Source organism: Sitophilus oryzae, unplaced genomic scaffold (assembly GCF_002938485.1).
Source record: "Sitophilus oryzae breed Bouriz unplaced genomic scaffold, Soryzae_2.0 scaffold_966_pilon_pilon, whole genome shotgun sequence".
NCBI classification, from domain to species: domain Eukaryota; kingdom Metazoa; phylum Arthropoda; class Insecta; order Coleoptera; family Curculionidae; genus Sitophilus; species Sitophilus oryzae.
Window position 1 is genome coordinate 359,540 of NW_022147601.1, and position 248,941 is coordinate 608,480.

Here is a 248,941-nt window from a genome sequence, read left to right on the forward strand (position 1 = left end):
TTTATTTTTTTATTATTTTTTTTATTTTTTTATTATTTTTATTTTATTTTTTTTATTATTATTTTTATTTTATTTATTTTTTCATTCTTTTTTTCTTTTTTTATTTTATATGTTATTGTTATTACAGAAGAACGTCATTCGCTTTTGGGCGGTTGCTATGCCAGCAACAGCGATATGTCAACGAATCTGTGCGAAATAGAAGATTCAGAGTGCGAAACGGAGCACAAACCATTGAATTATATATCGGGCAGAGTCCACCAGACGTCCGTCTGACACAACGCCATCTCGGGACCGATCTGTGGTTCCAAAAAGAAGGTTAGGTTCCTAGGATAGCACGACGTCATCATCATAGACGAAGAAGACGATAATCAGCAGCCTTAAACTCGATTTCAGAACAAAAAGAGTGTGAGTACTTGAAAGAAAAGTATATATTATTGTGTTCATAATAATTAAAAGACCTTTAATTAATTTTTAAATCAAAAGTGACTGAGAATTTAAGTAATTTTAATCTAAGAATAATTAAAAAACTATATATAAAAAATTAAATAGTGCGGACTGAAAGTTTATAATAATATGAAGAGTTTTTCAGTTTTTTTACATGTTTATATAAAGTATTTATTGTGTTGGAATTGAAAACATGGTATTTAAAAAAGATTTATATGTAAAAACAGATAAAAATTTTGAAAAAAAATTATATCACAGTGATGGCATATCACAAAAAGGAAGGGTCTGTGAATTCAAGCTCTTTCGATAGTAGAATTATATAGTGATATTTTTTCAGTTTAAGACGTTCATATTTGGCGAATATTAACTATTTCACCCTGTATACAAAAGTTGTCCGAATTATACACAGGGTGAAGAAAAGGCTCTCTTAAGATGTAGAGCCTTTTCGGAACACTAGAATCACCCTGTATATGACCCAAATAATAAATTATACGAATTTAAATAGGAATAAAAATAAAACTATGTTTATTTTACTTGTACCTATACAGGGTGGTCTGATTTGTATTCGAGAAACTTTGGCAGTATATTCTGCAGATAAAAATAGTTAAAAAAGTTTGTATAAATTTATATTTTAAAATGCTTAGTTTCGGAGATACAGGGTGTAGAAATTTCATTTTTATTTCAATTTTCTCCAAATAACTTCTGAACATGTCAATATTTGGAAAAAATCGAAATAAAATTGATACTTCTACACCCTGTATCTCTGAAACTAAGTATTTTAGGACATAAATTTATACGACCTTTTTCTCTTACTTTTATCTGCTGAATATGCTGCTAAAGTTTTCCGAATACAATTCAGACCACCCTGTATATTTAATATTTCGGACAACATACTTATAAACTAAGAAAATTTTTGCTTAGATTATAATATCATCAAATGAATATTGCATATCTTCCTCAAATAAATGCTCAAAATATCCGTGTTTAAAAAGTTTAAAAAAAAATAGATGTATGAATACAGGTTGTACCAAAAAAATATGTTGTCTTAAATGAAAGAACCAAGAGTTATTTCCTAGTTATAAATTTTATATATTATTATTATTATGTATATGACTATTGTGATAGAATTTATCTGGAAACAGTTAATTTCCACGTCCCTTCTTAGATTTAAACTTATTTTTATTGAAACTAAATCATAAATTTGTCTCTTTTTTTATTCTTAAGGTAATGGTTTTTTAAAGAGAAAAAAAAACATGAAATAACTGATAATTTATAAATTTCTTTTCTCTGTTAGTTTTAAAACTAAATTTAACCTAATTTCCCCTAAATCCTTCAACTAATATTTAAAGATATAAAATAATGAAAACGATAATGTTAAGAGTAAAAAACGTGCCTATACAAAACAAAAAAAATAAAAACAACTGGGTTGTAAATAAAGATCCAATTCAGTTGAATGATTCCTTGTAAGCGTTAAGGAGACCCTACTTAAATTAATGTAATTTAATAATTATTTTTTGTTGTCCTTGTAGTTTAGTCTGTATTTTTTACGTTCATTGTAGATTTTATGTGATCTGTGTATGTATTTATTTCACGTTCTTGTTAAATTTAGTGATTTTTAGGCAGCTTTAATTGTATAATTTTAATGTAACATTTTTTGTTTAAGCTTAGTTTAATCGACATTTTTTATCTTTTGTATTGAATTTTTTTTTTTTGTAACGTGTACATATAATACAGGTGGTTCCTTTGTTTTAAGTTCTAATACATATACAGTATGATCGAAAAAAACGGCGTCAACGATAGCTATGAAATGAAGATCACTCTCATTTTATATGTAAATTTATTTGGGAAGTGTCATCGATCGTTATTTCCAAGCCAACTGACGCCGTTTTTTTTTCGATCATACGGTACTCTACTAATAAAATTTATACTGTATGATCGAAAAAAAACGGCGTCCAGTATGCCTTTGAAATAACGATCGATGACATTTCCCATATAAAAAATGACAGCGATTTTTATTTCATAGCCATCGCTGACGCCGTTTTTTTCGATCATACGGTATAAAAAACAACAAAAAATCATCTACATAACTATTTTATTTTTTTTATACAAAATAGTACATTACATACATTTTTTTAATAAATATTAAAACTTCAACTAAAGGAATCACTTGTAAAAATAACATTCTGTTCTAATATCTAGTATCAATTAAAAAATAAGAGAGAATTAGATGTAATTTTTTAAAAATAAACAAGATTAAAAATTAAACGTTTTTTATTTTAAACAATTAGAATTTAGTCTACTAGCTCTAGTAGATTCCCCTAGAGAGAACATCGTAGAAAACTCACCCTGTATATACCCAATGTACTTATACTTATCGTCATGAATAAAGAAATTTATTATATGTACAAATGTATTTTATTTTCCACCCTATATCCAAAAATATTAAGCCTAAATAATTAATAGAATTTTTAAAGCCAGAAATACCTAAACAATATAGTCTCGATAATCAAAGTGAATTCAGACAAGCATGAAAAGGCTCAGTAAAAATATTTTTGATCTTCTTGACAAAATGGTGAAGGAATTTTATTAAAATGTATTTTTCTAAAATATTTTTTAATTAATTTAAAATATACCGTCACACAGTCAAAAAATATTTTTGATCTTCTTGACAAAATGGTGAAGGAATTTTATTAAAAATGTATTTTTCTAAAATATTTTTAATTAATTTAAAATATACCGTCATAGAGTCAAAAATATATTTTGATCTTCTTGACAAAATGGTGAAGGATTTTTATTAAAAATGTATTTTCTAAAATACTTTTTAATTAATTTAAAATATACCGTCATACAGTCAAAAATATTTTTGATCTTCTTGACAAAATGGTGAAGGAATTTTATTAAAAATTAATTTTTCTAAAATAATAATTAATTTAAAATATATGACCAACGAGCTCGAAGAGTTAGATTTTTTAGAAAAACGTAATTATCTCGAAAACTAAGAAAAAAATACCTACATTTTTTTTCATTCGATAGATTAATTAAAGCTCTATCTCTATGCAGAATTCAGCTCAATCGGAGATACTTTAATTTTTAGGTCAAAATTTAGCAAAGGGGTTAGCCTTAGCTCATTTCGAGCCGAACAATTAAAGTATCTCCGATTGGGCTGAGATTCTGTATAGAGATAGAGCTTTTAATTCTCTATCGAATGACGTAAGAAAAAGTAGGTATTTTTTTCCTAGAAAAAAAGTTATTAAGGGTTGAAGTTTGCCAACGAGGTCGAATCGTTAGAGATAGCACATTTTGGGGGAACAAAATTCGCAGCGTCAATTCGCTCAGTTTCTGCCACCATTTATCATTTCGGGCATCAATTTAGACCGTTTTAAAATAAATTTAGTTTACCGTATGTACTTTTTTACTATATAGAGTAATATTGAAATATTAAAATTCCAAAAATCTGTTACCATAAAAAGACAAAAAATTATTCTTCACAAACATGGTATGGTTTTATATATAGATTATTCAATTTGGAATTGAAATATTAATATTAAGGGAGGGTAATCTTGGGTAATGTAACAAAATCTACTAACGTATGATAGAAAAAAAAACGGCGTCAGCGATGGCTATGAAATGAACATCGCTGTCATTTTATATGGGAAATGTCGCCGTCTGGACGCCGTTTTTTTTTTCGACCATACACCGTATCTATGGAATGAAACAATAAATAATTGAAACGTAAATTTATTTAAATTGAATGATACAGATGCATATACAGGATGTAATAGAACATAGGTACCTAATAATATAATGGATTGTATGAAATACATAACTAAAACGGCTTTAAATCTCTACTAGCGAATGTATAATTGATTAAAGATACCGTATAATCGAAAAAAAAAACGGCGTCGGAGAAGGCTATGAAATGAAGATAGCCGTCATTTTATATGTAAAATTATATGGGGAATGTCATCGATCATTTCCCAGCCAACTGGACGCCGTTTTTTTTCTCGATCATACGGTAGATTCGTGTATTACTGGTTGCATGTCAAATGCTCTATTTAAAGCTTTTAATTCAAGGTCTCTACACTCTAATCTTTTTGATAAAATATCCAGACTATGGTAAAAAAATACTTTAAAAATATTTCTGTCAATATACAGGGTGATTCAAACATAGTCTCAAACTTTCTTTCTACTTAAAGGTTTTTTTGCTTAATGCTGTTCCAAAAAGCGGTCTTGAATTCCCCAAAGTCCTTCCTATCTGTCTTCATTCCACTTTCAATGTTTTGCCACTGTTTGTACCAACTCTACAAGAAAACTATCATCAACAAAGCTTTTTGTTACGCCGTCTATTAAATAAAATAGTTTAGTTTCTACCAAAGATCTTAAAAAAATATATTTACCCTCTTTCCTTGTCCAGTAATCGTAAATATATTCAGATAATTTTGCCTGCATACGTCCCTCCTTAAATGTCTCTGTCTTCCCTAAATCTCTGGATTTTGATAGCACCAGATATTCTCTTCAATTATATTCTTCTAGCATGTGTCGCACATGCATTTGCTACGTACAGTTTTTCTAGAATAAACGAAGCCACCAGTGTAGTACACAACATCCTCTGGCATTTATTCCTATCTTCAGCTGATCCTGATAATAAAAATGAATGAGATACTATATATTTGAAAAATTAGTTAATCTAACGTACCATTTCTCTAAAAGCTGAATACCCATTTATTTACCATAAAAGCTGAATACATTATTTATTACCCATAAAATGTCTTGTGCGTCATCTAATTTTTCCTAGAACAGCATTTGTAGACGCCACTACTGGAATAATATTTTTTTATCACACCCTGTACTAATCTAAACGTAACACTGTGTATATTGAACTGACTGACTCTTTTTAATGCTTCTTCATAGATCCAAGTGCATCATCGCCATCAAGAGCAACACGGAAAGAGTTTTCTCTAAAATAATTAAGATAATTATTTTATTTTTTTTAAATATTTTTTTACCTTTTGGCCACTGTACAACTTTATATTTGCAATGTGACTGGGAGGATACAAATCAAGAGTACTTCCAACACAGGCTGTCATATCTGCTAGAATCACAGAGAATCCACACAATTCGTTTAAATCTTCCATCGGATAACGAGGTCATGTTTCTTGGTATCCCGCTATCCTGGCATTGATATAGTTTGCTGCTATCTAATTAAAAATAGCATTTACTTGTAATTAAAGTCATAGTTATGAATAAACTACCTGTGCTTTAAACACACCGATATCTTTGTGCCTGAACTGAAATTGTCGATTTAAATGCGACAAATCGATGATATCCATATCGATCAGCTTGAAACACATCATTGCCAGGTATTTGAACAGCTGGCAAACGCACGGGTCCCTGTAAATGCGCTGTAAATGGACAGGATGAAGTAGAGAAAATCCGGAGATGGTTCGAATTCGAGAGGGTCCCGGACGTTCCAAAACCTCTTCCAAGTGCTGATCAATCGTTTCTGATGAGATTCCTTCGCTTTTTCCGGAGTATTTCTGACAAAACTCTTTCGGTTTTTCCATGGAAACTTTGAATTTTTCCGGGGTATTTCTGACTTTTTTTCTGAAAAAAACAGCACCAAATCTAACCACTTTTATTTTTGAAAATAAATGGCTGAGGAACGCGGTTCGGATCCCGCGTAAACGCTCGGCCGGATAATCCCTAGCAGCGGAAGCCGGATCGCTCTCGTAGCTTTTATTTAGACACCCTTAAATTACGAGGGCTATCCGGCTTACGCTGCTAGGGATCATCCGACCGAGTGTTTACGCGGGATCTAAACCGCAGTCCTCAGCCTTTTGTTTTCTAAGATAGAAAAAAATGTAATTAAGTATAAAAACAAAGATATAAATATAAATTATTACTCATTAGATGAAGAACAAAGTGCTGAGATTATCAGAATCCAACTAAATTCTCTTTATTCAAAGATCTGGCGAAAATATCTGGGAAGATAGAACAGAAAAAGGATTTTACTTGTTACTTGGGCATTTTCTATGCAGTTTTCCTAGAATAAACAAAGCCACGAGTGCAGTACACAACATCCTCTGGCATTTATTCATATCTTCGACTGATCCTGATGTGTGCCTGAATGAAAGATATTCTATATTTGAAAAATTAGTTAATCTAACTTACCATTTCTCTAAAAGCTGACTCTAAAATACCAATATTTGGGACAGTTTCCCAATTTATTCCATTAAAATCTACCCATAAAAAATCAAGAGTATATCCAACACAGTCTCAAACTTTTTTCTACTTAAAGGTTTTTTTTCTACTTAATGCTGCTCTAAAAAGTTGTCTTGAATTCCCCTATCTGTCTTCATTCTACTTCGAGGTTTTGCCAGTGTTTGTACCAACTCAACAAGTAAACTATCATCACCAAATCTTCTTGTTACACCATCTATTAAATAAAATAGACTAATTTCTACCAAAGATCTTAAAAAAATATATTTACCTTCTTTCCTTGCCCAGTAATCGCAGATATATTCAGATAATCTTACTGCATACGCCTCATCCGTAAACATCTCAGTCTTTCCTAAATCTCCAGATTCCGGTAGCGCCAGATATTCTCTTCAAATATATTCTTTTCACACGTATCGCACATGCATTTGCTACATACAATTTTCCTAGAATAAACAAAGCCACGAGGGCAGTACACAACATCCTCTGGCATTTATTCCTATCTTCAGCTGATCCTGATAATAAAAATGAAGGAGATACTATATATTTGAAAAATTAGTTAATCTAACATACCATTTCTCTAAAAGCCGATTCTGAAGTGCCAATAATTGTCACATTACCCATAAAACGTCTTGTGCATCAACTAATTTTTCATAGAATAGCATTTGTAGACGCCACTACTGGAATAATATTTTTTTATCACACCCTGGACTATCACATGACATCTAAACTTAACACCGTGTATATTGAACTGATTGGCTTTTTCTAATGCTTCTTCAAAGAATCCAAGTGCATCATTGCCATCAAGAGCAACACGGAAAGGGTTTTCTAAAATAATTAAGATATTTTAAATATTTTTTTTTTTTTTGGGCAACTGTACTTTGGGAGAATAACAAGCAAGAGTAAATTCAACACAGCCTGTCATACCTGCTAGAATTACAGAAATCACACAATTCATTAACATCTTCTATCGGACAACAGCGAGGTCGTGTTTCTTGGCATTCCGCTATCCTGACATGGATATAGGTTGCCGCTACCTAATTTAAAACAGCATTTACTTGTAATTAAAGTCATAGTTTATGAATAAAATACCTGTACTTTAGACACACGGATATCTGTGTGCCTGAACTGAAATTGATTTAAATGGGATAAATCGATGATATCCATGTCGATCAGCTTGAAACACATCATTGCCAGGTATTTGAGCAGCTCGCAAACGCAAGGACCCCTGTAAATGCTCTGTAAATGGACAGGATGAAGTAGAGAAAATCCGGAGATGGTTCGCATTCTAGAGGGTCCCAGACGTTCTAAAACCTTTCCAAGTGCTGATCAATCGTTTCTGATAAAATTCCTTCGGCTTTTTCACAAAATCTTTGAATTTTTTCTGGATATTCCTGACTTTTTCCTGAAAAAAAAAGCGCCAAATCTAATTAATCACAATCACCATTTTTTATTTTTGAAAATAAATGGCTGAGGAACGAGGTTTAGATTCCGGCGTAAATGACAGACCGGATAATCCTCGTAGTTTTCGTATTTAGATGGCCTTTAGATTACGAGGGCTATCCGGCTTACGCTGCTAGGGGATCATCCGACTGAGTGTTTACACGGGATCCAAACCGCGGTCCTCAGCCTTTTGTTTTCTAAAATAAAAAATGTAATTAAGTATAAAAACAAAGGTATAAATATAAATAAATTATTACTCATTAAGTGAAGAACAAAGTGCTGAGATTGTCAGAATCCATCTAAATTCTCTTTATTCAAAGATCTGGCGAAAATATCTGGGAAGATAGAACGGAAAAAAGGATTTAACTTGTTACTTGGGCATTTTCTATGTAGTTTTCCTAGAATAAACAAAGCCACGAGTGCAGTACACATCCTCTGGCATTTATTCCTATCTTCGACTGATCCTGATGTGTGCCTGAATGAAAGATATTCTATATTTGAAAAATTAGTTAATCTAACTTACCATTTCTCTAAAAGCTGATTCTAAAATGCCAATATATGGGACAGGTTCCCAATTTATTCCATTAAAATTTACCCATAAAAAATCAAGAGTACATCCAACACAGTCTCAAACTTTTTCTACTTAAAGGTTTTTATTTCTAATTAATGCTGCTCTAAAAAGTTGTCTTGAATTCCCCTATCTGTCTTCATTCCACTTCGAGGTTTTGCCAGTGTTTGTACCAACTCAACAAGTAAACTATCATCACCAAATCTTCTTGTTACACCATCTATTAAATAAAATAGACTAATTTCTACCAAAGATCTTAAAAAAATATATTTACCTTCTTTCCTTGCCCAGTAATCGCAGATATATTCAGATAATCTTACTGCATACGCTCATCCGTAAACATCTGTCTTTCCTAAATCTCCAGATTTCGGTAGCGCCAGATATTCTCTTCAAATATATTCTTTTCACACGTATCGCACATGCATTGGCTACATACAATTTTCCTAGAATAAACAAAGCCACGAGGGCAGTACACAACATCCTCTGGCATTTATTCCTATCTTCAGCTGATCCTGATAATAAAAATGAAGGAGATACTATATATTTGAAAAATTAGTTAATCTAACATACCATTTCTCTAAAAGCTGATTCTGAAGTGCCAATAATTGTCACATTACCCATAAACGCCTTGTGCATCAACTAATTTTTCATAGAATAGCATTTGTAGACGCCACTACTGGAATAATATTTTTTATCACACCCTGGACTATCACATGACATCTAAATTTAACTGTATATTCAACTGATTGGCTTTTTCTAATGCTTCTTCAAAGAATCCAAGTGCATCATTGCCATCAAGAGCAACACGGAAAGGGTTTTCTCTAAAATAATTAAGATATTTTTAAATATTTTTTTTTTTGGCCACTGTACTTTGGGAGAATAACAAGCAAGAGTAAATTCAACACAGCCTGTCATACCTGCTAGAATTACACGAAATCACACAATTCGTTAACATCTTCTATCGGACAACAGCGAGGTCATGTTTCTTGGCATTCCGCTATCCTGACATGGATATATTGTGTGCCGCTACCTAATTTAAAACAGCATTTACTTGTAATTAAAGTCATAGTTTATGAATAAAATACCTGTACTTTAGACACACGGATATCTGTGTGCCTGAACTGAAATTGATTTAAATGGGATAAATCAATGATATCCATGTCGATCAGCTTGAAACACATCATTGCCAGGTATTTGAGCAGCTCGCAAACGCAAGGACCCCTGTAAATGCTCTGAAAATGAACAGGATGAAGTAGAGAAAATCCGGAGATGGTTCGCATTCTAGAGGGTCCCTGACGTTCTAAAACCTTTTCCAAGTGCTGATCAATCGTTTCTGATAAAATTCCTTCGGTTTTTTCAAAATATCTTTGAATTCTTCCGGATATTTCTGACTTTTTTCTGAAAAAAAATGCGCCAAATCTAATCACACTTTTATTTTTGAAAATAAATGGCTGAGGAACGAGGTTTGGATTCCGCGTAAATGACAGACCGGATAATCCTCGTAGTTTTCATTTAGATGGCCTTAAGTTACGAGGGCTATCCGGCTTATGCTGCTAGGGATCATCCGACCGAGTGTTTACACGGGATCCAAACCGCGGTCCTCAGCCTTTTGTTTTCTAAGATAAAAAATCATTTTTTCATTAATACGCAAAAAATGTTCTAAAAATCAAATATATATCATTTGTATATAAGAATTTTATAACATATCTAAAAATGCTTTCAATTATAATTTGTTTTTACTGGAAACTGGCTAAATGACCCACATAAGTTCAAGCCATTTAAAAATAAAGAAGAAGAAAATATATGTCAAATCTGTGGTTCCCTTTGATTAGAATCATAAATATGGAAAAGAAGAAAAACGTTACTCTTAATCTGTGGTTACAGTTCTTTTAAGACCTGAAATATGAAAGAGAAGAAGAATGCTGGTGGCGCCATTGTGAAAAAAGTGAAAAAATTTTGAACTAAACTCAGAAACACAGATTTCTGCAGTTAGATTTTTTGTTTTGATAATTTTAACCTCACAATTTTTGATTTATTTTTTTGTGGTGAAAACAAAAAGCTGCAAAAAGAAAATTGTAGTTAAAATTTCTAAAATTGAGTAGTTATGGAATTAGGGCCAGATCCCGACTTGTCTGATAGTGACGACAGTTTTTTCGATGACTATTATGTGGAGGTAAATCTAAAATCTTGCATATATTTGAATAAATAAAATTAATGGTGTTTTATCAATGTTTTCTACACCTTCTGGGGTCTTTTAGTTTATAGTAGGTGATTAAACATATATCTGAGCTATAACGCGTTAATAAATTACAGAAAAAACATAATTATACAAGCCAAAGAAATGTTTGTCCAGAATTAAGTCCAGAAGAAAAATACGCATTGGAATTAGAAGAGTTCTACAGGGTGATTTCACATGGAGACAACGAATCTTCAAAGAAATTTATACTAGAAAAAGGTTATTTATGCTGTTTTATGTAAAAAAAGTAATACGAGTAAAATATGGTTTTTATAGGCTTCGAAGTTGATACAGATCTGAAAGATGGTTGGACACCATTATTATTATCTAGCTGTTACGGTAATGTAGAACTAGTAAAATTTTTATTAGAAAATGGAGCCAATGTCAACCAACATCGAGGTAAATTATTTTGAATGATATTAGTTTTGTATTTTTATATTTAACTAAGTTATTCTCACTTAGATTTTATGACTGCAGTCATGCTAGCTTGTAGTTGTCCAAGTTACACAAGTCCTTTTGAGAAAAGTTTAGAAGTTTTAAATGTGTTGGTAGATAATGGTGCTAACGTTCGAGCTATTAATAGGAAAAGAGTTAATGCTCTTATGATAGCTGCTACTACAGGTAAATCTTTTTTTTTTTTAATTTAACTAGCTGGCCATTTAACGCAAGTGGTTATTTTTAGGCAATATTTTGGCTGTCGAATATCTACTACCATTATCAGACAGAAACTCCATTGATAATCAAGGATGGACTGTAAGAATTTATATTAAAAAATCATTAGTTTTTCTAACAAAATTACTTACGGTTCTAGGCTTTGACTTGGGCGGTTAGCAACAATCAGCCTGAAGTTGTTGAATATCTTTTAGACGAAGGTTTCGAGACAGATTTAAGGGACATTAGAGGTCACACTCCCTTAGAAATAGCTCGTGATAATGGTCTTAATGACATTATGAAACTATTCCCAAAAAAAGACTTGGATTTGGGCGAAGAATTTCTAGATTATGGCAAAGTATCGTACGAGGACCAGTTAGAAGACTTAAAAACACAAATAAGGTAAATTATTGGAGAAAAAACGTTTCTTTTTAAATCTAGGTATTTTTTTTCTTTCAGACCAAGATTTTTTAATGAAGTTTGTAAAATTATGGTCGCCAGTAATAACGAGTATCTTTTACAGTTATTTCACGATAAAAACGTTACTTTGGAACAATTTCTGGCATTTAGCGACGAAGAACTGAAAAAATTAGGCGTCGTAATGCCCTTTCAAAGATTAAAAATCATGGAGGCCTTGTACAAATTTCATAAAAGGCCTTACCATCCCAAATCAATGCACCTATGCCTGAATAATAAAAAAGTAACGTAAGTGAAATAATACAATAACCACTTTTAACTGGAACGAAAAAAAAACGGTGTCATAGTAGCCTTCTATATTTTTTTACTGATTTTTTTAGTAATCTTGATGTTGCAACTCAGCTAATATCAGCTGTTCAGCAACTGACAGCTATGGAGGGGAGTGTAAAGTTCGCGCTGAAGAATTTGGAAGGAGATTTGACAGATGAGGACAAAGAAAAAATATTAAGAAGTGTGGAAACGTTGAAAAAAACTATAGAAAAGTATAAAAAAGCAAACGAAAAATTAAGCAAAAAAATTATTGAGGTAAGTTTAGTAAAATCAGTTGATTCCTTGTTTTTTTTATAGTATATCTGTCATTTTAGTGGGATCAAATGACAGAACAGCCAGATTTTATATCAAAAAAGTTAATTAAAAGTAGGTTCCCCTGGAAGAAGCTTACGTTCTGTTTGAGTGTTTTCAGTGTATATTTGTATTTTAAATTAAAGCATTAGTGAGTCTTTTTTTTTGTTACATAAAAAACGTTAATCTTAAGGATATAAAAGAAATAAATTTTATATTTTATCGAAATGTTTTTTTGAGATGAAGAGAAAATCTGTTGATTTTATCAATTTTTTTTTATAATAAATATTATTTTTTGATGCAACATGTTGTTTTAATTGATTGAATAAAAAACCACCGTATGATTGAAAAAAAAACGGCGTCCAGGTGGCTTGGAATGACGATCGATGACATTCCCCAAATATTTTACATGTAAAATGACAGCGATTTTCATTTCATAGCCATCGCTGACGCCGTTTTTTTTTCGACCGTATGGTATAATATGATAAACAGACAAAAAAAATTTTTTGAACTATTTTGAATTGAATATTTTCTATTGATAATCTTTTTTAGTTTTTTTATTTACAACTTTTAATAATGAATTCACAGTATTTCTTTTTCATTTAGGCGTTAGTGGGACAATTGTTATTGATAGAAAAATATGTTAATAATTTTAAAATGAATACCGTATGATCGAAAAAAACGGCGTCAACGATGGCTACGAAATGAAGATCGCTATCATTTTATATGTGAACTTATATAGGAAATGTCATCCATCGTCATTTCCCAGCTAACTGGACGCCGTTTTTTTTCGATCATACGGTATAAAGCTTTTTTGACCAAAAACAAAAAATATGTTTTTTTTTCTAAAATATCTTTTAATTAATTTAATAAAAAAATAAATATTTTCGATCTTCTTGACACAATGGTGAAGGTTTTTTTTTTAAAATGTATTTTTCTAAAAAAATTTTAAATTTATTTACAATATACCGTCATGCAGTCAAAAATATTTTTGATTTTCTTGACAAAATGGCGAAGGATTTTTATTAAAAATTAATTTTTCTAAAATAATAATTAATTTAAAATATATGACCAACGAGCTCGAAGAGTTAGTTTTTTTTTAAAAACGTAAATATCTCAAAAACTAAGAAAAAAATACCTACATTTTTTTACGTCATTCGATAGAGAATTAAAAGCTCTATCTCTATGCAGAATCTCAGCTCAATCGGAGATACTTTAATTTTTAGGTCAAAATTTAGCAAAGGCCTTAGCTCATTTCGAGCCGAAAAATTAAAGTATCTCCGATTGAGCTGAGATTCTGCACAGAGATAGAGCTTTTAATTCTCTATCGAATGACGTAAAAAAAAGTAGGTATTTTTTTCCTAGAAAAAAAGTTATTAAGGGTTGAAGTTTGCCAACGAGGTCGAATCGTTAGAGATAGCATATTTTGCGGAACAAAAATTCGCAGTGTCAATTTGCTTAATTTCTACCACTATTTATCACTACGGGCATCAATTTAGACCATTCTAAAATAAATTTAGTTTACCGTATGTACATTTTTACTAAATAGAGAAATATTGAAATATTAAAATCCCAAAATGTGTTACCATAAAAAGAGAAAAAATTATTCTTCACAAACATGGTATTGTTTTATATATAGATATTCAATTTATTGATTTATATTCAATTCAAATTCAAAAAAATTTTCAAAAAAAAATTCATAATTATATTCAATATTAAGGGAGGGTAATCTGGGGTAATGTAACAATATCTACTACCGTATGATCGAAAAAAAACGGCGTCAGCGATGGCTATGAAATGAAGATCGCTGTCATTTTATATTTGTGTAAATTTATATGGGAAATGTCATCGATTGTCATTTCCCAGCCAACCGGATGCCGTTTTTTTCGTTCGTACGGTATAAGGCTTTTTTGATCAAAAACAAAAAATATGATTTTTTTCTTTTTATATTATTTTTTTTTATTTTTTAGTTGTAAAAATTTAGGAGAGGGTATAATTTTGAATAAAAAATAAACACTTTTAGGCTTATATAACACAATATATTAATTTTTTGTCAGTTTAATTGTATATAACAAAGAAAGTCATTTAAATAAAACGTACAATATTCTAAGAAACTTTTTTACGCAAAAAAAAACTGATAAATAATCGTTATGATGAACCAAAACCTAAACTATATCTTTTTCAAAAATATTAGATCTTTGTGCAACATCCGAAAAAAAATCTACATATTCAAAGAGTTTTGAATCATCAATAATCAAATACAAAAAATATATATTAATGAGTAATATCGAAAAAAATTAAGAAACTTCGTTTCTTCAGTGTTGGATGGGGATGAGTTTCTCTCCTGACGTGATAGCCGGCAACGGCGCCTCAACTGTCAAAACGCCGTCTTTGCTCAGAGAGGATTTGATCAGTTCGGGGTTGGTTCCCTTGGGCAGCAAGAATTCCCGGTTGTATTCCCTGTAGACGGATTTGGATTCTGTTTTTTCTTCATGCTTGGCATGGACCTGTAGAAAATATAAAAAAAATAGTTTAAAAAAATGTTGCACTAGGTTAAGAACTACTGCACCCCACTGTCCAATGCAGTGATCTTTGAATAAGAAGACTAAGGAAGGAGCATATCAAAAATCTTAGGTACACCGCGATGGGCCTCAAATATGGCCGACTTAAATTCCGGTTTATCAGTGTCGTTCTAATTTTATTTAAAAAATGTAAAACTATGATGTAGGGTAGACGTGGGGTAGACTCAATAATTTGTTGTTTTATTTTACGGTGTAAATAAATGTTGGTAGTTATTAAAATTGTTATAAAAATATATAATTCTAATAAAAATAGATAAGTTATAATAAGTATTTATTAACACAAACATCCGATACGCTACTGAAGCAGGTAAGTCAAATTAACGTATCTAAATTCTTTGACATCTAATAAATAGAAGCTAAAATACAAGAAAAATATATAATTTAGTTAATTTAAGTGAATTTCATAAATGCTCGGTTTACTACACGTATGTATACTATATAGTCACTTACTAGCGAAAAGTTGTTCCATTATTTCACTCAATTTTTGCCGAGATCTACCGCACGCTACACAACCAACTATATTAGAGTCTTTTTCGATAAATCGCGATAGTGTCACTGTTAATTTAAGTTCTGCCACAATTTCCATCTAAATTTACTACCTTTATACAACTATCAGTAGTAGAATAAATAATAAATAACATAAAATAAGCTCCGTAAAGACTGCCAAATCCACAAAATTTCAAATCAAATTCAAATGTGTTAAATGAATCGTCAAACAGAACTGTCAAGGATCCCCACCCTAGAGTGCTTTTTCCGCCCACAATGCATGAATACATGGATAGCATTATGCTCCTTCCTTAGTCTTCTTATTCAAAGGCAGTGACTAAAGAATATAAGGACTAATATGTCAAAACAGTGCCGTGCCGCATATTTTTCTTAACTTAGCTGCTTGAAGAGATATTTATATATTTGATAAATGTTTCGACTACGCCTATGGTGTATGCGCTGGTATCATACTAATTACTTAAAAAAAAAACGTATTAAAATGTTAACATAAGGTAGAAAACTAGTATCGACGTATAGCACATATCAAGTACGTATAATATAAGAAAAAGAATAATCAAATTCAATAAGAAAACGCTTAAAAGATTTAGTGGACTCATGTACCTATAAAACGTAATTCCTGGCTCTTTCTTATCGTTGCAGCTTTTACACTTGAAAGCTGAACAAATCACAATTGTAGTAAAGTTTATACAAAGTTTACTACACACAACAAGCTATTAAAAATCGCTAAAACTGTCGCTGAGTCTTTTACGTACTGTACTGTTCGAGCCGCTCTCAGAGACGGGTAAAGCGGGTATGTGGCCGAAGGAAATATATATTATATTTCAGAAATCTGCCTAAAGCTTAGCCCAAGGTATCAACATAAACTTATGAAAGTTATGGCGGTTCAAAAGTAACCAAGTACTTATCAAATAATTAATCAAACAATCAAAATTTTATGATTTTTAAAATGTCTTATTGCTTTAAAAAACGAAATAATCCACTAGATTTTTACTTCTGGGGCCACTTTGAAAGCTTTGGTTTACTCAGTGCCGATTAATACTGAAGAGCAACTACGGCAACGCGTTATTGACTGTTCCAATCAAATTCGGACAAACACCAAGGATATTCCACAGGGTATGCAGATCTTGGAGAAGAAGAGCAGATGTCTGCATTGAAATGAATGGTGGTCACTTTGAACATTTACTATGAATGAATAAAGGAATGCGTTACTTTAATAAGGAATTTTGGTAATTGGTTTATTTCGTTTTTAAAGCAATAAGATGTTTTAAAAATCATGAAATTTTGATTTTCCAATTAATTATTTAATAACTACTTGGTTACTTTTGAACCGCCATAACTTTCATAAGTAAAAAACTATTTTTTACACCATTTCAATGACACCCTGTATTTGTGAAACAATTATTATTGCAAATTTGATTCAATTCTACATTTTTTTATATTAACCCTCTAACACGACACTGCCTGGAGACAAATGGTAACAATTTGGTGTAAAGTGTTATTGGTCCTTGTATTCTTTAGTCATTGAATAGTACTTACCAATAATTTATTGTCGACAGTTTTGACTACAATTTCTTCTGGTGCGTACTGGCTGACATCGAATCTGAGCTTCAAGCTTTTGTCATTTCCGTCACTCTGAATCAGGGGAGAGTTCAAATCGTCGTACCAGGTACGTAATTCAGCCCCAGGAGCGCCGCCTCTGTGTGCCAAGTCGGAGCCACTGGTGTTTGAAGACTGGGTGGTGGTACTATAATAAAAAAAATTAAGAAAAAATATTAAAAATCATTTTTTCACAATGCTCGATAAGACAAAATTATACACTAATATTTTTGTGTCTTTTTTTCAAGGTTTTTATTATTACTTCTAGTTACATATTCCACAAAAATATATAGTAATACTGTAAAATATAATTCTCTGACAAATAAAATAATGTTAAATGTCTATACCGGGTGCGTCTCAAACGTGTGGCTCACCCCTATAAATTTTTTATTTTTTTAGATAAAAAATCGATATTTGATATATTAGTATATGACATAAATTCGGATTCATTGACGTATTCCATTGTTTTTGGTCACTTCCTGTTTCACCGGAAATAACTCCAACTTTTGATTTTTAAATGGCACCCTCGGTATATTTTTACTTTATGCGATAGAAAATGACACTCTGAAAAACATTAGATGATTGAATCTATTTTTCCAATGCTCCTTCATTAAAAATTAGTGTTTTTAACACAGAGCCATGGCACTCTAGATTGAAATCCAAAATACGATTTTGTTTTTAAGCTAAAATGTCAAAAATTGACATATGATATGTCATTGTATTCAGAGTGTCATTTTCTATCAAATAAAGTAAAAATATACCGATGGTGCCATTTAAAAATCAAAAGTTGTAGTCATTTCCGGTGAAAAGGGAAGTGATAAAAAACAATTGAATACGTCAATCAATCCTAATTTATGTCATATACTAACATACCAAATATCGTTTTTTTATCTGAAAAAATAAAAAAGTTATAGGGGGTGAGCCACTTTTGAGACGCACCCGGTATAGAACATAACATTTATATTTATAAAAATTACACGTATTTGTACAATCTAAATGACCTATGTCCTGCATAACGTTAAAACCTCATTTTCAACCTGATAAACTATACACGTACATCAAAATAAAACAACTATACGAGCGTATGTATATCTAAATCATTTTTTAACGATGTTAAAATCAATTTAAGAATGTATTTCACCGTGTAGAAATCTAAATTAGAGTCTAGGAATTCAATAAAAGTACATTCCTTACTGGTAGAGTACTTATTAAAAAATATTTTTTTAATGTAAATGTAGTGGGTTCAACTTAAAAAAGACAGACGATGTTTTGTATTTGTTCAAATAATTATGGTTCAGTTGAAAATACACAATTACCAAGCCTGTTTGAGTTGTTGTGAACATACATTTAATATGGTTATATGTATATGTATATTCGACAAATTGTATAAAATATTATTTTTACCCTTATTCTACGGCTATGCCTAAAGAATTTAAGGTACGAAAAATACCATCAACATTATTATTCTTCTCAGAAAGATGGGTGATGCAAATAAACAGAACCATTACCTTAAGATGAAATTTGGAAGAAATAGTCATAAATAGTTGCATCATTTTAGTTTCCTTTGTAATTCGTTTACTTTCAGACGCGATGTCTGGTTTCTATTTACTTAAGAAATGGTCATGTTTGTCCCTTTGCAAACCTACCTGAAAATATTATTAAGAAATAGTAGGTACGCCCGTGGATTTTCGGAGAGGGCATTCTCATAAAAGCACGGTCACAGAAGGGACCGAGAACATTCATAAAAATTTTTCATAGACGTAATACTGCTAAATTTATATTTTGTATTAAAAGTTTAAAAATAAAAAGTAATAACAACTTAGTAAGAATTTAATTATAAAAAAATAAAGAATAACATTCCCAACAAGTGGTGATACGAGTCAAATAGAGAACTACAACATTTGGTGGCAGCGACTACAAGATTGGTGACGACGGTGGTCCAATCCAGGATCACGACAGAGTGTGCTTTTTCTATAAACAGAATTTACGAAGGCCGAGCCTTTAATTCAATTAGATATTGGATTTAAATACAAATCCAAGCTGAAATTCAGATTTTTTTTAATGATTTTTAGGTGTGTGAATTTTTATGTAATTGTTTACCCACAATTTTACCCTCTAAAGAAATGGTCTAACCAAAAAGTATATTGTAACTCTTACCACAGATTATACAGATTATAAACTTTGTTTTTTCATTATTGTTTTTCGTGGTTCCAATTTTCGGAATCGGGCACTAGTTGGTACTAGTTTGCGCACATAGCACGCCCACTTATGGCCTCTAAAATTGTGCACAGCGCCTGACCGGCACAGTTATTAGAGAGATATCGGAAAACCGAATAGCGTCATGCAGTATTTACGCGTACCTTATCATGATTACGATATGCGCGAGTCAATTTTTAACGCAACACCCGCTAATAACGTTACCGCCTGACGTAATTTGCGGATCAATTACACCAAGCGCTATTTCTAAATAACAAAAAAAATTCAAAATTGCTTAAATGGGCATGTGCGGGTATTTGACAACCGGGGCCGGCCGGCGATATCTTTTATTTTAGGTTATGTTTGAATTATTTTGAATTATTACTTTAGTTTTATTAGGTAATTTGATATTTAAGTAGCTGGAATTAGTTTTAGTTAAATAAATATGGCCCAAAATATGGATTCCACCTCTTCCAATATTAAAAAACCTATAAAGAGGCTTAGGTTTACAGCAGATGACGACTTAGCCCTTCTAAGACAATTTGTTGCTTGTTGCCCTAAACCCACTGGCAGACGTTGAACAATAAAGCACTGGAAATAAGCACTTTAGCCCTTTAGTTTTAAAATACCTAGTAAACAAAACAATCTCAAAGTTTCAAATTCAAAGTTAGGTTAAGTTTAAATAGCGGACGCGACGCGAACAGAATTCTTTCCGATCCGATAACTATAAATGAAGAGAGTTAATACCACCTCACGTAAAGGAAATAACACCTGGCCTTATTAACGTCCATGCACGCTATTCGGTTTAGCGATATCTCTCTATTACGCTGTTTATTGTTATTTTACGCGAGTTTATTTTTGCGCACAGGAAATTTTACTCGTTTGCACATCGTCATAAAAAACAATTTTCGTACCACGAATTAGGGACAAGACTTTTATCTGTATACTTATAGGATACCTAATCTGTGCTAATATCACTCTAAGAACCCTCTAGTACAAAATTTTGATACTTCTAAACCAGATAGTAACAAATTTTCTAATTACAAAAAATACTTTTGACTTTTGACCAAGAAATTTTGAGAAGAATAACAATTGAGCCTACATAATAATGTTTAAAAGTTGATTTCTGTAATTTCTGAAAGCTTCAAATCAAAATTATATTTTACATACTTGTGTCAGATACTATATTTTTAAGGCAATTTTTCACGAATTAATGCGTTAAATATAGGAGAAAAAAATGCTTTCACAGTATAATTTCTAATTCGTTTTTGCTATTAACCCAGGCCGGACACGACGAACTAAATTTAGTTTTTGATTCGGTGCCAGAAAGCAATATTAGAATGAAATGGAACGAAGCCTGTACTGAGTTTAGCGACACAAAAATTTCCACATTTATACACACTACACTGTGCAATTATTTTCTAATACCTCTACGATGAAAATGACATTCGTTGACAGATAAATATCAGAACGTTCACATATTATACAAGTTTTATTTTCTACCTAGACTTGCTAGTGTTGTCTGACAGTTTAAAAAAATACATTTTTAAAAATATCCGAAATTTCTCAACGCGCTTTCGAAAGTTTAAAGTTAGGACGTGTTGTAATGAGACAATATGACATATCTTTTCAACACAATTGCTCTGTAGCCAATGAAAAAGTATTTTGGATATTTCTTTAAGAGCCTATTACGCTGTACTGTTCGGGTTGCTCTCAGGGGTCGGGTAAAGCGGGTGTGGCCGAAGGAAGAATCATGCCTAACCACCTAACAAATTTCAGAAATCTGCCTAACCACACCCAAAATTCCAAACACACGTGCTTTGATTAAGGCTTGATTAATGTTTGCAGAGCTTCAGCATTTGCCATAAAATAGCGAGAAATTTGTTACAAAACCATATAAATTATATATCACTATAATCACAAAACTTCAATCTATTTCCGTATTGTAACAGAATTTTAAATGATGTCTTTATTTTCGAGAAAATTTAGTCCATACATAAAGAATATTGTGTTGAAGTTTGACAATCAAAATCTTAAAAAAAAGAAGTTGTCTAAAAATGTGCTACAATACGGATATAGTATAATGCTTTATCTTTAATTTCCTTCTTCATTTGTGTAAAAATTCCTAGCCAGTTTTAGATAAAACGTTAAATGCCGAACGCTTATTTAGCTACTTTTTTGGAGTAGTGAAATGGACTTAAAAATATGCTAAAAAGAAACTTGGAACATTTTATTTAAATTTAACAAACTTTTAACTTTCGCCAACTAAGTATACTTCAAATCTTCAAACTCAACTGCATAGGTACTCGTTTTTTTTTAACTGTCAGACATATTTCCTAAAGACGCACTACAGAGGACATTTTACTGACTACTCTCTACATAAACACGTACAAAACCATCTCCAATGTACAAACCTTGAAGAGGAGGACTTGCTAGACGAATGTTTTTCGTTTTTTCCTTCCTTAACCACCTCAGACTCGTAAGACATGCAAAGAAAATATGCCTAAAGTTAGATTGGTTAGCTAAGCAGTTATTATTATTATTACAGGGTGAGTCGACGATAGAGTATAGTTCAGAAATCTATTTTGAAACCAGCGACAAAAAATAACTATTTTATTTTGTAGATTTTCTTACAAAAATTATTTTCAAGAAATAATGAACTTAAATCTATCGTTGGCTCACCCTGTAGAGCAATTTAGAAAAACCATTTATTTTAATAGCCTCTCCATTGTCTAAAATAATTATAATTAATATGTCGATAATTACCATAAGTGTGTTATTGTTTTAAACGAAATTGTTAACTAAATTCGAAATATTGGGAATAATTTCAATGCATTCAGAATACATCTATAGAATATTACTTTAAAAACATGCATATTCATAAAAAATATGCACCAATTATACCATCATAAGTGTTATAACTATAACATTCTATCATAGTATGCTTTTATTAGTACACTCTCAATTTTGTTTACTTTGATTTTAATGTCATTAACTTTATCTACTGCAAAAAGTAAATTTTTCCTTCTTTAAATATTTGAAATGTTTTTGCAATTCGTTATCTATCCAGATATGCAACATATTATAACTAGTTACAACTAAATCATGCTAAAACTTCATTTTAACCGATGGGTACTTCCAAAGAAATCTATTTTTGGGCTAGAGAATTTAAAAATACCACCATGCCATTTCCTGTCTTCTACCAGCACAAGCTGCTCTGGCTTGCTAAAATATGGCGCCAAGCCTTAACACACACGCGTTCTACTTAAAAAGAAGATGTAAGAAGACTTAATATTAGACCTAGATACAGTTATAAACGTACTTTAAGCTTTATACAGGGTTTTACATATTTTTTCAGCTGACAATTTTCTTAAAAAATACTTTTTTTTATTGAAAATGGCCATTATTTTAAAATTTGCTTTTACTGTGGGTCAAAATAAATCTAAATGTGCGTTTTCATTGAATCAGTTTGACTGATTTAGTGTTACCGAACAAATTATAAACGCGAGAACACATTTTCTATGGCTAGAACGAAGAACGAAAAATAGGTGGCATTTTTGTACAAAAGTAATTGAATTGGGTCACTCGGTATTCTAAGAATTAACGTTAGATTCTGTCGGTTATGTGAAATAAAAATGCCTGCATTTGTTGGTATTTAAAAAAAGGAAGTAGGTAGGTCTCTGTCTCTCTCATTTGAAATAACATTCATGCAAATTATACTAATTGACAACAGAGTCGTATTTAGGGATAGTGATGTATACTGTTTGATACTGTGTACTGGTACGTCTATGCATAAATATTATATCTAGGTCCGACCCTGGCTGTCTAACGGACCACGACCATTTGTCCAGTACTATTTCGAGTCTATGACATCACTCTTCACGTCGGGTAGTACCGAGTGCTCTTAAAAGGACACTTCTCAGTATTTCGTGACTTTAAACAGATGCAAATCAAATAAAATCTCACCAACAAAACAAATAACCATATAGGATTGAACAAAAATATTAGCTACGCTTAATAACGAATAAACAAATATTTTATTTTATTCAATGGATCTATTCAAGGTTCTATGTATGTTATTCTGATTTTTGTATGTTAAGGCGCGCTAAAAAAAAAGAATTACAACAATGGATCGTGTAACAACAATGGTCAATAAAATTAGCAGTGATCTATTGTGAAATTTTTAAATATATCATGATATTCATATACATTTGGAATGGTAGTGATAAAGCAAAGCAAGAATTTCCATTAACGTACAAACTGGATAAAATTTTCTCACATTTATGTCAGCATGAGAAAAAACAATATGGCGATATTATTATATAACTTGGTAATATTTGAGGGGTAGTTTCATCTAGTTAGAATTTGACTTTCGGAAAATCCGTTTGCCAAAAATAAGCTTCTTACGTCAAGCAGTTTAAGCAGAATCGTGGTTTTAATCAATTACCCAACTTTTTGGAACACCCTGTATGATTTTTTCAAAAATTTCAAAATATGTAAAAAAAAACAAAATAAATTATGCGTGTTCAGGCGTTTTCCCGAAAGACTAACCGTTTTTTAAATAACAAATATTGTAATATTTGAGGGGCGTTTTCACCCTCTTGGAATTTGAGATTCGAGAAACCCCTCCGTATCGAACCTCTACACCCCACAGTCAATCCGTTTGCCAAAAATCAGCTTTAAACGTCAAGCAGTTTAAGCAGAATCGTGATTACTCAATGGTCACATTTTATGAAACACCCTGTATAAATTTATAAAAAATCTCAAAATATGTAAAACAACAAAATAAAATATACGTGTTTAAGAGTTTTTCCGCACCTAACTTATAAAATTAAATATTAAACAGCTAATGGATAAATGCATTATTTATTCAGTATGTCAAAATATTTTTACACCTGATTGAGTCGAAATGAATTTAGAAGAATTTTATTTACAATGAATCAGAGAGCTACTTGTCCTTCACAATATGTATATGAATAACCTTAACACGTTTATTTTTAAGTTTATATATTTTATGACACATTACAGAAAAACACCCAGTAGTAAAAATATTTTTCTACCCAAAAAAATCTTAGTTTATAGTTAAATTTAAATGACACAGGAAGCTCGAAGTAGAAATAGCACGAGAGACAATATTTACCCAGCTTTCAGTTTAAAAATAGACTGGAAATTAAACAAACAAGGGTTGGGTATTGGATATAAACATACACGGTGCTTCATAAGTAAAAATAAATAAAACATTATTTATTTTTTATTTTAAACTTTGGAATATTAAAATGACAAATCATACTGAATTACTTTAGTAAAAGGCAAAGTAAAAAACCGTTCATATTATGAAGAAACACCCGGTATATTCGATCAAATTAATTTCCAAAGAAAAAAACTATCCGCATAATCACCATTTTTCCGGACACAAAAGTAACCAAGGCCAACTAGGGTACAAACATAAATGGGGAAAATCAATAATTTCCTTATATTTCACGGAAAAGAAAACGTATATAAGGGAAAACGTAAGTAAATGACAATGAACTGAAACTTAAACAAGAGTTTTATGGTTAGCAAACAGAATAGTAAAACATTTGTTTATAATTATTCAACCTTTAATAAATAAAAGTACCCTCCACGTGACCTCAAGATTATTATGAAAAAAGAGTTCGATGACATCTGAAATTTTCTTAAGTTAGTGAGATTCAAAACTTAAAAAAAATGAAATCTTACCTAATATAAATAATTTTCTTAAGTTAGTGAGATTCAAAACTTAAAAAAAATGAAAACTTACCCAATATAAATTGCTATGAGTCTAAATTCACAGAAAAATTAGGATTTCACATTGAAATCTTAAAAATTTATTTTATGTGGGTAAAATCCACATAAAAGCCTATTAGTTCCTATTTTATAAGCTTATAAGTGTTAAACAAAATCGAGAGTGTCTATAATACAAGGCGCGACATAACTAACTGGCATGATTAAATTAGTAGATTCAGTATTTTGTAGTTGAGTTTATTTTAAATAAATTAAATAAAAAAAATATCCTAAACCAACAAAAAAAAATATTCTTTGTGAGATTTTTAGTGTGTTATAAGCGCAACTTGAACTTCTTGTAAAATATATACAGGATGATCTGGAAAAGATCCATATCAGATTTTCGGGTTTAAGCTTAATATACCATTTTCATTTTTTTAAAAAAATGTGTCGTCTGAATGAACATTTTTAAATATATTTTTTTAATATACAGAGCGATTAAAACTTATGTTTATCCTCTCATAATTTAAATTAAACACACTAGTGATACAGGGCCGTTATATTTTGATAAAAATTAAATTACAACGTCTAAGTTCGACTCATCCTGTATATGTCAAACAATTTAGCGCATTTCAAAGCGAAGGATGCAATTATATAATAACTTCCAGTTAAAAACCATTAATATAATTTGGGAATTTCCCAAAAAAAATTTTTAATTTTTAGAAAGCTTTAAATGTACAATTTTTTTTACCAAAAATGGACATATGTATTTCAAAAACCCCACAAAATGATTCTGTATTTTAAAAAAATATACACTATTTGAAATTATCTCTAAATCTCGAAGGGGAAACCTGATATGAAACTTTTATGAGTTACCCTGTATAATAAAACATTTTTTTGACAAAAAATAATAATTTTTTCCTTGCAAAATACATCATAAGTGCATTATTTGAAGCTTTTTTCACTGTTACTGCGTTATTTTAGCCTAAAAACAACCAGATTTTTTTCTTAAACTCTCCCCCTACCTGGTGGTGCTCTTGAAGAAGTTGTTGCTCTCCCTGTTCATCAATTCCGACCTGAATTTGCTCATTTCTTCCTCCATTTTACGCATTTCGGCGTCAAAACGCTCACGAATACTGGAGAATTCGGTATCGATAACACTGAAATCGCCCAATTTGATTGGGATATCTCTTCGGCTCTCTGCCATGGCTCTGGATTCTTTTATTCCTGGAAATTAACGATAAATCCTCGATACGGCACTGCAACAGCACTTTTTTCTAGTCCACCGTGTATAAGATTCGTCGGCGCGCAAAATAAATGCTCGGCAGCAGAGGAATTTGCTGAAACTGAGCCTCGCCGGGTTTTTTTCAATTTTAAATAAGTCCAAGCATCGGAACGGGGAACGTACAGTCATGCGCAAGTTGCTTGAAACGTTTGCAACTTAGAGCATCAAAACTCGTACTAGACACTTGTATTTAAGGACAGAGAAAAGAAGTAAACATATAAAAGGTTTATTATATTTTATAATATTTACTAATAAAATTTTTGGGTGAACTTTTTTTTAGTCAAAAAAATTCCTGGTAATTATTGGGAAAACTGGAAATCGTCCGATTTTCACCAAAATTGGTATACACACTATTTTGAGGTCGCAGATTACGAATATGAACTTTTTTCTTGGCGGTCTCTTACCGTTTTTTCAGAAAAACGGAAAATTATTTCAACATTGAATGTTTCTTTATTTCGACCCTATAGTAATAATTTCACTATATTTTCATTATATTATTGTTTATCTAAAAGCCACACTTGATTGGGGATAGAAAAATATAGAAAATTTTACTGAAAAACACTTTTCTTAACAAAATAACAAAGAAAATTGAGACCAGATGGAAGTTTGACATTTGATATGTCCTTCTTTCTCTCTCCTATACAGGGTTGTTCACCACATACGACACGGAGTATTGTAGCTAAACGATGAGATTTTTACAAATTGTAATGTCGATGAAGGACTATTAGAGGTACAATTTAAAAATAATTTTACAAGATACAGAGTGTCCCAAATAAGTAAAAAATATCAAAGTTGTATTTTTTTAAATGGAACACCCTGTATATTATTTCATTTTTAGTTTCTGCGATTAAAATAAAGGTAAATTTGATTAAGATTTATTATACTTAAACCTTACCGTTTTTGAAATATTTTCAATTTTGTGAAATTGCAGTAAAAATTTTAAGGCTTCATTCCTCCAAGGGTACCAAAGTTTTTAATACTAAATATTTACTGAAGTTTATTTATTGATCAGTTATTGTGTTGCAATAATAAAAATAATACTACCTTATACAGAGTGTCTAAAAATTTATTTTAAATAATTATTAGCTTCAAACGGCAATAACTTGTTTAATTTAAATGGAACACCCTGTATATTTTACGAGAATCAGATGCACAATTTAATTGTCTATCAAATTATATTATACCATTTTTTACCTATCTCTTTAAGTTTCCATAGAAAATGCATTTTCTTGTAATTTAGAATTTATTTATCAATATACCCATGGAATATTGACATTTTAGATTATTTTTAAAGATGTACCAAGTTTTTAAAGAGTACAGATACTAATACTGTGGATATAATTCGTTTATTTCATTAAAAAATAAAAAAAAAAACTGTTTAAATATTTGTTAAAGAGGACCAATTAATATGATTCCAGTATTCAAACTACATTAACTAACTGCATTGATTAATAATAATTGTTCCAAATACTAAAAAACTGAATTTTGTATGGGTATTAGACAGTGTGATAAAAAGTAACATCTTAAAAATGATATTTCATTTTTTAAAAAATGCTTATTTATAACAACAGAGACTTTAATTTTGATAACTTATTATTATATTGATTTCTAACTCAAATCCACATTTATTTAGAATAATTTATTAACGAATACAATTAAGTATGTAATTAATTAGTATATGGGCGGAAATAATGGTGTTATATTTAATTAATGGTATACTCTTTTATAAAGATTTAAATAGTTTTCTTTTTGCATACAACATTATTGTTTTTAGCAAAACGATAATATTACTAGAATGTCAATATATGATGTCAATATTCCATGGGTGTCAATAATAAAATGTCAATATTCCATGGGTATATTGATGAATGAGGTCTAAATTATAAGAAAATGCATTTTCTACGAAAACTTGAAGGGATAGGTAAAAATGGTACAATACAATTTCATAGACAATTAAATTGTGCATCTGATTCTCCTAAAATATACAGGGCGTTCCATTTAAATTAAACAAGTTATTGGCGTTTAAAGTTATAAATTATTTAAAATAATTTTTTAGACACTCTGTATATATATATATATATATATATATATATATATATATATATATATATATATATATATATATATATATATATATATATATATAGTATTATTTTTATTATTGCACCACAATATCTGATCAATAAATAATCTTCAGTAAATATTTAGTATTAAAAACTTTGATACCCTTGGAGAAATGAAGCCTTAAAATTTTTACTGCAATTTCACAAAATTGAAAATATTTCAAAAACGGTAAGGTTTAAGTGTGATAAACCTTAATCAAATTTACCTTTATTTCAATCGTAGAATCTAAAAATAGAACAATATACAGGGTGTTCCATTTAAAAAAATACAACTATGATATTTTTCACTTATTTGGGACACTCTGTATCTTGTAAAAATATTTTTAAATTGTAGCTCTAATAGTCCTTCAACGAACCCAAAATTTACAATTTGTAAAAATCTAATCGTTTAGCTACAATACTCCGTGTCGTATGTGGTGAACAACCCTGTATATTCTAGACCTAATCTAGAAATTCGAAAATTTACAACGTTGCCATATCTTCTATTTTTTCGGGTGATTAGGGATTTTAAATAAATTATCTATTAACCTATTATGAGATCGAGAATAATTAAATATACCTACCTATATCCACAAAATTACGCGACAGAGTTTTGATTGCATTGGTTTCGATTTCTACGTGGAAGGGGTTAATCTTTTTTTGTTATATTATTTCCGAAAAGTAATGTACACATGGTGTGGTGTTGACAAACTTTTTTATTATAGCATGCATATTTAAATATCTTTAATTATCTCAAAAACTAAAGTTTTTAAACATATGAAACCCTTATAATAAATGCCTTATTTTATGTCCAAGAATCCAAAAATGAAATAAAACACCGGGTGTGTTCCATAAGAAAAAATATAACTTTGGTATTGATCTTAGTTCTGACACACCCTGTACATTTCAAAATAATTTTAAATTATACACATTGCCTTCCCACATATACCAATATAATAATTTGTTTTTACATCTTTCCTTGTAGGTATAATCAACCGAGGCGAATGATGTGCGCCACCCCGTAGAAGCCTCCCCAAAAAAAAACTCATAAAAAACTCCGAAAAAAACTGTGTGTAAAAAAAGAAGTGTATTTTTATGTTGGCTTCAAAACGTGAACAAAATAGAGAGCCTCTAGGTGCTGAATGGTCTAAGGTTTTCACCAGTCTCCCCTATTTATTTCGCGTTTTATTACAGTTCCACATTGAGCGCATACGCGTTGAAATGAGACACAAAACTCTTTAATGATTCACCCAAATGAGCCATTCTCCCTTTTGAAATCACTTTCTAATCATTTTTTTTAAGAGAAAAAACGAAAATTTATTAGATGCTACGCCTAAACCTGACCTGGGTAGTGTAATGTGTGGGCATGAAGAGTTCTAGATTTGTCAAGGCATCAAAAACAAATAAAAACAACGCGTTAGTGTATGCCCACGAATTTGTTCGTGGGAATGAATGAAATCTGATGATGAAGACTCTTTATTTAGATGTATGTTGTATTTTTTTCTCGGTATTTAGTAGGTTTAATAAGCGGTAGAATTTTCTTGAATGCAGCGGCGGAAAATGTCCAAATTTGGAACATTTTTACTTGTAATATTAGGTAATGTTCATTAAAAGAATGACGATATAGTAGGGATGTTCATTCAAAGAAAATGTTCGATATATTTTTTTGGATTATCGATATTTGGAGATATCTAATATTAACATTGCTTTTATAATATAATTTATAGTATTAAATCTACGAAAATTAACAACTCTTCAAACATAATCAAGATTAATAGAATTTTTACACAGTGTCCGATTTTTTTTACGTTCAAATTCCTGCCAAAAAATAATCGTTTTTTTAACTCTGGTTGTTTTGTTCTGGAATAATCAGACGATAAACATAACTGAACGTCTAGTGCCAAGGAATGTGCCAGAGATTATAAACATTAAGCTTTTAAAACGCTCCGCCTGGCCAGATCATAGAAAAAAATAGGAGAATCTAAAAGAAAAATTATCGTTTAAAGTCGATTTAGCTTTTATAGATTCTCTAGTAGGTACTTAAAATCGTAATTGGGTTTATTTTAAAGTATTTGAAGCTAATATAATAACCAACGCCCATTTTGTTTTTCTTGAAATATTTTTTTAATGTGAATCAAAAATTTTATTCTCGGTAATTATCACACAGAGCATTAAAAAGTTTGAAATACTTTAAATACAATTTTTTTTATTTTTTAATATTTTTTTTAAAAAAGGCTTAAAAATTATAATTTTTTTTTATTTATTAATATATCTTAAACTATCGAAACATATATTTAGGATTATGTAAAGCGATCTAAAAAGAAACCAAAAATGCAATAATATACAAGATGTTCCATTTAAAAAAATATAATATATATATAATATATAAAATAATATATAATATATATAAAAAAAAAAAATATATGGAGACCCTTTTCTATAGGAGATAGACAAAAACTAATATCGGTGTCTGGAGCTCAATTTTTGTCAAAAACATGATGGTGAAAACCGCATATCGATATCTGTTACCGTTTCGGAGTTACGGGGTGTTTTTCAAAAATATGCGTTTTTAACAAATCGCTTAACTTTTTCCTATGGAAAATTTTCTATTTTTATGGAAACATTTCCAAAGCACCTTTTTACTTAGAATTTAATGGTTTAAGTATACTTTTTTTAAAATTAATAATTTAAGAGTTATCAACAGAAAATTTGATTTTTTATATGGGACACCCTGTATATTTTTAATTTATTGAAAAGAATTTAAAATTACCTTTCCAAAAATATAACACACTCGATATTTTGCTCGATTCCTCTTCGAGATATAGAGTATATAAAAATTCGCCCCCTTTAAATAAGTAGGCTTTGAACGACACCTACTGTAATGCAAAAAAAAATCTAGCTGTGAGCATCAATTAAAACGAAAATAATATTTGCTATGAGAGGTGCAGAATTTTATAACAATTTAAAATATATTTAACCAACATCAACACATTTAAAATATATTTAATAACAATAAAAATAAATAGCAAACCAAGCATGAGATTTTGCTACAGGTGTTCGACATATCAACCGTCTTCTGTTATGGTCAGACGGGGCAGTTTTTGAACATTTCTCGCGGAATTTATTAACTCAGTGGGGGTGAAAGATACCCTCTCATAACTGCTAAGTATTTTTAATTCTGGTCTAGATTATACGGAAGAATAAGGAACCTTTATTCTTCCGCAAATATATCCATAGGATTGGATCCATGGGCACTAAGTCAGACGGCCTCGACGGCCAACGGCTGGGTTCTTGGTCAGCTATTCAATTATTCTTGAAATTGGCTGCAGAAATTTGCTGATAACTTCAGCGTTCAGAGGTGGTGCGTCGTCTTGCTGGAAAAATATGTTTTCGAGTTCCATTAAGGGCATATCATCAATGAGGGGTCCAAAGCCTACTAGTTAAAAGTGGCAAACTTTTAAAAAATCTGTATTTCGAAGGGGATTATAACAAAATATCAAGTGTGCTATATTTTTGGAAAGGTAATTTTAAATTCTTTTCAGCTAATTAAAAATATATAGGGTGTCCCATATAAAAAATCAAATTTTCTGTTGATAATTCTTAAATTATTAATTTTAAAAAAATTATACTTAAACCATTAAATTCTACGTAAAAAGGTGCTTTGGAAATGTTTGCATAAAAATACAACATTTTCCATAGCAAAAAAGTTACAGAGATTTGTTAAAAATGCACATTTTTGAAAAACACCCCGTAACTCCGAAACGGTAACAGATATCGATATGCGGTTTTCACCATCATGTTTTTGATAAAAATTGAGCTCCAGACACCGATATTAGTTTTCGTCTATCTCCTATAGAAAAGGGTGTTTCCCTTTAAAAGCGTCGAATTTGACCCACCCTGTACATGTAAATTTATGTAAAATAATAAATGCCGACAGACAACAAATAAATAATAAAAAGCATTCTATATTTATAGAGACGTATAATTATAGCTAATGCGACTTAACTAAAGTAACAAATCGAGTTAGCCACGCAATTTAAATGAAAAACCTTCTACCAATTAACCTGCATCAATCGAGACTTCGTTAATAACCAGGAAAATTCGAATTTTCTCGGTAATAGGCCCGTCAAAAACATATTCCGATGAAAATGTCCGTCTTCAAGTTCCACCAGCTTTGAATCGGAAGAGTTTATAATTAAACTTATAAGATTTGAAGAGAAATATACGAAATTGTATGTTGGAAGTGTAATATCCCAAATTGAGATCCTTCGGAATACTCAGTAGACATATATGTATACCGGGTGCGTCTCACAAGTGGCTCACCCCCAAAGGATAGTTCGATTCCTATCTTCCTGCACTGTCAGTTTTTTTACGTCATCTACTGACGAGTTGAAGTTGGCGCTAAAGATTTTAGACAGTGACAGTTATTTTTGCATTTGACGGACGAGCGCACAGTGCGTTGGAAGATACATTTAGCGGGACAAAAGCGTTTGGTTAGAAATAAGCCAAAAAATGTGTACTGATAAGAATAAATAGTAGACATTCCAATTGATACAAAAATGCATGAATATTCTTTGTATTTCGATACATTTTTATCAACCAAATTTGGTCGTTTTCTGCTCAGCAAGGCAGAGATCATACGAAAACAAAATATTTACAAATGCTTATACATTTTATTAGAAAGCCAAATTATGTTGAAGATTGCCAAAGGTATGTACTTTTCTACTGTATGTATATTATTTGTTAAAATCCTTCGTGCCTTTGTTCTGCAGATATCAAACTTACACTTTTTTTTCAAATATCGATATATTGAATGATGTAGATCTTTTGAGTTACCAATAGTTACCAACACAGGTAGTCGCAGTCACAGGGAGTTCAAGCTTAACAGGTGAATGCCCAAAAAGATTCATTTCAATCGGATAGTATAAAAACAAAACAACTCCATCAAAAGGCACTGAGTTTAAAAAATTGTCTTAGATACTTAATATATGAATTTACAATTACCGAGTGTTAAAATTAAAATTAAAATATCTATCTTATTTATTATTTTCAAAATAAAATATATTTTTTTAAAATAAATTATAGAGGGTGTCACAAGATTACAAATTAATTTAAAAATAACTGCTAAAGAGTTTTTTGATATCATAATTTTATGTATTTGGCAATAGTTTACAATACGGTTTTTGTGTGTCATGTACGAATAATATCATAGTTTTATTATCTTGTATTTATTTATTAATAAATTAAGTTGTTAATAAATAAATAAATTCAACCATATATTTGCTATATATTAGACCATTTGCTACGTTCTTAGATTTTAAGTCCCAAACATTGCTCTTGAGATTTTGTCCCGCTAGAATAACCATCCGCCGCACTGTGGAGCGCTGGTCAGCGCGTGACGTAGCATTCCACGGCGACTACGACAGCGGCGATTTGACGCGATCGAACAGTCCTTTAGAATATATACAGTCTTTGGCTCACCCCTATAACTTTTTTATTTAAAAAAAAGAAATTTGGTATGTGACATAAATTAGGATTAATTGATGTATTCAATTGTTTTGGGTCACTTAATTCCTGTTTCACCGGAAATGACTACAACTTTTGATTTTTAAATGGAACCCTCGGTATATTTCTACTTTATTTGATAGAAAATGACACCCTGAATAAAATGACATATCATAATGTCAACCTTTGAAATTTTCGAGTAGGGTTTATTTGAAATTGTAACATGCGGTTCATAACGACAATTTTATTTTAAATACCAAGTGTATGGTACCAAATTATTCGTAAAAACATGCTTTTTCCAAATATGCTAATGAGCCACCTTTTGTTCTAACATTAGACGATCAAATATATTTTTCCAAGGCTCCTTGATTAAACATATTTTTAACACAGCCACTCCAGATTGAAATTTAAAATACGATTTTTTTATAAGAAAAAGTTACAAAACTTGACATATGATATGTCATTCTACTCAGCGTGTCATTTTATAGCGAATAAAGTAGAAATATATCGAGGGTGCCGTTTAAAAACCAGAAGTTGTAGTCATTTCCGGTGAAACAGGAAATGACCAAAAACAATTGAATACGTCAATCAATCCTAATTTATGTCATATACTAACATACCGAATTTCGTTTTTTTAACTGAAAAAATAAAAAAGTTATAGGGGTGTTTTTTGGGCCAATACACTTGCGCTAGCGAAATAGAATTAATTGACTTAATTTATTGATATTTTATTATAATATTCCTATCAAGCAGTATAGCAATAACGACCACGTTGTATTATTACGGTGACGTAACGAGTGTGAAACCTGTAGAGAACCCACTCCTAACCAGAAAGGACAACCATGTATGGAAACAACGGAAAACCAAGCTGAACCAACGTGGGCACACATATTAATAAAATTATAGTCAAACTAATAACAAAACGTAGAACTATACGTAACGATATCATAGATGAATATTTGTTACTGGTTATACCAGAGTTTTTCATGCAACTTATTGGTCCGTTAAAAGCTTTTTTAAAAAAAAAACTTATTTTTAGCCCTATTTTTATGATTTATTTAGCGAACTGTATACAGGGTTGTTCACCACATACGACACGGAGTATTGTAGCTAAACGATGAGATTTTTACAAATTGTAAGTTTTGGGTTCGATGAAGGACTATTAGAGGTACAATTTAAAAATAATTTTACAAGATACAGAGTGTCCCAAATAAGTAAAAAATATCAAAGTTGTATTTTTTTAAATGGAACACCCTGTATATTATTACATTTTTAGTTTCTACGATTAAAATAAAGGTAAATTTGATTAAGGTTTATTATACTTAAACCTTACCGTTTTTGAAATATTTTCAATTTTTTGAAATTGCAGTAAAAATTTTAAGGCTTCATTTCTCCAAGGGTATCAAAGTTTTTAATACTAAATATTTACTGAAGTTTATTTACTGATCAGTTATTGTGTTGCAATAATAAAAATAATACTTTACGTTACGTTTAATTTAAATGGAACACCCTGTATATTTTACGAGAATCAGATGCACAATTTAATTGTCTATCAAATTATATTATACCATTTTTTACCTATCTCATTAAGTTTCAGTAGAAAATGCATTCTCTTGTAATTTAGAACTTATTTATCAATATACCCATGGACTATTGACATTTTAAATTATTTTTAAAGATGTACCAAATTTTTAAAGAGTACAGATACTAATATTGTCGATATAATTCGTTTATTTCATTAAAAAATAAAAAAAACTGTTTAAATATTTGTTAAAGAGGACCAATTAATATGATTCCAGTATTCAAACTACATTAACTGACTGTTTGCATTGATTAATAATAATTGCTCCAAATACTAAAAAACTGAATTTTGTATGGGCATTAGACAGTGTGATAAAAAGTAACACCTTAAAAATGATATTTCATTTTTTAATAAATGCTTATTTATAACAACAGAGACTTTAATTTATAACTTATTATTATATTGATTTCTGACTCAAATCCACATTTATTTATAATAATTTATTAACGAACACAATTAAGTATGTAATTAATTAGTATATGGGGCGGAAATAATGGTGTTATATTTAATTAATGGTATACTTTTATAAAGATTTAAATAGTTTTCTTTTTGCATACAAATGGGCTAGTAATATTATCGTTTTGCTAAAAACGATAATATTACTAGTCTGTACATTTTGTACATTTGTTGCTTTAAAAACAATCTAAAATGTCAATATTCCATGGATATATTGATAAATGAGGTCTAAATTATAAGAAAATGCATTTTCTACTAAAACTTGAAGGGATAGGTAAAAAATGGTATAATGCAATTTGATAGACAATTTAATTGTGCATCTGATTCTCCTAAAATATACAGGGCATTCTATTTAAATTAAAGAAGTTGTTGCCGTTTGAAGTTAATAATTATTTAAAGTAAATTTTTAGACACTCTCTATAAAGTAGTATTATTTTTATTATTGCAACACAATAACTGATCAATAAATAAACTTCATTAAATATTTAGTATTAAAAACATTGATACCCTTGGAGAAATAAAGCTTTAAAATTTTTACTGCAATTTCACAAAATTGAAAATATTTCAAAAACGTAATGTTTAAGTATAATAAACCTTAATCAAATTTACCTTTATTTTAATCGTAGAAACTAAAAATGTAATAATATACAGGCTGTTCCATTTAAAAAAATATAACTTTGATATTTTTTATTTATTTGGGACACTCTGTATCTTGTAAAAATATTTTTAAATTGTAGCTCTAATAGTCCTTCAACGAACCCCAAACTTACAATTTGTAAAAATCTCATCGTTTAGCTACAATACTCCGTGTCGTATGTGGTGAACAACCCTGTATAAAATACATATATCTATTGTAATTTATAAACTCAGTATTTTATAAACATTAGTATTTGGCTTATTACACAGGGTTAATCGAAGGGTTGTTTTTTACCTTAAATTTAAAACACCCTGTGCCATAAGTTCGTGAGTAAATTTTCCAAAAACTTTATTTTTCGATCAGAACCATATGTCTCCGGAGCATTTTGCTTTTTGGATCACGCCACTAAAAATTTGAAATTTTTTTAATTACCATTCATTTTTGATGTTATTTTTTAATATGGCGAGATGGCTATGACCAAAACCAAAAACAAAAAACACTACTGTAAATCGTTACTTATTTACTAATTCTTCGCGAACATCTCCAACGAAAAAAACGCTAGTGAGATAAATCAAAAAACAAACCATCGAGAAAGGATGCACCTTGATGGCAAAGTAGTTTTTAAATTCCTTATTGTGTTAAACTACTCTACAGGGTGTTTCAAACTTTGACAGAAAAAATATCAACATTTTATTCTCCCTCGTATAGTAGCCATCTCAAAAAATAATTCGATTTAAATATAAAAAAACTACTTTAAGAAATTAAAAAAAATGCACGAAACGCGTGAGAAAGCTACCTTAATTTGTCATTCTTTTATATGCGCATACAAATTTTTTGAAAGTTCTTAATAATCGTAGTCTCATAAATTTATTTTAAAGCTATATTTTCACGGCAATTTTATGGCGTTTTTGACATTGAAATTATGTTTGCAGTGTACCAATATACCGTGCGTTTTCTTTTCGGGCGGCATAACGAATACCAGACCAAGGTTTAGTGCCTATTTATGGCGATCTGACCCAATATCAACAGCCAGAAAAGATTTCGCCAAAAAATTATGCCTCCGCACTCAAAAAATACAACTTTCTTTTATTCTTGTTACAATCAAGTTGATTTTCAAACATTTGTAAGCTATTTTTTTATTATATGTTTTAAAAATTTAAATTAGACGTAGATAAGAATAAATCAAAGAACATTTTCAGTAGTTAAAGGGCTCCTAAATTTTAAACGGTTTCGCAGATATAAAAAAACGGCGTCAGCGATGGCTATGAATTAAAGATCGCTGTCATTTTATATGTAAAATTATATGGGAAATGTCATCGATCGTCATTTCTAAGAAAGTTCAAAGAGCTATAAATAAAATTGAACGAAAAAAAATTGTGCAATGGGGAGGGTTACCCTTTCGAACATGTAGAGCATTTATTTTGTAGAAGTTGATTTGTTTATAATAACTAAGATTAATATAGTCTATAAAATGAATAACTTTGAATTTTGACCGTTATTTCTTACCGACACGGCAAATATAAAATCCCTCTATCAAAAAAGTTACTGATATTCTTTAAATTGAGTGCCTGAACGAATCATATAGGTAACTCTTTTTACTTTCGTGAAATAGAAAAGGAAAATAATAAAACAAGTGACAGTTCTTCCTCTTCTTGCAAAAATCAACGCGAAATGTCATAATTGACAAAAGTAAAATGTCATCAGCCTTTGACATTTCTATATCAGACCAATGCCGTCTCTAATAGAACAGCCTTAGAGCGAGATTGATGATGTCACGCTAGTTAGATACCACGGATTAATAAATATGTTGTAGAATACACGGAAAACATAATTATTCCTCGTATTTTTGGTTTGTATTTTAAAAATGATATAGTTTAGATGAATTATACATAATATACAGTTAATAAATACAATATATATACCTATTTATAGTAATAAATACTTTGGCAAATAAACTATGAACCATACAAATGCATCAAATGTTTTACAATATACAAATAATGAATAGGTACATAAGATAATGGGTAAAATGTAAAATATATTTTAAATTTTGGGGTTTGAAAATCGATCTAATTTAACAAAAAACATTCAATATCTACTAATAGTGATGTATTATTAATTTGCATTCACAAAATTTATATGTATATTTTGTAAGCATCAATGTTCGAAAAATTTTATTTGCAAATAATTCAATATCATAGAAAAAAAGGCGTCAGCGATGGCTATGAAATGAAGATCGCTGTCATTTTATATTACAGTTGAGGGTTGGAACCTTTGGTGTTACACAGCAAAATAAAAACACTAAATCACCACAATACACCAAAACACTTTTACTTTTACACTGGACGCGCGTTTCGCTAATCATGTTAGCATCATCAGCAGATGATTATAAACTCAAAATAAACTCATTTTATATGTAAAATTATTCTAAATTATTTTATTTTCTTGGGATTTAGGTTCGGGAAAAACGCTGATTAAGTTTTCATTTGGTTTTTCATTATTTTTTTTTGGTTTAAAAAAAAAACGTTATAGCTAACGTTTGTAGCCTTCATCAGTGTTGTGTCATATGAAAAAAATAGTGTCGAATATAATCCCAAAAATTATATATACGAGGAATAATTGTTTTCCATGTATTCTACAACATAATTAATCCGTAGTATCTAACTAGCGTGACGTCAGAAATCTCGCTCCGAGGCTGTTCTATTAAAGACGGTATTGCAGCAGCATGGCCCGCAAGTTGCTAACCTAATAAAATTAACACTAGAAAAGCCCGCGGGAGCTGTCAAATTCAAAGTTATTCGTTTCACAGACTATATTATGCATTTCATTAGATCGCACACTGAGAATTTCAAATTCAAAATAGAAAAAGTTAAAAATAATATCTTTAAATTTCGGTGAACTGGATATTATTATTTATTTGAATCTTGCAATGGGCCCAATTTTCCTTATTCAATGTTAATTAGCGCTGATCAATATTGTTGCGATGAATTTAATCATATTAAATAATTTAAAAAACCAGAGTCGCACTTGAAATTATTTTAAATAATAATTAAATAGTTTTGTTGTTGTTAAGGTACCCACCACCTCTGTACCTCACAAATTATCGGCTAATTTTAAAATCTAAAAATACTATCAGATAGCCCTAATAAAGTGGCTATGAGCATCCCAAAGCGGTGGGGGGGGGGGGGTCAGTAATTTTATTATTTGCATTTCTTATATAATAAAATTAAAATAAACAAATAGTTTACAGGACGGATTGGAAATAAAAATGCGAAATTTACCGAATTTTTCAAATTTACCTTGATTTTTATTGAACTCAAAAATATACACACATTTTTTTTTATTCTAAACTGTGAATTAATAAAAAAGATAAAACCATTTTTACTTAATAAAGGGTATAGCCTCCTCTACTGTTCATTACAGCCCTACATCGTCTCTCCATGCTCCTGATCAGGTTGTCGATCTCTTCTTGAGGTACAGCCTGCCACGCTGCATTCACGGCCCGAAGTAGATCCCTACGAGTTTCACGAGGCATACGCATTCCCAAAATTCTTCTTTGGACCGCGTCCCATACGTGCTCGATGAGGTTGAGGTCAGGAGATTGTGCCGGCCAGGGTAAGATGTTTAATTGATGAGCATTGATAAACTCACTTACCACTCTGGCTGTATGAGGCCGTGCATTGTCATGCATGAAAATGAAGTTTCTCCCAAAATCATTAGCATAGGTCATAGGTAACAGGACAGGCTCAAGAATTAAATCACGATATGTGATTCCTGTTAGAAACCTTTCAAGAAAAACGAGATCGGTTTTTCGGCCTAACTGGACTCCTCCCAAGACCATAACTGTTCCACCTTGATAAGGGTGCACTTCCTGAACATGATCTAACCGAATAAGATTTCCCGGTTCTCTCCATACCCTAAGTCTTTTCGAATCCGGATGAATTCCAAAGCGTGACTCATCCGTGAAGAGAACATTGGCCCATTGTTCATTCGACCACTGAACATGATCTTGAGCCCACAAATATCGTACTTCTCGATTTCCTCTCGTTAAGGGTTGAGCTCTCCAGGGGCGTCTACTTCTTAAGTTGACCTCTCTTAATCTATTGTGAACAGTGTCAGGACTAACGGTTACATTATGTGTTTCCTGGAGAATTAAACTAAGCTCTGGTGCTGTAAGAGTCGGTCGGCGTCGATCATTTAATTGTAAAAAATGATCTTCCTGAGGGGTAGTAATGCGATGTCGCCCTGTGTGCCTTTCTGCAACATCACCACTTTCACGGTAGCGTGCACTTAATCGCGATATTACACCTTGCCTTGTATTTAATGCTCTAGCTACGTTGATTTGGCGCATTCCAGCTTCGAGCATACCCATGGCCCTTAGCATTTCGTCTCTGTTAAGATGTCTACGCTCCATAATGTAGTTTAATACTAAACAGAGTTATTTGAATGAATTCTGGCCAGTTATCATAAAAAACATAGCCAGTACAGGTTAAATTCGAACAATTGATGCTAGGTGCTTTTTATACATTTGACAAAAAATGCACAAACACTTCTGCAAATATCCCAAATTTAGAAATAACTAGTGTGACTACTTCGTTTCAATCGAAGTAGAAAGAATCGGCCTACAAATATGTGGTTGTTTATTCAAAACATTTATTTTTAACTTTAATAAAATGATATTCCTAGATTTTTCCGGTGTGAGTACTATAAGGGTACTATGCAATACAGAACGAGAAATGATCATTTTAATACAAATTTTGTGGCAGTGTTTATTAATTTTTAATTTATTTAGTTTATTATTGTTGTTTTATAGTATGTTTTACTACGTTATGACATAGTGCACACACAATTTTTTTTGTATCTTTGTCAATGACGGTATTATATGGCCACCCTGTATGTAAGAAAAAAGCCCAAAATAACTTCTTAAGACTGGTATATAGGTATTCTTAGATACTGTTTTATAAATAAATCCCTTTCTAAAGAGTAAGAGACCACTGCCAGTAAGAAACAGACCGTCTGGTATGCGTAGGTTCATTAAAAGACATACGGAATCGAGACAAACTTGGCCGCGCTACATATTTTACCATATCCGTTGACTCCCATTAAGGCAATTTTCAATCATAGACCCATAGATCAATCTAGAACAATGATCGACGACGAAAACATTCGCGTAGGAAGTCAGAGTATGCGTTCTAAAAATGGCCAATCGATTCAAATAGCCTTTTATATAGAGAAAATTTAATATAGTGTGACTCATTTATATTATTCGACGTTAAAAATAGGTTGGATCTCTTAAAAACCCTGTCGAATCGGCAGTGACTCATTAGAGTTTTCTAAAACAACGTGAACAATTCGATAACAAGATTGAAAACGCTTCTAAAGTTTCTCTCCTATACAGGGGGAGAGCTTTGTATATTTTGTTGGATTTCCTATAGAAATATTATCCCGTAATTTTTGAATTTTTGAAATTAAAACACTTGACTTTAGAGGAGACAATAAAGGAAGAGATATATTATCTCTCTATTATACAGGGTGGTCCAAACTGTGTTCCGGAAACAACTTCGGCAGCATATTCTGCACATAAAAATAAATAAAAAAGCTCGTATAAATGTATGTTATAAAATGCTTACTTTCGGAGGTACAGGGTGTAGAAGTTTCATTTTTATTTCGATTTTTTTCCAAATAATTTCTGAAGTAACGTCAATATTCAGATAAAAATTGGTGTGTGGGAGTTTTTTGACATGATAAATTTGATTTTGATGTCAATATGACTCCTACTTGTAGAGGGCGCCACCTGCATATTTTTTAACTGGTTTTAAGAGTAATAACTTCTCGTCGATACCTGTATTAACTCAGTGAGTAAAAAAATATACATTTACGACGTTTTTTACGTAAAAAAGGTCTCTTGGTAAAAATCGCTACGAATAATGGTTCTCGAGATATTTGGACTCGAAATTATCAATACCTGTCATCATATTGACATAAATTATTAAACATGTTGACTAAATAGTTATTACACTGAAATCGTAAATTTGAAACGTTTTTGTGCCAAAAGTTCAACAGAAACTGTTTTATCATCATTTTTTCGAAGAAAAATGTATGATTAATTTAAAAAAAAATAAAAAATCGAAATAAAAAATGAAACTTCTACACTGCAACCAAAACCCTACCCATGTATGATGAGTTACAACTCAAGAAACTTGGAAACAATTTAATAATTACAAATAGGAAATCTGATACTATGGTTTTTCAAGACCCTGAGCCACCCTGTATACAGAAGCCATAAACACAAATGTATTAAATCAAATTTTTGAGCCCTAAAAATAGACTTGGCACCAGGCGAAATATGATTAAACGCCTTAATTAATCAATATTTATTAAAATCCTATTATCTAGCAATATAACCAGACTTAAATATATTTAAAAAACAAAAATGGACTCTTTTTGACTTAAAAAATACAGTTTTCAAGAATTAATGGCATTTCTTTTAGTTTTCCAAACAAAATAAATGTGGAATTCACATCCTGGCGTCTACATTATACAGAGAAGATCTATTTATAAACTTTCATAACATCTGACTACAAAAATAACTGCATGCGCTGCTTAGTCTTGTCAGGCTTGAAAATTCTGACTATATTTTATTACATCCATGTCGAAAATCACTATAAATAATCTTTATTTTGAAAAAAAAGATTTATTACAATATACAGGGTTGTTCACCACATACGACACGGAGTATTGTAGCTAAACGATGAGATTTTTACAAATTGTAAGTTTGGGGTTCGTTGAAGGACTATTAGAGCTACAATTTAAAAATATTTTTACAAGATACAGAGTGTCCCAAATAAATAAAAAATATCAAAGTTGTATTTTTTTAAATGGAACACCCTGTGTATTATTACATTCTTAGTTTCTACGATTAAAATAAAGGTAAATTTGATTAAGGTTTATTATACTTAAACCTTACCGTTTTTGAAATATTTTCAATTTTGTGAAATTGCAGTAAAAATTTTAAAGCTTCATTTCTCCAAGGGTATCAATGTTTTTAATACTAAATATTTAATGAAGTTTATTTATTGATTAGTTATTGTGTTGGAATAATAAAAATAATACTACCTTATACAGAGTGTCTAAAAATTTATTTTAAATAATTATTAGCTTCAAACGGCAATAACTTCTTTAATTTAAATGGAATGCCTGTATATTTTAGAAGAATCAGATGCACAATTAAATTGTCTATCAAATTGTATTATACCATTTTTTACCTATCCCTTTAAGTTTTCGTAGAAAATGCATTTTCTTATAATTTAGACCTCATTTATCAATATATCCATGGAATATTGTCATTTTAGATTGTTTTTAAAGCAACAAATGTATAAAATGTACAGACTATAATATTATCGTTTTGCTAAAATTGCTAGCCCATTTGTATGCAAAAAGAAAACTATTTAAATCTTTATAAAAGAGAATACCATTAATTAAATATAACACCATTATTTCCACCCATATACTAATTAATTACATACTTAATTGTGTTCGTTAATAAATTATTATAAATAAATGTGGATTTGAGTCAGAAATCAATATAATAATAAGTTATCAAATTAAAGTCTCTGTTGTTATAAATAAGCATTTATTAAAATATGAAATATCATTTTTAAGGTGTTACTTTTTATCACACTGTCTAATACCCATACAAAATTCAGTTTTTTAGTATTTGGAGCAATTATTATTAATCAACGCAAACAGTCAGTTAATGTAGTTTGAATACTGGAATCATATTAATTGATCCTCTTTAGCAAATATTTAAACAGTTTTTTTTATTTTTTAATGAAATAAACGAATTATATCGACAATATTAGTATCTGTACTCTTTAAAAATTTGGTACATTTTTAAAAATAATCTAAAATGTCAATAGTCCATGGGTATATTGATAAATAAGTTCTAAATTACAAGAAAATGCATTTTCTACGGAAACTTAAAGAGATAGGTAAAAAATGGTATAATATTATTTGATAGACAATTAAATTGTGCATCTGATTCTCGTAAAATATACAGGGCGTTCCATTTAAATTAAACAAGTTATTGCCATTTGAAGCTAATAATTATTTAAAATAAATTTTTAGACACTCTGTATAAGGTAGTATTATTTTTATTATTGCAACACAATAACTGATCAATAAATAAACTTCAGTAATTATTTAGCATTAAAAACTTTGATACCTTTGAAGAAATGAAGCCTTAAAATTTTTACTGCAATTTCACAAAATTGAAAATATTTCAAAAACGGTAAGGTTTAAGTATCATAAACCTTAATCAAATTTACCTTTATTTTAATCGTGGAAACTAAAATGTAATAATATACAGGGTGTTCCATTTAAAAAAATACAACTTTGATATTTTTTACTTATTTGGGACACTCTGTATCTTGTAAAATTATTTTTAAATTGTACCTCTAATAGTCCTTCATCGAACCCAAAACTTACAATTTGTAAAAATCTCATCGTTTAGCTACAATACTCCGTGTCGTATGTGGTGAACAACCCTGTATACACATTATTTATAAATAAAGAAAGATTGAAGAAACCAATAAAACACTTAGCAAGATGCATTTAAGATAATGAGAACAGTATGATAAAAAAAACGGCGTCTAGTTGGCTTCGAAATGACAATCGCTGACATTCTCCTATATAATTTTACATTTAAATAACAGCAGTCTTCCATTTCCAAGCCACTTTTATAAAATAATGTTGAAATAATATTAAAAAAAAACAGAAAACTGCAACAATATATCTATTAATTTAATAAATAACAATTAATTCAGTCTATATACGAGGTACTACATAAAATAAAATACTTTTAATGTAGTTTATTCACAAATCAGGTTGTCTAATACGTGATTCCTTGTTTAAGTTCTTACAATGCAACTTCAATAATTTCATTATTTCAGTATTATACTCTTCCGGAATCTCTTTCACTTCTGAAGCCCAATAAAAAATGTCCCAGTCGTTTGAAGGTCCGTTTATAAGCCTAGAAACATTTTTTAGTAATTCAAGCATTAAAGAACTCTGAGTTATAGATTTTTACTTGTCATATAGATCGACCTGAGTGGGTGTGAATGTATGTAAATATTTTGCAACAAACGTGCTGAGTAAAAGATCATTTTCCAGCATTCCTCGTTTTCTAGATTGATATATTAGCCTAGAAAACACAAAAAGTGTGTTAAAAAGTGTATTTGAATGTTGTAAATGTGATATAAAACAAAACATTGTAAAATACTGAAGCCTTATAAAAAAAATAAAAGGATATATTCATGCCTGGCTTTTCTCTGTTCTAAATCCTCTCCTTCGCGAGATATAGGTCTAGGAATGGTAAACACAGGATCTTCAGGAGGATCTATCATATCCGAACTGCTCAATCTACTAAAACTTTGGAGTATCCCAGGTTTACTTCTGAGTTGCCTCTAAAATAGAACATCAAATAGGACTTGTAGGATACTAATTTTAATCTTGTTATTATGGAATTTTTACCGTGACATTCAGTATTTTTGAAGAAATCATTTTAATTTTGAAATGTTAAAATATTTTGACAAATATAGTGTTCTAACCTAAATAAAAAGAAATGAATGGTGCTAGTGACATCTTGCAGAAGAAACTGGAAATTTGCGAAATAAATATATTTTCCTAGCGCATTCGCCAGTTTTCTTTGAAAAACGTTACTGGCATGGCGCTATAATGTACATTTTTAAAATGTCGCGTTTTTTAATGAATAAAAATTTAATTTTATGTACATTAATTACAATTGAATAAAGCGTGATTGATTAGCAAAACGTATACAACGTCTATTATAGGATATAAATAAAGATTTCGTAACTGCCCAAAAGAAAATAATGATTAAAATAAATTTGGGTAATAACAATATCTGATACTGAAAATATAGATTACGCTAAATAAGTTCTTGGTAAATATTATAAATATTCCTCTATTGATGATGTTTTGTGGTTAAGGTTAAGAACTATTGTGGTAATTTTATTGTTATTCAGAAGAAAACCATAAATATATAGCAAGGGATAGATATATGTTGCACGGTCTATAAAAACTCTTCAGAGTATACTGGGTGGACCTGTATTCCAATTTTCTTTTTGCAATATTTGGCTGAAAGTTCTTGAGTAGTCATCAGTGATTGAAAATATACTTGAATGTTAAAATTGTAGTTTAAAAAGCTCTCTATATTTTTTCAATCAGATCATTTACCATAAAATTTGCATTGCAAAATACTCTCTTGTTATAATCTGAATTGTTTTTAAAATATGAATATTGTTATAATGGATTATCAACACTTATACAGGGTAAGTTTTGCGCTTTTTATAAACCAACAAAGATACATAGAAAATAGAATAGACTTATGTCTTGCTTGTGAGTCTTAACTAAGTGCGAATATTTTCTGGGCTGGTAGATCTCAAAAAAAGAAACATATTTTCTCTTTGCCGTTTTTCAAATAAGTCCAAAATAACCGAGTTATTTTAATTTAAAAATTAAAAAAATAAATTTTTGCTTAAATTTTGAGAAGCACTGGAACTTTTCTGGGTTTCCTTTCTTGTAAATTTAATTTACTACACTTATGTTGCCATATTACCAAGGTATATTATGGTTTTTATCTAAAAATTTAAAAAATTCCGAAAAAAAAACTCATAAACGCGTTTCTCTGGTCGAATTATACTACCCCTAAAGATATTTGCACTTATTTAAGACTCACCCTATATTATTCTTCTTTCTGTCATGCTGCTGCTAAAACAACCGAAGATACACATACAATTTTCTCAATCCTCCTGCGTCATGTTATCAATAACAACATTAATGTTGTTATTTTTGTCGCAACAACTATTAATAATACAGAAAAGCGATAAGCCGTTGGCTAGTTCTTTTTCGAAATTTGCCCATTCATATTTAACCAAGCACAGGCCAACAGCTTGTCAGTCCGAAAACAACAATTTATTGAGTCGGTAGTCTTTCTATTTGGTTTCTGTTTGTTGTTTCGCACAAAGTCGCATAATTTTCGATATTCCGGAATTTATAATCGAAATAATTGAGTAGTTTGTTCCAAAAAATTCGCGAAAAGTTTGATAGTGAAGTGTTTTTGGTTTTTTTTTAATACATTTATTACATTTGTGTCCATTTTTGTATCTGTTTGGTTTCAAAATGTTTACATCTACAAAACAGGTAAAAAATAATTAATAAAAGTATAATTATCTAGATAATAAGTATAGTAATAGTAAAGTATTATGGATATACCGTATGATCGAAAAAAAAAACGGCGTCCAGTTGGCTAGGAAATGACGATCATCGATGACATTTTCAATATAAAATGACAGCGATCTTCATTTCATAGCCATCGCTGATGCTGTTTTTTTTCCGATCATACGGTATATTACATCATCTTTAATACTGTATGATCGAAAAAAAAACGGCGTCAGCGATGGCTATGAAATGAAGATCGCTGTCATTTTATATGTAAATTTTTATGAGAAATGTCATCGATCGTCATTTCCCAGCCAACTGGACGCCGTTTTTTTGGATCATACGGTATATTACATCATCTTTAATACTATATGATCGAAAAAAAACGGCGTCAGCGATGGCTATGAAATGAAGATTGCTGTCATTTTATATGTAAATTGTTATAGGAAATGTCATCTGTCGTCATTTCCCAGCCAACTGGACGCCGTTTTTTTGGATCATACGGTATATTACATTATCTTTAATACCGTATTATCAAAAAAGAAACGGCGTCAGCGATGGCTATGAAATGAAGATCGCTGTCATTTTATATGTAAATTGTTATGGGAAATGTCATCTATCGTCATTTCCCAGCCAACTGGACGCCGTTTTTTTTTCGATCATACGGTAGAAGGTAGAATGACTAGAAGTGGAGAAGCGGAACTGCGACTTTAAAGATCTGTTGTGTCCTCCTTTCTTGAGTTATAACTCATAATACAGTCTATAACTCATCATACATGGGGATCTTCCTGTTATAGGGGGATATAGGGCTTTCCCATCCTTCTCTGACAACAACAACTGTTTCATTCTCCGAGGTGTGGACCTCTAGCTCCTACAAAAGGATATACACCAATATATTCTTTATGTATGGTATACGTCACCCGGTTTTTTACGGTTGGGGTTTCAGATATCCTTGAGGTGGAGGCTGGAGGATCTGCCTCCATTATCTCCATCTCTTTAACTTGGTACTTGGTCTCTCCTTTGACCTGATACCGGTGTTGTCCCGGTTCTATAATAGAGGATATACCTCTCTTCCTCCTTTGCCTCCTTGGATTTGTGGTCAATTCCTATTATGAGGATCGTCTTTAATAAGAGACTTATTACAAAAATGTAATAGTTTTTCACAGCTTCACAAAATTATTTAATTTTACAAAATTTTAAGAGATATTTAATGATTATTACCAACTGGACTTTCTTTAAAATAACAGTGGTCTCTAATTTTGGCTCACTCAGTTGGTATAATAATTAGTTTTCCAAAAAAACACATTTTTTTCGCTCATAAATGTTGAATTGTATCCAAAAAAAATTACAAAATTTTTTATCTAAAGTTTTTCGATTAAGAGATCAAATCTGTTGAGCAACCGTTCTAAATGTTATCAATCGTTTTTAGTGCTATTGCAAGCTGATCCTCCAATTTCAACACAAGCTGAAGCAAACATCCAAGCAGGCTTCTAGAGCGTGCTCATTGAAAGTAAAACAAATCATTAACGAACCTCTGCTCGAAGAAAGAAAGTATGATGAAACTGATGATGAGACTGACAGTGAAATAACTTTCAGGGTGAGTATTTTACAGAGTTTTACTTTGTTTTAATGAAAATGTTTTTTTTTTACTTAAAAATACCTGAAATTGACCTTTTTGAAACAAATTTTTACCAATTTAAGCTGGAAACACTGCGACCTGTGGCGTATTGTGTTGGTCTCCATTCTAAGTCTGCACCAACTGACTGTCCTACCCTTGTCCCTTGCACCAACTTGTGCAGGACCTTGATAGGATGGGAGCATAGTTCCTCCACTTTCAGCCTTGCTCTCCTAAATAAAAAATGACCCTTGCGATCCAGAGCCTCGCAGTGACCCATTATGTGCTCCGCTGTTTCAGAACCTTTTCCAAAGGGAAGGGGGTCAACTTTCGTTTAGTTCAAATCAGTTATTAGGAAAAAAAAAATTGTCTTTAAAAAGCTACTGTGAACGACAGAAAACACACATTTTCCTGCGGAACTTAGAATAACTGAAATCTGCTATAAAAAAATACATATTGCGTTTTATTTTTAAAATTTTTCTGAACATATAAACACAAAAATTTTCCTGCGGAAATAAGCTGTTTTCATTTTCTAAGGAAATTTATTAAACTTTAGAATAGCTGAAATCAGTTATATAAAAAATAAATATATTTTTGCCTTTTAGAAGCATTCACGAATTGAGGAAAATAAAAATGTTCCTGCGAAAATCAACTGTATCCATTTTCTGAGGAAACTTAATAGACTTTAGAATAGCTGAAATCAGTTTTATATAAAAATAAATATATTTTTGCCTTTTAGAAGCATTTACAAACTCAGGAAAATAAAAAAATTGCAAGCGGAAATGCTTGATTTTCATTTCCCATTTTTGTAAGCATAAATACATAAAAATTTATCTTTTTATCACTTTTGAACCAAAAAAAATCATTTAAAAGTGTCTAAAATGCTAACCAATCTAATAATATTTTTACAAAATAACAGTTAATTTTTAAAATATAAAAACCACAACTTAACACCCTCCACAAAGAAAAACTAACCAAAGCAACCCAAATCCTAACCAATCTAATAATATTTTTGCAAAATCACAGTTAATTATTAAAAGATAAAAGAAACCTGCATGATCCAATGATTTTTTGTTTTGAATCAGCCCTATTTACGTAAAGCTTTAATGAAAAACAAGAATAAGTGCTACATTCCGAGGCACTTATAATTTACAAGAACCTATATTATCTATTCTACAAGAATTGATATTCCTCCGAAAGATGTTTCACTTTTTTGTGATCCTGTAGATTACTTAAATACCTACAAATTGAAAAAACACATTTTTGAACACAACAAAATAATATCAACTAAACAAAACTAGAAACCGTCATTTTTACTGCATCACAAGCAAATAAAAATTAATACGTAGCCAAGAGTCATAATTCAGGATTTCTCTGATGGGTTAGGTTGTAAGGTTGCCCAGCAGTACCTGGGGGGGGCCGGCACCCCCGGGCACCCCTGTAGTTACGCCAATGCGCCTTGGTCTGGACCCGGCATTACGGACAAACGAAGCACTTTTGTATAGAAGTAAATTGTGTGCAGTGAACTTATTTCGATTTTAAAATACGCAGTGGTTCTATATGTCCACGGAATATTGGGTCACCCTGTATAACATGATAATGAAACAAATCTAGTTATTTCCTGTATTTTAGCAATATACCAGTTAACAAATAAGCCATAATAATGTTTTTTTAATGAAATTCTTGCAAGTGTATTAATATAGAAAAAGTTGTTCTGTTATCTTAGATAATATAGAAATTAAAAAATACCCCAAAAGCACATGTTGTTTGTTTACGTTTAATATCGTTCAAAAAACGTATATCTAGAGTTCGATTTAATCAGAAATACAGTCAAAGCTGCAATGGGTCTACTAAGAGGCTATTGTTAGCTCTGAATAGGCATAAGGTTGAAGGGATTGACAGACGAAGTCATGTGCAGATTTTGTCAATGTTAAGAAGAAACGACAGCACACATTTTATTGTGTTATCTAGTTCGTTGTACTAGACAAAGTCTTTGTACTAGCTGCTAGACTTTTTGAAAAAGATAGGGACTGGAGAAGTCAAAGTATCTACTTTTAAGTATATATTTAAAATAAACCAAAAAGAAACCCTCCGTGTTCTTTGTGGTTCATTTCACTGCTCATTCTTTGTTGTAACCTTTGAATAAGGAGACTAAGGAAGGAGCATAATGCTATCCATGTATTCATGCATGGTGGGCGGAAAAAGCACCATAAAAGCTCTCTAGGGTGGGGATCCTTGACAGTTCTGTTTGACGATTCATTTGACACATTTGAATTTGATTTAAAATTTTGTGGATTTGTCAGTCTTTACGGAGCTTATTTTATGTTATTTATTATTTATTCTACTACTGATAGTTGTATAAAGGTAGTAAATCTAGATGGAAATTGTGGCAGAACTTAAATTAACAGTGACACTATCGCGATTTATCGAAAAATACTCTAAAATAGTTGGTTGTGTAGCGTGCGGTAGATCTCGGCAAAAATCGAGTGAAATAATGGAACAACTTTTCGCTAGTATGTGACTATATAAAATACATACGTGTAGTAAACCGATCATTTATGAAATTCACTTAAATTAACTAAATTATATATTTTTCTTGCATTTTAGCTTTTAATTATTACTTGTCAAAGATTAGATGTCAAAGAATTTAGATACGTTAATTTGACTTACCTGCTTCAGTAGCGTATCGGATGTTTGTGTTAATAAATACTTATTTTAACTTATCTATTTTTATTAGAATTATATATTTTTATAACAATTTTAATAACTACCAACATTTATTCACAACGTAAAATAAAACAACAAATTATTGAGGCTACCCCACGTCTACCCTACATCATAGTTTTACATTTTTTAAATAAAATTAGAACGACACTGATAAACCGGAATTTAAGTCGGCCATATTTGAGGCCCATCGCGGTGTACCTAAGATTTTTGATATGCTTTTTCTTTAGTCTTCTTATTCAAAGGTTGTAACTAATACCTTTTTTATTTTTAGTTTAAAGATTTAACAACAACGCTGTGCAATCCGGACCAACTGAGAGCCAAACCTGACGTGGCTGACTTGAAATTCGGACATGTATTCACTGACCATATGATGAAAGTTTTCTACCACAAAAAATTAGGCGGTTGGCAAAAACCTGTGATAATCCCTTTTGAAAATATATCCCTGCACCCTGCTGCAAAAGTTCTACATTATGCTGTAGAGGTATGTAAAAAAGTACCATAAAAAATAGATTAATTCTAAAAAGGGCTAACTGTAAACCATTTTTATTAAAATATATTGCGTCTACAGTACAGTACGTCTGTCCGTTCTGTAGCTACGGGGTATCCGTGAGAGGGGAAACGATACTAGCGATGGGAACTATCGAATGAATTAGACTATCGAATGGTTAATGAATGAATGATTTCAACTATCGAATGGTTTTATTCGAATAAAATCATTCATTCATTTGTATACTAAAGCATATGTGACAACCTCGCTGTGCGACTAAATGGTTATCGTTAAGCCACGACTATCGAATGCTTTTGACAAATGAAATTTAGTATTCGTTTGATTTTCGTATGCGTCAGTGCATTATTAGTTCTTCCAAATTTTTATAACTTCGCCGTATAAATACTGTGCTATTTTTGCGTTTATTAAAATAGTAGTTATTTTTTAATTTTATTTATTGACGATTTGTGCATGTGCAGGTGGTCAAAATTTTTCCGAAAATTTGTGTGGTTTTCCGTAGTCCGATCTTTCAATTATTTAATTTTATATGGTATATGGTCTATTTTTTAATGGGAAATTTTGAGAAGTAGCAATTTTAAGAGAGATGAGATGAACTTACAATTAATTTTAAAAATACATATTTGTATTTTAGATGTTTTAATAATATGAATTAGTTGAACTTAATAATCATATTTAAGTAATGTGGTTAAGTAAATGGTTATCGAACTCAAACTATGGGGTGAGAAAATTAAAATGAAAGTTTTACACGTGCCAATTAAAAAAAAGTTAACGATGGTTTTATTTTGTTTATGCTACTTAATTCTTTTACATGTAATTTTTTGCGAAGAAATATTTCATTTATTTATTAAAGTAAATGCCAGTAAAAGTAAATATAATTTTTAAATAGTAATATAAAGCACCTAATATAAATAATTTTGATTTCTAATTTTTTATTTATATTTTTCTTCCATTACACTGCATGCTTAGAAAATTAATAAATGTTTATATTTCATGATTTTAAAATTTGTTGTTAATATAACAAATTAGTTCTGTAATTATTATTATTTAATAAACCAACGTTGCTACACACAAAAAATTTAGAGACTAAAAAAAATATTTATATTAAATGATTTTAAATTTTATTGTTAATAGTTATTATTACTGTTATTATTATTTATTAAACCAGTCTTTGCTTAAAAACATTAAAACTTATTTTCCTACATCCAAAATAACAAGTATTATTGCAGTGTAACAATAGAATATTAATAAAAAAAATGCAGAATATATAGACATACTATCCCTAGCTAACTAAAGCCAAACAATAATATTCTTTGCTAATATCAACTAATACCAAAATATGGCAACAGCGCTCTTCATAATGTATTTTTTGTGTAAATACTAGCACCTCAATAAAAAAATAATGTGTCCTTATTTATATCTGACTCCGCAAAAAATCAAAGATGCCGGCTTCTTTCATAGCATTGCCACCGACCGCTGTCGGGTTTCTCGGAAAGAAACCTACGTCGCCGGGCGACAACTAAAATTCAGTTAATATTTTATTATAATCGATCCTGACGAATAAATGAATTTCATAAATGAATGAATTTTATAAATGAATGGTTTTTGCTGCCGAATTACTAGAATACAATATTTCAAGGCAGATGACGGATCCATTCGATATTTTTTATTCGAATAGTTTTCAACGAATGTTTTCTTACTAACTATCGAATTATTCGAATGAATTGCAACTATCGAATGTTTCGATAGTATTCATTCGATAGTTCCCACTACTAAACGATACTCTCTCGATGTTTTTCGTAAAAAAATAGACGACGCGTCCCATCAATAAAAATTCGACAAATTTGCAAGTAGCCAATAAAATGAGTGGGCGGAGCGATTTGCGGTGACGTACTCGTCAGGTCGGCGTATAAAATATATTGCTGTTTATTTAAATGTTTTTTGTCCGCATTCCTTTCATAGACACAGATCCAGCAGACGAACTGTATAAACATGCTTTGACGTACAGTTGTACAAATATAGGAAGAGACTTGGGGATAGCCCCGTCTCTAGCTATACAGAGTACGTCACCGCAAATCGCTCCGCCCACTCATTTTATTGGCTACTTGCAAATTTGTCGAATTTTTATTGATGGGACGCGTCGTCTAATTTTTTACGAAAAACATCGAGAGAATATCGGTTCCCCTCTCACGGATACCCCGTAGCCACAGAACGGACAGACGTACTGTACTTGTTAAGTTGTACATATCATCGTTTAATTTGTTATTTCTTGCTTATTTTATTCTTGATTTTATGCAGAAGGTACAAATTTGGAAAGACATTGCGTCAGGACTTTTTATCAAACGTTAAAATTACAGTACAAACAATATAATAGGAAATTAAAAGAAATTAAAAGGAAAAACGTAAATATTTACATAATTCACATAGAATTTAATAATAAACATCTAAATCCAGCGGTACAACAATTATTTATATAAAAAATATGATGTAATAATCAAAATTTTCTCACTACAAAATTTATTACCTCTACCAGATAAGAGTAAAGTTCTCTCTAAGGTTATCATTACACTTATTTTTTTAAAAAAAAATCAAGATATTTGGAAATTGTTGCTAATCACTACTCTCTAATTTTTCTTAATATCTTTATTATTTCCAAGATGCAAGAAGCATAAACAACGATTTTATGTTGTTTATATTTTGATGAATTGTTTTATTTAATATTCATTGCCCCCATTTTAGGCTTTTTCATTTAAAATACACAACATAATTTCATAAAAAAAACATTTTCTGTAGATTTATTGATAATGACGTATATAACTCATAAAAAAACTAATTTGGCATTATTAGGATATTTAAAATTATTCATATTCGTGTCTATTATTTTAGTGAACTATTCATGACATACATTGCGCAAAAATCGTACAATTAGATATTATAATCACCCTTGATTGAATCACTGACTTATTTTAGATACCTTAATGGGTTTCCAGAAATATTTAGACATAAATAATCGGATAAAAATTAAATAAATTTAATTTTGCAATCACTTATGGGTGTTGAAACTCTTGGATACTGTGATAATATAAAGCAACATTTATTTTTTAATTATTAATTTTGTTAATATTTTATGTAATAATAACAATTCACTGTTTCTGATAAAGAATTATACTCCCTAGAATCCATGTTGCAATTAAAAATATACAGATTGTTTTTATATCTACTGTTTTTTAAATAAATCACTTTAATCTATACAGGGTGTCTCGTAAATAAACATTTTAAGTGGTGGTAGATCTGGACAAAAGGACAGTTAAAATACTGGCACTTGTTAAGAGTACACTATGTATAAGGGTGTCATTGAAATGGTGTAAAAAAATCAGTGGGTGATAGTACTCCTAAAAATAGTAAAATAGTAGTTTTTACACCATTTCAATGACACCCTGTATAATTCTCTTTAAATCTGCTTCATATTACCTCAAAACTCTTTAAATTAAGCTGTTGTGTCAAATTTTCATTTCTTTATTTTTGACTGTTCATTTTTGTAAATAAGTATTTCAATTCAATCTCCTATGTCTATTTTTTTAGTTATTTGAAGGAATGAAGGCTTACAGAGGTGTAGACGACAAAGTAAGGCTATTTCGTCCAGATTTGAACATGAAAAGAATGAACAGATCTGCACAGAGTTCGGGACTTCCAACGTTCCAAGAAGAAGAGATGATAGAATGCATTAAACGCTTAATACAAGTTGACGAAGAATGGGTACCTCACAGTGAGGCGAGTAGTCTGTATATCAGACCAACATTCATTGGTATAGATGTAAGTTAATTTTCTTTTGAAGTTACACATCGAAAATATAATTGAATACCTCTATTTTGACTTATGTTTCTGAAATGAAAATATTGCCATCATTAATCACTACTTTCTATAAAGCATTCAACTAGAATCTTAGATATTTCTTTGTATAACTATCACATTTAAAGAGAGATATTGTTTTTACAATGATAAATTTCATTGTAATTAACCCCATGTATTTGTACATACATTCTTCCAATGGACTAAAGCTTATTTTTGTAACCTCTAAGATATACGAGTGAAGACTTTTGCAATTTGTTTTTCCCAAACCAGATTATTCCAGTTTTGTTAAAAAGTATCCGCATTTGTTAATGTGTTGATCTAAGATATAAAAATATATATACAGGATTATTTACTAAAAGTTAAAAATGAACTATAATATACAGAGTATTTATTAAACCAAAAAAAAAGTTTATGATCCTATGTTTGCTAAAAGAATTGTAGTAAAATTAGGTTTTCAACTGAATGTTAAAGTCCTACATAATACTGGTTCGTCCTGTATATCTACGTTATCGTAGGTACATAATTTCAATTTCGAAGGCATTTAAATTATCAAATTTCTAATTCACACTGTAGAAATCGTCAGTTCTATATACCATGACAATTTGAGGAAAAAAAACTTTATCTTTATAGGTTAAACATATACATTGTTGTTATTGTCTTGCAATTGTAGATCAAGCTTTTTTCATGTATACTAAAATGAGATGTATTAACAACAATGAAAGTATCGATACTCTTTAAAAATATCGAACATCCCTACTTGTGTGTACATTTTTATTTTATTTAAGGGTACACTAGGAGTACATCAATCCGATTCTGCCTTGCTTTACACCATTTTGTGTCCTGTAGGTGGTTATTTTGAAGGAACCAAGGAATCAGTATCATTATTAGCTGATCCTTCTTATGTAAGGTAAGTCTTTTTTTTATCTAACAGACAAATAAGTCTATTATAAAATCGCTTCACCAAGAACCCCCACAAAGGCTCAGTTATTGTTAGGAAGCTCATAACAAGACAAATAAAATTTAAAAAATAGACAGGGTATTCCAGTTAAAAAACAGTTTGTATCATATTCAAGAATGGCAGCCCCCAGCGAAAAGCTAGTTACGCCACTGGTTTGTACGTAAAATACTCTACGGGACTCACGGTTTTTAGCTTTTCGATAAGTTATAAGATAATCGACACACAAAGGAGGTCAAAAAATGCAAAATTTTCAAATTCACCCTGTATATCAGGAACTAATGAGAGGGTTAGGACAAATTTGTGTGTAGCATCTTTAGATTCGTAAAAAAGTAGCTTACTGATGTGAAAGTCGCATCTTTGTATCTCTACTCATAAAAGGGAAACCCTGATAAAACACAGGAAAATAGGACACCCTGTACAAAATTCTAGATCTGCTCACTTGAAACTTTTTTTTTAATTTTTTTTACTAGGGCATGGCCCGGTGGATCAGGAGATAAAAAAGTTGGCTCAAACTATGGTCCAACAATCAGGGCTCAGAAAAAAGCTAACCAAAAAGGACTGCAACAAGTTTTGTGGCTCTACGGACCGGATCACCAGATCACAGAAGTGGGGACCATGAACATATTCCTCTTTTACAAAGATGAATTTGGAGGTAAATAAACACACGTAAAAATAACGAAAAAAAAATTATATTATTTTTTTTTAAATATTTTTTTCAGTTAAAAGACTTGCAACTCCGCCACTGACTGGGCTGATTCTACCGGGAGTGATCAGGCAGTCGATACTGCAATTGTGTGAACAGTGGGGTGAATTCGTTATAGAGCAGAGAACCATAACAATGGCCGAAGTAATAAATCTTCAGCTATCGGACAGAGTAAGCTTAATTTTTTTTAAATCATGAGTAAAATCAACCATAAAAAGCATTTGAAATCACTGAAATCTAGTACTGGTAGTTGCGAAACCCAATTACTAAAATATGTAGACCATATTTTTTTTTCTGTGAAATTCTTAGGACTTATTGTAGACAACTCGTTACAATGGGACTTGAATATTGTACCTTTATCAAAGAAACTAAGCGCTGCCTGTTTTGCGCTAAGGTTTTTCTAAGAAACTTGACTTATCAACCTCTAGAACAGCCTATCATGCCCTTTTTTAGTCGCATCTTCGTTATGCCCTTCCATTCTGGGGTCCTTGCTGCGCAACAAAATGTGATCGAATTTTCAAACTTCAACAGAGAGCAGTTCGATATTTATTGGGACTGAACAGTAGAACTCACTGCCAGATTTTCTTTAAAAATTTCAAAATACTGACTCTTCCTTCTTTATTCATTTTTGAATCCGTTTGCTTAATCCGCAAGCACAGTTCTAATATTCCCGATCGGCCATCTCACAACTATCCACTTAGAAATTTCAGAGCTAGTTAAAGGCTCAATACTGTACAGGGTGGGTCAAATTCGACGCTTTTAAATTGAAACACCCTTTTCTATAGGAGATAGACAAAAACTAATATCGGTGTCTGGAGCTCAATTTTTGTCAAAAACATGATGTTGAAAACTGCATATGCGATATCTGTTACCGTTTCGGAGTTACTGGGTGTTTTTCAAAAATATGCATTTTTAACAAATCGCTGTAACTTTTTTGCTATGGAAAATGTTGTATTTTTATGAAAACATTTCCAAACCACCTTTTTACATAGAATTTAATGGTTTAAGTATAATTTTTTTAAAATTAATAATATAAGAATTATCAACAGAAAATTTGATTTTTTATATGGGACACTCTGTATATTTTTAATTTATTGAAAATAATTTAAAACTACCTTTTCAAAAATATAACACACTTGATATTTTATTCGATTCCTCTTCGAGATATAGAATATATAAAAATTCGCCGGCTTTAAATAAGTAGGCTTTGAACGGCACCGGCTGTAATGTAAAAAAATTCTAGCTGTGAGCATCAATTAAAATAAAAATAATATTTGCTGAGAGATGCAGAGTTTTATAACAATTTAAAATATATTTAACCAACATCAACACATTTAAACTATAACTAATAACAATAAAAATAAATAGCAAACCAATACATGAGATTTTGCTACAGGTCGACATATCGACCGTCTTCTGTTATGGACAGACGGGGCAGTTTTTGAACATTTCTCGCGGAATTCATTAACTCAGTAGGGGTGAAAGATACCCTCTCATAACTGCTAAGTATTTCTAATTCTTGTCTAGATTATATGGAAGAATAAGGAACCTTTATTCTTCCTCAAATATATCCATAGTATTAGATCCATGGGCACTAAGTCAGGCGGCCTCGACGGCCAACGGCTGGGATCTTGGTTAGCTCTTCAACTATTCTTGAAATTGGCTGCAAAAATTTGTTGATAACTTCAGCGTCCAGAGGCGGCGCGTCGTCTTGCCGGAAAAATATGTTTTCGAATTCCATTAAGGGCATATCATCAATAAGGGGTCCAAAGCCTACTAGTTAAAAGTGGCGAACTTTCAAAAATTCTGTATTTCGAAGGTGAATATAACAAAATATCAAGTGTGCTATATTTTTGGAAAGGTAATTTTAAATTCTTTCGGTTAATTAAATATAGAGGGTGTCCCAAATAAAAAATCAATTTTTCTGTTTTCAAAATTATACTTAAACCATTAAATTCTACGTAAAAAGGTGCTTTGGAAATGTTTTCATAGAAATACAAAATTTTCCATAGTAAAAAAGTTACAACGATTTGTTAAAAATGCACATTTTTGAGAAACACCCCGTAACTCCGAAACGGTAACAGATATTGATGTGCGGTTTTCACCATCATGTTTTTGATGAAAATTGAGCTCCAGACACCGATATTAGTTTTCGTCTATCTCCTATAGAAAAGGGTGTTTCCATTTAAAAGCGTCGAATTTGACCCACCCTGTACAATCAATTGCCTTTGAATATCAAGTCGCTTTCATTCTTTCCCGCACTTCGCAAAGCTCTGAAATCATACTTACTGGAGAGAGCCCTATATACAGTAAACGACTTTTTTGTTGATGTTTAATCATGAACAATTTTGAATTTTAAAATTATGATCATCTCACACACTGGTTAAAAGTCTAGTATTTAATATTTTATTCAAACCAAACTCTTACAAAGCGTTATTTATTTGTTATTATTTTCAGTTACTGGAAATGTTTGGTTCAGGAACAGCAGCCATAGTCAGCCCTATAAGTTCTATAGAATATCTAGGACAAACAATACAAATACCAACCACAGAACACCAAAACCCTTTATATAGAAGAGTTAGAGAAGAACTAAAAGCAATACAATACGGACACATAGACCACCCATGGGCCCCAAAGATAGATTGATAACTATTTATTAAATACAAGTACTTCTCTCAGGGTACCTAATTGTAAATATTGATTTTTTTGGATAGTTTTACACAAACTATATTAAAATTCAACTAGAAATACCAAGAAAAGGTTGTTGAAGTTATGTTAGATATATTTATTAACAAACAAAAATAATAAAATAAGACATTTGGATACATAAAATTGCTTAAAGTGGGTCATACACGTTATAAAATATATCACGTAAAATTCAACGTATGCGGTTAGCTTTACTATATACGTATTTATTTCTTATATTACATTTGACTGTGGTTATACCATTTAGATATTGTATTTTATATTATTGTTAACTAATTTTAGGATTTTAACTATTAAAAATGACTAATAATGAATTTTGTGTGAGATTTGTGAATAATACTGTTAACTGTTTGACAGAGATATAACTTATAGTGATTTTTTATTATAATTTTAAGCCTATATGTGATGTTTTTCTTTAGAAAATCAAGGAGTATGAGACCGATGATATAGAATGTAATTTTTTATTAATGTAGTATGTAGTGAAAAAAATAAATAAATTTCATACCAAATAAATAATTGTAAATATTTTTTCAAAAATGTTTTTTATTTATACAGGGTGTCCCAGAAATGAGTGCAAGTATTTTAAGGGGTGGTAGATCTCGAGAAAAGAAACATATTTTCTCTTTATCGTTTTTCAAATAAGTCCAAAATAACGGAGTTATTTTACTTTGAAAATTTCCAAAAAAAAATGATTTTTTGCTAAAATTTTCAGAACCACTGGACCTATTCTGGATTTTGTTTCTTGTAAATTTAATCTAATACCTATGTTGCCATATTTTCAAGAAATTATGTTTTTTTTAACTTAAAACTAAAAAAAATTCCAAAAAAAAAATTCAAAAAATTGTATATTAAATACTGTATATTAAATATTTATATAACAGAGCATTTTACCTGTATATTAAAAATCGTCCTGTATATTAGAAATACAATTATGTATTAAAGAAATCTAATATTATTAATAAGTTTACTGAGATCTAGTTAAAATAACCTCTGTGACATTAGATAAAACAGAATCCTACATTATGAAAGATATAATACACTGTACACAGTGTCCCAAGCCTATTAATAAGCGGACAAAACATTAAAATCTAAAAAAAAACATTTTTTAATGTGCCAAAATAACATAAACAAAATCTCAAATAATTTACTGAATAATATAACACTTTCTTTATTTTAAAAAATATCTCCTACAAGCAAAAAAGTAATTTTCGTATTTTTTAAAACAGTACACCGCGTATTTTAGACCATTAAAAAATGTTTTATCACGAAATTATACATTATCGAGAAACAGTAAGCAGTTTATTCAATAAAAGCACGTTAAAAAATGTTTTTAGTCGCTTTAATCTGACTTATCCATGTACAAGCACCTGTTCTATAAAAGCGAATCTATTATATCTTAATAAAATGGCGGAAAAAATAGATTTAACTGCGCAAGATAACCCAAATCAAGGTGATATAAACGCAGACACCGAGGCCAGACAAGCGGAATCAGAAACAGTCGCTATTATTATGTCAGAGAAAACGGAAACCGTACCCACAGAACCGCAACTCGGTGAAAATTCAAAAGATGACAAGGGGAAACACGGAAAACACGGGAAACACCACAAGAAAAAGGACGTGGTGACGTACAAAACACACCTCACTTCCCTCGCTCACGTTAGTGTTCTAGTGTTTGTTTACGTTGTTATCAAGCTGTCGTTCAGAGAAGACTTTGTCTTGTTTAGTTGGCATCCGATTTTGATGAGCTTAGGGGTAAGATATATTTCATTTTAATGTTTTTTTGTCTTTAAATTACGAATTTTAAGTTAGGAATGATATATTCTCGTTGTTAAATGTGCAAGACTGTATATTTCGTAAGTTTTTCATTCAAGATTTGTTTTATTTACATGACACCCCATTTTGAGGGGCTTTAGGGGTAAGAAATATTTAATTTTGGTGTTCTTTTTGTCTTTAGATTACGAATTTTAAGTTAAAATTGATATATTCTCGTTATTAAATGTGCAAAACTATATATTTCGTAAGTTTTTCATTCAAGGTTTTTTTTTTGTTTACATGGCACTTCATTTCGATGATCTTAAGGATAAAGAATGCTTAATTTGAGTGTTTCCTCTTTTAAAATTAGGTTTAAATTGCTTGATTTTTCCTCCGATTTTCTATGTATCAAATAGTATCAATACTTAAGTTCAGGGTCATAAATTATTATTAAAATCCAAAAATTTTTAGATAAACTAAACAAATATAATTAAATAAAGCTCAAATTTATGAATGGAAGGTAAGCTTTAATGAATGTATTGTTTAATGTTTAATAGTACTAAAGTTGTTTAAATAATAGATAAATATGATAAAATATACGTGCAGATAGATAATGCATATATAGATAAAACATTTTTACGAAAAAATATTGCATAATGTTACTTAATGAAAGCACTTCATATATTTTGGCATGTTTACATTGATTTTAACTGAGATAAAATTGATCAAATACTTTCAAATCATTAATCTAAATAATAAAAGCTTTTCTACGTTCCTTTTATAAGCTCAGGAAGAAAACACTTTTAAATATATGTCTTTGTGTCATATAGTTTGTGTGATTTCTATGAAATAACAAATGTAAAATGTGAATTCCCATGAGGGGAATTAAAAAGAACTGATATGATTCCATAACATTTTAGAAGGAATGGGTTTTTTCAATGTATACAGCTAGAATTACATGCATATTGGTCAAAGACCTTGACATGGTAAAAGTTTATTAAGCTCTGCTAAAACTATTATAGTTATTAACAAAAGATATACTACATTATTAAATTTGTCTTGCATTGGTCAGTCTATATTTTATATGAACGAAAAAAAATGATCAAGTTTAATTCCTTTCATTTTTAAATTCGATAATTGGTAATAAGGTTTGTCGAAATATACGGGGTGACCCGCAAAAGGAGAGTTAATCTAATCTCACAGAAGTCTGCGGATTTGGTGTATTTTAAAGTTTTATACAGGGTTGTTCACCACATACGACACGGAGTATTGTAGCTAAACGATGAGATTTTTACAAATTGTAAGTTTGGGGTTCGTTGAAGGACTATTAGAACTACAATTTAAAAATATTTTTACAAGATACAGAGTGTCCCAAATAAATAAAAAATATCAAAGTTGTATTTTTTTAAATGAAACACCCCGTATATTATTACATTTTTAGTTTCTACGATTAAAATAAAGGTAAATTTGATTAAGGTTTATTATACTTAAACCTTACCTTTTTTTAAAATATTTTTAATTTTGTGAAATTGCAGTAAAATTTTTAAAGCTTCATTTCTCCAAGGGTATCAATGTTTTTAATCCTAAATATTTAATGAAGTTTATTTATTAATCAGTTATTGTGTTGCAATAATAAAAATAATACTACCTTATACAGAGTGTCTAAAAATTTTAATTATTAGCTTCAAACGGCAATAACTTCTTTAATTTAAATGGAATGCCCTGTATATTTTAGGAGAATCAGATGCACAATTAAATTGTCTATCAAATTGTATTATACCATTTTTTACCTATCCCTTCAAGTTTTCGTATAAAATGCATTTTCTTATAATTTAGACCTCATTTATCAATATATCAATGGAATATTGACATTTTAGATTGTTTTTAAAGCAACAAATGTACAAAATGTACAGACTAGTAATATTATCGTTTTTAGCAAAACGATAATATTACTAGCCCATTTGTATGCAAAAAGAAAACTATTTAAATCTTTATAAAAGAGTATACCATTAATTAAATATAACACCATTATTTGCGCCCATATACTAATTAATTACATACTTAATTGTGTTCGTTATTAAATTATTATAAATAAATGTGGATTTGAGTCAGAAATCAATATAATAATAAGTTATCAAATTAAAGTCTCTGTAGTTATAAATAAGCATTTATTAAAAAATGAAATATCATTTTTAAGGTGTTACTTTTTATCACACTGTCTAATGCCCATACAAAATTCAGTTTTTTAGTATTTGGAGCAATTATTATTAATCAAAGCAAACAGTCAGTTAATGTTGTTTGAATACTGGAATCATATTAACTGATCCTCTTTAACAAATATTTAAACAGTTTTTTTTTATTTTTTAATGAAATAACGAATTATATCGACAATATTAGTATCTGTACTCTTTAAAAATTTGGTACATCTTTAATAATAATCTAAAATGTCAATAGTCCATGGGTATATTGATAAATAAGTTCTAAATTACAAGAAAATGCATTTTCTACGGAAACTTAAAGAGATAGGTAAAAAATGGTATAATATAATTTGATAGACAATTAAATTGTGCATCTGATTCTCGTAAAATATACAGGGTGTTCCATTTAAATTAAACAAGTTATTGCCGTTTGAAGCTAATAATTATTTAAAATAAATTTTTAGACACTCTGTATAAGGTAGTATTATTTTTATTATTGCAACACAATAACTGATTAATAAATAAACTTCATTAAATATTTAGGATTAAAAACATTGATACCCTTGGAGAAATGAAGCTTTAAAAATTTTACTGCAATTTCACAAAATTAAAAATATTTTAAAAAAAGGTAAGGTTTAAGTATAATAAACCTTAATCAAATTTACCTTTATTTTAATCGTAGAAACTAAAAATGTAATAATATACGGGGTGTTTCATTTAAAAAAATACAACTTTGATATTTTTTACTTATTTGGAACACTCTGTATCTTGTAAAATTATTTTTAAATTGTACCTCTAATAGTCCTTCATCGAACCCAAAACTTACAATTTGTAAAAATCTCATCGTTTAGCTACAATACTCCGTGTCGTATGTGGTGAACAACCCTGTATATTGTGTTCTAGTAGACCGATTTTGATGATTTTTTAAGCAATTTGTAGCTAAATTATTAGACTTTTTCATGTCTTTTTCTAAATTAAAAATGAAAGTTTCTGTCAATTATACGAGGTGAAATAAAATGTTGATATCTTGGAATTTGAGGTTCGAGAAACCCCTCCTTATCGAATCTCTACTCCCCACAACCAATCCGTTTGCCAAAAATCAGCTCTAAACGTCAAGCAGTTTAAGCAGAATCGTGATTACTCAACGGTCATATTTTATGAAACCCCCTGTATAAATTTTTAAAAAATCTTAAAATATGTAAAACAACAGAATAAAATATACGTGTTTAAGAGTTTTTCCGAAAAACTCACCGGTTTTTAAATAGAAAATATTCTAATATTTGAGGGGTGGTTTCACCCCCTTAGAATTCGAGTTTCGAAAAATCCCTTCTTATCGAACCTCTACACCCTAAAGTCAATCCGTTTTCCAAAAATCAACTTTTTACGTCAAGCGCTTTAAGCAGGATCGTGATTAATCAATGACCGGATTTTTCGAAACACCCTGTATACATTTTTAAAAAATCTTAAAGTTTCTAAAAAACAAAATAAAATATACGTGTTTAAGCGTTTTTTCGGAAACTTGACCGCTTTTTAAATAAAATATATTGTAATATTTGAGGGGTGCTTTCACCCTCTTGGAACTGGAATTTCGAAAAATCCCTTCTTATCGAACCTCTACAACACCCTAGAATCAACCTGTATGCCAAAATTGAGCTTCTTACGTTGAGTGGTTTGAGCAGGATCGTGATTAATCAGTGAGTCAATCACTTAAGGATTTTATATATTAGTATAGATTAAATTTAATTATGAAAAAAGTATTTATTTTTTATTTTTTCTTACAGTGGATGCTGTTAATGACTGAGGGCCTCTTCGCCATCAACAAATACAACACGTACTGGCGTTTCAAAACTAAAGGCGGGTTCAGAGTGAAAATTCACTGGATCACAACTTCCGTAGGCTATACACTGGCCGTCATAGGTTTCATAATAGCCTACATCAACAAAAACTTAAAAAACAAAGACCACTTCGTGACGTGGCATGCGCTGTTCGGTATCATATCTCTGGCATGCACTTTACCGCCTATAATAAATGGTATAGTGCTACACTACAAAAAGGAACTGTCAGCTTACATATCCAGACCTAGGTTGCTGAAGTTTGTTCATGTGTCGTCGGGAACTCTGGCGTTCTTATTTGGCGCGTTGAGTGTAGTGCTGAGTGTTTACAGTAACTGGTACAGGAAAAAGTCTTACAGGAGTGACTATATCTTTTGGTTGGGTTTGATTAGTGCGGCGTATCCGCTGTTTTGGGCAGTGTTTGGACCCAGTGTGAAAATGTATAATGTGGTAAAAGACTACTTTAATCCTAAAGAGGACTAGGAAAGATTTATAATATACGCTTTATATTAGACTACCAAATGTAATTATTTATTTTTTAAATAAAATGATTTTAAATCAAAAAGAGTTTTTTTAAATTTAAAATAATAAGGATTGATTAATATATCTATACTTTTTATAAAGAAAAATATTTTTATAGGCATATTAAATTTAATAGACTGTATTTATATATCGAGAAACTATGGTTACGCTCGTTGAATTTGACACTTTATGTCAGTTTAATTTTCATACTTTTGTTAAGGCGTGAAAAAAAAGTGAAAAAAGTCATTTTACTTTTTTATATTGTCAATCACGTCGCAAAAATTAATACTTGTGACGTTTGAAAAAAATTAAAATTATAAAAAAACTGCAAAAAATATTACAAATAAATGGCTTTTACCATTTTAAAATAATCAAAACTCACTTACTAAATATGGCGCCTTTTTGTAAAAACAGTTGTTTTTATACAGGGTGTCCCAGAAATAAGTGCAAGTATTTTAAGGGGTGGTAGATCTCGATTAATGAAACATATTTTCTCTTTTTCGTTTTTCAAATAAGTCCAACATAACGGAATATTTTACTTTGAAAATTCCCCAAAAAAAAAGATTTTTTGCTAAAATTTTGAGAACCACTGGATCTTTTCTGGATTTTCTTTCTTGTAAATTTAATCTAATACCTATGTTGCCATATTATCAAGAAATTATGCTTTTTAACTAAAAAATAAAAAAAAAATTAAAAAAATATCGAATTTAAAAAAACATTGCGGCGCCTTCACCGCTTTGGCAAGCTCTATCACAGCTCCCTTATCAAAACAGTCGTTTTTCGTGAAGTACTCTTCACAATAACGCACGTCGTGATAGTGCGTCAGATGTTTCACTACGAAACACTCACCGCATTCCATGCATTGGTACGCTGTGGATATTGTTCTGTGGGTCTTGACATGTTCTTGGAACTTCGTTCTGTCAGTTTCTTGGTGGGAGCACGCAATGCAGGTATACGTCCCGTCAAAAATAATGGGTTCGTCAGCTGTCAGATCGTTTTCCACTTCAGGCTTTCTGGGTCTGGCCACTTTTTGACGTTTTCTAGACTTTTCATCGTCACTCGAGTCCCTTCTAGTCTTGTAGGAACCATCAGTAGACCCATCCAGATCGCTGGTACTCGAATTGAACCCGTGACTACTGTGATTCTGATTTTTCTGCAACATTTCAATGGGTAGCTGAAGTTTTGCGACCACAACTTGTGGCCTGGAATATTTGCACTCCCTCTGATGTCTGCGTCGTTCCTCCATGTTGATTTGCTTCTTGCACAGGATACAAGTGCATCTGTATTGGGGTTTCTTGTTTCTGGAAGAGCATTTGCTGCAAGTAGGTTGTTTGGATTTTGTAAAAAAACTATATGAAATTTATAAATTTGATTTTTATTGAAATAAAACCAAAAATAGTACAAAAAGTTGACTTTATTTTATAAAATTCAGAACTTGTTTAAACATAATGCAACTATTCCTAACTTATATACAATTTTTTGAGTCTATTTTAACGTGTAACCAATACTGAATAAACAACAAAAACAAATCAAACACTCTCACTCCAGGCTTTTAGTCATCAAAAACGCCATCCCATGTATCCTGAAGTGCTTGTCATGCATTTCCTTGCTCTGGAACTGTTCCAAGCACACCCTGCACTGGTTCTCCTTGACCGCGTTGGCTAAATACGGCGCTTTCACCACTTTGGCCAGCTCCATCACAGCTCCCTTGTCAAAACAGTCGTTTTTCGTGAAGTACTCGTCACAATCGCGCACGTCGTGATAGTGCGTCAAATGTTTCACCAGTGAAGGTTTCACAACGAAACATTCACCACATTCCATGCATTGGTACGCTGTGGATATTGTTCTGTGGCTCTTGACATGATCTTGGAACTTCGTTCTGTCAGTTTCTTGGTGAGCACGCAATGCAGGTATACGTCCCGTCAAAAATAATGGGTTCGTCAGCTGTCAGATCGTTTTCTACTTCAGGCTTCCTGGGTCTGGTCACTTTTTGACGTTTCCTAGACTTTCCATCGTCACTCGAGTCCCTTCTGGTCTTGTAAGAACCATCAGTAGACCCATCCAGATCGCTGGTACTGAAATTGAACCCGTGACTACTATGATTCTGATTTTTCTGCAATATTTCAACGGGTAGCTGAAGTTTTTCGACCACAACTTGCGGCCTGGCATATTTGCACTCCTTCTGATGTCTGCGTCGTTCCTCCATGTTGATTTGCTTCTTGCACAGGATGCAGGTGCATCTGTATTGGGGTTTCTTGTTTCTGGAAGAGCATTTGCTGCAAGTAGGTTGTTTGGATTTTGTAAAAAACTATATGAAATTATAAATTTGATTTTTATTGAAATAAAACCAAAAATAGTACAAAAAGTTGACTTTATTTTATAAAACTCAGAACTTGTTTAAACATAATGCAACTATTCCTAACTTATATACAATTTTTAGTCTATTTTAACGTAACCAATACTGAATAAACAACAAAAACAAATCAAACACTCTCACTCCAGGCTTTTAGTCATCAAAAACGCCATCCCATGTATCCTGAAGTGCTTGTCATGCATTTCCTTGCTCTGGAACTGTTCCAAGCACACCCTGCACTGGTTCTCCTTGACCGCGTTGGCCAAATACGGCGCCTTCACCACTTTGGCCAGCTCCATCACAGCTCCCTTGTCAAAACAGTCGTTTTTCGTGAAGTACTCGTCACAATCGCGCACGTCGTGATAGTGCGTCAAATGTTTCACCAGTGAAGGTTTCACAACGAAACATTCACCACATTCCATGCATTGGTACGCTGTGGATATTGTTCTGTGGCTCTTGACATGATCTTGGAACTTCGTTCTGTCAGTTTCTTGGTGTGAGCACGCAATGCAGGTATACGTCCCGTCAAAAATAATGGGTTCGTCAGCTGTCAGATCGTTTTCTACTTCAGGCTTCCTGGGTCTGGTCACTTTTTGACGTTTCCTAGACTTTCCATCGTCACTCGAGTCCCTTCTGGTCTTGTAAGAACCATCAGTAGACCCATCCAGATCGCTGGTACTGAATTGAACCCGTGACTACTATGATTCTGATTTTTCTGCAATATTTCAACGGGTAGCTGAAGTTTTTCGACCACAACTTGCGGCTTGGCATATTTGCACTCCTTCTGATGTCTGCGTCGTTCCTCCATGTTAATTTGCTTCTTGCACAGGATACAAGTGCATCTGTATTGGGGTTTCTTGTTTCTGGAAGAGCATTTGCTGCAAGTAGGTTGTTTGGATTTTGTAAAAACTATATGAAATTTATAAATTTGATTTTTATTGAAATAAAACCAAAATAGTACAAAAAAGTTGACTTTATTTTATAAAACTCAGAACTTGTTTAAACATAATGCAACTATTCCTAACTTATATACAATTTTTAGTCTATTTTAACGTAACCAATACTGAATAAACAACAAAACAAATCAAACACTCTCACTCCAGGCTTTTAGTCATCAAAAACGCCATCCCATGTATCCTGAAGTGCTTGTCATGCATTTCCTTGCTCTGGAACTGTTCCAAGCACACCCTGCACTGGTTCTCCTTGACCGCGTTGGCTAAATACGGCGCCTTCACCACTTTGGCCAGCTCCATCACAGCTCCCTTGTCAAAACAGTCGTTTTTCGTGAAGTACTCGTCACAGTCGCGCACGTCGTGATAGTGCGTCAAATGTTTCACCAGTGAAGGTTTCACAACGAAACATTCACCGCATTCCATGCATTGGTACGCTGTGGATATTGTTCTGTGGCTCTTGACATGATCTTGGAACTTCGTTCTGTCAGTTTCTTGGTGTGAGCACGCAATGCAGGTATACGTCCCGTCAAAAATAATGGGTTCGTCAGCTGTCAGATCGTTTTCTACTTCAGGCTTCCTGGGTCTGGTCACTTTTTGACGTTTCCTAGACTTTCCATCGTCACTCGAGTCCCTTCTGGTCTTGTAAGAACCATCAGTAGACCCATCCAGATCGCTGGTACTCGAATTGAACCCGTGACTACTATGATTCTGATTTTTCTGCAATATTTCAACGGGTAGCTGAAGTTTTTCGACCACAACTTGCGGCTTGGCATATTTGCACTCCTTCTGATGTCTGCGTCGTTCCTCCATGTTAATTTGCTTCTTGCACAGGATACAAGTGCATCTGTATTGGGGTTTCTTGTTTCTGGAAGAGCATTTGCTGCAAGTAGGTTGTTTGGATTTTGTAAAAAAACTATATGAAATTTATAAATTTGATTTTTATTGAAATAAAACCAAAAATAGTACAAAAAGTTGACTTTATTTTATAAAACTCAGAACTTGTTTAAACATAATGCAACTATTCCTAACTTATATACAATTTTTAGTCTATTTTAACGTAACCAATACTGAATAAACAACAAAAACAAATCAAACACTCTCACCCAGGCTTTTAGTCATCAAAAACGCCATCCCATGTATCCTGAAGTGCTTGTCATGCATTTCCTTGCTCTGGAACTGTTCCAAGCACACCCTGCACTGGTTCTCCTTGACCGCGTTGGCCAAATACGGCGCCTTCACCACTTTGGCCAGCTCCATCACAGCTCCCTTGTCAAAACAGTCGTTTTTTGTGAAGTACTCATCACAATCGCGCACGTCGTGATAGTGCGTCAGATGTTTCACTAGCGAAGGCTTCACTACGAAACATTCACCGCATTCCATGCATTGGTACGCTGTGGATATTGTTCTGTGGCTCTTGACATGTTCTTGGAACTTCGTTCTGTCAGTTTCTTGGTGTGAGCACGCAATGCAGGTATACGTCCCGTCAAAAATAATGGGTTCGTCAGCTGTCAGATCGTTTTCTACTTCAGGCTTCCTGGGTCTGGTCACTTTTTGACGTTTCCTAGACTTTCCATCGTCACTCGAGTCCCTTCTGGTCTTGTAAGAACCATCAGTAGACCCATCCAGATCGCTGGTACTCGAATTGAACCCGTGACTACTATGATTCTGATTTTTCTGCAATATTTCAACGGGTAGCTGAAGTTTTTCGACCACAACTTGCGGCTTGGCATATTTGCACTCCTTCTGATGTCTGCGTCGTTCCTCCATGTTAATTTGCTTCTTGCACAGGATACAAGTGCATCTGTATTGGGGTTTCTTGTTTCTGGAAGAGCATTTGCTGCAAGTAGGTTGTTTGGATTTTGTAAAAAAACTATATGAAATTTATAAATTTGATTTTTATTGAAATAAAACCAAAAATAGTACAAAAAGTTGACTTTATTTTATAAAACTCAGAACTTGTTTAAACATAATGCAACTATTCCTAACTTATATACAATTTTTAGTCTATTTTAACGTAACCAATACTGAATAAACAACAAAAACAAATCAAACACTCTCACTCCAGGCTTTTAGTCATCAAAAACGCCATCCCATGTATCCTGAAGTGCTTGTCATGCATTTCCTTGCTCTGGAACTGTTCCAAGCACACCCTGCACTGGTTCTCCTTGACCGCGTTGGCCAAATACGGCGCCTTCACCACTTTGGCCAGCTCCATCACAGCTCCCTTGTCAAAACAGTCGTTTTCGTGAAGTACTCATCACAATCGCGCACGTCGTGATAGTGCGTCAGATGTTTCACTAGTGAAGGCTTCACAACAGAAACATTCACCGCATTCCATGCATTGGTACGCTGTGGATATTGTTCTGTGGCTCTTGACATGTTCTTGGAACTTCGTTCTGTCAGTTTCTTGGTGTGAGCACGCGAAATGCAGGTATACGTCCCGTCAAAAATAATGGGTTCGTCAGCTGTCAGATCGTTTTCTACTTCAGGCTTCCTGGGTCTGGTCACTTTTTGACGTTTCCTAGACTTTCCATCGTCACTCGAGTCCCTTCTGGTCTTGTAGGAACCATCAGTAGACCCATCCAGATCGCTGGTACTCGAATTGAACCCGTGACTACTATGATTCTGATTTTTCTGCAATATTTCAACGGGTAGCTGAAGTTTTTCGACCACAACTTGCGGCTTGGCGTATTTGCACTCCTTCTGATGTCTGCGTCGTTCCTCCATGTTGATTTGCTTCTTGCACAGGATGCAGGTGCATCTGTACTCGGGTTTCTTGCTTCTGGGACAGCACTTGCCGCAAGCCGGGTTGTTTTGGCCCTTGAGGACGATCATGCGACATCTGCAGTAGGTGCATTCGCCAGAGATGTACTTGGAGGTCATGAAAGGACGGTTCGGATTGGCTGGTTCTTTGCTTTTCGAAGTGCTTTTCTTACTGCTTCCGTACTTTAAAAATTTGCAGTTTTGGATGTGGGTTGACATGGTGGCTATAGATCTGTAACAAAAAAAAAACATTACAGTGCAATGAAATCTCCCTTAAATTTTTTTTTTCAAACGTCACAAAAGTGTTAATTTTTGGGACGTGATTGACAATATAAAAACGTCATTTTAACGCCTAGGCATAAAAGTAAAGCACTTTACGCCTAAGCATAAAAGTATGAAAATATATAATTAAACTGACATAAAGTGTCAAATTCAACGAGCGTAACCATATAGTTTCTCGATATATAATTACATACAAGGTATGACTTTTAAATCTTTTTATATTATTTAGAACGTTTGAAATTGTTTAAAAAATTATTTGTGGCGTTTGAAAAAAAGGGACATGTTCTATTCGGAGTAAAAATAACTTTTTTGTGCTTCGTCACAAAAAGTGTCATTTTTACTCCTAATAAAAAAATATACTATTTTAATATAGGAGCTATAGAAGCACGAAGCACTGTTCTAGGACCCTGTATATCCGAGAGTGTGGTTTCAAGCATTTCTGCATGCACTATAGCTTTTAAAATTAATTGTTTCAGGTTGATCAATCATTGTAATGCCTGAATTTCAATCATTTGTGTATAAACTATATCAGTCTCAGAATTTTTATTTTCTGTCATTTTCTGTCAAAATCTTCCCTGGCTCACTGGACTTTTATTAATGGTCAAATTACTTTGAATAAGAAGACTAAGGAAGGAGCATATCAAAAATCTTAGGTTATACCGCGATAGGCCTCAAATATGGCCGACTTAAATTCCGGTTTATCAGTGTCGTTCTAATTTTATTTAAAAAATGTAAAACTATGATGTAGGGTAGATGTGGGGTAGACTCAATAATTTGTTGTTTTATTTTACGTTGTGAATAAATGTTGGTAGTTATTAAAATTGTTATAAAAATATATAATTCTAATAAAAATAGATAAGTTATAATAAGTATTTATTAACACAAACATCCGATACGCTACTGAAGCAGGTAAGTCAAATTAACGTATCTAAATTCTGTGACATCTAATCTTTGACAAGTAATAAATAAAAGGTAAAATGCAAGAAAAATATATAATTTAGTTAATTTAAGTGAATTTCATAAATGATCGGTTTACTACACGTATGTATATTATATAGTCACTTACTAGCGAAAAGTTGTTCCATTATTTCACTCAATTTTTGCCGAGATCTACCGCACGCTACACAACCAACTATTTTAGAGTCTTTTTCGATAAATCGCGATAGTGTCACTGTTAATTTAAGTTCTGTCACAATTTCCACCTAGATTTACTACCTTTATACAACTATCAGTAGTAGAATAAATAATAAATAACATAAAATAAGTTCCGTAAAGACTGACAAATCCACAAAATTTCAAATCAAATTCAAATGTGTCAAATGAATCGTCAAACAGAACTGTCAAGGATCCCCACCCTAGAGTGCTTTTATCCCCACCCTAGAGTGCTTTTTCCGCCCACCATGCATGAATACATGGATAGCATTATGCTCCTTCCTTAGTCTTCTTATTCAAAGGGATTGTGAAACATCAATCATTGTATTGCCTGAATTTCAATCATTTTTGTGTGTACTATATCAGTCTCAGAATTTTTATTTTCATGGTATTTTCTGTCATTTTCTGGATGTCGTCTGTCTAAATCATCCTTGACTCATTGAACTCGTATTAATGATCAAATTATGTATTTTTATACAGAGTGCACCAAAAAAGTTGACAACAAACCGTATACGGCTCTTATCGAGTTATTAAAAAAAGTTTACAGCATACCCAATAAGAAAAAAAAAACATTCTGACATCTGTCATATGTCAATTGTCATGGCAGCAAATTACACAAATCCTCTTTGAATATGAATATGCCAAAAGTGAGGTTAGGTGACAATATATCGAAAAAAGGTAAAGATATACGGGGATTTTCAAAAAATATTTTTTTATATATTTTTTTTAAATATATACAGTACGTACCTAAAGTATCCTCTGCATGCTTTGCACATGTATATATACAGACGTCTTGTGGGGTCCATTCTATGAAACTCAATGTGTTCCTCCTTCTCTGTCAACGTCATTTCGTCAGTGAGACAAGACTAGAAAGAAAGGTTTTATAAAATCTATCAGTAAAAATAAAGATATACAGGGAGTTTAAAAAAACATGTCCCTTCTCTCTTAAAAACTTTAACCCCTGTAGCTACAAAACAAAGCAAAATCGGACCTATATTAATATTAAAAATAAAAATTTATTTTTACGTGAGAGATAGCACGTGTTTTTTGAAACTCCTTGTACAGGGTGGACCATTTAAAAACTTCTATTTAATTCTTACCGGACAATTGTAATATTTGACGATCTTCGTTTTGTCCTCGTGAGTGAGACAGTGTTTTTGACAGTCGTCCACTTCGGGGAACATATCTTTACAGGTGTAACACTGGTATGAGGTTACAATGTGCGAGGCACGAAAATGAGGCTCGAACGTGTGCTCGGTGGCGAAGATTTTACCGCAACGCCTTCCAGGACACCTAAAAATAACGTATATACAAAGTGTGCCAAAAAAATCGCAAAAGAAGGGACTTTTTTTTATTGAATTATTTTTTTTTTGCTAGTACTGCGCATATATCGGGTGGGTTTCAAAAGTGGCCCTATAACTTTTTTATTTTTTCAGTTAAAAAAACGAAATTCGGTATGTTATATATGACATAAATTAGGATTGATTGACGTATTCAATTGTTTTCGGTCACTTCCTGTTTCACCGGAAATGACTACAACTTTTTATTTTTAAATGACACGCTCGGTATTTTTTTACTTTATTCGATACAAAATGACACTCTGAATAGACTGACATATCATATGTCAACTTTTGACATTTTCTCATATGGTTTATTTGAAATTGTAACGTGCGGTTCATGACGATGATTTGACTCGGAATATAGTCTATAAAATGAATAACTTTTTAATTTTGACCGTTATTTTTCACCAACATGGCAAATATAAAATCCCTCTGTCAAAAATTACTGATATTCTTTAAATTGAGTGCCTGAACGAATCAGATCGGTAAATCTTTTTACTTTCGTGAAATAGAAAAGGAAAACAATAAAACAAGTGACAGTTCTTCCTCTTCTGGCAAAAATTAACACTAAATGCCATAATTGTCAAAAGTAAAATGTCATCAGCTTTTGACATTTCTAAATATCAGACCAATGCCGTCTCTAATAGAATAGCCTCGGAGCAAGATTTATGACGTCAGGCTAGTTAGATACTATATAATGACAGCAATCTTTATTTCATAGCTATCGCTGACGCCTTTTTTTCGATGATATTGTGGTATTATTTTGCAAAATATACACATAAATTTTGTGAATGCAAATAATAATACATCACTATCAGTAGATATTGAATGTTTTTTGTTAAATTAGATCGATTAGACAAACCCCAAAATTTAAAATATATTTTACATTTAAAATTAACCCATTATCTTATGTACCTATTCATTATTTGTATATTGTAAAACATTTTCTGCATTTGTATGGTTCATAGTTGATTTGCCAAAGTATTTATTACTATAAATAGGTATATATGTATATTGTATTTATTAACTGTATATTATGAATATTTCATTTAAACTATATCATTTTTAAAATACAAACCAAAAATACGAGGAATAATTATGTTTTCCATGTATTCTACAACATATTTATTAATCCGTAGTATCTAACTAGCGTGACGTCATAAATCTCGCTCCGAGGCTGTTCTATTAGAGACGGCATTGCGTCAGCATGGCCGCAAGTTGCTAACCTAATAAAATTAACACTAGAAAAACCCGCGGGAACTGTCAAATTCAAAGTTATTCGTTTCACAGACTATACCAAGTGTGTGGTCAAGGATACTATAGAGATAAGGATAGTTCGATTCCTATCTTCCTGCACTGTCAGCTTTTTTACGTCATCTACTGACCGAATTGAAGTTGGCGCTAAAGATTTTAGACAGTGATAGTTATTTTTGCATTTGACGGACGAGCGCACAGTGCGTTGGAAGATAAATTTAGCGGGACAAAAGCGTTTGGTTAGAAATAAGCCAAAAAATGTGTACTGATAAGAATAAATAGTAGACATTCCAATTGATACAAAAATGCATGAATATTCTTTGTATTTCGATACATTTTTATCAACCAAATTTGGTCGTTTTCTGCTCAGCAAGGCAGAGATCATACGAAAACAAAATATTTACAAGTGCTTATACATTTTATTAGAAAGCCATTTTATGTTGAAGATTGCCAAAGGTATGTACTTTTCTACTGTACGTATATTATTTGTTAAAATCCTTCGTGCCTTTGTTCTGCAGGTATCAAACTTTCACTTTTTTTCAAATATCGATATATTGAATGATGTAGATCTTTTGAGTTACCAATAGTTACCAACACAGGTAGTCACAGTCACAGGGAGTTCAAGCTTAACAGGTGAATGTCCAAAAAGATTCATTTCAATCGGATAGTATAAAAACAAAACAACTCCATCAAAAGGCACTGAGTTTAAAAAATTGTTTCAGATACTTACTATATATGAATTTACAATTACCGAGTGTTTATAATATTAAAATTAAAATATCTATCTTATTTATTATTTTCAAAATAAAATATATTTTTTTAAAATAAATTATAGAGGGTGTCACAAGATTACAAATTAATTAAGAAAAAACTGCTTAAGAGTTTTTTGATATGATAATTTTATGTATTTGGCAATAGTTTACAATACGGTTTTTGTGTGTCATGTACGAATAATATCATAGTTTTATTATCTTGTATTTATTTATTAATAAATTAAGTTGTTAATAAATAAATAAATTTAACCATATAGTTGCTATATATTAGACCATTTGCTACGTTCTTAGATTTTAAGTCCCAAACATTGCTCTTGAGATTTTGTCTCGCTAGAATAACCATCCGCCGCACTGTGGAGCGCTGGTCAGCGCGTGACGGAGCATTCCACGGCGACTACGACAGCGGCGATTTGACGCGATCGAACAGTCCTTTACAATATATACAGTCCTTGATGTGTGGTATCAAATTATTCGTAAAAAAATGCTTTTTCCAAATATGCTAATGAGCCACCCTCGTTCCATTTAAAAAAATTGAGATATGATTAAAAATACGATTAGGGCATCTTTTATCTGGCCAGGACAAGACACGAAAACATTAGACGATCAAATCTATTTTTCCAAGGCTCTTTAATTAAAAATTAATGTTTTTAACAAGTCCATGGCACTCTAGATTGAAATTTAAAAAAATTATATCGAAAATGTCAAAAGTTGACATATTATGATATGACATTCTATTCAGAATGTCATTTTCTATAGAATAAAAGTTGTAGTCATTTCCGGTGAAACAGGAAGTGACCGAAAACAATTGAATACGTCAATCAATCCTAATTTATGTCATATACCTACTAACATACCAAGTCTCGATTTTTTATCTCAAAAAATAAAAAAGTTATTAGTTAGTTAGAGGCCACTTTTAAGAAACACCCGGTATAGACATAATTACTTACTTTAGTCTTACTGATTTGTACAGATGAAAACAAATTTCTTGCATATGGTCAGACAATTCCTCAAAAGTCAAAAACTCTATGCCACAATCGGGGCATACAAATGGTGGAAGTTGCTTGTGTACCCTCTTATGTGCCTTGAAAAAAAAGTAATAAAAAAAAATAAAAAATAAAAAAATAATAACTTACCTTCAGAGAGCACATTGTAGGACAAATCAGCGAGCACACATTCTTCGCGGTACTGCATTGCAAAGTGGAATCTACCGGCCTGTTATCCCCCAAAAAATGCAGTTTTATATCCCCGGATATTTCTTTCAAACACTCGGTACATTTGAATTTGGGCATCTCGGGAGGACTCTCGACCACGTAGACCTTTTCAGGGTTGACAAATTCCTCGACGGTCTCGATTTTCGTGATGATGGGCAGCGTTAAATTCTCGAAATCGTTGTTATTCTCGACTACGCCATTCAAGAGAGTGTCTGGAGAGGCTAGAGGGTCCTCGGATGTTTGTTGAGGCTCGATTGTACCATTTACAAGCTGCTGACAAAAGAACTAAATAAGTTTATTTCTTAGTTAATGAATATAAGCTTATATACAGGGTGGTCTGCAGCATATTCTGCAGATAAAAATAAGTAAAAAAGTTCGTATAAATGTATGTCCAAAATTGCTTAGTTTCGGAGATACAGGGTGTAGAAGTTTCGTTTTTATTTCGGTTTTTTCCAAATAAGTTATGAACCTTCATTATTTGGATGAAAACTGGTATCTGGGAGTTTTTTGACATGGGAAATTCGATTTTGATGTCAATATGACTCCTATTTGTAGAGGGCGCTACCTAAATATTTTTTAACTTGTTTGAAGACTAATAACTTTTCATTCGTACCTGTATAAAACTACTGAGTTAAAAAATATACATTTACGACGTAGCTATTTTTATCAAGAGACCTTTTTTACGTAAAAAACGTCGTAAATGTATTTTTTTTACTCAGTAGTTTTATACAGGTACGTACGAAAAGTTATAAGTCTTCAAACCAGTTAAAAATATGTAGGTGGCGCCCTCTACAAGTAGGAGTCATTTTCTCATGTTAAAAACCTCCCAGATACCAATTTTCATCTCAATATTGACGTTACTTCAGAAATTTTTTGAAAAAAATCGAAATAAAAATGAAACTTCTACACCCTGTATCTCCGAAACTAATCATTTTAGTACATACATTTATACGAGCTTTTTTATTTATTTTTATCTGCAGAATATGCTGCCGAAATTTCCGGAATACAGTTCGGACCACCCTGTATATCAAAATTCCCAGTAAATTTATACGAATAATTAAATTGAATTTCAATTATTTAATGTATATTCAATTTTTGTAACTTCAAAATTAAAGACTTTAATTAAAAAAAAACTCTTACACCTGTATCAATGCTTTTTTTTCGGAGACCCTGTATAAAACAAAATATTTTTAGAATATTCACCTTTACAAACCATACAAAATTTATATAAAGCTTTTTGTCATATCTTTGTCAACAACGACGATATTGGACTTCCTTGCACTAATAGACAACCCTGTATATTTTTTGTGGATTCAAATTATAAAAATATTTAAAAAAATTATTATACCTCTTCTTGTTGCTGCTCCTCATGTTCAGTCTTAACTTCTACATCGCCTACAGGCTGCTCTACAGTCTGCTCTACCACTGCACTATTATTCTCATTCGGTACTCGTAACTCCCTAAAGGCGCTCAGCGTAATAAACTCACATTTCGGAATATTTCGAGTTATCTGCTTGAGGGTAATCGGCGAATTCTGACCACCCTCCAGCCTGTTTATAACTAAATTACTCGGAATCAAAATAACAATTGCGTTTCCTTTGTCTTCAGACCTTGGACTGTAAAACTGGCAGTTCACATACGAATTATCTAAAAAAACGTTATTTAATCTTTTCTTTATTCCAAACCCTTAATTTTCACCTGTAATGTAGTCTTCTTCCACGTCAAAGAAATAGGGTATGTCAGGATGCTTGGAAAACCCTACCATTGCCATATCTAGAGACATAACCTCCAAATTGTTCAAATTTATCGCTCCCTGAGACAAACTATAGTGCCTTCGGCAGTGTAATAGGAGCGCACATCTGAAATATACGTTTTACAACCTGGTATTCTTAAAAAACCGAAAAATAATACCTATTATAAAAAGTGTGAAGGGTATTAGCACACCCTGGACATTTATATGACAATACAGTAGCCCTCCTGTTGATATGGTCCAAAAACGACTTTCTGGAGTAGAACATATGTCTGCATGAGTAACAGGGGTACACGGACAGTCCTAGGACAGGTTTGAATGCCATCCACTCCACCAAATCCGAGCCGAACAGCGTATCCCATTTTGACAGTAGATTATTTCTTAACTACATAAAACGTCACTTATTACTCTAATGTTTGATATATTAATCATTTTCTAACGTACCCTGTGTATTCCTTCAAATTGATGCCTATCCATAGCCATATTTTCACCAAGTGGGATCATTGAACTGGTTTGTTGCGTATCGACGCACTACACAAACGTGAAATGAAAGAATAGGCGGTATTCGAGTCGCATGGTGACGATCTAGTGAGAAAGGACAGATTTTAGTTGGTTACTTTTCGCGAAAAGTCACTAGACTTTTAATTTGTTGTATACAGCTTATTTATTCCATACATTTGCTAGTATATAACTAACAGAATAAATAATATTGTTCATTTAAAACTCTTATTCGGTTTCTTTCCTAAAAATATATTAAATAAGTATTTAAAATTAATGTAGAACGACTCTAAACCAGTAGGCAACCAGTAATACTTGAGTATATTAACATAACAAGTCAGCTGATGGACTGTCAGGTGACTTGAGCTTCCCAACAGTATATTTTTCAGTGTAGAACTACTCAATTTTTCTTTAAAAATACTAAAAAATGGCTTTACACAGTGCACAAAAAGGAAAACTAATCTCTGTTATCGGAGACGAGGTAAATAAAAGCATATATTTCTAGAACTTCTAACAAATACGTTTAATTTTTTGTAGGATACTTGTGTTGGATTTCTCTTGGGTGGAGTTGGAGAAATCAACAAGAACAGGCACCCCAATTTTATGGTAGTGGACAAAAGTAAGATTTTCTTTAATTCTATAAGATGTACATCTAGGTTTTACTTATTTAGATGCCTCAGTATAATAAAACAATATTTTGTATCTCTAGACACTGCTGTCAGCGAAATTGAAGAAACTTTCAAACGTTTTGTTAAACGAGATGACATAGATATTATTCTGATCAACCAGAACATTGCTGAGATTATTCGTCATGTAGTTGACAGCCACAACAGTCCCATTCCGGCTATTCTAGAGATTCCCTCAAAAGACCATCCATATGACTCTTCGAAAGACTCTATTCTGCGCAGAGCAAAGGTAATAATGCTATTTTTTATGTTTGAATTGAGGAATTTAAATTGTCTGTTTGAATTTTAGGGTATGTTCAATCCAGAAGATATTCTTTAAAAGGATTTCAGACAGACAAAATTGTCATAAGTATTATTACTGTTATTTTAGTAAAAAATCAATATATTATGTTGTATATAGCTTACATTCCCTGTTCTATCATTTTATTTCTAAATAAACTTGTGTAACAAATTCGCTAAGAATGTTTTTTTTTCATAAATCCTTTGAATAACATGAAATTTAATGTGATTTTATTATTTTAAAATTTTTAATTACTGTGTATTATGAGTTGCATAATCTTAATTGTCAAAATATTTATTATAACCTCAATTTTTTCACGTGTGTTAGCGGTGTTTATAAATTATTCTTTTATAAAAATAATGGTTTACAATCAAATTCCAAGTCTAATTAACATTACAAATTAAAATGTTTATTACTTGTTAACTTATATACAAAAATAGACGTATTTTTAAAGCTCTCTATACACCGTTGCCTTCAAAATTAAATATCGAAAAATCTATATTTGTTAGTAAAGTTTTTCAGATTATTTATAAACAATGACGGTAACATCCGACGGGGTACAGAGCCCCACTGAAAGACAACTATTATCAGCACCAGAAACCCCAGCAGTTGAACATGCTCCAGAAAAAATAAAAATGAAACGACATATGGGCCTTCTCGAAGGTATTGCAGTGATTCTAGGCATAATATTCGGATCAGGTACGTACTATTATCGTTATATTAACTAACTTATTATAATTTAAGTATTTTAAGGCATTTTTATATCACCTAAAGGTGTAATCGAACAGGTGGACTCTGTAGGCTTTACATTAGTTGTTTGGGTGCTTTGTGGCTTGTTGTCAATGATTGGGGCCTTATGTTACGCCGAGTTAGGTACCTGTATTCCTAAATCAGGAGGAGATTACGCTTATATTCATGAAGCATTCGGACCAACGCTGTCCTTTTTGTACCTGTGGGCAGCTAATATTGTTTTTGTGTAAGTACAGAGTCAAGCTTTGAGTTTTTAGGATTAAAAATAGTGTTTTTTTTTGTTATTACAGCCCTACAACTAACTCAATTATGGGTCTAACTTTTGCCAAATATGTAATTCAACCGCTATTTCCTGAATGTGATATGCCTGATCTTGGTGTAAGACTGGTTGCAGCATCTGTAATATGTAGGAAACTTTAAATTTCATTATTAACCCGAATTAAATGTAATTTTTTCAGGTTTTTTGTCATTTTTAAATTGCTATAACGTAAAAGCGACTGTGCGGTTGCAGAATGTGTTCATGTTTTGTAAATTGCTAGCTCTGGGTGTTATTGTGGCCATAGGAATAGTTTGGATGTCGCTGGGTCATGTCGAAAACTTTAATAACGCTTTTGCGCATAGTTCACACAACCCTGGAAAGATTTCCAAAGCTTTTTATAGCGGAATCTTTTCATATTCTGGATGGTAATGTAAACAATGTTATATACGTACAAAAACTTACTAGAAATATAAATTTTTAGGAGCTATTTGAATTTTATGACTGAAGAATTACAAAATCCCTTTGTGTAAGCTTCAAAAATGTCTATTATATCTAGTTATTTTTATTTTATTCTTATTTTTTAGCAATCTACCTCGGGCAATCTATATTTCACTACCTCTAGTCACTTGTATCTATGTCCTGGCAAACATGGCGTATTTTTCAGTGCTTTCACCTCAAGAAATGCTGGCTACAGATGCAATAGCTGTGGTAATTACCTTAAATTTGAATAATTACCCAAAAAATATAGTTTTTCTCGCATAACACTTCCCTATTGTACCATTTGACATTTTTTATGGCAAAACTGTGGCATAAACAAAAAATCCCTAGATCCCCAGTCTTGTTACGTCAAATTGGGAAAAATTACGCGGGAAGAACTATAGATTCACGATTTTTGTATAAAAATGCGAATTTTTAGACTTTCAGTAACTCAGTTTTGGGTAAATATAGTTGGATCTTGCCCATTATGGTGGCCATTTCAGCGTTTGGTGGACTGAGCATCCACATAATGTCTTCCTCAAGAATGTTATACGTTGGAGCTAGAAATGGCCAATTCCCTGCAATGTTGTCACATTTAAACATGAAAAAACTGACACCCATGTCAAGCATTCTTTTCCTCGTAAGGAAATACGATATTTCAGAGAAATAAGTGAACTTAGAGGGTTATTTTTTATGGTGCCTCTATATTTATTTATTTTTCTGGGACGAATAAAAAAATATATTTTTTTCTCTCTTTTAGAACGTGCTCTCTCTGATAATGCTATGCTCTAGTGATATACAACTTTTAATTCACTATTGCACGATAGTTGAGACTTTTTTTGTGACATTATCTGTATCAGGCTTATTATACTTAAGGTAGTTATTTTTTTTCGTGAAAATATTATTGAACCGTCCCCGTATTTTATACAGGGACTGCTCAAATAATTTTATATTATTTTTAGATGGAAGCAACCAAAATTGGAGCGTCCAATCAAGGTTCATGTTTCAATTCCCATAATATTTGTTCTGATATGTCTGTTTCTTTTGATCCTCCCTGTAACTGAGTCTCCTCTAATTCTGTTGGGTGGGGTTTTGATAACGTTGAGTGGAGTCCCTGTATATTATTTTGGGACGTTGCAAGATAAGCCGGAGAAATTTAAAAAAATTATGAGTAAGTTTTTTTTATATTAGATAAAAGTAGTTGTCATATTTTTTTTTCAAAATTTTTAGGAAGCCTGACAATTTTTTGTCAAAAATTATTCATAGCGGCTCATGAGGATGATTAATTCCTGTTTTTACCATCAAAAAATCTGTGTTCATTATTTGTTAGAATATTTTTAAGAAAAAAATCCTTTTTACTAACTTATTTCATGTACAAACTTCTATATCTTCTTTATAATTTTGCTCATTATTTATATTAAGTATTTATTAATATACAAAACTTTTTAATGAATCTCTTAAAAATTAATTGATATTAAACAATAAGAATTAATTTTAATTCTTTCATGTTACCAAACGAAATTATTTACTTGTGATTTATTTTTTGCTCAGTATTTTTTTAGTGTTGTACTTAATTTTACTTGAATATGTCGTCATTATTATATTGGTTTGCTGTGGATTATACAAATGAATTTAAAATTTTATGAGTTTTATTTGTTTCTGAGAGAAAAATCAAAGAAAGGAATTCAAATAATTTAAACAAAATCCATTTCCGATTGTTTTTAACATCATTCGCTTAGTCTAAGTCTCAATGCATCATAAATTATCCTTTCTAAATAAATATCTTCTTTTATCCAATATAGACTACTGATAAAATTTGAAACATGATTTGAAGGATTAATGATAACAATACAGGGACTTAAGAAAAAAAACTATATAAATTTAATGCAGGAAACAAGATTAACATAATCTGTTCAAAGTTTCTGCAGTACTATACATTATTTTACTGTTGAATGTTGGTGCATTTTGTAAAATAAGTATTGTATTATCGGTTCTTGGTTTTTGAAGCCTCTAAAAACAGGTAAAACGAGTAAAACATAATATTTTATAATTAATTGATAGTTGTAAAGTAAAATTATTAAGTATACATTAGTGGTAACAGTACAGCTTTATTTAGTATTTTATTAGCCTTTTTTATAAATTATAATATCTAAGTTTACTATAATGATTTTAACTACCGTATGATCGAAAAAAACGGCGTCAGCAATGGATATGAAATGAAGATCGCTGTCATTTTATAGGTAAATTTATATGGGAAATGTCATCGATCGTCATTTCCTAGCCAACTGGACGCCGTTTTTTTTTAAACGGTTTTATTTAGCTCGACCCGTACGGTATTTATTTATTTGTTTGTTTATTTGAGTCAAAATTAGAAATTGAAATTTAAGTACCTTCCTGTTGTCAGATTGATCTGAAATTTGGTACACACCTTTAGTTCCGATGACAATACAATATAGTAATATCGATAACATTGTAAATCTAAGATGGCCGCCGGTACAAAATGGCGGATTTCATATTTTTCCACAACCCCCCCAATATGGGTATCAAATGAAAGGGCTACACTAGTAGAATACTGTGATTATGACAAAATTTAAAATCCAAGATGGACGTCGTTACAAAATGGCGTATTAGGTGAGGGCATGAGTAGTCGTGTCCAGAACAGTTGTGTCCAAGATTGTGTGACGTTAGAAGGACAAATAAAAAAAAATAGGTGTGATTAGATGTACCTACGTAGTTAGCGGTAGCCTTACCACCAAAGTTAAGGTAGTAGGTTAAAACGTGCTGAGGACTGTATGGCATTAGGGTGGCTAAAAATGTAATGTCGCAAGCGTTTTCCCCTCAAGATTGGGCGCCTCTTATTGTATATTATAGCGTAGCCCCTCTACTGAACCTCTGGGGGGGTCGACCGTTAAAATGTCCATTACTCGTGGGAACAACATGGAAACAATAAATAAAAAAACAAACAAAAATAAAAACGAAACTGCTACACAACGGAAAAGAAGGCTCGAAAAGGCGAAAGAAAAATATAGAACGAAACGTGCGAAAGAAAGTGAAAATGAAACCTATAGTCGACTACAGAAACAAAGAGAACGGTTAGTAACAGAAACACCTGAGCAACATGATGCCAGGTTAATAGCACAACGTGAGAGACAAAGGCAGCTGGTAGAGTCAGAAACACCTGAGCGTCATGAGTCCAGGCTAGCATCACAACGTGACAGACAGAGAGAGTTGTTAGCGTCAGAAACACCTGAGCGTCATGAGTTTAGGCTGGCATCACAACGAGAGAGACAAAGAGAGTTGTTAGCGTCAGAAACACCTGAGCGTCATGAGTCTAGGCTACCATCAGAACGCGACAGACAGAGAGAGTTGTTAGCGTCAGAAACACCTGAGCGTCAGATTGTAATAAATTATCAGGTAAAAAACCATGTAATAATGATGCACTAAATGAATTAAATAGAATGAGGAATATTCGGTAGGCATTTCCGTTAAATACTAAAAACTAGAAAATAAAAAATCGGTAAAAAAACTTAACGTTAAACGGTTTTATCTTATGTGCACTGAAAACTAGAAAATAATAATAACAATTAGGTATTTTGAACTTCTAGTTCAGAAATATTTTAGTACTAGGCAGAATAGCTTTTAGGCATATTAGACTTAAATAAAAACGTGGGGACCCTCTGAAATCCTACCTATGGCAAAGCATATCTTTATACTTTGGTAGATCATGAGATCGGCGTTCGCTGGTGAAGCCGCCACGGCTGGTTATTGATTGTCAAAATCTCCAGTTCGATTATAGTAAGTCGATGCAATCCACACTTAGTATAGAAGAAAGTATTACAGCAATAGTTAATGGGCCCACGTTTTTATTTTAGTCTAATATGCCTAAAAGCTATTCTGCCTAGTACTAAAATATTTCTGAACTAGAAGTTCAAAATACCTAATTGTTATTATTATTTTCTAGTTTTCAGTGCACATAAGATAAAACCGTTTAACTTAAAAGTTTTTTTACCGATTTTTTATTTTATCATACGGTCAAATAATTATAAATTTCGGCTGTTTCAAGCAGCCAGTAAAACTTTCAACAGTTCAAATTTTTCTTTTTTCAAAATTCCTGAGTTTTTTTTGAAACTTGCTGAGTTCGGCAGGGGAACGTTTTGTAACTTTTTACAAAGAATATTATAGTTTTAATATTCTTAACTTTTTGCAATAATAAAATTACTGAAATTAAATGATGTAATGCAAGGTGAGCGCTTGGACACTTGGTACTATGCTTATTCAATCCGATATATCCAACTCAAATCATTTAATTTATAATAAATATTTTTGATAAATCCTAATAATCCACAATGCAGTTATTAATACCTACATTATTATACACTAGACAAAGTTTGAGATATCAGACATAATCAATCAAATCTAAGATTTATTATAGATCAGACATACATAAGGTAGAGCTTAAAAAAGTCTTACATTTTTTTGAATTAAACCTAAAGGTTTTATAAATAATCTGTGAATTTTAATATCAAATAAATTCAAAAAGATTCCTCACAAAAGTTATATAAATTACGTCTACTGGATCTGTGTCTATGAAAGGAATTTCATTAATGCAGAAAAAATATTGTAGTATGATCAATTTACTGCAAGACGCATTTAAAAAAACAGCAATATATTTTATAGATCGCTACCTATACAGGGTTGTTCACCACATACGACACGGAGTATTGTAGCTAAACGATTATATTTTTACAAATTTCAAGTTTTGGGTTCGATGAAGGACTATTAGAGGTACAATTTAAAAATAATTTACAAGATACAGAGTGTCCCAAATAAGTAAAAAATATCAAAGTTGTATTTTTTAAATGGAACACCCTGTATATTATTACATTTTTAGTTTCTACGATTAAAATAAAGGTAAATTTGATTAAGGTTTATTATACTTAAACTTTACCGTTTTTGAAATATTTTCAATTTTGTGAAATTGCAGTAAAAATTTTAAGGCGTCATTTCTCCAAGGGTATCAAAGTTTTTAATACTAAATATTTACTGAAGTTTATTTATTGGTACGAAACCTTTCGTGCGCGAGTCCGACTCGCACTTGTCCAATTTTTGATTTTTATAAAGATTATGTTGCATTTAAAAAATAGAGAACTGACTTGGTATTTTTGAAATTTTTGTATAAGTAAGTACCTAATGTGATTTAAAATATTTCTAGCACGCCCATGAATTGCTAGTAATATAATCCACGTATTGTATCTCTTTAATTAAGTCATTTTTTTATTATTTTCAGGAAAATATGAGATTTTATCTGATTGCCCTATTCTTTATTGGGATATTTTTCCAAACAATCTCTCCAGAAAGACTACCATCTTTAGAAATCTCCACCTATAAACTACATCTCACCCTAAATGAAAGCACATTCTACACAGAACCCTACCAATTTAAGGGTTATTTACAAACAAAACTCACTGTGAGTAGCGCGTACGGCACTGACTTGCAACTGCACGCTGATCCTGACTTTATCACCATCGAAAAAATCTTCTTGGACGACACTGAAATGACAGAGTATTTTTTCAATACATCCAGTGATGTTCTAACTATAGAGAATACCAAGAATAAAATCGGCGATATTTATGGAGTCACCCTGTATATTCATTACAGAAGCAGGTTGGTGGTTTAAAATGGGACAAAATATACCAAATTCAGTAATAAATAAAATTATATTAATAATTATAGTTAAATAGCTCGGATATTTTCAACTTATATGTTTATTTTTGTCCCCATCTAACTCATTGAAATACTTGCACTTATTAAAAAACACCCTGTATATGTGAATTTCTTTTTCTGTACAGGGTCGCTGTTATGTATGGAAACGGACGATTATTAGATAAAATATACAAGGTATTGCAAAAAGTTAAATATAAAAATTATGGGTTTCTAACTGTCTATTGGCGAGTAATAAATGTATGTATACAGGATCGATCATAAAGTCGTGGCACATCAAAGTTTCCTTTTTTTTTAATAGAATCCCCTGTATATTATTGCATATTTCAATTCTTCCTTCAATTATATAACATAGGATACAACATTTTAATGAACAGTGCTTTCCAAAAAATCAATAAAATGAAGAATATACGAAATAATATACACGTTCTGATTTCTTTCGAAAATCGACATCTGTGAAACTATGAACCCTTCCTGGTCACAAACGGTACATTGTGAGACAGGAAATTGTAGAGAGAAACAAGCCCTATAACATAGGATACAACATTTTAATGAACAGTGCTTTCAATAAAATCAATAAAATGAAGAATATACGAAATAATATACATCACTTTCATTTAATGATGCCATTCTGGCGAAACTGTGATACTATTCTAATGGGGTTTTAAATGCCTATTAGCTATGTATATTATTGCATATTTCAATTCTTCCTTCAATTTTAAGCAATAATCGTAATACACAATGTGCATAAATTGAAGAATTAAAATGTTAAACGAAAATTTTAGAATTTCCAGACTTGATATAATCTCATTTTATACATCTATAAACGCTAACTTGAGAACTAATGTCAAATATTATTAAGTATCACAGTTTCGGCAGAATGGCATCGTTAAATGAAACTGAACATATCGAAATTAATTAAAACAAATTGTTTAAGTGATATTTTCAAAAGTCAGTGACTGGGAAACGGTTAGTTTGATGCAAGGACTGTATATATTCTAAAGGACTGTTCGATCGCGTCAAATCGCCGCTGTCGTAGTCGCCGTGGAATGCTACGTCACGCGCTGACCAGCGCTCCACAGTGCGGCGGATGGTTATTCTAGCGGGACAAAATCTCAAGAGCAATGTTTGGGACTTAAAATCTAAGAACGTAGCAAATGGTCTAATATATAGCAACTATATGGTTAAATTTATTAATTAACAACTTAATTTATTAATAAATAAATACAAGATAATAAAACTATGATATTATTCGTACATGACACACAAAACCGTATTGTAAACTATTGCCAAATACATAAAATTATGATATCAAAAACTCTTTAGCAGTTTTTTTTTTTTTTTTAATTAATTTGTAATCTTGTGACACCCTCTATAATTTATTTTAAAAATATATTTTATTTTGAAAATAATAAATAAGATAGATATTTTAATTTTAATTTTAACACTCGGTAATTGTAAATTCATATATAGTAAGTATCTAAGACAATTTTTTAAACTCAGTGCCTTTTGATGGAGTTGTTTTGTTTTTATACTATCCGATTGAAATGAATCTTTTGGGCATTCACCTGTTAAGCTTGAACTCCCTGTGACTGGGATTACCTGTGTTGGTAACTATTGGTAGCTCAAAAGATCTACATCATTCAATATATAAATATTTGAAAAAAGTGAAAAGTTTGATATCTGCAGAACAACGGCACGAAGAATTTTAACAAATAAAATACGTACAGTAGAAAAGTACATACCTTTGGCAATCTTCAACATTATTTGGCTTTCTAATAAAATGTATAAACACTTGCTTTGGCACTTGTAAATATTTTGTTTTCGTATGATCTCTGCCTTGCTGAGCAGAAAACGACCAAATTTGGTTGATAAAAATGTATCGAAATACAAAGAATATTCATGCATTTTTGTATCAATTGGAATATCTACTATTTATTCTTATCAGTCCACATTTTTTTGGCTTATTTCTAACCAAACGCTTTTGTCACGCTAAATTTATCTTCCAACGCACTGTGCGCTCGTCCGTCAAATGCAAAAATAACTGTCACTGCAAAATCTTTACGGTCAGTAGATGACGTAAAAAAACTGACAGTGCAGGAAGATAGGAATCGAACTATCCTTATCTCTATATAGTATCCTTGAGTTTGATGTACATTGTGTGTATTTCGATTTTTGCTGGGAATTGAAGGAAGAATTGAAATATGCAGTAATATACAGGGGGTTCCATTTAAAAAAATGAAACTTTTTTGTGCCACGACTTTATGACCGATCCTGTATACTTAAATTTATTACTCGCTAATAGATATTGAAAAATCCTATAACTTTTGTATTTAACTTTTTGCGGTACCTCCTATATTTTACCTAATAATCGACCGTTGGTTTAGCTCCATACATAACAGCAACCCTGATAATCAAATTTTTATATTTTGATCTATAGACTGAGCACGAATGACATGTACGGACTGTACAGGACCAGTTTTGGCAGTAAAGGAGCCGAAAAATACATAGCATTATCGCAATTTTCTCCAAACTTTGCCAGAAGAGTCTTCCCCTGCTTCGACGAACCAACGTTCAAGACAAATTTCCAATTTTACGTTAGCTATACAGAGGGTATCGAAGTTTTCTCAAACACTTTGGGCAGTGTTATCGATACTACCGACGTTATCGGTGACGATCCGTGAGTAAAAACATTATACAGTGTGCCCAAAAAACATTTTTCTCATTTTTAGAACTTTAGAAACAATCGAGTTCAAAGGAACCAGAAAATTATCGTCTTACATGACCTCGCTGATTTTTATGCACAAAGACGACTTCTCTTGCAGTGTTGCAGCGGAAAATGTGTCAGAGTACGGTGGGGTATACAGGGTGTGTTCAATATCAGGTTCAGAATCGTCAAGAACTTGGGCTCTGGAGACTGGACCAACTCTCATAAGAAAACTCATCAATTTTACTAACTTCGTGTAAATATATATCAATATATTGTTGTATACAGGGTTGTTCACCACATACGACACGGAGTATTGTAGCTAAACGATTAGATTTTTACAAATTTTAAGTTTTGGGTTCGTTGAAGGACTATTAGATTCTTCATAAAATAGTATACCATTAATTAAATATACCACCATTATTTCTGCCCAAATACTAATTAATTACATACTTAATTATGTTCGTGAATAAATTATTCTAAATAAATGCGGATTTGAATCAGAAATCAATAAAATAATAAGTTATAAAAATGAATGTCTCTGTTGTTACAAATAAGCATTTGTCAAAAAATTAAATATAATTTTTAAGGTGTTACTTTTTACCACACTGTCTAATACACATAAAAAATTCAGTTTTTTAGGTTTTGGAGCAATTATTATTAATCAACACAAACAGTCAATTAATGTAGTTTGAATACTGGAATCATATTAATTGGTCCTCTTTAACAAATATTTAAACAGTTTTTGTTTTAATGAAATAATAACTATGTCGACAATATTAGTATCTGTACTCTTTAAAAATTTGGTACATCTTTAAAAATAATCTAAAATGTCAGTATTCCATGGGTATATTGATAAATGAATTTAAAATTACAAGAAAATGCATTTTCTACTGAAACTTGACGCTATAGGTAAAAAATGGTATAATACAATTTGATAGACAATTAAATTGTGCATCTGATTCTCATAAAATATACAGGGTGTTCCATTTAAATTAAACAAGTTATTGCCGTTTAAAGCTAGTAATTATTTAAAATAAAATTTTAGACACTCTGTATAAGGTAGTATAATTTTTATTATTGCAACACAATAACTGATCAATAAATAAACTTCAGTAAATATTTAGTATTAAAAACTTTGATACCCTTGGAGAAATGAAGCCTTAAAATTTTTACTGTAATTTCACAAAATTGAAAATATTTAAAAAACGGTAAGGTTTAAGTGTAATAAACCTTAATCAAATTTACCTTTATTTTAATCGTAGAAACTAAAAATGTAATAATATACAGGATGTTTCGTTTAAAAAAATACAACTTTGATATTTTTTATTTATTTGGGACACTTTGTATCTTGTAAAAATATTTTTAAATTGTAGCTCTAATAGTCCTTCAACGAACCCAAAACTAACAATTTGTAAAAGTCTAATCGTTTAGCTACAATACTCCGTGTCGTATGTGGTGAACAACCCTGTATACTTTTATATGTATATATTTTTTAATTTTTTAAAGGTATTTTGACAAAATGGACTTAATGGCAGTTCCTCATTCTGTTGTAGCAGCCGAAGAAAATTGGGGACTTATTACATTCAGGTAAATTCAATATTTAAGACAAAACCACATCAGTGTTACTTATTTCTTATGTTATAGAGAAGAAAATTTATTATTTAACACAGATGATGCCAGTATATTAGATCTGGAACGTATCACAATGCTTATGGCTTACGAATTTGCTCAAATGTGGTTTGGAAATGTTGCAACGCCGCAGTGGTGGTCGATATCTTACGTCACCAAAGGTTTAGCAACGTATTTGCAATACTTTATTACACACCAAGTAAGTCCAAATTATGCAACTAGTATTACACTTATTTCTCCCAATTTGCTCGTGTAATTTCGACCTTAAACATAACTGACCTATGGTCGAGAATAAAATAGTACCAATTTAGTTTATGCAATTTTTCAAGAGGAAAAAAACCGTTATTTTCCGTAGATATTTGAAGAATGGGAACTGGACAAGCAATTTTTGAGCAATGTCCTTCATCCGGCCTTTGAAATTGACTCTTTTATTGATTCGCCGCCTTTAAATGCAGATGCAGAAAGCAGATCAGATATTATCACTAAGTTGGATAAAATCACAAACTTAAAAGGTAAAATGACAACAAAAAATATTTAGTATGTCAAATAAATGTTGCCAAATTCTCTTATTTAATCATAGTTCTTGGATATTTTAGGAGCTTGCTTGTTCAGGATGCTAAAAGAAGTGATAGCAGGCTATGAGAAATTTAGACAGGGAATAGAATACTTTCTAACCTCATTGTAAGTCACTACATATGCAACTAACAATACACCTACTCCTAAACTATTTCTTCTTTATTTTTATGAGGTCTATATCGTTTGAAAATTTTAATATACTTTTCTGTTAATAGTTCGTATAAAAATACAGAATCTCAAGGACTATGGAACTTGATCAGTGCCCAATTGAACTTCCAAAGAGGACTATTACCTACTAATAAAGTACTAAAAGAAGTACTACTAAACTGGGAGGTGTATCCAGGTTATCCACTGTTGGAAGTAAGCAGAGATAGCTACAAAACATTTTTCATAAAACAAAAGGTACTTTAAACTATATTATATTAATATTATATTTTATAGAAAAAGAACGATTTTAGGGTAGGTTTTTATATTCTGGTTTGAACGAAACGTACCAATGGTACATACCAGTGAGTTATACCCTGTCTACGAATTTAACACAGTTTGAAAACGCAACTTTAAGCCAATGGTTGTTGCCTAACGAGACAATTGAAATATTTGTGCCTACCATTAATGAGAAATGGATTATCTTAAACACTCAAGCTGCAGGTTAGTATGCAGAGAAATTTTCTTACAATTACTCCTGCGAATTTCAGTTATTTCACACCATTATTAATTTTTTTATATGTTGACTAGCGTGTTCGAATTAATCATTTGTAATGGTGATGATAAAGCAAAGCAAAAATTTCTATTAACATACAAACTGGATAAAATTTTCTCACATTTATGTCAGCACGAGAAAAAACAATATGGCGATATTATTATATAACTTGGTAATATTTGAGGGGTAGTTTCATCTCGTTGGAATTTGACTTTCGAAAAATCCGTTTGCCAAAAATAAGCTTTTTACGTCAAGCAGTTTAAGCAGAATCGTGATTAATCAATTACCCAACTTTTTGGAACACCCTGTATGATTTTTTAAAAAATTTCAAAATATGTAAAAAAAACTAAATTATGCTTGTCCAAGCGTTTTCCCGAAAGACTAACCGTTTTTTAAATAACAAATATTGTAATATTTGAGGGGCGTTTTCACCCTCTTGGAATTTGAGATTCGAGAAACCCCTCCTTATCGAACCTCTACACCCCACAGGCCATAGGATTGCTCATCCTCATAAGACGTACGTTCGCCTCTTCCCGCACTTCAGCTGACAGTTGTGACGTCATTGTAGTCCTTGTCAAAGCCTTCGTGGCCTTGTCATGATAGTGTGTATTATTAGTTGCCTATGGTAAACTTATAAAAATAACAGCTGTGAAATTTTGAGTTAATTATTTTGTCAATTTTAAATGTGAAAAAGGTGTCTTTAAAGTTTTTAGAGCTATAGAGTGTATAAATACGTTCATTTTGTGTTGTGGATTGTGACAAAGTGCATACTAAGTGCCCGCGATTTTGTTTATTAATTATTTTAAAGTAAAATATGGAAGTACTCTAAAAAGAATGCTTGCAAAAGGGGATGCTGGGAACTGCTGCCCTTAAAAATGCAATATCCGAGTATTTAATACGATTTATACAGTTAATTTTCTAAACTGCATACATATAAGGTGTTTAAATAAATGAACTAAATAATGAACGTTTTGCATTCGGCAACCAATAATGCACGTGTGTGTATTACTGGTTGCCGGATAAGGACTAATAACTATGACAAGGATTACAATGACGTCAGAAAGCGAGTAGTTTTCGCATGCACCTGGCGGACACTTTTGGCTGAATCTTTGAATAAGAAGACTAAGGAAGGAGCATAATGCTATCCATGTATTCATGCATGGTGGGCGGAAAAGCCACCATAAAAGCTCTCTAGGGTGGGGATCCTTGACAGTTCTGTTTGACGATTCATTTGACACATTTGAATTTGATTTGAAATTTTGTGGATTTGTCAGTCTTTATGGAGCTTATTTTATGTTATTTATTATTTATTCTACTACTGATAGTTGTATAAAGGTAGTAAATCTAGATGGAAATTGTGGCAGAACTTAAATTAACAGTGACACTATCGCGATTTATCGAAAAAGACTCTAAAATAGTTGGTTGTGTAGCGTGCGGTAGATCTCGGCAAAAATTGAGTGAAATAATGGAACAACTTTTCGCTAGTAAGTGACTATATAATATACATACGTGTAGTAAACCGATCATTTACGAAATTCACTTAAATTAACTAAATTATATATTTTTCTTGCATTTTAGCTTTTATTTATTACTTGTCGAAGATTAGATCTCAAAGAATTTAGATACGTTAATTTGACTTACCTGCTTCAGTAGCGTATCGGATGTTTGTGTTAATAAATACTTATTATAACTTATCTATTTTTATTAGAATTATATATTTTTATAACAATTTTAATAACTATCAACATTTATTCACAACGTAAAATAAAACAACAAATTATTGAGTCTACCCCACGTCTACCCTACATCATAGTTTTACATTTTTTAAATAAAATTAGAACGACACTGATAAACCGGAATTTAAGTCGGCCATATTTGAGGCCCATCGCGGTGTACCTAAGATTTTTGATATGCTCCTTCCTTAGTCTTCTTATTCAAAGGGCTGAATGAGCAGTCCTAGTAAGTTAACTGTTCTTGATATTAGTATAGATTTGTCGAGAGATGGCGCGTTGAAAGTTCGAGGAATAACTTCAAATAAATTAAAAATAAAAGTTTTTTACGAGTATTAGGTTCTTTACAATTGATTGCATTCTAATTTTAGGGTACTATAGGGTTCATTATGGAGAAACATGGTCCAATATCTCTGAAGGATTGCAAGATACAAACTTTTCGGGAATCCCAGAGCTAAACAGAGCTCAGCTTTTAAACGATATGTTCTCCCTTGCTAGAGCTAACATAGTAAACTATACCACAGCTTTAAATTTCACGAAATATCTGAAAAATGAAGAAGACCACTATCCTTGGACCAGTGCTCTTGGAGGTTTCAACTATATCTTAAGAAGAATCTATAATAGATCCAAACTTAAATCAGCTCTTTTAGTAGGTTTAGCCATCTTTTTTGATTGAAAATTTATTCTTAAAATAAAATTGTATTTTGCAGGACTTTCTATCTGGTCTTATAACCAACGTCTATGGTACAGTTCCTTGGAATAAGTTGGACGATTCAAATTATTCTTACACTTTGAAACAGGTTGATATTTTGACAGGGGCATGTCATTTCGGACATGCCGAATGTGTAGAAAATGCAGTGGGGATGTTTGAGGACTTTAAAACGAATGGAAACAGGTATATACAGTGGGATATCAAAATTACCAGACTGAAATAAAAAAAAATAAACGTTTTAGACCAAACAAAAATCTTAGAGAGCTGGTATATTGTCTTGGACTCAGACACGCTAAAGACTCTAAAGAAAATTGGAACTTTTTATGGAATATCTTCGAAGCAACTACAATAGAATCAGAAAAACTGAAACTAATTAATGCTTTTGGTTGCTCAACTAATGAGGACCTACTAAAATCGTACTTTTTTCAAATCTAGATGAATTCAAAAAGGCTAAAACTTTATTTTTTCTAGGTATTTAGCTATGACCTTAGACAGTGATTCTGAAATTAAGCCTCATCAAGCTTCTACAGTTTTTGCAGCAGTATATAAAGGTAGTAACTTAGGTGCTAGGTTGGCTTTCGAATTTTTAGCAGAAAACCAAGAAGAAATTATAACAAGGTACAGATATAGTACATTTTATATCCTTAAAAATCAATTATATCAGTTTTTTATTGACTTCTATTTCATTTGAGCGATCCTAGGTAAATACAGGGTGTCATAGTTTAACTCCAGAAACACGCCTAAGAGGTTTTTTCGCGAAAAAAAAATTTGAAAATTCGGAATTTTTTGAAAAAAAATTTAGATTTTTTTTAGTTTTTAGTTAAAAAACATAATTTCTTGATAATATGGCAACAGAGGTAGTAGATTAAATTTACAAGAAAGAAAATCCAGAAAAAATACAGCGGTTCTCAAAATTTTAGCAAAAAATCATTTTTTTTAAAATAACTCCGTTATTTTGGACTTATTTGAAAAACGATAAAGGGAAAATATGTTTCTTTTATCGAGATCTACCACCTCTTAAAATACTTGCACTTATCTCTGGGACACCCTATATAATAAGCAGTATACCGGGTGTTTCTCAAAAATGACTCGCCTCTATAAAATATAATATTTTTTCTGATAAAAAACGAACTTCAATTGTTTTCGGTCACTTCCTGTTTCAACGGAAATCAATGCAACTATTATTACACAGAATCCTAATGAGTGTCATTTTTTTCCTGTTTATTTTCAACCCTAATCATGGTAGACATATAAGATCAAGAATAAAATTGTACTAAGCTAGCATTTGGTTTTTAAGCATTTATGAGAATATAAAAAATATATCTTCGGCAAGATTAGGATTCAGCGTGCTACTGGTTGCATATCGCTACTTGCTGCTAATCTATTATTTCTTATTTTTTAAAAGGTACCAAGACATGAACTGCCTGAAGTCCATAGGTCTCGACTTGGCCGAGCATTTGACATCTGTCAGCCACAAGGATAAGGTGAATATAAATTTCCTTTTCACATTATTTCGATAAAAAATACCTTTTTTGACAGATCAAGACATTCTTTTTTAACCGTACTGATGAGTTTAAACCTGTGTCTAAGCAAGTACTAGAAGTAGTGGAAAACAACGAAATATGGTTAGAAGAAAACTTACAAGAGTTGTACGACCATTTTTCTTTGGATCCCGACGATGAAATCATTATTCCCGACGAACCATCCAAAGCAGAAGCTTATAATTCTCAATTTATTTTAATTTTGTTAAGTATCATTGTTTATTATGTATAGAATTATTTTTTTAGAAAATAAAAGACACATTTTTAAAAAAAAAACACATTTATTTGGCAGAAAAACATGACTAAATGAAGTCACATCACGGTAACATATCTATGCACACTGTATAGTCTAAAAGCACATAGCGCTTTCTTAACATATGTATAACCTAACATTTTTTTATGTAAAACATCAATAGTCATTGTTCAAATATCGTTAAAAATCTCCAACAGTTTATTTTAAAATGGACAAAACAAATTTTTTTTTTGGACACCCCGTATATTCAGACTTTATCTTTAATATATATTTAACACACAACCGTATCTATAATATAATATAAAAAAAACACAGTCAATATGATATATTTCCTTACAATAAACGTATTTATATTAAAAAAAGAGAATACATATTAGTATAACATCAAACTGAACAAAAAAAATCAATAAAATATTAATTCCTTTTGAAGGAACTAGCATAGAATATATCAAAACCTAACACGCCTCGTTTTTACACACCCTGTATAAATTAGGTTACGAATATACAGCCTGTACAGTGACAAGCTGTATAACAAACTGGCCATTTTAAAATAATTTTTTTTTAATTAAATTCGTTAAAACGAACACCCTGTATATAATTGGTAACGTTAAAATTAATTGATATACAGAGTGTATTATAAATAACATGCTGCTCTCGATATCACACATAGGTAACGCAAATCCAAAGACAGTGATTCTGAAATTAAGCCTCATCAAGCTTCTACAGTTTTTGCAGCAGTATATAAAGGTAGTAACTTAGGTGCTAGGTTGGCTTTCGAATTTTTAGCAGAAAACCAAGAAGAAATTATAACAAGGTACAGATATAGTACATTTTATATCCTTAAAAATCAATTATATCAGTTTTTTATTGACTTCTATTTCATTTGAGCGATCCTAGGTAAATACAGGGTGTCATGGTTTAACTCAGAAACACGCCTAAGAAGGTTTTCACTTGAAAAAAAATTTGAAAAATTCAGATTTTTGAAAAAAATTTTTTTTTTTTTTTGTTTTAGTTAAAAAACATAATTTCTTGATAATAGCAACAAGTAGTAGATTAAATTTACAAGAAGAAATCAGAAAAAATACAACGGTTCTCAAAATTTTAGCAAAAATCATTTTTTTTTGAAAATAACTCCGTTATTTTGGACTTATTTGAAAAACTATAAAAGGAAAATATGTTTCTTTTATTGAGATCTACCACCTCTTAAAATACTTGCACTTATTTCTGGGACACCCTATATAATAAGCAGTATACCGGGTGTTTCTCAAAAGTGGCTCGCTCCTATAAAATAATATATTTTTTCCGATAAAAAACGAACTTTGGTATGTTAGTATATGACATAAATTATGATTGATTGACATATTCAATTGTTTTCGGTCACTTCCTGTTTCAACGGAAATCAATGCAACTATTATTACACAGAATCCTAATGAGTGTCATTTTTTTCCTGTCTATTTTCAACCCTAAGCATGGTAGACATATAAGGTCAAGAATAAAATTGTACTAAGCTAGCATTTGACTTTTAAGCATTTATGAGAATATAAAAACTTGCTACTGGTTGCATACCGCTTGCTTCTAATCTATTATTTCTTATTTTTTAAAAGGTACCAAGACATGAACTGCTTGAAGTCCATAGGTCTCGACTTGGCCGAGCATTTGACATCTGTCAGCCACAAGGATAAGGTGAATATAAATTTCCTTTTCATATTATTTCGATAAAAAATACCTTTTTTGACAGATCAAGACATTCTTTTTTAACCGTACTGATGAGTTCAAACCTGTGTCTAAGCAAGTACTAGAAGTAGTGGAAAACAACGAAATATGGTTAGAAGAAAACTTACAAGAGTTGTACGACCATTTTTCTTTGGATCCCGACGATGAAATCATTATTCCCGACGAACCATCCAAAGCAGAAGCTTATAATTCTCAATTTATTTTAATTTTGTTAAGTATAATTGTTTATTATGTATAGAATAATTTTTTAGAAAATAAAAGACACATTTTTTAAAAAAAAACACATTTATTTGGCAGAAAAACATGACTAAATGAAGTCACATCATGGTAACATAACTACGCACACTGTATATCGTCTAAAAGCACATAGCGCTTTCTTAACATATGTATAACCTAACATTTTTTTTATGTAAAACATCAATAGTCATTGTTCAAATATCGTTAAAAATCTCCAACAGTTTATTTTAAAATGGACAAAACAATTTTTTTTTTTGACACCCCGTATATTCAGACTTTATCTTTAATATAATTTTAACACACAACCGTATCTATAATATAATATAAAAAAAAACACAGTCAATATGATATATTTCCTTACAATAAACTTATTTATATTAAAAAAAGAGAATACATATTAGTATAACATCAAACTGAACAAAAAAAAATCAATAAAATATTAATCCCTTTTGAAGGAACTAGCATAGAATATATCAAAACCTAACACGCCTCGTTTTTACACACCCTGTATAAATTAGGTTACGAATATACAGCATGTACAGTGACAAACTGTATAACAAACTGGCCATTTTAAAATAATTTTTTTTTAATTAAATTCGTTAAAACGAACACCCTGTATATAATTGGTAACGTTAAAATTAATTGATATACAGAGTGTATTATAAATAACATGCTGCTCTCGATATCACACATAGGTAACGCAAATCCAAATAGTTCGTTTTGGACATCCTGTATAGCCCATATTTTTCTAAAACTTAGGAAAAAAATATTTATCTTTAAATAATCCTAAAAATTAGTTAAAACTAAAATTTTTTGAGTGTTTCAAGTTATTACTAATAGTGGAGATTATTGTTTATAAAAAAAATTCTAGCCTCATTTGTTTTCTTTGAATTTTCTTTTCACAAGGTTTTCTTTTTGCTTGTTTTCTTAACACGTGGTAATGTTGCACTAGATTCCTAAAAAAAAGGAATATTAAAAAAAATCAAAGTAAATTCTGTAAAATCTCATAAAAACCAATGAAATTTTTTTACCTATTCTGTATAATTGAAAATCACGTATTGCCTCATTGGTTTTTATTTAGTTTCACATATAACACAAATATGTTAATAAGTATACAAAGTATTCCAAAAAAAAACATGTAATTTTCAAAAATATCGCAAAAAAATATCATTAATACTTGTTAGTAAAGAGCCACGACACTCAGAACACTCACTGTAAAAAAATGAACACAAAAACTAAAAAACAATTCACCCTATCTCTTTTTCTGATTCAAACTTCAAAATACCATTTCAATGATACAAAGATGATTTTTTAATCAACATCACTATCGACATATCTTCTTATTATCTTTAACCTCCTGTGAGCCACTGGAGAGTCTGTCAAACTCCTCACGGAACTCACACTACCAGATTTGGACTTCAAAACGCCATCTTCTGGTACAACTTCCAAATTACTGGCACTCAGTGACTGTTTCTTCGTATCAGAAAGTTTTTTTCCGTGAAAAAACTCACTCCAGGAATGCCTTTTTTCTTTGATCTTTCCAGGAATATTCAGATGTGTCATCTTCTTCGGCAATCTAAGCATTTTGTTCAAAGCATTCTCAATTTTACCAGAATCTGAGCTTTTAGAACTTCTGGATGAAGCAGGACTATGGTTTCTAGACTTCCTCCTCATTTTGGGAGAGTAATTTAAAAAAATCTCTTTGTTTAAGTTCTCAGAACTGTTACTGATGCTCCTAACTACTCCAGGTTGGAGTACAAGCCTTGCTTTTATTGCACTCGCATCCAGATCTTTATTTTTACTCTCTGGTGGTTTGGGGGCTTGTTTTTTATTATATTTCCCCCCTCTTGATAGTTCAAGATGCTTAGATCCTTCAAGAAACTCTCTTTTCAATTTATTATCACCTTTTTGACTTATATCATCTAATTTTCTACTAATTTCATCATCAGTATATTTAGAGGCATCCAAATTATCTTTGTTTGACTTATTTCCACCTTCAGAATACTTAACACGATCAAGTTCCTTAATCGCAGTTAAATCATCTAATTTTCTATCAGTTTTATTCAGAGTATATTCAGAGGCATCTAAATTTTCTATGTTTAACTTATTTGCATCTTCAGTGCCCTTGCTGCTTCTATCAAAGTGATCAAGTTCCTCAATTTGAACCGATGGAGAGGAAGAAGGAAACAGCAGCGAAGATAAAGCTTCGGAAAGTTTGGTTAGGTTAAGACTGAACGCGCTCGAAGAATTGTTGCATGCAGTTATAGATTTACTGTTGTACGACATAATTGGTAAATGTACTAGATCATTCCTTATCGGTATTATTTTACTGGCTTTACCATGCAAGTGAAAATCGTTATTTTCGGGAAGAATATCAAAAAATTCGGTCTCACTAGATGACGAATCTGGCTTGCACGGGGGCTTTTTGGCGGTGTCTTTGGTGAAAACTATATTGGTGTCGAATATTTCGTTTTCGTCACTATCCTATACATCAATAAAATAAATAATAATAATACAGGGTAGTCCGGAAACTTCGGCAGCATATTTTGCAGATAAAAATTATGTCCTAAAATGGCTTAGTTTCGGAGATACAGGGTGTAGAAGTTACGTCAATATTTGGATGAAAATTGGTGCCTGGGAGTTTTTTGACATGAGAAATTTGGTTTTGATGTTAATATGACTCCTATTTGTAGGGGGCGCCACCTATATGTGTTTTAACTGTTTTTAAGAGTAATAACTTTTCGTCCATACCTGTATAAAGTTGCATCGTCGCACGGGACATAGGAAATCCCATGTAAATTTTAATGGTGTCAATTATTGGCTTCCCTAATTATTTTAGAGAATAATTCTATTTACGTTTATTGAAGAGCACTAAAACCCACATTCAAAAGAATAACTTTAGATATTTTTGATTAGCTCGTTTACGAGTTATCGCCGATTTCTTTTTAAATATTTCTCCTTTCTTATGGCCCTGTATTTACTTATGAGCACCAGTCAAGGTAAAAGATAACTGTCAAATGAAGTTGTCATTTCAGAAATTTACCTATTTAGTGCTTTATTATTTTTGAAAACTCATTCCTACATCGGAAATCTTAAAGATGTATTAATATGAATTAAAGTAAAATAAAGTAATAATTACAAGGTTAATTATAGTATTCTTACAATATTCAATAACTTATTAATTTAGGTACTATTAAATTGTTAGAACTTTAGGATTTAAGATGTTCAAATATTCCTCCATCGACTGCTAGACAATAACCCAGGCGATCATAAAATTCTCTTCTTACATTCGCTAGTTGGTAAACTGAAATTCTATCTATTCTCGTCTAGATTTGGGTATTTTTTATCCTTGTATATCCTGGTTTTTAAAAGGCTTCAGAGAAAGAAATCATTTGGCGAAATATCAGGAGACCTTGCTGGCCAATTTACTGTATGATTTAGGCCAATAACGTTTCCGTTAAAACTATATTGTCTAAATATTCCCGAACATTTCTTGCATCTTCTCTTTGTTCCTGCCTTGCTTCACATCTGCAGTTATTTACTAGGGTATCTTTGGTCTCAAATCTCTGGATATTCCTTGCGATTGTAGATTTTCCAGGTATCGGTCTATTCGGATACAGAGCAGCAAACATGTCCGACACCTTTTGATAACTATTTCCTTGATAATACCATTTAATCATCAATACTTTATCTTCGGTAGGGTAATTCATGGCTAATATTTTCGATGTAGGTATGAGTTTTTAATAATAATAATAAAGCACTAAATAGATAAATTTCTGAAATGACAACTTCATTTGACAGTTATTGTACCATTACTCGTAGCGATTTTTACCAAGACATCTTTTTTACGTACAAAACGTCGTAAATGTATATTTTTTTACTCAGTAGTTTTATACAGGTATGGACGAAAAGTTATTACTCTTCAAACCAGTTAAAAATATGTAGGTGGCGCCCTCTACAAGTAGGAGTCATATTGACATAAAAATCAAATTTCTCATTACAAAAAACTCCCAGACCTCAATTTCCATCCAAATATTTTTTGACGGTACTTCAGAAATTATTTGGAAAAAATCCAAATAAAAATGAAACTTCTGCACCCTGTATCTCCGAAACTAAGCAATTTTAAGATAATATACATTTATACGAACTTTTTTACTTATTTTTATCTGCAGAATATGCTGCCGAAATTTCCGGAATACAGTTCCGGACGACCCTATACTATATTTTCTTTTCAAACATCAGAAAAACTCGTAAAAGTTAAAAAGTAAGGTTAAAATACTTACGTCACTGGTTGCAGTCGATTTTTTCGGTATATTCGACCGGGTGACCCTGGTAGAACGCGACCTAGTCAAAGAATTAGTTCTCTGACTAGCTATGCTCTCTCTGGCATGTAATTTTAGGGGATGTTGAGAACCGTATAGACCCTCACCGCTTGAATACCCTGAAAAAATGTCACAAAACCGTTATACAAGAACTTTTAAAAGGTTTTTAAGGGAAAAATACCCGAACTGATATCCTCAGCACTCCTAACCTCAGAAACCCTGTCCGCAGGTATGACAGGCATGGTAGTAACGTCAACCTCCTGGAAATAGACTGAAGCTGATGAAGCTGAGCTGGATCTGTGAGGACTTCGATCTTTTTTTCGTCTAAAATTAAAAAAATGACATTTTCACAACAAAGGCTTTAACGCTCTAGGGTTTTTTACCTCCTAACTAATCTAGAATCTGTCATTAAAACGTCATCAACTTCATCAGCTCCATTATTCGGATCGCTGAGATCGCTAAGACTGTACGATTTCCTCAGCTGGTTCACTATACCACCTCCGCCCTGAAAGAAATAAAATCACTGCCTCATGTACTGTAATACCGCTAGAAATTTTACTTACTTTGTTAGAAAATAAAACAGGTTAATACACTAACACCAAAAGAGAACGAAAAAAAAAGGTGCTAAGCCATGCAGAGCTAAGCAAAAGTTCTTTGATTAAGTTTTTTTCAGTATAAAAATGATACAATCCCAGTGAAATAAGTAAACATAGAGGGGGTTCCAAATTAATCTGGTTCCTCTATGGTTACTTATTTCTCTGAGAACATGGTAAGAAGCTGTTTTTTTAGTAAATCCATGATTTTTTATGTTAAATTTTAGCTGTGTAATGTAAAAATGAATAGATAAAATAAATAAAACCAATATTTTTCATCAAATAAACTACAATTTATTATCTAAAAAAACTTTTAAAAATGTTGGTAACCACAGATACTTAAGGCACATAGTGTGAATGCTTATTGTGTATCTAAAATAATAACTTAAAAACTAAAAAAAAAAATTAAAATAACATCAGTCTATAGCGTCAAGACAAAAAAAAATAAACTACAACAAAAAAAAAGGATTCAGACAAGAACAAATCACAATTATCATTAAAATAAAGGTATATAATCTAAAATAAATATAACAAAACAGGCCAGCATCCATATACAGTGCGATCAAATAAAAATAAAACAAATTTTTAACTGGTTGTCTATCTATTTATTTGCTGTCAAAACATACATAAATGTAGGCAACCAGAAATTAAAAAAAAAAGACCTGCTGGATTATATTTATACAAAATTATACGTTAACTTAAAATGGTAAAACTATAAAAAGAACTATTTAGTATAAAAATATTAAAATACAGAGAGTTTTTTTTTCACTAGTAATCACTATAATCGTCTTGGTCAATTTTGGTATTCTTCCTAGTGGCTCTTTTAGCGTTTTTTGACGTTCCTTTAGCGGGTTTTCTACCCTTAGTTTTAGGATTTTTTTTGGGCTCAAGCGGAGCCACGAAATAATCGTTTTCTTCGTCACTAATCAAGTTATTATCATCGAAATCCATCAAATCAGGAGAACGATACTCTTGCCTGTGTATTTCCTCATCCCTTTGATATGTCCTTTCGATTTTTTGTGAGGTTAGGGCCGAATCCCGTTGATCAACATTGTTTTGATTGTCAAATAGGGTTGATACGAGTTTTTGGGAGGTAACTGACTATATTAATCAAATAAAAAATAAGAAAAACAAGATAATAAGGGAAATGTATTGTTGAAATGTATTTCCACCCTTTTTGCATAATTTTTACGTAAATTTAGTAAACTATTTTACGAAAAATGTACCAACGTGCGTACTGAAAATTATAATAGCGAAGTTATCCGAGTATATATAGGATGTTTCTTAAAAACCATCAAAATGTAATTTATGCTGTTTGGAAATTTAGGAATATGCCGGCATTTACACCACCCGTTAAAATACCTGCATTTATTCAAGAATCACCCTGTATATTTAATCAATAACAGTTCAAACTTGTCATAAAAATAATAGATGTAAGCTTAGAAGATTAATAAAGCATTCTATAGATCTTGTAGCGGGTTAAAATTGATACAAATCGAAGAAGAAAAATACCAAAAAAGACTGAAAATTTATTAAACCTACACTATGAGTATTTTTTTATCACTTATAAGTCTCTTAACATTAAATTTTGATTAATGTGCTACTACCTACTAAAATCTGTCAAATAAAATTTGTACAAATAATCAGAAAATGCGAAAAAGCTAAACAAAGATGTTAAAACATAAGATCATGCAAAAAGGTGCTGTCACAAGCCTATACAAGAAGTAATATGGTGTCATAATGAAATTGTGCGTGTAAATGTATAGAATAAAACTCACTTTTATGGCTGTTTGCATCAGTACAGTGACCCCCTTTTGTCCCAAATCCAGGACTTGTCTGTAACTTTGTTCCTTGGCCTTGGATATGTATTCATCTATTTCCTAGTAAATAAAAAAAATGACAATCTATGATAGCGATTTTTTTCGTTCATACAGTATAATTTTAATAATATGACTTTCCTCATTATTACTTTATAAATCAAGCAATTATGTAAGCCATGTTGCGTTACTAGTATTTTTAAATTTGCTGTATAACGATTGCCCTAAAAATGTAACCAGCCAAGCATAACATAAAATAGCCACAATAAAATAATATTAACAAACATCAATCTATGAAATCACTGTCTATTTCCTTTACAACCATGACAATACAATGTTACAGTTGACTTAATATTTCAATATTTCGTTGCGAGTAATAAAAAAATAATTTGTAATTATTTCATCAAAAATTTACAATAAAAAGTTGAAAAATAAATCTAAGAAATATCACGATATATTTTTATAAAATTAATACCAAAAAAAAGAACCTATCAATTAATTATAATGTAATTTTTGCCCTTATATGACGTCAAAACATGGGTTATGTTGGTTACAGAATGACCACCTCAGATGAGTTCATGAGTACAGGGTGGGTCAAATTCGACGCTTTTAAATTGAAACACCCTTTTCTATAGGAGATAGACAAAAACTAATATCGGTGTCTGGAGCTCAATTTTTGTCAAAAACATGATGGTGAAAACCGCATATCGATATCTGTTACCGTTTCGGAGTTACGGGGTGTTTTTCAAAAATATGCATTTTTAACAAATCGCTGTAACTTTTTTGCTATGGAAAATTTTGTATTTCTATGAAAACATTTCCAAAGCACCTTTTTACGTAGAATTTAATGTTTTAAGTATAATTTTTTTAAAATTAATAATTTAAGAATTATCAACAGAAAATTTGAATTGAAATACAAAATTTTCAAAAAACACCCCGTAACTCCGAAACGGTAACAGATATTGATGTGCGGTTTTCACCATCATGTTTTTGATGAAAATTGAGCTCCAGGCACCGACATTAGTTTTCGCCTATCTCCTATGGAAAAAGGTGTTCCCATTTAAAAGCGTCGAATTTGATCCACCCTGTACATGGATAGCATTATACTCTTTCCTCAATCTTTTTATTCAAAGATTGCTACACTTTTCTGCCCTAATGTGACGTCAGATGAAACGCTATATATGTTGGTTACAATATGACCGTGAAAGAGCGTATCTAGAAATATTTGATAGTCTATGTTTTTTTTTGACAAAAATGCGCAAATAATAACAGAAACATTTCTAATAATGTTTTTGCCCTGTTGTAACGTCGCATTGTAGTTTATATCGGTTACAGAACGAGCACTAAAGAGCAAGTTTAGATATATATTATGGTTGAAGAATTATTTTTTAAAAAAATGTGAATAAAATTTAAAAAAAAATAAATTTAAAAATTTATACCTGTTCCTTGCTGCTGAGCATCGGATGGACGAACTTCCTGTATAATATACTGGATCCTTTCGTGGCAGGCGAAAGCAACCATATTACAAGGATTATTTTGATTTCGTAGTAGAATGGAAACCTATAAAATAAATTTAAAAAACGTGTAAATAATAAGAAATTAATTTTTTTAATTTCAACACAAAATTCATACATAAAATTACTGACTAACTAATATATTATTTTATTTAGGAACTTACCAACTAAGAAATATGTCTGTGAAGGTCTCTGTGCAAGTGAACAGCGCAAACACAATCCAATACATCATCCATTTTACCTAAAAAAGCCAAAAAAAAATAATATAACAAGAAATATGTTTATAGACTATACATATAGAAAATATACAGGGTGTTTCAAAAAACATGTGCCATCTCTCGTGGGGAGATTCCTCACGTAAAAATAAGATTGATTTAACATATCAACATAGGTCCGATTCTGCTTTGTTTCGTAGCTACAGGGTGTTAAAGTCTAAAATATTTTTTTGTTTTATTATAATTTTTTTCCAAGTACCTCTACCGTTTCAAATGAAATTTTGAATAATTTTAAACGTTTTATTTGTTTATTTTATCATATTTATATAATCCCATGAAGCTAATATAATTAATTATATCGAAATAGAGTTTTTTAGAATCGATTAAGAGCTAAAATCGTGTCAAACGGAGTCAACGATCTCTTTAATATAAACTCTTGTAGAATGAGACCAATACAAAGAGAGAGTCTATTTTTAGATGCTGCAAACTGAGGCAGGAACTGTCTTTGTTTTAGGTTTTAAGTAAGCATATAATCAAGGATATTGAGGAAAATTAAAGGAACCAATTCTATAAAATGGTACTTAGTGATCTCACTGAGAACTACCATAAAAAACAGTAAAAAAATAAATTACTTATAATATCACAAACCAAAAAAAAAAAATCATTTAATTGAAATGATTGACTTAAAAAGATAATTACACCAAAACTAATAATTTTAAACTAGTTTACAACACTGTTTATCATTGCTTCAAAGTTTTAGGTAAATTTTTCCATATTTCCTATTAACAAACCTTCTTTTTTGTTTATTGGAAGCAATTAACAAATTGTTAAATATAAATTAACACACAGTATCGACATGTAGAGCGTTTATACATTTGTCCCACTTTTAAAGGACCATAACTTTTTTGTTTTTGGATATTAAGAACTCAAACTTTACCAGATTTTTTTTCATCATCGTGAACAATTTTTTTACGAAAAAAATAGTATTAATTTTAGTTTTATCTGGGTCTCTCTACATTTACCTATATCTCTGAGTACAGAAGAGCCAAAAAAACTCTATGCTTACGTATTCTCTGACGTTTTTCGTTCTCACAGCCTTGTATGATGCGTACGCCGGATACAGAGTACCAAACACCAATCTGAAAAAAGGAAAAATAAAAGAAGTACCACGAAAAATACACAAACACAAAGCCAGCCCTGTAAAGGTCACTACTGGCATTGTTTTTAATAATTTCCTCAATTTAAACATTTTTTTTTGCATCAAAAGCAATCAGAATTTAAATTTAAATTTCTGTATAACATTCAATTTTTCAGTGTTTATAATAATAGTATTAATAAAACTGTTTTAATGAACGATAAAAATTAAGAGTTTCATGATTCGAAAAATTATGGGATTGGAACCAATGATCTATATAATATTTCAAGGTTTTTAATTTTATAAAAATCGTCACAATTTTTAAATACAGTTTTTTTTTCATATAAAAATAATTAAAAATTTGTTTAAGTTTGTGCCAATGTGCCTTGACGGACAGACAAATGAAAAAAATACACCACTTGTACTATTCATATGATAATTTCAATACATTGAAGCATAATATGCAAGACATACTGCGATCTATTTTAAAACCTTCTGCTCCCATTCTTTAGGTTTAGTACACTCTTTCGAACATATAGACCCTGTATTTCCTGGAATAATCCAGTGAAATATAAATAGAAAGTCTTCCAGAGCCTACATTATTTCCTGTGAGAAAATTACTTCAAGACTCCGAAAATATCGTTTTTTTTTTCGTTATAGAGTAGATTATATGAGACCTATTAATATGCAACCAATAAAACGCTTAGAATCTGACTTAATAATATAGGCCTTAGGTGCTCTTCATTTAAGGACTTCTATGTTTCCCTGAAACAAAAATAATCGATCTTTTTTTTGGACCATCCAGTATTTTTAATTTTTCTAGAGCAAAAAACTTATTCTCTGAAACTAAATAGTTTTTAATTCATAATTAATGATTATTTTTATCCAAAACAGAACTTTAAAACTTTGAAATGGAGCTAATGAGCACAGGGGAAACAAATAAAAAAAAAATATTTGTTTGTCTCAAGCTTTTACCTAGCCAACACGTAGAACATCCTTCAAAGATATATCACAACCGAGTCTCCCCATATATGTACGATTATTCTGACTTCCGGTTTGTCTTTTTGAGACATATTGCTTCGCCTAGTACTGCCAATTTCAATTAGGAACAAGGAATCGAAAATTATTCGTACCAAACTAGGTTAATTTCAGATTTAGAGGCCAAAACTGTGCCTAATGTACGCCAAATACGTATTAAGGATGTCTGTTTAAAGAAAAAAACATCGATACGTATCGTATCGATAATTTTGAGACATTTTACTATCGATAAAAGTTCCTTAACGAATAACACTGTTCCTTAACGAATCACTACTAACTTATTTTATATGCTAGGGGTAATAAAGAAACTATAGTATCGTCAATTATCAAACGATAACCTTCAAAAGGTATTATAACTATCGATATTTCAAAATTTCGATAGTTTCGCTCATCCCTAATAAAAAAATTGAAAATTTTGGCAAACTTTCAGATTTCTAGAGCTTATTTATAGAAGCCCAGATGTTATCGTGCATTTCTAGAGTTTTATAGTAAAACACATCAGTCTACTCTTACTACAGAAAAAATAAACAAATATAGTAAATTTACTCTCAATTTCAACAAAGACCTTTAAATGTAAAGTTATTAACTTAAAAAAACTTATGAACTATATTTTGAAATATTTTCCAACTTTTTAAATATTATAAAACAGGAGCCAAAACAAAGACCTACCTGTGGACCTACTATAGAAACTAAAAAAAAATTACGTACTACATATTAGCATATAATTGAAAAAAGAACAAAAAATTATTGGTAGGTACTATAAATATAAATATGTGGGCAAGAATTTCCTTGGTACTAAGAAAGTAGGCTTTGAAACAGTTGATAACATTGAAGTACCATTTATGGTTGACAACGGTTTTGCAAAAAAATAGGTAAGAATTAATGAAATCGAAGAATTTATAGGCCGAAATCATTTGAAAAAAAATATAGCAGTTCTATGTGCTAATTGATCTAACAAACAATAAAATGTCACAAAAAAATTGCACAGGATTCAATAGGAAACACAAAAGGTTAAAATATTTTAAAAATACATATTTAAAACTTGTAATATAAATAATTGTAAGGAGTTGTAATATACACAAAATAAACAATATTTTAAAACAAGAAAAACCGTTGTAACTCATTGTTTAAATTCAATAAAAAAAAATATTAATAGATCAAAGAAATGAAGTACTGGATTCAAACAATAGTAATACAAATAGTATCTGTACAAAATAAAGCGTAAATAGACTCAGTTAATGATGCAAATTCTAATGTACTTTGAAAATTACCCATTTATTGATGTAAACAAAGAAAATTTTTGAATTAATACAAACTAATGAACGTTAGGCTTACTTACATCACTATTCTGCTTATTATAGATGAGATCATTGTGGTTTTCAGTGTTCCAGCACTAAACACTTATTGTTCGAGTTAAAATGTTAAAGTTACAATTAGGATCATGTCAAAATTTTAACATATTTTTGAGCAAAACGCCACAGTCAAATACCAGCTCAAATTGTTGCATCCATTTTGGATTTTTTTTTGACAATGACATCTTCCCCTCCCCATCACTCTTTCCTAAATTTGCCTAAATTTTAAAAAACATAATTCTAAAGATAAAAGGTAGCTGAATTGACGGCTAGAGGTATTTTTTAATATATTTCAATTATCTAACAAATATAGAACTAATAAAATTTTTAATAATATGCTAATTTAAAAAAATAGACAAATGGTTAGACAACCAGATATACAACTGAAGTTTACTGAACTTGGTGGAAGGGGAAATTAGACCTAACCTCACAATTTTACCAATGTTTAATCAATTTAATTATCAAGTTACTAAATAATTACAATATCTAATCAGAATAACATTAATTTTTAGCATAAATTACCTGCATATCTAGAAGACAAAGCGTTTTAACTTCAAGTATCAGCAAATACAGCTTCGTTATCAACCATGAAAGTTGCCAGTGTAGTAACACTACTTTATTTCTTTGTTTTAAAAGTTTTCGCTGATAATACCGAAGATACTCCATCGTTTAAGTATACAGCACAAAATTTCAACGATGAGGTTTCCAAAAAGCACCATTTCATCATGTTTTATGCCCCATGGTTTGTATTAATCAGCTCTCAAGTTTATACTTTTTTATAACTTTTTTTATAGGTGCGGACATTGTAAAAGCTTTAGTCCCACATGGGAACAGCTAGCCGAAATGCTCAACGAGGACGACAGCAATATCAGAATAGCCAAAGTAGACTGTACGAGTGATGCTAAAGTTTGTTCAGAACAAGACATTACCGGTTATCCCACTTTAAAATTTTTCAAAGTCGGTGACAATGAGGGGGTTAGATTTAGAGGCACCAGAGACCTACCTACAATAACCAACTTTATCAACGAACAGCTGAGACAGGTTATTTAGTTTTTAACCTGTTCGAACTCTGTAATTTATTGATATTTTTAAATTTTAGGGTGATGAAGATCATCCTGATATCAGGAAGGAATTTTCATTGAAGGAATTGACAGATGATAATTTTGATAGTGTTATAGAAAGTGGAAAGGCTTTTGTTAAGTTCTATGCCCCTTGGTGTGGACATTGTCAAGTAAAATCTTTTTTATTAATATGTTTTTTCATTTAGAATATTTTTCTTTCAGAGATTAGCTCCAACATGGTTAGCTTTAGCTAAAGCCATGGAATTTAACGAAGAAATAACCATAGCAAAGATTGACTGTACCGAATACAGAGATGTATGCACAACATTCGATGTGAAAGGTTACCCTACAATGCTCTGGTTCGAGAACGGTCAAAAAGTCGATAAATACTCAGGAGAAAGATCTTTGGAAGACCTGAAAAACTACGTTAATAAAATGGCTGGCAGTAAAATCAAGCTTAACCTTCCCGGACTGGATGATGTTAAATTTCTGGACGACGATGCAGTCTTGGACTTAAGTTCAGAGAACTTTAACGAAGAAATACAAGACGGTATTACTTTTGTCGATTTCTTTTCACCCTGGTGCGGGCATTGCAAAAGACTGGCCCCTACGTGGGAACAATTAGGCAGAAAACTACAAAATACTCAAGGCATTAAGATAGCTAAAGTCGATTGTACCTCACCTGAAAACAGAGAATTTTGTAATCAACAGGAGGTAAGTTTTAATATTTAAATATAAAAATGGATGCTTTACTATATTTTTCATTTTAGATTGAGGGATTTCCATCGTTATTTCTTTACAAAGATGGACAAAAAGTGTCACAGTACAATGGCAACCGTGAGCTAGAAGATCTCTACGATTTTGTGACTGATCATATGGTTCATGATGAACTCTAAGTCAATTTTTACAAAAAAAATACTATCTAGTCATTCTTCAGTCATCAAAGTATATATTCAGTCTGAATTTTTTATTTTTCGTCAAAACAGGACAGAAATAATACAGAGTTTTTAGTATTACAACCAAAGTATTCTTGATGATTGTCCAAAATATTTTCTTTTTGAAATAAATATTAATTACTGTGTATTTAAAACTCTATTTTTTTAACTTCTTGTTTACTCAGAGTCAACTTCAAACTTTATAGTAACAATATCTTTAATTCCTCCTTCAATGACATCTCCTTTATGAACAGGCCCCATTCCTGGTGGTGACCCAGTTATTATAACATCATAAGGTTCCAAAGTGATGTAACTCGATATGTATGATACCAAAAATGGTACATTGAACACCAAATCATTTGTGTTTCCTTAAAAATCAAGTTAATAGCACTAAAAATTATATAAAAATTCAAAAAATACCGTTTTGTTTTTGTATACCATTGACTGTACACCATAGATCAACATTATGGGGGTCTGGTATTTTAGATTTTGGAATAAATCCACTTACGGGACAGGCTGTATCGAAGCCTTTACCTAAAGTCCAGCTGCCTCCAGTTTGTCTTGCTTCAGTCTACAGAAAATGGGTTTAGTTTCATTTTTACACATAGATAATTGATATTTTTACCAGTCTACATGTCGCGGTCATATCTAAGGCTACACAGTACCCACTGATGTAGTCCATTGCATTTTGTTCAGGTACTTTTGTGCATTTTTTCCCTATTACAACCCCAAGTTCTATTTCTTCATTCACTTTAAAGCCTTTGGGTATCTAAAAATATACATTGAGCCAAAAGTATCTCGATTTTTAAGAACTATATTAACTTACAATAATTTTTTGGCATTCCTTTATATAGGAACTGATTGGTTTAATAAAGAAATCCGGTACTTTAGGTACTGGCTTGTTTAAAATTTTTAAAAGTTCGCTGTAAATGTCAAAAGAATTAGTACAATAAAAAATATAAAATATATGTTGTTTTATTTACTTGTAATTTGCTGCCACGCCTATACATTTTGTACCCTTTGTTACGAAATCGTCGCACATCACTGAAAAGAACCGACGACATAATACTATAGTGTTTTTCATTTAAAAAATTTATCAAAAACTATTTATTTTACACAAAACAGACAGAGTATTATATTATATAATTTTTAACTCACCCAAAGTATGGTTATACGTTTACTTGTAACGAAAGGCGTAGACATTGTGAGGACTTTAAGTTGAATTTGAAAACTCATTGAAAAGATTAAGAGGATTTTGAAATTTTTAAATAAATAAATGATTTTTAGAATTTATATAAACATATATTACCGCCCAAATTTAAATTTTTGTCAAATGTCAGTCTAGTAATTTTGTGTTTGGTTTGGTTGGTATGATGTAAAGCAATGTTGTCACATATTTTCAATTAATAAATTACTTTAAATAAATCTATCCAGCACACCTAATTCTTTTATTTCGAATATATAAAATCTTTACCATTAAATTAAAATGAATTGTTTGATAGTCTATTAATAATTTAACAGAGACAAATAAAGTTTTTATGGATGTTAATATTGCGTAAACGCTGGCAACGGCGTAGGGCAGTGCATTTGTCATGTCACTTGTCAAACGATCATTTCTCTACGGGTAGTTTGCCATCGAGTGTGTGGTTTTGGCACGGAAATTTCTTAATTTTTACCCTTTTAATTTGGAAACAGTTATGTGGAAGTGATATTTTTGTGCGCCGGAAACACTTATCGACGATACCCGTCCGCCTAACAGCCCAGAGCAGCGCAAACCTGATCGAAAATGATGAAAATGGAAACAGACAAAATTGAAGACGTTACAAGCAACAATGCCCAGGTAAGTCGATTCTCTCGTTCTTAAGCCTTAACTGATGTTATTCCTACTTTCGAATAACGTTAAATTAGTTGTTTTAAGTTTAAGAAAGAGAATTTATTTATGGGAAAATAGCGAGAATATTGTTTGTACGTAGGCAATAATTTTTTTCTTAATATCGTCTGTCATGTAGGTAGTTATCTGTCAACCTTAGCCTTGTATACGCTTCCTAGATATTTCAAAAAGAAAGTTTGTGCAGAAGTAAATTTATTACCCAACTTGGTAATATTAAATCGCCGTTTATTCCCTGCTATACGAAATTATTCTTCCTCCTGTTCTCATTTTACAGGCGTAAGTAGAATATTGATGCTAGTTTCCTGAGACAATTGATAAGTAGGACAATATTATTGTTTCTTAACTGTAAATTGTTTTTTTATATACAATAAAACGGTTTATTTTAACAACAATACTGGCGTTCTTTGTTTAAAACGAATTTTACCTTCTTTTGTTGTTAGATTTGACCTTTTTAGACACGAAGAAACCGAAGATAGAGTCTTGCACAATAACTTAACATAGTTTTAAATTAGCATGACCTCTAACGGAGTGTTGCAATTTTTTTTAAATATAGGAATTGCTTCTAATCATATCTGTACTATTTTATAGTTGTAAATCTATTTTTATGTCTTATTTGTATAAAAAGAAAGTGATATTGAAGAAATATTGTCAAATTACTCACTTTCACTTCTAAAAATACATTGAAAACAAATTGCATAAAATTATAAGGTTCCTTTTGGATTTATTCTGTGTTTTTTATCGCTAGTAGAAAGTTGAAGGAGTGTGAAACAATCAATCACTGTGTGATATATTGTTTTTATTGCTTTAATTTGATTGAACGTCTTTTACCATGTATATTTGTTGTTGTCCTCAGAGATATACCCTTAAAAAGATCACTGAAGTGTAGAAGACTCCATAAAAATAACACTTTATTTACTGGAATCTCACTTAAAGACAAATCAGGCTGAATATTATTTGTTTATTTTAACTTAAATCATGTTTGTTTTATTTTTATATAAATGATTTCATATTAAATAGCATTAAATGTATTTTTAGGGGTCTATTAAATGAACGAATCATTCTGTATTGTTTAAAATATTATATTACAGCAATTTAAAGTCAAATTTATCAAATAATTACTTTATTTCAATTTAAATATATTTTTTTTATTTTTGTATGAATGTTTTCATACTAAATATTTTAGGATGTCTTTAAACGAATGAATCATGTCTGTTTTGTTAAAATACCCTATTTATAATAATTAAAAATCTATAAAGTTTACTGATAAAGCTTGCCGTATTATAGAATGATTAAGTGAACTTTAATTATATGATTAGTTTGATGTTATTGAATATTTTAATGGTTTCTTTGTACTTTTTTCATCTCTTATCCGCTTATCTCCCAGGGTCTTGTTATATTTGAAGTGTCTCCTGTGGCTGTAATAATATTTGCTTTAAATTACTCAGAAAAATATACGTCATTATAACGGTTACCTGCAGAAACGCATCTTATTGAAAATCTCATATTTTTACACGCAAAATTGCCAGTTTTGTGGTTACCGTTCAGTGGTTTTCTTAATTGTTGTTTGTGTTTATATTGTTTAAAGGTATTGCATTAATATAATTATTGGTAAATTATATTTTAAATTGGTAGATAATACAAGCTTTTTATTCCTTTTTGAGAAAGTTGTTGTCTTATTACTAACATTCGTAAGTTTTAAAATTATTTTGATTATTGATGTCGACTATAAATATCCTTCAATATATACAGGGTTGTTTACCACATACGACACGGAGTATTGTAGCTAAACGGCTAGATTTTTACAAATTGTAAGTTTTGGGTTCGTTGAAGGACTATTAGAGCTACAATTTAAAAATATTTTTACAAGATACAGAGTGTCCCAAATAAATAAAAAATATCAAAGTTGTATTTTTTTAAATGGAACACCCTATATATTATTACATTTTTAGTTTATACGATTAAAATAAAGGTAAATTTGATTAAGGTTTATTACACTTAAACCTTACCGTTTTTGAAATATTTTCAATTTTGCGAAATTGCAGTATAAATTTTAAGGCTTCATTTCTCCGAGGATATCAAAGTTTTTAATACTAAATATTTACTGAAGTTTATTTATCGATCAGTTATTGTGTTGCAATAATAAAAATTATACTACCTTATACAGAGTGTCTAAAATTTTATTTTAAATAATTACTAGCTTTAAACGGCAATAACTTATTTACATTAAATAGAACACCCTGTATATTTTATGAGAATCAGATGCACAATTTAATTGTCTATCAAATTGTATTATACCACTTCTTACCTATTCCTTCAAGTTTTCGTAGAAAATGCATTTTCTTATAATTTAGACCTCATTTATCAATATACCCATGGAATATTGACATTTTAGATTGTTTTTAAAACGACAAATGTACAAAATGTACAGGCTAGTAATATTATCGTTTTTAGTAAAACGATAATATTACTAGCCCATTTCTATGCAAAAAGAAAACTATTTAAATCTTTATAAAAGAATATACCATTAATTAAATATACCACCAGTATTTCCGCCCAAATACTAATTAACTACATACTTAATTGTGTTCGTTAATAAATTATTCTAAATAAATGTGGATTTGAATCAGAAATCAATATAATAATAAGTTATGAAAATGAACGTCTCTGTTGTTATAAATAGGCATTTGTCGAAAAATTAAATATCATTTTTAAGGTGTTACTTTTTAACACACTGTCTAATACACATACATAATTCAGCTTTTTAGTATTTGGAGCAATTATTATTAATCAACGCAAACAGTCAATTAATGTAGTTTGAATACTGGAATCATATTATTTGGTCCTTTTTAACAAATATTTAAACAGTTTTTTTTAATGAAATAAACGAACTATATCCACAATATTAGTATCTGTACTCTTTAAAAATTTGGTACATCTTTAAAAATAATCTAAACTGTCAGTATTCCATGGGTATATTGATAAATGGGTTCTAAATTACAAGAAAATGCATTTTCTACGGAAACTTGAAGAGATAGGTAAAAAATGGTATAATACAATTTGATAGACAATTAAATTGTGCATCATAAATATATTCATTATCATTCTCATAAAATATACAGGGTGTTCCATTTAAATTAAACAAATTATTGCCGTTTAAAGCTAGTAATTATTTAAAATTAATTTTTAGACACTCTGTATAAGGTAGTAAAGTTTTTATTATTGCAACACAATAACTGATCAATAAATAAACTTCAGTAAATATTTAGTAATAAAAACTTTGATACCCTAGGAGAAATGAAGCCTTAAAATTTATACTGCAATTTCACAAAGTTGAAAATATTTCAAAAACGGTAAGGTTTAAGTGTAATAAACCTTAATCAAATTTACCTTTATTTTAAGCGTAGAAACTAAAAATGTAATAATATATAAGGTGTTCCGTTTAAAAAAATACAACTTTGATATTTTTTATTTATTTGGGACACTCTGTATTTTGTAAAAATATTTTTAAATTGTAGCTCTAATAGTCCTTCAACGAATCCAAAACTTACAATTTGTAAAAATCTAGTCGTTTAGCTACAATACTTCGTGTCGTTTGTGGTGAACAACCCTGTATATATACAGTTAAGGAAAGGAGGGTTTATAACAGGCGTGCTATACAGGGTGTCTTCTAAAAGTGTCCTAAAGGTTACAGCTGTATAAGTGTATAGTTAAGTCAGTTGTGTTAGTTTTTTGCAATTAATTATACAGGGTGATCCGAATTGTATTCGGGAACCTTATTGTATCTATAAAAATAAGTAAAAAAAATGTTTCGTTTTGGAGATACAGGGTGCAGAAGTTTCATTTTTACTTCTAGACCCCCTACGACTTGATAAATACAAATTCGGTGAAAGAGAATCAGAATTTATTTATTCATTTCTTATTTGACGCGTATTAAACTATTTATTACACGTAAAAAACTATTTGTTACACGTAAAAAAAATGTTACACGCAGAAAACTGTTTGTTACACGTAAAAAATTATTTGTAACGCGTAAAAAATACATTTTTAATTTATTACTTTTTCAACATTTCAAACTACACTATTTCAAGCATGTTTTTCAATTTAATAGCTGTTAGTAATACAGCTATTACCTAATGTACAGACATTTTTTTAAATTATAATTACCGTATAATTTTGATTAAATCACAAAAAAAACAGGGTCTTTATGCAAGGAACAACTGTCCAAATTTTAAATTGAGTTAACCGTGTCATGTGGGGTAAAGGATGAAAGGGTTTCATTGGCACAAGCTTAAACAGATTTTTAGTTATTTTTGGCAAAATCTCCTTTATTTTTGTATTATTTTAACTGGTATATTTTTCTTTCAGTTCGGCAAGCATTTTGCCTTCATTAAAATACTGTTCCGGAAGCTGATGAAGCTGAATATTAATATACAGGCTGTTCAAAAAGGCGGATCGCTTTTTGGACACCCTGTAACCACATTTTTTATTTAGTTTTAAAAATAATAAGGTAGATAAGTACCATAAATGCCTTTTAATGTAACAACAAAGAAATTTAGGACAAGTATACCATAAGATCGAGAGAAAAAAGGCGTCGCGGTTGGCTCTAAAATTACAGTCGGTGATAATATTCTATAACACCCAAGGTTCCAGCCCAAAGTGTTTTTTTTTAATGAACTGTCATGTTTGTAACATCCAAAATTCAGTGTCGTGACTTGGGAGGCAAGTAATTATATTAAATTAACCTAAATAAAGTGATTTTTTTAAAACGTACTTGTCAAATGTCAACGGCGACATCTAGACAACCTACTAACTTGAACGAGTCTACTATAAACTTTTTTTTCGATTTAGCTGAAATTTTGAATGCGCGTATAAGTAATTTAAAAAAAATGAAGAAACACATTACTAAAAATTGTATTAATCTATAATAAATATGTAAAAATTAAAAAAAAACGATTAAAAAAAAGTCGCCTTGACTAGGATTCGAACCTGCCTTACTACGGCTCCAACGTCATAGCAGCGTAAAGTCCTAACGCTTTAACCACGCGGCCACCGAGGACTGGAAAGATTCTATGTAAAATTCTTACTTAAAAGATAATGTTTAGTGAAAGTAGTTTTTTATTTATAAACATTTATTTAATTCTGTTTTTAGTATTTGTTCTTATAGCGGCAACATAGATACATTATCTGTAAAAAATTCAACTGTCTAGCTATAACGGTTCATAAGATAGACCTTTGTGACAGACGGACGGACGGACAGCGAAGTCTTAGTAATAGGGTTCCCGTTTTTACTCTTTGGGTACGAAACCCTAAAAAAGAAAACCTAAGAAACCTTATTGTTTGGAAAACGTACAAAAATATTTTCTCGTAATTTTTTCTATAGTCAAGCACTCTCAGATCTTTTTTTCTTATGCTTACAAATTTTTTTGTTTCTTAAAATTGTCATTTTAGACGTGTTTTTTTTGCAGTATCCAATGACTATTCTGCCCCCGTACGAGACGACGCGCAAGAAAGAGGCCTCCTCCGCTAATTTCAGCGCCGAGCGCGAGTCTTGCCTGAAGTGCTTCGAGAAATGGACCCAGAGCGACCAGGTGGAGTTCGTGGAGGGCCTGCTGACCCGCATGTGTCACTATCAGCACAGCCACATCAATTCCTACTTGAAACCCATGCTGCAAAGGGATTTCATCACTCTACTGCCAAGTAAGCTTAGTGTTAGCCTTATATAGTATTGTCTGTAATAAATTGAATTTCTGTGATTTTTTTAGAAAAAGGATTAGATCACGTTGCAGAGAACATTCTATCCTACCTAGACGCGGATAGCTTGAGGAACTCAGAAATAGTGTGCAAAGAATGGTTCAGAGTCATTTCTGAGGGCATGCTATGGAAAAAATTGATCGAGAGGAAGGTCAGAACCAACACTCTATGGCGCGGTTTGGCTGAACGCAGAGGCTGGTAAGAAAACGTGTTAAAACTCTTGTTTTTTTTCTTTTAAATTGAATTTTTAGAAGTTTTTTGTAGTAGTAATTTTTTAGCTTAGACCATAAAGTGTCTAGATACAGAATTTGTATGTAGTATCATGTAAAAATGGTAAAAACCTATATTTTCATAAACACCAAGGATAACAGTATAAATTAATGAAGGGGAAAACTCACATTACATTACACAAGGCATTTTTTATGGCATGACCAACATTGCAATATTTATAAATCTATATCTCTGGCTAGGGAATGTTTCTTAGATCTAGAGAATTTTTATTAGTTCTAGGGAATTTTCCTTATATTTTTGGTAATACAATTTTCCTTGGATCTAGGGAATTTACAGTAGATCCGAGGAATATTTTCATATCTAGGGAATTTTCCTTATCCTTATATCTAGGAAATCCAATTTTTCTAGAGAATCTAGTATATCTAGAGAACGTTTTCAGCTCTAGGGAATTTTCCTTATATCTAGAGTATCTAATTTTCCTTGGATCTAGGGAATCTACTGTAGATCTGAGAACGTTTTTAGATCTAGAGAATTTTCCTTATATCTACGGTATCTAATTTTCCTTGTATCTAGAGAATTTACCGTAGATCTGAGAACATTTCTTAGGTCTAAGGAATTTTCATTAGTTCCAGGGAATTTTCCGTAGGTCTCGGGAATTTTTGTTATATCTAGGGAATACAATTTTCTTTGGATCTAGTAAATTTACTGTAGATCTGGGGAATGTTTCTTAGATTTAATGAATTTTCATTAGTTCTAGGGATTTTCCGTAGGTCTCGGGACTTTTCCTTATAGCATGGTAATACAATTTTCCTTGGATCTAGGCAATTTACCGTAGATCTAGGGAATGTTTCTTAGATCTGGGGAATTTTCACCAGTCCTAGGGAATTTTCCATAGGCCTCGGGAATTTTTATTATACCTAGGGAATACAATTTTTTTTAGATCTAAGGAATTTTCCGTAGGTCTCGGAAATTTTCCTTATATCAAGGTAATACAATTTTCCTTGGATCTAGGGAATTTACCGTAGATCTAGGGAATGTTTCTTAGATCTAGGGAATTTTCACAAGTCCTAGGGAATTTTCCATAGGCCTCGGGAATTTTTATTATACCTAGGGAATACAATTTTTTTAGATCTAAGGAATTTTCCGTAGGTCTCGGAAATTTTCCTTATATCAAGGTAATACAATTTTCCTTGGATCTAGGGAATTTACCGTAGATCTAGGGAATGTTTCTTAGATCTAGGGAATGTTTCTTAGATCTAGGGAATTTCTACAAGTCCCAGGGATTTTTCCGTAGGCCTCGGGAATTTTTCTTATATCTAGGGAATACAATTTTTCTTGGATCTAGGAAATTTTCCGTAGGTCTCGGGAATTTTCTTTATATCAAGGTAATACAATTTTCTTTGGATCTAGGGAATTTACCGTAGATCTAGGGAATGTTTCTTAGATATAGTGAATTTTCGCAAGCCCTAGGGAATTTTCCGTGGGCCTCGGGAATTTTTCTTATAACTAGGGAATACATTTTTTTGGATCTAGGAAATTTTCCGTAGACCTAAGGAAGGTACCTTAAATCTAAGAAATTCTTCGAAGACCTGGGGAATTTTCCGTATGTCTCAGGAGTTCTCCTTATGTCTAGGAAATTTTTGTTATATCTAAGAAATTTTCTTTAATGGCACACCCTGTATACTATTTTAAATCAATTAAAAAACCTTAGACCATAAAATTCATAGACACAGTCTCGGCTATATTTTGAAGCCATCATATATATCAAAAAATCAATTTCCTTTACAGGATTCAGTACCTGTTCAAGCCGCAGCCTGGGGAGAACCATAGACCTCACAGCTTCTACAGATCTCTCTATCCCAGGATCATCCGGGACATAGACACCATCGAGACGAATTGGAGGAGCGGCAAACACATCTTGCAGCGAATCAATTGCCGTTCGGAGAACAGCAAGGGCGTCTACTGCTTGCAGTACGACGATCAGAAGATCGTGTCCGGCTTGAGAGACAACACCATAAAGATATGGGACAGAAGTACTTTGCAGTGCACTAAGGTGGGTAAAATACGAGTAAAGAGATTACTTATAGGTAGTTTATTTTTATTATTAATACATTTTTATAAAGTTTCTTTTTTAATTTTATTTTGTAGGTACTTATCGGTCATACGGGTTCAGTACTGTGCCTTCAATATGACGATAAAGTTATCATCAGCGGCAGTAGCGATAGTACCGTTCGCGTTTGGAACGTCAACACTGGGGAAATGGTGAATACGCTGATCCATCATTGCGAGGCCGTTTTGCATCTTAGGTTCAACAATGGAATGATGGTTACATGTTCGAAGGTAAACAATCGTTTATTTTTGGTAGTTTCATGCTCTAGGGAATTATTTTTCCTAGATCTAGTGAATTTTCCTTATATCTAGGGAATTTTTACCTACATTTGTGGACTTTTCCTTAGATTTATTGATTTTTCCATATACCTATTGAATTTTCCTTATATCCAAGAAATTTACCTTAGATCTAGTGAATTTTTATGAGTTCTAGGGAATATTCCTTAGGTTCTCGGGAATTTTTCTTAGATCTAGAGAATTTTCCTAGATTTGGGGAATTTTTCTTAGATCTAGAGAATTTTCCTAGACTAGCGGAATTTTTCTTAGATCTAGGGAATTTTCCGTATAGCTAGGAAAATTCGTTCCTTATATCTAGGAAATTTTCCTTAGATCTATTATTTTTTTATATCTAGGTAATCCCATTTTTCTTGGATTTAGTGAACTTTCCGTAGATCTAATGAATTTTCATTAATTCTAGGAAATATTCCGTAGGTCTCCGGAATTTTTCTTAGATCTAGGGAATTTTCCTAGACCTGGGGAATTTTTCTTAGATCTAGAGAATTTTCCTAGACTAGTAGAATTTTTCTTAGATCAAGGAATTTTCCGTATATCTAGGAAAGTTCGTTCCTTATATCCAGGAAATTTTCCTTAGATCTATTATTTTTTTTATATCTAGGTAATCCCATTTTTCTTGGATTTAGTGAATTTTCCATAGATCTAATGAATTTTCATTAGTACTAGGGAATATTCCGTAGGTCTCGGGTTTTTTCCTTGTGTCTAAGAATTTTCCTTATATCTAAGGATTTTTTGCACGCCTCGGGAATTTTCCTTATGTCTAGGGAATTTTCCTTATGTCTAGGGAATTTTCCTTAGATCTAGGAAATCTTTCCTATATTCTCTAGGATCTAGGAAATTTTCTGTATACCTAGGAAAGTTTTCTTTTGTCTAGGAAATTTACCTTAGATCTAGTGAATTTTCATGAGTTCTAGGGAATATTCCGTAGGTTTCGAGAATTTTCCTTAGATCTACAGAATTTTCCGTATACCTAGGAAAGTTCGTTCCTTATATCCAGGAAATTTTCCTTGGATCTATTATTTTTTTATATCTAGGGAATCCCATTTTTCTTGGATTTAGTGAATTTTCCGTAGATCTAATGAATTTTCATTAGTTCTAGGGAATATTCCGTAGGTATCGGCACATTTCCTTAGATCTAGAGAATTTTCCTAGACTTGGGGAATTTTTCTTAGATCTAGGGAATTTTCCGTATACCTAGGAAAGTTTGTTCCTTATATCCATGAAATTTTCCTTAGATCTATTTTTTTATATCTAGGGAATCCCATTTTTGTGGGTTTAGTGAATTTTCCGTAGATTAATGAATTTTCATTAGTTCTAGGAAATATTTCATAGATCTAGGGATTTTTTCGTACACATCGGGAATTTTCTTTATGTTAAGGGAACTTTTCTTCGCTCTAAAAAAATCTTCCTTAGAATCCAGGAAATTTTCTAGATTTGTGGAATTTTCCTCATAAAGGAAATTTTCTATATACCTGGAAAAATGTCCTTTATCCAAGATATTTTCCTTAGATCTAGTGAATTTTCCTTATATAAATAATATCTAGGGAATACAATTTTCTTTGGATCTAGGGAATTTTTATTAACACTAGGGAATTTTCCGTGGATCTCAGGAATTTTCCTTGTATCTAGGAATTTTTCCTGAGATTGAATTTTTCTTAGGTTTAGAGAATCTAATATGCCTTGGATTTAGGGAATTTTCCTTTGGTATAGTGAACGTTCCTTAAATCTAGGGAATTTTCCATGTGTCGGGAATTTTCGTTAGATCTCGGGAAAGTTAAAGTTGTGAAGGAAGGAAAAATTATGTGGAGGAAAATTTGAAGAGCGAAAAAAATTTTAGAAAGCCTTTTAAGACAATATTTTTTAATAATAATGATATTTAGCAATCGTTTCTTCTGGCAACCCTGTATTTTAGTTCGAGACTATCCATACAGAGTGATCACGGTCGATAGGGTATTTATATATATTTTTTGTTATTTTACAGGACCGTTCAATAGCCGTTTGGGACATGACATCTCAGAGCGAGATAGCACTCAGAAGAGTGCTTGTAGGCCACAGAGCTGCAGTGAATGTGGTCGATTTCGACGAAAAGTATATAGTTTCGGCCAGCGGTGATCGCACCATTAAGGTACTCCATTTTATTTGTTTTTTAGTGTAATTTTTTAATAAAAAATGTCTTTATTTCTGTTTTCAGGTATGGTGCACGTCCTCTTCTGATTATGTACGTACTTTAACCGGTCACAAGAGAGGAATCGCCTGCTTGCAGTATAGAGATAGGTTGGTTGTGAGCGGCAGTTCGGACAATACTATAAGGTACATATTATTTTTATAACAATAAATTTATATGTAGGATACGTAAATATAATACATCCTTCATTTATTCAATAAAATTAAGTTTTTTGAAATTTTTTTGATTCAACCATTTCTGTTCACACCATAAAAATTTTAAAAATGTTTGAATGTTATTGATTACGTTATTTGTTTTCAAGTTATTTAAATTGAATACAAATTCTCTGTTTCAAGCATTTCTGTCTGTACTATAGCAATGATTTTTTTTTCTGTTTTTAGGTTGTGGGACATCGAGTGTGGAGCTTGTCTACGCGTACTGGAAGGTCACGAAGAACTAGTAAGATGCATCAGATTTGACAACAAAAGAATAGTCAGCGGAGCATACGATGGTAAAATCAAGGTCTGGGATCTTCTAGCTGCTCTGGACCCTAGAGCATCGACTAATTCGTTGTGTCTGCGCACTTTGGTGGTAAGTACAAAATGGTGCAAAGTACACAAGTCGTTTTTTCATTATATTTTTTTATGTTTTTTTGCATTATTATTATTTTTTTATTAATTTTAATTATATTCTCCACAGTCATGTTTTTTTCTTTACTTTATAGGAGCATACAGGTCGCGTGTTCAGACTACAGTTTGACGAATTTCAAATAGTGAGTAGTTCTCACGACGACACAATACTTATTTGGAACTTCTTAACTTCGATACCAGAGGGACCTGTGAACAACAGCACAGCGACCACACTAAACACTGGCGTGTCGCCCGAGACTCGTAAGTAATTCTTATATCGCTTCACGAAAAAAAAGTGGTTCGTATATACTTACAATATTTTTTAATATCTCTTTTCTTTTAGCCGATGTTTTTAATGATTTTTTGATATTTTTTTAACGAATTTTGCTTCAAAATAGTTTTTTTAAGAAATTTCACGTTTTCTTATCGAGTAGTTCATTTGAACATTTACTAGTTAAACTGTCTGTTTGAGTAGTTCATTTGTACTGTATGGTAAAATGAAGCCTTTTAAATATTTTTAACTCACTAACGCATTTTTGAGACACCCGTTATAATCTAACTGCTGCCTTATCCGATCTATGAGATCTTTTAATATTGATTTATTTTGCAATTTTCTGAAGAAATTTTATTTTTTATAGCGAGTAGTTCATATGACCGTTTAGTAGTCCAAATGTTTCTTTGAGTAGTTCATTTGTACTATATGGTAAAACGAAGCTTTTTAAATATTTTTAACTCACTAACGCATTTTTGAGACAGCCGGTATAATCTAGCTGTATCCGATCTATGAGATCTTTTAATATTTATTTATTTCGCAATTTTCTGAACGAATTTTATTTTTTCATATCGAGTAGTTCATATGACCGTTTAGTAGTCCGAATGTTTGTTTGAGTAGTTCATTTGTACTATATGGTAAAACGAAGCTTTTTAAATATTTTTAACTCACTAATGCATTTTTGAGACACCCGGTATAATCTAGCTGTATCCGATCTATGAGATCTTTTAATATTTATTTATTTTGCAATTTTCTGAAGAAATTTTATTTTTTATAGCGAGTAGTTCATATGACCGTTTAGTAGTCCAAATGTTTCTTTGAGTAGTTCATTTGTACTATATGGTAAAACGAAGCTTTTTAAATATTTTTAACTCACTAACGCATTTTTGAGACAGCCGGTATAATCTAGCTGTATCCGATCTATGAGATCTTTTAATATTTATTTATTTCGCAATTTTCCGAACGAATTTTATTTTTTCATATCGAGTAGTTCATATGACCGTTTAGTAGTCCGAATGTTTCTTTGAGTAGTTCATTTGTACTATATGGTAAAACAAAGCTTTTTAAATATTAACTCACTAATGCATTTTTGAGACACCCGGTATAATCTAGCTGTATCCGATCTATGAGATCTTTTAATATTTATTTATTTTGCAATTTTCTGAAGAAATTTTATTTTTTATAGCGAGTAGTTCATATGACCGTTTAGTAGTCCGAATGTTTCTTTGAGTAGTTTATTTGTACTATATAGTAAATGAGCATTTTTTTCAATTTATATTTTTTTGCAGCTGTTTGGAGCGAATAACAGTAGAACTGAGACCGATCCACGTACGAACGGTTCATTATTTCAGTTTAATAAAACAAATTTGAAGGATATACAGTGATGGAAATAAGTCGCCTGTACGATCTACAGCGACGGATTACAGTGACACTGACTGACTTTCCAAAAAAAAATACGTATTTTTTCGTTCTTTTCTTTCTTCGAAGCTTAAAAAACAACAAACAACGTTGTATAGATCTCTTAAAACATATTTTTTATTCTTGTTGATGATGTGTGTAAAAAAAACAAAAAAAAAACGAAGTGGTGGTAGTAGTTCAAAAGACTCGTGACTTCGCGATGAGGAACTTTATTAAGATTTATTATATAAATAATTATGTGGATGAATGATAATTTTAAGGTTATATTTCTATATATTTTCGATGTGTGCTAGTGATGATTCCATGACATGTGAAAAAGATTCGTTATTTATTCTCTTCAAAAACTTTGAATTTTCTGGACAAAAAAAGCATAAGAAAAAAAGATCTGAGACTGCTTGACTATAGAAAAAATTACGAGGAAATATTTCTGTACGTTTTCCAAACGATAAGGTTTCTTAGGTTTTCTTTTTTATTTTTTCTTGTCCACGGATTCATTATTTTTTATATTAGACTCGTTCAAGTTAGTAGGTGTGTGGTTGTATAGATGTCGCCGATGACATTTCAAAGGTAGGTTTAAAAAGCACTGTTTTTAGGTTAATTTAATATAATTACTTGCCTCACAAGTCACGACACTGAATTTTGGATGTTACGTCTTACATGACAGTTCATTGAAAAATCACTTTAGGCTGAAACCTTGGGTGTTAGAGAATATTATCACCGATTGTCATTTTAGAGGCAACCGCGACGCCTTTTTTCTCTCGATCTTATGGTATACTTGTCCTAAATTTCTTTGTTGTGACATTTAAAGGCATTTATGGCACTTATTTACCTTATTATTTTTAAAACTAAATAAAAAATGTGGTTACAGTGTGTGCAAAAAGTGATTCGACTTTTTGGACAGCCTGTATATTAATATTCAGCTTCATTAGCTTACGGAACAGTATTTTAATGAAGGCAAAATGCTTGCCGAACTGAAAGAAAAATATACTAGTTAAAATAATACAAAAATAAAGGAGATTTTGCCAAAAAAAATATAAATAAATAATAATTAAATATAATAACGAGGGTAGTTTGTGAAGAAACTAGTAAAAGTGCTTTTGTGATAAACATAATAAAAATCTCTTATTAAGTAGAAAGAATGGGTGTAATTAATTCTATATATGTTATACAGGTTGTCCTAGAATTTTTTTTGATCTATACGAAAAAAAAACGATTTTTTAACAAATTTTGGAAAATTAGACCACATTACTCTTGAGTAAAACTTTTTTTAGTGTGTATCCAAAATTCTAGGACATCCTGTATGCACGAAGCAAGACGGATTAATGAAAATATTTTTTTTTGTATTTATGCGTAATTTTTCGAACAAAGTAATTTTATCAATAAATTGCGGTAAATTTCAGTTTATTTCTAAGTTTTATTGCTGCTTGAAACGTAGAGTTGACCCTGTTGGTCTTTTTCTGTCAATTTGACGTATTTTTTGAAGCCTCATGATCTAGAAAAATACGTTATTCCTTGCAAATTTCCTAAATTTGAAGAATAGTTCGATTATGTCACTCTTTGAAGAAAAAGCAGCAACGTAAGATTCCGACTTGCAAGAAAATATAGCTTTATGCGTGACTGTATTTTTTAGACTTATTTTTATGTACTAATTTGTAAAATTCCCTAAAGTTGTAAATATCTTCTTGTATTAAGTGACTAGTTGTTTAATATAATTGTTTGCATTTATAAAAAAAAAGTTTGTTTTACCTATAATTTATTTGCAAATCCTTTCCGAGATAGACAACCAGCAATACATCGATTCCTAAGAAAACTTCGATACTTTGCGTATTGTTAGTTGCATATGCAATTGTAATCCTGAGAGAATATAGGCAACCAACATTACACTGACTCTTATGGAATGTATTATTAGTTGCATACACAATCACAAATTAGTTTCAAATAACTTCTTGGTCAAAAGGAGAGGAAAGGTTGAAATAAAAACCATTTTTTAGATAAATAAGTTTTTATTTAAAAAAAATCGTATTTTATATATCGAATAGTGAAATCACCACACACCGCTTATATTTTGAAATATATACCTAGGCTACATTCTAAAAAATAAAAACCGAAAAATATCACAATAGGCTTTTCATTTCATTTAGTTTTATATTAATAATAATATAAATAAACAATAATTCTTAACAAGTAGTTGAAAATAACGAAAAAATCGTGAGAAAACGAATTTTAAAAAGTATTTATCGAAAGACAAAGTAAATACTATAAAAGATCGATAATTTTATGTTACAAAGTTTTTTTTTAAACAATGAACTGGCGTGATAATAAATTAAGCAGAGTTCATGCAACTGTATTTTAGTTTAAATTTTACTCTGACATATTTTTCTCAATTACAATCACAGTTATATATTATATAATCCACCTTAAATACAGACTTATAGGATATAGATACAGTTCTTATATTCTTTGACGGGGAATATCCAATATGATTGAAAAAAAAACGGCGTCAGCGATGGCTATGAAATGAAGATCGCTGTCGTTTCATATAAAAAATGGCGGACGCCGTTTTTTTTTTCGATCATACGGTATATGATAAAAAGTAAAACGTCTTAATCAATGCTAAAATTCTGGAAAAAATAAATAGTCAAAAATATTTTGAATCCGCCAAAATGTCTAGACTAATTTATTTTAATTTAGCCAAAGAACAAAATATAATTATTATTCTCCTAGAAATAATGAACACATTTTTTTAGAAATCGTATGTCTGTATGTATAAAGAAAAAAATCATGTTTTTCCAAAATTTATCTTACAAAATTTCAAACGAGGGAGATTTTTTATGACTTTAATACCGAAATTTACCGATAAAATTATGTAAAAGTAAAAGTTTTTTACTGTCGATTTTTTTCGAAATACACCAGCCCTACAGTTACTTTTTTTGCGTAGTTTGCGTGGCGCAACTGCATTTTTTCCTTGTCGGTACGAGACATTTCATCATATTATACATCAGACTACAGAAAAGATCCTTGTATGATCTCGAGCGTTCCAGCATCAGCCATTTTTCCTGAAAATTTCAGAAAAAAAATTAAAATTTTCCCAATTCCATTAGGGATGTGCAATTTTTTTAAAATATCGATAATATTATGGATGCGCGGTACTTTCAATAATATCGATATCGTGAATTGGTAATTAATGTTATAGGTTAGTTAAAAAATAATAATTTATCGAAAAAACTAACCTCAAATCACCTGACGTCTGATTCCGGACCGGCGGAATAGTCTTCGGGCTTGACGATCTGATAGGTTATGAAATATTCCGGATACGCTTGCTCCCCCCTGTATATCACGTACTCGGGGAAGTTCAGGCCTCCCGCCGAAGGCCTACCGACTACGGAATGGTGGCCTGGGGGCGCGTGCGCTATCTTCATGGCGCTGAACTGGAGGAACGACTTGCCCAAGGTCACTCGGCACAGTAACAAATGTCTGGCGAAGAAAATCGAGGTAAAATTATGATTTTATTTTATGCATGTTTTTATAATTTTCAAATAACTACTGGAATATATTTTTATCCCCTCTACTGGGTGTTTAAAATTCGACTTGTATCATTGGGATCTCGGTGTGACATTTAAAGGCATTTATTTACCTTAGTATTTTTAAAAGTAAATAAAAAATGTGGTTACAGGATGCCCAAAAAGCTATTTGACTTTTTGCGCAGCCTGTATATTAATATTCAGCTTCGTTATCTTACGGAACAGTATTTTAATGAAGGCAAAACGTTTGCCGAACTGAAAGAAAATATACTAGTTAAAATAATACAAAAATAAACGAGATTTTGCCAAAAAAAATTATAAATAAATAATAATTAAATATAATAACGAGGGTAGTTCGTGAAGAAAACTAGTAAAAGTGCTTTTGTGATAAACATAATAATAATATCTTATTAAGTAGAAAGAATGGGTGTAATTAATTCTATATATGTTATACAGGTTGTCCTAGAATATTTTGGGATCTATACGGAAAAAAATCGAATTTTTGACAAATTTTGGAAAATTAGACCACATTACTCTTGAATAAAACTTTTTTTAGTGTGTATCCAAAATTCTAGGGCATCCTGTATACACGAAGCAAGACGGTTTGATGAAAATGAAAAGAAAAGAAGATTTTTTGTATTTATGTGTCATTTTTTCGAACAAAGTAATTTTATAAATATATTGCGGTAAATTTCGGTTTATTTCTAAGTTTTATTGCTGAAACGGTAAGAGATACTAGGTGAGAGCCGAATTTGAAACACCCTGTATATTATAATGTATGTTTCATTATTTTTTTAAAAATATTTATAATGAATAACACAACAATTTGATAAAAATTGTACCCAAAAAAAGGCCTTACCTATGACATGCATAACAGCTCCTGTCTTTATGAGTGGGACACCCTGTACCACCTCCTATACCGTAAACGTACTGGTTACTTTTAGAAGAATGTTCGGCAAAGTATATCCCGGCTCCAAACATCCCTGCAATATTTAAAATCATTTTATAGCTACAAAAAATCTATAAAAATCATTTTTTACCTCCTATATAAGCATGTCTTTCATCAAACCCTTTCTGAACTATGGCATTGATGAAGGGCGATCCATGGAACAGCATCCTTTCACTAGGTTGATTATTATTTTCTTCAGCAACTTCCTGTCTTCTGTGGCTGTATCTTTCCCAAAGTTTTCGGTTTTGGACTTTCTGAATCTAGAAAAGAAAAAAAGAAAAATTAAATTTATCATTATTTATAATTTTTTTTATTTTTTTTTGTTTTTTTAATTTATTTTTTGTTTTTTTTATTTTTTTTATCTCTATTTGTTTTCTTAACTCTATTTGTTTTTCTATAAAACTCACCCTAACTATGTTGTATCTGGAGAAAACACCCCCTGCATGACCGTTATCTCTGTGACCTCTGATGCTGTTCTGCATCTCCTCTTCGACTGTTATGAATTCCTTATCATCTGTCAACAGATCGACCAATAGAGTGCCAGGGTTTGTGGGCGTGGTCCATAATCCTCCACAATTGGCCACCAGTCTTTCCATTCCTAAATTAGTAATAAAATAATGACAGAGTTGTTATGTTTTATTGTCTTTTATTAAAAAACCCTGAAAACATTAATAAAATTATATAGTGGAAGAAAAATACCTTTGATGAGTTTGTGTCTGAACCCATAGGCAGATATCCCAATCTGTTTCAAATCTTCGTGCCCCATTTCAGCCAAAATATCCAAAGTTATCTGCTCCCTTTCGAAAATATCCAGCAAATGTTCTAAATTCAAACTGGTCAGGAATTTAGCCACTGAACATATATCACTAACATCTTCTGAGACATTTTCCAGCTTCACTGAAGACCCAGAACCTATAAAACATTAGAAACTCAACATTTAGTGAATCTAACCTAAAATATAAATATATTTTACTCTCTACGATGCTGGTTCGGCTACCGGCGGGTACTACAGGGATCATAAGTTGGACGGCTGCGCCTGACGGCATGACAACAGTTTCGACAGTTACTCCTGTCGTGGCAGTACTTAGTGTCGACGGTACTATGGAAGGACTGGGAGAATGAGCGGGTAAGGCTATCGAGGGTGGTCGTGATATGGTCGCTGCTGTGGTGGGTACACCTGAAAAATGAAGTTACTTTGGTTAAAGATCCTTTTTTCCCTTGCATACAACTTAGAAATAATTAATTCATATTTTTGGCAAATTTTTTTACCAAGACCAAGACCTTACCTTGCTGGGATGCCATAGCATCTTGCAACAGACACCTGACGTCATCGGCGGACGCCAGATCTACCGGAGCTTGTGCCTCCTGATTTTTCATGAAGGGATCCGCCCCATGAGCAAGCTGCAACGCAAAAACCAAAATATCGTCACTCGGTTTCCAAAATACATTTTTAAACACTCACCAATAAAGCGCAGAGCTGAGTCCTGCCTTTTTGAGCAGCCTCGTGTAGCGGGGTGAATCCCCACTTGTCAGTCGCGTTCACTACAGTGCTGAATTTGATTAGTAAGGCGGCTATGTCCAGATGGCCATAGCTTGAAGCGTTGTGTAGAGGTATCAGACCTCCTTTGTCTTGAGCATTGACATCCGCACCGTTTTCTAAGAGGTATTCTGCTACCTCTACATTATTATATCCAGCTACAGATTAAAAGAAGTATAATTACTAACAAGAACTTTATTAAGGATTTTTTTTAATGTAGTGAAATTATTTTTGAATTCCTCTTGAGGTATATCTTTGAATTTATTGTAGCGATAATGTATTTTCGAATTTATCGTATTCTTAATTCACTGAGAGAGTATGTTTTTGAATTAATCGCCGGTATTGTATTTTTAATTCATTGCGAAATACTATACCTTTGAATTTATTCTAAAGCGCAAATTTTTGAATTTATTATGGGGAATGTAATTTTGAATTTATCGCGGGGAGTTTTTTGAATTTATCGTGTTCTTAATTCACTGAGAGAGAGTATATTTTTGAATTTATTGCAAAGCGCAAATTTTTGAATATATCGCCAGGAGAGTATTTTTGAATTAATCGCAGGTAGTGTGTTTTTAATTCATTGTGAAATAGTATACCTTTGAATTTATTCTAAAGCGCAAATTTTTGAATTCATTATGGGGAATGTATTTTTGAATTTATCGCGGAGAGTTTTTTTGAATTTATCGCAAGTAAGGATTGCGAGTATATTTTTAAATTTATTATGAATTATGACCATATTCTTGAATTTATTATGCTGGATTTATTGATGAATTTATTGCGGGAACTGTATTTTACGAATATAATTATTGACAAAAACTTTAATAAAAAAAATAAAAGGACTTTTTTGTCTTTAATATAAATTAAAGAAAAAATAGTAAGTACCTGCTAGGTGTAAAGGTGTAGAATTGCGTCCTTGAGCATCCCTACAGTTAATATTCTCCGCGGTTACCAGCCTCTGAACCCTGGCCAAGTTTCCTTTTTTGGCTGCATCTAACAAGGCGGCGTTACCTCTCAGAAGATCGGCCACGTCTTGATCTCCTTCCCTGACCAAATCCAGTGGCGTAGCGCCGTCCCTGTTCTTTTTACTTGGGTCAGCACCATGCTGTGACAAAAACATTATACGCCAATTTTTAAAAAATATATAAAGAAAAATAATTACCTTCAAAAGTAGTTTGACAATTTCATACTTTCCTTTAGCAGCCGCTTCATGCAGTGGGGTAAATTTCCACCAATAATGATTGGTACCGGCGTCAGCGATGGCTATGAAATGAAGATCGCTGTCGTTTCATATAAAAAATGGCGGACGCCGTTTTTTTTTCGATCATACGGTATATGATAAAAAGTAAAACGTCTTAATCAATGCTAAAATTCTGGAAAAAATAAATAGTCAAAAATATTTTGAATCCGCCAAAATGTCTGGACTAATTTATTTTAATTTAGCCCAAGAACAAAATATAATTATTATTCTCCTAGTAATAATGAACACATTTTTTTAGAAATCGTATGTCTGTATGTATAAAGAAAAAAATCATGTTTTTACAAAATTTATCTTATAAAATTTCAAACGAGGGAGATTTTTTATGACTTTAATACCGAAATTTACCGATAAAATTATGTAAAAGTAAAAGTTTTTTACTATCGATTTTTTTCGAAAATACACCAGCCCTACAGTTACTTTTTTTGCGTAGTTTGCGTGGCGCAACTGCATTTTTTCCTTGTCGGTACGAGACATTTCATCATATTATACATCAGACTACAGAAAAGATCTTTGTATGATCTCGAGCGTTCCAGCATCAGCCATTTTTCCTGAAAATTTCAGAAAAAAAAATTAACATTTTCCCAATTCCATTAGGGATGTGCAATTTTTTTAAAATATCGATAATATTAGGGATGGGCGGTACTTTCAATAATATCGATATCGTGAATTGATAATTAATGTTATAGGTTAGTTAAAAAATAATAATTTATCGAAAAAACTAACCTCAAATCACCTGACGTCTGATTCCGGACCGGCGGAATAGTCTTCAGGCTTGACGATCTGATAGGTTATGAAATATTCCGGATACGCTTGCTCCCCCCTGTATATCACGTACTCGGGGAAGTTTAGGCCTCCCGCCGAAGGCCTACCGACTACGGAATGGTGTCCTGGGGGCGCATGCGCTATCTTCATGGCGCTGAACTGGAGGAACGACTTGCCCAAGGTCACTCGGCACAGCAACAAATGTCTGGCGAAGAAAATCAAGGTAAAATTATGATTTTATTTTATGCATGTTTTTATAATTTTCAAATAACTACTGGAATATATTTTTATCCCCTCTACTGGGTGTTTAAAATTCGACTTGTATCATTGGGATCTCGGTGTGACATTTAAAGGCATTTATGGCACTTATTTACCTTAGTATTTTTAAAAGTAAATAAAAAATGTGGTTACAGGATGCCCAAAAAGCTATTTGACTTTTTGCGCAGCCTGTATATTAATATTCAGCTTCATTATCTTATGGAACAGTATTTTAATGAAGGCAAAACGCTTGCCGAACTGAAAGAAAATATACTAGTTAAAATAATACAAAAATAAAGGAGATTTTGCCAAAAAAAAATATAAATAAATAATAATTAAATATAATAACGAGGGTAGTTCGTGAAGAAACTAGTAAAAGTGCTTTTGTGATAAACATAATAAAAATCTTTTATTAAGTAGAAGGAATGGGCGTAATTAATTCTATATGTGTTATACAGGTTGTCCTAGAATTTGTTGGGATCTATACGGAAAAAAAATCATTTTTTTACAAATTTTGAAAAATTAGACCACATAACTCTTGAGTAAAACTTTTTTTTAGTGTGTATCCAAAATTCTAGGACGTCCTGTATACACGAAGCAAGACGGTTTGATAAAAATGAAAAAAAAAAAAGATTTTTTTGTATTTATGTGTAATTTTTCGAACAAAGTAATTTTATAAATAAATTGTGGTAAATTTCAGTTTATTTCTAAGTTTTTTTGCTGAAACGGTAAGAGATACTAGGCGAGAGCCGAATTTGAAACACCCTGTATATTATAATGTATGTTTCATTATCTTTTTAAACTTATTGACAACGAATAACACAAAAATTTGGAAAAAATAGTACCAAAATAAAGCCCCTACCTGTGACACGCATAACAGCTCCTATCTTTATGAGTGGGACACCCTGTACCACCTCCTATACCGTAAACGTACTGGTTACTTTTAGAAGAATGTTCGGCAAAGTATATCCCGGCTCCAAACATCCCTGCAATATTTAAAATCATTTTATAGCTACAAAAAATCTATAAAAATAATTTTTTACCTCCTATATAAGCATGTCTTTCATCAAACCCTTTCTGAACTATGGCATTGATGAAGGGCGATCCATGGAACAGCATCCTTTCACTAGGTTGATTATTATTTTCTTCAGCAACTTCCTGTCTTCTGTGGCTGTATCTTTCCCAAAGTTTCCTGTTTTGGACTTTCTGAATCTAGAAAAAAACAAAAATAAAATTTATCATTATTTATTATTTTTTTATTTCTTTATTTTTTTAATTTTTTTATTCCTTTTTCTTTTATTTTTTCATTTATTTATTTATTTTTTATTTTTTTATCTCTCTAACTCTCTGTTTTTCTATAAAACTCACCCTAACTATGTTGTATCTGGAGAAAACACCCCCTGCATGACCGTTATCTCTGTGTCCTCTGATGCTGTTCTGCATCTCCTCTTCGACTGTTATGAATTCCTTATCATCTGTCAACAGATCGACCAATAGAGTGCCAGGGTTTGTGGGCGTGGTCCATAATCCTCCGCAATTGGCCACCAGTCTTTCCATTCCTAAATTAGTAATAAAATAATGACAGAGTTGTTATGTTTTATTGTCTTTTATTAAAAAACCCTGAAAAATATTAATAAAATTATATAGTGGAAGAAAAACACCTTTGATGAGTTTGTGTCTGAACCCATAAGCAGATATCCCAATCTGTTTCAAATCTTCGTGCCCCATTTCAGCCAAAATATCCAAAGTTATCTGCTCCCTTTCGAAAATATCCAACAAATGTTCTAAATTCAAACTGGTCAGGAATTTAGCCACTGAACATATATCACTAACATCTTCGGAGACATTTTCCAGCTTTACTGAAGACCCACTACCTAAAAAACATTAAAAACTCACCATTTAGTGAATCTAACCTAAAAAAAAAAATATTTTACTCTCTACGATGCTGGTTCGGCTACCGGCCGGTACTACAGGGATCATAAGTTGGACGGCTGCGCCTGACGGCATGACAACAGTTTCGACAGTTACTCCTGTCGTGGCAGTACTTAGTGTCGACGGTACTATGGAAGGACTGGGAGAATGAGCGGGTAAGGCTATCGAGGGTGGTCGTGATATGGTCGCTGCTGTGGTGGGTACACCTGAAAAATGAAGTTACTTTGGTTAAAGATCCTTTTTTCCCTTGCATACCACTTAGAAATAATTAATTCATATTTTTGGAAAAATTTTTTACCAAGACCAAGACCTTACCTTGCTGGGATGCCATAGCATCTTGCAACAGACACCTGACGTCATCGGCGGACGCCAGATCTACCGGAGCTTGTGCCTCTTGATTTTTCATGAAGGGATCCGCCCCATGAGCAAGCTGCAACGCAAAAACCAAAATATCGTCACTCGGTTTCCAAAATACATTTTTAAACACTCACCAATAAAGCGCAGAGCTGAGTCCTGCCTTTTTTGAGCAGCCTCGTGTAGCGGGGTGAATCCCCACTTGTCAGTCGCGTTCACTACAGTGCTGAATTTGATTAGTAAGGCGGCTATGTCCAGATGGCCATAGCTTGAAGCGTTGTGTAGAGGTATCAGACCTCCTTTGTCTTGAGCATTGACATCCGCACCGTTTTCTAAGAGGTATTCTGCTACCTCTACATTATTATATCCAGCTACAGATTAAAAGAAGTATAATTACTAACAAGAACTTTATTAAGGATTTTTTTTAATGTAGTGAAATTATTTTTGAATTCATCTTGAGGTATATCTTTGAATTTATTGTAGCGATAATGTATTTTCGAATTTATCGTATTCTTAATTCACTGAGAGAGTATATTTTTGAATTAACCGCTGGTACTGTATTTTTAATTCATTGCGAAATACTATACCTTTGAATTTATTCTAAAGCGCAAATTTTTGAATTTATTATGGGGAATGTATTTTTGAATTTATCGCGGGGAGTTTTTTGAATTTATCGTGTTCTTAATTCACTGAGAGAGAGTATATTTTTGAATTTATTGTAAAGCGCAAATTTTTGAATATATCGCGAGGAGAGTATTTTTGAATTAATCGCAGGTAGTGTGTTTTTAATTCATTGCGAAATAGTATACCTTTGAATTTATTCTAAAGCGCAAATTTTTGAATTTATTATGGGGAATGTATTTTTGAATTTATCGCGGAGAATTTTTTGAATTTATCGCAAGTAAGGATTGCGAGTATATTTTTAAATTTATTATGAATTATGACCATATTCTTGAATTTAGTATGCTGGATTTATTGATGAATTTATCGCGGGAACTGTATTTTACGAATATAATTATTGACAAAAACTTTAATAAAAGAAATAAAAAGGACTTTTTGGTCTTTAATATAAATTAAAGAAAAAATAGTAAGTACCTGCTAGGTGTAAAGGTGTAGAATTGCGCCCTTGAGCATCCCTACAGTTAATATTCTCCGCGGTTACCAGCCTCTGAACCCTGGCCAAGTTTCCTTTTTTGGCCGCATCTAACAAGGCTGCGTTACCTCTCAGAAGATCGGCCACGTCTTGATCTCCTTCCCTGACCAAATCCAGTGGCGTAGCGCCGTCCCTGTTCTTTTTACTTGGATCAGCACCATGCTATGACAAAAACATTATACGCCAATTTTTAAAAAATATATAAAGAAAAATAATTACCTTCAAAAGTAGTTTGACAATTTCATACTTTCCTTTAGCAGCCGCTTCATGCAGTGGGGTAAATTTCCACAAATCCGCCACATTGACACTTGCACCATGTTTTACCAGCAATTCAGTCACTTCATAGTGTCCGTAGGAACAGGCATTGTGTAAAGGAACTAGACCACTGTAAAATTTTTATTTTAAAACAAAATATTTCTTTTAAAAAAAGAGCGTAATAGTACCCTTTGTCTTTGGCATGGACGTCAGCTCCTTGCTGTAGTAAAAACTCCACCACTTGCACTCTGTTATAGCCGGAGGCAAAATGTAGAGGTGTTGAGTGTCTACCGTCCAAATCTCTAAAAAAACACAAATTGGAGAACAATTTAAAAAGTTATAGGTCCATCAAGCGGACAACTCTTCTATTTGTCAAGAATTTATTGTGGAGGAGTGTATTTTTGAATTTATCGCAGAATGATTGAATTTTTCGTGAGTATGTTTTGGATCTTATCGCGAGTAGCTCGGTTTTGAATTAATAGCGAAGGAATGTATTTTTAAATTTATTGTAGAGTGAATTTTTGAATTTATCGCGCAAAACAAGTTTTTGAATTCATCGCGAGGGAGTGTATGTTTGAATTTATTCGTGGATGGATATTTTTGAATTTATCGCGGGTAGCTCGTTTTTTAATTTACGGAGAGGGAGCGTATTTCTGAATTTATCGTGTGGACGTATTTTTGAATATATCGCGGGGAAGGTATTTTTGATTTTATCGTGGGAAACGTGATTTTGAATTCATCGGGAGTTACATATTTTTGGCTTTGTTAGATATTTTGGAATCTATTGTGGGGACGTATTTTCAAATTATCGGGAATGCATTTTTGAATTTATCGCGGAGAATTTACTCTTAGTGGGTATTTTTTTACCTGCAATTCACTATGTGCGGATATGACCCCAAATATCTCTGAACCTGGTCCAAATCACCAGCTTTTGCTGCTTCCAGCAACTGGCCTTCAACATCAGAAGGAACTGCAGGCGGATCTTGAAGGATTTTCAACACGTTTTCGGAAGCAACCTGCGAGGCAGTGTATCCTTGCAATGAAACTATGCTCGTATCGACGTTGTAAGACAGCAAAATCCTACAGGCTTGGACGTTGTCATCTCTGGCACATCTGTGAAGAGCTGTTTGGCCCAAACCGTCCAATCCATTCACCTACAGGGCGAGAAAAAAAAATTGTACTAATTCCCGAAAATAAGACTGATATATTTGAACTACTTTTGCTCCGTTTCTTAGAAGAACATCCATGAGATCATAGTACGAATTGTCGGCTGCTATGTGAAGAGGAGTGAGAAATTCTTTGTTTTTCTCGTTCAGAGGCGCACCCTTTCGAATGAGAGACTCCAGAAGCTGTGAAAAAAATCATTTTATTAATCACAATACGAGTTTGAAAATGAAATTTTACCTGTTTCCTTTTGGGGTACATGGAAGCAACAATGACATGAACAGCTGTGTCCCCTGTATAGGGATGCTTAAACCCTACAATATCGGCAGTGAGGTATTTCTTAAGTTTAGTATTGTCAGCTTGTTTGGCAGCTTCTAACAGCAAATGACCCTTAAATTCATCTGAAAAAAATCATAGATTTTGAGAATATGTGACTTAAGAGGAAACTATAACATTTTTTTTTTAATGAAACTTACAGGCTAATCTATCTTGAAGTTCTCTGGTTGGCGCAACATCAATAGAAGACTTTGAATGACAGTTTATTTGATAAGGATCAGCACCTAATGTGAAAAGAACATTTTTTTTTAATAAATAACCTCAAAAATTCCAATTTTCTTACCTTCGCTCAATAACAAAGAACAAACTTCCACCCTAGACTTCGAGGCTGCCTCATGCAATGGGGTAAAAGCCCACAAATCATTAGCATTGACATTTGCACCATGTTTTATCAACATTTCTGTCACTTCAAAATGTCCATACGAACAGGCGTTGTGCAGTGGAACCAAACCACTAGAAAATATAGAATAAACAATCAAAATAAATATACAAAGCACTTTTTTACTTACCCTTTATCTTTGGCATGAACATCAGCTCCGTTTTGCAACAGCAACTGCACTACTCTACCCCTATTATACCCTGCAGCCAAATGCAAAGGCGTAGATCTCCTTCCATCACTAGCATGACAGTTTACATTCAACGGATTCAACAATGACAACAGCCTGTCTTCTGTACCCGACCTTGCAGCCTCTAGAAGTTCATCTTTACGGTATTCCCCAGTCAAAACCGGCCTTGTAATTGAATCTGCCACTTCTAATGGTGTTTTTCCTTCAGTATTACGTATATTTACATCAGCTCCATGCTGTAGTAACGCTATGCAAACATCTATCTTTCCTTTAATCGCTGCTTCATGTAGGGGTGTATAATTCCAATTGTCTCGGGTATTAGGACTAGCACCAGCTTCAAGAAGCAGCCTGACTACATCAGCATGGCCAAAGGAGCAGGCGTTGTGTAGAGGATGCAAACCTCCATCGTCTCGGGCTTGTATTGAAGCCCCAGCTGACAGAAGAAACTCTACGACATCTCTTCTACCATACCCTGTAATTTTATTATCTTTCACGTGTTTCTCAGGCATTGAACGAGTTATTAATGCAAGGAAACCGTTAAAAACTGCGAATATATTAATTGTAACTGTTTTAAAACCTACCTGCAGCAAAATGTAAAGGGGTTGACTTTCTCCCGGCCGTGTCCCTGGCATTAACTGTCGTTGGAGTGACCAATTTCCTGACCCTGGCTATATCGCCCACTTTGCAAGCCTCGAAAAGGTCCCTTAGGGGATCGTTGGCACTGGGTAGAGGGTCCATGGATGTTTTTAGCACATCTCTTCTGCTGCTGGTCGCCATAACACTCCGTGCATTAAAACATGGCGAAAAATCGCGAATTCCTGGACTCGGAACACCACGACGCGACGGATTGTGATTATAGGTCGGGTGAAAGTCTTTTTTGCATCACTATTTTGTAATATTTTGGCTCAAACACGTTGAGTCATACCGTTTTTGATTCTTTGTTTGTTGATCGAAAGCAGCCGTCGATAAAATTGTGGAACTGGAATGGGAAATGTTCTCGATACGAGACGGTTATTTTTATCTTCGTCTTTCTCAAGTGATTGTCTGGAAACGGAAACGAGGACGTATGGCCTAATCTTTTTATTTGGTGGGCTGTTACGTCAGAAGACAAGGACGTTGACGTCAAACTACTCTAATTTGTTTAAAAATTAACAGACCACCAAATGTAGCTCAAAAATCCCAAGGTAATGGTAAAGGGTATATCAGGTAAGGAGGGTTTGTGAGCTAGTTTGTATATTTTATCATGGTGTGTTTTAAGTGGCTGACCCACGGCTGACCTTTTGAGGCGTCTATTTGCTGCACTTGTTCACAGATACGACGCAGACGTACCTGAATCTCGTAGACGTTTCCTACAGTTGGTAAGTTTGGTATTTTATGCTACTATCACAGGCTGCTTACTATACACGTATACAGCGAGAAAATAACACAGAAATTGTATATTTACGTATTAAAAACTATTAAAAAGGGTCCCATTATTCAAATTTTTCCTTTGGCGCGTTTAATTGATTACAGCGCCATTCTGATTTAGTGAGAATTTTTGGAACTACTGTCAATACTATTATGGCGCCATCGTACAGGAAGTTTCAAAAGTAAGCAAATACAGGTTTCTGCTTTTTACTATGTACTGGTGGCGCCATCGTGGATTAAATATTTCAAATAGCCATTTACAGATTTCTATAAAAAAAAAACAGCTAGTGCTCTCTACCGTTAAATAGTTGAACTTCGGTTTAAATTTTCTTATAATTTTAAAGAAATCTGTAATTTTTAGTTCCCAAAAAAATTTAAGTAAGAGCCATCTATTAATAGAATTTTATACTAAACTTTATTCTAACCCTAGAAAAAATATATTTTTTTTCTATTATAAAATAAATGGTTTATTTTCAGTTTAATAACAAATCTACTGGTTAAATTAAAATGTACGATGTATATAATATACTTCATAAATAATTGCTAATATTATTTATCTACCATTCATATTTTTAAGTGTAATCTGTGAAGACATAAAGTATAGAGACGTAACTTTTTTTATTACAGATATACAGATGTATTAATACAGTGATAAGAGCCCCTTATGAAGATAAGAAAGGAAAATACATCAAGGAAAATGGAAAGGAATGAGATTTTCTTTTAGGAAGATGTGAACTTGCGTAGAATTTCACAAGAAAACCTCGCCGATGGTATTCTGCTTTTCAACGAGTGTGTGCCAAAAAAGAGTAAAAGCTTTAGCAACAAGATTGGAATCCTGTTGTCTTGCTTCTGCTTTTTATTGTTGCCTTCAAACGAATCCTACAAATAATGCTTCAGAAAACTATACTATTCTTACACTGTACCTCCCGAACCTGCTTTTTTCTTTGATATAAGATAATTTAGATATTAATGGTTGTTGTACACTGTTGGAAATGTATTATTGTTATTGTTTGTTAGTGGTATAAGGTAAACTGTTTCTTTTCATATTGTTTCGTTGTGTTTTATAATTTGTTGCAATTGTGTATAAAGTGAATAGTGAAAAGAAGCCAAGGAATTACCTAATATCACAGCTAATATGCTAGAAAATATACATATCTTTATGTTCTTTTACTGTATAAATATCTTTTTATTTTTTTTAGAAATATACCCAAGTTACTGGAAATGTGAAAAGCGGATGGCCGGTATACATCAGAAAGAAAATTCAATAGAAAAATCAACAAGCCATCCAAGAACTTCTGCTATTTGAGCTGTATATGTCTAACAATAAAACCATAATTAATTGTGTTAATTTAAACTTTTTTTTTTCTAATAAATTTTATTAAAGTTTTATTGTAGTTTCCTCAAAGTTTCCTTTAAATCCTTTGAATAGTCTAAAGACAACGGAACACACATTAATATTGGTGTATTACTGGTTACAAAAAGAGAAAAAAAAACAAAATTTTAAATGTAAGTTCAATAAGTATTATTAATCTAGTTGCCTTATTAATATTAGTACATTAATTTAATAACATATAAACTCATTCATAGTCTAGAACTATACGATTCTCTATATAGATTTGATTTCCTCTACCTCAAAACAGTCATATCTAGTACCAAAAAAGAGCATTTTTAAAAATATTTTTCTCGTTTGATTTAAATTGGAAATCGTTGACCAACGAGCTCGAACAGTTAGACTCATTTACAAAAACGTTAATTACTCAAAAACTAATTAAGATATCGAAACGCGCTTAGTGCCATTCGATAGGGAATTCAACCCTCTATCTGTACACAAACTTACAACCCCCTACGGCATACTTTATTTTTTGGAGCAAAAATGAGCAAAGGGGTTAACCTTAGAAAATTTTTGGCCCAAAAAATAAAGGGTGTACTAGGGGGTTGTAATTTTGTGTGCAGATAGAGGGTTGAATTCCCTATCGAATGGCACCAAGCGCGCCCCGATAGCTCTTTTAGTTACGGAGTTATTAGCGTTTTAATTTCGAAAACGAGGTCAAAGTGTTAGAGTCAACAAAATTCAGCTTTTCTCTGCAATGTTAAAAATTTGTTGGAGGTGTTTAAAAATTTCGCATGGGGCAACCAAATCTCGTGAATTTTTGTCATCAAAAATTTAATTTTGAACAAGTATGAAATATTTTTCAGAATCGAATTTTTTAACGTATATTTTATACCTATTGCGATTGTATTATTTTTAGTTTGCCATTATATATTTTAGGTTGCTATTTTATTTTATTATATTTAGTAAAAGCTCTAAGAGTTTATTTGTTTCTTTTATTTGATATAGTAAAGGAATTTTGCTATAAGTAAAACACATGTTTTATATATTTAAATATTTATTACAAAATATTCGAATAGAACATTCATGTTGGCAGGGTAAATAATTGCAATATATATTAGGTCTAATAATAAATTCTAATAAATTATTTATATCCTATTCTAATTATACACAATATAAGTTATTCTATATAATTATACATAATAATAAAGTAAGTAAATATATCTACAGGTAAAATAAAATTTTTATTTTTTTATCACTGATTATAACACTTTTATTTATTAACATACATCATTTTATTAACAATAGTAATATAAAAAGAATATTAACATCCAAGGTGTTGGCGGACATGCTGATGTCTATGTGGAAGTAGGAAAATCTTCTAGCTACCCTTCTAGAAAATCTTGATTCTGTAATAAGTATATAGAATCGATTAATTATTTGTTCACTAACTAGCTTGATTAAAAACTTTTCTATAACTTTAAATAACCATTTAATTTACAGAGTACAAAAAATATTACAAGATATATCGAAATTTTCGTAGTATAAAGAACTTTTTCCTTAAATTACTATTAATTCAAGGAAAAATTATACTTAAGTTAGTCTTATCTGTAATTGAAAAGTATTTTGATTTTAATAATTAAAAAACTGTTAAAAATTAAATTAAAAAAATCAAATTCCGTGTATAGGCAACTCTATATACACTTTAATGTATTTAGAGTTGCCTAAAAATAAAAATTATGTAAAAACTTATGTACCTTTAGTTGCCTATACATAAGTACACATGGCGCCAAATAATTTTATTTGAAATTAAATCATTTATATCTACATATTTAACAAAATACAACAATATTAAATATTTATTGAACATATTTCACGTAAAAAAACCTAATTTACCTAAAATCATTTAGCTTTCTCTTCAATGATGAATTTGATTTCATTCTCAATCCACTGTTGATTGTTGATTTGCATCTGTCCCAAAAGTCTTTGTTCCAAAGCAATACAGTATCCCATTCAAAAACTCAATTTTAAAAAGAATGAAAAGTAAACCAACAAGAAAATGAATCCAAAATTATGAATTCCATGTAGCCATCAATAGAAATGAAATCAAATATCAAATAGCAGTAAAATAAACAACAAAATCTATATAGACAATATAGAAATAAAATGGCCTTGTGTAAAAAAAACTATATGTATAAAAAACGAGCGATGAACTTAGAACAGTTTTAGGAGAATAATACAAAAAATTATATATGTAGTTATATACATATAAAAAGACTTAGAAATACGACCAATGGAGGGGTTTATAGAATTCATGAATGGCATTCCGATAATGAAGAAAATATGAGAGACAAATAGTGAAATAGAGTTATGATAAATTGAAAAAAATGAAAAACGAAAAAAAAAATAACCAATTCTATACAGGCAATACAAATGTTGAAATATTATTGAAGAGTGATGAATTCCAATAAAAAATATGAGTATAAATAATAATGGAATAGAGATACTATGATGAATTGGACAAAGTGGCATAAAAATGAGAGATGAATTGTGAGAAAATTCAGAAGAATGACAAAAAAAAACAAATATACAGGGTGTTTCAAAACAAATGCGAAAAACTTCAGGGGGCGATTCCTTGTTCAAAATAAAGGGTAGTTTGCTTCATAAACGTTGGGTCAAAAGTCAACCATTAGGGAGATATCGCGGTACAAAGATGGCGGAAAAATAATGTTTTTATTTTTTATCTTGAAAACGAAAAGAGATAGACTAATAAAATTTTATGGAAGCATTACTGTTATGAAAACACACTTTCTGGTAATTTTTTCACTTTTTTTAAAATGAGTGGAAGGGGTTGAAATAAACTACCCCTATCATTCTTGTTAACGAAATTTAAAGAAAAATCTTATCAAACACATGCAAAAAAATTAATTTGGATAGTTTAGTATGTTTAGAAACTTTTTTATCTCTTGTATTTTTTTGATAAAACTCACCGATTTGAAATTAAAAAATAAAATGTAAAGCATTACATGTCAGGACAAAAAACATTTTCTGATAAAGAATCTAGTGGGCTGGTTTGGTTTGGTCGGCCGCTGTTACTTTTTAGGATGTTCCTAATATTATTTTATTTGACATTACTCTACTGCAATACGTTATTATCTAGATGATTATTATTATCGTTATTATCACTAGATTCTTAATCTAAAAATGTTTTTTGTCCTGACATGTAATGCTTTACATTTTATTTTTTAATTTCAAATCGGTGAGTTTTATCAAAAAAACACAAGAGTATTAGAAAAGTGACACCACAGTTTATGAAACATTTTATAGAATTGGTAAATAATGATATTATTCCCACATATGTGAGTCAAGCTATTATAGAAAAATGAAAGTTAACTATACCATAAACAAAATGAACTAAAATTCTAAGTACAGGGTATATACCAAATAAATAAGACAAATAAATAAGATCTATAGAAAAAACAGTCACTGGAATAGCTTATAGAATTGAAAAATGATGAGATAACCACAATCAAAAAAATATAGGAGGCAAGCTATTATAAATAAATAACTAGTGTAAATAAGTTAATCATAAACATAATTAAGTTAAATTCTAAGTAGATGGTATCATACCAAAAAGAAAAAGAATTTAAGTGACCAAAAGCCAAAAACTGGCTCAAAATAAAAATAGTTGGTCTAAATAATAATAAGGAACCATAAAAATGTAACCCAGAGACTCACTGATATTTTTTTCCTACTTTAAATATAGAAATCATGAAATCCACTGATAAAATTTTAGATATACTTATAAGTCCTGATGTATTGTTGGTAATATTTGTGACAAGGATAACTGTACTGCCCTGGAACTGTATACATCCATCGATTAGTTGAGGATAATCTGTAAAAAAAAATAAATAGTATTACACTTCAATAATTATACTATAATAATTGTTTTTTTTTGTTAAGATTAAATATATCTTAAAAAATATGGTTGGTTTGTTAATAAACATTTAATAGATTTATTATTATTATGAAATAATAAATAAAACTTACTTTTAATCAGATAATGGAAGACAACTAATAATGGACAACTTGTAAATCAGAATGATGGCCAAACTTCAGGATTATACAAGGGGTGACCCAGGCCTCTTCTTTTAGATGGTCTCTATGTGAGTGTTGGTTTGTATTGTTTGTATTATTAATATTCCTAAAAAACATAATTATTAAAGCATTATATTAAAACAATGCAAAATTGTTAACTTAAATACGACGACAGTGTCTAGTATTAAATATCGTCCCATTGCTGCCAAAAGTCACTAACTTACTTTTTGTTACTTCCGAGAAAAACGCGTCTTTTGTGATAAAGATGAATTGCATTGCATAAAGATGTTATAGTTAGTAACTATTCGGTATCAAAATAAAACATAAATAGCCAAAAATCGTAGCTGATGACATTTTCAATCGATTCTCCACTTCAAAATATAGTTAGTGATTGAATTTTTGGTTGTTCGGAAAATGTTAGTTAGTGACTTTTGGCAGCAATAGGACGATATTATGCGTGTAAAAGTATTTTTATATCCGAAAGTATTAAAATTATTGAGAATAGGGACCCCCTTTATGTATACTAACACTGACTTATCCTAAAAGGCGTACTTGTTTGCCTATATAAATAAACACCTAAAAAGTTATCTTTAGGAATAAAAAACATCTTTAAACTCACAAACAATACCAAAAAAAAGTGATTCAAGAAATATGAAGTATCTCTAAATATAAAGCAATATTCTAAGTAACTACGGTTTTAATGTCCAATAGAGAGATCGAGGAAAGCATATATGATTTTATACACCCGATTTTGAAAAAGAAAATTATGAAAATGGAAAAAATGTATCAGCTTCTGATGATGTAATTGAAGGATTTAAGTGAAAAAAAACTGTAGAAAAAAGGCAAGATAATGGGTACTTACATTTTCAGGAGATTAAACGGGCCTTAAGGAACAGAATAAACTCAAATAGTGCACAGAAAAATCAATTTTTCTATCAAATATCAGAAAAATTGTAAGAGCGACATAACTGCTTGCTGTTAAACGGAAAATGACTCACTGTCAACGTTGTCAGATTGAACACATGTAAAACAAAATGGTAACTTTTCGCTGCATAAATAATAATGATGTGCCTAAAAGAAAATATATTATTTATTCTACTGAAACAAAGTTTGTATTATATGCTTATTACATTGATCATGATTTTGTAACGCTTCAATTCATCTTACATTTTAGAAATATATTGCTTTAAATTAATTTCAGGATTTCGCTGACATCTTGGCAACATTGGAAAAAATTTTAGTTCAAAAATGTCTCACTTTTTCCACCATGGCGCCACTAGCGTTCTTCTTCTTTTTCGTATTTCAGGGCTGAAATGAACAGTAACCACAGAATAAAAGTATGCCCTTCTTCTTTTTTTATATTTTTGGCACGCAACATGAGTACCCACAGATTTGATACAAATTTCCTCTTCTTTCCACTTTTAAGTGGCTTGAACTTATATAGGACATTCAGCCAGTGTCCAGAAAAAAGGGGAGATTCCAAATTTTAATCTATGGTTAATTGTTAGACAAAGACAACACCTAAAATAAACAAGGACAAAGAATCAAAGTATCATAAAATTGCCATATAACAGAAAAATAAAATAACAGTATGCTTTTATTCAGCCTAAATTTTTAAAAACACTCTGTAAAAAGAATTGTACCAGTTCCTAGTCATCATGGCTTCAGTACCATCAGGATCTAACGTATTTATAAACCACATTTCTCCATCGTTTTCTTATTGATTCCATTTCTAGACGTCCGTCCAAGAATTTTCCATAAGGGTACCGAAAAACGGCCAGAGAAAGTACCACGTAATGAGATTCAACGGTACGTTGGGCGTCGATTTTGGAAAATGGACTCACGTGAAAATGGAAAGGGAGAACAACATGAAAGAGTTCAAGGGGATCGAAGAGGAACAGCCAAAGTCTGTTTGAATTACGTTTTATATGAGTAGAATAACATTATTTGTTGAAAAAACTAGGTTTGGAGCGGGATCCGAGTTCGGTAGGGAGGCTAAAGAGGAAGCTAGACGCAAAAAACTGGGTATTGTAGCTAAAAAGTATAGACCCGATGATCAGCCTTGGATTTTAAAAAGTCACGGAAGCACAGTGAAGAAATTCAAAGGTCTGAGACTAACGAATTTATCTCATAATGCAATTTAGAGGTGTTTATTTAATTCCTTTTATTGTTTTTAGGAATCAGGGAAGGGGGTGTCTCAGAAAACACAGCATATTATGTTTTCACGCATGCAGAAGATGGAGGTATTGAAGCATTTCCTTTACACGAATGGTACAAGTTCCAGCCCATACAGAGATACAAATCTTTATCAGCAGAAGAGGCAGAATTGGAGTTCAATAAAAGAAACAAGCATTTAAATTTCTTTTCACTTATGTTGAGGTAGGTATATTATGTACTAGGTGTTTTACAGTGATTCTCTTTTATGTGGAGCTACAAAGATGTGATTTTCACTTTACTTTGCTACTTTTTTTTTATGAAACTAAAGATGATACAAAGAGATTTGTCCTGGCATAAGGTGAAAACTGTATCCTGTAGAGTTTTTCACGTAGAAAAAACAGTTTTACACTTTTACACTGGTAGCTGTCATTTTTGAAATATGACTCACACTTTTTTTTTAAATGGGATACTCTGTGATGTTTTTATTTTAATTGCCGTGATATGGAGCTTTTTAAAAATTATATACTCTACTTATTTTCATATACAGGGCGTTCCTTAATGACGTGCTTATATTTGGGCGTGATTCTTGGACCTATTCTAAATATACCATCAGAGATAATAAAAAAAAAATTAGAAAATTTTACCACCCTGTATCTAAAAAGTTAAGATGTTTAGGACATATATTAATATGAAGCTTATTTCTTAGAATAGGCCCAAGAATCACCTCCTTAAATATTAGCATGACATTAAGGAACACATTTCAAGGTAAAAAATGCACTACTTAATTTTTTAAGAGCCGTAACATCTTGGTATCACTACTCATATCTGCGAAAACCCGTAAAACACACGAAAATGCGACACCCTGTACATATAAAGATTTTAAATAAAAACAAAACTTTCTTCAGGAAGAGACTGAAAGGTGAAGACGACACAGAACTAGATGAAGAAGGTGAAAAAAGCAAGAAAACTTCAAAAAAAGACAAAGAATTGAAGATATCCGATATGGACGAGTGGATCAACAGTTCGGAAGGCGACTCGGACTCAGAAACGGAAGAAAAAGCCGAGGAAGAAGAGGAAGACAAAAAGAAGAAGAAAGGCAAAAGTATTGCGAAGAAGCCCAAGAAGAAAAGAGATACAGACGTGGAGGCTCTGGAAGATTCAGACGATGGTGACGAAGAAGGCAGGGAGATGGACTATATAAGTGACAGTTCTGACAGCGAGCCGGAAAACGTCAATTTGGACGGGGTGGCCGAAGAAAAAGGCTTGAAAAAGCTGCTCAATTCGGACGAGGAAGAGTCGGAAGACTCCGACAAGGAAGACAAGGATAAAAGTAACGAGGACGAGGAGAAAGAAGAGAATGAGGGTGAGAAGAAGCCTGAAGAAGAGAAGGATAAGAAGAAAAAGAAGAAAGACAAAAAGGTTTGCTTGATAAAGACTTACGCAACTAACAATACACTAAATCCTAAAGAAGATCTAAGGTCTTTAATTTCAAGGGTTGTCATTGGGTTGCATACTTAATTAAAAATGAATTTTTACAGAAGGACAATAACAAAAAGAAAAAGGAAAACGATCTCGATAACAATTTCAGCTCAGACAGTTCTACGGACGAAGATGCAAAGGCGAAGAAAGGCGACAAAAAGGAAAAAGGTAAAAAAGAAGAAAAACCTGAACCAGAGAGCGAGAATAGCAGCAGGTCAGCTACACCGACAATTGACAACAAGAGGAAAATTGTGAACGACGCTTTAGCAGGCCCCAGCAAAAAAACTAAGTTAGATCTACCCAACTTCATACCAGGTATTTTATTAATAAAAATATATTAAATGTTTTATTATTTATTTGTGTTTCCTAAAAAGGTTTGGCAGAGTCTGGTATAACTGAAGATGCTGTAAGGAAGTATCTCATGAGAAAGCCAATGACAACTACAGAACTACTCCAAAAATTCAAATCAAAGAAAACTGGACTGTCTAGCGAACAACTGGTCAACATAATGACGCAGATCCTGAAGAAAATCAATCCTATCAAGCAAACTTTGAAGGGCAAGATGTATCTTTCTATTAAGCCTACTTAATTGTTATTTATATCTTTATACCTAAGTATCCATATATACATTAAACTTATTTTGTTAAATAAATAGATATTTTATTTTTGAGTCCCTTGCATATTTTTGTTACTTCAAAAAGGCTTGGATATTATAACATTTGACGTAGCCAAATTTAAATTTATGTTTTGGCGCGAATTGTAGTGAAAGTGACATTGTGAAGTTGAAAGTGTCAATTATGTCATACACATCACATCTTGAGTTGATAAAAAAAAAGAACGTTTTCAACTTTCAAGAATATATTTAACACTTATATCACAGCTTCATAGTGAAGAAACTTATCAAATCAACAAAAGTACATATAAAAAAACACTAAAAGCATATAAAATACAATGTAAATTTTTGGATATCTGCGCTGTTAAGAAAAAATTAAAATAAGTAATGTAGAATTCCAAAATTTCATCAAAAACCAATTAATTTCACTAAATATGCAACCAGCAAAACGCTAAATCTTAAACAAATTTATTGAGAAACCTCAAGAACAGTTAACCTAATAGGTCTGCTCATTCAGCCAAAAGTGTCCGCCAGGTGCATGCGAAAACTACTCGCTTTGTGACGTCATTGTAGCCCTTGTCATTGTTATTAGTCCTTATCCGGCAACCAATAATACACACACGTGCATTATTGGTTACCGAATGCAAAACGTTCATTATTTAGTTTATTTATTTAAACACCTTATATGTATGCAGTACAGAAAATTAACTGTATAAATGGTATTAAATACTCGGATAATGCATTTTTAAGAACAGCAGTTCCCAGCATCACCTTTTGCAAGCATTCTTTTTAGAGTACTTCCATATTTTGCTTTAAAATAATTAATAAACAAAATCGTGGGCACTTAGTATGCACTTTGTCACAATCCACAACACAAAATGAACGTATTTATACACTCTATAGCTCTAAAAACTTTAAAGACACCTTTTTCACATTTAAAATTGACAAAATAATTAACTCAAAATTTCTCAGCTGTTATTTTTATAAGTTTACCATAGGCAACTAATAATACACACTATCATGACAAGGCCACGAAGGCTTTGACAAGGGCTACAATGACGTCACAACTGTCAGCTGAAGCGCGGGAAGAGGCGAACGTACGTCTTATGAGGATGAGCAATCCTATTAGTTTACCGTTCTTGGAGAAACCTTATGTTATCTTTACAAAGGCTTCGTTCTGTTATTTAAGACTAAGGACTCGACGTAATGTTGGTTGTATAACTTGGAACGTCATAATTAATGAAAACCTATTAAAATACTTCAACGTAATACAAAACAGAGCACTAAGAAGCGTCTCTGTGCGACCTTAATATATTTTTTACCTCTCGCAAGGCCTTATGTAAACGTTTTAATAAAGCATCGCAATCTAGCTCATCACTCAGCTCAAAAGTAGCTTTATATGAGGCTTTGTACAGCTCAGCTAACACGGGGCTCTCTTTGTTTGGACTTGGCTTGGACAGGCACAGTTTAACCAGCGATTTTAATACGTGTTGTAGCCTGGTTTTAACTAGTTTTAAAAGAGAATGGAGTGACTTGAAGGATTTGCCTTTTTCCGCTGTAATACTTTCCTTATTTTCGTCTGAAACCTCGATTTTCTTGTCTAGAAGCAATTCTAGAATTTCGTCCGTGTCTAAAAAGTAATCTAAACAGGCTTGGAGGTGTTTTAACTTCGTTGTTGCAGAAGAACTACCTAAAAATAATATTATGGTAGGTAGAAAATACCCACAACTACGGCACTGGTTGCTACTTGAAAAAAAAAAACAAATAGAGATGAACAAAACTATTGATAATTATTATGATCGATAAACACCGCATTTTTTAACTAAGCCTCAAAATCATATGCCATTGAAAAATACGTTATCGAAACTTTGATATATTGAAATATCGATTTTTTTTAGCTACTATATTGATATATTGCATTAAAACGCTCATCCCTACATTCAATTAAAAACTCCGTTAAAGCAACCCTTCGTAGTAAATCCCCACAAGAACAGCACTGGTTACTGTTCCAAAAAAACTACTAGAAATGTGTAAAACTATCGATAATTTTTATTATCGATAAACACCGCAAATTTGTTTAAAAAGTTGAAATAAGTCTCAAAATAACGTTCCATAGAAAAATCATTTACGATATAAAAGAAACTATCGAAACTAAGATCTATCGAAATACCGATCATTTTCCCTACATTTCGATATAATTTATTAATACTAAAAACTCCGTTAAAGCATCCCTTGGCAGTGAATCTCCACAACTAAGTCACTAGCTGCTGCTAAAAAAATCCGACTAGAGATGTGCAAAACTATCGATAATTTTAATTATCGATAAGCATCGCATATTTGCATCAAAAACTAACTCTAAGTCTCAAAATCATGTGTCACTGAAAAATATGGAACAGAAAATGTAAGAAAAACTATCGAAACTTTGAAGTATTGAAATATCGAGAATTTCTTCTAGTATATCGATGTATTTTATTAAAAACACATGCCTACCTTCAACTAAAAACTCGGTCAAAGCAACCCTCTGCATCTGGCCAGTGAGGTAGCACAAGGCATCTCCGGAGACTAAAAATAATTTCACAGCCTTATCGTAGTGACGTTGGGCCAATTGAACGGCCTGTTTCTTGGAATCTGTCGTTGAATTCCAAGCATGGGCGTGCCAAAGGGAACCTAAAAAGGGTAAAAAAATAGTAATATATTTTTTGAGTAGTATTTGAGTCACTAATTAGTTTTTTTTTAAACAAACTTACCCATCCTAAAATGCAAAGTAGCCGCCCTGTATTGATACAAAGGAAACTTGGGTTTTGACTCGTCCAAATCACAGTGGTCCAGTGCGGTCTGTAATGCTTCCAGTACTTGTTTTTCGGCTTCAGATTTCGACTAAAACGTATCAAAAGTCATCAGTATTTACCGATTTTATTTTACGAAATAAATAGGGTATTTACCACATCAGAAGGGGGATTTTCGTACAAAATACAGCTAACAGTGAATAATGCTGTACTCAGCTCCCACGTCACAGCATCCCATATACCCGGACAATGTTTCCTGTCACCTAAAACTCTCAAAGCCCTTTTGTAGCTCTGGAAAGCTTTGCTGTAGTGTTTCCGTTCTTGTGGTGTCAATTCGCTCCTATACACACAGAAGAAAGATTATAAAGACGTTTTAATTTACCTTAAAAAATACCGATATCGATATTTTTATAAATCGATGTTTTTAGACATCTCTAGATTTTTAGCTCGTATAGTGTTTATTCTATGCCCGAAAAACTATTTTATATAACTTTAAAAATTATCGATATCGATATTTTTATCAATCGATATTTTTGGACATCCCTAGATTTAACTTTTTTTACCTTTCTTCGGGAGTATGAGCGTAAGCTAGAAGTCGATGCAGATGACCCATGTTGGAGCTCAACAAGGCTATATTAGCATCATTATTGGCCTTTTCAAATAATTGCAAGCCTTTTACCAAGTAAGGCTCACTTTTGTTGCAAGCCTCTATGATATCCTTGGGTAGTTTAGCGTTTTTCGCTACGTTCAAGTAGTAACTCGCCAGCTCGTTCAGGCTGTTGGCCAGGCGAAACATTATGCTTTCGGAAGAAGACATTTTTAATGCTGTCTCGTAGCATTCGACCGTTTTTATAAGCATTTGCTCTATGGTACGAATATCCGGTATGAACACGACCTTAGTTTCGCTGTCGCCCAGGTTTACTTTGTGTGCTCTGAAATCGTCGATAAAAAATATCATATACAGGGTTTGGCAAAAAGTTATAGAACAAAATCAATTTTTTTCTTACTATTCTCACCTCTCGTCTTGTTCAACTTTTTCTAACAACCTAATATCCTCATCGCGATGCGACTGCAACTGTTCTCTATAAATCTCTACGTTCTTCCAGCGTTGCACGATCATCAAACACGCGTCTCCAGCTCTACCCGGCAAGCAGCTCAGTCTCAAGACTCCCCTGGACCACTGTATACGGTCTAAGGCCAGCTGACATCGCGCCAAAATACCCAAAACCCTCAAGCATTCGCCGTATCGACCCTGTAAATAATTAGGTCATTTGAACTACTTTCGGAAAAATAATGACAGTGATTGATTTTTCTGCCAAAATACTCCTTCCTCTCGCTGAATAGACTATATATTTACCTGTGTAATGTAAAACTCAGCCAAGATGGCGTATATTAGCACCGCCTTTTCAAAAAGCAGTGTTTTTAAGTGACCTTTCCACGATATAGTACTAGGATCGAATGTGGGCCATTTTGGATAGGGAGCGTCGCTAGGGTCTTTAGGTATTAAAGCCCTAAAATCATGCAAAATATTCAGTTTAAAAAAATTAACTCTTTGAGAAAAATATTTCTTTACATTTTTCCATTATTTTCTACTTGGGATTTTTTCTTTTTGTCCCGTTTTTTACGCTTGGACGAGCCCTGATTTTCTGTTTCTGAACTAGTAGTGGGATTTTTCTCGTCGCTTAGTTTTCCATAAGGCATAGGAATGGGCTCAAACGGTTTGGCCATATGAGCCTAAAAATATTCCCAATTAAGAAGCTAGTTAACAATAAAATTCATAAAAAAAAACTAAATAGAATATTCTTAGATAAAATAAATTTTATTGTTGACGCACCCTGTACACTATTTGTTAAGTTTTAACTTTCAAGGCAATGATACATTGAATAAATAAATTTATTTTTGAATTAAAATGGGAAACAACTTCATTGTCATTATTTCTGTAAAATTAGTTCAAATGACCCAAGAGATTAACCAAAACCAATTTACTTTTGAATTAAAATAACAAACAAGTTTTAACTTAACAAATAGTGTACAGAGTGCGTCAAAAATAATGTTTATTGTGTCTCAGTATTGAGAAAATCACCTCTTCTTCCTTTTTTTCATCTTCTTTGCTCTCCGAAAAATACTGAAGACAATTCAACCCCCCAGCAACATGTCCTACAGCAGAAATACACCTCTCCTCCAAGCTACCATTGATTGGAGGTGGAGGTTTATAGAAATTCCTAAAACTTTCATCATTCTTCGGTTTTTCTAAGTCCAGAACCGAAACGGCATCAGTTGATAAATTTTCTTCGTCATCATCATCATCATAAACACTGGCCTCATCATCTTCTTTTTCGTTTTGATCAAGCTTAGGGTCTTCTGGATTAACTTCAGCCGGCACATAAAGATCTGAGAGCATATAATGCGACGAGGTTATTATTTCTGGATATTTTTCTTCTGGCAGAAGCTTGATGACGTTTTTTAGAAGCATTCTGATCGTTCCTGGTTGTGGTCTCCTTTAAATATACTAACATTAACTGTTTTATTCAAAAAAATACCTTTTTTACAAACCTATCAGGTAAATTTTTCATATTTCTACCCACTCTATAAAGAAGCATAGCTACAGGAATGGTAAAAGGATTTTGGCCTTTCTGTACATCTTCTTCTGAGCATAATGAAGTTAGATCATACAATTTAACCACCTCCTCATCTTTGCCCTTAAAAAGCCAATAAGTATGCCCAGCCTTTGTAGCATTCGATTTTAAAAAAGACAGTATACTTTGAGCAACATCCCTTATCAATTTTGGAGAAAACTTTGAATTATCCAACCTAAAAACAGTTACTTTTTAAAAATAAACACAACATTATTTTAAGATTTACCTTGGTAAATCTTCAGTTTTAATTAATTCATATTTTTGTACAATACCATTGATATGGTAGCACATCACAACCTCAGGAACATTAGACATCAAGTTATCTAACCAATAATCAATTCCCGTGAGCACAGAAATTGGTTTACTCATGTCTCTCAGTCTTAGAGATATACAGGGATGGGTACCACCACCAAAAATAGGCATATCGGTCCCCAAAAGCATCTCAATATCCTCAAAAGTCCACACAACATTCCTATTAAACTCAAATGGATGTGAGTCAGGGCACTCCGTGCTTGGTGATGGGTCTGGTAATGGGGGAGTCTGAATAGAAGTCTCACTATTCTGTGAGTTATAGGGTCTAAGAGGACTCCGATTTTCTTCAGAATCGTTATCACCCTCTACAAGACTATGATACAAGAACTTTGACACTAAACTTTTCTCTTTTAAAGCCTTCTGAGTTCGACTCTTTATATATAAATGCTTATCTTGCTCGTATGTTTCTCTACCTATGTTCTCAAAGAAGAATTTCTTTAGCCATTCCCACTCGGTTTCAGATGTTTTTAAAAGGTGTTTATAAATATCAAAATCATCCAAAAGCAACGTATTTTCTACTCTGTGTACCATCATACTTATGTGACCCTTGTGGTAAGGTATTTTTAGTAGATTTTTAATGTTTTCTGCATCGGAAACAACATCTACTTCGCCCACACAGTCAGGGTACATATGTGCCATTCTAAAGCTATTAAAAATTGGTTTTAAAAACTAAAAGCTGCATTATATGAGGAATAAATACCTGGAGAATCCCTTTTGATGGTAAATAACTCTTTGTAAGCCATAAGAGTCCGCGGAACTGCTTAACCAGTTTGAAGGGGGCAAATTCAGATCAGTATTGTATTGAAGTTTAGCAAAAGTAGCAGGTTTTGGGGCGGAATACTTTACTATCGCTCTGGATTTAACTTTTTCCCGGTTCGTTTCATCATCCTTATTAACTGTAGGTGATGCATTTTCATCTGACATTGTACAGATTTAAATTCTAATCTTTAAAGTAACACGAAAATTCTGGAATTTTGACAAGTAAACAAAAAAGTAAGGTTAAAACAGAAAATGTGTATTTTATGCAACCAGTAAATCATTATGGTGGAGTATTTTCAAAAATTAAATAGTAAATAAAAAATGTACAATTTCTTTTCATTTCTTTGTTTTGAATTGGTTTAAGAAATAAAAAAAAGTTAATAGTATTGAGAAAAAACTTTATTCCATGTCAAATACACATAGATGTTATACCGTCATGAAATATCATGAAAAAACTTATTTACTATGGGTGCTGGATCTGCTTTCACGAGTGCTGGCAGACCTACGCCTCTTAGCTTCCTCTTTGCGGGCCTTGGACTCCTTTTTCCTCAGAGCCAACAGCTTAGCATAAGTGTCAGCTTCCTCCTTGCGTTTCAAACATCTCTTCTTCTTCAAAGCCAGACGATGACGTTTCCTTTGCAATACAGTTGGAGTGATCAAACGCTGGATCTTGGGGGCCTTGTACCTCTGCTTCTTGCCCTCCTTCAAAGGCAGCGGACGTTTGACGACGTACTGCCTGACATCATCGTCTTTGCTCAAGTTAAAAAGCTTACGTATCGCAGAGGCACGTTTGGGACCAAGACGACGGGGAACAGTGCTGTCTGTAAGTCCGGGGATCTCTTGTTCCCCTTTCCTGACAACGACTAGAGCAAGAACGGAAAGGTTACCGTCTACGATGCATCCTCTAACTGATTTCCTCTTTCTTTCTCCGGAACGTCTGGGTCTGTAACAGGAGTGACCCTTGGATAACAATAATCTCACTCTGCTGTTAGTGAGGACACCCTGTTTCATGGGGAAACCTTGTTTGTCATTACCTCCGGCGATTTTCAAAACGTAGCCTTTCCATTCATCTCCAAGCGGATCAGCCTCTACTTCCTGGCCCATGCGCTTTTCGTAAAAGATACGAATTTTGTGCTCATCCACCACTTCGAACAACTTCTGGCATCCCGTAGCGGGATAGGACACGTTCAACTTCATTTTTTAATTACTTTTTTCCGTTTTTCTCGATGAAAATACACGATTATTAACTAGAAAGATTGTCAGGCTTGCATACACGTTGCATGGCCGACACTAAAAAGAGAGGTTAACTTGACATCTTTGTCTTCTTGACAAATTTTCGGGCGCCAAGCTCCAAGTTTTCGCAATCTGTCAACACAAAAAGAGCGGTAAATATTTTAAATTTGAAAGAGCGCAACATGGACGCGTTTTTTTTTCTTATAGAATTATCAACAAATCGTTAGTTGTAAAATGTTTATTTATAAAGTTTTTAAACGTTTTTAGAATTAAAACAATAAAAATCAAGTGCTTTATACAATAATACATATAAATTGTAATTATAATCAGTGATTTGGTGATAAAATCACCAAATATGGCATTTTTTGACTGGATTCATGTATGAACCAACAGGACAACCGAAATCATAAGCAAATTCCTCCAGATTTCTTAGGGGACCGTTTACCTGTAAGAATAAAATTATTTACTAAAAAAATATCAGTATTTTTAGACAAGATCTTACTCTAATTTCATTAGGTGAATGGTTATACTTATTTCTTGTATATTTGTCTCTCATGTACCTCACGGAATATTTAGAACAAAATTGCAGAGCGCTAGATATCCAAAATAACTGTCTAGGAGTGTATTTAAGACCTAAAAAGTTATAAAAATATAGCTAGAGGTCGTTTTGAGATGAAAATAATTTAAGATAAGAAAGGTATTCACCTGGAAGTTGTGGTTCTTTGCCATTCCTCCATTCGTATTCCAAATAAGTGGCGTAAGCTATTTTTAAACCAGCTAAATCAGCCACATCTTCATCTCTAGTGATCAAAGTGTTTGTCTAACAGAATAGAGATTTATTTGAATATAAAAAAATCAAACAGTCAGCATTAATTAGGGCATTTTTAAGGATAAAAGCTGAAAGTTAACAACAAATATAAATTTTCTTACTCTTATGTCATCATAATCGCGTAATTCCAATCTTGCATATTGATTTGACAGACATTCAACCTTCTGAATGTACTTATTCAAGCTAGAAGATGACCACCAGCTGTACAATCTTTGTGTGTTGGAATCAGAAACTCCAACATGGTATGCTCTGGCTTCGACGAAGATATGTGAAATTTGGTGAGCTAATACAGTGCCTAGTAGGCCGTAGTTCATGTATTCCGGCCTTTTGCCGTTATAGTAGATACCTCTGAATAAACCCAGAGGGAATTCTAAAAAATTGTAAAATCGAAACTTAAAAATCTGTGTTTCAACAAAGATATACATGTATACAGGGTGATATCTTACTAAGTTTGTTTTCGGTCGGTGAATATACAACTTTAAGGCCACTTAAAAATTGTTGAGTTTTAACCCAGTTATCTTTGACAGGTTTTCTTAGTAAACCGTACTGCAAATCTAGTGAAATAGAATCTAGAGTCAGTACAGCTTCTAGCAACTTATTTTCGTCAATCTCCACCTTAAAAGAATTAAAATAATGTTAATAGAGTTCGTCCAGCAGGAGAATATATCATTTTGACAGAAGATATTTAAGCTAGTTTTTGGTACAGACTATATAAGTATGTGTTTCTATTCCTTACCCCTTGATAAACATTGTTTTCTTCAATTATATCAATGAAATCATTGTAAGAGAATATCTTTTCCACGCTCGATAGCAGAGTTCTGACAACTTTTTTCTTCGTATCCTCATCCAGCCAGTTTAACATGACTAGATTTTTCCTAAATTCACTCTTGACGTTTCTTATTAAACTTGTAACGTTGGCTTTTAGTTTATCGTCAAAATATCTATCAATGTAGGCTAAATTTATTGCAGAACTTAGTCTAAAATTGGAAAAAATCAGTTTTTCCCGCAACCAGTAAAACACAGTATAGTAATATTTGGTTGCCTAACCATATTTTCTTATTTTTCTTTGAATTATTTAAACAATATTTTACCTGTTTCTTGATGCTTCAACGCACATTTTCCATCTTGGTACCTTATCATACTTCCCATTCACTTTCCTCAAGTAATCATAAGCCTTATCCAGTACTTTCGAAGGCAGAAAATTTATCAAATATTGCAAAGTCTGCCAGCTGATAAAATTTGCCAAAATCCTTGCTTCAGTGTTTCTTAATAAGTTCTCCAACTTTTTTAAATACACAGGCTCAGACACGGTAACTATATCGTCGTAGTGCAATATGGCCGCGTTACCTAGGACGCTCTGTATATATTCCAGCCAGGGTATACTCGGAAATTCATGCTGAAGTTCTGACAAAGTGTAGGGATTGTAGAGATGGGTTTGGTTGGATTTTCTCGATTCCTCCGATATCTAGAGAAAAATACGGCGTGATTTAGCTAAAAGAGCGTTATAGGAGATCTGTCTGTGACTACTATGACATGATTTTTAATATCGATTAAAAACGGGGTTTTCGGGTTTTATCTTACTCTGGCTAAATTTAAGAGAAAATCAAGTACATCCCTCTGTTCTTTCCAGATATTAGCGTTCATGGCGTCAAATTGGCTAGCTACGTCTACCATATAATCCAGGAACGCAGCTTTGGAATTAGGACTGATCTCTGAAGGACTGTAAAATTTATCGTGGATCTGAAACATGTTGTTTATAAAGTATATCCTAAAATTCAGAGTACATACAGTTAAAATATATCTTTCTGTGTTTTCTTTATCAGGTTCCAGAGTGATATTAAGAAAAAAATCAACGTTAAGACCCATAGATCTGAGTTTTCTCATTGGTTTGAGGAAATGAAAATCTTCTTCGACCCAATTGGGGCCTTGCAACAAAGGCCATCCTCCCATTTGTATGAAGATTTGTTTGATTTTTCTCAAATCTTGATCTTCTACGGCTTTTTCATGCATACAAGCTCTGTAAAACTTTTTGGCTAGATTGAAGGCAGGCAAGTCGTTCTCATTAGGTGGTTCTTGAAGCAATTCACTGGAAAAAGGGCATAAAAATATATATAAATAAAAAATAAATAAGAAAAATCGAAAAAACACAAAGAAAAAGACAGCAAATACAGAGATACGGTAGTAAGAATGTATGTTTTTGAAAAAATCGATATATCTATATGTCGACATATTTGTACATCCCTACCCGACGATTTCTTGAACAATAAGGAGTCATTTGAGTTTGAAATAATCCCAAATTGAACTTACTTGACATCGTGCTGTATATTTTCTTCCATAATAAGCTTAACAGATTGATATAGATATGAATCGTCATATGAGAAGTTTCTTGTAAACATTCCGCAAGCAAAATTGTAAAAATCATCACATGGTCTCTCGTATGGGTCGATATAATTTTGAATTTCATTAGAGGCAGCACGGCAATCTGCTGTCTCGCATATCACTGGATTTCCTAAGTAAAAAAGTATCTGTATTATTAAGAATTTTGAATTATAAAAATATCATTACCTGGAATTAAGAAAAAGCATAGTAAAAATATTACTACACTTGCCCCAATTAGTGCTAGAAACCAAATAATAACTTTTCGTTCGTATTTACTGTGTCTGTCCCATAATTCTTTCAAACCATTCTGTTCGTTTGACGGTTTTATTATAGTTTCCCTAAAATATAGTCTTATTATGTATAAAATACTAATAAAAATAATTTAAAATATTTTTACTCGTTGTCCATATTGATAAGTTAAATAACAAGACAAGTATGAGTATTGTACAGTCAGAAAAACTGTCCAAAAACGTAATAATTAGTGTTTTTAATAGGTGCATCTTCTATAACTCTGATGTGGGTGTTAAAAAAAAGTCATAGGTCTTAATTTTCTTAATTGAGTTAATTAACTCGACATTCATCATTGTCCTAACGATATTTTTAATAAAACCTGTGTATTTTTGTCTTATTTACGACTTTACTTTGATTTAAATCGGATTTTTTTTTGAAATTTTTAGTTAAATAAGTATTTAAAATGATTTAAAAAAATGTATTGTGATAGGCAACCAGTAAAACACAATGTTTGTATATTCGGTTGCCTAAAAATGTTTTCTATTTTTAGAATAATTAGTTCCTTTTTTATCCGTCAAAATTGACAAGCGACAAGCGATAACAAAATATTTTTAATTAGATTTGCAAACAATCCAAATAAAAAACGTCCTAAAAATCGCTGTTACACCTTCGAAACTGGACAGAATATCCAGAAACTCTCTTTCCCAGGCAAGACAACCGTATGGAAACGAGTTTTTCGCTGCCAGGACACGCCGCAGAATTGAGCGAAGCGTTTTCAGCCTCATGTAGAGAGGTTCTATATTTAGGTTACCAGTTTCTATTTAACGGAGCTAAATGAATAAATCGAAAAAGCAGCATCTTCATGGCGAATATGCGGGCCGCAGTTTAGACGAACGATGTCGTCGCTCACAATAAACCTAGAGATTGGACACGACTCATCAGTTCGATCCAAGACCACCCCGGAAGGGTTCACTCACGACTGGGAGGTGTTCGTGAGGGGCTGCAACGGCGCCGATATCAGTCATTACGTAGAAAAAGTAGTCTTTATCTTGCATGAAACTTTCCCCAAGCCTAAGCGAGGTAAACTGGAGTTTTTATTTTTTTTTTCATAAAAATCTTTAATTGTCTTTTTTTAGTGGTTAAAGAGCCTCCATATTCGTTACGTACGTCGGGTTATGCTGGGTTTAATCTGCCTATTCACGTGTACCTGAAGAACAATCAGGAACCGAGGAGGATTGAGTTTAATTATGACCTACAGTTACAGCCGAGTGGGCCCCCTATTCATAAAGTTCAGAAGGAAAAGTACACGTTTCAGTCAGTTAGCGAGGATTTTCGGAATAAACTCCTAAAAGGCGGTGCAGCGGTAAATTTTCAAGGAAAAGGAAAAACATAAGCGCCATTTTACTAATTTTACAGGAGAACCCTGTATGGCTGGTGGTTATCAGATTCTTTCTCTGTATGTATATTTTTACTAGGCAAATATCACAGGATTTAAAAGCTTATTGCCCTGCAGCATTTATACATTTTGTAGGGACCAATTAGACTTACTATAATGTAAAACTAGAAAATTAAGAAATTGGCGCTTATCTAGTTTTTCTTTGAACCCTTCAATTTTATTATTATTCAATACCTCAAAATTAGTGGTTTTAACTAGCATAGAAGGGTTGTCCCTCTAATTTCAATATAAGCATGTAGAATTGTGGCTCCAAATAAAGAGTTTATTGTTTTATAAGCAAATGATACAACAAGAGACTAACTCACATAAGTTAGTCTGTGATACAACTGTCTATTACAAGCTATTGCCAGAATATACTATTAATTTCCAGAACTTTCCACTAATTTCAAGGTTCTAAACATAGTTTTAATCAATAGTAATCAATTAATAAATAATAATAATAGTTTATATATTAAACCATTGTCTTTAAATAAAGATAAGTTAAGAGAAATTATAAACAAACAAAACAAGTTTCAGTTATGAAATTTATTAATTTATGACAGCTGTCAAATGATAAACAAATTTTTGATTGAATTTTTCATTAGAATTTACTTTCATTGAGGTATTTTGAGAAGCAAAAAAGTTTTAAAATTAAATTCTTAAAACTAAAATCAACATAAATGATTCTAAGTATTAATTTAATAATTTTATTTATACTAATTAATTATCTTATTATATAATTATTTTTTATGATTGAATGAGTCTCTAAACTATATGATTTATTGTTTTATTCTCCCATTTAGCGGATGTAGCGGATGATTGTGATATATAGACGCTTAGATTTCGATTTATTAGTTATCTATGATGAAAATCTATTTTTTTTCCTTTTTTAGAGCGGTTCAGGAAATAGTTTGGAGAATACCTCTTCAAAATTGGAGGAAAAAAGCCAGATGTCGAGCAAACCCAAACTAGGAGGCTCAGATCAGATGAGAAAATACAAGTTGAAACAGGATGAGCCGAGAAGTGACCAATTTACCAACTTATTTGGTAAATTACTTTGAATTTCTTTAATTTATTTATATTTATAAACAAATTTTAATACAGGTACTCCTATTACAAAAACTAGTAGGGTTGTCGAGGTACCGAAAGTCAAAGAGACCTCTAAGCCTGTAGTTAAACCCGTGGACAAAGATAAAGAAAAAAATTCTGGTAAGTAGTCTGAATTATACGGGGTGTCTCAGAAATAAGCGCCTATGTTTTAACTGGTAGTATATTTCGACCCCAGAAGGACGCCTATGAGTTTTTCAGACATGCTCTAAAATTTAAGATTTTCAAAATAACGTTTATTTTAAGAGAAGCCAGTGGCGTGCCAACATATTCAGTGTAAAACCCGTTTGGACGCCACTGGTTAAAGTAAAAAAATTGTTTTTACTGAAAAAAAAAATTGTTTCATAAAAATTATTAAAAAATATTTTTTTAGAATGTTTTTAATAAATTATAATTTTCATTAATGTTCATTTTTAGAAAAAGACAAGGATAAAAACAAAAACAAAAGCACATACAAAGACAAGGACAGAGATAGGGACAAAGAGAAGGAGAAAATAAAAGAAAAACCTTCAGAAAATAGCGAGAAAAAGTCGAAAGATGACAGAAAAGATAAGAAGGATAAAAAGGATAGGGAATCTAGCAAAAAGGACAAGAAAGACAGAAAGGATAGGGAAAAAGAGAAGGAAAAGGATAAAGATAAGAGTCCCCCTCCCAGAATAAGATCTCCCAGTCCTCCGAAAAGACCCAGCAGTCCAAAAACAGTCCCAAAAGACAAAGAGCAAACCAAGGATAAGGATTCGAAAGACAGGGACAGAAACAAGGAGAAAAAATCGAAAAAACACAAAGAAAAAGACAGCAAATACCGAGATAGAGACGCTGATAAAGATAAGGATAGAGATAAAACGTCAAACGATCATGGGAAAGACCACAAAAAGGACAGCAAAACATCCAAAGAAAAAGATAGCTCTAGTAGTAATACTTTTGCCTCGTCGGTTAAAGAGAGAGACAGAGATTCCAGTCCAGTACCACCTCCGACAGTGTCTAAAGCGGAGAAAAAAGAGAAAATTAAAGAGAAAGAAGTGAAAGAACCGGAGAAACAGGAGAAAGAAAAGGACAAAGAGAAGGGCGAGGATAAACCTAAGCACAAGCACAAGAAAAAAGACAAGGACAGGAAGGATAAGAAGGAGGAGAAGTCTCACAAGAAGGAGAGAGAAGATAAAAAACCGGAAAAAGATCGAAGTTCGTCGGGAAGTTCTAAAGAAGTCTCAGCAAAAGAAAGGTAAGTTATCAGTAATCCATGTTTCTTGAAGGTGACTGTATAGAACTAAACTGTTTTGACGTCAAATAACTATTTATGTTGGCTTCAGATACTAAAAAATGAGCGTGTCTAGATGTTTTTATGGTCTAGGGTTTGAAATTTAATAATTCCTCACTGTTTGGTCAATGTGGAATTATATAAACTCTGTTTTAAGTGTTTTTCGACAGTATAAGATTAAAATAGGTCTTGCCCTGTTGTGACGTCATACCACCATCTATGTTGGCTACAGAATACTGATTAAAAATCGTGTCTAGGCGTTTCTATGGTCTAGGGTTTCAGATTTTATAATTCCTCGCTAAATAATGAGATGAGACTATAATATGCATAACATATCATCAACTATGTTGGTTACAAAATACTAACTAAAACGTGTCTAGGTAAAAAAATATCAATTGGTCACTGAATATCAATACAAGATTATGTTTAAGTTGAAATACAATTTAAATTTATTTTACCATTTTGTGATGTCACACTATCATCTATGTTGGTTACACAGTACGGATTAAAATATGTGTCTAGCTGTTTCTAAGGTCTAGGGTTTAAAAATTATAGCAATAATTGTTCACTGAATATCAACGTTAACTATATTGAAGTGCATTGTATAAAGATATAAGATTAAATGACAGGTTGTCTTGTCGTGATGTCATATTATCATCTATAATATTGTCTAGTCATTGCCTATGTTGTCACCAGTTCAAGTCCTCACACAGTGTCTTTCCAGATTTATCTACTTTACATATAAATCTCATTTTAAAAAATAAGAAATAATGAAAAATCAGAGTCCCCTCTGGTAACAAAAAAAAAAACAATGTAAGATTAAAGTTTTTTAGTTAAATTAAATGTGTGTTTATTATATAATTACTTGCTCTTGTATTTATTTTTGTGGGAAATAAAGACAATTACATACAATCATAAAAAGAAATTAACAATAATATAGCATAATACAGTTTTAACACACACAAAATTTAAAAAAAATACAAAGAAAGAAACTTCTAAAGTAAAAAAAACGGCTTTAAATATACAACATTAATTTTGTGTCTTTTCTACATACACGTAGAAAATTACTTTTCTACGCGTCGTTACCCAACCCTGATATTATCCTATTGTGACGTCACAGCATTATAGCCTATTGTTTAAAATTCTTTTTTTCGCTGTTAATGTTAATCACTGATATATAAACTTTATTATCCTTTGTTTAGGAGTATTATACAGGGTTCCTCGTTGAGCTTGCCTTTATAAATATTTAGACAACTACTATACCAGATCGCAGTTTTTTCTTTTTCATTTTTTAAATGGATACTTCAATTTTTCTCTGCAAATTTTGATCTGGACCTCCCTGCACCCAAAATTAATGGTTTTTGCGACGTTTTGTTTTAGTAGATGACTAATAACGAAAATTATCGTTTCCAGGGAGAAGACCAACAGTCTTTTCGGTCACAGTCCCAAAAGCGAGCCCTCTCCGAGTCCACCCCCTGTAGAAAAACCTCCCCAACCCATCCCCGTCGAAGACGACTCCTCCAATATCTCGAAAAGCAGCAGGGAACCCAGTCCGGCCAACATCCCCGCTCCGGAACCCCCTCAGAAACCTCCCACGCCCCCTAGGGCGGCGCCAGAAGCCAAGAAACCAGCCAGCGAAGAGACCACGCCTCCAAAGAAAACGCCCAGCGACGACCCTCCCGTAGCGCCGCCTCCCAACAAGAAGAAGGACAAGAAGGAGAAGAAGAAAGAGAAGAAAGGCGACAAGGAGCACGAGAAGAAGAGGAAGAGGAAAGTGGAGGCCGAGACGCAGGTGGAGATCGAGGAGCCTCCGTTGAAGGTGGAGAAAAAAGAGGAGGATACTAATAATAATTCGGATGATGAAAGGAAGGTTTCCAGTTCGGAGGACGCCAATCTCATACCCTACGGTGATGACGTAAGTATTAGTAGTCTTATTGTGTTGTTTAGATCACTATTTAGTTCACTTATCAAATGATTTTATTTTTTTAACGTCAATTTTGCTTGTTTTGACATTTGACATAATATGTGTCAACGTTTAAATGTATTCAAAATGTGTCTAGGTTTTTATATGCTCTAGGGTTTCATATTTAATAATTTCTCACTCAGCAACAATCAAGAACTACGAATTAAGTGTATAAAAAGCTTGTTTGCTTCACGACACCGACTTAAAAAACGTGTCTATGCGTTTATATGGTCTAGAGTTTAAAATGTAATGCATTTTTACTGAATATCCATTAAGGATTATATACATTCTGTTTAAGTGTATTATATTAAGGGTATCAGTTTAAGGGTTGCCCTTTTGTGACGTCATATCTTGATTTATGTCGGCTACAAGTGTGAACGACTTAAAAACGTGTCTAGGTGATTCTATGGTCTAGGATTTAGAAATTTAATAATTTTTCACTGAATATCAACCAACGACTAAACAATATGTATCTAAGCATGCTATACAAGGGTATACAATTATTTTTTTGTCTCTTATTAGGGCGAAGCTTACATGAGCATGCTGAGGGAGATGCAGCACAAAATCATGGGCCTGAAAAACAACTCCGATCTTCAGAAAGTGGTGCAACTGATCGCCGAAACCGGTCGATATGAAGTCTCAGCGCACACGTTTGATTTCGATCTGTGTCTCCTGGACAAATCCACAGTGATGCAACTGCAGTCCTTCCTCTCATCCTCGGTCAACTAACACGAAGGACTAGCTTTTCGCGTTCACCCTGTACATAAAATAACTTTATTTATTTATAGTTTAAAAAACAAAGTACACACACTTACCTTGTTCAGGACACTAGAGGCAATGCAGCAACACATAAGTAGGGATGGGCAATAATATATTTTACATATCGATCAGTTATCGCACTTCACCATCGATATACTTTAGTTATCGATATATCGGTAGTTAATAAGTTCACCTATCGATATACTTTAGTTATCGATATATCGATAATTGGCGATATATCGATAATTGTCAATATATCGATAGTTATCGATATATCGGAAAAAATCCCATCCCTACCCATAAACTGATTGAGATTCGATTATGTAGTCAACATAATACGGGGCGTTTCTATATTGTCGGCTATTAAGACGTTTTATGTTATACCCGGTATTTTTTCACAAAAAGATGCGTCATAGTGGCCGTTGAAGTGATAATTTCTGTCTGAATTGACATAAAAATTGATTGAGTTTGTAAGTAACTTTTTAATAAATGAGATATAGGGACCGCCTCGCAGAAAATATAATTTACTGCCAGTTCAAAGGTTACTATGCCACCTGTTTTTTTTTATCGTATGGGTTTTCGGTGATTTTTTAAAAAACACAACGCTCTGTATTATGGTATTAGTCAAAAGTAACTGAAGTATAACGTTTATTAAATAACTATGAAGTTAGTTGATAATATTATTATGTTGTTTTGTAAAAAATCTTTTTAATTAATTAAGTTTTTAGGTAGATTTTTTGTTGAATTTAATTTATATTGACAATGATTCTTTTAAGATGTCGGTCTGATTTTTTTAAAATGTGCGTTATAAAATTGTGTATAAGCATAAGTGAATAAAATGTGCTGTTTTTTCATGAAATATGATGATACAATTGTATATTTGTACAATAATGGTATATAATATGAAATATGGGGATATAATATTAAATATAATATATATCTATAGGAAAATAAAATGATCTTTTATTGTAATAAATATAGACCCTTTTTTTAACTTGCAGATAGTTTTGAATGTTTTTTTTCTGGTGCTTGATGTGCCTAAGATAGAGATTTATACAAAACCCCAATAATTGTAAATATTATTAAAAAGAAATAACGCATCACATTAAATTTTGTTGTTGTTAATAAGACCAAAAACTTTATTTAGGTAAAGGAGATTCTTTTCTGTATTTTTACATGAAGTTATGACTATAGGCTTATCTTTATATGAGTTATTCGTTTTACTGTCGTGGATTATATGTATATTTAAGGAACTTCTCACTAAAATTAATGAATTCTTAATAAAAACGATCAAACTAGAATTAGACCTTTTATTTTTTATGTCAAGCAATCCCTTAATAAAAATAACGTATGATCGAAAGAAAAACAGCGTCAAAGAGCTGGGGAATGACACACGATGATAATTTTGGCGAGGTTAATCTCTAGACGCCATTTACTAAAATTTGCCATCTTCCACACACATACTATCTTCTTAAGGCTAACTGGCAATTTATAAAAAACACATATTTCTTCAAAAATTTATTTTTTTTCAAACAATTATCCACACATTCCCTGACATAATATTTCACCAAACAACATATACAATAAAAGTTCAGAGAATGAAAAAAAAACAATTTTACCTTAATACCTTACTGGAAACAGAAAAAAACCTCGAAATAGTTACAATAAATAAAAATTACCACATTTACACGTTAAAACTACCTTTACAGTGTTCCGTATCCCCTAAATCTAAGTTTGTAAGTGTATGTAGGAGAACTTGTGTTAAATAGGGATGATTAACGTAAACGCCGGTAATTATGCAACCAACAAAACACGGAATCCTACAGAAATCTAGTCAAAAAATGACATTTATATAAATGTAGCTCTTATGTATTCTTCACTTAAGAATCGATTTCACTAGTCCGAAAAAGTAGCAAAATAAGCGTTCGGTATTTAACGTTTTATGTAAAACTGGCCAGGTATTTTTACACAAATGAAGAAAGAAATTAAAGATAAAAGGATTATACCACAGATTATACAGATTATAATCTTTGTTTTTTCTTTATTGTTTTTCGTGGTTCCAATTTTCGGAATCGGGCACTAGTTAGGTGACTAGTTTGCGCACATAGCACGCCCACTTATGGCCTCTAAAATTGTGCACAGCGCCTGACCGGCACAGTTATTAGAGAGATATCGGAAAACCGAATAGCGTCATCCAGTATTTACGCGTACCTTATCATGGATACGATATGCGCGAGTCAACGCAACACCCGCTATAGTCTGTGAAATGAATAACTTTGAATTTGACAGTTCCCGCGGGGTTTTTTAGTGTTTATTTTATTAGGTTAGCAACTTGCGGCCATGCTGACGCAACGCCGTCTCTAATAGAACAGCCTCTGAGCGAGATTTATGACGTCACGCTAGTTAGATACTACGGATTAATAAATATGTTGTAGAATACATGGAAAACATATATATTCCTCGTATTTTTGGTTTGTATTTGAAAAACAAACATTGATTTTAAAATACAAACCAAAAATACGAGGAATAGTTATGTTTTCCATGTTTCTAACACATATTTATTAATCCATAGTATCTAACTAGCGTGACGTCATAAATCTCGCTCCGAGGCTGTTCTATTAGAGACGGCATTGGTCTGATATTTAGAAATGTCAAAAGCTGATGACATTTTACTTTTAACAATTATGACGTTTCGTGTTGATTTTTGGTAGAAGAGGAAGAACTATCACTTGTTTTATTATTTTCCTTTTCTATTTCACGAAAGTAAAAAGAGTTACCTATCTGATTCGTTCAGGCACTCAATTTAAAGAATATCCGTAACTTTTTTGACAGAGGGATTTTATATTTGCCGTGTTGGTAAGAAATAACGGTCAAAATTCAAAGTTATTCATTTTATAGACTATAATAACGTTACCGCCTGACGTAATTTGCGGATCAATTACACCAAGCGCTCTTTCTAAATAACCTCTGATAACGTTTAAAAATTGCTTAAATGGGCACGTGCGGGTATTTGACAACCGGAGCCGGCCGGCGAGATCTTTTATTTTAGGTTATGTTTGAATTGTTTTGAATTATTGCTTTAGTTTTATTAGGTAATTTGATATTTAAGTGGTTGGGATTAGTTTTAATTAAATAAATATGGCCCAAAATATGGATTCCACCTCTTCCAATACTAAAGAACCTATAAAGAGTCTTAAGGTTTACAGCAGATGACGACTTAGCCCTTCTAAGAGAATTTGTTGCTTGTTGCTCTAAACCCATTGGCAGACGTTGAACAATAAAGCACTGGAAATAAGCACTTTAGCCCTTTAGTTTTAAAATACCTAGTAAACAAAACAATTTCAAAGTTTGTAATGAAGTTCATAAAATTTCTAGGACACCCTGTATATTGTGTTAATATTATACTAGAATAATAGAGACTTCATTCTCTTTTAATAATGACAGTCAATGTATTTTATTGTTAGATCATTATTGTAATGAACTTCATTAGTGTTCTTATTGTTGAATTAAATAAGTTAAATATTTAATTGCCATTTTGTAAGAGAGTTTTGATCGGTTTTGGTCGCTAAAGTTTAATGCGAAAAACCGAAACGTTTGCTCTCCCTACTCTGCTAGTGCAGGTTGAGTGGGAGGGGGCGTCAGTCGAAGTACCTCGGCTGCAGCAGCTCCAGTTAGACAGTTGGTGGTCGCACGCGAAATAGTGAGGTTCGCTCTCCCTAGAGCTGCTAGTGCAGGCTGAGCCGAGGAGCGTCAGTCGAGTACCTCGGCTGCAGCAGCTCCAGTTAGACAGTTGGTGGTCGCACGCGAAATAGTGAGGTTCGAGTCCGGAGTGCCTGCCAAGTGACCTGCTGCCAGATTGTTAGGATATTAAAAGCGCGGGAGAATAACCATTGCCGACCAGGCAAGGAGAGACTACGTTGTGCTACGAGCAGGTCGCCAGGAATGATGTCCTTTTCTTTTAAAGGTTGTCTGACATCTGCTCCGGTCTGACGTATCCTTCGGTTGATGAGACGAGAGTTCGTAGTTTTCTTCATTAATATTAAAATTGCCAGGATTGCCGAGCAGGCAAAAAGGGACTACGCTGTGCTACGGGCAGGTCGCCAGGAATGATGTCCTTTTCTTTTAAAGGTTGTCTGACATCTGCTCCGGTCTGACGTATCCTTCGGTTGATGAGACGAGAGTTCGTAGTTTTCTTCATTAATATTAAAATTGCCAGGATTGCCGAGCAGGCAAAAAGGGACTCCGCTGTGCTACGGGCAGGTCGCCAGGAATGATGTCCTTTTCTTTTAAAGGTTGTCTGACATCTGCTCCGGTCTGACGTATCCTTCGGTTGATGAGACGAGAGTTCGTAGGTTTTCTTCATTAATATTGGGTGGTAATTAATAATTAGGTGTGTCGTCCGGACGGCACCCTGCATCAGTGACGCTGGACGGGATCTCGCCGAAATTCCGAGGTTGTTCTGACCGGGCGGTGTGTTTGCGGGCTGCGCTTATCCAAACGACGTACAACTCGCCGAGACGTCGCTAACGTCTACGTCGATCCAGGGCTCGCGGTTGTGTATCCCTCGGGACGTTGTTAAGTTTGCGATCGATCCAGGGCTCGCGTTTGTGTATCCCACGGGACGCTGTTAACTTCGCGATCGATCCAGGGCTCGCGTTTGTGTATCCCTCGGGACGCTGTTAACTTCGCGGTCGATCCAGGGCTCGCGTTTGTGTATCCCACGGGACGCTGTTAACTTCGCGATCGATCCAGGGCTCGCGTTTGTGTATCCCACGGGACGCTGTTAACTTCGCGATCGATCCAGGACTCGCGTTTGTGTGTCCCACAGGACGCTGTTAATTTCGCGATCGATCCAGGACTCGCGTTTGTGTATCCCCGGACGCTTTTAACTTCGACGCCGATCCGAGGTCCGTGTTTCGTTGTCAAAACGGACGCCGTTCCGAGAAATATTTAGCTGTGACCATCCGGACGCCTGTAACGACGTCGCCGCCGTTTAGAGAGCCGCGTCGTAGTAGAGTGTGTTGCTCCGGTACTTACGTGTCTGTGTTCATTAGGACGCCGCTAAATTCGACGCCGATCAGGAACTCGCGTCGTTTTATTTAATAGAACGTCATTGCGGGAACGCGTTTTGAATTCACGGGATAGAATCAGTCAGAGAGTTACATATCGGGAATAATCGATCAAAACTCTAGAGGTACATGGTTGTTATTGTAAATTTTACTTTACGGGTCTCTAAATATACATTTTATTTCACTATTGTTACGATTCGAGGACGTGAACCTTCCTTGATTACCTATGTACATAATTAATTTATTAAATAAAAACCTAGTGTTACGTTGTAGTTAATTGTGTGTTTTATTTTCTTTTCATCTCATCACTCCCTGGTATCTCCACTGTATAAAAGCTACCCGTATTGGCACTAGTGGTCTCTCAAACACTTTAAACGTTGGGGGTGGCGCCCGAGGAACCAAAACATCCTTAAGATCTAGTGTATTCTTGGTTGCATACATTCTGGCGTTATTACTAACCATCCCTATCACATTATGAACGAACTATTTGGTCCAAAATGGTATAAAAAGTCGGTATTAACCTTAATCGAACTGTCTTAAAACTTTGGGACAGATATTTTTAACACAAATAATTTCATTTAATCTTATATGTATAATACCACGTTTCTTACAGTCTTATATCTATATTATCTATAATTCGTCGTGTAAGTCGCCATCTTTGCCCTCCGCACTTGACACCTCCCTACAGGCTGCCGGTGTTTGGAATTCGAAAGCGTACTCGCATCTAGAATATTCCATAATACGTATACAGGGTGTTATAGAAGTTCTTGTTAATCCTTAACTTAAAAGAGTAGTTTTTATGTGTAAAAAGTAAAAATCTGTTTTACGCGTAAAAAAATGTCTTTTACGTGCAAAAAAAAACGTTCTTTTATGTATAAAAAAAACTATTTTTTTAGTATCAGTTTACCTTTGAATAAGAAGACTAAGGAAGGAGCATAATGCTATCCATGTATTCATGCATGGTGGGCGGAAAGAGGACTCTAGGGTGGGGATCCTTGACAGTTCTGTTTGACGATTCATTTGACACATTTGAATTTGATTTGAAATTTTGTGGATTTGTCACTCTTTACGGAGCTTGTTTTATGTTATTTATTATTTATTCTACTACTGATAGTTGTATAAAGGTAGTAAATCTAGATGGAAATTGTGGCAGAACTTAAATTAACAGTGACACTATCGCGATTTATCGAAAAATACTCTAAAATAGTTGGTTGTGTAGCGTGCGGTAGATCTCGGCAAAAATCGAGTGAAATAATGGAACAACTTTTCGCTAGTAAGTGACTATATAATATACATACGTGTAGTAAACCGATCAATTATGAAATTCACTTAAATTAACTAAATTATATATTTTTCTTGCATTTTAGATTTTATTTACTACTTGTCAAAGATTAGATGTCAAAGAATTTAGATACGTTAATTTGACTCAAGGACTGTATATATTGTAAAGGACTGTTCGATCGCGTCAAATCGCCGCTGTCGTAGTCGCCGTGGAATGCTACGTCACGCCCTGACCGGCGCTCCACAGTGCGACGGATGGTTATTTTAGCGGGACAAAATCTCAAGAGCAATGTTTGGGAGTTAAAATCTAAGAACGTAGCAAATGGTCTAATATATAGCAACTATATGGTTAAATTTATTTATTTATTAACAACTTAATTTATTAATAAATAAATACAAGATAATAAAACTATGATATTATTCGTACTGTTTGACCAGCGGATCTGTAGCTACGGAAGGAATGCGAGAAAAAAAAATCGATATTGCCACGTTTATCTATAAAATTGCAAAATTGCCAGACATGAACTATAAATTTAATATATTTTTATTATATATAATGTGTTTAGCATATATTCTGACGTATATTACTAAGGAATTTTAACGTAGTTCATATTGTTCGATATGTTTTATTTAATAACTTATTTCTTTCATTCTGTATAATCTGCCTATTATGAAAGTTGAAGATTTTCAACGATATCATTGGCAAACCGGCATCGCCGCGCATGGCCGCCTATTCATCGAACATGATTGGCGAGTACGTCACAGGATTTGTTACCACGCGGTTGCCATGGCTTTTACGCCTTTCCTATTCGCTTGCTTTATCCCCAACTTCACGGTCTCTTCTGAAAAGAGTAGGAATATTGAATACTATTGAAATATCCAGTGGCGGTGTCATTTTTTTGATCATTATTACTTTATTTCATTATTTTATACCGGTTATCCTAAACTTTATTCCTATATTTTTAGTATATTTGATAGTTAAGTTGTGTTTTATTGTTTTGTTATCTTGTTATAATGTTTTTCGTTCGTAGTTTTTAATTATTAATATCAAGTTTGATCGTATATTTGTGTTTTAAAACGAATAAATTTGTTAAGGGTAAGACGCTACATAGTCAGACAAGAGAAATAATAGCTAATTTATATAGGTAAGTTAATAATAACGTGGATGAAATCTCATTTGGTGTATTTCCTTGTGTTCATAATAGGGTTTGCGATGAAGAAGCTACAGAGAGTTCGCTTGAGTTGCCGCTTAAACGTAAACTTGAGCGGATATTTCTTTATACCGGAGTTAGCGTATCGGCTATAAAAAAATTCACACAGAAGATAAAAAAAAGGCTGAAAACTAACCCCGATAAAATGATATCCTCTCTGGAAAGAAACGACCACGTGAGACTGCTGTCGAAAAGCTCAACGACTTTTTCGAAGTGGTCAGGAATTTGATAAATAGATTTTATCTCGAATTCAAACTCGTCCCCACAATTAGAAAGCTTTTGCAAAAATTGCAGGAAGAATCGAATTTTCCTTTTGCAGGGAAACGCTTAGGGGGTTATTAAAATCAAATGAATTTTTTTGGCGTAAATGTTAAAATAACAGATAAATATTAATGGAGCGGCCCATTATATTGCAGAGAGAGATATAAATATATATACGCGAAATTCGAAAATATAGCCAAGTATTATCTATTTGGATGTAACATATGGGTAGACAATGACCTAACCTTTAAAAACTGCTGGCGGAGCGATACCATATCTGGTGTAATAGGCAATATCAGATCTACTGATGAGTAAAATTATGTTTTGTTTGCGCTTCCAAAGTTAACTATTTTCAAGATTTTTTTTTGCTGGAAATAGTTATATCTAAAATTATGTATTATAGAAAAAAATATAGTTAGTACAGATATATAAATAAATATACCTCAAGACTCAGTCTTGATCATCTGCTGATGGCAGACATGGTTAGCGAAACGTGGTCCAGTGTAAAATTAAAAGTGTTTTGGTGTATTGTACTGATTTAGTGTTTTATTTTGCTGTGTAACACCAAAGGTTCCAACCCCCAGCTGTAATTATTTCTTCTATTATATTAACAACACAATAATAAAATGATTCAAAATATTTAAGGGAGCTTTAATAAAAGCTTTTAGTGTTTATCTGCTAACTCAACAGTAACGATTCAAACAGCATAAAGTTTTTTGAAAAAAATTATTAATCTGAGTATTATATTTATGATACACATTATTTTCATATAACACCGTACGCCCATGCCTATTTTATGAATGAAATTGGGCGTGTTTTGTTTACAACTGCGTTCCCCTGCCGATACCCCGTAGCTACAGATCCGTTGGTCACACTATACATGACACGCAAAAACCGTATTGTAAACTATTGCCAAATACATAAAATTATGATATCAAAATACTCTTTAGCAGTTTTTTTTAATTAATATGTAATCTTGTGACACCCTCTATAATTTATTTTAAAAAATATATTTTATTTTGAAAATAATAAATAAGATAGATATTTTAATTTTAATTTTAACACTCGGTAATTGTTAATTCATATATAGTAAGTATCTAAGACAATTTTTTAAACTCAGTGTCTTTTGATGGAGTTGTTTTGTTTTTATACTATCCGATTGAAATGAATCTTTTTGGGCATTCACCTGTTAAGCTTGAACTCCCTGTGACTGTCACTACCTGTGTTGGTAACTATTGGTAACTCAAAAGATCTACATCATTCAATATATCGATATTTGAAAAAAAAAGTGAAAGTTTGATATCTGCAGAACAAAGGCACGAAGGATTTTAACAAATAATATACGTACAGTAGAAAAGTACATACCTTTGGCGATCTTCAACATAATTTGGCTTTCTAATAAAATGTATAAGCACTTGTAAATATTTTGTTTTCGTATGATCTCTGCCTTGCTGAGCAGAAAACGACCAAATTTGGTTGATAAAAATGTATCGAAATACAAAGAATATTCATGCATTTTTGTATCAATTGGAATGTCTACTATTTATTCTTATCAGTACACATTTTTTGGCTTATTTCTAACCAAACGCTTTTGTCCCGCTAAATTTATCTTCCAACGCATTGTGCGCTCGTCCGTCAAATGCAAAAATAACTGTCACTGTCTAAAATCTTTAGCGCCAACTTCAACTCGGTCAGTAGATGACGTAAAAAAACTGACAGTGCAGGAAGATAGGAATCGAACTATCCTTATCTCTATATAGTATCCTTGAATTTGACTTACCTGCTTCAGTAGCGTATCGGATGTTTGTGTTAATAAATACTTATTAAAATGCTGTATTTATATCCTTTAGTATCATGATAATATAAAATTTGAGTAGGTATCTCCATTTATTTCACTGTTTTTGGTTAAGGGCACTCTTAGTTTTAATTGCCTTAAAAATAATAAGTATAATAATAATTTAAATCTCCCGCTCTTTCATAGTTCGTTCCTGTAGCCAAGTAGAGGGCACTAAAAGCGCAATCTCCCAACATTTTACCACGCGATTCGCCACTCTCTAAACTATTAACTTTCTCTATGGGTGGACCTAAGATTTTTGATATGGTCCTTCCTTAGTCTTCTTATTCAAAGGTATTTACGTTTTAATGAGGCCTTTTAAAAGGGATATTTTAATTTATTTCACTATTTGGCCATTTTGTTGATATTTTTTATTGGTAGAAATCAAAATTCAGGCTAATATAATAGAAAATAAATATCGAGAAGAAGAAATGCCTTTCTTCTTCTTTTTATTAATTTTTTACGGTTTTTTAGAGTTTTTTACGTGTAAAAATGAAAACGAAACACGTAAAAAATCATCCCTGTAGAAAATATTTATAATAAAATACTGAATTTTTTTTCGAACGGTCGCCCGTCCAAATGCCCAACTCACCTGACGTCGCTTAGCTTTGAAAATCGACGGGTAAAATTGATAAAAAAAAGAGAAAAAATTACCTGTTCGGTTCGGAAACGCTGGTAACCTTACTTTCTGCACCACAGGACAGTTTTACTCTAGTCGACCGATTGGGACCATTCCAGCAATTCTGACCATGCTCGTAAAGCATAATTTCGTAAGGGTTGTTGTTTGGACCGTCCCATTTCGACCACCTAAAATTGATCAATAATTCAAGGTCAGTTTTGATCGAAAACATGATTTTTTAAGCCAAATTTCAATGTTATACGACACTTACCTGCCCAAATTTGTTTCTGAAGAACTGGACTTGGGAATTTGTAGGGATTTTTCGAAGGGACACAGTTTATAAACGTACTCGTGGTCAGTATAGTCGAAACACTGACCTTCCAAAGAGGCGAATTCCTCGTCAGGACCAAAATCTTTCTTCAAACTCTGCTCCAAATCCCTTATCTGGTCGTTAATACTTCTCACATCTTTTTCTGCCTCTATATTAACGATATAAAACATAGAACTTCCACCCTGTATATTTAAAAATGTCGCAAACTTACCTGAATAATGATTTCTAGCCTCACTAGCCAAATCTACGAGTTTTTGAGTTTCTTCATCATAAGTTATGTAGTGTTCTTCTTCTTCATGCTCTTCTGGCTGTTCTTCTTTTTCGTTATCTTCATCCTCATCTTCTTCACCACCTATATGGTTATATTATCATATACAGGGTGTCCAAAACATACAGAAAAAAAAAATAGTTTATTTACCCTCTTCATGTTCACTCTCACCAAATTCAACCTTCAGCTCTTCTTCTTGATCTTGTAAGTCTTCTGATTCGGCTTCTGATGTTGTTTCTGGCGGTTTGAACATCCCTGAGTCGATTTTAACAAAAGGTTTCATTAAAGGCCAAGACTTTTCGATAAATGTTTCCAAATCCACTGACTCTTGGTTGTTTAAGAACAATTTTGCCTCCTCCTCTGAAACTGTAATAGATACAAATAAAAAATTTATTTATTTTTTCTAAATAAGGTTATAAATAAAGTTAAATCGAAACTACCTTCTCCATTACGGTCTCTGTCAAAACTCTGTCTCGATTGCAGTTCAGCAATTTCAACTAAACCATCCTGATTGCTGTCCAGCTTCTTGAAGTTCTCTACGGCCTCTTGTTGGAGCTTCTCGGCCTCTTTTTCGGCTCTTTGTTTCTTGTATTGTTCTTCCAGTTCTTTGTAATATTCCAGTGCTTTTCCTTCAACCTCTTCGGCCTTTTTCTTCAATTCCTCTCTTTCAGATTTGATTTTTTCTGCTTCTTCTTTGTGTTTTTGCAATTCACCCAATTTTTGTTGTTTTTCGTTCTTCATTTTTAGCCCTTCTTGGCTTAGCTCCGCTCTAAGTTGTTTACCTGTAAACAAAAGCTTTCTAGAATATTTTGTGTTGTACAGGGTGTCCCATTTTCGTGTGTTACCCTGTAAAACACACTAAAACAAAGTTAGTTGAAAAAATCACATCAAACAAGGTTATGAACAAAAAAGAAAGCACATTAACTTGCCCAGATGTAACATGATACTCAATATTACCATCTGAAAAATATACATATTTATTATAAGTATTTTAAGCTTTAAAAATTATAGTGATGTTTCTCTGATACTCACCGACTTTTAGTAGCTCAGCTAATCTAAAAGCCTCTTCTCTTGCAGCTTTTCCCATTTCCTGACAGTTATTTACGCAGGTTTTTCTTCCAGAATACTCATCTGAGCCATCACAACAGTCACATATGCCATCGTTAACTCTAAGTATAATAAAATTGATTTTTAAATTCACAGTAACAAAATTATAATAACATACCTATCCGACTTTAAAATACTTGGTTTATATCCAGCATTTAGGCAATAAAAAGAGCCTCCTGCACATGCACTTGTGCCTGGTTCATCACTACTATCCTCACAGTCACAATAGTCATCGTTTACCTAAAAATTCAAAGGTTTACAGTTATGAATTTAATTTATAGACAAATTTAAACTCTAAAGCACTGCATTTACCTGATTATAAGGTATAGTTTTGCTGCCATCGAAGCAGGTAAAGTTAGTGTCTGGGTCGTACAGAGGGGCTCGAGACAAAGCCACCCCTCGAGGCCTGGGCACTTCTGCCTTGGAATCTGATAATTCTATAAGAACTAGGATAATGTACAGGCATTTTAATTTGAAATTAGCGTAGAATTTGTTGAGTTTCATCCTAAACGCCGGCTTATCAATCACGAAAATAATCTATTTGACATCATAACCCGACAAAAGACACGTCAGAAAATTATTCAGCTGTCATTTTTGAGATTATCATTAAGGTTGCTTTACACTAGATTTCTATTATCTATTTTTATAATTATTTAAAAAATTGTTCGTTTTGGATTAAGATCAGTATTTTTTACGACGCGTACATAGGGTGAGTGTTATTATTTTTAATTTATGTGTGTCAAAATATAAACTTGTTTTAAAATAAAATTTGATGAGTATGAAAATGCGTATATCAGGCTTTAGTATTTGTTATGAAGATCGTTTTGGCCACAGAGAAATGGTTTTAGCCTTTTTTATGTATTAGATTCAGAGATATAGAGGTATGAAAAAATTCTAAGCATGCTAGACGCCATGTTCGCGCTTCTGTCTACAGGGGGTGATCAGAAAGTAATCGCGATTATAAGTTTCTCGACCGATATCTCGATAGTTAATCTAAAAATATCGCGTAATATTAATAAAATTTAAAAATATAAGAATTTCTTATAGACAAGAGTAATAGATAAACCAAAAAGAAATAGTCTATAGAGGAATTGCCTGGTAATACAGTTGGTTTTTGTTAATTTGATTGTTTATTAATTCTAAACATATAATAAATATAGGCAACAATTCAAACAAAAAATCAGTCATTTTTCTATCACCTAAACCTAAACATCAATAAGTTATATTTCTTTTTCTTCATTTAAATTTATTCTTCTTCGCTAGAAGACTGGTAAGCCAACTGATCGTTCCACCATTCCTTGATTTCTTGCATAGCGTTAGTCAGTTTTGGAACTGAAGTTTTGTTGTTTTGAATCTGAAATGAAACATGTGAAAAATATTGTAACGGACCAGTTAGCGATAAGAAGAATATACGGGACGACTGCCCTGTTCTCCAAGCTCGGTCTACTACCGTTTTAATCGATCTCCTTCTTAAAAAAGTTGATGATGTGTCCCGCCAATAAAAATTCGACAAATGTCTTTTTCTTAGTGACATACTCGTCAAGTCCACGTGGACTCTCTGCCGCGTGTAAACAGGGTGTTTCAAAAAATATGTGCCATCTCTCATGGGGAGATTCCTCACGTAAAATGAGATTTTTTTTCATATCAATATAGGTCCGATTCTGCTTAGTTTCGTAGCTACAGGGTGTTAAACCCTTAATAATTTTTCGATTTATTATAATTTTCTTCCAAGTGTTTTTAGTAGCGACTATATCGATCTCCAGAACCATTCCTCGAAACAATTTTTACCAAGAGACCTTTTTTACGTAAAAAAACGTCTTAAATGTATATTTCTTACTCGTATAGTTTTATACAGGTAAGGACGAAAAGTTATTACTCTTCAAACACGAGTAGGAGTCATATTGACATCAAAATTAAAGCTCTCATGTCAAAAAACTCCCAGTCACCAATTTTCATCCAAATATTGACGTTACTTCAGAAATTATCTGGAAAAAATCGAAATAAAAATAAAACTTCAACACCCAGTATCTCTGAAACTAAGCATTTTAGGAAATACATTTATACAAGCTTTTCTACTTATTTTTATCTACAGAATATGCTGCCAAAGTTTCCGGAATACAGTTCTGACCACCCTGTATATTGCTGTTTATTTAAATGTGTTTTGTAGTAAATTTTTTTGTAGTTTAAAATTCCTTTCATAGAGACAGATCCAGTAGACGTACAGTACGTCTGCTGGATCTGTCTCTATGAAAGGAATGTGGACAAAAAACATTTAAATAAACAGCAATATATTTTATACGTCGACTTGACGAGTACGTCATCGCAAATCGCTCCGCCCACTCATTTTATTGGCTACTTGCAAATTTGTCGAATTTTTATTGATGGGACGCGTCGTCCAATTTTTTACGAAAAACATCGAGAGAATATCGTTTCCCCTCTCACAGATACCCCGTAGCTACAGAACGGACAGACGTACTGTACAGTACGTCTGCTGGGTCTGTGTCTATGAAAGGAATGCGGACAAAAACATTTAAATAAACAGCAATATATTTTATACGTCGATTTGACGAGTACGTCACCGCAAATCGCTCCGCCCACTCATTTTATTGGCTACTTGCAAATTTGTCGAATTTTTATTGATGGGACGCGTCGTCCAATTTTTTACGAAAAACATCGAGAGAATATCGTTTCCCCTCTCACGGATACCCCGTAGCTACAGAACGGACAGACGCACTATACGTTACCTTGAAACTGTTTCTATAGCTCAAATAAATGAGATATTCGTCATATTAATATTAGTGTCGAATTTTAAATAGTTTTTAGTGTTAATAAACGCAACATTTTTGATATTACCTCACGGGCAGGCATTTTATTGGCTTCATTATCGTTCAAGTGAGTCAGGTTCTTGTTCACAGGCGGATTATTAGGTCTTGTAGTATTATTTTTCTTCTTAGCTGCTGGAACTCTTTCTTTCTCTTGTCTTGACGAAGGATCGGACAGTGTTGGAGCTAAATATTTTCGACCTAGAACATCATACACTTTTGTTCTAGGCTTCTATCACACTGGATGCAAAAACATACCTGAACTACTTCCTATGCTATCCGATCTGGGTAAGTTCACGATTTTTTGCTTTTTAGGCGGTGCTTCATTCTCTTTAGACTCGTTTTTGTGCTCCTGATCATTTTCTGTGGTTATATTGGTGTTTTTTGGTTCTTCCCGCGTGTCCGCTATGAAAGGAATTGCTTCGTTCGTTGCCATCAGACCTGCCATAAGACTATTTTCTTTTTCTTTTCTCTGAAAGGAAAAGTTAAATAAATGTGTTTTTTGGTCTATTTTTTTTTTCGTTATTTTACATTAGCTTTCTTTTTTTTCAAGCATGCTTCCATCCAGGTTCGTATAGTTTGTTTAGCCACCTCCTCCTCAATAATATACTCAAATTCCTCCCTGGCAAGCAGCTCTTCAAGTTGAAGGGCTTTCCTGATATCCACACTCCTGTACGACAACATACTGAAAAAAAAACATTACACAACAAAAATATACTAGGCTAGATAACTCATCAGATACTAAGAAAAAAATATATGAGCTGTTATTTTTGAAAGGGGTAGAAGTCCATTCTTCCATGTATCGAGATATTTAAGGTTTTGCATTTGAATTAACTTAAAAATATTCGTTAGTACGAGAGCTAGCAACGTCGGAAAGTCTCTTTGATATATCTTTTACTATGCTCTCTAGAACAGCATGCGGCCCGACTGGCTGCCGGTAAACGTTGCGTTCCCTACTGCGCAAAAGAAGATCCTATATTTTGATTAGTCCTTTAAATTCTAGTATTGAATATAAACCAAACATGTCTCCATAGCGCAGTGCGTAGAGTTTCCGACTACGAACTGATGATTCAGAGTTCGAATCCGGGTCAGGGCAAGCTATATAGATCCTCAACAACTTGACAATATTTTTGTGAATTTGTAAATCAATCCATATTTACAGTAGCGGATTTTGTTCATAAAAGGACAAATTTGCTGACAACTAAATGTTGGGACAAGTATTTTTAAATTAATATCATCATAGGCGGCTTTGCTATAAACGTCACAAATGTCGCAAACTGTTTACTTCAGCATTGACAGCTTGTAAGTGGCTCGATACTTCGAGTAGTGAGATTTACTGTAAGTAATTTTAATTTTTTTAATTTTCAATTTTGTTAATTTAATTCAAAGTAATGGTCCGTGGAAAAGCTACAAATCGAAAACTACGCGAAATTATCATTCGTCAATACAGTACGGGAAAAACAATTCGAAAAATTTCTGATGATTTAAGTATTCCAAAAACCACGGTCTTTAAAATAGTAAAAAATACGGCGAATTTGCCAATATAGACGTTAAAGGTAAAAGTTCGGGAAGGCCAAGAGTTGTATCTCAGAGAGACAAAATGTAGTAAAATTTTGCAAGTCTGCGAGAAGAAGTACTCTTCGCGAAGTAACAGTTAAATGGAATACTGTAACTGGTTTAAATATATCAAGAGAATGTTGCCGAAAATATATCCATAAATGCGGTCTGGGGTTGTGTGGATAATCAATTACCTGAAGATTATTGATACAAATTCTTATTTAGGTCGAAGAAAAACCGCTACTGACAAAAATTCAAAAGAAAAATCACTAAAATTGGGCAAAATCTAAATTATCGTGGACACAAAATGATTGGAATAACGTCATATTTAGTGATGAGTCTAAATTTGATGTTTGCGTTGGAGATCATCGAAAACGAATAATACGAAATAAAGCAGAAGCCTTTCATAAAGATTGAAGAAAACTGTAGCTGTTAAAACAACGCAAGGAACTCCACAAGGTGGAGTAACCTCCCCTTTGCTGTGGAGCTTGGTGGTGGATGAACTACTAGATGAATTAACTCTAGCGGAAATACACTGCATTGGGTATGCAGATGACATAGTCATGATCGCTCGGGGGAAACATGAAGGCACCTTGTGTGATATTATCCAAAGAGGACTCCGTATCACTGAGAGATGGTGTAGGACTGTCGGGCTGAGTATCAACTCAGACAAAACCGCGATAGTGCCATTCACCAGAAGGCGAAGTCTGAAAACTTGAAAAGAATCCAACTAGATGGAAAGGAAATACTGCCAACACAGGAAGTTAAATACCTGGGAATAACCCTGGACAGTAAACTCCTGTGGAACAGGCATATTAAGAACACTACCAGCAAAGCCATAAAGGCTCTCATGATATGCAGAGACTGGCCGGAAATAGATGGGGCTGCTTCCCTAACATTTTGCGCTGGATGTATACCATGATAGTAAGACCCATGATTACTTATGGAGCAGTTGCCTGGTACACAAAACTAGAGCAACGGACGGCAAGGCTAAACCTATGCAAAGTCCAGAGACTAACATGCGTTTGCATCACAGGAGCCATGAGAACCTGTCCAACAGCAGCAATGGAGGTCATTCTAGATCTAACACCACTGCACATTGTCATTGGTAGATATGCCAATGCGACATTGATTAGAATGGTCACTAACGGAATTAGTACTGGGAGAATTGTCAGATCAGGGGCTTGGAACACCCTCATAAAGGAAATACCATCCTGCAACTCCCAGTGGACGATATGCCAAGAACGTACAACTTTGAGAAACATCTCAATGTAGTATTGAGCAATAAAAAGGATTGGAAGAGCGAAACGCTTGCCCAGCAGTTAAAAAACCATACCATAACTTGGTATACTGATGCTTCCAAAACCAATACGGGAATAGGGATCGGAGTGTTTGGGCCGAAAGCTAAATACTCCGAACCAATGGGCACTTACCCTAGTATCCTACAGGCAGAAATCTACGCTATCGAAAGATGCGTACAACTTATCTTCGATAGGAACTATCGGAAACAAGAAATAGCCATCTTGTCTGATAGTCAAGCAGCGTTAAAAACGATCAACTCAGTATCAATCAATTCGAAATTGGTCAAAGAATGCATAGAGAAGCTGAATAAATTGGGCAAAGAAAACAAAGTCCTCCTACTCTGGGTGCCTGCTCACCAAGGGATAGAAGGCAATGAAAATCCAAATAATCTAGCTAGGAAAGGAGCGAACACTCCACTAACTGGACCAGAACCGTTCTGCTTTTCAAGTGGTAACCAACTCAAGGCGGAACTCAAGAACTTGGAAGATTCCATCCGCAACCTGGAATGGAAATCTTGCAACGGTCTAAGACACTCGAAGAAGTTTCTGAGGGCTTATGATCAAGAAAAATCACAGATCTTCCTGGGTCTGAGTAAGAACAATCTTCGGATTGTCACGGGGTTTTTAACAGGACACTGTCTCCTCAATGAACACCTCAGTAGATTGAAACTAAGAAGAAACGGCGAATGCAGATTCAGTGGGGAGAGATGGGGGAAACACCAGTACACCTCATCACTGAGTGCGCCGAGACGACAACCATTCGTGCCATGAATTTTGGTACGACTGATATTGGAGATGGAGAACTACCCTCTATAAAACCGTCCCAGATACTGGCTTTTGTCAAAGCCCTGGGACTGTATGATGAGTTATGATTCAAGAAAGGGGGACACAATGGATCTGTAAGGTCGAAGTGATTAACCCCCCTCCCACTCATTCTAAAAAATTCTAAATTCATAAAGATTGCTTGAAGAGGGTTGTTAAATTTCCTAAGGGGATTATGGTTTGGGGTTGCATGTCAGCAAGAGGTTTGGGCAAATTAAATTTTATAGATGGCACTGTTAACGCCCAAAAATATCAACATATACTTGAGACCTCACTTTTGCCTAGTGCTCTAGAATTGTTTCCAAACGAAGATTTTCCAACAAGATGGAGCATCGTGCCATTCAGCAAAATCAACTAAAAATTGGTTCGGTAATAATAATATAAAAGTTCTATCCCATCCTGCAAGTAGTCTGGACCTCAATGTTATAGAAACTGTGTGGCATAAAATGAAGCAATATTTAAGAAACCACCCTCAACGAACAATTTTTGTTTTGCGGATAAAACTGCAGGAAATTTGGGATAATTTTTCTCCTCAAATGTGCCAATCTTTGGTAAATACAATACCATTAAGAGTTCAGGCAGTTGTTAAGGCGAAATGTGATGTAACTCCGTATTAAACAAGTTTCTTGTTGTGCTGTCCCAATATATAGTTGTCAGCAAATTTGGCTTGATTTTGACAAAATAAGGTATTATCAAAAGTGATTTGGTTGCAAAGTTATAAAAATATAGTAAAATTGTCTAGATCATATTGTAATGTAAATTGAGTCGTTTTAACAAATTATTATTTTTATTGCAAAAAAAGGCTCGTAAAGGAAGCATACTTAATGACGTCATGGAAGGTTACATCTTCGCCGTTGTGTAGTTTATCCAGTTCGTAGCACATGTGCTTGAAGAGCAGCCTGTCTTTTTGAGGGTCCACTTCAAGTCGGCCTTTGAGGAGTCTCAGTATAAATTTAACGCGTTTTACTGGAATGACACCTCGTTGGTGAATGTCCACGATGTTCCAGGTGTTCTGGAAGTTCCTGATGTCCGCGTAGGATAGTAAAGCGTCTTCCTCGTTGGAGTAGAACAAGGAAAAGTTCTCCATGATAATAGCTAAAGGAAAGAAATAAATATATGTATATACAAATAAAGAAATAATAAATATATGTACAGTACATCGATTACCGAGCAATTTATGATCGTTTAAATAACATTACTTAAAGATGATTATTATTATGAATTTTTTTTTTGCTTTAATTGTTTACATTAATAAAGATTATTTAAGGGCGACTTTCACAAATCTAAGATTTGTGAGCATTCATGGGACACAGGGCACAGAATAGATTTTAACAACGCCAAAATGATAATGAAAGAGGCTTTTTTATACAATCTACTAAAAATAAATGTATTGCTCATGCATCTGTAGATGTTATTGTAATAATGTATGGCAATCGCTTCTTTGATTTTAAAGAACATAAAATAAATAAGCATAACATACGTAAAAATTAAAAACAAATTAAAAATAATCATACAGAAAAAAACGTTTTTTGATATGCCCCTTCTATAATATTTTTATTCAAAGGTTCTAAATATTTTTGGCGCTTCTTTCAAACCTGTTTCAAACGTAGAACTTTCGTTACAGCAGCGCCATCTTAAGCATTCCCTGTTTGATGACCACTTTTCAATACTACCTATATAATTTTATATACTTTGACGAAACTCACCCACTAAAAGGTTTAGAACAATGTAAGTAATGATGACATAGAAGGTGCAGAAGTATATTAAGGATCCTATGAAGTTTCCACAGTCTGTCTCCCAATAGTTGGATGCAGGAGTGCAATATGGCGGTTGGATCATACAGTCGTGCATAATTTTGTTCCAGTCTTCACCAGTGACGATCCTGAACAACATGGCCACTCCAGTGACTGGGGATTGGAAATTCGCACGCCTATGGATGTTCAAAAGGTTCAAAAAATCATACAGGAGGTGGTTTAGACAGTACTCTCTATAGGTTATTAATTAGTATAAAAAATAAACCGAAATATTTTTTGGTACTGACCTTCCAATACCTTCACCGTACTTCACGGTACCAAACAGAATGGTACCGGCCAGTGCGTAGAAGAAAACTAAAAGGAACATTCCGAAGATAATGAAGAAACTTTTGCATACCGATACTCCCACAGTGAGCATGAGCATCTTTAAGGTTGCGTGCTTTCCAGTTATGGTAAAAAACCGTAGAACCACCACCATGAATCCGATGAAATACGTCAAATCATTCTGAAAAAAATGTAAAAACTTCATTCCTTAAACCGCCTCTACACTATGCGGAGAACTCTTCGAAGGAGGTTAATGTCGCATTTCAGTTTATTTCCAGTTGTCTTGACCCACTTTAGTTTGCCTCGACCTACTTTCGATTCTTAAACGCGCCTGAAAATTATTTTTTTTGGCGTTTCCTGTTGCCTCTTCAATTTTGTTTCGTTTTGAGCTCCAAGCTTTCCAAGACATGGCGTTATCTGTACCCGAGGCAAAGGACTTTTTTTTCATAAATATCAGTGAAATAAGGAAACTTGGACGTTTCTAAAATAGCTGTTGTTACAATGATATTTCAGGTAAACCGGCTTAAGATTTGAGATAATGTCGCAAGTAAAAAAAGAGAAATGGTTAAAAGTGTGTTAGAAACCGTCCGCATGTCACTGAAAAGACAAGGCTACATACCAAGGAAGCCAAAAAAATCGCTGCAATAACACCTCTACAAAGGCAGCGAAAAATGGATTTTTGTCAACGTTTTCAAGAAGATAATTGTAATAATGTTTTTATTTCTGACGAAAGTTGTTTCTAGCTTGGTGGAAACCACCTAAAAATCCTATCAAAAGAAAATGTTACCGTTCAAGTTTCAAAATTCCCGCTAAAATAATGGTTTGGGGAGCAATATCTCAGCGTGGTGCTACACCTCTGTGTATAGTTGATGAAACCGTTAATAGTGCAAAATATTGTGATATTTTAAATAGTTTTCTTCTTGAAACGGCTCATGTTTTCTATCCAGAGGGGTGGCGTTTTCAGCAGGATAATGCAAGCTGTCATACGTCTGCCTATACTCAAGCTTGGATGCAAGAACACCATTTGGCAACAATTCCATAGCCAGCAGCTTCATCAGACCTTAGTCCCATTGAAAACATATGGGGACTAATGAAGATTGAAGTGGTACGAGCAGCTCCACGAAATAAACAAGATTTGATTCGCTCAGTTTTACAGGCCTGGACGTTTAGTTAAGTGTTGTATAAGTAAATAAAATTAATAATTTGTTAGAATTTTTTTAACTCAAGTCCTAAAAATATATATGGATAATTGTAATTTTGCTTTCTTTTTTCCGGATACTTTCTAGACGGACTATATATTCCACAAGAAAACTTTTCACTCAATCTGCAGGAATATAATTACAATATGTTTATTATTTAATTTTATTATAATGAATTAGTATATAAAAATTGTATATGTTTTGTTTGTTCACGCGGCCTTAATTGATTAATATAACAGTAGTATTGCTTGATGAGTAAGCCCACGGCCACACAGAAAGCGTTTTTAGCGTTTTGCGTTTTTTGCGTCTCAATCGCTTTTTGCGATTTTACCGTTTTTGAGCGCTTTTTTCGATTTGTGTCCATTAAAAATACGCAAAAGACGCGGCAGGTCTGCAGTTTCTATCAATATGTCAATTAGCAACGTCGCAATCACGTGGATTTCCGGCCCGTCCAACAATCAATCCTGTGAGAGAGAGATAGGCGAGATCGGCGCCGTTAGCTTTGAAGAGACGAAGATAAAAGATGCTGGGATTGAATTGTGGACGGGCCGGGGATTATATTCGGAGACAAACAAACTCTACTGCTATTGCCAGTGGTGTGTGTAAAAATAATAATTATTATTTGCCATTTATTTTACGAATTCTAGTTTATACAGTACATCTGCTGGATCTGTGTCTATGAAAGGAATGCGGACAAAAAACATTTAAATAAACAGCAATATATTTTATACGTCGATTTGACGAGTGCGTCACCGCAAATCGCTCCGCCCACTCATTTTATTGGCTACTTGCAAATTTGTTGATTTTTTATTGATGGGACGCGTCGTCTCTTTTTTTACGAAAAACATCGAGAGAATATCGTTTCCCCTCTCACGGATACCCCGTAGCTACAGAACGGACAGACGTACTGTATGTGTGCAGTTTTTTGATGTAGTGTTGCGGTTAGTACTTGTTATAATTATAATATAATAAATAATTATAATTATATAATAGAATAGTAAATATCTCTAGTTGCTAATGCAATTTTAGGACATAATTTATGAAACATTTTGGAGTGAAACTTCTTTACGCGCGCTGGTAGTAAAAATTCAAGGCCGTGACATACGAGCTAGTGAGACGGCCCTGACACACGAGCTCGTTGTAACGAAAGGTGTGAACGGCTTAGAAATACGTAGTGACGTGACGTGTATTTGTGAGCAATCCACGTGTTTATCAAAAATATCGATATTATAATACAAATTTTGTAAAAGTGAATCAAATTATTACGCGTAAACAAACATTTGTTACACGTAAAAAACTATTTTTATTATTTTACGCGAATAAAACTGATACACGTAAACAACCATTTTTTACGCGTATAAAACTATTTGTTACTGGTATAAAACTATTTTTTACGCGTATTAAACTATTTTTTACGCGTATAAAACTATTTGTTACGTGTAAAAATCTATTTGTTACACGTAAAAAACTCTTTTTTTACGCGTCAAAAACTTATTGTTTCTGGTAGAAAACCTTTCTTACGCAAAAAAAAATATTTTTTACGTGTAAAAAACTATTTGTTACACGTAAAAAACTAATTTTTACGCGTCAAAAACTTATTGTTTCTGGTTAAAAAAACTTTTTTACCCAAAAAAAAATATTTTTTACGTGTAAAAGACTATTTGTTACACGTAAAAAATTATTTTTTTACGCGTCAAAAACTTATTGTTTCTGGTAAAAAACCTTTTGTTACGCAAAAAAAATATTTTTTACGTGTAAAAAACTATTTGTTACACGTAAAAAAATATTTTTTACGCGTAAGAAAATATTCCTTTAATTTATTACTTTTTCAACATTTCAAACTACACTGTTTCAAACATTTCCTTCAAATATTTGAATTTAATAGAATCTTCCTAAACAGTAGATGTTCTTTATGAAAATATTTTTAGATAATACCCTAAAATGAAAAAAAAATGCATAGTATTTAATTTATTTTTATTGTATTATTAAATATAACGTCCGCCTATGACGGGGTCTCATCTTAGAAAACGCTAAAGATGCTACAGAAAACAAACTGATTTGTTTTCATTTGCGTTTTTTGCGAGACACGCCGAACGCTACACGCTTTTGGTGTGGCCACTCCTATATAATCCTGTTATTTTGTTTTAGTCGCTAAAGACGCATCACGCTAAAAACGCAAAAAACGCTTTCTGTGTGACCGTGGGCTAATACTGGCAACATCATCAATATATCGAGCTGATTGGGATAATTATTGATTGACCCATTTCGACGATAGTGTAGAGGCTGTTTTAGCAGTAAAATGTTATATGGTTTCAATTACCTTGAACATGATGTGAAAAAACATCCATATAACACCCACAACAGTTACAAAGAGATCATATCTGTTCCTCCTGGACTGTAAGTATCCTCTTGGTGTGAAAGCTATGTTTTTCATCACAACTTCCACCAGAAATATCAACGTACAAATTATGGAAACGGTAACCAATGAATCCGTAGCTGGATCGTCTTTTTCCCACTGAAAAACAGAAAAAATAATTATTGCCTACAACCGAGTGCCTACTTTTTTATACTTACCGTAACGCTCAGCAGAGCAGAATTGATCAAAACCAAAATGGCTATGCTCCTTTTAAACTTCAAATTCTGCGTGATGTCGTAGATAAAAGCTCTGAATTTCTTGCCGTCCGGCCTGGGAGGTAAATGTAACGGTTGGGCGATCTTCAGTCTCTTCTTCAAGTCGCACCAACGCCTTTGGTCAACTGTCAACAAGGCTGTACCTTTGTTTTCGGAGTAGTTGGCTATGACCACGCCAACGAAGAGGGTCAGACCTATCATGCAACCCAGAAATATGTAGATGTGGATGTAGATTGCATGGACCTTAAAGAATTTGATGATAGATTATGGTAAATTACAAGGGTTGATCAATAAGTATGTGTTGTTGGTAAAGTTGACTCTTTATTGTTTAAAGAGTTGACTATAAAAAAGCATCAGAGTTTCATCCGTAATTTTTTTACTCCAGCCAATCAACGAAGAAAGATCGTACGATAAAGGATGTTTTGACACTTTTTTGACAAATTTAATCTAACCTTAATAAAAATATAATAGTATTACAAGAGCATGGTATAAAGAAAACAAGGTATGATCGATAGCGGCTCCGATTTCGTTAAGTTTGCGCATACCACCTGTGACGTCATACGACATACAAAAAAATATCCATATTGTTCAAATGCTTTCCTAAAATAGGGAAGAATTAGGATATAACCCCAAAAGTTATGTCAAATCATCGAGCTTGACATTTGAAAAATAATTTTCACATTTTGACACAATCAAATTTCACAGATGACACAATCTGTTTGACCATTTGAAATTGGCGCGCAGAGCTTGCCGACCAATGGAGCCGTTTATCACCTGTGACGTAGTGACCAACCTGCGCAATATCATACCTTGTATTCTTTGTATCATGTTACAAGAGCTAGCAACGTCGGGAAAACCAGAATTTTAAGAAAGCTGGTTCTTTAATATATCTTTTGCTATGCTTTGTCTGGCTGCCTGTAGACTACTGCGATTCAGTGCTGCGCATCACGTCTGTACAGGGTATCCCATTTCCGTGTCTTTTATGGGATTTCTCGTTTATGAGTGGAGATACAACGATGCGATTTTCACATTACTTTGCTACTTTTTTATGAAACTAAAATGCTACACATAGGTTTGTCCTAGCCTCCTTAGTTCCTGAAATACAGGGCGAATTTGTGATGCGCAGTAGTGAACAGATGTTGAATACAGATATGATGCGCAGTAGTGAACGCAACGTCTACCGGCAGCCAGACGGTCCTCACTGACTGTGTTCAAGAGAGCATAACAAACCAGCTGTGCAATTTTCTAACCAATCAAAGTCTTTAAATTCAACCAATATAATTAATATCGTATCATCATATCGTCGGACAACAGATGCATGAAAATTAAGCTTTAGTCTGTGTAAACTTTGTTGTGAAAATAGAGGAAATCGAGTATACAGTAGTCATGAAATATTTTTTGTTGAAAGTAAGTAACCTTACTTTCGTTATATCTAGTGACTTTAGTTAACTTTTCACAGTATTCCCAACCACAAACTACTTATTGATCAACCTTTTTACAGTTCTGCCCTAACTTACTGGACCTAGCGACTTGATGAGTATATCCCTGACATCTAACCAGCCTTTGAACGACAGAACTTCAAACAGTGTCAACATAGCGTCACCGATGTTGTCAAAATTAAACCTCCTAGGATTGGCCCAAACCCTAGGCACCAAAATCTGGGGATAAGTTTCGTTTTCCCCTGGCTGAATCTTCATTTTGGTCACGAAGACCCTTCTCCAGAATATACCGTGACAATCTTCCCGTCTTGTAATGTTCGGGTCATTGCATCTAGCCAACCTTCCTCCTGAAATTTTGTCTTATTTCATTAACAAAACCTAAAATACAAAATTACTGACCATATAACTGAACACCGTAGCTAGCAAAAATAAAAATCAGCAAAATCAAGAGCGTAGATACCAAGAGGATCTCTTTAAATCCTCTGCACAGCTCATAAACTACTTTGCTCATGTGCGGTACCAAAGTAAAAATTCTTAAAGGCCTGAGGCATCTCAGGATCATCAAAAGTTGAGCTCCAGAGTTGGGTGGGACCCTTCTGGGCATCCAGCAGAGGAACGTTAGGCTTACCTGAAGATAAAAGATATAAGAAACGAAAAATTTTGATATTTAACTCACAATATAGATGAAAACATCCAAAAGTGCAGCCACGTCTTTGACGTAAGCTTTGGGAGTGAAGAACAAGCCATCGGCTAGGATTTTTAAAGCTAGTTCGATGCTCATGAAGATTACGAAGCCGTATTCAGCCACTTGGAGGCTCGGGCTCTCCATGACGCGGTAGAATGGAGTCTCGAACATCATGGAGAGACAGGAGAGAGTAGTCATGGCTATCATCACCCAGTCAAGGTACGTTACCAAGCCTAGGAAGTTGCTGGTGGAGGAAATAAGTGGTTATCAGATGAGTTTGAGGGTTTGAGGTTAGTTTTAAACTTACTGAAGAGTTTTATACTTGACTTTTCGTTCTTTTCCTGTGAGGGGGTCCTTGAGTCGGGCATCGTATCTAGCGTAGACGATCAGTTGGCAGAATTTCCTAAATCTACTTTCTCTAGGAACAGCAAATAAGGGTGTGTCGAAGAAAGGGTGGTTTTCTCTTAAATCTTCTTCACGTTGGTTTCTGTAAAAGAAATTATAGTTTTAAAAACATCAGATCGGGTAAGGGCTAGAACAGTAGAGTTAGAATAAGGGATAGCTTACCCAGTAAGCTTATTCAAGAATGTTACAATCAGTTCTTTGTAACAGACGATGAGAATCCATTATTGTCAAAAAACTATACAGGGTGGTCCGAACTGTATTCCGGAAATTTCGGCAGCATGTTCTGCAGATAAAAATAAGTAAAAAAGTTCGTATAAATGTACGGCCTAAAATGCTAAGTTTCGGAGATACAGGATGCAGAAGTTTCATTTTTATTTCGATTTTTTCCAAATAATTTATGAAGTATCCTCAATATTTGGATGAAAATTGGTGTCGGGGAGTTTTTTAACATGAGAAATTTGATTTTGATGTCCGTATGACTCCTACTTGTAGAGGGCGCCACCTACATATTTGTTAACTGGTTTGAAGAGTAATAAATTTTCGTCCATACCTGTATAAAACTATTAAGTAAAAAAATATACATTTACGACGTTTTTTACGTAAAAAAAGTCTCTGGTTCTCGAGATATTTGGAATCGAAATAAAAACGAAACTTCTACACCCTGTATCTCCGAAACTAAGCATTTTAGGACACACATTTATACGAACATTTTTACTTATTTTTATTTGCAGAATATGCTGCTGAAGTTTCCGGAATACAGTTCGGACCACCCTGTATAGAAGACTTTTTTGACAGCTCATAGACCTTCATTAGAGCAATGTTTTAATCATCGACTAATGGTAAAAGTCCAGAAATAATGTATTTTTCTATAATTTTTTTTATTTTTCCAAAAAAATCAATACCTTCTCATTTCAGCTTGCTGTCTTTTGGCCTGCAACAGCTTGATGTCCAAATCATGAGGCCTAGCTCTATTAGACGTCACTCTGTTAACTCCAATATCACCATTCTCCATCAAGTGCTCGTAGGTTTGCTTGAGCTTGATCGATCCCGACCTCACAGATCGCCGAATTGACCTGGAACCAAATCTGGAAAAACAGGAGGACATTTAGAAGACCTCTCCGATTTTAGTAGTGTATAAACTAGTCTAGAAAATTTGGAAAGATTTCGTTGATTGGCCTAATTTTTTACACTCACTTCTTGTGATCTATACGTAACTGTTTGACGCTGTTCACAGTGCCCTGGGATTTTAGAGGCCCTTTGCTTCCTGGTACAGGGATGATGGAGGAATCGCCCAGCATCCTGCGTTGGTTATTCGAGTCGCTTCATGAAAAATAAAGCTTATTATAACAGAGAAGTCTAATTGGGGATTTTTAGGATTTACTTAAGCAGTTACCACAGATAAGGTATCCTATAAGCACGGCATATAAATCACACGGCAGGCTAACTCGCTTTGGCGGGAACGCTACGCGCATATCCTCGCGCACGCCGCCATTTGGGTTTCCATCAACAGAAAGTAACCAGTGTCGTAGTTTTTTCAGCGACAACACACAGTTACGGCAGATTCGAGTCAGTAGCGTGCGGCTTAATTTATTTTAATTTTTTTTTGAGTGATATATTTTGTTTTTGTTGTTTTATTTTTGTTTATTATGTGATATATTTGGTTTTTCTAGTTTTATTTTCGTTTCTTATGTAATATAGTTGCCAATAGGTGCCCGGTGGCGTAGAGGTACAGGCTCTCGTCTACCAATCTCAAGGTAGTGGGTTCGAATCCCACACCTGGCATTTCATCAGCCGACAATTTTTATTAAAATAAAAATAGTTTGGGTACCTAGGTCGACTCAGCCTTAAATGAGTACTTGGGATTCACAATCCTGAGGTAATAATAGGCGGTTGAAGCGTAGTGCATTACATTTCTTCCTTTGTACACCGAACGGCTCTAGTATGGCAAGCTGTACCTTGTTACTCCCAAGGCGTCAAACGCTATATACAGGAGCTATTATTATTATTATGTAATATAATTTGTTTTAGTAGTTTTATTTTTGTTGTTCAATAAAAAGTTTCTTTCTGTTTCCTACAGATCCTATTAGGTATGTATATATGTGATTAATTATTTTAACATATTTTAGTTGTGAAAAAAAACAGTAGTATACATATTAGGACATTCAGCTAAATAGGAAGATCTAATTAAAAATCTTAACAAACTTTAATATTAGTAAGATTTAATGTTAAATATTTAGTAAAATAAAATTTAATGTTGTATCTAGAATCTAGACATTAAAAATTAAATTTAAAAATCATTACATTATTCATTTAAATATAATTATAAAAATAAATAAAATGAGTATGTCGAAAATAAGTTAACAATACATTTTTAGGGCAAGAACATGGGCAATTGTAGCTAACGGAGAAGACTTGATTGAAGATATAAATAAGGCCCACAAGTACAGGTTGTGTTCTGTTCACTTTGAATTTAAAATGTTTACCAATTCACTTTGTAACCGTATAAAATACAATGCGGTACCTACTTTGTTTCCTGCCATGAAAAAAATAGAAGTTTCTCAAAAAAATTGTGGATTTATTAATTTGTGAAATTTGAATATTAATAAAATTTGCTACGCCCATTGATGGGCATAATTTGTACGTAGCCTCTTTATATTGTTCAATAAATATTTTATTGGTATTTTTTTAATTCTTGTTTGTAACTCCTGGCATGTTTTGTTAGTTGCATGTTTTTAATTTTAATTGTCTATTCTCTACAGTGAAATATTTAATTGATTTTTCATTTTTACTTTTCGAGAAGTATGCGCGGTTAACGATTCATTTGTTTGGACAAAAGTATTGTAAATAAAATTCAGTTTCAGTCAATTACAGTTTTTTTTTAATACGACCCTGTCGTATTTTCTGAGAAATTTTTTAATACGTTTTAATCCGGCCCTGACTAGGAAACGATAATGGCGCCGACAAGGTCAATTTTTATAGAAATTTTAAACAATGGAATCTGAGTAGAGTTGGCGTGCCGATTGTTTTATGTGCCGTGCTATAAGTATACAGATAAAAATCTTGTCCCTAATTCGTGGTACGAAAATTGTTTTTTATGACGATGTGCAAACGAGTCAAATTTCCGGTGCGCAAAAATAAACTGGCGTAAAATAACAATAAACAGCGTAATAGAGAGATATCGCTAAATCGAATAGCGTGCATGGACGTTAATAAGGCCAGGTGTTATTTCCTTTACGTGAGGTGGTATTAACTCTCTTCATTTATAGTTATCGGATCGGAAAGAATTCTGTTCGCGTCGCGTCCGCTATTTAACTTTAACCTAACTTTGAATTTAAAAATTGAAATCGTTTTGTTTATCAGGTATTTTAAAATTAAAGGGCTAAAGTGCTTATTTCCAGTGCTTTATTGTTCAACGTCTGCCAGTGGGTTTAGGGCAACAAGCAACAAATTCTCTTAGAAGGGCTAAGTCGTCATCTGCTGTAAATCTAAGCCTCTTTATAGGTTCTTTAATATTGGAAGAGGTGGAATCCATATTTTGAGCCATATTGATTTAATTAAAACTAATCCCAGCTACTTAAATACAGATTACCTAATAAAACTAAAGTAATAATTCAAAACAGTTCAAACATAACCTAAAATAAAATCTCGCCGGCCGGCCCAGGTTGTAAATACCCGCACATGCCCATTTAAGCAATTTTAAACGTTATTTAGAAATAGCGCTTGGTGTAATTGATCTGCAAATTACGTCAGGCGGTAACGTTATTAGCGGGTGTTGCGTTAAAAATTGACTCGCGCATATCGTATCTATGATAAGGTACGCGTAAATACTGCAAGACGCTATTCGGTTTTCCGATATCTCTCTAATAACTGTGCCGGTCAGGCACTGTGCACAATTTTAGAGGCCATGAGTGGGCGTGCTATGTGCGCAAACTAGTCACCTAACTAGTGCCCGATTCCGAAAATTGGAACCACGAAAAACAATAAAGAAAAAACAAAGTTAATCTGTATAATCAGTACAGTTACTAGGCACTACAGAATACAAGGGAATTTGAAAGCAATGGATGTGTTACCAGCGACAATTTTTAATACTTTGTTGTGTGCAGTGAACTTTGTATAAACTTTATTACAATGGTGATTTGTTTACCTATCAAATGTAAGAGCCGCAACAATAAGAAAGAGCCAGGAATTACGTTTCATAGATAAATAAACAGTGCACTCCACCTTTTTAGCGTTTTCTTATTGAATTTGGTAATTATTTTGATATTATATGTACTTGATATGTGCTATACGTCGATACAAGTTTTGTATCTTTTGTTAACATTTTAATACGTTTTTTTTTGTAATTAATTAGTATGATATAGTCTGTAAAACGAATAACTTTGAATCTGACAGTTCCCGCGGGCTTTTCTAGTGTTAATTTTATTAGGTTAGCAACTTGCGGCCATGCTGACGCAATGCCGTCTCTAATAGAACAGCCTTGAAACGAGATTTATGACGTCACACTAGTTAGATACTACAGATTAATAACTATGTTGTACATGAAATATACATAATATACAGTAGAATACATGGAATATATAGTTATTCCTCGATATGTTATTTGTATTTTAAAATGATATATATATATATGATATATACATAATATACAGTTAATAAATATATATATATATATATACCTATTTATATTAATAAATACTCTGGCAGATAAACTATGAACCATACAAATGCAGCAAATGTTTTACAATATGACTGAAATCGTACTCCATAGTCAATGTAGATAGTTTTTGTGTTAAGAATAATAATTTAAAAAAATATGTGGTCATCTTTTGACAAGTTTATATTAGTTTATTAATTGCAGTAAACATTATAATATATAAATAAATTTTGTGAATGCAAATAATAATACATCACTATTAGTAGATATTGAATGTTTTTTTGTTAAATTAGATCGATTTTCGAACCCCAAAATTTAAAATATATTTTACATTTTACCCATTATCTTATGTACCACCTATTCATTATTTGTATATTGTAAAACATTTGCTGCATTTGTATGGTTCATGTTTATTAGCCAAAGTATTTATTACAATAAATAGGTATATATTATATTGTATTTATTAACTGTATATTATGTATATTTCATGTAAACTATATCATTTTTAAAAATACAAACCAAAATACGAGTAATAATTATGTTTCCATGTATTCTCCAACATATTTATTAATCCGTATTATCTAACTAGCGTGACGTCATAAATCTCGCTCCGTGGCTGTTCTAATAGAGACGGCATTGGTCTAATATTTAGAAATGTCAAAAGCTGATGACATTTTACTTTTGTCAATTATGACATTTCGTGTTGATTTTTGCAAGAAGAGGAAGAATTGTCACTTGTTTTATTATTTTCCTTTTCTATTTCAAGAGTTACCTATCTGATTCGTTCAGGCTAGTTCAGGCACTCAATTTAAAGAATATCAGTAACGTTTTTGACAGAGGGATTTTGTATTTGCCATGTTGGTGAAAATAACGGTCAAAATTCAAAGTTATTCATTTTATAGACTATACCACCGCATACACCATAGGCGTAGTCAAAACATTTATCAAAAATATAAATATCTCTTCAAGTAGCTAAGCTAAGAAAAATATGTAACACGGCACTGTTTGGAGGTATGGTAACAATTTGGTCTCGGGTGTTATTGCTCCTTGTATTCTTTAGTCAGTGGTTTATACAGTACCATATTATATGCGAAACGGTGGTTTCCTTGAGCTTAATATTGACGCTGCGCACTTTGGGTAGCTTATTTAGGATCTGCAACGGTCTTTGTTTTCTGTATACTATTTTGGAATCGAATATCTCTTCCGTCGAATGTTTCTTCTTGCCATTTTCAGAATTATCTTCCACTTCAGTCTCGTAGACGAACTGACGCATAAAACTCTCTCGAACCTTAAAACAGTATTGGAATATAAAGAGTGGTGCTTCCTGATCCCATATACAGGGTGGTTCGAACTGTATTCCGAAAACTTGAAATGAAACTTCTACACCCTGCATCTCCGAAACTAACCATTTTAGGACATACAATTATAGGAACTTTTTTACTTATTTTTATCTGCAGAATATGCTCCCGAATACAATTCGGACCACCCTGTTTGGAATCCAACTTACCTTGGGAAGATTGAAATCTGAAGGGATCCTATGTAGAGTAACCATCAAAGGACTATCAGGGAACTTCTCGAAAATTCTCAGCCTGAAAGGCAAGGTCTCCTTGATTTCTGCACTTTGTTCTCTGTACTTCAGCTGTTTGAGTTTCTTAATATCCTCATCCAGTTCCAAATTATCCAGAATGACAGCTACGAACAAGCTCAACACGATCAACGTGACGAAAAGGTGGTACATTATGAAGTAGAACGCCACCAAGGGGGCTATCATCGATGGAGTACGATACATGGTTTCGTCCATAACCTCAACCCAAGCCTCCTGGGTGAGGATCTGGAACATGGACATGAACGCTTCGGCGAATGTTTCGAATTTGGTGAAGTCCAGGAAGCAGAAGAGTTGCATCGAGACGCTTGAAGAGATGATGAGCAAGCACATGGTGAAGATGATGAGGCTTCCTAGTTTTTTTCCCGGGCCGAAGATTTTGTAGACGAAGTCTTCCAAGAGTGGGGAGGCTTTTATAAGTCGTACCACACGAAGGACTTGGAAGAATGTGAATCCAGTCATGTAACAACCTGAAATAGTCGATAGATGATACTGTTTTTTTTTGGATTGTATACAGGGTGGTCCGAACTGTATTCCGGAAACTTCGGCAGATAAAAATATGTACAGGGTGGGTCAAATTTGACGCTTTTAAATGGAAACCGTGGCCCACATTAAATGAAAACCAATGGCCCACATTCGATCCTAGTACTATATCGTGGAAAGGTCACTTAAAAACACTGCTTTTTGAAAAGGCGGTGCTAATATACGCCATCTTGGCTGAGTTTTACATTACACAGGTAAATATATAGTCTATTCAGCGAGAGGAAGGAGTATTTTGACAGAAAAATCAAGCACTGCCATTATTTTTCCGAAAGTAGTTCAAATGACCTAATTATTTACAGGGTCGATACGGCGAATGCTTGAGGGTTTTGGGTATTTTGGCACGATGTCAGCTGGCCTTAGACCGTATACAGTGGTCCAGGGGAGTCTTGAGACTGAGCTGCTTGCTGGGCAGAGCGGGAGACGCGTGTTTGATGATCGTGCAACGCTGGAAGAACGTAGAGATTTATAGAGAACAGTTGCAGTCGCATCGAGATGAGGATATTAGGTTGTTAGAGAAAGTTGAACAAGACGAGAGGTGAGACTAGTTAGAAAAAAAATGATTTTGTTCTATAACTTTTTGCCAAACCCTGTATATGATATTTTTTATCGACGATTTCAGAGCCCACAAAGTAAACCTGGGCGACAGCGAAGCTAAGGTCGTGTTCATACCGGATATTCGTACCATAGAGCAAATGCTTATAAAAACGGTCGAATGCTACGAGACAGCATTAAAAATGTCCTCTTCCGAAAGCATAATGTTTCGCCTGGCCAACAGCCTGAACGAGCTGGCGACTTACTACTTGAATGTAGCGAAGAACGCTAAACTACCCAAGGATATCATAGAGGCTTGCAACAAAAGTGAGCCTGACTTGGTAAAAGGCTTGCAATTATTTGAAAAGGCCAATAATGATGCTAATATAGCCTTGTTGAGCTCCAATATGGATCATCTACATCGACTTCTAGCTTACGCTCATACTCCCGAAGAAAGGTAAAAAAGTTAAATCTAGGGATGTCCAAAAATATCGATTGATAAAAATATCGATATCGATAATTTTTAAAGTTATATAAAATAGTTTTGTGGGCATAGAATAAACACTATACGAGCTAAAAAATCTAGAGATGTCTAAAAACATCGATTTATAGAAATATCGATATCGATATTTTTTAAGGTAAATTAAAACGTCTTTATAATCTTTCTTCCTTGTGTATAGGAGCGAATTGACACCACAAGAACGTAAACACTACAGCAAAGCTTTCCAGAGCTACAAAAGGGCTTTGACTAAATAGTTATTTGACTGAAATCATAAATTTGAAACGTTTCGTTTTTGTGCCAAAAGTTAAACAGAAACTGTTTTATCGCCAATTTTTTCGAAGAAAAATTTATAATTAATTTAAAAAAATAAAATGTTTCTAAATGTATCGTTTCAGTCCAGTAATTATTTGCTTTTTTTTGTTTTTATTCTTGGCTTTAGGTCGTTGGGGTTGCAAAGATGTTACTAGATTTTGTTCATTATTTTATTTTTATGACGACGTTTAAAAAAAAATAAAAAAAAAATTTTAAACACTTAATATGTGTTATTGTGTTTTGTCCAGTTTTAACAATTTTTAATTCTGTAGGAATCTACGTTCAAGAGACTTGAAAAAGACATATACTGTCGAAACGTCGTCATAAAAATAAAATAATGAACAAAATCTAGTAACATCTTTGCCACCCCAACGACCTAAAGCCAAGAATAACAAGAAAAAAAAATATATAGTATACCAGGTCAAAGAAACGAAACAAAAAAAAATAATTATTTACTCAATATGTTTATTTTTTTGTCAATAATGACATGTATTGACTATTTCCATTTTAAACATCTTGAGAATAGTTGCTCGTAGCGATTTTTACCAAGAGAAATTTTTTGCTTAAAAAAAATCACGGAAGTTTTTAATTTTTCACCCAGTAGTTTTATACAGGTATGGACGAAAAGTTATTACTCTTCAAAACCGTTTAAAATACATGTAAATGGCGCCCTTTACAAATAGGAGTCATATTGACATCAAAATCAAATTTCCCATGTCAAAAAACTCCCAGACATCAATTTTCATCAAAATATTGTCGCTGCTTCAGAAATTATTTGGAAAAAATCGAAATAAAAATGAAACTTCTACACCCTGTATCTCCGAAACTAAACATTTTCGGACATACGTTTATACGAAGTTTGGACAACCCTGTATAACGGGGTTTTTCAAAAATGGCTAGTGAAAAAAAATTACAGGGGTGAGCCACTTTTACTGAAAAATACCACTTGTTAGCTATACCTGGAATAACATGTATGGTTGTTCCAATGGCACAGAGTAGCTCAAACTTGTGAATGGAATGTTTCCAGTATCCTCGCCATCCCAAACACCATATCTTGAATATCACTTCCATATTCAAGAGAATGGTGAAACCCAGTTCCAAGAAATAGTACTTCTCGTAGAAGACTTGCCTGGGTCTCTTGTCATGCTTGAAACTCATAGAAGCGGTAACAATGGCGTTGGCCAAAATGACTCCCATGACCAAACTGCGGAAGTAGGGACTTTGGAGGACTTTTTGACAGAACTCTGGAGCCGCCCCTCCATGTCTGTTATCGTCTAGTGTCACTAGTTTCCAGCTTCGGTCATCACCAATCAAAATCTAGAAAAAAGGTGAAAATAAAGGTATATGATGATTATAGTTGTGGGTTGGAATCTTTGATGTTTTTAGTCTCTGCTTTTGTTCATCTGCCATCTCTGGCGCCGTTGTTTTAAGTAAAACTGTAAAGGCCGTAACACACGGACGGTTTGTATACTCTGTTTTTTTTTCTCAGGTAAGATTTCGACAGACGATGACAGAAGAAAAGCAGATGACGTCCCATACCAATCTATTTATTTTACTAAAAAAAGTTTCTAATAATTTTTTAGTTATCTATGGATGGGGTTTAAATATAAATCCGTCATGCGTCGTGTCTTGTTGTTTTTAACCAGTTTTATTGGTTTATTTCAGTTATTTAAAAAATGACAGATCGTATTTCAATTTTATTGGTTTGACGGAACGATGAACGACAAACGGACGCCGATGCGTATGAACTCGCCTTTAGATTTTTGTCATTTTTGAAGCTTGTCAAAGTCTTGCCAAATTATAGGTTAGAATTTTGTGTCAACTTTTGTTAAATACCCTGCGTTTTGGAAGATGATGCATTTTGATTCGTATTATTACGTGTGTTTTGTGTCTTTTGAAATCAAGTGGAGGAAAAATCGAGGGAAAATTAACTGTAGACCCAGAGCACAGTTTATGGTTAATACTCGCTGCCCAGGCAGAAAGTTTTATACACCAATGAAGTTGCCATCGATAAAGTTTGTATACCATTTCGTCGTAGATAAGTGCATCTCGTATATGGTAGAAGGATCAAACTAAACAGATACTAAAAACTGGAGTAGCTGTAAAATATCGACATCACACGATAGGTAAATAATGGATTTTAGTACTGCAGAAAAATAATGTCAAAAGGTACTGGTTTAAAAAAATTAAGATTAAAGTTAATTAATCAACCTTTAAGGTATAAAATTTGGTAGGTGTTATTATTAATAAAATAGTTTGTTTTATTTACCTATGTTGTTTTATTTATTGCTGTGGAATATTACAAATTGGTATTTGTACATAAGTTATATTGATAAATATAATCATAAATGCGGGTAGTTTCATAAAGCTTGAAAGTAAATAATAGTTCTTTTTTATATTTTTTTTGTATGTAGTGTCTTGTTCTTGTTTGTTTTGTATTAACACATACCGTTTTTATTAAATAAAATAACTCGATTACATTTTTTCAGTTTTATACAGTTTTTTTCACAATATTTTGAAGTAATCACTTGTCATCTTGTCAATCAAATTTTAAATATATCCTGCTATGCGTTCCAGTTCTACCAACTTATTTCTTTGTAAAATAAAATAAACTACTTTGAAATTAAAATGACATACACATCTATCACTGTCAAGGATCTTCTCGTTGGACAGACTATAGCTTCTGAATAACGGTCTAGGTCAAACATCTAGCTCATTTACCAGCTCAGAATTAGAATTTAGAATTAGTAACTCGCATTTTCATTGGAGGACACTGTCATGTTTATTTCAAACCAATAATCAACGAGAATATTGGTATAATTTAATAAAATTACTGTAAATCATTATAAATACCTAATGAATTGTTTTGTAATTGAGCTATAATTCCTGTATTATTAATCCGGTAAATGATGGAGATAAACAATTGTGATTGATTAAAATTTTATTTTAAGATGAAACTTTTGTTAACAACATTCTGAGAATTCGAATAACGACAAGACAAGTGACATTTGTCTAAAAAAACAGCGATTTAGAGTGACAATTTAGTTATGTAAAATTTAGAGCGACAATTTTGAACTAACGTCATATTCAAGACCTGACTGTTTTGACAGTTCTACCGAAGTGGTCCAGAATTACTAGTCGTAAACAAACCAATCGTTTTCATTAGTTTCGCAACAAATCTGTATTTTTTACGCGTTTCTATGCTAATAAAATTATACTAAATAATTTTGAGTGAATAGTGAACTATCTAGATCCGATTCATAACATCGTACCCGCGAAAAAAACCATACTTTCGGTAAAAATTATAGTAACACCGGCGATGCCGGCTGTGTGTCCGGGCTAGGAAAAAGTTGGGGAATTAATAGCGTTAGTGTTAGTGTATAGTGTTAAACCAACGTAAGTGACGTGTATTTTTATGTAAAACAGTTTTCGTTTCTTTATTTTTACTTTGTGAAATAAAAAATTCCGCGACATTGTTCTGTGCCTGTGCCTTGTAGCAGCAATTATAATAAGCCCTCAGGAACTGTCTACATTCTCTTTCCCAACAATATTAACTGTAACTAGGTCACGTCTGGTCACGTCCAAAACCTACAGAACATGCTGTGCCTACAATTTTTCCAATTCAACCCTCTTATGGACCCTTTGTGCATGTTCCCATAAAGAGAAAACGTCCCGATGAAAGAAAACAAGATTTGGAAATTCAGGATGAAATAAATATTGAAAAGTATTATTATTATTATAAAATGGCAATATATTTTAAAGAAATTAAATGAATTTGTACTTTATTTCAGTATTTTATATAAAAAAAATGATATCTTTATCTTTTTATTTACGATTTATGGAGATGGTTACTTGATGAACATCGAACTACAAATTACTTAATGTTAATAGTTAATTCTATCTGATATCCACATTTTTTAAATATGTTAGGCAAATTTTTTCAATTATTTTTAATTAAAATTTAAAATGTATTCTGCCGTTATCATATACAATACATTTTCTTAACTTGTCGATAAACGTATAGTTTTCAAATTTTTTAATATTTGGAAACTTTTTATCACAAGGTATATTATTACTAGTTGCTAAATACTCGCTGACGCAATTTTAGGACACGCTTTTTATTATCTAGATTTTATTTTGTTCATCTTATGCTGTAGTTTATTTCATATTAATATTCCTGCTTTAGATCTAAATTTTAATGCTATTTAATTACTTTAACGCGATAAAAAGTTAATGTTATTTTTTAATACCTTTCTGTATAATATTTTTCATATTTATATCTGGCAAAACTATCAATAAATACTATTATCTATGCAAAACCTATATGCAGTACCATATGGTACAATACAAAAGCCGGACTAGTGCGGTGACGTCACAAATCGATGTCTCTGGCCTGTCTGTCATGTTGGTCATGATACATAATATTCAATGAGTTTACTGCTTGCCTAACGATTAACATTAATTTAAAAATAAATCCCCAACATGAATAATGAACAAAACAGGCAAAAAAATATACAGGGTGTTCATAATATAGGCTAGTTCTAGACCTACCTGCGATGCTGAACTGTTACTGATATGCCCTCTAATACCCCACATTTGTTGGAACTGAACTCTAATCTCATTAAAAGTTTCTGTGATGACCGCTATGAACACATTCTTCACTAGCCAAGCCAGGAAAAAGATCAGAGTACTGAAATAGGACACAGCCATCCAGGGAGGTAACGAATCGATAGCCCTGTACATTATGAAGACCCAGCCTTCTTGCGAAGCCGCCTGGTATACTGTGAAGAAGCTGGTAACTAAAAAAAAATAAAAAATTAAATTTCGGGCATTTTTTCTGGATAATTTTGTACCAAATTCATCGAAACCGTTGAAACCGATTATGTATCTGGATACATCCTCCATTTTCATGCACTTCATTCCTTCGGGACATTGGTATCCAGACCTGGGGTCCAGGGAGCAGAAAGTGTCGGGGATTGCCAGGTTATTGATAGTGACGTCTCTGAAAACGATGAATAAATTACAGACAGAAACTGTCTGAGATATCTGTAATAAGTTAATCCCAAGCAGCATTTGGACGTCGAGCCAACGTTGTGTCACGCGACCAAACGTCGGGGCGCAACGTCGGCACAACCTCGTGCCAACCCTAGTCTGCACTAGTTTGAAGAATAATTTTTGGGTCGAAACGACGTTGGATACCGACGTTGGCTAGAAGCCTAATTTAGTACAAACTGCAACGTTGTTTAAAATCCTTAGAAGATTAGTGTGTTTCATCTTGTACTTTTACGTTATCTATGGATTCTGTAAAATAATTACAGGAATATTACACTATCTAACATCAGTATCTATGTATCTATCATAGTATCTACAGATATTACAAGAGTATCCATGGATGCGATTAGGGGAAATTACTATTATATATTATTATCAATAGATATTGTGAAAGCATTACAAGAATGCCTCTCACAGAAGGACATTCTCACAGTATCTATTGATACTGTGGAAGTATCCATAAATATTGTAAGAATATCCAGGGATATTATTAGGAAATATATGACGATTTTTAAGTTGTTGAAACACTTTGACATAAAAAAACTATTCCGCGTTATAAAAAAATATAAATCTATTAAATTACTTTGGTTCTTTGGTAGTATTAGTGACACAATGGTTCTTCAACTCTCCAAAAAACTGAACTCCTAGAAGTCCATACAGGGACATAAAGAACAGGAAAAACAAAGTAACATTGTAGATTTGCTGACTTGATCTCCTAAAATTTGAAATTTCCTGATTTTAGTTTAATTTCTTAGTCATAGATATAATTGCTAGGTGAAGTTTTGTCAAGTTCTTACTTGAAAATTTGATTGATGCGCGACTTGGGCATGGAGAACTTGAGGAACACCCTTAAAAACCGGATCATGATCAAAGGCCGAGGTGTTCTCAAGATGGAAAGGTACGAATAGGTGGGTACCACTCCCATTATTTCGAAAATTTGGAGAATGACGGAGATCCAGAGGAAGAAAACCATGCTAGCGTCAAACTGGCACCAGTGGTCTTTCAAGTATGGTCTGTCACCCTGAAAACACAAGTCGTTAGTATAATTAATATGTTATAACAGATACACGCGCTGTTTGTAGTTCTTATACCGGGTGTTGCATCGTCGAGCGGGACATAGGAAATCCCATGTAAATTTTAATGGGGTCAATTATTGGCTTCCCTAATTATTTTAGAGAATAATTCTATTTAGGTTTATTGAAGAGCACTAAAACCCACATACAAAAGAACAACTTTAGATATTTTTGATTAGTCCGTTCACGAGTTATCGCCCGATTTCTTTTTAAATATTTCTCCTTTCTTATGGCCCTGTATTTACTTATGAGCAGCAGTCAAGGTAAAAGATAACTGTCAAATGAAGTTGTCATTTCGGAACTTTATCTATTCTGTTAACTCATACCTACATCGAAAATATTAGCCATGAATTACACTACCGAAAAAAAAGTATTGATGATTAAATGGTATTATCAAGGAAATAGGTATCAAAAGGTGTCGGACATGTTTGCTGCTCTGTATCCGAATAGACCGATACCTGGAAAATCTACAATCGCAAGGAATATCCAGAGATTTGAGACTAAAGGTACCCTAATAAATAACTGCAGATGTGAAGTAAGGCAGGAACAAAGAGAAGATACAAGAAATGATATCGACTTGGAAGTTTTATTATGCGTGGAAGAGAACGATGGAAAGATCAGCACAAGGAAACTTGAGGATGAAATAGGAATAGATCACACTACAGCGTTTCGAATTTTGAAACGACACAAATACTATTCCTTCAAATATGAAAAGCACCAAGAGCTACGAGATGGGGACGAAATACGGCGGCAGGCGTTTTGTTTTGATATGACGGAAAGAGCAAACACGGATAGGAAATTTTTAAAAAACATATGTTTAACTGACGAATGCACGCTTACCTTAAATAATGAACCCAATGTTCAAAATTATCGATATTGGAACAAAGAAAACCAACACAGGTTTGTCGAAACAAGGACGCAATATCCACAGAAAGTAAATGTTTGGGCAGGGATATTCGGACACAATATTATCGGGCCATTATTTCTTACGCGAAATTTAAATGCAGAATATTATTTGGAACTACTCGAAAATCATATTTTACCGGCTTTACATGATGCCGCTAGGGAAAATCAGGAAGTTTGGTACCAAATGGATGACTTGGTACCTTAGTACACTGGCTGTTCGGGAATATTTAGACAATAGTTTTAACGGAAACGTTATTGGCCTAAATCATTCAGTAAATTGGCCAGCAAGGTCTCCTGATATTTCGCCAAATGATTTCTTTTTCTGGGGCCATTTAAAAAACAGGATATACAAGGATAAAAAATACCCAAATCTAGATGAGTTAAAAAATGCTATTTCTGCCGAATGCAATAGAATTTCAGTTTACCAACTAGCGAATGTAAGAAGAGAATTTTATGATCGCCTGGGTTATTGTCTAGCAGTCGATGGAGGAATATTTCAACATCTTCTTAAATCCTAAAGTTCTTTAAACAATTTAATAGTACCTAAATTAATAAGTTATTGAATATTGAATTAATACTATAATTAACCTTGTAATTGATTACTTTATTTTACTTTAATTCATATTAATTTGTATTTATAAATACATCTTTAAGATTTCCGATGTAGGAATGAGTTTTCAATAATAATAAAGCACTAAATAGGTAAGACATTTGACAGTAATCTTTTACCTTGACTGGTGCTCATAAGTAAATACAGGGCCATAAGAAAGGAGAAATATTTAAAAAGAAATCGGGCGATAACTCGTAAACGGGCTAATCAAAAATATCTAAAGTTATTCTTTTGAATGTGGGTTTTAGTGCTCTTCAATAAACCTAAATAGAATTATTCTCTAAAATAATTAGCCCAATTATTTTAGAGAATCATTCTATTTAGGTTTATTGAAACCCATTAAAATTTACATGGGATTTCCTATGCCCCGTCCGACGATGCAACACCCGGTATACAAATTTACTTACTTTCAAAATTCCTCTGATGTGCATCTTGGCTATCATTTCCGATGTGAACAAAAATGTAACTGCAGAATCAACAGAGAAGGTGGTGAGTTGCATATATGGGAAAATCTCGAAGGTTTTCGGGGTGTTGCTGCATACAGATGCCAGACTCAATAAAGCACAGCTTCTCATAATTCTCCTTACCCATCTCTTGAAAGAAACAGTTTTTTTAAATATCTATATTGTTCTATTCAAGAAATTTTGAATGAAAAAAAATTAGTTAGATAGATGATTAGATTTTTGATATATAATATATATTTCCTTCGGTCACACACGCTTTACCCGATCCCTGAGATCGATCCGAACAGTACAGCGTAAAACTCTTAAAAAACTTGTAATTCTAACGCTGGTTTTACCTTGTTCACCCATTCGATGTCAGCACTTTCGTTAAAGGCCTCATCAGGGCCGTAATCAGCTAGGACCGGTTCGCCCTTAAGGCTTTGCTTGCGGCCCAGCATCATTTTGATACGCTCCGTGATTATTTTGGCGGAAATTTTGCCTAGAACCGATAAAAAATCTACTGTCACTCAAAATAATAATAATAGTCTTGTTTTTTCCAAATTAATATATATATTTTCATAGAATAATTTAGTTAAAAAGTTGTTTAAATCAATAAAATACCTAGTTATTTGATGGAAACTGTCTCTAAAATAATTAGTGATCAGCAAATACCAATATGCAAGACCAAACCAAACCAAGACTTCCAGGTCTTGCACTTAATAAATATACGGGGTGTCCCAGAAATAAGTGCAAGTATTTTAACTGGTAGCGTGGCTAACGTCATATTCAAGGCCTGACTGTTTTGACAGTTCTACCGAAGTGGTCCAGAATTAGTAGTCGTAAACAAACCAATTGTTTTCATTAGTTTCGCAACAAATCTGTGTTTTTTACACGTTTCTATGCTAATAAAATTATACTAAATAATTTTGAGTGAATAGTGAACTATCTAGATCCGATTCATAACATCGTACCCGCGAAAAAAACCATACTTTCGGTAAAAATTATAGTAACACCGGCGATGCCGGCTGTGTGTCCGGGCTAGGAAAAAACATAATTAATAGCGTTAGTGTATAGTGTTAAACCAACGTAAGTGACGTGTATTTTTATGTAAAACAGTTTTCGTTTCTTTATTTTTACTTTGTGAAATAAAAAAATCCGCGACATTGTTCTGTGCCTGTGCCTTGTAGCAGCAATTATAATAAGTACTCAGGATCTGTCTACATTCTTTTTCTCAACAATATTAACTGTAACTAGGTCACGTCTGGTCACGTCCAAAACCTACAGAACATGCTGTGCCTACAATTTTTCCAATTCAACCCTCTTATGGACCCTCTGTGCATGTTCCCATAAAGAGAAAACGTCCCGATGAAAGAAAACAAGATTTGGAAATTCAGGATGAAATAAATATTGGAAAGTATTATTATTATTATAAAATGGCAAATATATTTTAAGAAATTAAATGAATTTGTACTTTATTTCAGTATTTTATATAAAAAAAATGATATCTTTATCTTTTAATTTACGATTTATGGAGTTGGTTACTTGATGAACATCGAACTACAAATTACTTAATGTTAATAGTTAATTCTATCTGATATCCACATTTTTTAAATATGTTAGGCAAATTTTTACAATTATTTTTAATTAAACTTTAAAATGTATTCTGCGGTTATCATATACAATACATTTTCTTAACTTGTCGATAAACGTATAGTTTTCAAATTTTTTAATATTTGGAAACTTTTTATCACAGGTATATTATTACTAGTTGCTAAATACTCGCTAACGCAATTTTAGGACACGCTTTTTATTATCTAGATTTTATTTTGTTCATCTTATGCTGTAGTTTATTTCATATTAATATTCGTGCTTTAGATCTAAATTTTAATGCTATTCAATTACTTTAACGCGATAAAAAGTTAATGTTATTTTTTAATACCTTTCTGTATAATATTTTTCACATTTATATCTGGCAAAACTACCAATAAATACTATTATTTATGCAAAAACTATATGCAGTACCATATGGCACAATACAAAAGCCGGACTAGTGCGGTGACGTCACAAATCGATGTCTCTGGCCTGTATGTCATGTTGGTTATGCTGGTAGTATAGTTCAACCCCAGAAACACACGCCGATGAGGTCTTTTTCAATTTTTTGGAAATTTTTTTAGTTTTTATTTAAAAAAAATAATTTCTTGATAATATGGCAACATAGGTAGTAGATTACATTTACATACAATAAAGAAAATCCAGAAATTTTAGCAAACAGTCATTTTTTTTAGAAATTTTCAAAGTAAAATAACTCCAACGGACTTATTTGAAAAACGATGAAGAGAAAATATGTTTCTTTTATCGAGATCTACAACCCCTTAAAATACTTGCACTTATTTCCGGGACACCCTGTATAGTCTTGATCTTGCACTGGTCGGTCTTATTGTTATATACAGGGTGTTTCTTAATGACATGCTAATAGTTAAGGAGGAACTTTTCAGATACGGGGTGGTAAAATTTTCTAGACATAAGAAATGTTTATATATTGAAATATTTATATATTATGAAATTTTGATAATAATTTTTATTTTAAGGGAAGTCAGTAGTGTACTATTTTTTTCTCCAAAAATATTCAATGTAAAACCCGTATGGACGCCACTGATTGAAATTCTTTGTAGTCCAAAAAAGGTATTTTGATGAATAGAAAAAGTTTCATAAAGATATCTGTAATAAAATCAGAGTTATTATAAAAAAAAAGGTTTCTTTAGCAACCCTGTATCTCAGAAATTAAGATGTTTAGGACATACACTCATATGAAGTTTTTTTACTTAGAATAGGTTCAAGAACCACCTCCTTAAATATTAGCATGTCATTAACAAACACCGTGTATATTTTAAGCTCAAATGTCTAATCAAAAACATTTTTTTTAATTTATACTTACTCTATTTAGCAAAAAAATCACATTAGCAAAACTTTAACAAACCCTTTTTGGACCTTAGTTTTATTATTATACTGTTTTTCCAAAAATCTGCTTGCCCAACAGGCACATGCACCATAATATACTGTTTAGGCAAATATCTTCATCAAGAAAAACTATTCTATTTGTCATTTTTTCTGGAATTTTAAACGCCAGGCTCTTATTTTCATCTCCCACTGACGGTATCCAGGAATCTGGACAGGGATGAACGATCGATACTATTTAGGGCGCGAGAGTGACTGCGTTCCAGAATTACCGATGAGTTACTGTAGGAACGTAGCAGAATCCTTCGGTTCGTATACAGACCTTCATTGTCCCTTTTTTTCGATCTTGAAGTTAATAGATTCTAAAATTATACCAAGATGAGACATCCAGGTTCCAGGTACCGTATGATCGAATTATCGATTGTCATTCTCCAGCCATATTTGACGCGGTTTTTTTTATTGTATGGTTAAAATAATGCATACATATATTTTAGACAAAAAATATCTTTATTCAAGAAGCCTTACAAAAATATTAACGACATTTTTAAAATAATTCTTCTGAAGTATTCATTTTAAAATTAAAACAAAACATACCGGGTGCGTCTCAAAAGTTGCTCACTCCTATAACTTTGTTATTTTTTCAGATAAAAAAAAACAAGATTTGGTATGTTAGTATATATGACATAAATTAGGATTGATTGACGTATTCAATTGTTTTTGGTCACTTCCTGTTTCACCGAAAATGACTACTATAGTCTATAAAATGAATAACTTTGAATTTTGACCGTTATTTCTTACCAACACGGCAAATATAAAATCCCTCTATCAAAAAAGTTACTGATATTCTTTAAATTGAGTGCCTGAACGAATCAGATCGGTAACTCTTTTTACTTTCGTGAAATAGAAAAGGAAAATAATAAAACAAGTGATAGTTCTTCCTCTTCTACCAAAAATCAACACGAAATGTCATAATTGTCAAAAGTAAAATGTCATCAGCTTTTGACATTTCTAAATATCAGACCAATGCCGTCTCTAATAGAACAGCCTCGAAGCGGGATTTATGACGTCACGCTAGTTAGATACTATGGATTAATAAATATGTGTTAGAATACATGGAAAACATAACTATTCCTCGTATTTTTGGTTTGTATTTTAAAATCAATGTTTGTTTTTCAAATACAAACCAAAAATACGAGGAATAATTATGTTTTCCATGTATTCTACAACATATTTATTAACCCTTTAACGCCTGATTTAATTTTTGTTCGAAAAAATGGCCATTATACTCATTTTAGTTACTTTAGGAGTTAATTAAGACACACTGTGGAGCAAAAATTTCATTTTTTCTCAGACTTTTCGATAAAAACTATGTGACCATATGGTAACACTAGGCGGTTTGCCTACCCAGTTTTGGAAATATTATGACGGAAAATTTTTACATACATGTTTATTTAAAGTTATTATAAATACATTATTTTATGGTCAGGTAACACCTATAGAGTATGAAATATGAAAAAACAGTCAATACAGAGTCCGACATTGCACTTTTTACACTTTCTACGCATTGAATTGTATACGAGTTCGTTTCTCACATCGCTGTCCGGTCCCAGTAAAACCTCTTTCCTGGTAAATCGTTATACCCAATAAGAATGAGTATTCCAATGTAGCATTTCATCTCTTCAGTAGTCACACGTGGATCAGGGCAGTTTTTGAACAGGCATATCTAGAGGTTTCCTCAATCAAAATAGACAGAACTTCGTCATCAATGAACATCTCAAATAACTGTACCGGAGACAAGTTTTGATACTGCAAATGATTACCATCTGGAAAACTTTGGCGACTTGGCTCCAAATCGCCCTGGATCCATTGGAATTCTTCTAACTTAGCTGAAACGTTTACTTGTGGCATGATGTTGTGCAATATAGGTGAATCTCGCTGTGACAGAGCACTCTCTTGCGAAAGTATTTGATCATCAGAAGTGCATCCACCAATTCTATTATTGTCCAGAAGTTTTACTTCAGCTTGAGCTCGAAGTTGTCCTCCAGATAGGTTGTCCACAAATCCACCCCCATCTTCATCTCCCGAGTCCACATCAGTCAGGACGCTTGCATCGGGTGGTTCAATAAATATTTCATCTATATCTTCATTATAGGCAATTTCCAAAGCCTCTTGAAGTGTAAAACCTCTCCTAAAAACAAAACCGTTATTAGAGCAAAAAACAGGTAGTACATGCGCTTAGCGTTACTATATGGTAACAACTTAATATATGCACCTGTATCTGAGAAGACATAACCTAAAAACTCCAACCGGCACAATTAATACCTGATTGTATGTCTTCTCTTACATACTGACAAATATAAACGCCATATTTTGAAAATATCAAAAGTTATACTTACTCAAACCTTGGTTCCATGGCAGTTTTGTAGAACAACAAAAATTACTAAACGGAAAACTGTCTCAGGGTCATAAATCACACACAAAGTAGAACTGTAACTCTTCCGATGCTTATTAGAACCATTCTAAAGAGACTCATGGCGCTATCTATCCGACAGAAGTAGAAGGTTGGGGACAGGCGTCAAATATAGGGAGCCTTACACTTGTGACCATACGGTGACGCTAGGCGTTAATGGGTTAATCCGTAGTATCTAACTAGCGTGACGTCATAAATCTCGTTCAGAGGCTGTTCTATTAGAGACGGCATTGCGTCAGCATGGCCGCAAGTTGCTAACCTATTAAAATAAACACTAAAAAAGCCCGCGGGAACTGCCAAATTCAAAGTTATTCATTTCACAGACTATATCTTTTGATTTTTAAATGGCACCCTCGGTATTTTTTTACTTTATTCGTTAGAAAATGACACTCTGAATAGAATGACATATCATATGTCAACTTTTGACATTCTCGCTTCTCGCATTTTTTTCTAAAAAAATAAAAAAGGTATAGGGGCTGAGCAACTTTTGAGACGAACCCGGTATATTAAAACAAAATATCATTTGGCGTGTTTATATTCAACAAATCATAAAAATATCTCTAGTATAAGTATATTAAAATGAAAAAAGAAATTAAAAAATGTTTTTGAAAAAATTACATATATACATATATATTTAGTTGTTTTAAACAATTATTGGTTATATATATCTATAAACACTTTAGGTAACATTAAATATGATTATACCGTATATTCGAAAAAAAAACGGCGTCAAGTTGCCTTGGAAATGATAGCGATCTCCGACGCCGTTTTTTTTCCCGATTCCACGGTATATTTACATCTATACAATATGCCTTTGTCATTCAAAATTTTCCCCAATCAAAAACATCAAAAGAAAAAAAAAACTCCTAATGTTATTTAATCGGAGCTATTACAATGTTCAATTTGAGTTGATCTCTGTCAGGCCCGATGAGATACGGCGTCTCATGAGCCATCTGCATCGAGGCGGGTGTATTGAGAGCCCCAAAAGGTATGAGATCATCGATATTGAGCCTCTTGTCTTGAGAGGTAAAGTGGTGAATTTTTTCACGCACTTCCATGACGTGTTCTACGCCTCCGTGGATGCCATAGATTAAAACCGAGACTTTTACCCTCATGTTGGGTGTGGGAGAGTCTCTACACGTTAAAGAGAGCCTTACCGTTCTGAGGATTTCTTCTGGGACCTCTAGAGTGCCTAGAAATCGAGAGAAAGCATGCAAGCAACAATTATAGGTGGGTAAATAAATAAATAAATAAACAAGCTTTAGTTTTAATTTATTTGAATATTTTTATTACTTACCTTGAGAGAGTATCAAGTAACATTTTTTAAAATGAACACCTTTGGGATATAACCCCACTTCCCACTGGCTGATTTCATGCGATTCATGTTCTGCGGCTGACAAATGTGAAGAAAAAAGAAACGTTATAATGTGATAGCTCTGTAAACCCCAGAAATTCTCTATATTCAGGGATGTGGAGCAACTATCTGATGTATAAAGCCTTGCGGCGAAAATGTTTGGTTCCGATACAAAATACGATTCAAGTTGTTTAACATAACCTAAAAAATTAAATATCAATTTTCTAATTATAGAGAAATTATTAATGTATGATACCTGAGTGATACTTCATCCCTATAGCCATTCTATCAACAAAAAACTCTTTATTTTGTTTAATTAAAGGAGACATTAGCAAATCGGCTAGTTCTCTAGGTGTCATCATAGGAAACCGAATATATACCATAACTTTCTCGACCAATCTCTTAAAAGACTCTTGTGTAAACGTTCTATTCAGATGCATCTTGTTTTTCTGAAGATCCAACCATCTAACAACACAATTATAGAGCATTATCTCGTTGTGAACAACCACATCGCTCTGTTGTAACACTTTAACAAAAGTATCACAGTCGATGTTCGTGAAATCTGATGTGTTTGCAACTGCTTCGAAATTCCATTTGAGATAGTTGTGGCATGTTTCAAAAATAAGGGTGTGGTCACATATACTGCTGTATTGAAGCCAGGAAGAGAGCTGGTTATGGGAAGCGGCATGAGGTACATGGCGGCACATATAATGTATGCAAATACGACTCAGACTCTACAAAAAAAAAAAAAAACAATTTTAACCCTGTCTAAAATGGGCTGTTCTAAAAGTTTTTTACCTTAACTAAATATTTATCAGCCAGGGCTAGAATGGGCATGACATTTGTGTGAGTAATGTGAATTTTCCCCGTGTAAAAATACTCTAAGAATGTGTAGAAAACTGACTCGCAAATTGGTAATTCCTGTAGCTCTATATGGCTTTCCGTCCATTCAGACCAAGCAGAGTTCCTAAGCATTGCCTAAAAGTGTTTATATACGTTAAATATTCTCTAAATAAGTGTAAAATATTCGTTCATACTTGAAAAACATCACTGGAAGCACACAAAATCAATCTATGTGCACCAAATTCCCTGTTTCCCACTTTCAAGTATATGTCGCACATATTTTGATCCTGCCAGAGGTTTCTGAGGGTTTTCAGTATGTTTACTGAGTTGTCGATCTAGAAAAAGAAGTTAGGAGAGAGTACCTATTATAATATTGTACATTTCCTCACTGTTATTTGGCAATTTTCGTTAACATCGTCATCTGAAGAAGAGGATCCCTTGCTACGATATGGTTCAGTAGGTCTCCCAAGAACGTACATTTCATCGTTGAAGAACATATCCATGTTGTTCGAAAGGGTCGAATCACTTTTAAAACAAATTAAAATGTCTTTTCATTAATGTTTTGTCAAAAAAATATCCATTAATTTAGTTGGGTTATGTTGATTAAATTAAGTGTTTAGATTTGTTAATAGATGTCAGCATTGTTCATGAAAAAAACATATTTTTTAGTAATAATTGTTGTTTTATTAATTTTTTAAGCCGCTAGTCAATTACAATGTAAATTTAAATAAATTTTGGGCTCTGTTTTGAATTTAAATTAATAACAATTTTATAGTGTTCCAGAATTCTATAGCAACTTAAACATTAGTATTAGGTATTACGTAAAGATGTCGCTGAAATCGAATTATAAATTAGAGGGCTCCAAATTCGAATAAACAATAATTAACAATGCCTGAATTACACTAGTTATTATAGATTAATTGTATTGTTTATGAGTAGCATATTCGTAACGGTTTCCTTAGAAAACCCCATACTATGACCTTTCTCGTGCATTTACGGACTTTAAGACCATTAAAACAATGTTTTCGCATTTGCATCACTTAAAAACAGTAAGAAATTATCAACAATAAGGTGTAAAACCTTGGCTAATAGTGCTTCGGACTAATTTGTATCACGTAAATACAATCAGTGAGCGATAAACATATTTTTCGAAAAAATATGACGCAAATATCGTTAGGAATTAAGCAGATTCCTGTATTTCAGAAATATTTACGTTAATGTCGTATTAATAGATTTTAAACTTTCTTTATGCGAATGTAATTGATATAATTGGTTTTTAATTTATTTATTGCAAATTAATAAGTCTCTATATGTGACCTGATTACCTAAATATAGCGTTTTATATATAGAATAACATTTGGTGATAATGGACGTATAAGATGACAAAAAGACTTAATTTTTACAGAAAATTAAATTAAAATCTGTTAAATAAGGGCTAGCACTTTTACTGATATCTCGTACCGTCAAAGACAGCTGACCCACAAATGTATTTTTTCTTGATCTAGCAGCACTAGAAATGGTGGTCCAAAAATATGGTTCAAAAGCGTTTCTTTTAAATTTCAAAGTTATACAGGGCGAGTCCTAAATAAGTGCAAATATTTTCAGGGCTGGTAGATCTCGATAAAATAAACATATTTTCTCTTTACCGTTTTTCAAATAAGTCTAAATTAACAGAGTTATTTACTGTGAAAATTTCTAAAAAAAATATTTTTTTCTTTAAATTTTAATAACCACTGGATCTTTTCTGGATTTTATTTTTTGTAAATTTAATCTACTACCTATGTTGCCATATTATTAAGAAATTATGCTTTCTATGCTTTATGCAAAAAATCTCATAATCGTGTTTCTGGGGTCGAAATATACTACCCATAAAAATATTTGCACTTATTTAAGACTTACCCTGTATAACTCGGATATTTCTAATATACTTAAAAACTGTAAACAGAAAATACATTTGTCTATATATCTACTAACCCTTAAAATACTGATTTAAGAGGCCCTATATACAGGGTTGTTCACCACATACGACACGGAGTATTGTAGCTAAACGATGAGATTTTTACAAATTGTAAGTTTTGGGTTCGATGAAGGACTATTAGAGGTACAATTTAAAAATAATTTTACAAAATACAGAGTGTCCCAAATAAGTAAAAAATATCAAAGTTGTATTTTTTTAAATGGAACACCCTGTATATTATTACATTTTTAGTTTCTACGATTAAAATAAAGGTAAATTTAATTAAGGTTTATTATACTTAAACCTTACCGTTTTTGAAATATTTTCAATTTTGTGAAATTGCAGTAAAAATTTTAAGGCTTCATTTCTCCAAGGGTATCAAAGTTTTTAATACTAAATATTTACTGAAGTTTATTTACTGATCAGTTATTGTGTTGCAATAATAAAAATAATAATACCTTATACAAAATGTCTAAACATTTATTTTAAATAATTATTAGCTTCAAACGGCAATAACTTGTTTAATTTAAATGGAACACCCTGTATATTTTACGAGAATCAGATGCACAATTTAATTGTCTATCAAATTATATTATACCATTTTTTACCTATCTCTTTAAGTTTCCGTAGAAAATGCATTTTCTTGTAATTTAGAACTTATTTATCAATATACCCATGGACTATTGACATTTTAGATTATTTTTAAAGATGTACCAAATTTTTAAAGAGCACAGATACTAATATTGTCGATATAATTCGTTTATTTCATTAAAAAATAAAAAAAAAACTGTTTAAATATTTGTTAAAGAGGACCAATTAATATGATTCCAGTATTCAAACTACATTAACTGACTGTTTGCGTTGATTAATAATAATTGCTCCAAATACTAAAAAACTGAATTCTGTATGGGCATTAGACAGTGTGATAACACCTTAAAAATGATATTTCATTTTTTAATAAATGCTTATTTATAACAACAGAGACTTTAATTTGATAACTTATTATATTGATTTCTGACTCAAATCCACATTTATTTATAATAATTTATTAACGAACACAATTAAGTATGTAATTAATTAGTATATGGGCGCAATTTGATAGACAATTTAATTGTGCATCTGATTCTCCTAAAATATACAGGGCATTCCATTTAAATTAAAGAAGTTATTGCCGTTTGAAGCTAATAATTATTTAAAATAAATTTTTAGACACTCTGTATCAGGTAGTATTATTTTTATTATTGCAACACAATAACTGATCAATAAATAAACTTCATTAAATATTTAGTATTAAAAACATTGATACCCTTGGAGAAATAAAGCTTTAAAATTTTTACTGCAATTTCACAAAATTGAAAATATTTCAAAAACGTAATGTTTAAGTATAATAAACCTTAATCAAATTTACCTTTATTTTAATCGTAGAAACTAAAAATGTAATAATATACAGGGTGTTCCATTTAAAAAAAATACAACTTTGATATTTTTTATTTATTTGGGACACTCTGTATCTTGTAAAAATATTTTTAAATCGTAGCTCTAATAGTCCTTCAACGAACCCCAAACTTACAATTTGTAAAAATCTCATCGTTTAGCTACAATACTCCGTGTCGTATGTGGTGAACAACCCTGTATAGTAGTACACAAGTATATATTTATTTTTTCAGTGGCTAATGGAATTATTTGATCCTCTGGATATTAACTTCTGGTTAATAATGTGTATTTAATTGATGCATTAGATCATTAGAGAATTAAAAGATAAATGTCACATTGCCGAAAATCGATGAAATATGACTGATTATCATTCACGCTATTTAAAGCGTATGTAGAAAAAATAAAATTAATTATATTTGACAGGCATATATCTAATGTTTATTAATGGGAAAATTTCTGCGTTTTGTCTATCTATAATTTGATGATAATCATCTTAAAATGTTCATCTATATTCTTTAAAGTTATCTATATATTTTTTTAAAGCCATCTGTAGTTAAATTATTTGACTTTATTAGCCTTATTTTAATTTAAAAATTAAAGTAATAATACTTCTTCAAGGGGATGCGAAACCTTATCGTTGGTTAGGAAGCTCATTGTCAGCTGCTAGGGGGAATCCCCCTCTGGCATTTTTGCTGGGGTTGGGTCTCTGCTATCTTATGTTATAGGGCTTGTTTCTCTCTACAATTTCCTGTTTCACAATGTACCGTTTGTGTCCAGGAAGGGTTCATAGTTTCATAGTTGTCGATTTTCGAAAGAAATCAGTACATGTATATTATTTCGTATATTTTTCATTTTATTGATTTTATGGAAAGCACTGTTCATTAAAATGTTGTATCTTTTGTTATAGGGCTTGCTTCTCTCTACAATTTTCTGTCTCACAATGTACCGTTGGTGTCCAGGAAGGGTTCATAGTTTCATAGTTGTCGATTTTCGAAAGAAATCAGTACATGTATATTATTTCGTATATTTTTTATTTTATTGATTTTATGGAAAGCACTGTTCATTAAAATGTTGTATTCTATGTTATAGGGCTTGTTTCTCTCTAGAATTTCCTGTTTCACAATGTACCGTTTGTAAGGGTTCATAGTTTCATAGTTGTCGATTTTCGAAAGAAATCAGTACATGTATGTTATTTCGTATATTTTTTATTTTATTGATTTTATGGAAAGCACTGTTCATTAAAATGTTGTATCCTATGTTATAGGGCTTGTTTCTCTCTAGAATTTCCTGTCTCACAATGTACCGTTTGTGTCCGGGAAGGGTTCATAGTTCCATAGTTGCCGATTTTCGAAAAAATCAGTATATGTATATTATTTCGTATATTTTTCATTTTATTGATTTTATGGAAAGCACTGTTCATTAAAATGTTGTATCCTATGTTATAGGGCTTGTTTCTCTCTAGAATTTCCTGTTTCACAATGTACCGTTTGTGTCCGGGAAGGGTTCATAGTTCCATAGTTGCCGATTTTCGAAAGAAATCAGTACATGTATATTATTTCGTATATTTTTTATTTTATTGATTTTATGGAAAGCACTGTTCATTAAAATGTTGTATCCTATGTTATAGGGCTTGTTTCTCTCTACAATTTCCTGTCTCACAATGTACCGTTTGTGTCCAGGAAGGGTTCATAGTTTCATAGTTGTCGATTTTCGAAAGAAATCAGTACATGTATATTATTTCGTATATTTTTCATTTTATTGATTTTATGGAAAGCACTGTTCATTAAAATGTTGTATCTTTTGTTATAGGGCTTGCTTCTCTCTACAATTTTCTGTCTCACAATGTACCGTTGGTGTCCAGGAAGGGTTCATAGTTTCATAGTTGTCGATTTTCGAAAGAAATCAGTACATGTATATTATTTCGTATATTTTTTATTTTATTGATTTTATGGAAAGCACTGTTCATTAAAATGTTGTATTCTATGTTATAGGGCTTGTTTCTCTCTAGAATTTCCTGTTTCACAATGTACCGTTTGTGTCCGGGAAGGGTTCATAGTTTCATAGTTGTCGATTTTCGAAAGAAATCAGTACATGTATGTTATTTCGTATATTTTTTATTTTATTGATTTTATGGAAAGCACTGTTCATTAAAATGTTGTATCCTATGTTATAGGGCTTGTTTCTCTCTAGAATTTCCTGTCTCACAATGTACCGTTTGTGTCCGGGAAGGGTTCATAGTTCCATAGTTGCCGATTTTCGAAAAAAATCAGTATATGTATATTATTTCGTATATTTTTCATTTTATTGATTTTATGGAAAGCACTGTTCATTAAAATGTTGTATCCTATGTTATAGGGCTTGTTTCTCTCTAGAATTTCCTGTCTCACAATGTACCGTTTGTGTCCGGGAAGGGTTCATAGTTCCATAGTTGCCGATTTTCGAAAAAAATCAGTATATGTATATTATTTCGTATATTTTTCATTTTATTGATTTTATGGAAAGCACTGTTCATTAAAATGTTGTATCCTATGTTATAGGGCTTGTTTCTCTCTAGAATTTCCTGTTTCACAATGTACCGTTTGTGTCCGGGAAGGGTTCATAGTTCCATAGTTGCCGATTTTCGAAAGAAATCAGTACATGTATATTATTTCGTATATTTTTTATTTTATTGATTTTATGGAAAGCACTGTTCATTAAAATGTTGTATCCTATGTTATAGGGCTTGTTTCTCTCTACAATTTCCTGTCTCACAATGTACCGTTTGTGTCCGGGAAGGGTTCATAGTTCCATAGTTGTCGATTTTCGAAAAAAATCAGTACATGTATATTATTTCGTATATTTTTACACGAAATTATTGCACGGGGTGTTTTAAAGTTAAGGTAAAAAAACAACCCCTCGTTTAACCCTGTATAATATACCAAATACTAAAATTTTTAAAAAAAGCTGAGTTTAAGGATTAAAGTAGATATAATTATTATATACAGCTTGGTAAAAAAATCATGAAAATCGAGCTAAAAATAACAAAAATATATTACTTTAAATTTGAACAGAAATTTCTCTGTTGCGTTTTTTTTGCATCCAAAGTATGTCATTATTTAACATAAAAAAAGTTATTTCAATAACATTGCTTCATTGCAAATATACAATAGCAATTATTAGTTTGTAATACACGTGCAGATCATCAAAAGACAGGAATTTTTTGATTTGTTTGACACTTTTATGAACTCGCTCTCAATGATTAATTTGTAAATGATAACATTCATCTATGTAAGTCAATTTGCAATAATGTTATTGAAATTTGCTTTGTCTCATTTAGATCTATTAAAATATGATTGTTGTTTATCAATAAAATAGTTATTGTTTTTTTACGAATATTAAATGGTTAGAATTATTAGTGTTGCAAAAAGACATGAATGAACAGATGAACCACAAACCCTATGAATCTTTTAAATTCATTATCGTTAAATATGTCCAAGAGAGGAATAAATTCGTTATTTAAAAGAGGTTTTCCTTGTTCTGAATTTAAGTACCTCACAATCAAAACAAATTATATAAGCTTATTTTTTTTTAAATATTTGTTCTTGATTAATTTGTAATCTGAAACGTAACGGGAAAATTTTGAAAAAGTTGAACTTCTTGTATTTTCTGAACTATTGAAGGCGTTTTGAATTGCTAGCCAGATTCTGAAACGCTATTTTTATCGAATCATTGACCAATACCCATAATACAGGGTATAACAAAAATGCGTGCATTTTTTACAACATTTTAGTGATCTCCATTTTGTGGGGGGGATGGAGGATTTCCATTATTTGTGGGTATTTTAAAAGAGCTGTTTTATACTTCGGGACGTTTTTGAGTTTTTTTGGGGTATCGCTCTCCATTGCGATGTTTTCCTTTTTTTATGATTTTCGGTAAGGTTTTAATTCTAATAAATTTATCTCATTATGAAATTAATATATTGTATTTTTGAGTATTATGCGTATTAACTAACGATTATACTAAGTGATTATACTCTATCGTTAATAAAAAAGTGGTAAATGCTTCTTTTGTTATGCCAAGATACATAATAAAACCTGTTCATATAATTTAAATATACCAGCTAGATAAATTTTTAACGCCCTGTATAACTGTAACACTTTTTAGTTTTATAAAATATTTTGTTTGCTTTATTTAATTATACATTAAAATGCATAATGCTTAAAAATACGATATCTTCATTTCACAATGAGATAAAATTATTAGTATTAAAACTCGGCCGACAATCATAAGAATATCGAAAACATCGCAATGGAGAGCGATAGCCAAAAAAACTCATAAACGTCACGAGGTATAAAAGACCTCCTCCAAACTACCCACAAAAAATGGACCTCCTTCATCCCTCCACAAAATGAGGCTCACTTAAAATTTTGTTAAAAATGCGCGCATTTTTGTTTTATCCTGTATTATGGGTCCTGACCAATAATTGAAAAAAACTGCAAAGAACGGTTCGATAGTCGATAAAACAATGTTTTAGAATCTGGCTGGCAAATTCAAAATTCCTTCAAAAGTTTAAAAAATACAAGAAGTTAAACTTAATGCAAAAATTTGCACTTTACGCTTCAATTGATGCTCAGTTTAGTTATAGTCTATAAAATGAATAACTTTGAATTTTGACCGTTATTTCTTACCAACACGGCAAATATAAAATCCCTCTGTCAAAAAAGTTACTGATATTAAATGAATTCATCAAAATCAGCAAAAAAAATGAAGAATGTAGTTTTCATTTTTTCCACACTGTTTAACAAACGTGGCCGAATGTGGCAATAAAATTTATAGAATCACTACTTTCAGTTGCTTTTTTAGTCAAATTAATCCGAGACCAAAGCTCGGTAAAGCTTTTTTGTTCTAGTCTGATTAAAGTAAGAAGTAAAGTAATTTTATTAGAAATAGATTCAAACTAAACTGCATCAAAGGCACAGTATATTTTGGCAAAATGATTTTTACTTTTAATACCCATGGATAAACGAAACAGTTCCTGGGTAATACCGATTTTTAGGAATTAAAAGAAGGCCTGTAAAATATTACTTTTTTTCGCTTTATTTTTGCGCGTTTCGTATATTAAGAAAATTGTCAAAAAGGAGGTGTTGTAAATTCAAAACTAGTAATTACATTAAAAAAGTAATATTATTATATTGTCTTTGAACTAACTCGATGTAAGATAGGATAATTTAGACCCGATTTAACACCCTCTTTTTTGTTTTTTGTTCCATTGCCGAAACCACTGTGCAAGGGCGTAGATAAGGGGGGGGGGCACTGGGGGACAGTACCCCCCCCCCCTGACGCTTGACGAGATACGAGAATTGAAATAGTCATTGACTATTAAAGGATTTATTTTAATTAATATCCGACATATAAGAACACTTTGTATGCTTTTAATTATGTTGATTTATCGTTTATAATATGTTCGACCTAAATAAAAGCACACAAAGTGTTCTTATTGGCCAGTACAGATTAGTGGGGTTAACTCTAATCAATATCCATAAAGATATTGAAATAAATGTTGATGCTGTTATTGATAGGTTTTCCAAACAGCGTACTAGAAAACTTGATTTTGTTTTGTAGTTTTATTTATAGTTTATAGTTTTTAGAGTTTTTTTTTGATAGTTTAGAGTTTTTTATTTATAGTTAATATATTAATTAATAACTTATGAAAAGGAATACAAACATTTTCAAAAATTGAAGCAATTAAAAAACGTTCGAGGAGAAATAAAGTTTTTAACCTATACTCGCTGTTAAAGTACTATTTTATCTACTATTTTTGATAGATATTAGGCAATTTTAACAGTTGCTATAGAAAAAAATATTTTTATATTATTTGCAAATTGTTTAAAAAATTATTTGTGACCGTTAATTGTTATATTATAAATAAAAAAATAAAATTAAACTCGTACAAAATTTATTTATCTGTCCTCAAAGTTCAACAAGACCATGGAAATTCCTGAGAATTTATGTCTGTATTTTACATAAAAAACTCTAAAAAAAATATTGATTATATAAGGTTACCATGTTTGAGTTGAAAAAAAAACCGCCTATACACATACATACGTACTGGAATATGTTGTGTATGCAGCAATAAATAACTTTTATTATGCTATAACTCCTAGTTATTTTTTAGACCTAGGTGACAATTATTTAAAAAACAAATTCACGGAATGAGCCTAGCGTGTAATAAATAGTTACCACGTTTTGACCTTATTTTAATGCAGAAAAAATATATGTCACATAAAATTGAAAACGATTACTTGGGAGGAAGGGTTAATATTGTTCTTGTACATTTTGTTTCACCCTGTACCAGTACAATTAATAACGGTACCAACCTATCGCAACAATGAACTATAATCAAAATAAAAACAAATCAATATTGTGGCAGGTCAACCTTGGTTTCGAATAGTTTGCGTATTTTTTAAGGTTTTCCTATTTATTGGACGTAAGTGTAAATAAAAGGTTTATTAGAAATAATTTCATAATTATTTATATTCTATTTATACCGGAAGATATACAGTATGTCCTCGGATCCGCTTTAGAACAAGAAAAACTTTTTTAATTATAATAAAAATTGCGAAAAATAACGAAATTTCGTGTATTTTACCCTATTTTATACAGGGTTGTTCACCACATACGAGACGGAGAATTGTAGCTAAACGATGAGATTTTTACAAATTGTAAGTTTTGGGTTCGATGAAGGACTATTAGAGGTACAATTTAAAAATAATTTTACAAGATACAGAGTGTCCCAAATAAGTAAAAAATATCAAAGTTGCATTTTTTAAAATGGAACACCCTGTATATTATTACGTTTTTAGTTTCTACGATTAAAATAAAGGTAAATTTGATTAAGGTTTATTATACTTAAACCTTACCGTTTTTGAAATATTTTCAATTTTGTGAAATTGCAGTAAAAATTTTAAGGCTTCATTTCTCCAAGGGTATCAAAGTTTTTAATACTAAATATTTACTGAAGTTTATTTACTGATCAGTTATTGTGTTGCAATAATAAAAATAATACTACCTTATACAGAGTGTCTAAAATTTATTTTAAATAATTATTAGCTTCAAACGGCAATAACTTGTTTAATTTAAATGGAACACCCTGTATATTTTACGAGAATCAGATGCACAATTTAATTGTCTATCAAATTATATTATACCATTTTTTACCTATCTCTTTAAGTTTCCGTAGAAAATGCATTTTCTTGTAATTTAGAACTTATTTATCAATATACCCATGGACTATTGACATTTTAGATTATTTTTAAAGATGTACCAAATTTTTAAGAGAGTACAGATACTAATATTGTCGATATAATTCGTTTATTTCATTAAAAAACTAAAAAAAAACTGTTTAAATATTTGTTAAAGAGGATCAGTTAATATGATTCCAGTATTCAAACAACATTAACTGACTGTTTGCTTTGATTAATAATAATTGCTCCAAATACTAAAAAACTGAATTTTGTATGGGCATTAGACAGTGTGATAAAAAGTAACACCTTAAAAATGATATTTCATTTTTTAATAAATGCTTATTTATAACTACAGAGACTTTAATTTGATAACTTATTATTATATTGATTTCTGACTCAAATCCACATTTATTTATAATAATTTAATAACGAACACAATTAAGTATGTAATTAATTAGTATATGGGCGCAAATAATGGTGTTATATTTAATTAATGGTATACTCTTTTATAAAGATTTAAATAGTTTTCTTTTTGCATACAAATGGGCTAGTAATATTATCGTTTTGCTAAAAACGATAATATTACTAGTCTGTACATTTTGTACATTTGTTGCTTTAAAAACAATCTAAAATGTCAATATTCCATTGATATATTGATAAATGAGGTCTAAATTATAAGAAAATGCATTTTCTACGAAAACTTGAAGGGATAGGTAAAAAATGGTATAATACAATTTGATAGACAATTTAATTGTGCATCTGATTCTCCTAAAATATACAGGACATTCCATTTAAATTAAAGAAGTTATTGTCGTTTGAAGCTAATAATTATTTAAAATAAATTTTTACACTCTGTATAAGGTAGTATTATTTTTATTATTGCAACACAATAACTGATCAATAAATAAACTTCATTAAATATTTAGTATTAAAAACATTGATACCCTTGGAGAAATGAAGCTTTAAAATTTTTACTGCAATTTCACAAAATTGAAAATATTTCAAACACGGTAAGGTTTAAGTATAATAAACTTTAATTAAATTTACCTTTATTTTAATCGTAGAAACTAAAAATGTAATAATATACAGGGTGTTCCATTTGAAAAAATACAACTTTGATATTTTTTATTTATTTGGGACACTCTGTATCTTGTAAAAATATTTTTAAATTGTAGCTCTAATAGTCCTTCAACGAACCCCAAACTTACAATTTGTAAAAATCTCATCGTTTAGCTACAATACTCCGTGTCGTATGTGGTGAACAACCCTGTATTTAGGAGAACATTTTTAAGTTATTTGTGGTAATTTTTGGATACCGATGTATTTAAATAGACTGTAAAATACTTCATATTGAAGGAAATCCTTTTGGAACAAGAGCAGATAATAGCAAAAATTCCTATAACAAATTGGATGCCTGTAAAAACCGTTAATTAAAACAACACAGCATCTCATTCGTCAAAAAAATCGCGAAAATTACCTGCAACGGCCTTGTTTGACCTTGCCAAATAAATCTGGTGAAGGTAAGAAGTGCGTTTCTATATAATCTTGAACTCCTTTAATAAAAACCAAATTAATGAACAGAGATGGTATAAAAACGATTATGAAATTTGTTCTGTGTGCATGCTCACCCTGAGCCGAGCAAAATCATCTACTTGTTGCTGTTTCTTTTACGTACATGCCGCCGCTTTATACAGGGTGTTGAATAATTTTAATATCGCATGATTTTTATTCAGTAAATAATAAATAAATGCCTTTATTGTCAAAAAATTTTTCAATTTGTAGACAAAGGTAAACTAACAAACAAAGTAAAAAAAACAAGGTACACAAACAAACAAACAAAAGATAATACAAAACATTATACAAATAATATTGTCAGTCTTATTGTTAAAATAAACATTTATAAATGTTTATAATGTCAAAGAACAAAAAATAAAAATAATATTCAAAAATATTTAGCTAGTTTATAGTAAAATATCAATGATCTCTAAATAAATTCATTTCGATGTCATTAGTAAATATAGCAATAGCAAACATTAGACCAGTGTTTACAAGATCAAATTTGATTTTCAAAATATAATTCATTTACGGCGTAGAAAGCCTTGTCTAGTAAATAAGAGTTAAATGCTTTGCGAAATGAAAAAATGATGTTATGGATCCAGGATTTGATTTCAAATGGCAGGTGATTGTGCATTTTTCGAGTTGTATAATATTGAACTTTTAACTAACTCTGAGCGTGGGGTAGGTAGATAGAGATCGTGCTCCGCGTTCCTGAGTGGATAAGTGTGAGATGGCCTTTCTTGAGAAGCTGATACAGGTTTACGTATTAGGCAAACGGATTCAAATATAAATAAGGAAGGAAGAGTCAATATTTTTAATTTTTTAAAAAGTCCCGGCAATGAGTTCTGCTGTTTAGTCCCAGTGAATATCGAACAGTTCTCTTCTGGAGCCTGAAAATGCGGTCAAATTGAGTCGCACAACACGTACCCCAGAATGGAAGGGCATACCTGAGGTGCGACTCAAACAGTGCATAATAAACAGTTCTAGCCACTGACAAGTTAAGCTCCTTAGAAACAGATCTTAATGCAAAACAGGCAGAGCTCAATTTTTTCGACAAAACTTCGATATGTATGTCCCATTTCAGAGAATTGTCCACAACAAGCCCTAAGAATTTTACAGATTTGACGACGTCAATGGTGGTGTTGTAAAGTACAAAAGGCTGCAACGAGTTTTTATACGACAAAGCTTTAGTTTTAGAAATGTTGAGACTCGGGAGGTTCGAATCGCATCAAGATTCAATGGTGATTAAGTCATTAGATATAATCCTATGAAGTGCCGTGATGTTTATGTTAGCAATGTCGTTAATAAAAAGAAGAAACAAAATAGGGCCTAGTACTGAGCCTTGTGGTACTCCACATTCTATTGGCTTGCTAGAAGACAACGTGGTATCCACCCTCACAAGTTGACTTCTGTTGCTCAGATACGACTTAAACCATTCGAGAGATGATCCCCTGAACCCATAGTGCTGCAGTTTATTAATTAAGATCTTAAGATTTACACAATCGAACGCCTTAGAAAAATCATAGAAAATTGTTGCTGTAGAATGATGGTTGTTTAGGCTGGAGTAAACTTTATTAAGGAGGGAAAACATAGCGTCATTTGTGGACTTGTTGCTTAGAAATCCAAATTGATATTCACTAAGTATTTTGTACTTAAACAGAAAAGATACCAGCCTTCTTTTCACCAACCTTTCTATGATCTTAGATAGCGTTGGAAGGAGTGCAATTGGGCGATAGTTAGATAGTTAAAAGCAAAACATTTCTAGTATAGTTCATATCAATTTAACTTTTAGTCACGTGCTTAAAGCACAACAACATAATTCATTTAAACCAAAGATTTCTTTTGTATACCCACCGTATATCTACACTTTTTTAAATGGAGTAAATTCTTAACCTTGCACTTGCTGCGCTTGACCTCCGTCTATTATTATTCTTCAGTTTTATTACTTCAGATCTAAATATCTCAATGTTTAGTTATCGCTATTAAACGTTTATAACTATACAGGGTGTCACAATATTCCGTGGACATAGAACTACTACGTATTTTTGGAGAATCAAAATAATTTATGCACAATTTATGTCTATACAAAAGTGAATTGATAAGTGCTTTAACATTTGACTTTCATAAAAATCAAGAAAAAGTACGGGAAGTACAGCAAAACATAGACATTCAAAATCTAAAAAATAAAAGAAATAAAATACTATTAATATTGTGCGACTCAATTTGACCGCATTTTCAAGCTCCAGAAGAGAGCTGTTCGATATTCACTGGGACTAAACAGCAGAACTCATTGCCAGGACTTTTTTAAAAAATTAAAAATATTAACTCTTCCTTATTTATATTTGAACCAGTTTGCCTAATACGTAAGCATGTATCAGCTTCTCAAGAAAGGCCATCTCACTCAGAAACGCCGCGGCCGGAGCAAGATCTTTATCTACCTACCCCACGCTCAGAGTTAGTTAAAAGTTCAATATTATACAACTAGAAAAAAATGCACAATCACCTGCCATTTGATATCAAATCCAAAACATCATTTTCTTCATTTCGCAAAGCATTGAAATCTTATTTACTAGACAAGGCTTTCTACGCCGTAAATGACTTCTATGTATGTTGATAATCGAATTTGATCTTGTAAAAACTGGTCTAATATTTGCTATTACTATATTTACTATAAACTTACTAATTAATTTTTGAATCTTATTTTATTTTTTTATTCTTTGACATTTATAAATGTTTATTTTAAACAATAAGACTGACAATGTAATTTGTATATTTGTTTTGTATTCCCTTTTGTTTGATTACTTTACCTTTGTCTAAAAACTATAAAATTTTTTGACAATAAAGGCATTTATTTAGGGAAGCCAATATTTGGACAAATATGTGTTAAATTTGTAGATAATTAAATTACCTTTTTTCTCGAAAGCTACTGCATTAAATCTACGATTAGACATACAGTGATGTCGTAGGTACCATTAGAACAACGCAAAGTACCCAAGCTATTAATTATTTCGTGTTATTTAAGACACTTAAGACTAATGCGTGCGTCAAGTAGGCATAACAATAAAAGGCCACTTAGCAAATAATTTATTTAGAGAAATTAACAGCTAATTAATTTTTGACTAAGAATTCGTTGAAAATTGACGCCGAAACAAACGTTTATTTTGACGTATCGATCAATGAAACAAACATGAATTATTTTTTTTAACAATAAACATAGTTAACCGTATTAAATATAAAAAAAACAACGTCACAGTGATTTTCTTTTTTGAGTGTAGTGTTTTTTAGGCAGTTGTTACAAAAAACATCGTGAAGAATGTCGAATCAACTTCACAGCATTTTCTTCTCACTGCCTACTTGACGCTAATTTAAAAACACGACTTGAACACCAAGAGTGTTCAAGTAAACCGTAGTCAGCTAAGACATGAATCAACTAATCAGATGAAAAAAAACGCCGTCAAGTTGGCTCGGAAATGACGATCGATGACATTCCCCATATAATCTATACTAATCTATACTAATCTATACTAATCTATACTAATCTATACTAATCTATACTAATCTATACTAATCTATACTAATCTATACTAATCTATACTAATCTATACTAATCTATACTAATCTATACTAATATATAAAATCCTTAAGTGACTGACATACTGATTAATCACATTGATGACATTCCCCATATAATCTATACTAATCTATACTAATCTATACTAATCTATACTAATCTATACTAATCTATACTAATCTATACTAATCTATACTAATCTATACTAATCTATACTAATCTATACTAATCTATACTAATCTATACTAATCTATACTAATCTATACTAATCTATACTAATCTATACTAATCTATACTAATCTATACTAATCTATACTAATCTATACTAATCTATACTAATCTATACTAATCTATACTAATCTATACTAATCTATACTAATCTATACTAATCTATACTAATCTATACTAATCTATACTAATCTATACTAATCTATACTAATCTATACTAATCTATACTAATCTATACTAATCTATACTAATCTATACTAATCTATACTAATCTATACTAATATATAAAATCCTTAAGTGACTGACATACTGATTAATCACATTGATGACATTCCCCATATAATCTATACTAATCTATACTAATCTATACTAATCTATACTAATCTATACTAATCTATACTAATCTATACTAATCTATACTAATCTATACTAATCTATACTAATCTATACTAATCTATACTAATCTATACTAATCTATATAATCTATACTAATCTATACTAATCTATACTAATCTATACTAATCTATACTAATCTATACTAATCTATACTAATCTATACTAATCTATACTAATCTATACTAATCTATACTAATATATAAAATCCTTAAGTGACTGACATACTGATTAATCACATTGATGACATTCCCCATATAATCTATACTAATCTATACTAATCTATACTAATCTATACTAATCTATACTAATCTATACTAATCTATACTAATCTATACTAATCTATACTAATCTATACTAATCTATACTAATCTATACTAATCTATACTAATCTATACTAATCTATACTAATCTATACTAATCTATACTAATCTATACTAATCTATACTAATCTATACTAATCTATACTAATCTATACTAATCTATACTAATATATAAAATCCTTAAGTGACTGACATACTGATTAATCACATTGATGACATTCCCCATATAATCTATACTAATCTATACTAATCTATACTAATCTATACTAATCTATACTAATCTATACTAATCTATACTAATCTATACTAATCTATACTAATCTATACTAATCTATACTAATCTATACTAATATATAAAATCCTTAAGTGACTGACATACTGATTAATCACGATCCTGCTCAAACCACTCAACGTAAGAAGCTCAATTTTGGCATACAGGTTGATTCTAGGGTGTAGAGGTTCGATAAGAAGGGATTCTTCGAAATTAAAGTTCCAAGAGGGTGAAACCACCCCTCAAATATTACAATATTTTTTATTTAAAAAACGGTCAAGTTTCCGAAAAAACGCTTAAACACGTATATATTTTATTTTGTTTTTTACATATTTTAAGATTTTTTAAAAATGTATACAGGGTGTTTCGAAAAATCTGGTCATTGATTAATCACGATCCTGCTTAAAGCGCTTGACGTAAAAAGCTGATTTTTGGAAAACAGATTGACTTTAGGGTGTAGAGGTTCGATAAGAAGGGATTTTTCGAAACTCGAATTCTAAGGGGGTGAAACTATCCCTCAAATATTAAAATATTTTTTTGATTTGAAAACCGGTGAGTTTTTCGGAAAAACTCTTAAACACGTATATTTTATTTTGTTGTTTTACATATTTTAAGATTTTTTATAAATTTATACAGGGTGTTTCATAAAATATGACCATTGATTAATCACGATTCTGCTTAAACTGCTTGACGTTTAAAGCTGATTTTTGGCAAACGAATTGACGGTGGGGCGTAGAGTGTAGATGTTCGATAAGGAAGGGTTTCCCGAATCTCAAATTCCAAGATGTATGTTAATGGAAATTCTTGCTTTGCTTTATCATCACCATTACAAATGATTAATTCGACTTGAACAAAGTTGCGGGTATACGCTAGTTTTACATATAAAATGACAGCGATCTTCATTTCATAGCCATCGCCGACGCCGTTTTTTTTTTCGATCATATTGTAGATACATTCATGCGAAATTAATTCACAAGTGTCTTTATATTATAATCGTCCTAAAAACAAATATCTTATGTATATGTCAACAAATATAGGTACTTTATTTCTAAGAAATAAAAATAAAAAAAATCCCATCACCTTCAAATATTTTTTCCCAAATATTTTTTTCTACATTGGTGTATATGTTAAGGTATAATTTAAGAGAAATTTAAATAATGGTTTTGCTTCCTGATAGTTCTCGAAAAAATAGTAAACATCTTTTAATGTTTTGTCACTCATCAAAACAATTAGTTGAAACAATTTTCAAATGCGTTATAAGAAATATCTTATTACAAATAGTTTAATTGAAAATTTATTATAATGTTTAATAAGAGAGTATATTTATTGGATGAAATTTTGGAAATTTTGGATCAGAAAAAAAATTCAATAAGAAAAAAAGTTGTTGCTAAATTTTTCCTAATAATACTTATTGTCTTCAAACTTATACTACTAAGTACGCACGAACCTACGTTTGATATTTTTTTTACTTAAATTCTGTTAAATGAATAATCTACAGTATGTTCCTGGATTGTCTTTACAAGAGGAAATACTTTTTTATTACTTTCAGAGAAAAATGCATTGTTCATAAAAAATTTTGCTTGTCCTAAAATTATTAATCCCGTTTATAGCTTTACAAATTTCCATACTGATTTAGAGAAAAATATACAAAAATATAGTTAATTTTTTATCACCTTTTCCGTAGCAGCGAACTAATTTTTTTTAAACATCACAAAACTATTAATTTTTGCGACGTGATTGACAATAAAAAAAAGTCATTTTAACGCCTGGGCATAAAAATAAAGCACTTTTGCGCCTAAGCATAAAAGTACGAAAATATATTATTAAACCAGATTAAACTGACATAAAGTAATAATATACTGGGTGTTGCATCGTCGGACGGGACATAGGAAATCCCATGTAAATTTTAATGGGGTCAATTATTGGCTTCCCTAATTATTTTAGAGAATAATTCTATTTAGGTTTATTGAAGAACACTAAACCCACATTCATCACTTTAGATATTTTTGATTAGCTCGTTTACGAGTTATCGTCGATTTCTTTTTAAATATTTCTCCTTTCTTATGGCACTGCATTTACTTACACCAGTCAAGGTAAAAGATAACTGTCAAATAAAGTTGTCGGTTTCAGAAATTTACCTATTTAGTGCTTTATTATTATTGAAAACTCATTCCTACATCGGAAATCTTAAAGATGTATTTATAAATACAAATTAATATGAATTAAAGTAAAATAAAGTAATCAATTACAAGGTTAATTATAGTATTATTACAATATTCAATAACTTAAATTGTTAGAACTTTAGGATTTAAGATGTTCAAATATACCTCCATCGACTGCTAGACAATAACCCAGGCCATCATAAAATTCTCTTCTTACATTCGCTAGTTGGTAAACTGAAATTCTATTGCATTCGGCAGAAATAGGATTTTTTAACTCGTCTAGATTGGGGTACTTTTTATCCTTGTATATCCTGTTTTTTTAAATGGCCCCAGAGAAAGAAATCATTTGGCGAAATATCAGGAGACCTTGCTGGTCAATTTACTGTATGATTTAGGCCAATAACGTTTCCGTTAAAACTATTGTCTAAATATTCCCGAACAGCCAGTGTACTAAGGTACTAAGTCGTCCATTTGGTACCAAACTTCCTGATTTTCCCTAGCGGCATCATGTAAAGCAGGTAAAATATGATTTTCGAGTAGTTCCAAATAATATTCTGCATTTAAATTTCACGTAAGAAATAATAGCCCGATAATATTGTGCCCGAATATCCCTGCCCAAACATTTACTTTCTGTGGATATTGCGTCCTTGTTTCGATAAACCTGTGTTGGTTTTCTTTGTTCCAATATCGATAATTTTGAACATTGGGTTCATTATTTATGGTAAACGTGCATTCGTCAGTAAAACATATGTTTTTTAAAAATTTCCTATCAGTGTTTGCTCTTTCTATCATATCAAAACAAAACGCCTGCCGCCGTATTTCGTCCCCATCTCGTAGCTCTTGGTGCTTTTCATATTTGAAGGAATAGTATTTATGTCGTTTCAAAATTCGAAACGCTGTAGTGTGATCTATTCCTATTTCATCCTCAAGTTTCCTTGTACTGATCTTTCCATCGTTCTCTTCCACGCACAATAAAACTTCCAAGTCGATATCATTTCTTGCATCTTCTATTTGTTCCTGCCTTGCTTCACATCTGCAGTTATTTATTAGGGTACCTTTGGTCTCAAATCTCTGGATATTCCTTGCGATTTTAGTTTTTCCAGGTATCGGTCTATTCGGATCCAGAGCAGCAAACATGTCCGACACCTTTTGATAACTATTTCCTTGATAATACCATTTAATCATCAATACTTTTTCTTCGTAGTGTAATTCAGGGCTAATATTTTCGATATCGGTATGAGTTTTTAATACTAATAATAAAGCACTAAATAGGTAAATTTCTGAAATGACAACTTCATTTGGCAGTTATCTTTTACCTTGACTGGTGCTCATAAGTAAATACAGGGCCATAAGAAAGGAGAAATATTTAAAAAGAAATCGGCGATAACTCGTAAACGGGCTAATCAAAAATATCTAAAGTTATTCTTTTGAATGTGGGTTTCAGTGCTATTCAATAAACCTAAATAGAATTATTCTCTAAAATAATTAGGGAAGCCAATAATTTCCTATGTCCCGCTCGACGATGCAACACCCGGTATGTGCTTATTTAACATTTTAAAATAGCTAAAAAATTACGCTTTAATCAAAATTAATAATAACCATCTACCAAAGTTTTGATTTTTAGAACATATAAAAACTATGCTTGAAAATTTCTACCCATCATTGTTGTTATGAAAAATTCTCGTAAAAACCTTTTAAGCATATGATCATATGTCACCTGTCTGGACCAATGCTAAGTAAAAGTGCTGATTTATATATTACATAAATTCAGGAAAGTAAACAACGCAGGTACTGTCCTTGTTTTGTTCAATTATTAATGAACATATGCATCCAAAGTTCAATGAAAGAATTAAGGAAAAACCCTTTAAATTGTTTAATTATAATTGATAAAATATATTTTTTCTATCATATATATTGCTTTAATTAATTTAATATTAATCATATTGTGTTCGATCTGTCTAAATCAATCGATGGGATATTCCACAGGAAGAGCAGAAAACATATATTTCCGTTTGTTATAAAATTGCCCAAATCTTTGTTATTATAAATTCAAGCCTATGTATACTATTTAAAAAATGGAAACACAAATAAAATTGCTTATTAACGATTTAATATCATGTTCCTATACCTAAGCTTCCTGATTTCTTCAATAAAACTATTTAAAAGATAATAATTCTATTATAATTGTTTCATTTCAATAATTTCGTTACCATGACAATTTTAAAAATTTAGCAAGTGAAATCTTGATTACAGAGTATAGAGGTAAGGAGAAATATCCTCGTGCATCAAAAATGGTCATAAAAAAGGGAAGACTTAAGATGGCGCTGCTGTAGCAAAAACCTAAAATTTGAACAGGAAATGATTGAAAAGAGATAAATATTTGACGTGAAGGCGCGAGTTTAAAAAAAAATATACAAATTTTATTTTCATGTCAAATGAAATAAATTATCGATTTTTATTCAGCAGTAATATACTGGGCCTCTAATATACAGGGTGAGTTTCCTACGATGTTCTCTATGGGTATCTCGGATACTACTGGAGATAGAGAGTCGGTTAAACGGGGAAAGAATAATTGCAGTTTTGTGGGGTCATAAATATGCGGCTTTCAGATTTTTGAAAAAGTTCATGGCTTACTAGATATTTAGAAAAAAAACAAATTTCGGCTATTTTAAAAATTGTCTCTAATTCCATTATAAGCTATTTTAGACAAAAAGTTTTCAGATAAAAGTTGTAGATAATCACTTTTGTGTCCTCCGTTTCTTTCTAAAGCCTGTCATTTTTGAAATTTGACACAAACATATGTTTTTTTAAATGGAAACCATAGTTGGCCATGACTTTATAAAAAGTGCCATTTTTTAAGCTTTTCAGCGATATAAGCTATAATATGTTTTCTTCGAAAAATTATCGAGTTATAGCCAATTCTTATCATTTTTAAATAATTTCACTTAGTTAGCCATGGAAACAATCGTCTTTGCTCTTATAAATATTAAACTGCCACATCCAAACTTTGTAAATTAAAGTAAACAAAAATTGTAAATATGAATTTTTCAAATGAAGAAAAGCGTGTAAGATTATTGGTTCAACTTTTCTTGACCATACATTTTCGAGGATACGTTGACCGGTGAATGTTATGTTTTTTACAGAAAGATTTTCAAGACTTGTTAGAAAAGTTAAATTTAGTTATGGCCAATTCTTATCTTTCTTGACTAATTTCACTTAGATTGCATGGCATTCTTATTCTTTTGTGATTTATAACTTATAAAAAGTCAGAATATATTACTAAACGGTTCTTTAGAACTTACATTACACAAACTAAAACTTAAAAATATAATATCGCTGCAGTCACTGCATACACTTTAAGTTATTTTAGAAAATGTTCTAAAAATTCGCCATTGTTTTGAGTTACATCTTTTTAAAACTGAATTATTACCTATTCTCACAAAAGGACCGGTTGACTTAATTAAACTTCTCTCGTACCGCCACTTCGAGTGCCTCTCTTAATTCATAAGTTCTTTTGTAAATCTTATTTTTAACCATACCGCATAAAAAAATCTAAAATGGATAGGTCAGGTGATCGAGGAGGCCCATGCAATTAGTCTGTAGTATCCCTGAGTTTATATTATTATGATATCAATAATTTTTAACATTTCTTTCATTATGCGGGGGGGGGGGGCATAATGAAAGTCATTTTGGAAACACTCTATTGATGCGCGAGTATCTACACGCTTTTCTTCATTTGACAAATTCATATTTACAATTTTTGTTTATTTAATTTACAAAGTTTGAATGTGACAGCTTCACATTTCTGAGAGTAACGGCGATTGAACTTGTTTCCATGGCTAACTAAGTGAAATTGTTTAAAAATGATAAGAATTGGCTATAACTCAGTATCTCATTAAGGATGTGATTATCTACAACTTTTATCTGAAAAAAATTTTTGTCTAAAATAGCTTATAATGGAATTAGGGACAATTTTCAAAATAGCCGAAATTTGTTTTTTCAAAATATCTAGTAAGCCATGAACTTACATGATATATACCAACCACATGGAGAAGAGCAAAAGTAATCTTCATACCCAAAATAGGCAAAAACTGACTGGACAAATCCCAAGTCATTTAGGCCTATTAGTCTCACATCGTTCATACTAAAAACGCTGGAGAAAGTAGTTTCATACATTTCAACAACCATATTGGAGAAAATCATCTAAAGGTTAAACCACTGCATGATAGTCAGCATGCATATAGAAACAGAAACTGCTCTGTACCAATTAACGGAGCTAATACAGACAAGTCTGGATAGCAAAGAAACAGCAATTTGTGCCTTCTTGGATATTGGGGGAGCGTTTGACAATATACCACATAAGGTGGTCAGGCGATCTCTAGAAACAAGAGGGGTGAACAGAACTATTATTCGCTGGTTTTGGGAAATGCTGTCAACACGAACAGCAGAGGCTCAGATGGGCACCAAAACTGTAGCTGTTAAAACAACGCAAGGAACTCCACAAGGTGGAGTAACCTCCCCTTTGCTGTGGAGCTTGGTGGTGGATGAACTACTAGATGAATTAACTCTAGCAGGGAATACACTGCATTGGGTATGCAGATGACATAGTCATGATCGCTCGGGGGAAACATGAAGGCACCTTGTGTGATATTATCCAAAGAGGACTCCGTATCACTGAGAGATGGTGTGGGACTGTCGGGCTGATTCAACTCAGACAAAACCGCGATAGTGCCATTCACCAGAAGGCGAAGTCTGAAAAACTTGGAAAAGAATCCAACTAGATGGAAGGAATATCATGCCAACACAGGAAATACCTGGGAATAACCCTGGACAGTAAACTCCTGTGGAACAGGCATATTAAGAACACTACCAGCAAAGCCATAAAGGCTCTCATGATATGCAGAAGACTGGCCGGAAATAGATGGGGCTGCTCCCCTAACATTTTGCGCTGGATGTATACCATGATAGTAAGACCCATGATTACTTATGGAGCAGTTGCCTGGTACACAAACACACCTAGTATCCTGGAGGCAGAAATCTACGCTATCGAGAGATGCGTAAACTTATCTTAGATAGGAACTATCGGAAACAAGAAATAGCCATCTTATCTGATAGTCAAGCAGCGTTAAAGGCGATCAACTCAGTATCAATCAATTCGAAATTGGTCAAAGAATGCATAGAGAAGCTGAATAAATTAGGCAAAGAAAACAAAGTCACCCTACACTGGGTGCCTGCTCACCAAGGGATAGAAGGCAATGAAAAAGCAAATAATCTAGCTAGGAAAGAGCGAATCTTGCAATGGTCTAAGACACTCGAAGAAGTTTCTGAGGGCTTATGATCAAGAAAAATCACAGATCTTCCTGGGTCTGAGTAAGAACAATCTTCGGATTGTCACGGGGTTTTAACAGGACACTGTCTCCTCAATGAACACCTCAGTAGATTGAAACTAAGAAGAAACGGCGAATGCAGATTCTGTGGGGAAGATGGTGAAACATCAGTACACCTCATCACTGAGTGCGCCGAGACGACAACCATTCGTGCCATGAATTTTGGTACGACTGATATTGGAGATGGAGAACTACCCTCTATAAAACCGTCCCAGATACTGGCTTTTGTCAAAGCCCTGGGACTGTATGATGAGTTAGGATTCAAGAAAGGGGGACACAATGGATCTGTAAGGTCGAAGTGATTAACCCCCTCCCACTCATTCTAAATTCTAAAGTAAGCCATGAACTTTTTCCTAAATCTGAAAGGCGCATATTTATGACCCCATAAAACT

The 248,941-nt window shown here is 32.2% G+C and overlaps 24 protein-coding genes and 4 long non-coding RNA genes across 48 annotated transcripts in view; 12 read left to right on the plus strand and 16 right to left on the minus strand.

The window, feature by feature from the left end:
* Positions 1 to 972, plus strand: part of LOC115891127 (fat-like cadherin-related tumor suppressor homolog) — a 224,690-nt gene extending 223,718 nt beyond the window's left edge. For all 7 annotated transcript variants that reach the window (XM_030911517.1, XM_030911518.1, XM_030911519.1 and 4 more), the window contains one exon: positions 128 to 972. In XM_030911517.1, coding sequence (XP_030767377.1) covers positions 128 to 273 — 146 coding nt within the window. In that variant the 3' untranslated portion in view covers positions 274 to 972. The remainder of the gene's footprint in view (positions 1 to 127) is intronic.
* A 3,221-nt stretch (positions 973 to 4,193) lies between these two features.
* LOC115891128 lies at positions 4,194 to 8,750 on the minus strand. 4 transcript variants are annotated; one of them, XR_004051764.1, is made up of 9 exons: positions 7,234 to 7,484; positions 6,935 to 7,175; positions 6,616 to 6,880; positions 6,348 to 6,567; positions 5,697 to 6,048; positions 5,451 to 5,642; positions 5,141 to 5,402; positions 4,842 to 5,082; positions 4,194 to 4,756 (listed from the first exon to the last, which is right to left on the minus strand). It is a non-coding gene; the product is annotated as an uncharacterized LOC115891128 (long non-coding RNA). The 4 variants fall into 4 exon arrangements; XR_004051763.1 differs by having other exon boundaries at positions 4,194 to 4,787; XR_004051765.1 differs by lacking the exon at positions 7,234 to 7,484 and adding an exon at positions 8,627 to 8,750 and having other exon boundaries at positions 4,648 to 4,745.
* A 1,946-nt stretch (positions 8,751 to 10,696) lies between these two features.
* LOC115891147 (ankyrin repeat, SAM and basic leucine zipper domain-containing protein 1) lies at positions 10,697 to 12,893 on the plus strand. Its single transcript, XM_030911547.1, has 9 exons — positions 10,697 to 10,844; positions 10,985 to 11,126; positions 11,184 to 11,306; positions 11,370 to 11,528; positions 11,590 to 11,660; positions 11,719 to 11,960; positions 12,018 to 12,263; positions 12,356 to 12,560; positions 12,620 to 12,893. Exons 1-9 carry the CDS (start codon positions 10,776 to 10,778, stop codon positions 12,746 to 12,748), a joined length of 1,386 nt encoding a protein of 461 aa, XP_030767407.1. The 5' UTR covers positions 10,697 to 10,775; the 3' UTR covers positions 12,749 to 12,893.
* Positions 12,894 to 14,613: 1,720 nt separating this feature from the next.
* Positions 14,614 to 26,600, minus strand: LOC115891114 (heat shock protein beta-1). Of its 2 annotated transcripts, XM_030911503.1 has the most exons (4): positions 26,245 to 26,587; positions 21,892 to 21,963; positions 17,222 to 17,429; positions 14,614 to 15,103 (listed from the first exon to the last, which is right to left on the minus strand). In XM_030911503.1, exons 1-4 carry the CDS (start codon positions 26,424 to 26,426, stop codon positions 14,912 to 14,914), a joined length of 654 nt encoding a protein of 217 aa, XP_030767363.1. In that variant the 5' UTR covers positions 26,427 to 26,587; the 3' UTR covers positions 14,614 to 14,911. The 2 variants fall into 2 exon arrangements, with proteins under 2 accessions (XP_030767363.1, XP_030767364.1); XM_030911504.1 differs by lacking the exon at positions 21,892 to 21,963 and having other exon boundaries at positions 26,245 to 26,600.
* Positions 26,601 to 45,564: 18,964 nt separating this feature from the next.
* On the minus strand, positions 45,565 to 46,433 carry LOC115891126 (succinate dehydrogenase assembly factor 2-A, mitochondrial-like). The gene is made up of 4 exons (XM_030911515.1): positions 46,318 to 46,433; positions 46,105 to 46,250; positions 45,875 to 45,988; positions 45,565 to 45,817 (listed from the first exon to the last, which is right to left on the minus strand). Exons 1-4 carry the CDS (start codon positions 46,345 to 46,347, stop codon positions 45,661 to 45,663), a joined length of 447 nt encoding a protein of 148 aa, XP_030767375.1. The 5' UTR covers positions 46,348 to 46,433; the 3' UTR covers positions 45,565 to 45,660.
* A 1,277-nt stretch (positions 46,434 to 47,710) lies between these two features.
* Positions 47,711 to 61,132, plus strand: LOC115891125 (branched-chain-amino-acid aminotransferase, cytosolic). Its single transcript, XM_030911514.1, has 8 exons — positions 47,711 to 48,006; positions 49,454 to 49,621; positions 52,638 to 52,847; positions 56,454 to 56,684; positions 57,509 to 57,630; positions 58,152 to 58,333; positions 58,401 to 58,555; positions 60,842 to 61,132. The coding sequence occupies exons 1-8, from the start codon at positions 47,986 to 47,988 to the stop codon at positions 61,028 to 61,030; spliced, it is 1,278 nt and encodes a 425-aa protein (XP_030767374.1). The 5' UTR covers positions 47,711 to 47,985; the 3' UTR covers positions 61,031 to 61,132.
* Positions 61,133 to 62,406: 1,274 nt separating this feature from the next.
* On the plus strand, positions 62,407 to 67,439 carry LOC115891146 (cytochrome b561 domain-containing protein 2-like). The gene is made up of 2 exons (XM_030911546.1): positions 62,407 to 62,842; positions 66,822 to 67,439. The coding sequence occupies exons 1-2, from the start codon at positions 62,495 to 62,497 to the stop codon at positions 67,353 to 67,355; spliced, it is 882 nt and encodes a 293-aa protein (XP_030767406.1). The 5' UTR covers positions 62,407 to 62,494; the 3' UTR covers positions 67,356 to 67,439.
* Positions 67,440 to 71,789: 4,350 nt separating this feature from the next.
* On the minus strand, positions 71,790 to 81,818 carry LOC115891133 (zinc finger protein 532-like). Its single transcript, XM_030911530.1, has 10 exons — positions 81,670 to 81,818; positions 81,387 to 81,610; positions 81,174 to 81,334; positions 80,824 to 81,122; positions 79,398 to 79,748; positions 79,212 to 79,345; positions 75,998 to 76,190; positions 75,645 to 75,763; positions 72,919 to 73,695; positions 71,790 to 72,570 (listed from the first exon to the last, which is right to left on the minus strand). Exons 1-10 carry the CDS (start codon positions 81,727 to 81,729, stop codon positions 71,790 to 71,792), a joined length of 3,099 nt encoding a protein of 1,032 aa, XP_030767390.1. The 5' UTR covers positions 81,730 to 81,818.
* Positions 81,819 to 82,040: 222 nt separating this feature from the next.
* LOC115891119 (V-type proton ATPase subunit F) lies at positions 82,041 to 82,863 on the plus strand. Its single transcript, XM_030911508.1, has 4 exons — positions 82,041 to 82,204; positions 82,261 to 82,342; positions 82,433 to 82,638; positions 82,699 to 82,863. Exons 1-4 carry the CDS (start codon positions 82,151 to 82,153, stop codon positions 82,726 to 82,728), a joined length of 372 nt encoding a protein of 123 aa, XP_030767368.1. The 5' UTR covers positions 82,041 to 82,150; the 3' UTR covers positions 82,729 to 82,863.
* Positions 82,864 to 82,993: 130 nt separating this feature from the next.
* On the plus strand, positions 82,994 to 85,813 carry LOC115891151 (Y+L amino acid transporter 2). Its single transcript, XM_030911553.1, has 10 exons — positions 82,994 to 83,388; positions 83,443 to 83,665; positions 83,730 to 83,845; positions 83,898 to 84,123; positions 84,180 to 84,224; positions 84,283 to 84,406; positions 84,615 to 84,815; positions 84,936 to 85,051; positions 85,138 to 85,346; positions 85,406 to 85,813. The coding sequence occupies exons 1-10, from the start codon at positions 83,226 to 83,228 to the stop codon at positions 85,459 to 85,461; spliced, it is 1,479 nt and encodes a 492-aa protein (XP_030767413.1). The 5' UTR covers positions 82,994 to 83,225; the 3' UTR covers positions 85,462 to 85,813.
* Positions 85,814 to 86,057: 244 nt separating this feature from the next.
* Positions 86,058 to 101,754, plus strand: LOC115891149 (aminopeptidase N-like). 2 transcript variants are annotated; one of them, XM_030911549.1, is made up of 17 exons: positions 86,058 to 86,195; positions 89,463 to 89,839; positions 92,337 to 92,576; positions 92,629 to 92,859; positions 94,113 to 94,193; positions 94,251 to 94,434; positions 94,591 to 94,747; positions 94,832 to 94,916; positions 95,027 to 95,213; positions 95,270 to 95,459; positions 97,613 to 97,890; positions 97,952 to 98,136; positions 98,196 to 98,369; positions 98,425 to 98,458; positions 100,449 to 100,561; positions 101,352 to 101,430; positions 101,486 to 101,754. In XM_030911549.1, the coding sequence occupies exons 2-17, from the start codon at positions 89,469 to 89,471 to the stop codon at positions 101,717 to 101,719; spliced, it is 2,823 nt and encodes a 940-aa protein (XP_030767409.1). In that variant the 5' UTR covers positions 86,058 to 86,195; positions 89,463 to 89,468; the 3' UTR covers positions 101,720 to 101,754. The 2 variants fall into 2 exon arrangements, with proteins under 2 accessions (XP_030767409.1, XP_030767408.1); XM_030911548.1 differs by lacking the exons at positions 100,449 to 100,561; positions 101,352 to 101,430; positions 101,486 to 101,754 and adding exons at positions 99,359 to 99,437; positions 99,493 to 99,741 and having other exon boundaries at positions 98,425 to 98,571.
* A 235-nt stretch (positions 101,755 to 101,989) lies between these two features.
* LOC115891150 (receptor expression-enhancing protein 2-like) lies at positions 101,990 to 113,902 on the minus strand. Of its 6 annotated transcripts, XR_004051770.1 has the most exons (11): positions 112,290 to 112,494; positions 111,789 to 112,079; positions 111,246 to 111,318; positions 110,129 to 110,205; positions 109,890 to 110,010; positions 108,412 to 108,513; positions 106,424 to 106,545; positions 106,222 to 106,364; positions 106,002 to 106,159; positions 102,970 to 104,202; positions 102,599 to 102,674 (listed from the first exon to the last, which is right to left on the minus strand). XR_004051770.1 is itself a non-coding variant. In XM_030911551.1 (10 exons), exons 1-10 carry the CDS (start codon positions 113,721 to 113,723, stop codon positions 102,667 to 102,669), a joined length of 981 nt encoding a protein of 326 aa, XP_030767411.1. In that variant the 5' UTR covers positions 113,724 to 113,900; the 3' UTR covers positions 101,990 to 102,666. The 6 variants fall into 6 exon arrangements, 3 of the variants coding, with proteins under 3 accessions (XP_030767411.1, XP_030767410.1, XP_030767412.1); XM_030911551.1 differs by lacking the exons at positions 111,789 to 112,079; positions 112,290 to 112,494 and adding an exon at positions 113,692 to 113,900 and having other exon boundaries at positions 101,990 to 102,674; positions 104,058 to 104,202; XM_030911550.1 differs by lacking the exons at positions 111,789 to 112,079; positions 112,290 to 112,494 and adding an exon at positions 113,692 to 113,902 and having other exon boundaries at positions 102,536 to 102,674; positions 103,004 to 104,202.
* Positions 113,903 to 114,103: 201 nt separating this feature from the next.
* LOC115891131 (thioredoxin domain-containing protein 5 homolog) lies at positions 114,104 to 116,008 on the plus strand. The gene is made up of 5 exons (XM_030911526.1): positions 114,104 to 114,446; positions 114,499 to 114,745; positions 114,804 to 114,935; positions 114,988 to 115,479; positions 115,536 to 116,008. Exons 1-5 carry the CDS (start codon positions 114,292 to 114,294, stop codon positions 115,659 to 115,661), a joined length of 1,152 nt encoding a protein of 383 aa, XP_030767386.1. The 5' UTR covers positions 114,104 to 114,291; the 3' UTR covers positions 115,662 to 116,008.
* Positions 115,777 to 117,007, minus strand: LOC115891132 (acylpyruvase FAHD1, mitochondrial). 2 transcript variants are annotated; one of them, XM_030911529.1, is made up of 6 exons: positions 116,859 to 117,007; positions 116,684 to 116,744; positions 116,527 to 116,623; positions 116,326 to 116,469; positions 116,121 to 116,271; positions 115,777 to 116,068 (listed from the first exon to the last, which is right to left on the minus strand). In XM_030911529.1, the coding sequence occupies exons 2-6, from the start codon at positions 116,740 to 116,742 to the stop codon at positions 115,878 to 115,880; spliced, it is 642 nt and encodes a 213-aa protein (XP_030767389.1). In that variant the 5' UTR covers positions 116,743 to 116,744; positions 116,859 to 117,007; the 3' UTR covers positions 115,777 to 115,877. The 2 variants fall into 2 exon arrangements, with proteins under 2 accessions (XP_030767389.1, XP_030767387.1); XM_030911527.1 differs by lacking the exon at positions 116,859 to 117,007 and having other exon boundaries at positions 116,684 to 116,832.
* Positions 117,008 to 117,283: 276 nt separating this feature from the next.
* Positions 117,284 to 132,194, plus strand: LOC115891140 (beta-TrCP). Of its 3 annotated transcripts, none has more exons than XM_030911536.1 (10): positions 117,284 to 117,540; positions 123,057 to 123,288; positions 123,354 to 123,540; positions 125,362 to 125,626; positions 125,722 to 125,913; positions 127,958 to 128,101; positions 128,168 to 128,286; positions 128,542 to 128,731; positions 128,865 to 129,030; positions 130,330 to 132,194. In XM_030911536.1, the coding sequence occupies exons 1-10, from the start codon at positions 117,487 to 117,489 to the stop codon at positions 130,344 to 130,346; spliced, it is 1,566 nt and encodes a 521-aa protein (XP_030767396.1). In that variant the 5' UTR covers positions 117,284 to 117,486; the 3' UTR covers positions 130,347 to 132,194. The 3 variants fall into 3 exon arrangements, with proteins under 3 accessions (XP_030767396.1, XP_030767398.1, XP_030767397.1); XM_030911538.1 differs by lacking the exon at positions 117,284 to 117,540 and adding an exon at positions 117,726 to 117,867; XM_030911537.1 differs by lacking the exon at positions 117,284 to 117,540 and adding an exon at positions 119,038 to 119,176.
* A 1,203-nt stretch (positions 132,195 to 133,397) lies between these two features.
* LOC115891134 (poly [ADP-ribose] polymerase tankyrase) lies at positions 133,398 to 145,592 on the minus strand. The gene is given in 30 exon segments (XM_030911531.1): positions 133,398 to 133,515; positions 133,690 to 133,933; positions 134,840 to 134,963; positions 135,021 to 135,189; positions 135,337 to 135,527; positions 135,629 to 135,841; positions 135,903 to 136,106; positions 136,216 to 136,330; positions 136,392 to 136,624; positions 137,349 to 137,568; positions 137,626 to 137,726; positions 138,456 to 138,691; positions 139,607 to 139,730; positions 139,788 to 139,956; positions 140,113 to 140,303; positions 140,406 to 140,618; positions 140,679 to 140,882; positions 140,992 to 141,106; positions 141,168 to 141,197; positions 141,199 to 141,401; positions 142,126 to 142,345; positions 142,403 to 142,568; positions 142,627 to 142,740; positions 143,306 to 143,592; positions 143,656 to 143,787; positions 143,843 to 144,003; positions 144,079 to 144,162; positions 144,222 to 144,391; positions 144,448 to 144,976; positions 145,086 to 145,592. Coding segments are annotated over 29 exon segments (5,352 nt in total). The 5' UTR covers positions 145,282 to 145,592; the 3' UTR covers positions 133,398 to 133,515; positions 133,690 to 133,695.
* Positions 145,593 to 148,488: 2,896 nt separating this feature from the next.
* LOC115891124 lies at positions 148,489 to 149,885 on the minus strand. The gene is made up of 2 exons (XR_004051761.1): positions 149,138 to 149,885; positions 148,489 to 148,650 (listed from the first exon to the last, which is right to left on the minus strand). It is a non-coding gene; the product is annotated as an uncharacterized LOC115891124 (long non-coding RNA).
* Positions 149,886 to 150,471: 586 nt separating this feature from the next.
* Positions 150,472 to 152,337, minus strand: LOC115891123. The gene is made up of 3 exons (XR_004051760.1): positions 152,202 to 152,337; positions 151,292 to 151,445; positions 150,472 to 151,136 (listed from the first exon to the last, which is right to left on the minus strand). It is a non-coding gene; the product is annotated as an uncharacterized LOC115891123 (long non-coding RNA).
* Positions 152,338 to 152,867: 530 nt separating this feature from the next.
* Positions 152,868 to 155,623, plus strand: LOC115891122 (general transcription factor IIF subunit 1). The gene is made up of 7 exons (XM_030911513.1): positions 152,868 to 153,024; positions 153,076 to 153,245; positions 153,303 to 153,445; positions 153,517 to 153,718; positions 154,402 to 154,915; positions 155,035 to 155,290; positions 155,350 to 155,623. The coding sequence occupies exons 1-7, from the start codon at positions 152,998 to 153,000 to the stop codon at positions 155,562 to 155,564; spliced, it is 1,527 nt and encodes a 508-aa protein (XP_030767373.1). The 5' UTR covers positions 152,868 to 152,997; the 3' UTR covers positions 155,565 to 155,623.
* A 192-nt stretch (positions 155,624 to 155,815) lies between these two features.
* Positions 155,816 to 162,309, minus strand: LOC115891109 (erythroid differentiation-related factor 1). Its single transcript, XM_030911498.1, has 13 exons — positions 162,023 to 162,309; positions 161,237 to 161,968; positions 160,928 to 161,185; positions 160,458 to 160,872; positions 159,948 to 160,108; positions 159,732 to 159,885; positions 159,391 to 159,626; positions 158,938 to 159,306; positions 158,531 to 158,714; positions 158,336 to 158,465; positions 158,079 to 158,255; positions 156,738 to 157,278; positions 155,816 to 156,068 (listed from the first exon to the last, which is right to left on the minus strand). Exons 1-12 carry the CDS (start codon positions 162,244 to 162,246, stop codon positions 156,872 to 156,874), a joined length of 3,447 nt encoding a protein of 1,148 aa, XP_030767358.1. The 5' UTR covers positions 162,247 to 162,309; the 3' UTR covers positions 155,816 to 156,068; positions 156,738 to 156,871.
* A 153-nt stretch (positions 162,310 to 162,462) lies between these two features.
* LOC115891111 (40S ribosomal protein S6-like) lies at positions 162,463 to 163,389 on the minus strand. Its single transcript, XM_030911499.1, has one exon. It carries the CDS (start codon positions 163,276 to 163,278, stop codon positions 162,538 to 162,540), a length of 741 nt encoding a protein of 246 aa, XP_030767359.1. The 5' UTR covers positions 163,279 to 163,389; the 3' UTR covers positions 162,463 to 162,537.
* A 160-nt stretch (positions 163,390 to 163,549) lies between these two features.
* LOC115891143 (neprilysin-2-like) lies at positions 163,550 to 167,044 on the minus strand. The gene is made up of 12 exons (XM_030911541.1): positions 166,920 to 167,044; positions 166,709 to 166,860; positions 166,451 to 166,652; positions 165,932 to 166,229; positions 165,725 to 165,883; positions 165,235 to 165,608; positions 164,880 to 165,120; positions 164,590 to 164,758; positions 164,245 to 164,513; positions 164,020 to 164,134; positions 163,817 to 163,947; positions 163,550 to 163,759 (listed from the first exon to the last, which is right to left on the minus strand). Exons 1-12 carry the CDS (start codon positions 166,928 to 166,930, stop codon positions 163,661 to 163,663), a joined length of 2,220 nt encoding a protein of 739 aa, XP_030767401.1. The 5' UTR covers positions 166,931 to 167,044; the 3' UTR covers positions 163,550 to 163,660.
* Positions 167,045 to 167,334: 290 nt separating this feature from the next.
* LOC115891115 (protein AF-9-like) lies at positions 167,335 to 174,573 on the plus strand. The gene is made up of 7 exons (XM_030911505.1): positions 167,335 to 167,833; positions 167,890 to 168,116; positions 169,082 to 169,235; positions 169,293 to 169,397; positions 169,713 to 170,514; positions 171,964 to 172,465; positions 173,036 to 174,573. Exons 1-7 carry the CDS (start codon positions 167,650 to 167,652, stop codon positions 173,240 to 173,242), a joined length of 2,181 nt encoding a protein of 726 aa, XP_030767365.1. The 5' UTR covers positions 167,335 to 167,649; the 3' UTR covers positions 173,243 to 174,573.
* A 2,345-nt stretch (positions 174,574 to 176,918) lies between these two features.
* On the plus strand, positions 176,919 to 177,792 carry LOC115891117. Its single transcript, XR_004051759.1, has 2 exons — positions 176,919 to 176,977; positions 177,089 to 177,792. It is a non-coding gene; the product is annotated as an uncharacterized LOC115891117 (long non-coding RNA).
* A 1,178-nt stretch (positions 177,793 to 178,970) lies between these two features.
* LOC115891116 (glucosidase 2 subunit beta) lies at positions 178,971 to 185,839 on the minus strand. Its single transcript, XM_030911506.1, has 9 exons — positions 185,566 to 185,839; positions 185,372 to 185,493; positions 185,179 to 185,315; positions 184,587 to 184,928; positions 184,297 to 184,512; positions 184,090 to 184,230; positions 183,819 to 184,026; positions 183,583 to 183,735; positions 178,971 to 179,065 (listed from the first exon to the last, which is right to left on the minus strand). The coding sequence occupies exons 1-9, from the start codon at positions 185,755 to 185,757 to the stop codon at positions 178,972 to 178,974; spliced, it is 1,605 nt and encodes a 534-aa protein (XP_030767366.1). The 5' UTR covers positions 185,758 to 185,839; the 3' UTR covers position 178,971.
* Positions 185,840 to 186,410: 571 nt separating this feature from the next.
* Positions 186,411 to 219,711, minus strand: LOC115891121 (sodium leak channel non-selective protein). 2 transcript variants are annotated; one of them, XM_030911512.1, is made up of 25 exons: positions 219,357 to 219,711; positions 216,778 to 216,920; positions 216,386 to 216,571; positions 214,187 to 214,410; positions 213,973 to 214,104; positions 213,191 to 213,339; positions 212,889 to 213,136; positions 209,297 to 209,654; positions 206,354 to 206,919; positions 205,926 to 206,134; positions 201,408 to 201,512; positions 201,095 to 201,277; positions 200,095 to 200,274; positions 199,779 to 200,031; positions 199,502 to 199,730; positions 199,181 to 199,449; positions 197,607 to 197,906; positions 197,353 to 197,547; positions 193,797 to 194,014; positions 193,462 to 193,685; positions 192,577 to 192,850; positions 188,607 to 188,760; positions 188,334 to 188,547; positions 188,107 to 188,276; positions 186,411 to 186,607 (listed from the first exon to the last, which is right to left on the minus strand). In XM_030911512.1, exons 2-25 carry the CDS (start codon positions 216,880 to 216,882, stop codon positions 186,500 to 186,502), a joined length of 5,253 nt encoding a protein of 1,750 aa, XP_030767372.1. In that variant the 5' UTR covers positions 216,883 to 216,920; positions 219,357 to 219,711; the 3' UTR covers positions 186,411 to 186,499. The 2 variants fall into 2 exon arrangements, with proteins under 2 accessions (XP_030767372.1, XP_030767371.1); XM_030911511.1 differs by having other exon boundaries at positions 201,387 to 201,512.
* A 1,351-nt stretch (positions 219,712 to 221,062) lies between these two features.
* LOC115891135 (piggyBac transposable element-derived protein 2-like) lies at positions 221,063 to 222,030 on the minus strand. The gene is made up of 2 exons (XM_030911532.1): positions 221,773 to 222,030; positions 221,063 to 221,564 (listed from the first exon to the last, which is right to left on the minus strand). The coding sequence occupies exons 1-2, from the start codon at positions 221,787 to 221,789 to the stop codon at positions 221,063 to 221,065; spliced, it is 519 nt and encodes a 172-aa protein (XP_030767392.1). The 5' UTR covers positions 221,790 to 222,030.
* A 237-nt stretch (positions 222,031 to 222,267) lies between these two features.
* On the minus strand, positions 222,268 to 224,636 carry LOC115891141 (BTB/POZ domain-containing protein 17). Its single transcript, XM_030911539.1, has 6 exons — positions 224,433 to 224,636; positions 224,238 to 224,378; positions 223,999 to 224,178; positions 223,457 to 223,934; positions 223,144 to 223,401; positions 222,268 to 223,038 (listed from the first exon to the last, which is right to left on the minus strand). The coding sequence occupies exons 1-6, from the start codon at positions 224,544 to 224,546 to the stop codon at positions 222,719 to 222,721; spliced, it is 1,491 nt and encodes a 496-aa protein (XP_030767399.1). The 5' UTR covers positions 224,547 to 224,636; the 3' UTR covers positions 222,268 to 222,718.
* Positions 224,637 to 248,941: the final 24,305 nt, after the last annotated feature.

Bases quoted from the DNA above. Each gene is read 5' to 3' on its own strand.
- LOC115891126 (XM_030911515.1), bottom strand. From the start codon at position 46,347: ATGATTTCTTCAAAAATACTGAATGTCACG. The intron at 46,251-46,317 runs GTAAAAATTCCA...GTTCTATTTTAG, and splicing joins CAAAAATACTGAATGTCACG to AGGCAACTCAGAAGTAAACC. The intron at 45,818-45,874 runs GTAAAAATCTAT...AAATGTTTCTAG, and splicing joins CAGGTCGATCTATATGACAA to GCTTATAAACGGACCTTCAA.
- LOC115891122 (XM_030911513.1), top strand. From the start codon at position 152,998: ATGGCTTCAGTACCATCAGGATCTAAC. The intron at 153,025-153,075 runs GTATTTATAAAC...TTCCATTTCTAG, and splicing joins CAGTACCATCAGGATCTAAC to ACGTCCGTCCAAGAATTTTC. The intron at 153,246-153,302 runs GTCTGTTTGAAT...TGAAAAAACTAG, and splicing joins ATCGAAGAGGAACAGCCAAA to GTTTGGAGCGGGATCCGAGT.
- LOC115891132 (XM_030911527.1), bottom strand. From the start codon at position 116,784: ATGAAAAACACTATAGTATTATGTCGTCGGTTCTTTTCAGTGATGTGC. The intron at 116,624-116,683 runs GTAAATAAAACA...TGACATTTACAG, and splicing joins GGCGTGGCAGCAAATTACAA to CGAACTTTTAAAAATTTTAA. The intron at 116,470-116,526 runs GTAAGTTAATAT...GTATATTTTTAG, and splicing joins AGGAATGCCAAAAAATTATT to ATACCCAAAGGCTTTAAAGT.
- LOC115891141 (XM_030911539.1), bottom strand. From the start codon at position 224,546: ATGGATATGTTCTTCAACGATGAAATGTACGTTCTTGGGAGACCTACT. The intron at 224,179-224,237 runs GTATGAACGAAT...AAACACTTTTAG, and splicing joins CTTCCAGTGATGTTTTTCAA to GCAATGCTTAGGAACTCTGC. The intron at 223,935-223,998 runs GTAAAAAACTTT...TTTTTTTTGTAG, and splicing joins CTGATAAATATTTAGTTAAG to AGTCTGAGTCGTATTTGCAT.
- LOC115891140 (XM_030911536.1), top strand. From the start codon at position 117,487: ATGATGAAAATGGAAACAGACAAAATTGAAGACGTTACAAGCAACAAT. The intron at 117,541-123,056 runs GTAAGTCGATTC...TTTTTTTTGCAG, and splicing joins TTACAAGCAACAATGCCCAG to TATCCAATGACTATTCTGCC. The intron at 123,541-125,361 runs GTAAGAAAACGT...TTTCCTTTACAG, and splicing joins TTGGCTGAACGCAGAGGCTG to GATTCAGTACCTGTTCAAGC.
- LOC115891121 (XM_030911511.1), bottom strand. From the start codon at position 216,882: ATGATGCTGGGCCGCAAGCAAAGCCTTAAGGGCGAACCGGTCCTAGCT. The intron at 206,135-206,353 runs GTAAGTTGGATT...TACTGTTTTAAG, and splicing joins CAGATTTCAATCTTCCCAAG to GTTCGAGAGAGTTTTATGCG. The intron at 197,548-197,606 runs GTAAGTATAAAA...TCTGTTTTTCAG, and splicing joins CTGCTCTGCTGAGCGTTACG to TGGGAAAAAGACGATCCAGC.
- LOC115891133 (XM_030911530.1), bottom strand. From the start codon at position 81,729: ATGATCCCACTTGGTGAAAATATGGCTATGGATAGGCATCAATTTGAA. The intron at 75,764-75,997 runs GTAAGAATTAAA...CTTTCTTTCTAG, and splicing joins TCAAATATTACAATTGTCCG to TCTTGTCTCACTGACGAAAT. The intron at 73,696-75,644 runs GTACGTACTGTA...TTTTTGTTACAG, and splicing joins GCATGCAGAGGATACTTTAG to ATCTATAGCCACCATGTCAA.
- LOC115891150 (XM_030911550.1), bottom strand. From the start codon at position 113,723: ATGATCTCATCTATAATAAGCAGAATAGTGAT. The intron at 108,514-109,889 runs GTATAAATTTTT...TTTATTTACTAG, and splicing joins TGCTCAGCAGCAAGGAACAG to GAAATAGATGAATACATATC. The intron at 106,365-106,423 runs GTAAAAAACCCT...TTTTAATTTTAG, and splicing joins GATTCTAGATTAGTTAGGAG to ACGAAAAAAAGATCGAAGTC.
- LOC115891149 (XM_030911549.1), top strand. From the start codon at position 89,469: ATGAGATTTTATCTGATTGCCCTATTCTTTATTGGGATATTTTTCCAA. The intron at 95,214-95,269 runs GTACTTTAAACT...GAACGATTTTAG, and splicing joins CATTTTTCATAAAACAAAAG to GGTAGGTTTTTATATTCTGG. The intron at 95,460-97,612 runs GTTAGTATGCAG...TTCTAATTTTAG, and splicing joins CTTAAACACTCAAGCTGCAG to GGTACTATAGGGTTCATTAT.
- LOC115891131 (XM_030911526.1), top strand. From the start codon at position 114,292: ATGAAAGTTGCCAGTGTAGTAACACTACTTTATTTCTTTGTTTTAAAA. The intron at 114,746-114,803 runs GTTATTTAGTTT...TTTAAATTTTAG, and splicing joins TCAACGAACAGCTGAGACAG to GGTGATGAAGATCATCCTGA. The intron at 114,936-114,987 runs GTAAAATCTTTT...TTTTTCTTTCAG, and splicing joins CTTGGTGTGGACATTGTCAA to AGATTAGCTCCAACATGGTT.
- LOC115891114 (XM_030911503.1), bottom strand. From the start codon at position 26,426: ATGGCAGAGAGCCGAAGAGATATCCCAATCAAATTGGGCGATTTCAGT. The intron at 21,964-26,244 runs GTAGGGGGAGAG...TTTTCTTTGCAT, and splicing joins TTCTTCAAGAGCACCACCAG to GTCTTACGAGTCTGAGGTGG. The intron at 15,104-17,221 runs GTAAGTACTATT...TATTTTCTACAG, and splicing joins CTGTCGACAATAAATTATTG to GTCCATGCCAAGCATGAAGA.
- LOC115891147 (XM_030911547.1), top strand. From the start codon at position 10,776: ATGGAATTAGGGCCAGATCCCGACTTGTCTGATAGTGACGACAGTTTT. The intron at 11,127-11,183 runs GTTATTTATGCT...TGGTTTTTATAG, and splicing joins GAAATTTATACTAGAAAAAG to GCTTCGAAGTTGATACAGAT. The intron at 11,529-11,589 runs GTAAATCTTTTT...GGTTATTTTTAG, and splicing joins TATGATAGCTGCTACTACAG to GCAATATTTTGGCTGTCGAA.
- LOC115891125 (XM_030911514.1), top strand. From the start codon at position 47,986: ATGTTTACATCTACAAAACAG. The intron at 48,007-49,453 runs GTAAAAAATAAT...AATCGTTTTTAG, and splicing joins TGTTTACATCTACAAAACAG to TGCTATTGCAAGCTGATCCT. The intron at 49,622-52,637 runs GTGAGTATTTTA...TTTTATTTTTAG, and splicing joins ACAGTGAAATAACTTTCAGG to TTTAAAGATTTAACAACAAC.
- LOC115891111 (XM_030911499.1), bottom strand. From the start codon at position 163,278: ATGAAGTTGAACGTGTCCTATCCCGCTACGGGATGCCAGAAGTTGTTC.
- LOC115891151 (XM_030911553.1), top strand. From the start codon at position 83,226: ATGACGGTAACATCCGACGGGGTACAGAGCCCCACTGAAAGACAACTA. The intron at 84,407-84,614 runs GTAATTACCTTA...GCGAATTTTTAG, and splicing joins CTACAGATGCAATAGCTGTG to ACTTTCAGTAACTCAGTTTT. The intron at 85,052-85,137 runs GTAGTTATTTTT...TATTATTTTTAG, and splicing joins TCAGGCTTATTATACTTAAG to ATGGAAGCAACCAAAATTGG.
- LOC115891115 (XM_030911505.1), top strand. From the start codon at position 167,650: ATGTCGTCGCTCACAATAAACCTAGAGATTGGACACGACTCATCAGTT. The intron at 169,398-169,712 runs GTAAGTAGTCTG...GTTCATTTTTAG, and splicing joins AGATAAAGAAAAAAATTCTG to AAAAAGACAAGGATAAAAAC. The intron at 172,466-173,035 runs GTAAGTATTAGT...GTCTCTTATTAG, and splicing joins TCATACCCTACGGTGATGAC to GGCGAAGCTTACATGAGCAT.
- LOC115891119 (XM_030911508.1), top strand. From the start codon at position 82,151: ATGGCTTTACACAGTGCACAAAAAGGAAAACTAATCTCTGTTATCGGA. The intron at 82,205-82,260 runs GTAAATAAAAGC...AATTTTTTGTAG, and splicing joins TCTCTGTTATCGGAGACGAG to GATACTTGTGTTGGATTTCT. The intron at 82,639-82,698 runs GTAATAATGCTA...TTTGAATTTTAG, and splicing joins CTATTCTGCGCAGAGCAAAG to GGTATGTTCAATCCAGAAGA.
- LOC115891143 (XM_030911541.1), bottom strand. The intron at 165,609-165,724 runs GTAAGATAAAAC...ATTTTTCTCTAG, and splicing joins TTCTCTTAAATTTAGCCAGA to ATATCGGAGGAATCGAGAAA. The intron at 164,759-164,879 runs GTAAGGAATAGA...AATTCTTTTAAG, and splicing joins AAAACAATGTTTATCAAGGG to GTGGAGATTGACGAAAATAA.
- LOC115891116 (XM_030911506.1), bottom strand. From the start codon at position 185,757: ATGAAACTCAACAAATTCTACGCTAATTTCAAATTAAAATGCCTGTAC. The intron at 185,316-185,371 runs GTATGTTATTAT...TATTATACTTAG, and splicing joins AGTATTTTAAAGTCGGATAG to AGTTAACGATGGCATATGTG. The intron at 179,066-183,582 runs GTAATTTTTTCT...GGAATATTCTAG, and splicing joins AGCGTTTCCGAACCGAACAG to ATGCGAGTACGCTTTCGAAT.
- LOC115891146 (XM_030911546.1), top strand. From the start codon at position 62,495: ATGGCGGAAAAAATAGATTTAACTGCGCAAGATAACCCAAATCAAGGT. The intron at 62,843-66,821 runs GTAAGATATATT...TTTTTCTTACAG, and splicing joins CGATTTTGATGAGCTTAGGG to TGGATGCTGTTAATGACTGA.
- LOC115891109 (XM_030911498.1), bottom strand. From the start codon at position 162,246: ATGTCAGATGAAAATGCATCACCTACAGTTAATAAGGATGATGAAACG. The intron at 159,307-159,390 runs GTGAGAATAGTA...CGACGATTTCAG, and splicing joins AAAGTTGAACAAGACGAGAG to AGCACACAAAGTAAACCTGG. The intron at 158,715-158,937 runs GTAAAAAAAGTT...CTGTGTGTATAG, and splicing joins GCTCATACTCCCGAAGAAAG to GAGCGAATTGACACCACAAG.